General features: G+C 38.3%; 8 protein-coding genes across 17 annotated transcripts; 6 read left to right on the top strand and 2 right to left on the bottom strand.

Moving 5' to 3' along the window:
• Window positions 1-1842: 1842 nt before the first annotated feature.
• Window positions 1843-5311, bottom strand: agxta (alanine--glyoxylate and serine--pyruvate aminotransferase a). Its single transcript, XM_052557975.1, has 11 exons — window positions 5115-5311; window positions 4372-4564; window positions 4213-4277; window positions 4040-4140; window positions 3178-3248; window positions 3009-3093; window positions 2816-2914; window positions 2543-2612; window positions 2360-2455; window positions 2134-2262; window positions 1843-1992 (listed from the first exon to the last, which is right to left on the bottom strand). Exons 1-11 carry the CDS (start codon window positions 5271-5273, stop codon window positions 1885-1887), a joined length of 1176 nt encoding a protein of 391 aa, XP_052413935.1. The 5' UTR covers window positions 5274-5311; the 3' UTR covers window positions 1843-1884.
• Window positions 5312-5842: 531 nt separating this feature from the next.
• zgc:103559 (Allantoinase, mitochondrial) lies at window positions 5843-12809 on the bottom strand. Its single transcript, XM_052557974.1, has 11 exons — window positions 12582-12809; window positions 11295-11446; window positions 10983-11097; window positions 10015-10161; window positions 9756-9801; window positions 9556-9649; window positions 9273-9459; window positions 7788-7926; window positions 6709-6881; window positions 6524-6556; window positions 5843-6449 (listed from the first exon to the last, which is right to left on the bottom strand). Exons 1-11 carry the CDS (start codon window positions 12726-12728, stop codon window positions 6303-6305), a joined length of 1380 nt encoding a protein of 459 aa, XP_052413934.1. The 5' UTR covers window positions 12729-12809; the 3' UTR covers window positions 5843-6302.
• Window positions 12810-15730: 2921 nt separating this feature from the next.
• LOC127959931 (kinesin-like protein KIF1A) lies at window positions 15731-72517 on the top strand. Of its 9 annotated transcripts, none has more exons than XM_052559413.1 (50): window positions 15731-16040; window positions 18415-18586; window positions 29062-29135; window positions 29535-29714; window positions 30039-30107; window positions 30350-30528; window positions 32337-32448; window positions 32681-32758; window positions 33068-33133; window positions 33246-33263; window positions 33468-33546; window positions 33630-33708; window positions 34089-34231; window positions 35299-35337; window positions 39905-40107; window positions 41847-41926; window positions 42019-42094; window positions 43318-43397; window positions 43485-43591; window positions 43682-43762; window positions 44116-44296; window positions 44922-44994; window positions 45130-45220; window positions 45314-45462; window positions 45562-45740; window positions 46511-46648; window positions 49167-49469; window positions 52399-52517; window positions 52896-52981; window positions 53373-53508; window positions 53937-54099; window positions 54197-54287; window positions 54371-54489; window positions 54603-54658; window positions 57019-57127; window positions 57437-57503; window positions 57636-57720; window positions 57812-57917; window positions 60548-60574; window positions 65077-65191; window positions 65888-66021; window positions 66108-66169; window positions 66275-66420; window positions 66524-66721; window positions 67195-67266; window positions 67491-67615; window positions 68450-68578; window positions 68672-68864; window positions 69255-69373; window positions 69450-72517. In XM_052559413.1, the coding sequence occupies exons 2-50, from the start codon at window positions 18481-18483 to the stop codon at window positions 69490-69492; spliced, it is 5463 nt and encodes a 1820-aa protein (XP_052415373.1). In that variant the 5' UTR covers window positions 15731-16040; window positions 18415-18480; the 3' UTR covers window positions 69493-72517. The 9 variants fall into 9 exon arrangements, with proteins under 9 accessions (XP_052415373.1, XP_052415372.1, XP_052415375.1 ...); XM_052559412.1 differs by having other exon boundaries at window positions 52875-52981; XM_052559415.1 differs by lacking the exon at window positions 35299-35337 and having other exon boundaries at window positions 39974-40107.
• A 2176-nt stretch (window positions 72518-74693) lies between these two features.
• On the top strand, window positions 74694-80575 carry scly (selenocysteine lyase). Its single transcript, XM_052559650.1, has 13 exons — window positions 74694-74838; window positions 75474-75593; window positions 75698-75807; window positions 75887-75987; window positions 77222-77405; window positions 77573-77700; window positions 77964-78125; window positions 78206-78312; window positions 78434-78470; window positions 78697-78780; window positions 78909-79011; window positions 79292-79367; window positions 79657-80575. Exons 2-13 carry the CDS (start codon window positions 75487-75489, stop codon window positions 79808-79810), a joined length of 1353 nt encoding a protein of 450 aa, XP_052415610.1. The 5' UTR covers window positions 74694-74838; window positions 75474-75486; the 3' UTR covers window positions 79811-80575.
• Window positions 80576-80727: 152 nt separating this feature from the next.
• LOC127960100 (espin-like protein) lies at window positions 80728-108237 on the top strand. The gene is made up of 10 exons (XM_052559651.1): window positions 80728-81607; window positions 89667-89857; window positions 93955-94141; window positions 94227-94409; window positions 94513-94644; window positions 102849-102989; window positions 104751-104895; window positions 105136-105281; window positions 106094-106258; window positions 106384-108237. Exons 1-10 carry the CDS (start codon window positions 81314-81316, stop codon window positions 107866-107868), a joined length of 3069 nt encoding a protein of 1022 aa, XP_052415611.1. The 5' UTR covers window positions 80728-81313; the 3' UTR covers window positions 107869-108237.
• A 74-nt stretch (window positions 108238-108311) lies between these two features.
• On the top strand, window positions 108312-112697 carry LOC127960098 (kelch-like protein 30). Of its 2 annotated transcripts, none has more exons than XM_052559648.1 (8): window positions 108312-108456; window positions 108874-109712; window positions 109804-109984; window positions 110322-110408; window positions 110975-111130; window positions 111232-111420; window positions 111704-111849; window positions 111994-112697. In XM_052559648.1, exons 2-8 carry the CDS (start codon window positions 108939-108941, stop codon window positions 112237-112239), a joined length of 1779 nt encoding a protein of 592 aa, XP_052415608.1. In that variant the 5' UTR covers window positions 108312-108456; window positions 108874-108938; the 3' UTR covers window positions 112240-112697. The 2 variants fall into 2 exon arrangements, with proteins under 2 accessions (XP_052415608.1, XP_052415609.1); XM_052559649.1 differs by having other exon boundaries at window positions 108328-108456; window positions 108990-109712.
• A 303-nt stretch (window positions 112698-113000) lies between these two features.
• Window positions 113001-165026, top strand: crocc2 (ciliary rootlet coiled-coil, rootletin family member 2). The gene is made up of 37 exons (XM_052558137.1): window positions 113001-113099; window positions 113525-113672; window positions 113791-113897; window positions 132687-132854; window positions 133053-133136; window positions 133438-133544; window positions 135028-135172; window positions 136259-136365; window positions 136840-137046; window positions 139241-139337; window positions 139891-139980; window positions 140079-140219; window positions 140384-140583; window positions 140973-141155; window positions 141715-141859; window positions 142667-142813; window positions 143115-143345; window positions 144166-144359; window positions 144729-144856; window positions 145211-145380; window positions 146189-146368; window positions 146550-146684; window positions 147181-147324; window positions 148912-149150; window positions 151095-151254; window positions 152610-152777; window positions 152869-153253; window positions 153463-153614; window positions 154235-154355; window positions 154455-154618; window positions 156589-156840; window positions 156922-157110; window positions 161278-161427; window positions 162943-163143; window positions 163476-163607; window positions 163783-163962; window positions 164068-165026. The coding sequence occupies exons 1-37, from the start codon at window positions 113058-113060 to the stop codon at window positions 164149-164151; spliced, it is 5877 nt and encodes a 1958-aa protein (XP_052414097.1). The 5' UTR covers window positions 113001-113057; the 3' UTR covers window positions 164152-165026.
• Window positions 165027-165720: 694 nt separating this feature from the next.
• On the top strand, window positions 165721-196323 carry sned1 (sushi, nidogen and EGF-like domains 1). The gene is made up of 32 exons (XM_052558088.1): window positions 165721-166323; window positions 170855-171142; window positions 171378-171518; window positions 171638-171800; window positions 171921-172046; window positions 172373-172486; window positions 172945-173058; window positions 173648-173761; window positions 174407-174457; window positions 174537-174644; window positions 175914-176006; window positions 180039-180170; window positions 180503-180622; window positions 180799-180915; window positions 182904-183047; window positions 184008-184181; window positions 184810-184923; window positions 185008-185121; window positions 186928-187041; window positions 187242-187358; window positions 188738-189025; window positions 189175-189358; window positions 191841-191953; window positions 192036-192314; window positions 192406-192538; window positions 192622-192704; window positions 193341-193439; window positions 193851-193967; window positions 194211-194298; window positions 194411-194502; window positions 194632-194662; window positions 194742-196323. Exons 1-31 carry the CDS (start codon window positions 166114-166116, stop codon window positions 194658-194660), a joined length of 4173 nt encoding a protein of 1390 aa, XP_052414048.1. The 5' UTR covers window positions 165721-166113; the 3' UTR covers window positions 194661-194662; window positions 194742-196323.
• Window positions 196324-205016: the final 8693 nt, after the last annotated feature.

The raw sequence follows: 205016 nt of genomic DNA, 5'->3' as shown, positions 1-205016 counted from the left end.
AAAGTGCATCTGTAAAAGGCAAACTAAGGCTGTTCAGACCTTTCAGGAGAAATCACAAATTTCCACTGGCTCAAGATCAAGGGTTTAGAGCAAAATGGGGAAAGTAAATGAAAATGCTTTTGTTATGGCTGAATTATTCCTTTTATATTGCATATACAGGTGCTGGTCATATAATTAGAATATCATCAAAAAGTTGATTTATTTAGTTAATTCCATTCAAAAAGTGAAACTTTATATTCATTCATTCACACAGACTGATATATTTCAAATGTTTATTTATTTTAATATTGATGATTATAACTGACAACTAAGGAAAATCCCAAATTCAGTATCTCAGAAAATTTGAATATAAATTAAGAGGGATACAAAGAAAAGATTTTTTAGAAATCTTGGCCAATTAAAAAGTATAAAAATGAAAAGCATGAGCATGTACAGCACTCAATACTTAGTTGGGGCTCCTTTTGCCTGAATTACTGTAGCAATGCAGCGTGGCATGGAGTCGATCAGTCTCTGGCACTGCTGTGGTGTTATGAGAGCCCAGGTTGCTCTGATAGTGGCCTTCAGCTCTTCTGCATTGTTGGGTCTGGCATATTGCAACTTCCTCTTCCCAATAACCCATAGATATTCTGTGGGGTTAAGGTCAGGCAAGTTTGCTGGCCAATTAAGAACAGGGATACCATGGTCCTTAAACCAGGTGCTGAAAGCTTTGGCACTGTGTGCTGGGGCCAAGTCCTGTTGGAAAATGAAATCTAAAACTTCATGGTATATGGCTGTGTTGAACTTTGACCTCAGAAAACACAGTGGACCAACACCAGCAGATGACATGGCACCCCAAACCATCACTGACTGTGGATACTTTACACTGGACCTCAAGAAACGTGGATTGTGTGCCTCTCCTCTCTTCCTCCAGACTCTGGGACCCTGATTTCCAAAGGAAATTGCAAAATGCAATCCAGTCCTTTTTGAAGCGAGACGCTTCTGACGCTGTCTGTTGTTCAAGAATGTCTTGACACAAGGAATGTGACAACTGAAACCCATGTCTTGCATACGTCTGTGCATAGTGGTTCTTGAAGCACTGACTCCAGCTGTAGTCCACTCTTTGTGAATCTCCCCCACATTTTTGAATGGGTTTTGTTTCACAATGGGTGCGGTTATCCCTATTGCTTGTACACTTTATTCTATCACATCTTTTCCTTCCCTTCCCCTTTCTATTAATGTGTTTGGACACAGAGTGGACACATGACTGTGTAGCCTACAGAACTAGACTGAGATACCATTTAAAGACCTTTGCAGGGGTTTTGAGTTAATTAGCTGATTAGAGTGTGGCACTAGGTTTCTTCAATATCTAACCTTTTCACAATATTCTTATTTTCAGAGGATTTAAGTATTCTTTTTTACATTAAGGATTTTCCTTTGTTGTCAGTTGTAAACATCAAAATTGAAAGAAATAAACATTTGAAATATATCAGTCTGTGTGTAATGAATAAATATAATATACAAGTTTCACTTTTTGAAGGGAATTAGTGAAATAAATCAACTTTTTGATGATATTCTAATTATATGACCATCTATACTGTAGCACTTTTTGTTTGTTTGTTTGTAATGAAAACAGATAAAATAACAGTAGGAAAACGTATGGCTATTTCATAGCAGTTTGTCAGTAAATATGTAATTAACTACTAATACTATAAGCTTCTGGGTTTTGTACATCTTTATAAGTGTCAGCTAAATGAATAGCTACTGTGTGTAAGCCTATGTTTGGGGAGGAGCACAAAGGTTATGTTTTCTTTTTCTTCAAAGAGGGTTATCACAAAAAAAGAACTGAACACCACTGAAAAAGGGTTCAAATGCTGGACTTTTTTTTATTGACGGCGGGTCATGCTGTCAGACTCTGCTCTTGTGACAGTGTTTTAGAGCATCAGCCAAGGCCTTCAACACCTTATCCACATTGGCCTTGCTGCTGTTACATCCCATCAGTCCCACACGCAATACCTGTAAAATAAATAAATGAATAAATATGAGAAACAAAACAGTTACTGAGCATTGTGTCATTTTAACACACTGCAAATGCATGGGAACGTCTTGTTGTTCTGGTGTCTCAGTTAAAATGAATTGAAACTGATAGCTTCTCACCATGCCAGCAGATGGTCCAAGACCCCCAGAGATTTCAATGTTATAGGTCTTCATAATATACCTTGTGATTTCCCGCCAGTCATACCCTGGAGGAGCTACTATTGTGGTAACCGTTGGCAGTCTTGCTTTCTATAAGACATAAGTTGTTTTCAGAAAATGTGATGTGATTTATGATAATTCGGTATATGTGAGATCTGTTGTGATGTTTAAGGCTTCTTCTGCCAACCTTATCCTGCACAAACAGTTTCAGGCCCATTTCTTCTAAGCCTTCATGAAAGTACTCTGCAACCTCTTTGTGCCGCTTCCATGAGTTCTCAAGACCCTATAAAAATAAAATATATGGTAAACATATGTTCTTTTTACAAAATTAACTTTTCTCAGAGTATTCAGGGGCAGAATATGATCTCACAGTCTCTGCGAGGATGGCCAGACTCTCACGCAGACCATAGAAAAAAGACACAGGTCCAGTGTGGTGATAACTGCACAGTTAGAGAAACCTTAACATACAGTATATGCACAATATCCTATCATCGTTTAGTGATAAAGAATTACTTCAGAGGTCTGAGCATATTGATTTCTGTCTTCTTGGACTACTTTGTTTTCTAACTTCACATGAATGAGGGCTCCAGTGTTTAATGAGCTGTTATATCAGCGCTTGTTAAATGTGATGAATGGTTCTTACGCGCGCACAGGCTTGTCATCACAGCCCCAGTAATTTGCCAAGCAGCTCATATCCAAGAAGTAAGAGATTGGTTTTGTCCTCCTGTTAAATATTTTCTGGCTGTTTTGTCAAAAAAGAGAGAATTTGTCACATTCAATTTAAAATATTTCAAAAATAAATGAAATAAATCAGTCTTGAAGCTGTTTTGTCTCACCATGCTCTCTCGCTGAAGGAGATTGGAGCAGTTCCTGGAGGTGCGTTCAAAACCTTCTGAGAGCCAGTATACATTATGTCAATGCCTAGTGATACAAGAAGTACATTTGAAACCATGGACCCCATGCAGGCATTGCTTGTAGTGCCAGAGCATGTAATGTGGGTGATACCTTGCTCATCCATGCAGATAGGAGTACCTCCCAGTGCCGCTACTGAATCAACCAGAAATAAACAGTTGTACCTGAATGACAGAAGAAAAAAAATGGTTAACAATTAAGTATACGTTAGGTAAAAAATGTTAGCCTGAATAAAAGCATCTGCTAAATGCATACATTTAATTTAATTTTAATTTAGTATATGGACCTATTCACACTATTAACTAGTAGCTTATTAGCATGCTGTTTCTTAGTACTTATAAAGCACATATTCTGCTTGATCATATTCTGCATCTCTAATCCTACCCAAATTTAACAACTGTACCTTGCCAACTATTAACAAGCAGCAAATTAGATGATTATTGAGGCAAAAGTCATAGCTAAAAGTTTGTTAATTTCAAGAATTGGATCTTAAAATAAAATAAAAACTAAATAAATGATATTATGTAAAACATAAAATGTATAAAATAACACACACGTATTATAAAAAACTTAACTTAAATGTAAATTATTTACAGCTTGTTAGTTACAATGATATTTTAGTATCACATTTGTCAAACGATTAATAGCGATTAATCGCATCCAAAATAAAAGTTTTTGTTTGCATAATATATGTATGTGTACTGTTTATTTATTATGTATATTAAATACACATGCATTCAGTATATAAATAGAAAATATTAACTTGTGTGTGTGGGTATGTGTGTGTGTTTGTGTGTGTGTGTACATACATACACACACACACACACACACACACAGTACACAGTTAATCATGATTTATACTTTGACAGCACTATTAAAAATGGACTAAAATATGCAAAATGCTGATTTTAATAGAGGTTCTTAATCTGAAGCAACTCTGTTCAAGATGTCTCACTTGTGGCAAAGGTCACCTATGCCGTCTATGGGGTGAACAACTCCTGTGGAGGATTCTCCATGTGTGAGAAAGAACACCACTGGCCTGTATTTGTGTAATGCCTATAAAAAGAGATAAACATATATGATCATTTGAAGTATATGCATAAATGGTTAATGAAACATAATTTGTACCTGCTCAATTTCCTCATTTGTAAAGTACCCACCAGCAGAGGTTACAACTCGGTTCACCTTGGCACCTGGTGAAGAGTGTTTGATATCTGAATTAATGATGATCTGGATCACCTTTATAAATCTTAGTTTCAGGCTTTCTAGTAAAAGCACAATCTGTACCTATTCTCTCAGCTATCTCTGCAGCTCTCTCTCCCCATATGCCATTGACGGCTATGAGGACGCTCTCTCCAGGCTCCAGTGAGTTAAAGATGGCACACTCCATCGCTGCATGACCCGGGCCACTCACAGCCAGAGTCACTCGGTTTCGGGTCTGAAATGCATACTGAATGCCACTTTTGACCTGATTCATAATCTGAGAGCAAAACAGGCAGACAGTTATTTCATTTAATTCATAGATAAGGATAATGACACGATTATTTATGTAGCATGACAACAAATTATTTTAAATCTTTTATTAACAAGATACTACACTGTTTATTTTCTTCAACAGGTACAATGTTACTAGCCATATTCAAGTCGTTTTAGCTACTTATGTTGCAGTTGTTTAAAGTTCACTCAGACACAAAAAATCTTTCAAACCCATGACTTTCTTTCTTCTGTTGAACACAGAAGATTTTGACAATTTTGGTAACCTAACTGTTTTGCTGACACGTGAATCCCATAATACAGTTCCATATGAGAGAATGTCAGTTTACAGTACACATTTTGAACAATGTATGGGTAAATTCTAATAATGGAGTATTATATAATGGAGTATAATATTGGAGTAAATTATAATATTTGGGTGAATTATTCCTTTAAGCCAATATGATTCAACATGGCAAAGCGACATAAAAATGATGACCTAAAGTCAGTAGTCCTTAGTATGCACCTAATAAATGTAACACACTGTACTGTATTACCTCAATGGTTTCTGCATGTAGGTGGCCCAGCATGGGCTGTGCTCCAGCTGCTGTGATCCGTGCAGGCACATTGGATGGTCCAGGTCCAAGCATAAGTCGCTGGGGGACGGTAAAAGGCTGTAACAGACATTCCGGTGGAAGAACGGACAGAGAGGACATAATGCTGCTGCGACACTGACAGACTGAGGCAATGGTTAACTCATGTAAACAGTGGGAGAACCTTTCACCTGTTGGCCAATCATCTCACTTTGAGACCTGATAATACTGAACAGTGCAGCTGAGTAGTGACGGCAGCTGTTTCATTAACAAACATATCATTTTCCTATTTTTTTTTTTCAAACTTGTTCAACTAGTAAATACTATACACTTCCATCATATATACAATAAATGAACCAGTATATTTCAAATGTGTGAAATGTGAGACATTAGTGTGAATAACACTTTGACACCTCTACTCATAAAAACAAGTAAACCAAAAATATTCAAAGTTCTTTATTATTAATGTATTTTACATGTAAACCATTAAATTACTTCTAAAAATTGAAAGCAGCAAACTTTGAAACCCACAGTTTTGCTTTGAAGTTGGGTTAAACATTAATAACGTCTACTATTTCCTGAAGAAACCTACATTTAAAATAGAGCTTGGACATCAACAACATTATATGTCAACAGTATTCATTATTAATGAACAAATAATATGAAATGATTGAATGAAACAACTCATCACATTCATATTCACTGTGTAAACTCTTTATTTTGGGTTTTTTGCATGTTTAACAGTAATGTACACAAATTATATACCCATTTTAAACAGAATATTTTGCATACTTAAAGATGGTATTTTAAAGAATGTTTGGATTCATTTTATGGACAAAAAAATACAATGGGAATCGAAGTCAATTAGAACTCTTCTATTCTTCAAAATAACTTATCTTCCATAAGAAGAAAGAAAGTCATAAAGGTTTGGAATGATATCCAATTAAGATTAAGTGTTAGGTTAATTCTGTTTTAGTAGTAGTTATGGTTTGTTGTGTTACCCAATGCATTTTTTTTATATACCGGAATACTGCACAATCAATGAAATAAACTGTACTCTAAAATGACATGCCACACAGCACCATTTTACCCTACCTCATCCTAACAGTGATGGGTAATGTGAGATAATGTAATGTGCTTTATGTGCTTGGTTCACAAAGGGGATGGTGTTTTGTGCTGAATAAAGAGAGGCTTCCCAAGAGGCTGAGAACTGAAAGAGCCGTGACTGTAAACCACCTTCCCTCGGACAACAGTGGCCTTCACCTTCCCTCGCAGAGCAAGACCAACGTACGGTGTTAACTAAAAAGAAAGAAAAAGTGAAAAAGAAACAATTTCTTTTACATAACAGTTCTACTGAGTAAAATTTTACCTACCTTGTTTTTGTGATGTATGTTGTCTTTGTTCACCTAGAAAATGAAATGTGTTCACTTGCAGGCTCCAAAAAGCTATCAGTGTATTCATAGAGGAAGACATTTAGCAACAAGCATGCTCTATCTTTCTGTCAGTCGTTTAGAGCATCTCATCACAACACGCTTGAGTGAATCCCTGCCTTTCTCACCGTAAACTCTTTTTCTGGATCCCAAATGACTAAGTCTGCATCGTGACCTGGAATGAGACTCCCTTTTCGGTCATCAAGGCGACATAGTTGAGCAGGCTCTTTACACAAGAGTCTTACTGCGTCAGAAAATGAAAACCCTCTTTTAGAAGCTGAAGTCCAGAACAAAGATAAACCTGTTGGTAAACAGTGAGATGAATGACACTTTTAGTAACACCATCTGAAATGTCTCAGGTCTTTGCTTACTCAAAACACAAGAAGAACACTCTTGCATTTAGTCATTTAACTTGTGATACCATACATTTCTGCACAAATTCATTCAGCCATAAAATCTGAAAATTTGATAATGGCCATTAATTCACAGTTTAAAAATACTGTTCAAGGTGGAAAAAGTAAGTGAAATTTTTTTTTGGAAGCAATAACCTAATTATTGATGAAACCTGCACTATTCCTCACTATTCTTTAGCCTCAATCCAAAGGCCTATTTTCTTCTGCTAAACACATTTTGTTGTTGATTTACGTCTGATCTTTGGGTCATTGTCCTGTTGCATCACCCAACTTCTGTTGAGCTTCAGCTGGAAGACAAATGACCTTTCATTCCTATGCAAAATGTCTTGATAAACTTGAGCTTGAGTCCAGGTCCTGATTTAGCAAATTAGTTTCAAACCATGAGGTTTAGGTTAAGATGTTGATGTTTGTATAATGTTTCGCTCTCGTCAGCCTTGTAACTCTTTTGCAAACAGCTTTGGTTTAATTTGTTGAAACAATGTTGCTAGTAGTGCTATGGAACCTGGTTTTTTGTTTTCATCATACTGTGTTTGTCTTATGTTCAGGTAAAATTTGATGACCAGTTGAGGCAGAAATCCATGCTAAATGCAAGTTTATATACTTTATTCATACAAGTGTAGATATTTTTTTTTTAAGCTGGGTCCAATCTGGGACTCTGTCTTGATCCCTGAACGTCAGTTGTTGTAGTTAATCATTATTCTGATTGGTCAATTGTTGGTGGGCCACTGTTTGCCTCATTAAGGACTTTGGCCTTCATGTGAGTGCATGAGCATATTAGTAGATTGACAGCCTACCAAACTGCAGAGAAGAGATCCCTCCCCATGCCTGTGTGAAATCACCAGTGTCTAAACACTTTAGGTCAGGTGTGCATGGTGAATGATCTGACACAACCATATCAATATCACCAGCTTTGAGTGCAGACCATAGGAGCTCCTAAAAGGAAACAGATTATGGTTAGAATGCACTGTAATTAAGGTTTGTGGAAGTTCATAGGACAATCAAAAGAGACTTGTTCACACACACAAAAAAAGTTGTGCCATTTTTATGTTGCAAAGCTGTCTGACTGACTTTCTTCTGTGGAACACCACAAAAAGAGTTTTTTTTTTTTAAGTAATGGGGAGCCTTTAAGCTTCAAAATGGATCCAAAAGCACCATAATCAAAGTATTAAATTAAATAATTAAGTCCACATGTCTTGATCTATATTGCAATTATTCTACGGACGTATGATAACTTTGTGGGAATTTATTTAGAGAATAAGTGATATCTGATTTGTGAATTAATAATTCTTTTTGACTTTCTTTAGAGGAGTGTTAAAAAACACGCATAACTTTATCTGCTTGTTAAGCCGTGACGAAAGGAGTGCTCTTTCAGGGTTCAAGCCTCAACTAGTTTCACTTGAGAATACCACCCCAGCAGCCTGTATGAGCACTATTTGTACATATTACACATTTAAACTAAACCTTTAAAAACATACTTTTTTTCATCACTCTTAACATGACACATAGTGATAACATCAAAACCAGTGAAGGAAATGGCAAAAGTGTTCATACTGTATTCAAAAGGAAGCCTCCTCTGTCGCCTTTTTCTTGAGCGACAGAGAATTTCCACACTGTGACTTGACAGGCCGCTATTCGGAGATAAAGATGATGCACCTTAATTTTTTTTATCGTGCATCAGTTTTGAAAGCCTCATCAAAAATGTGAGTAAGCTTGAGTCATAACCAAAGCAACCTATTCAGACAAGTTGGTTATGTTTGAACACACAAATCACTTGCAATTAATAATGCAGACAGTCTGCATGAAAAGATCTGATTTGAGAAAAAAAAAAAAAAAAAAAAAAAAAAAAAAACTGATTTCCTTGCAGTCTGAACTGGTCAAAATTAATTCCCAATCAAGACTTATATGGTTCTAAGAAGTCAAATGAGACTAGAGGCAAAGAATTTCAGTGAATTTCAGTTTGTTCCTCTCACAAAGCTATATTGTATTGACTCCAGAAAACATGAAATCTAGTGCATGAGTCACTTTTATGGTGGTGGTTTAACATCCTTTTTGATGCTTGAAAGCTCCAGTCCTCATCAGTTGTAATTGGATGGGGAAAATATGTATTCTTTAAAATGTAGCGTTCCAGAGAAGAAAGTCATTAATTTTAATGTCAACAGTTACTTTAACAAGTTCCAGTGTAAATTTTACAGAAATATGATTAAGACTAACTTTTGTTGATCAGCTTTTTTTTATCAACCTGAATCGGTTTCATTGTCTGTAATGCATATTGCTGATACCCGGTTGGCTGTGTCTCGTATCGGGGGGCAGCATTTAAACTGAGTTGCACGTGCTGGAATGTTCTCTGCACACAGGTTGAGGTAGTGATGGGTGGTCTCTACAGTCATTGGAGCTCCGGCCTTTCTTGCTGCCCTGATGAGCTCCAGAGGCTGAGCTGATGACAGGTGCACAATGTGGCATCTTACTCTGATAACAAGAGCAGAAAATAAGACTAGTGCAGAAGCAACTATTAGAAAATCAAAAGTTGAGGACTTCACTCTAAATGGTCTCATCATAACATACTGATATTGTAAGCAGAGCTGAGTGACAGTACGGATGGCTTCAAGCTCCATAATGTCAGGCCTGGACCTCAGGAAGGTGGAATATTCATGTGGATCTGAGTAAGAGTAGTAAAGCGGGATTTTCCATTTTAAAAAATAATACAGGTTCATGATTTCAAGTAGAACTGAAATTAAATTTACATTAAATGAACAGTCTTATACCCCCTTTCTCAGCAGCTGCATGCTCGACTTCTTGCTCTGCATGAAACTAAACCAAATAGGTTTCATTAATTTAAGTTCCATAATTATATTTCCATAATTACATCTAATAATAAATTATGTCTGACCAGATGCATTTTTATCATTGACAGTTGTGCACAATTTTACCATGTGTACTGATTATATGGCATTTATTATGGCAGAAATGTTTCATGAAATCAAATTGAAATGATTGGGGCCATCAGAAAATGAGAAGGCTTACCAGCAGAACGCTTCCTGTGCCCTGGAGCTGTTTCATAGCTGCATGCAGATCTGTGTCACTCACATGAGGAAACTCATCCACTCCGCTATGAATCAGAAAGCACTTAAATCCAGCAACACCAGCCTGAACCATCGGCCTCAGCTCCAGCTGAGATGGACACACATGGGCAGGCAGTCATACAAAGAAAATATTGATATCTATTGTTATTTTGCCAACACATTTTTTACATCAGTATTTGGTGAAAAGTGACTTTAGGATCTTTAGGAGTAATTTTTAGGAGTGAAACTGTGAATCACTTACCGATTCTTCACAACTGATGCTGATTCATTCAAGCAGCAAACAAGTAAATAGCTGCTTCTACAGTAAATGAACTTGCTTCTTTTGAATAAGTATTTTGTAACTGTTAAAAAGTATGTTATACAGTAATGTGTATGTGTGCAGTGTGAATGAAGTATGGAGAATGGTTATTTGGAGACAGCTGATGTCTTTTGGAGTAAATCATTGAATCATTTACCCAACTGATTTATTCAAAAACTGATGATTTCTTTCGAAATCGCATACACTTTGAGTAGATACTTCTTTTGAATACGTACGTACTTTGCAACCTTTAAAAAAAGGTATTTTAGTATGAATGTGTGTAGTGTGACCTAGTTTCTATGAAATGTCATGTAATTCTCTTAATGCAAGTGATGTCTTTTGGAGTGAGTCATGGTATCATTTACTCAACAGATTTATTCCAATATGCGAAAAAGGTATAAAAGATTTACAAACAACTATTGTAATTCATACATTGATGCGAAAATACCTTTATTATGAAAGCCTGATTTAACCTTTTGGTTAATGTCTACCTTTAGATGTAGATGCACTCCCAATATTGAGTGACAATACTTGAATATTAGAAGGTTAAACAACAGGCTGTAACTGAAACGTGTTTTGTAGTTTGTGCAGTATGTACAGTATGTCAGTACCTTGTTTCCAGGGATGACTCCTCCCCAAAATGCTGTGTCTACAAAACACTGTCCTGTTGCAGCTCCCAGCTTCTCATGAAAGTTTCTAAGAGTTGTAGTTGGTGGGATGCTGTTTCTGTGTACCATGAGTTAATCATTGTGTTAGTTTTTATGTTATTTATCAATCATATTATTTCTTAACCACATCCAAGGGAGTGGGGGAGACTGGCAGAATTGTAACTTTTACTTTTTTTCATTAAGAACTCGTAGTCTTCTCCAGATCTGCCATCCGTTATAACTGAAAAGAATGTTAATTTGAAAGTCTATACTCACAGAGGCATGTCTACAATTGTGGTGACTCCTCCAGCAGCAGCTGCTTGTGTGGCAGTCCAATACCCTTCCCAGGAGGTACGGCCCGGTTCATTAACATGAACATGACAGTCCACTATACCTGGCATTATCAGACTGTTCCCTACATCCACTACCTGTTTAAAAAAATGCTGTCTAGTTAGTGAAGGAATGAAAAATGTTTGAGGTTAAATTAGATGAAGGATGCAAATTGGGAGATATGTTAGAAACAGATTTCAAACCTAATCTATTGACCAATAAATATTGTAATTAATGCATTTAAAACAGTGAAAATTTTCCAAAACCTTAAAACAGACTATGAAAAATACCTGTTTTGTTAGGGATGTAAATTTTTTTGAATAAAGCATCCAGGAGATTTTAATAATGCCAAGGGTAACACTTTAGTATATGGACCAATTTTTTATTAGCATGCCTATTAATAACCTATTGGCTGTTTATTAGTACTTATAAAGCACATATTCTGCATGACCATTTGCTACATCTCTAGTCTTACCCATTAACTAAACTTAACAACTACCTTACTTACTATTAATAAACAGCAAATTAGGAGTTTTAGGCTAACTTCATACCTAATGTTTTTTTAATAGTGAGAAATTGACCATAAAATAAAGTTTGACTGTGCTAGGCAACAATAACTGAACACACATTGATATTTATAGATATTTGTAAACTTTATACAGGCTGCTGTAATGGAAACTGCAAAAAAAAAATAATAATAAAAAAAAATTAAATAACATTTTAATTTTATTTAAGCTAAATTTAAATAATTATGAAACAAAAACCATTATACAGCAAAAAATAAAATAATTAATTATAAATTAATATCTACCTTTATAATTTACCCTTTCTTTAATGCCAGTATAATTTTATTGAATTCACTTTTTTTACACACTACTGTATTTATTAGATTAGCTAGTTTAATCAGTGTATTTTAGTTTGAAAAAAAGAAAAGAAAAAATAATTCCATACACTATTCTAAAGGTTTTGAAGAAGGTGTTTAAAATCAGCTTGCCAAACTACTGACACATCTATGTGTCCCTGTCAAATATACTGTATACATATTTTATAAATGTTCTATAAAAATGTGAAATTTTCCCAATATAAAATGTAAATATTTTGCTTATTGAAATTGACAACATTTTCTACAATCATTTCAGTCCATGCAGCATTGGTTATGGGTAAAACCAGAGGACTGCTGTGCTTGTGGTCTGCAGCAGATGGCGTGTGTCTCACTCTCACAGTCAAGCTCACCTTTCCAGCTGTGTGCGCTGAAGCTTCTGAATCAGGCAGAATGCTGTGAATCTTCCCTTCCTTTATTATGATAACTGCAGGTCGAATTTCCTCTCCATACCAAACCCTCTGGCTCCGCACAGCGCTGACAGTTGATCCTGGCTCCATGTCTGCAATCTATCTTATGTAGCCTATATGAGCTTCTGTCTTTCACTGTCCTGGCAGCAAAAGAGTTCACTTTTAAGGTCAATGTACCTCCCTCATCGATCTGTACGTGAGTGTCAACACTAGATAGATAAAAGGTCTTTGACCTGTAACATTTAGATTGTTAATAAAAAGTAAATTCTTTTTAGAGGAGTGTTAAATAACATGCATGACTTTATCTGCTTGTCAAGTCGTGATGAAAGGAGTACTGTTTCTGGGTCCAAGCTTCAAATAGTTTTTCTTGAGAATACCACCCCAGCAGCTTTCATATTACACATTTAAGCTAAACTTTTAAAAAGCCTCACACTAGCCTCACTGCCTCCTGGGCCCAAATATTTTAATGATTTCTATTACACCTATAGGTTGCATTATCTTGTATCATCATTTGTCTTAAAGCTTGGCTCTTTAAGATGGTTTCAATCACCAGGCCCACACCAGCACCCCTTTTAGCTGGATAAATAATTCAAAGCATTGCTCTACTGAGCTGAGACAGAGGAGCAGGAAGGGTTGGGAAGGAAAAAGAGACAGAAAGAGAGAAAAGCAGCCACAAGGGACTGCTCAGACTGGCATTGTGTCTAAATGAATGCTGTGGTTGCTCGGCGCTTGCTGTGCCTTCCTGCCTGGGACATGTCCTACAGCAAATAAAAAGAAATGTACCATTTCCATTCAAAACCAAAAGAAAAAAGAGAGAAATGGTTGTATAAAGAAATAAACGAATGGGGGAAAAACATTCAGTCTTAGCACTTAGCCTCAATGAGGAAAAACAAACTCCAAGTAAAAAAAATCATGTCAGATGTTTTTTCCACACTTAATGTTGAAACCAATAAAATTAATATAACAAACAAATGGAAACTGTATACATAAACATTTTATATATAATATATATTTTTTATGGATACTTTGTTATTGGGTCAAGAATTAGGATTGAGACAAGAATGGGCACAGTTTGATAGAGGCGCTGGTGTAAGTGGTCAAACATCTGAGGAAGGGGCATGTTGAAAAAAGAGGTGTTAGGAGGAGTGAGACAAGCAAAGGATGAAAGAATGAAGGAGGAGAGAAGAAGACAAAACAAAATGAAGTCCCAGATGAAGTCAGTGACCAGCTCATTAACTGGACATAAGAAACTGTATTGTTTCGTATCCGATTTGGATGAAACCCAAGTGAATACTGCCATGGTATGTTCTGGATGTGTCATGGATGGTCTGTCTCCCTTCCCTCTTTTGTATATAGACAGAACAAACAATTGCTTTGAACGGCTCACAAACACTGTATCATCATTACAGCATTCAGAGAGACTGATGTGCTGGTTGGTTTTCTTTCTGACGTATGCAGTGTCACATAGAATCCAGAGACACTAAATCAAAAGCTTTTGAATCGCATGCATAATAAGCTCTTTAAGACTTATTCCAAGCTATTCATGCATGCTTGGTTATCCTTTTTCAAAATCACTTTGTCTTTAATTCTCTAATATTTTGGTTATTATAACCTTAATTATTGATTTGTACTCTTAAAAAAACTGATCAGGTTATTAGAATTCCAACATAGACTCTTAATGCAAATTTTATGAAGATATGCTAATGGAATACTTAATCCTGATTCCAAAATGAGATCTATTTCTTTACTGTGTCATTTCCTTTTAGTCTAATTCATTTCCTGATTTTAGAATGCAAACAGGCTGAGTCAGAAGAATAGAGGTGGATTAATGTCAGTGGAAAAGCTTCCACTATGAATGTGTTACATGGGTTTACTGGATTTGTCAGGAGGGCACAGTCCAATTTGCTCTAATAGTTTGTGAATTGAGAGTAATCCCACTGGAAAGCTGATTATTCTTTACAGATAGCTCAAAGGAAAGGCCAAAATGAGGTCAGATACTATTTACAGTTCTCTGCAGTTCGATTCATTTTCAGAAGCATCATTTCTGACAATTATATTTACAGTAAAACAGTTTTTCCTTAAATATCATTCTTTCTGTCCCTCCCACCATTCATTCATTCATTCATTCATTGTTGCATAAGTACTGATGGAACATTTTATACTTAGAAGTAATAATAATAATAATAATAATAATAATAATAATAATAATAATAAATGGTCTTTCAATTGCCCCTAAACTTTAAGATTTTAACCTTTTTTTAACATGAAGGTTTTTTTTTTATTATCAAGAATTTAAGACAAAATTTTAACCACAACAAAAGGTATAAATAATGAGTATTAATAACCATAATCAAATTGTACATTATGAAAATGGATGGAATGCCAAGGCTTAGAAGTCGATGTAGTAATAATAAAATTGTCTTTCAATTACCCCCAAACTTGCATAAAAATTAAGATTTTGTTATCATCAAGAATTTAAGACAAAATTTTTACCTTAAGAAATTAACTTTAGCATAACCACTGATGGAATGTTAAAGCTTAGAAGTCGATGTAATCATCATCATCATCATCTGTTTTTTTAGCCCTTTTTTAATTTTTATTTGAACCTTCTAACCTTCTATCTTTATAGCTGTTACAAAACCCAGCATAGACTAATTTCATTCTGTAATGCGTATTTCATGAAGATACATTCATGTGATACATTATTTTCATAATTCTTTTTTAATCTGGTGTCATTTTCTTTTAGTTTCTTATTCTCTTCCTGACTTCAGAAAATGCATATACTAAAAAGGGTTTTCAGGTGAATTCTTCTAAATATTAAATATGATTTTGTCTCAAAAACCATACTACTGTACATTATACTTTGTTTCTTTTAACATACCACACACATGCAGTCCAGCATTAGCCGCTGAATCTCATGTCATGTAGAGCCATGTTTGTGCGTGAGTGTGTGTGTGTGTGTGTTGTACTCCGTGGAGAATCTAATCCCCTTCCCCCTCACCCCCCCCCCCCCACCCTTCTCTCCTCCCCCTCTCGCTCTCTTCCTCTCTACTGCATTGATGCTACTGCTGTCCTCAGTGATGATGTCACTGGCTCAGTCAGTCTCAGCACCACCGCTCGAGGCAGCTAGCAGAACCATTTTGGCTTCTACATTACAGGGCACTCAAAGATCTCTCCACTAAGAAGCCTTGATCCATACAAGCAGGCCTTACCGGGCATCCAGCTACGACCTCGCTGGATCAAATAAAGGATCCTCTGTTAAACAGAGAGAAAAGCAGACTGTGTTCAGCATATCAGAGGAAGAGCTGAAAAAAAAAGAGAATTAGAGAAGCCAGCACGAGAGGCAGTAGTGGGAGCTGATCTGTCAATAGCTGAGAGCATCAGAGGATCAGCATTGTAAAGGTAAGAGTTTTTCCATTGTTGGCATGTTCTAGAGGACAATGCAGTATTAATGAGGCTCTGTCTGTTTATTTGGTGTTGGGTCACCAGGGTGGGACTGCTGTGGGGTGCGGCCATTTAGAGCCTGTCAACAAATCCAGACATTATTATTATGACAGAGAAGTGTTTTATTTTATTTTATTGAGTATTGGAACAGATGTTGTTCATCATAGATGTCCTTGTGTACATATCTCTAAGTGCTGTGAGATAAATGCACTGTCATTCATTGTCTCAGGCTCGCAGCCACGTAGTAATGTCATCAGGAAAGCGCTTATGAATCACGATTCCAGAATTTACCAGAGAACAGATAAAGAATGGTCATTTCTATTTTTTTTTCTTCTTTTCATTAATATGGTAGCGAGTTGGGAAAATATAGTGAGTACTGGCAACACGCATATGAAATTGCGTATGATTCCCACTGTGCTTTAAAAGCACTATATCCTGCGTATGATGTCACACAAATGAACAATTTATATAGATTTGTTGACACTTAAAAGCACAGTGACTGGTGACAAAAAAAATACATTATGAATTTTATGATTTACACTGTAAAATATAACCTTAAAAGCATATTCACCCAAAGATTACAGTTCATCATTTACTCACCCAAATTTATTCAAACCTATTTAATGTGATAATGTATAAACTAACTGGTAATATTCAAGTCAAAACTGTTTTAACAAGTCTTAATTGTTACACCAGTGATGGTCATTTTCAAAGGTCAGATCAAGAAAAGCAGTGCATTAAAATTTTAATCATCATTTATACTCATGTACTTCCAAATCTGTACGAATCCTTTCTTGTGTGTGTGTGTAAGAAGATGTTTTGAAGAATGTTGGTACAGTTGCTGGTAGCCATTGGCTTCCATAGTAGGGAAAATGCAATGGAAATTAATGGCCACCAGCCACTGTTTGTTTCTTCAAAATATCTCTTTGTTTGTTTTACTACCCTTTTAAGGTAACTTGATCTCTTTTTTTTCTACTTGATCTGACTCTTAAAAAACTGTTATTGGTGTAACAATTAGGAAAGGCTTGTTACGTAATATTTTCAATCTTGAATCAAACCAGTTTAATTAATATATTACCACATGAAGTACCACATTTTTTGGTTACATAACAATATTTAATTAGGTTAATCAGAAATTGTTTAGAATGGGCATGAATAGGTTGATTAATCAACATGCTAGTCACAATACATGTATTATAAAACCAATTTTATAGTTTCTCTTCATCGACTCAACAGCACTAAACCTAAAGCTTTCTGACTTTCTTTGTAAACTGACATCCTGTCTTTGAGGTTCACGCAAACGAAGGACTGAACCCACTCCGTCACACCAGAACGTGACTCAGCGTGATGTTAGTCTAATTGAAACAACGCATAATGCAGCTCACATGAGATCACTATATGAGCTCTTTTACGTTTATTCAAATAAAGCTCTTAGTTAGTCAGTCTGTAGCAAACACTCTTATAAACAGAAGCAGAACTCGTTGAAAATGAGATTAAGGCTTAAAGGTCATGAATCTTCCCTGCATGACACATTAATTGGACCTTCATTTTGGTCCGACCAGCAGTCTGAGCTGGACTCAGAGTTTGTGGCAGCCAGCTCTGTTATCTGTTATTATAATAGGGAGCATACTGACATTTAGCCAGCCGTGCAGTTCTTTTGTTGCTGCCGGGCTGAGTATCACTCTAGATCTGCAGCTGACCGTGCATGATCCTTTTACGGTGAGGTCATATAAACACATTCTTCCTGTCTGATCTGAACATCGAAATATTGAACATTTTTAGATTTTATTATTTAACCTCATCGTAAGTCACCACTGAAATCATGTTTTTGCTTTTCAGCCTGTCATCCCATCATGTCATTTCTTTATAGATACAACATAAATCATACTCATAGTTGCTATGGTGATAGGCAGCTAAGATTTACAGCCTTCCCGAAAGTAGGTGTAATTTAATTTCCAATTGGGAAAGTCTAAATCAATATCTCTCTGCTGCTATATAGTAATGGAGCTACTAAACAAGTAATATCCTCTCTTTTTTCAGAAGTGCTGCACATAGATGAAGGAATATAGATTTTACTGTAAATTTATTGTACAATAATATTTTGTGCATTGATCAGTATGTCTCAATTAGTAAGCAGCTTTTCATATGTAGCTAATATAATGTATATATTTAATAACATAACTGTAATAACATAAACGGAAATACAATTACAATAGTAATAGTAATCCAATAATTTTTATGTTATATTATATTTAAATATGATGTAATAGATAAAGATTTAGATCTTCCAGTTTTATGTTTGATGAAATCGGTGTCATTTCTCTCTTTGCAGGTGTGAGCAGTGATCTGGACATTTAAAGCAGTGCTTTCAGCACACACACACACACGCAGAGGCACCATGGCAGGGGCCTCGGTGAAAGTGGCGGTGAGAGTCCGTCCCTTCAACTCTCGTGAGATGAGTAAAGATTCCAAGTGCATCATCCAGATGTCAGGAAACACAACCAGTAAGTACCCAACTGCACCTGAGCCCCGATGCTTCCATCCGGAACATCCAGCTGTTAAATCACTAAGAATAATCAAAACACTCCAGTTTACAGAGCATGACTTTTACTGTGTGTCTTCATGTTGTTTTTGCAGGCGTGTTTTGTGTTTTTATTGGCCCTGTTTGAGTTTTTGACCTCATCTGCACGGATTTCATAAGGGCAGTCTTTTTGAGACGATGTGGGATAATTGTTAACTGATCAGTGAACTGGGGAGAACAATCTCACCAGTAAATTAGATCCGACATTCATTTCATCGTCAGCCATTATTCTAATGTGGCTACAGAAACTGAGAGTTATTAAAGCAGAGAAAAAAATAGAGGGATGCTGCAATGAACTGACAAGCAGCAATGCCAACATGCACTGCAGCTGTATTTGTTAGTGATCGATGTTGGTTAGCTGTTTGTGACACTAAACAACCAGTTGATTAGCTGGTAGGGTGAGTGGTCAATTTCAAAGGAACTAATGAAGAGACATCATCTTCTCGGTCAAGGATGTTGTGTTGTAAAGGAACATAAAATCAGGGCATCTTAAATGGTTAGATGAGGTCGAAGATATGTTTGAGCATGTGTGTGCGTGTGCACTTGCATGGTCTTTTGTTGCATATTTTGTTGTTGGGTAAACCAATGAGAATAATAAAACCACACTGGCATGTATAGAGCCAGGGGTCAACTAGCCCATGAAGGTAGATATATAACTATATTATGGTTTAAGGTTGATAGGCTATAGCTTGAAAACATGTCCTACTGGATTTCACCAAAAGGTCAGTGAGTGTTTAATGAACCCTTTTCCTGGACAGAAATTGTTTTTGTAGTCAAAAAAGAAAGTGTAGAAAAAATTTTTAAGAAAAAAAGTTATTAAACTTGCCCTGGTCACTACTTTGTTATTATTTTTTCCTTTTTATCCTAAAGTGTGCTGTAAACATATGTTGAATATTTTTTTACATTGGAATAAGGATAGTGCAGTTTTATTTTTTTTATTTTTTTTAGACAGTGTCATCATGCAGCAGAAGATTTCTTGGTTCTAAACATGTGAATGTGCTCGAAGAATGGAGGGAACTGAAAGACTGGAGAGAGAGATTTGATTTCTAATCTGCCTGGCTGGGCGCAGCCATTGGTCAATAATGGATGAGAGCTTGTGAAATATTTAGAGTTTGGCCTAATTTAGCTTCCTCCCTTCCACCTTGTGTTGCTTGAGAAAAACATTGTGTCCACCGTCGTCTTTGTACCTGAGCTAGTTTTTGATAGCGTTGATATTTTCATCAAATATTGAGTCAAAAACTAGAACGGGTCAAAAGAAACTTTACTAAAAATCAGTGTGCCATTTGTTATACCTTTGTCTGTTTGTAAAACAAAGTGCACGTACAAAACTGTCCTGATGATGGCAGATGTAATATTACACCATGGTATTGTTGTGAAGGTTAGGCCAAGGGTTTTACGAAGGAGATGCATTGGGACTGGCAAATCTGTAAACCATGTTGCACAAGATACTTTTGTTGTAAGGGCACCGAACTAGTGGTGCTTAATGGAAATATGACATTGCTCTAGACTGATAACAGTGAGGATAAAAGCCTAACACACTCTGTTCTTTTGTTTTAATTGGTAACGAAGACTGAACCTTGAACAATAGAGAAATGAGCCATCAAAAGCAGTAGAAACACTTATTGTCATTGTTAATGGATTGTGCAAGTCAGCCTTCTGTCAGATCTTTAGATGAATGTCACAGCCCCAACAATATGTTTAACATCAAATCTGCATTTACTCAAACAGTAATGGAAAAATATCTGTATAATAGTATATTGTTACTAAAATTGTCACTGTATTTTTATAATGTAGGCACACACTGACATGCATATAGAAAGAGCAAGAATGTCCTTGATACGGTGTAATTATTTAATGAAATACGAGTAATATTAATTTACATGTGCTTAGGTTAGGGTTTGGTTTATGGTTAGTTTCTTGTAATTATACTACATTTATTGTTATTACTGTAGTAAGTAATAAATAATAAGTGTAACAAGGACACTGTAGAATTAAAATTGTCATTATGCAGTATGCATAATCATTTGTATGTTTCAGCACATATCCAAACATACAAATATGTGTGTAAACCTACGTCTGTGAATGCTAATAAGTCCCAGCTGGTCTATTTGACATTTTTTTTGCATATGAAATTGAAATTCCTTTTGTGCAAAAAATATTAAACATTACTCAAATCATTTACAGAATTATTCTGGCATACTTGCAGACATTAACACATTCCTGACGCACTGCAAAGTTTGAACATTTGAGGTACATTCAGATGCACAGCTGGCAGTGGCTGATTAAAACAACTCTGATTAGCATTGCTAAACATTTTAAATAATCTTGAAAATTGTATACATTTAATGAGTACATTCCAGTTTGCCAGATTATATTATCTCCATTAACTTTCTTATAAGTGAGGGTCATTCTTTAGTATCTGTTTCAAGTTTTTTTTTTTTTTTCATGGTGTGTGCTAGTTTTTTTTAATAATTACCTTTCAAATCCTTGTTTTTTAAATTGGATTCTTAATAATAACAGCTGTTTCATCTGTTCTCCATCATCTAAGCCTCTAACCTGGCATATTGCCTCAGCACAGCAATGATGTAAGCCATCCTAAAGCATAGCATTCATTTGAAATGCAAGATTACCTGCACAGACAGCCTGTGTGGCTTGCCTGTGTCTATTCAGAGTCCACTCAAAGACATCCTTTCAAAGCCCTCACCACAATCGCCAGGCTGCTTAAGCCAATCCGTATAAAGGCCCAGTGGAGTGGCGCAACACTAGAGATCTATTCAGAATCTAATGTGAGAAACATTCCATTACTTAACATGTTTGACCTTCTTTTGTTGTTTATGTGGAGGTATGTGTTTTTTGAATGCATTTTATATGGCACTTTACTAGTATTGCTGAAGCTAAAACTGTGCTAATATGCACAAACACACATGCAAACACATCTTTCTGAATTGTTTTCTAGATTACTGTCCTTTGAAAAGTAGACTTGGTGTAAGGCAAGAGGGTCGATGATGTCATGAAAGAGCCTTTCTAGTCAGCAGTAATTTGGAAAGAAGCCAGTCCCAGTCTCAATCTGAGGGTGTAAATAACTGGTTGTTAGTGGGAGTCTGAGCCCAGAGAGAGTCTTTTGTCCTCCACGCTGGCTGCTTTGTAACCGCTGCCAGCTTGAGATGGGTCAATAGCCGTGTTCCCACAAAGCCGTAGAATGGTGGAAAGCTGAGTGATTGACAGCTCTGACTGGTTTAAGCCACCCTGCTATCACCGAGGCACCACTGGGCTGCTCACACAGGCCTTTAAGTTCTTATAAAAGAGTTTCCTTTTCGCTGGAAATTGTCTCATTACCAAGCCACAAAAGATTTTAGCTCTGGTCCCTGCGAGAAAACTAATGTAAGATTCTGTCTAATGGTTTCTAACAGCAAAAAGGCTTTACTGACATGGGATTTCATTGGTTTCAGTGCTGCTGTAAATTCTGTGTGATCTTCTCAGTGATACTGTGGTAATTATGCATGTGGTATATGTCCATTTAGAAGAGATACCAAATTATCCATTTGATGAAACTGTGTGATTATGAAAAAGGAGAGACTTTCGCTAATAGTTTAAGAGAATCCGATTGCCATGTTGATCAAAGTGCTAAATGATGCTCCCCTGATCACATCACTCCCAGAATTCCATTCTCTTTATTGACTGAGACAGGTGTGTGTGGAAATGAAGTCTTCAGTTTTCAACAGAATCCAGAGCTTTGATTAAGCTAAAGCTGTGCCATTTTTATGGTCTTCTATGGATGTTACTTGTGATTTCTTCCCAGTGAGATCTTGGGTAAAAGGCATGGTACACTGTGTAACATCAATGATCTTTTATTTCAGAATGTACAGTATTTGAGGAAAGACATTGTTCCCAATCATCCTTTTGACAGCACTGAGGAGCAGCTGAACGGCATGACTGCTATTATTTCTTACAGCAAGAAAAATATTTCACAATCAACTAAACTAAACTAAACGAAACTCAAAGAAAAACAAAACAAAATGCAAAGAACAATAAAACCAAGTAAAACGCAAAGTAATACAAAAGGAAACAAAATGCAAAGAAAAATAAAAATGAAGCCAAACGTTAAGAAAAACTAAATGAAAAACAAAACACAAAGCAAAACAACCATGAGCATGTCACAATAATTAATCAAAAACTACAGTTTCCCCCCCCCAAAAAAAGCCTGAAATAATTTATAATCAACAAAATAAAAGCTATCAGTTGGCATGTCACACTAATTGATCAAGGACTACTGATTTTCTCTAGGAAAATATAAATATTTTATAATTTTGCCAGAAATTTGTCTCAGAAAACAAAACTATGAGTGTGAAGCCCAGGGGCCCTATGCATAGTCAGTCCTAATCCCCCCCCCCTGAAAATATATATTCCAGACTTTTCAAGGGCCCTCTCTTCCTTTGGGGCCCTGGTAATCAGTACTGGTTTTACCCCCAGTCCGGCGCCCCTGGTGAAGCCATTTTAAACTACAGTGTGGTAGATACCAGACCATACCTCTCTTGAAATTATTCTTAATGCATTTTGGTGAAGTAGTCTTAAACTCCTTTTGGCATTTTCATTAAGATTAGTCTGATCAGTTTAATCTGATGCATAATCATCAGGCTGTAATGGAAAAATTGAGAGTTTGGCTATAATGGGAAATTTCATCTATTCAACTCCCCATGAAAAAACTTCCACCAAAACTGTTTTTTTTTTTTTTCAAAAACGATTTTTTTTAATGTCATCTCGTACTTCATCTTCTCATCAAATCTTCTGACCAATCAAATGCTCTCGAGAATCCAAAGAGCCCGTCTCCTGCACTATAAATATAGATGCTGAAGCACATGAGATCAGTCACTTGTTCACAGTGTAGTATTTCCTGAATGGCTCTTAGTGCACACTGTAGGTGATAGGAAACGATTCAGACAGTGTAAATATGCTTTCCGTTGGTGCAAATGAGGTCTGGTTTCACGTTGTTTCATGTGAACCGCGGCAGCGCACATCCGGGCTTTGGCTCTGGTCCAGAGATGGGATTGCACAGAGCAGATCATATGCACGTGTGGGCATTTATTAAAGACTTTTACAACTACACAGTCTCAGCATGATTATGACCGCTATTTTGTTTTCATATTGAATCTAGGGGTAATCTATTAGACTGTTGCTGTCAAATGCGGCTTTACCAAGCTCAACGCCTCTGGCCCGAGCAGATATATCCAAAACGGTAATTGGCTATTTTTAAAAAGGGGCAGGGCTGCTCGATATGTCCCGCCCTATCTTCCTGTTTCAGTTGAAATTACATCACCACTTAGAATAATGCTGCTTGTTTCAAGGCACTTCAGGGGACCTTTAAAACCCGCCAGCCCAAAATCTCCATCTCACTGCACTCACACACACATCAGCAGTCGCCATGTCCTCCTCTGGGCATTAAAAGTGATTAAAAATCCTCCTCGTTATTAGGTTTGTGCATTTACCGCTACAGTCAGGATGCTGATGTAACCGTTGCTAAGAAGGCTGGATGTGAATCATAGTCATTATTGAGAGCAGAGGAAAGGAGAGAGGATGAGAGGAGAGGAAAGAGGTTTTTTGTATTCACAGTGTTAAGAACATTATTGACTGATAACTGACCTCTTAATATATTAAAAGTGTTTTAACAACCTACTTCATGCTGGAATATAACAGATCAGGAGCATGAAACCAGACACCCTGACTGCTATGAATAATTCAAGCAGTGGCATCTCAAGGTTAGCATCATTAGCACTGATTGGTTTGATGGGTTAGTGGACTCCAAAGCCATCACAGTTTCCAGAATGTGACCTGCTAGGCTCCTAGCAACAGAACACTTACAATCAAAGCTACCATAAAGTTACTGTCACATAACTGCCATTTGTTCAGCTTAATGTCGAATGTTGAACACTCTTGCATAAAAAAAAACAAAAAAACTGAAGTATTAAGAATATTTTTTTTGTGTATAACAGACATGTACAAACATGCAAACATATGATTACATTTTTATTTGTTTAAAACTGTGTGTAGGCCTACTCCTTCCAACCCAACCAACATACAAATAAATAAATAAATTGTGGTGCATTGTTCATTTCTACATATGGTATTGAAAAAAAAATTATAAATATATATGCGTGCTAAAGCTATTAAAGGGGTCATATGATGCGATTTTAAGTTTTCCTTTCTTTTTGGAGTGTTGCAAGCTGTTTGTGCATAGATAAGATCCCTAAAGTTGCAAAGAATAAAGCCTCAAACCCAAAGAGATATTCTTAATAAAAGTTAAGACTCTTTGCCACTTTTGTAAAGTGTGGCAGCTCCAACTTGCAAGGACAGTCTGGCGCTTCTGACTCACAGCCTGTAAGTACGTTTTCATTTAAAAGAATTTGCCACCGATGATTCAAACGTGAGTTTTGAGCAGTGTGGAGTAGTGCTTGTTGTTTGTTGTTTCTCCAATCACAACATGGTTTTATGTTTACACGGCACAATATGCAACGCATAAAAAGACAGTATAAGTCATTATAATCAGTAATTATATTCCCACTATATGAAACAAATGCCTTGTTCGCAATGGGTTTTATTGGTTTTGTCTCATTGGACCGCGAAACGACAACACAGGCTAGGGTAGATGCTTAACATTTCCATCACACGTTTGAGGTATTTGGCCAATCACAACGCACTGGATAGCTGTCCAATCGGAGCACACCTCACTTTTCAGAACAATGAGCTTTGTAAAAATCGACACATTTTTCAGAGAGGCGGGGCATAGAGGAGCAACTATAATGTGCAGCATTTGGAAAATAATGTTTTTTTTTTTTTTTTACCTTAAACTGCATAAACAGATTTCATTACACCAAATACACAAAATAATCTTATTTTTAGCAACATCATATGCCCCCTTTAAACCTTAAAAAATGTCTGTTTAATTTCTATAGTAAATATTAAAAAAGGTATTTCTGGCAGATTAACTTATTTAACTTATTTTATTTTGACATCTATTGATAATTAAAAACAGAAGTTCATTTTTAAATATAACAGCTGCTGAGAAACATTTTATTCTGTTAAAGCATTCCTTCTTCAGACGGCAGACTATTTAGCACACATGCACATACAAACACTATTTTACAACTTGCAACCAGAGTAGATGTAACATGGTAGTGCTTCTATACCGATGATGCATGATATCCCTTGGGCTATGCAGTGCTATTATTATAACTCATATACTCTGATGTACAGCCAGCACTGGACTGCCCTATAGGGACAGTTGAACACAGATGTATAGATGGGGTAAAAGTGTCTGTCCCTTTAATGGACACGAGTGAATGAATTATTTCACTCCAACTCTTTAAATGTAGCTAGCCATTTTAGAATTGAGCTTCCTGCGTTGTAAAACATGGCTGCAGGATGTTGCTTAATGTATGTGCCATTCAGATTCACATGCTCAAATGTGTTTAGATTGTTCAAACTGGAGCTAGATGAGAAATGAATGGGAAAACCAAATAATTAGGAGATTTTAGGCTGTTTTTAGAGGACATTTGGTTTATTAGATGAATGCATGTAATCATTTTTGGAGGTCAGTTGTACTATGTGTGCTTTAGTTAGCAGATAAATTCATTTTATTCAGGCTTTTTCAAGCTTTGCTTAAATGAAATAGATGAAAAGTAGAACAGGGATTTACAGGAGGGATTATGCAATGACATGTCCTTCTGTTCCTTGGCAGCTCTGTGTGTGTGAGTGAGAGTGTGAGAAAGAGAAAGAGAAAGACTCATAAATATGTTTAATGTTGTATCTGAACTCTGAAGCTGTGGTGCTGCATCTATGAAGTTCAGAAGCGATTTCCCGTGAGATTTCTGGGCTATTGAGAGAAGTGCTCAAATCTATTTTTTTTTTTATTTAATTTATTTGTGTACTGTGTAGATTTATTATGTAAATACACACACAAATATGTATATATTTTAAAAATATTTATATGTATTCAAATTTATATTATATGCTGTAAATTTTTTATATATATTTTTTTCATAGATATATGCATGTAATGTATACCTGTACATGCATGTGTGTATATTTATATATACATAATAAATATATACAGCACACACAGCACAAATATATTACTGTAAGCACAAACTTTTATTTTGGATGTGATTAATCGCAATAAATCATTAGACAGCACCTAGCATTCTGCAACCTTGGCTTTTTGAGACTATAAATCCATTTGTTTTAATGAAATTTGTTTCAAAATCAAGTCATTCACAGATGATCTTCCTCGTCATGTATCTGTTAATGGATCATTAAGTCAGTGAGTTGATGTGTTTTGCCTGAGTATGTGTTTCAATTTGTAACAGTGAGTAAAAAATTTCTTTGGGGTGTTCCAACCATTTAATAGCATAAGAGCTCTTTTATGGAATCATTAATTAGGCCAAATTAGCTGTTGATGCAATAATGTCACACACACAAAAATATGTTAATAAATATTTCACTATTTTTCACTAGTGTAGGATTTTGAGCTTATGATCACTTTAGGCAATGTCCCTATTTAGATCTTATAGCACCATGTATAAAATGAAACGCATAGATCATGAACTACAGTGTGGAATCAAATGCATTCTGTTCATTGACCAGCTGTCCCTGGAGAACCAAGATAAGTGTTTGCTTCACGCAGAAAATCTTTTTCAGCCTAGAGACTTTCTGAAGGTCATTCTTGAATCGCCCTTCTTTGAGGTCAGAACACATTGTGTTTGTTGAAGGAAACGTAATTCATCACATTTATCTTATTGCTTGTTTGTTGTCTGTTTGTGTTAGTTATGTGCATGTGAAAATACCACTGTGTGTGTGTGTGTGTTTCCTTATGACTGCTTGACTGAATTCAATTTCTCAGTCCACTAATGGTTGCTCAAGCATTTACTGAAAATATGTGTACTTCAGATGCCCTTTTCGTGGTTATTGTGGCTTTTTGCTTCATGGTTGGTTAAGAATATTTAAAAGAGTTTACTTTAAGGGCTATTTTTATGTGGTTTTGGCTTCTGGTCTTGCACATCCCACCATATGGCAGCTGAGATGTATTTCAGAGCAGAGACAGTATGTTCTGACAGACTCCTGACTGTAGCGTCTGTGGTGGCGTGTGGGCTGGCTGTGAGTAAGATTGACAGAATAATGATGTTCTGAGCTACTAATAAGCACCAGGAAGTGATTATAGACAGTTTAAATCCAGGTACATTTTGCTGTCTAAGTAGATGAAAATTGTGCAGTTATCCATCATGTTTTCACATGATCCAAGTCCAGTTAAATTGTCTCCTCTACAGTGTGTTTTTGGCAATGATTTTCATGCTGTGCATTCACTTCATCCAGATTTTTAGTGGGAAGGTTCTAGTTTTCTCAAGTGCAGAGTATTAGTTTGTGTTAATTACATACTGTGTGCTGCTTATATATATATATATATATATATATATATATATATATATATATATAATATTATTATTATTATTATTATTTATTATTATTTTATTTTTTTTTTTGGCGTGTGGTGCAAAGAAACTTCTTTGTTGGTAAAATGGGCATCTAAATGAAGTTCAGGCAGAGCGGGTCATTAAATCCTGTCAATCACAACACTGTATTTAAATATTTAAAGGGCCGCTCACCTCGCTCCTGTGACAGTACTTCTGGTATCTGTCCGTCTCCACCTTTATTTTATTCACTTCTACTTTATTATGAATTATTGATTAAATTGTCCAGAGAGATGTTTAGAGTCTGAGTCGAGTCTTCTGCTTGAGTCCTCCATGATGGACAGTAAACTAAACATGTTACTTGGATCTCACTCAAGGATTGTATGAAATATAAACTTGTGAACGATGTCTACTGCTGGGTAACACATAGGATCGGAACATTGACCTGTGTGTAATTATTTCTAGCTTTCTTTTCTTTTCCTCTTGATCTGTCACATTCTCTGGAGCAGAAAACTTTTCACAGGCAATCCATATCCAGGAAATTACTTAAAATTTAACCTTAAAATTTTTTCCTGATGTCATCAGCACTTGAGCAGCATACGTTTGTGAATAGCGTTTACTTTAACTATGTAAGTTCAGATGACTCAAATCTTCCTGACGATGTCTGCAAAAGGTCATTCTCATTTTAAAATGAACATAATTTCTGTCTGGTGTGATTCCTGCCTCTCTCTGTTGACTATCACTGAGCACTGCTGAGAGCAGCTGGGTTTTAGAGCACGTCCGCATGGACCCGCTTAGACAAACTACAGTGACTCAGCACTTATTGACTGTGTGGCGGCCATTTAGTGGCTGACAACAGAGTATTAGATGTCCACTCAGGATCTCCAACATGTTTTATTAACCTTATTCATTCTCTGCCATTCTTTTCCTTGTCTTTCAGCCATCATCAACCCCAAAGCACCCAAAGAAACCAAAAGCTTCAATTTTGATTACTCCTACTGGTCACATACAACAGTAAGTCAGTGGTTCAATGAAATGAAACCGAAATAAGCATTGCTTGCAGTGCAATGCACAAAACATGATAGAAGTAATTACCCTTCAATGGTCAAAGATCATGCAGTTTATATTTTTCTGGTCACACTTTATTTTAGGGTCCAATTCTCACTATTAACTAACCATTGACTATGACTTTTGCCTCAATTAACTCCTTATTTGCTGCTTATTAATAGTTTATAAGGTAGTTGTTAAGTTTAGCATATTGGGTAGGATTATGGATGTTATGCATTATATGTACTTTATAAGCACTAATAAACAGCCAATATGTCAATAATAGACATGCTAATAAGCAACTAGTTATTAGTATGAATTGGACACTAAACTAAAGTGTTAAAATTTTTCTTCATCTATCCACAGCCAGAAGATACCAACTATGCCTCCCAGCAGCAGGTGTTCAGAGACATCGGAGAGGAAATGTTACTTCATGCCTTTGAGGGCTATAACGTTTGTATTTTTGCATATGGCCAGACTGGGGCCGGTAAATCTTATACCATGATGGGCAAACAGGAAAAGGACCAGCAGGGGATCATTCCACTGGTAAACAGATGCCTAAATAAGCAAATATGAAAAATAAGCATTTCTAAATATCAATCGAAGTACTTATAAAGCAATGTTCAGCTGCTAAATTCCCCTTTTTGTACAGCTAATATTGTCTCTCCTGTCACATTGGCATTGCTGTATAAACAGGAAAATGATAATGTATTCAGGGGCAGTGTGAACAAGATCAGTTTAAACTAAATTAAATGACAAGTCAAACACCAAACTGACTAGTACACACAGTATGAACATGATTATTCACTTAATAATCTCTCTTTATTATGTCTCTCTCTTTCCTCTTCCCCCTTCAATCCTAAACATCAGCTGTGTGAAGACCTTTTTACCAAGATTAATGACAACAATACTGATAACAACATGTCCTATTCTGTGGAGGTAAGATTTTTTTGATTGTTTCAAATCTGAGTGTAGCTTAACTGCAAAGCAGCTGCTTTTATATGTAGGGTGTGTTTGAGTCTGTACCCTGTTATCACAGCTATTATGATAAATTACAATTTAGTAAAAATAAATCAATAATCATGTCATTTGTATATCATTTTTAGGTTTAATCCTCAAGTAGATTTTTTTTTTTTTTTTTTTTTGGGGGTTTTAACGGTCTATTATTTTCATCCTCTCAGGTTAGTTATATGGAGATTTACTGTGAAAGGGTACGAGATCTCCTGAACCCAAAAAACAAAGGAAATCTGCGTGTGCGAGAGCACCCATTACTGGGTCCGTATGTAGAGGATCTGTCCAAACTCGCCGTCACATCATATAATGACATTCAAGACCTGATGGACTCAGGGAATAAGGCTAGGTATTCTATTCTATTCTATTCTATTCTATTCTATTGTAATGAAGTGTTCATGCCATGTCTGTACTGCTGTATTTATGATTTTCCAACAAGTAAAAACTTTTCTTTTTTGCCATGCATTGTTCATAGAGCTCATTAATTGTAGCGGTGCCTCAGGTGTTTGCAGTGTGTATACAGTATGTGTATGCGGTCAGCAGTGAGAGCGCATAAATATAACCAGAAAGCACATTAAAATAATGCACGAGTGCGAATCTCTCTGTTCGCAGCAGATTTCCTTTGCTCTGTCACAAAACCGGTCGTGCTTGCTCAGATACACGCTGCTTTGCGAGGAGAGAGTGTGCACACTTAAAACGTGTCTCCTCTCACTTAAACTGCATCCTGTTCACTAACAAATTCACTCTATGCTCATGTGTTAGGCATGAATTATTTTCGCACGTTTTTATTTCTAGCCTTTTACCGCAGTGAGAACGCTCTGATCCGTCAACATTGGCTCAGAAAAAAGGCGCATCACAGACAGTCTGTGAACCTGGAGTTAGGCATATGCGCACGCTCAAATCGTGATTTTAGGACGTTTTCTATTAATGGCACAGCCCTAGAATGGACTGGAAATGAACAGAAAATAATTGGCGGCCCACCTGCAATACCACCACAGGTTGAAAACCACTGGTATAGACATTTAACAGTTTATGTATTTTTTTATTTTTTAAAGCACAGTTCTTTTGAACTTTCTATTCATCAAAGAATCCTGTAAAATTTGTCACAAAAAAATATGAATGCTTAAAAAAAAATCAGCCTTTAACATTTTTGAATGGTAGTGTATTTAATGGTATTTCAGATTAAACACATGATTATAAATGGGGGATTTTGGGGAGAATTTTATGAATATTCAAAATTTTCTGATTTGACTGTCATGATGCAAATAAACCAAAATGGACTCTGCCACAAAAACAACAGAACCTGAACTCATATTTGAGCTTATGGCCAAAGTGCATTATGTTTGTTTTTAAACATTTAAAAAAGGACATATAGAGGTGAATTAATGTAGTCATTAAATTATTGGCTGTCTTCTAAAACAATGCCATTCATGGAGTTTTGGGGGATTTTGAGCATTGTCATAGAAACAAATCATTTCTGAGTCTGAGGACATGATCAGCACAAACTAGAATTTGTAGCTGCTATTTTGTAATAACAGTAATTCTGGCACAATGTGAAAACTTTCTATTCGATTCTATTCTGGCTTCTAGAAATAAACAAAAATAGCCTTTTGTTGTGTAGACCAGTGGTCCTGGTCACATGTGTTTTTTCAAGGTCTTCATGGCCACATTGAGAGGAAAACAAATATTTACTTATTGTTCAGGCTTATCATCATGGAAACAAATGGACCATTTAATTCCAGGAGACAATATGTTAGTGCATTCCTATTTCCTCAGCTTAGCATCAGTCAACAGTTCTTTAATCTCAAGGTGTTGAGATGCACCACTGCCAATGCACTATATGCTATACATTTAGCCTGTTCTGTAGTTAATGTGTGGCAAAACAGACAGGAGCTCATTAATGGAATAAATAATTAGGATGTTTTTGTTTTGTTATTAAAGATTGGATTTAAATACATCAGGGAAACATTTTGTTGGTCATTCAATTTCAGTCCAAGATCAGATGAATCATAGAGGCAGAAGTCAGTGCAAATGCTATGATATTATGATTTAAAGAGACTTGAGAAAAATCTGAAAACACAGCACTTCCTCAAGTGGTATAGAGTCTGAGAAGTCAATATTAATGACGTTTCTGAATGGAGAAATTCTGTTATGCAGGACAGTAGCTGCCACTAACATGAATGAGACCAGCAGCCGTTCACACGCTGTCTTCAACATCATCTTCACCCAGAAGCGCCATGACTCCGAAACAGACAACACTTCAGAAAAGGTACGTGCTGCTGTTGCATATTACAGACCCTGTCAGTCGCAATAAACAGCTCCGTTTAGATCATAAGGTTAGGCCACTTGTCTCTCACACTTAACACAGGGCTATACTGGATGACTTTTGACATTGATAGTTTATTTTTTCTTCTATGTATGGGTAATGTGAAAGGTGACATTGGCCTGTCCATTATTTCTCAGCATGTTCATTATTGACCTATCCTGAACTTCTCTGGCAGGTCAGCAAAATCAGTCTGGTGGATTTAGCCGGCAGTGAGAGAGCAGATTCCACTGGAGCCAAAGGCACACGGCTCAAGGTGACTAATATATATATACTGTATTTATTCACTTCTTATCCCCAGTTGTCTGTTGTCCTTTCATGCCCTCTATTTAACTCCTTTAGTATCTCTGTGGTCTTCCACATCATTGTTTCTCTAACATCTACTAATGTCTCTTTCTCTTTCTTCCTTTGTACTCTAATTCTCTCTACATACTTCCTGTACTTCCTGCTATTAGTGCACAGAGCGTAGACTGGGATTTTGACAGTATCCCACTTCATTCTGTCATCAGTAATCTTTTGAGTTTGGAATTGTAATTAAATTTTCTATTTACTCTTTCAATCCCAGGAAGGGGCAAACATCAATAAATCACTTACTACCCTGGGAAAAGTCATTTCAGCTCTGGCTGAGGTGGTAAGTGTTTTGTTTTGCTCTGAGCCTTGAGGATGTTTGAAGATTTATTACTTTCTGCATAAAAAGTTGAATGTGTGTCAGTTTAATGATCTGCAATCACTTATTTTTGCAGGATTCTGGCTCAAACAAGGTATAAAAACATGAAACAACTTTTATATCTATCTGTCTGTCTGTCTATCTATCTCCTCTTTGTTTTTTTAAATTATAAAATTTTTAATTGAATAATTTTGATAATTAATTTTGATATATTAATCACAATTTATCAATGAATCATATCATATCATATCATATCTCATTAATATAATATAATATTTGTTTTATTTTCCCCACACAGAACAAAAAGAAGAAGAAAGTAGAGAGTTTTATTCCTTACAGGGATTCTGTACTGACCTGGCTACTGAGAGAGAACCTTGGTATGTATCAGGGTGTTCTGTCACCTCAAACAATATTTTAATGTATTCTCACTCTTGAAGCACTTGACCTTTGACCTCTTCAGGTGGCAACTCTCGCACCGCAATGGTGGCAGCTCTCAGTCCTGCTGACATCAACTATGATGAAACCCTCAGCACTCTCAGGTATTCTGCCTCAGTTCTATCATTTCTCTCTCTCTCTCTGTCTGAGGTTGGTAATGAGCTAGATAATGAGCTGACAAGTTCAGCAGTATGTTACATAATGAGAATGTTCCTGTTCCCTCTCCACACACCTCCCACTTGAAATGCCCTTCAAAGATGCTGGTGTGCAGTAATATTGCTGAGCAGAGTAACTGGGCACCTATCAGTTTGTGTGTGTGTGTGTGTGTGTGTCGGTCTAAAATCTTCTTTTTTCATTACACTATGTGTATATATCTACTGCAACAGCCATAGAAAGCAGCATTATTAAAGCATTTTTTTTTCTTCATATATAACCATTTGTTTTTCTTCTTTACCATCTCAAGTCCAATTTGTGTGTGATTCAGGTATGCAGACAGGGCTAAGCAGATCCGTTGTAATGCTGTGATCAATGAAGATCCTAATAACCGTCTGGTGCGGGAGCTGAAAGATGAGGTGTCCCGTCTGAAGGACCTCCTCTATGCCCAGGGCCTCGGTGACATCATCGAGAGTAAGAGTGTTTGCTTTTTATCTGCTCTGCCTTTATCTCATCATAAGTATTGCATCAGACAGTTTAAGACCACTTTTATTTTATGGTACTGAGACATGCATTAGTGCATATGTTTTATTTTTCTGTTCCAAATCCCAGTAAGCTGCCTAGAGATAACTAAGCAACTAAACTAGGCTGCCTTCTAAGCTCTTTTTGGCCATATTTTTAAGGAAGCATGTAGATATGCCTTTAGAGGTGAAACACTGTGGAAAAAATTAACCCAAAAGGGTAGACGAAAAATACAAATGTGATTAAATATATGTTAGTTATAGTTCATTCAGTATTAAAAGTATCAATGGAAGGAATTCAGTGTGACAATTGTTTATTTTACCTCATAACCAAAACCTTTAGCTTAGCAAAATGCTAATATCAAACTTTAACATCAGTTTCAGTCTAAGTGTTGAGCACTATTAGTGCACCACGCAAACTTGCTGTCAGCATAAAGTATTTAAAATTGGTCACTTTTGATATTCCATTACAGTCAGTGCTGCTTTATTAGGCAGCTGCCTACAGTATGTACTGTAGGTAGTAGGCAGCAAGCAGCTTGAAAGGTTTTGGAACAGAGCTCTTATGTCTCTCTTAGAGATGGAAGAGAGTTGCATATACAGTATAATCATGGATGGTTAAAATTAAGTATTAATTGTAAGTTACCACACACACGCACATTAAAATGAACACTCTTTAAACCACTCACATTGATTCACTGGGTCCTCAACTCCTCCCTGTGCACTCCTAACTCTATTTCTTCTAATCACTCGTTTCTTTTCTCATCCTATCGTCTCTCGATGGTGATCCCAGCGGGGAAATTCCTTAGAACAGACGATCTGGAGTCCAGCCCTCTGGGTTTGGTACAATTCAGTGTCAAGTGACTTTGAAAAGTCTAAATTAGACTCAGAATTTCCTCTAAGCTCTTAGTCTTTTTGTGTCAAACAGTTCGTCTCACTTTCCTTTCTCTCTTTCTCTTGTGTTAAATTTTATGGCTTTTTTATTTCTCTTACTCTTGTTCCTTCTTTGTCGTTCTCTCTCAGCGTTTCGGGGGACAGTTGAAGATTTTGCTGGTTTGAAATGTGTGTTTCTTGGGCTACATCTCACATTCTCTTCTATGCTTTTGCAGTTTTTATAGATAAAGCAGATTTCTGCATCCTCAGAGTCCATTCAAGGGTTTGAGAGAAAAATCATTTCAGAACCATTTCTAGTCCTATCACATGAAAGCCATTAATGTTTGTCTGTTAAAGGCTGTCAAACTATTTTGTGGTCATTTCTCTTTGTAGTTGTTAATATATTAACCAGCTTTTATAACTGCCAGTAACAATTATACCATTGTATATATTCACAGAATATAAATTAAACAACAACAATTCTGTATTTACTGTTTATTTAGTATCTAATATTTGGATTATTATAAATAATCCAAATATTATCCAAATACATTCGTAATGGACAAACATACAGTCTTACCAAAATGCCATTTTTGGACTTGGTATTACGGTGATATATTGTGATTATTTGGTTGTTGTTTTTTCTAACCCTGGTTGCTATAGTGTGATTTCTGAGCTGAAAGCTGCTTTATCTAGTCTGGCGCTGCAGGGCTGTTTGTTTCCTCTCTCTTTTCACCCTCTCTTTTTGTTATGTTTCTCTTTTGGCTTAATGCAGAGCAGGATCAATGTTATGTCACACTTACGAACTAATTGATCTCACTCATCCATCCACTTATCTGTCATATTACCTAATTAGTTAGATGACGATGTATCAAACGAAGTGGCATCTGCATGTGCAATGTGCTACTTTTCTTTACAATACATAGTGAATTTTTGTAATCTAACGCAAGAAAATGCATTCTTTTTTAAGTATGACTTGTGTCTGAATACTTCTGGGACACTATGTAAAAATCACACTTCAGTTTAATATGCACTACTACGGTTGTTAAAGACATGGGTGAAAGACTTGTCTGCTTGTATTTCACAGTGGGAGGGGCTTATAGATGTGGGTTTGAGTGACAGCTTGTGTGCTCTGAAGCTTGCTACTAGCTGCAGCTTTATTAACAGCCAAACATCAAAATTAATGCTTCTTAATATCCTATGTAACACAACTCGCATTCAAAGCTTCAATTCCACTAAACATGTCATTGAAAAACCTGCAATTGTTACATCAAGGAACCATTTTTGCCTTAAAAATTTGTTCTGTTGTCATATCATGATTTAGTCAGATTAATTCAATTACAGTTAATTTAGATGTTGCGAAATTAATTCTTTTTTTTCTGTTACTTGATAAAAGTAAAACTTGATATAGCATGTCTTTCTTCAGGGTTTTGCTAGTAGATGAAGATGGAATACAATCATGCCCAGTTTGTCCAAACCAAGATAATTATTTTCAGAATGGCAGCAACTATTTACATGTGTAAGAGATGGTAGATGCTATTTACAGCAGATCAAATTAAAATAAAGAAAAATATATATATCTTGTTTGCACCAATAGCATTTTAGTGTTATCTAAATACTATTATATTATTTATTGATATTTTGAATTAGTTGTTGTTATATTGTCAATTTAATTTTTAGGTGATATTTTTCAGGTTTCAGTGATTTTTGTTATGTGATTTTCAAAATTGTATTTTAGTTTTAGTTTTTTTTTAAACAGTTATTAGTAATTTGAGTACTTAGTACTGTAATATTTTTACTTAAAATTGCTAAATTTCAATTAAATTTAACTTCAGCTGTATTTAAGAGTAATGAACTTATATTTGTAATTAATTTTGTTAGTTATTTTAATATTTTTTTTATATTTTGTTATTTATTTTCACTCTTAGTTAACAATGACAACATTGAGTACAAAGAATGAACAGAAATTCTATTCTATTTGTATCATGGATGAATTGTCTGTGTAATATTGTGTGAAGCATTGTGTAAATAGCCTTTGCTAAAACAAGATTGGTTGTTTGCACTGTAAGATATGTCACTGGCCAGTGGTGAAAAACATTTAAGTTACTCTTTGATCCCATTTGCTGTGTGCGTGATGCAGTCATTATTCTAACACAGATTCATGATGTTGAGAGGCGAAAAAGCTTAGTTAATCTTAAGCCTTGCATGCTTTGGCACAGAGCACTGCCTTAAGCAGAAAATATAAGCAGAAGTGCCTTTCTTTAATGTGCATTATGTAATCCTTTCATATCAGCTGCTATATGCATAGAATCCTCAGTCTCCATCTTTTGTGTTTAGTCATCCGTCACCAGGAGCCACGTCTTCTCACGTTTTACCCAAGATACTTGCCTTGTAGCTCTCTTAGGAGTGTAGTAGCACAGCTTAAGCGCTCTGTTGCCATAGCAGCACTGTCAGAGCTAAGAGATGTTAGTGTGCGAAGGTTATAGAGAAATTACAAAGCCAAACTCCCTGTAGAATATACGTTTATTTAGCTATTATATCCCGTGTTACATTTCTTATGGTATTAGCATAACTGTGCAGCTAGGGATATGTGATATTTAGTGGTTGGATAGGTGGCTATTATATGAAATGCTGGCAGTGAGAATTGTGGGCAGATATTTCCTGTGTGAGAGTCGTGAATGTTGTTTTGTAACTCAGATGTAGGATGTAAGTTGTTTCATTGTAAATGGATTTCACGAGAGCATAATGGAGCTGTTAATGGAATTTTTTTCTCTCTGGTCAGTGATGACGATCGCTCTGGTTAGAGATGATGGGAATTAGAGTCACTGGCTTTAAGCAGAAATATGAGCTCATTGCTAATGTGCTACAGTTAACATTTGCTTATAAAAAATGTATGTTAATTAGTATGAGAGATGGGCCTAGATAGCGTTAAGGATTTTAAAAAAGGCCTATAGGCTAAAATAGCATGGCAATAGCACTCTCTTTAGACAGCATTTATTTAGACAAAGTCTGTGAAGTGCATAGTCCACTTTATTTTAAGGTGTCCTTGTTACAGTGTAATTATACATGTAAGTACTGCGTAACATATATTAACTTCATGTACTTACTAAATTGTTAGGATTAGGGTTTGGTTTAGGGTTACTTGTAAATATGCATAATTTGTTGTTATTATAATAGTACATGTAATGTGTAACACGGTCACCTTAAAATAAAGTGTTAACATCATTTTCTTAGGTATTGTATCAATGTTGTAGATGTAGTTTAGATATAATTTTAGTATAACCTCAAGCCCCAAAGCTCCATAGGTGATATCATGCATATTTAAAGGGATAGTTTAGCCTATCAATATTCACCATTTAGTCACCACTCACAGCCTTGTTTTCATTCCTGATGAAATGTAAAGAAAACGCTGACTACGGTCTATTGTCTTGCAGAGAAAAAAAGAAAATTGTAGTTTAAAGGGGTCATGACATGGATTTTATTTATTATTTGAATATGTTCCTTGAGGTTTACTTATAATGGTGATACTGTTTTTTGCCCCCCAAACATAGAAAATAAATATGTGGAAAAATACCCTTATACTGGCCCTCTGTCTAAAATGTTGTCTAAAACCTGTTTCAGGGGCCGGTCACATATCACATCTTTTGCAAGCTCAAATTCGTTATTTCAATTGTAGACACATAGCACGTGCGCACGGTGTGATGCGCTCATTTTTTCCAGGTGCGTCCACGCTGCATTGAGATAAAAACATTTAAACATTTCAGAATGCCGCAAGGGCACCGCGGATCATGTGCCAAGAACCAACCAATCAGCTTGATCTTTTCCCATATCAACATTGAAAGCTCAGCCAAGATGAAGGAACAGCTGATCATAGCTGTACAGGGATAACCATTTTTATATAAATTTTAGTAGCAGAGCTACTGCAAGCTGCGAATCCATTTATCCTTTGCTTAAGAGCACAGGTGATGCTTGCTTATCAACGACAGACGCCTCCGGAGAGCAAGCGCCCGAACGCTTTGGAAAAAAACAGAAAGCGGTGCGCCTAGTATTTTCCACGTGAGACGTGAATGGCCCCTTAAGGGGCGTGTCCTTTAAGGCTTTTCAGTAATTTTTTTATAATGAAGGAGAACATTTTAAGCTATGACACCTGCAGGATGTTTTAATGGTACAAAGACCTCATATGTTCCAAAAAATAAATGTCATGACCCTTTAATGAGTGAGAGCAATTTATGACAAAATTTTCAATTTTGGCTGAACTATTCCCTTAAGACCAAGAAAGGATTGGCATTTAGTTGCTTGAATGGACTAACATCATTTTGCTCAATGTACACTAACATAAGACACCGGTGTCAAATAACAGCCCAGATCAATGCATGCATGCCTGTTAAATTTTTCAGATGTGGCTCTCAGGTTGCAGTCATTGGATGGCCGGTGTGTAACGCTGTAAACTCGCTGATGGCTGGCGTGTCTCTGTGCTGCTGGGTTTCTGCGCTAGAGCTTTAATTTTATTTCTGCTTGTCCCCTTTACTGGGCTGGTCTGTTCTTTCTTTCTATCTTGGGCGTTTCTCCTCACATGTGAAATTTCTGGGTCTCTGAATTCAAATTAATTTCAAGCTACATCTCTTTCTCTGTCTTCTCTACCTTTTCTTCCTTCTGCTCATCCTTTTCTGTCTGCTTCTCTCTGTACTCTGTGTCTGTCACCCCCTGCCCCTCGCCCTCTCCCCACCCCTGCACCCCTCTCCCCCTTCCCCGACAGACGTATCCGATTACAAGAACAATAACAATAGTGGCCAAGCTGTCAATCAAAGAGGTGATCTCTCCACAGTGACCAATGCTATGACGGGGATGAGCCCCTCTCCATCTCTCTCCGCCCTGTCCAGCCGGGCTGGTTCCATCAGCAACCTCCATGATCGCATCATGTTCAGCCCAGGGAGCGAGGAAGCCATTGAGAGACTCAAGGTGACTGGCATGAAGCATGAAACCCTGATAACACTGGCTGAAATCCTTCAAATATAAATCTGACAAACATTTGCGTTACAACTTCAGATTAAAGGTCTTGTATCATATACACACACACATATATATATATATATATATATATATATATATATATATATATATATATATATATATATAAAATGTTAACAAATAATTTCCCCCCTTAGTGTTACTGTTTAATACGTGCAGTACTGTTGTCATTAACTTAATCTATAAAAAAAATCACTAATTGAAATAAAGCTTGAATAATATACAATAGAAATAGAAGTAAGAAATTTTATTTTAGCAATTAACTGAATAAAATACGTTTAATTTAATTACTAATGACTAATACTAAAACTGAAATAAATTAAATCTAAATTGAAATATAAAAAGCTGATAAAAATGACAAAATCACATAGCACCATTACAAAAACTACAATTAAAAATTAAAATATAAAAATAAAAGCTAATTTATTAAATATTAATAAATGCTACACTCGTATACATTGATGGCAAAAATTATTAGAACACTTGTCATGTATAAGAGGTTTCAGTTTTTTTTGTTGAATTGGCCATTACATAAAGCAAACTATTGCCGGAACTACCTGCGATGGAAGGAATCTGGTGGAACTTTGAAAATGATTGACCGGCCCCCTCAAATCTGGACATTGATCCCTTTGGGGTGAGTTAGAAAATAAACTGGATAGATCTTGTACATTCAATGGAAAGCCATTGGCTTGAGCTGCAGAAGGCGGGAAGATAACGTAAGTTTTGAAGTCCTCAGGAAATATATTGACACTATGCCAGAGAGGTGTGCTGCTGTAGTTGCTGCAAAAGGTGGATACACCACATATTAAAGTTAAAAGTGGATAAATACGATATTTGTTGTGCTCAGAGCAACCACCTGTATGTTTCATTAACATTATGAAATGAAATCATGTTTTGAAGGCAAAAATCTGTCAGGTTTTCCAATAATTTTGGCCACCTCTGTATACTGTACTGTAAATAATACTAAAATAGCATTGCCTACATAACTGGAACAATTTACCAGTGTGCACCAACAAATGCAGACCAACACCTAATAATACCACCAGAATACAGTCACATCCCAGACATTCCATGATCCAACATACCTGGAATGAACATGTTCAGTTGGCAAACACAAACACAGACCAACAGCAGCTGATACTGGTAATCCACAGCAACAGGGGATGCTACAAAATCCAACAAATATATCTGTTGCTGTTTGCCAGACTCCAACGGTCCAGTGAGAATCAGCCTTAAAACTTTTATGTAAATGGAATCTGCTGATCACATGCCAATCCTGGTGATTGGTTCAAAAGAGACTGGTTGAAGAAATGAGCATCTGTTAGTAAAGATGGCGGATTTTAACCATGAACCAACCAAACACCTACCATTGAAATGGATGAAAATGCTCTCATGTGTTCATGTTTTCATTATATTACAATGTTGATTCCAGAATGAGGCATTCATGAGGTTTTTGTTTCAATTAATTAAACTGAGAAATGTTTCTTTTTTTATGTCAGAGTTTCAAGGTCTGAAAGTTACAGTGTAACTCTTTTATTAAAATATTTTACCATATTACCATACCTCCAAAACTAAATTGACTTTTGCTGTCTAAGGATATAAGTCTAAAAAAAACTACCATAGATTTGGTGGCACACTTTAACTTGATATTGTTTGTAATGCCAATTTAGGAAACAGAGAAAATTATCGCCGAGCTCAATGAAACCTGGGAAGAGAAGCTTCGCCGTACAGAGGCCATCAGAATGGACAGGTGTGTTGAATGAATCTGTATGTGATTTTAAAGCAGTTTTATGTTCTTTATAAGTTAACGTATTAAAAGCATCTATAAATGGGTTTTCACAGAGAAGCACTGCTGGCCGAGATGGGTGTGGCCATGCGTGAGGATGGAGGAACTGTTGGAGTCTTTTCACCAAAGAAGGTAAAGATGTTATAAAGGCTGTAGGGAGAAACCGTGTGCAGGTGGACCACAAATTAAGCTTAATATGTTTGCTCAAATAACCAAATAAGCCTGTAAATGTCTTTACATTCTCTTCTGGAAGCCCTCGCAGAGAAAACCTCAGCCCATTTTTATAGACACTGTTGGGCTGTTCTCTCCCAATGAGGTTGGTTGCCATGGATACTGTGTGGTTTCATCCTGATCGCTCCTCTCAGACTCTTTTAACGTACCTCTGTGTTTTCCCCATCAGAGATCTTTTAAATGCATCTGTGATCTTTTTTTAAGGATCTGTTGCTTATTACTCTCTGATATGAATGCTGATGTGCTGCAGTTCCTTCTAGTCTTTATAGTAAACTTTAAAGCACTTTTCAGATCTCACGCACCATGACCACATGATGCTTTTTAAAGGCTTTCCTGTCTGGAATCTTATGCAATTTGGTGATATCTAAATCTAATCGCATGCATTTTCATGGATTTTGATACTGAGACATGATGTACAGACAGCTGTCTTACTATAATTATTTTACTTTTATCTTATTTTCCTCTTTTAAAAGGTTTTCTACATACATTTTGAAAGTGCTCACAAGGCAGCGCTACTCAGATATTTTCTTTCGAGTTTGTTTTAAACCATTGATTCCAAGTATTAAACATATGCAAATAATTGAGTGTGAACTATTTAATCATAGAAATAATTCAGACTTTTTTATTTTTAGACAGTTTCAGCCTTTTTTTTGCCACTTTCGTTCTTCTTTCTTACATCTGTTTGCATAAAGATTGTCTCAGCAATTAACATATAATCCAAAGATCCAATTAATTCCCAATGGACAAAAGCAACAATTCTTGCCATACATTAATTCTCGTTCAAGAAGCCATTTACACAGATATACATCACATTAGGAAGAAAAGACGATTTTATGTTGACTATATCCATTTATAGTCGGACTTATACAGATCTGTGCAATGAAGGTATTGATTCTAGTACAAAACTGACAGAAAACAAGATGCCTTCTCATTGTAATGATATCAGCAGTCCATCATTACTGTGGCATTTGGTATTAAACACAAAACAGAAAACCAAAGTCTTAAACCTAAACATACCTAAAACTTTAAGACTATTCAGTTGCTGCCTTGCAAGCATTTGTATTTCATTCAGTGAATACCAAACCTAAAATGCTGATTTTGAATTAATTGGGTCCTGATTATAGACACCTCACCTGGTGAATCTAAATGAAGATCCTTTGATGTCTGAATGTCTCCTGTATTACATCAAAGATGGAATTACCAGGTTAGTGCCAGTCCAAGCTTCTTATTTCACACATTCTTCTGTTCAATAGATTTAGTACTAAGGTGTCTGTTATGTTGCTGTGCTCAGGGTGGGGAGAGAAGATGCCAGCAGAAGGCAGGACATTGTTTTGAGTGGTCATTTCATCAAAGAGGAGCACTGCACTTTCACCAGAACCACTGGGCCTACAGGAGAAGGTTTTTTAATGATGCACTTTGCAATCCCACATACTCATACACATACAGTTTATCCCACAGTCCTTATGGCTGTTCTTCCTGTTTTTACAGCCGTCATTCTTGAGCCGTGCGAGGAAGCAGAAACTTATGTCAATGGAAAGAGAGTAACAGAACCCACTGTTCTCAGATCAGGTCTGCTTACACTTTTCCCTCACCTGCTACAATTCTTTTTTTAAGTATTATGGGTTGGTTCCAATAATGTAGCTATTTTTATTTATTTATTTATTAAATAATTGTTTTGATATTTTTTTTCATTTAATTGAATTTATGAAATTATTTATTTATGATTTTATTCATTAATATATTTATTATTGGATTTAATTATAAATTTGTCATGATAATAAACTAACATTTAAAAAATATTTTTGAAATTGGTATGCCATTTTGCCTAAAGCTTTTATGCATATCTGTGTAGAATGAAACTATCTATAAATTATTATTTTTTTTTTGTATTGACTAATTCATTTATTTTATTTTTTTCATAGGGAACCGAATCATTTTGGGTAAGAGCCATGTGTTCCGCTTCAACCATCCAGAGCAGGCTCGTCAGGAACGTGAACGAACCCCCTGCGCTGAGACGCCAATGGAGCCTGTAGACTGGGCCTTTGCTCAGAGAGAACTCCTGGAGAAACAGGGCATTGATATGAAACAGGAAATGGATCAGAGGTAAAGGAAACATGACGGAAATTCAAGAATAAGTTTAAAGGGGTCATATGACTTTGCTGGAAATAATATTGTTTGGTTTAATGTAGCATGCTTAAGCGGTTTAAGGTTCAAAGAACACATAATTTTCCACATGCCATAAATTATTGTTGCTCCACCTTACTGAAACATGTAGATTTTTTGCAAAGCTCATTGTTCTGAAAAGTGCGTTCTGACTGGCCGAATGCCTCAATCGTGTGATGGAAATGTTTTACCATATTTGGAAACCCACAGCGTCTACACGACATGACAGCAGCAACAATACTACAGAGAGAATAGCGAGAATAATAGTGATGACTTTGTGCATTGATTTGGGTGGTGTTATGCAAATATTCCCACATAGTGACATAGATTTGTGTGTGTGTGTGTGGGGGGGGGGGGGGGGGGGGGGTTAAATTAGGTATTTTTAGAAGATGTGGATGAGTCTTAACTTTTATAAAGAATATCTCTTTGTGTTTGCCACTTTACGGTTCATATAAATGCCAGGCAACTTGTAACACTCCAAAAACATCATATATGTCATGCGCGTCATATGAACACCTTAAGATATAACATTGTTGTCAGAGTCATCATCATTTTGTTTGTATAGACTGCAGGAACTTGAGGATCAGTATCGCAAAGAGAGAGAAGAGGCCAACAATCTACTGGAGCAACAAAGATTAGTAAGTGACGAAAACAACATCATGTCAAGAGCTTAAAATAAAACTTTTTCCCCTCTATACTCATAACTTTAAAATTAGGTATGATATGATACTTTTTTAGTGTTGAAATTCCACTTTACTGTATGTCTTTTACAGGACTATGAGAGCAGGTTAGAAGCCCTGCAGAAGCAGGTAGATCGTTATTACCCTGATGCAGCAGAAGAAGATGAAGAACCTGAGGAGGAAGGTGACTAGATTGTGAATGGCAAAACTGGAACTAATCACAATGACTCTGTTTAAATAACTGAGCCTCTTGTATTTCTATCTCTTATACCCATAGTGCAATGGACTGAGAGGGAGACAGAACTGGCACTGTGGGCTTTCCGTAAATGGAGATGTTATCAGTTCACATCTCTGAGAGATCTGCTTTGGGGCAATGCCATCTTCCTCAAGGAGGCCAATGCCATTAGCGTAGAGCTAAAGAAGAAGGTGAAAGCTTTAGAAAGATTATAAAGAACTACACCACTCTGCTAAACCTATAAAATATATGGCAGCATCTTTATTGATTTTGCTTAATGTCACTTACAGGTTCAGTTCCAGTTTGTGTTGTTGACGGACACGCTTTACTCTCCACTTCCACCTGACCTGTTACCACCCGAGACAGCTCAAGACCGTGAGAAAAGTCCATTCCCTCGCACCATTGTGGCTGTAGAAGTCCAAGATCAGAAAAATGGAGCCACACATTATTGGACCCTGGAGAAGCTCAGGTATTTTTTTTTTTTTTAGAGAATAAACTTCTGTAAAGCAGATTAGGCTATTTATAATTTCACTAAATTATTTAATTTGTGAACTGTCAGTATCCAACAGTGGGCAGGTTTTACAGGAGATTATTTTATGAACCAACCAATTATATTTCCACAACATATCAAAATTACTGGTTTATTTGATGTTTTAAACACTTTATTTTTTATTATTATTATTATTTTCATTTTTTTTATGAAATGGACACCTCTGTTTTGCTAAAGCTAATTTCATAGTTAGCATTTTAAGTATCCTAGCTTTTTCTTGCTTTTCTTCATATGTCATATATTTCATCTGAGTCTGCTCTTTACAGACACTTTTGACTCTTTGCTACCTACTACATTTATAATTTTATTCTGTGTTGTGGTGGAAATTGCACAAACACTGAGGGACAGTCATATTTTGTGTTGTTGTCGTGTTTATAAAGTATTTTCACACAGTAATTATTGAAGTTGTTTGGTATTTCATGTTTTGTTTTATTTTGATAGTTTTACTGATATACAGTAATAATCATTATTTGATATTTTAGGATTCAAAGTCTAAGATTTGGGTAAAACCATAAAAGGTATATAAAATATGTTTGAAAAGTAGCTACAAATAATGAAGCCACATTATTTCAGGACAACAACAATACAGTCTGTTACCTGCACTAAAAATCGAGCTACACTTTGAGTCACCTTGGGTTTCTTGGGCCAGCATTTCCATGACTAGTGATGTATAATGCTGCCCCCTGCAGGCAGAGGCTGGATCTGATGAGAGAGATGTATGATCGTGCTGCTGAGGTGCCTGGCAATGCTCTTGAAGACTGTGACAGTGTGCTGACTGGAGGCGATCCGTTCTACGACCGGTTTCCCTGGTTCCGTCTGGTTGGAAGGTAAGTTTTAAGGTTGCATCAGTGCATGGCTAGACAGACCCGCTGGTGTTTAGTTCGAAACGCCCCTGCACTCTCTGACTACTATCAGATAAATACCACATGATCAACAACATGCCTGTCCGATTTCTCTTCAAACTATGTTTCATTTGAAAGTGAATTAAATTATGTTATGCAGATCGAAATAAGCAATTCTCATTGTGTTTTTGTAATTGTAATAGCAGAGCATCTTGCAGGCCTGAAAAACTGCTTGAATGAGAAAGTCCAATATTATGTAATATAATACACATGTAATTAAAATATAATAAGCTATGGTTAAAGCTGATCTCTACAGGATATATGTAATTTTGCTAATTCCTCTGAGGAATAAGTCCAGAGTTATTGCACACAGGCTTTTTAATAAGAGTGCAAGATTTTTTTTTTATGCTGCTTTATTCAGAAAAAAATGTAATCGATTTTCCATGCACTTTCAAATTAGGTCACACTCTTCCCATTTCCCTTTCTACTTCAGAGCTGTATGACATGCTCTTAACCTCGCCTTTACTAGATCTTTAAAGAGTAGTTCATAAAAAAAATAAAATTCTGTCCTCATTTAATCACCCTTATGTTGTTCCAAAACCGTATGACTTCCTTTCTTCTGTGGAACTCGAAAAGAGAGATTTTTATTTTTATTTTTATTATGTACTTTGCTCTTTTCCATGCAATTACAATAAGTGCGAACTGGAACCATATCTCCAAGATGTATGAAAGCTTTGCGTGACAAACTGATTTTGAATGCTTATTCACTGATCATTTTTCTGTTCCATTAGCTTGATCTGTAGCTTAAGGGAGTAATTATTATTTAGACTGGTATTCTCTCGAATACACAAAGGAGCGCTAGGGTGTGTATGAACCTTTTCAATGAAAAACTTTTTTGGTCAAGATTTTGATCTGTTCCTCACACAAAGATATTTTCTGATGTCATAAGACAGTTTTGTGACCGAACTGCCTTTACGTTTATTTATTTTTTTATTTTTTTGGAGCTTGACATTCCCCATCCTTATTCACTTGCATTACTTTGAACATATTGGCAAAAATATTTTTAAAGTTTTCTAAGTATTATCCAAAAATGCAAAAATTATTTTGTGTTCCAAAAAGAGAACAGATTTGGAATGACATAATGATGATATTATTTGAGAAAGTTATGACAGCATTTAGATTTTGGTTGAACTATGCCTTTAAAATGTACACTACCATTTAAAGGGGCCATAGAATGTATTTACATACAGTAGAAACTGTATTTACCTTGGCATAGTTGAATAATAAGAGTTCTGTACATGGTAATGACATACTGTTAGACTCAAACACCATTGTTTCCTCCTCTTTATGTAAATCTTGTGTGCGCAAAATAAAAATAATCCAAAATTATTTAAAATCTTTCGCAATTAAGATAAAGATATTGCTGACCCTAAACTGCAAAATCTGACTTTATTAACTTTCTAAAGTGTAAAAAAGTGTAAAGTCAAAAAATGCTTATAACAGCTGTATCTGGCAACACAGAGGCTGTGACCGTGCCCTCACTCACAACTCAAGTCTCGTTCTCTCCGTCAGAGTCTTAAAGAGATCATTTTTATACCATGGACGTTAAACATTCTTGCAAAATCTCTCGAAATCTGTATCTCCGTCTGATACAGGCTCAAACACATAAGGTTGGATGCCTAATCTCTCCAACGTTCACTCCGGACAGTAGAGATCTGTTTGCTGTGAGAGCTACTGAAATGAACCGCGCTATGAAACAGCCAATCAGAGCAGAGCTCAACATTATTATTCATAACCCTTCCAAATAAGGTAATAACAGACCATTTAATTCTAGGGACAAATCCTAGGGTTGTAAATGGACATGTAAAACCATTTCTGGAGAATTTTTGCCTTTACCAAAGCCACATAGCTTCTGTGTAGATATCAGAGACGAGTTTAAAATATTATATCAATGCATTCTATGGCAACTTTAAAAGTTTGGGGTTGGTACGTTTGTTCCAACGTTTTTGAAAGGAGACTCACCAAGCCAGAATTTATTTGACCAAATAAAAACAGTAATATTGTAAAATAATAATTTAATTTAATTTTTACATGACTCCAGCGTTTGATGTCACAAAACAGTTGGGCCATATTTGTTAGGAATGTTTGATAAAAACAAAGTTCAAAAGAACAGAATTTATTTGAAAATAGTAATATTTTGTAATATTACAAATGTCTTTACTGTGTATTTTCATCAGTTTGTTGAATAAAATGTATTAATTTCTTTAAAAAAGCCAAACTTTTGAAAGGCAGTGTAATACTGGACAAACGTAATGGAATCCTTTTCCAGGCTGCTGTTCACATTACTGATGAGTGTTTTTTTTGGGCTGTGTTTGTGTTGTATGCCCATGACCCAGCTATTGGGCTATTGAAAAAGTTTAATTACCCACTTGCGAACAGAAACAACTAAAAAGACAGATTGCCCCTCATACTAACTGGGCTCCCATGTCTTTGGCTACACCAGAAACCTCCTTTTCTCCACATGCCTTAGTGAGCAAGCGAGCGACCCTAACTCCTCCCCCACCCCCTCTGAGACCACATCAACCTCTGAAATCACTGAGCTGGTCCAGTCGTGGCCTGGCAAGAGGGTGGGGACAGAGTTGGATGACTTGGATGATGATTTCTTATCGGATGATCCATGCTCGGATTTTGAGGAAGAGGAGGAGGGGGAGGATGATGATGATGATGAGGGAGAGCTCTGCAGAAGCTCCGTCGAAGCTGAGGACCCATTTTACGATCGCTCACCATTGTTCAGTGTAGTAGGAAGGTTGGTGAGGTTTCAGGAGCATGCTGGAAAAAGGAAACTAGCTCTTTCACACTGAGACTGGGTTTTTCCTTTAAAACTGGCTATTGCACTCACACAAACTGTAAGGTGTACACTGTAATGTATATAGAATATGTACACTTAAACTTGGAACATTTTGCTTGCATACTGATAACGCTTACATTTATACACAAACACATTACTGTCTGTACATCTCTTGAAGTATAAAAGTAAATACAAATGTTATTGGCCTACAGTAGAGCTATGAAATAAAAGGACTAGAGACAACGGTCAATTTGAGATTTTTATTTATTTCTTGGAAATTATATAGAGATCTCTGTTGATTTTGGTGTTTGGGTTTATAACGTGGAAAAAAAAGCCTACTTAGAAAAGAAAATCTAAAAATGTAATAATATTTAATTTAATATTCTAAATATACATTTTAAAATCATATAAAAAACATGGTGTCTTGGCATAATATTTATTATTTATTATTATATAACATTATATTATTATATTGTACAATGAATCTGTTTTGTTAAATATGAAAAACATTTTTCGTCAAATTAATGTTAATGTGGTGTGATCAAAGATGCAGAAATAAAACAGGAAATAAGATATAGAGGAGACCCCTGCAGACCCTCATGGCTTTGTGTCAAGGTGAAAAAAATCTATTAAAATGTTAAATGATTTGAAATATTTATGAAAAGGTAAAGTTATTTAAGGCTGTAATGGGTTGGTTCAGGTTATGTAATGAGACACACACACACACACACAAAGAAATGTATGAATTAATAATTAATGATGTTTGTCCTAAAATACTTTCCAATAATTATTAAGATATGCATACTTTTTATTTATTGGTTACACCATATGTCATCTTGTGGAAACAATATGAATACATTTCTAAGAATTGAGAGCACATGTGTTTTAAACAACATTTTTCAAATATTTTTCTTTTATTTGCCTTGGCACCTACTATTTGTCAATGGCCCTTGTGGTAAATCTGTTTGTGACGTTGCTGAGATCTCTTGAGAAGACAAAGACGGGGTCTTTGGTCTGACGAAAAATCTGTGTAGAAAGTCTCCACTTGATTTCCATCTCATTGCCGTAGGAGAAACCTCTACAATGTTAAAAAGATGTGATTTGTCTTCCCCATGGGAAGAATTCCTGGATTTCAGTCAGCATGTCTGGACTTTACCCCGTCTTCTCCCATTATCATACATTTGACTTTCATCTGATTGCTGCAGACACACACCTTGAGCTTCTGGGTTCCATTTCGGCCAAATGATTGTGATAATTGAAATCAGAATTGGCTGGATGTCAGCGGCACCACCCAGCGCAGCTATGGCTCTCGCATCACGCCAAGGTCTGTGTCCCAGCTTTACATGCACCGCATCACTTCTTCAAAGGGGGCCAGCTTTGAAGTGCTATCTCCAAACACTCATATTAGCTGTTTGTTTTGTGTACCGCAGAAACAAACAAGACCAGATTTCCGTTACATGGCATGAATGTCTGATGAATGAGAAAAGAGCTATTCATCTAATGACTTACTAATTGGTTCCCGTAAATCAGCCGCTTGGTTACTCCGAGAGTTCACATATCTCAAGATGAAAGAGCTGGTTTCTAGCACAGCTGTCTCTCTTCTGGGCATGTGAGATCATATGCCATATTTTTAACCTTTTCTGTGAGATTTTAAATGGAAACCTTTGATGAATTGGCTTACTCTTTTAAGTTGCGCTTGTGCGATGCACTGCACTTTTATTGCAGTATGGCCGCTTCTTTGCAGTACCTTATTTACTTTTATTTACAGTGTCCAGTACTGTTACATTTTATCACATCGTTCACCATTTTTGTCACAAGCATGCTTTTTTGTACCTCACCAAACCCTCTTTTTTGTTCAGCACTGCCGTATCATTTAGTGTCTACACGTGGAGGATGGGCAATGTAGTGCTTGATGGTAGAACCAAAGTTAGGGTCTTTGGATTTTAAATAAACAGTCCTATTTCTGGTTCTGATTGTGGATTATCCAAATCCAAATACCCTAATCATTCACTCAAAAACAGACTGAATCACAAACGCTGTTTTGACACATATAATGAAGTCCTAACCTTTGAGACCACTAGGAAAAATGTTGTACATTTTCAATTAGCAAATAATGTTAGCAGTACAATAATTTGAGCGAAAGGGTGAGTTGAGCAATTAACATGATTTTCAGAAAGTTTAGTTACAAAACATCTTGTGTGGAAGCAAGAAAACTAGTCCTTTTATACAAAATTTACTTTTATTCAGTGTTACCTGCAGTAGAAATAGTATTGAATCTTAAGTATTTATTTATTTTTATTTCTATATTTTATTTACACTACTGTTCAAAGGTTAGGGTCGGGAAGATATTTTATTGTTTTTGAAAGAACGTGTGCTCACCAGAGCTGCATTTATTTGATCTAAAATACAATAGTTTCAATTAAAATAACGGTTTTCTATTTGTATAATGTATTTAAAAATTTTATTTATTCTTGAGATTGCAAAACCGAATTTTCCACAGATGTTACTCCAGTCTGCAGTGTCACGTGATCCTTCAGAAATCATTCTACGACAACAACTTTAGAGCTGTAGTGTACATTATATTTCCAAGAATCCTTAACCTTTCTTCATTTTGTAGTTTTAAAAGAACAGTAATCCTCACTTTTCAACGTGGTCTCAGATTTCACTTCACTTCAATCCCATGCTCCTTAAACTAACCCAAAATCTTATAAAAATACTCACACCTTCCTGTTGTATATATCATGTACCCTGATCTGTGAGGAATAATCATGTCCAGGGCCACAGCAGTGCCTGCTTGTGTCTGTATGCCGCTGTATGTTATGTTTGTCCTGTTTGCTTTCCAGTCGATCCCTTGGAAACACATTTTCTTCTTCCCTCTCTCCTTTAGGGCATTTGTGTATTTGAGTAATCTGCTCTATCCTGTGCCCTTGGTCCATCGGGTTGCCATAGTTAATGAGAAGGGAGAGGTCAAAGGTTTCCTCAGAGTAGCTGTACAGGCAATATCAGGTAAGATTAGGACTGCAAGTGTCTTTCAGAACCTACCGGTGAGTAGAGGGACACGTATTTTCACGCAATCTTTTTATTGTCTAGTATCAAAATGATGAATCATTTTAAATGAATGGTGTTTTTAAAGATTAATTTCAAGTTTGATGATAGGAGTAATGCAAATTTAATATCAGGGGAAATAAACATGCACCATTAAATATTCAACAACAAAAAAAAATGTTTATATCTGTAGATGCATCTTTAGTTTAAAGGGAAATAATTGTATTTGGTGTTAGAGAATGTGTTTAGACCAGAGGGATATACGTGTACAGTATGAAGGGCAAGCTGTGTGTGACTTCTTGAGGAAGTGATGTGAAGGTGCTCTGGTTTTTCCTCCAGCCGATGAAGAGGCACCAGACTACGGCTCTGGTGTCCGACAGTCAGGCACCGCCAAGATTTCTTTTGAAGACCAGCAGTTTGAGAAGGTATTAACATTATAACACTTATAAAGAAGCAATTTCACAGAAAGGGTAGACCAAGCTGGCCAGCTTAAATTACAATGCTAGTCCAGGCTGCTTTTTACTGGCTTTAATGTTTTTTTCATGTTAAGCTGGTTGACCAGTATGATAATAGCATTTTAAAGATGCTGAGAACCAGTATTCAGAACACAACGCAGTTCCGTTTTTAGTGGATTTTTAATAAAAAAAAAATGTTTTCTCAAAATTCTATTCTTAAATTATAGTAAAGTCATGGAAAAAAAAATAAACATGTAAATTGATTGGCCAAAAGTGTGAGGACCATAACAGCGTACACTTGTGACCAGCTGAGCTGATCTTGTCTTACTTACGTCAAGTGTTTCTCTTTCCTGTTGAGCAGTTCCAGTCAGAGTCCTGTCCTTCTGGTCTTTCACATGCTGCTGTCTCTCAGGAAGAGCTGCGAATTGTGGAGGGTGAGGGCCAAAATGCAGAGATGGGACTGTCAGCAGATGAGGTCAACAATAATACCTGTGCAGGTAAGAAACATTAAACATTTTGAAACATATTAACTGAAAATTGTGTTTGGGATTGGTATTGTTTTTAAATGTCTTATGCTCACCAAGGCTACAATAATTTCACCAAAAACACAGTAAAAACTGTAATTTAACTTCTTATTAAAAATAATTTCTTATCACAGTTATATTTAATATTTTTACAGCTTAATATTTTTTTTAGAAACCATGATTTTTTTTAAGTAAAATTATTGTCTTTAATGATTCTTTCGATCAATTAATTTTTTTTTTTTGCTGAATAAAAGTATTCATGTTAGTCTGTGTAAGTAAAAACATAACCTTTGAGTTTGTGTTACTAAAGTCTGCATTTATATGCCAGCTCATATCAGCTATCCCATGGAGCTTTCATATTTCTTTGACTGGACATCTTTTCATTCGTGTGCTTTTCATAGCTAACCCAGAGGAGCTGGCCAGCCCTGTCAAAACTGGTCTTGACGGCATACTGGACGGAGCTCTGGATCACTTGAGGATTGGAGAAGTCTTTACTTTCAGAGTTACTGTGCTGCAGGCATCAAGCATATCCGCAGAATACGCAGATATATTCTGCCAGTTCAAGTACGTGCCTCTGTTCTTTTCTGAAGTCTGTTTTCACTAGCGGACATTTGTCATTGTACTGAATCTAATTTACTTATATTAAACTTCTCGTTTGTAGTTTTATTCACAGGCACGATGAAGCGTTTTCCACAGAGCCATTGAAGAACACTGGACGTGGTCCACCTCTTGGCTTCTATCACGTGCAAAATGTGAGCTTTACACTAAAACACAGTACCATGTCACACTGATTTTATTAGACTGAGGGTAAACACTTGTTTCTCTGACGTTTCAGATTGCTGTGGAAGTGACTAAGTCTTTTATAGAGTACATAAAGACTCAGCCAATCGTGTTTGAAGTGTTTGGACATTACCAAAAGCAGGCTTTCCCTCCGCTCTGCAAAGATCTCATTAGGTAGATCCCGGCTATATATTTATTATTTCCAACTCTGATTAATACCTGCTACAAATGTCAGGATTTATCTGTCAAATATACTGTAATGATAGCCAGATCTTTCTTTTTTTCAGCCCGCTGCGCCCATGCAGACGCCAGTTCCCAAGAGTCATGCCTCTTTCCAAACCAGGTGAGGGCTGTGAATATTTATGACCATATTTTATGACCATCAAAATGCTATTTGTTCTTTAAATGGGACATCAGATGCCTATTTTCCACAAGTTGGTTTGATTCTTTAGGGTCTTCATTGAAAAGCATACTTTTTTTTCTTTTTCTCAGTGGTAATGTTAAACAACACAATTTTTACCTACACCATTTTTTTTTTACAGCGAGTCGTTTTGGTGCATGTCCCTTTAAATGATAATGAGCTCTGCTCACCCCGCCCCTCTCTTCCGTGAGGTGATGAGCAGTTCGCATGATACTGTTAACTTTAGCTGCATTCATCACAGAACTTGCTAACTAGCACATAATTAGGAAAGGTGAATTGCAAAAATTCATGAAATAAAAAAATGTATACTTATTTCTCCTATAGGTGAAGCTGGATCACAAATTATTTGCTCGAACCACAGACACATTTAAGTAAATTGGGAGGCATTCTTATCACTATATGGTGGTTGTGTAAGCACACTGCCAAGCAAATACACATTTTTGTTTGAACACCATGTAAAAGTAAATTTTGCATCTGATGACCCCTTTAATGTCCCCTGCCAAATTACAGACTGAAGCTGTTTAGCACATATTCTTGGCTTCGTCTTTTGTGTTGCCTGTTTTATGTTGCTGTTTGGGGTCCATGTGCCCTTGTCACAGTTTTATGTTGTTGGTGGTGGGTGTAGCAGCAGATAATGACACCCCTCCTGATCGGGAGAAGAACCTGGAGCTGATTCGCTTCCTGCTGCCAGAGGTCTTCAATGGGACTCTGGTGGACTCGCTGTCAAGCCACGCCCTCAGTGCAGCAGGCGTGGCTGTTTCCTACCTCCTTGAGGGGGAGGAGCAAGCCAGACTGCCGGCCCCGCCCTTGTCTATCTGTTCAGTAATAAAAGCACAGAAGCCGGGTCTGTAATGGTTCTGAGTGCCTAAGGCCAAAGGATGTCCCTGAAACTGAACCTCTGGTCTGTCTTATGCATGTACAATATAATACAATATAATATATAATATAATATAATTTGGTGATTAAGAAACGTATTATCGTGTGGGAAACATTTGTGCTGCTGGTAAATTTTCATTATTTTTATTTTTTTTTGATGAATAGAAAGTTGAAAAGCAAAGCATTTATTTGAAATAGACATCTTTAGAAATATTTCTTGAACACCAAATCAGAATATTAGAATCATTTCTGAATGATCATGTTACACTGAAGACTGGAGTAATGGCTGCTGAAAATTCAGCTTTGTCGTCCCAAGAATAAATTACATTTTATAATATATTAAATAAAAAAAAAAACTGTATTAACAAATAAATACAGCATTGAGTAAGTATGAGAGACAATCTTGAAGAACTTTATTATTCCAAAGTTTTGACCTTAATTGTAAATTATTCCAAAATATACTTGGAATGTTTTAAATCGAAAAATAGGTGATGTTTAGATAAAGTGTCCACTCATTTTGCCCATTTGACTGGGAGTCACACAAACTCCCTGCATTGACAGACTGAAGGACTCTTTGTTCCAGGGACTGTGTTTGGGCCTGTTAATACTGTGTGTGGGTGTCTGTCTTTTTCTCTCCCTCAGCCTCTCCATACAAACCTCATCAAGCAGATGGACAATTCTAGCCTTTATCTCTGACATCAGTCACCAGAAATAAACTGATGAATACTACTGGAATAAGAATGAATCAGTGCATGAGTAAAACTGGTTGTTCTGTCACTTGAAACTGTGCTTGATGATGCAGTGGTCCCTAAAACTCTGTGTTATTCGTTTTGCGTCATTATAGGTTATTTTTTATTCGATTCTTTTGACGGATCATATTTACTGGTTTGTCTTACAGAAAGACAAAAATGAAATCAAACAAATGTGGTTTTCTAATTCATCTCACTTACTCAATAGCCATCATTTGAATTCAGAAGCCATAACTTGAATTCATGCCATAACTTTGTTTTTTTTTTGTTTTTTTCTTGATGTTTGACAGCCCTAGTCCTTGTTAATTTACATTTACATGGAGAAAAAAAGTGGCCAGAATATTCTTCACAAATGTCCTTTTTATGTTCCAACGAAGAAGCATTTTATTTGAGCAGACGTTTAGGGATCACTGTAATTCACATGACTTTATTCATCTTAACAGCAGTGTGCCTTTACATCGGACCCCTGATCTCCCACTCCTGCTCCTCTCTAACTGTGCTCTATTTCTCCTCTTATACTGTGATCCATATCTTTCTCTCTACCTGTGGAACTCTAGCATCCCTCTCATCTGCCACTGAATTATTATATCCTTTGGTCTAGGATTAACTCAATATTGACTCTCTTTCTCATTCTGTCTTTCTCTGTTTCCCGTATAGTTCCTGCCACTAAACTGACAGCTCTCACCCGACCCACGGCAGGACCCTGCCACTGTAAATACGACCTGATGGTCTTCTTTGAAATCTGTGAGCTAGAGGCCAATGGAGAGTAAGTGTCTTTTCACTTCAAATTGCCGTCTGAGTAGAATAGACTTTAAAATCGATTACTGGGGCTTGTGAAGGTGATTGAATAAATTTGTTATATTGTGCCTTATATGAAAAGAGTCTAACATGTCTAAGAAAGATCAGTTATTTTACAAACTATTTAATTAACAATAAATAACTATTGTATAGTGGTTAAAAAAAAATCTATTTGGTTTTGTAAATCCTTGTACATGCTGTGTACAGTTTCTATTTTAAGGAAACTGTGACAGTGCTGGTTATTGTACAGTATTTGACACATACCTCTTTCTTCCAGCTATATCCCAGCCGTAGTGGACCACCGGGTAGGCATGCCATGCCATGGCACATTCATGTTACATCAGGTACTCTTTTTTTCTTATTTTCTATCAATTTCCCTTCCCTTTTCTCATACAGTTTTTTTATTTTAACATTAAAGTATTAAAGTAAAAAATGATTATCTAATAACATAAAATAATTCAACATTTACATAACAGGGCATTCAAAGGAGAGTCACAGTCACCATAGTACACGAGTCAGGACGAGATATTGAGTGGAAGGAGGTGCGAGAGCTGGTTGTAGGTGAGTTTGGCCTCAAAATGAAAAGCTTATGTGTAAACTAGAGCAAAATTTGATCATATTTTACAAATGGGATGCATTTTTGTTTAAAAAGGGCGCATCCGGAACACGCCTGAAGCAGATGAGACAATCATCGACCCCAATATTCTCTCTCTCAACATCCTGTCTGCAGGATACATCCGACCCGCACAAGATGACAGGTACGTTCCTAACCCTAATGTGTATTTCAAGACACTAGAAGGCAGTTTGGCAGTTCACAAATTGTCATCTGACTTTAACACTAAACACAAGACATCTTGAAAAATATGCTTGTCATTTTATATTCAAGAACACTTCCATAAGGGAGTTTTATTCTTCTGTCACAAAGCCTTTTTTTTTCTTCACACTCAGTAGCAGATTTTCTTCACTTTGGCTGTTTCCCACTACACTCTTTTTAAAACCAGGCCCCATTTTAGTGATTGCTGTACTTAAAACGACTCTCTGCTCAGCCTTGGCTCATGATCTGAGAGCTGGAGCCAAGCCTGTGACAAACAGTTCTCTGCACAACTTTAAAGAGATGAGTTTTTGCCAAATAGCAATGAGTCAGTGAAGCAAACCTTCAAAACAGCTCTTAAAGGCCTGTCTCAAAGGAGTGATTCAGAATCAAACAGCACAGCCACGGTGCCAGCCTTCGATAAAGACAAGAAGTATATTCACACTTTTATGTTTCGTTGCACAAACATGCCATAACTTGCTGCATAGTTGTGTTGGCTGACAACTGGCACATCCTAGTATTGCCATATTGAGGCTTTTAAGATTCACGAGAGGGTGCACATTACATGGGGTTTGGGAGAGTCTGATTTTCCAGTTAAAAGGGAACCAAAAAGAAGTCGAAACAAGAAAACTACACTACCATTCAAAAGTGCCATTCAGAAGAGTCTAAATGATTTTAAAAAAAAAAGTTTTTTAAAGATAACAAGGCTGAATTATTTGATCAAAACAAACATTTTTAACTGTTTTCTATTTTAATATATGTCAAAGCTGAATTTTCATTGGCCATTACTTCAGTCTTTTGTCTTGGTGTTAGTTAAAAAAAAAAAAAAACTAATTCTAGGACAGTTTAAAACAACAGCATTTTATTGAAACAGATTTTTTTATGACTTTATAAATGTCTTTACTGTTAATACTGATACATCCTTGTTAAAATATACATATATGCATTTTTTAATTGTAGTGTAAATAAACTGGGGAAAAAAATATTTTTAAATGATAGCATAATTAAACTGTTTTAATTTGACATATTACATGTTTCTTTAGCTTTTAATTGAGCTCTTGTCGTTACAGTATAAAGACCTAACCTGAAAAGCTGCTTAATAGTTTTTTTTAGATGTTTTTTTTTTTTTACACAAAATTTTACACAATTAAAACCAATCTAAAAATGATAATGAGATTGTAGGTTACTGAAAACGAAATGGTTAGCATTTGGCTAGCTATGGTCTTAGCTACAAACAAAAATTTTTGTGCCAAAAAATAATAATAATAATAATAGATTTTCTCACTGATTTATGCACTCTCTGAGAAACAAAAAAGGTACAAAATCTTCCACTGGGGCAGTACACTTTTGTACCTTTTAGATAATATGCACAATTTAGGTAGGAATACAGTATACCAATATGGACCTTTTAGGTACAAAGGTGTGCCTTTTGAAAAGCATTGGTACCTTTATTTCTGAGAGTGATGGTACACAGATATAATAAGCCTTGATGCTTAAAATATTTTAATGCGACTTCTCAACACATATCTTTTGTAGGATTGTGTGTAATCATTGCAGCATTACATAACCACAGGGGGTCAGGATCTTAATTTTTAATGCATCGCTTGATTGACAAACCAATCCATGCAGCTGCTCTTTTTCTGTTTTATAAAACTTATAACAATCATTTCCTCTCCCACTGCACGTAAGACACAATGTGGTTTTATTATCCTTGATGAAGGAGGTCACACTTTATTGAACCAACAATCTGAACATATTAATGAACTTTTTTCAGAAAGACAGGGAAATTGTTCTCTAGTTCACCTCCTTGCTGGCTGTGCAAGTCTTCCCATCGGATGGATGCTGGTCTGCATTTGTGTCCATTCTCATTTGTTCATTCCATTCACTCTGTCCACACTCCACTGCTCAGACTCAACTACCCGCTCACTGAACCACACAGTGGATCGAGTTCTTGGCATCTCTGCTAGTCACCATCACGTAGTTCTGATCTGCATGTGAAGACTTATTTCAGAAGAATGTTTACCATTTAAAATCACGAGAAGCTAATTTATTAACACTTCACTAATCAGACCCATCATTAACATTCTCTCATCATGATAGTCACTGTAAACAAAAGGTCACGTTTCTCATGTCATGTTAGTAGCCAACCAAAGCATTTTGTCATCTGCAATGCATTACTTGGACTTTACCTTAGATGGGCATCAGATATCAGCATCCAGACTTTGCAAACATGAAATAAAGTCAGAATCTTTTAGATATATTATCAGATTTGTTCACCTGCACCCTACTGAAACAAAACCCAGTAAAAGAGTAATTCAAACCTTCCGTTGCAAGCAGCAGTGATCTCTTTCTCCTGCGATTCCTCACTAGATGTTCCACACTACCTATAAATCATCAGAGTTGGATTCATGCACCGATGCAAAGGAACAGGGACAAAAAATGTGACAGGAGAGTTGTGCAGAGGTCTTGACAGCCACATTATATTTAAATAACTGGAAACAAGCTGCTGGGCCTCCACACAAGATTTTCTGATATTTCTCTAGTCCACTAACAGAATGTTGTTTTGTGTTTTTCCAGACAGTTTCTTGATTCGGACATGCCTAGGTATATTACCTTCAAATCCCTTTCCTCTCACACATACAAACACACACACACACACACACATAATGTGTATTTTTTCATCCTTGTGTTTATATGGCCATCTGTCCAATCAACCTCCATCGTTCTTTGCATCATTTTTTTTTTTTTTTTTTTGGCTCTTAAATACTGCTTTTTCTGCATTCTTGTTAGTTTGCCTATTTATTTTCTCCTTCCCACCTACTGTTTCTGAAAATGTGAGAGAATTTCAATCTGGTTTCCATGGAAATGCTTTTGCGCGTGAAGCTTCTGTTTTGTATTGTATGTTTTTGACATTTTTGGCACCTCTAGGTAATTGCATGGCTTGGCTTTGTATGGGCTGCATTTTGGTTTAATCATTTGCAGGAGGTGTGGTAGAGATCATAGTCACCTTCCCAGCTAACGGGAATGTGTTAGAACTTTGGCTAAAGTTCTGGCAAGGTATTCTTAAAGTACTGTCCTTAATGAACACGTTCTTTTAGTGATGTTAATAGAATGTTTGTTTTAACGTTATCTGGTCTTTAATACTATTCTCAAAACGTTACAAAAAGGTTCATGGAGCTTTTCTCAAAAAATAAAGAAAAAAAAAATGTTTTACTGGTTTCAGAATGTTCAGAGAACATTTAAAGGTTCGCAAAATGATAGAATGTGAATAAATGTCTCCTCAACATTTGCCTAACCAAACTGGACATTTTGAAAACATGAAACAAATTTGAAACATGACAATTAATCATTTTTAACTTTATAAATAAATGTGTATTCTGTGTCAATCAGTCACACATTCTTCCAGTTTAAACTATAAGGATTAAAAAAACTATAAATCACTCTACCACACACAAAGTCCCACATACATTTATTGCCCTTGCTCAACAAATTAGGTGACATCTCTTAATTAAAAATTTATGGTTTCAGTTCAACTCTGCTGCAAACAGATCAAGTTCCATCACAAATGTCAAAGCAACACCGTAAAACACAACTTTGCCTGTGTGGGGCGATAACTGTGGGCCAGACCACACACTGTGAGCTCTGTATTGTTTATGGGCGGGAGGGCTTGCTCTGTTAACTATGGTATTAATCATGAATCTCTGAACAAAGTTAGTGTTACATTAGTCTACTGAGATTTTCAATCTCGTTCGAAAAAATGCGTTTAGTCATGGTTATTGACAGTTAGCCTCGACTGACATTCCCTGCTCATGATTAGCTGTTCTTTTTACCACTAGGGGGCAGTGTTTCTTAAGAGATTTTAAACGCTGTGTTGCCTGAATGACTTTGAGCAAACATTTCTAAAAGCTGCATGTTCTGCAGACTGTAATTATCAAATCAGGACAACTATAACTCCAGGAATTAGCTGCTTGTTAGTAAATATAAGGTTAGTGGATTGGCACAGAGGGGTATGAGAGCATTGTTATTATCCAGATCTGTTTTTCTTGTTGTGTTGCCCAGACTGCAATTATCACACTGAGAATTTTAACACTCTTTTCAAACTTTTATTGCACATATAGTACAGTTTTTCATATATGTTTGACCTATACACAAAAAAACTATTCTTGTTAAGTTTATTACTAAAACTGACAGCTGTGGTTGCTATAAATTTCCTGTAAAAACTGTGGCAGTGTTTCCAGAATTACAGGATGGCATATTGGTGCCTGTATATTTTACAACTTTTACAGCTGTATATTTTAATATACAGTGTATACAGCAGTGTATACAGCTGTAAGTGACTTAATGTTACTATACCAATCTATTTGAACTACCAAAATCTCCTTTGTAGCTACTTCAGAATGTACTTATAGCCACCATTATAATACAGATGATACAATAAAAAATACCACGTTGAATCAGTTCATCATAAATGGGTTGTTCATAAAACACAGCCAATACTCATATATTCAGTATATTCATATATTTAATACTCATTAACTGGGTCATACAAACAATGACAAAACAACATCAGGGTAACACACGGCACTAAAATAATACTATAAACGTTAACTAAATAACAAAACTTGTAACGTGAAATATTCACATTATATTATGTACAACAAAACTAAGAAGCAAAACTATTTAAATTAAATGTAACGAGGCATGACTTTTCACACAGACTTTTTAATGTTTACCATTTAAACTATGTGGTAATTCATCAACCGTGGCAGTGTTTTATAGTAAAATGACATGTAATTCAATATTAAACAATTTATTTATTTAACAAATTTGGTAAGGAAAGGTACAGGTAAACCAAGTTACAGTTAGCATTTTTACAACAGTATGAATTACTTTTCATAATTTGACATAAAGAACCTAATAAATTCAAAGCAATAAAAAATTGGCAAGGTAAAAAGACTCCTTAAAGCATTCAATATTATTCTCAGTAGACCCTTGTCTTCTTGGTAACTGGTATTAGCACCAAACATCCTCCAGTTTAGTTCCTCTGAGTTTGCAGTGTTTCTCCCATTCATGTTGTCACAGAAAACCTTTTAATTTCCAGCAGCCTGGGTGGCAGAGTTCAGCAGCTCCACAATCCATGCAAGCATTACCTCATTGGTAGCACGCTTGCTTTCTTACCCCTGTGCAATGAGCAGTTCTTCAATATTATTTAGGTCCTCGATGCAAGCAGAACCAATAAACTGAGAAAGAAATGTGTTGCTATCTATTTTGGCAAGAACATGAGTTATAGTTTGAATTGGCTGATATAAGTTATTTAAGGGAAAGAAATATTGAAAGGGAAGTTAAAATAACAGGAAATCTCTTTTATCATGTGTAAATGGGAGGTGGAAATGATCCTCACAATCCCTCATGTTGCTTGGTATGCTAAGTTTGATTTATATGGTTGTTTGGGAGTGAACAACAGCATCAGAAATAGTTTGGTTGAGTGTGTTTTAAATCTAATCTTTATGAGAAGGCCTGCGTTTTTTTCCTAACCTTTTAGAGATACACTTTGTACACACAGCAGTTGTGGGGCTGAAACTAACGTATGTACCATATGTAACATATTTGCATATATCAATTTCATAAACTCTGTTGCAGGACAGTTAATTTATATATATATATATATATATATATATATATATATATATATATATATATATATGTATATATATATATATATATATATATATATATATATATATATATATATATATATATATATATATATATATATATATATATATATACATACATATATATATATATATATATTATAATACATTATTATATATTATTAATATAAAAAGTAAAATGAATAAAATATTATACAAATTGACATTGAACTGTGTAAATGTATTTACCAAAAAAAAAAAAAAAAAAATATATATATATATATATATATATATATATATATATATATATATATATATATATATATATATATATATATATATATATATATATATATATATATATATATATTATTTTGGGAGAACAATCCCTTTTAAGACCTCAATAGAGTTAGAAGTGGGAAGGTCTTCTCTAGACCTTTTCCATGATCTCAAACCCACAGTGACCCTTGAAGTTCTCCCACATTGTTTCATAAATTTTTCATCACTTTTTTTCTCTCTCTCCAATTTTGAATGACAACCTTAAAGCTGCCTACTGGGTCATGCCGGTCCATTCATTTTAACACCTAACATCACAAGCTCAATCTATCGCATCCCTCAGAGAAGCTCGGCCCCTTCTAATACACTTCTGACTCAGGCATTTGGGAATTTAAGACTCTTCCCAGGCCGAGGGCCAGAAATATCTAATCTGTGATCATTTGAGCAGGTTATGACCTGTATTCATCAGAGCGAGGGTGGGTAGGCTGGAAGATCAGCAAGGCGAATATAATTTATGAGCAAGATGCAACCCATACTATTTTAATGTTGTACTTTCTCATGATATAGCATAACTTCAGGGCCAATATTAGTTCATTTGAGGTCTGTGAGACCATGACACTGTGGATGTGAGTTAAGAGAAGATACAATAACATCTCTTGAATTGTTATATGCTAAAAACCAGAGACTGTAGTTTAATTCTCTATACTGTCTTACCTCTATCATTGTTTCTTTCCTTTCCACCTAAAGCATTTCCTTGGGGATTTATCTAGGAATTCGTATCCCGTTGTACCTGGCTCCTTCCTCTAATGATCATTTCTTTCATCCATCATTATTTAAATTAGATTTTTGTATTTTTATTGATAACTGTCACTGATTTACACATCATTGGTGGTGGTATTCATATCTAGTGATGAAGCTAAAGTGTTTTTTGCATGGATTTATATTGTCTCCACTCCTGGTCACCATTTCTAAACAATTAGAATGTCACTTTAAACAATATGATCTGATTTATCAGATGTAAGTGCTTTGCCTGACAAGCGGCTGGCTGTATTTATTATGTATTTAAAATAGCATTTAACAATAACACATGAAATTATAATATTGGAGACTGTGTAAATTCTACTTGGTCTATGAATGAACTGATATCTTTAAGGGTATTTTCTACCGTTAATCTAGGATATTCTACCGTTTCGAGGCTGCTTGGGATTCATCCATGCACAACTCTTTGCTGCTTAACCGTGTCACTCCTAATGGAGAGAAAATCTACATGACTCTGTCTGCTTACCTGGAGGTAACCAAGGCCATTCACTTATTTATATGGGGGGTGAGAAGTTCATTTGGGAGAGTTACAGACCTACATGATTTAGTTCCAGCTAATTTAATGAACCAAACAGCCCACAGCGTTTGTAATGGTTGAATCAAGTACATATGTGGAAAAAGAGGCAAATAGCAGTAAACTTTGAGGATCTATAGAGTGCAACAGTGCTTGCCTACCTTTAGTAGTGGTCCTGATTCTGTGAAGTATTTTTCCTATTCACTTTCCACAGACATGACATAAAAAATACAAATAACTAAAAAACTTGAATAAAGAATTCTATGATGTTATGAACCAAAGCGGCTCCTAGGTTAGTCAAAACATTACTGATTATTGATTTAAAGCAAGTAAGTCTTTAAAAATCAGATAAAAGGACATTACTTAATAAAAGATTCAGTAAAACATTACAAATGATGCAATCAGCGGTGACTGATTTTGAGTATAGAAACTATCTACATGTATTTATTCAATTAACTTATTTTACAGATACATCATATACAGTGCCATCAATAAAAAGCATTGTAGGTCTATTATATATAAGTTCCCATTCAAAATCAATTCACTTTTTGGGACCTACCTGTTGCACTATAGATGTTGTTGTTCTCAATCAAGCTATGGTTATTTAAAGCACCATTTTAAATTGAAAGGCTTACAATGGTTCGCTCTTCCCAGATGGAGAACTGCACACAGCCCACAGTGATAACCAAAGACTTATGCATGGTGTTCTACTCGAGAGACGCCAAGGTCCCAGCATCTCGCTCCATCAGGAACCTCTTCAGCAGTGGCACCTTGAGGCCATCTGAAGGGTACAGCTGCTTCATATCACCACACAAGTCCTTTGCAATGTTGCTCTTGTAATTTAAGATACCATATTTGTTGTTTTTACGTTTAGAAACCGTGTAACTGGTGTGTATGAGCTCAGCCTGTGCCACCTGGCTGATGCAGGGAGCCCAGGTAAGACTGCAGTTACCTCGTGTGTGTTTCACTGAGGATTTATGGGATGCTGGGCAATTTCGATTTTAGGGGGTTCTGCTGTTGAAATGACACCTGAATGTGCAGGAATGCAAAGACGGCGTAGGAGGGTGCTGGATACGACGGTGGCATATGTGCGAGGGGAGGAGAACCTGGCTGGCTGGAGGCCCCGCAGTGACAGCCTCATCCTGGACCATCAGTGGGAGTTGGAGAAAATGAGCCTCCTGCAGGAGGTGAGAACATCTTGTTATTTGGGTTTTAATGTGATGCAGAATGACAAGAATGTGTCATAGCAGCTCAGCTGAGAGGATCTGAGAACTCATTTCCTTCTGTTAGGTGGAGAAAACCAGACACTACCTCCTCCTCAGGGAGAAGCTGGAGTCCACCCTGCTGCTGGGCCAGGAGTCGCTGCTGTCCTGCGGGAGTGAAGATCTAACCGAGTCCTCTTCCCCATCCACCCACCTGGGCCTGGGCCACAACCCTTGCCCCGGCCCTGACACCCCCAGTGAGAGGCAGAAGGAGCTGGCTGCAAAGGTCAATCAGTGACTAACATGAAATGATATCTAAAATTATAATAAGTATACACAATTATCTCTTATATTTTGTAAAATATGTTTTGCAATTCTTTCCTAAATTTTGGCCCGCCATATTTTTAAATATAATTTTTTATATATTTTACAGTATGTTTACTATTACAATATTTTTATTTAATAGTTTTTTTTTTAACTATTTTTTATAAAATAAAAAATAAATAAAAAATCGATGTATGTATCAAAAAAAAAGAATATGATATTGTTATAAATTCTGAAATTCACTTTTGCAATCTTGTTCTCATATCACCTTTGTCACCAAACCACTTTTAAAGTGGTAATTCTATTTTATACTTGATCTACTATACATTTCTGTAATGTTCAAAATAATTCATAAACAGTGATCAATTCAGGAAATCATGAAAAAAAAGTTCTTGTCAGTAGATTTAACATTCCCTTCTCTGTTTGTCCCAACAGTGTCTTCGTTTGCTCAACCACACCTTTAACAGGGACTACAGCCATGTGTGTGTTAGCGCCAGTGAGAGCAAGGTGAAGATGCTATTTAGAATAATTTACACTATTTACATTTTTTCCTTCTGTCAGCTATCATATGATACAGTAAGATGATTTTAAGAGCTCAGACCGCTGAGAATATACTGCCTTAAAAAACGTTCAGGTTTCTGAAAACATAAGATAAGCATTTTTACTATTGTTACAGAAATGTTTGTGTGAAGGTGTATAGTGACTGTTTTCTCGGTTGTGGTTTGTTGTAGTTGAGCCAGATGTCAGTAACTCTTTTGAAAGACTCTGCCTCGGTGTGTGCTGAAAACACCCTCACCCCGTCCTCCACATGCCCCTCATTGGTGGAGGGACGCTACGGCCACAACGCTGAACTCAGGTCAGTACTTACAGTACAGTACAAACCAATTGGAATTGAAAAAAACATTTCTAAGTCTGCCATTGATCAGAATGACAGATGGCCCCGTTCTAAATTCATGCTTTTGATAAAGCTAATGCATCAAGTTAGTTTGAGAATCAACCTGTAAATGGAAGGGTTAGTTCACCCAAAAATAATAATTCTGTCATTAAGTAATCACCCTCATGTTGTTCCAAACACATAAGAAAACACAAATTAAGATATTATTGATGAAATCCAAGAGCTTTCTGACCCTGCACAGACAGCAAAGCAACTGACAGGTTAAAGGCCCAGAAAGGTAGTAAGGACATCGTTAAAATAGTCCATGTGATACCGGTGGTTCAACTATAATGTTATGGAGTTGCAAAATGACTTTTTGTGTGCAAAGAAAACAAAAATGACAACTTTATTCAGCAAATTTCTTCATTAGCGAGACTAGCATGAAGCAGTAATACTCTCATGAACGAGCGGTGAAGACTGACACAGAAGAGAAGACATTTTTTAATAACTTCGTTATTATAGTTTTCTCCGCGCACTAAAAATATTCCCGTAGCTTCATAGGATTAAGGTTGAACCACACTGATCTCACATGGACTATTTTAACAATGTCCTTACGAACGAACGTCTTAAGAGCTTGGACATTCGTGTGAGTAAGAATTTTAATTTCTGGGTGAACTATCGCATTAAGATAGGAGAAATTATTTAACATTAAGAAAAACCATTACATGTTTTTAAATATGTCTGCCAAATATTGTTCCGAATGAAATGCTATCAAACTAATAGTTGCATCTATATTCGTATTGCTCAAATGCGCAGACCCCCAACACCTCGATCTCGTGCTGTCAGCCCCATCCCTGACTCTGAAACAGAGGGCAAAAAGTCTCCTCATGAATCCAAATCAAGAACCCACACTTTTGTGCCAGACATTCAGGAAATCCGTGTCAGGTAAAAACGAGGTTATGATACATTTGCCTGAATATGAAATTTAAGATTTAAGGAATTTGCATCTTAGGCAGTTACCCTATCTTATTGTTGCAGCCCAATTGTGTCAAAGAAAGGTTATTTGCACTTCCTGGAGCCCCACAGTAACGGCTGGGTTAAGAGATATGTGGTGGTGCGCCGGCCTTATGTCTACATCTACAACACAGAGAGAGACACAGTGGAAAGGGCCATTCTTAACCTGTCCTCGGCACAAGTGGAGTACAGCGAAGACCAGCAGGCCATGCTGAAGGTGAAACATCTACAATTATATATTCTTTTCTTTTTGAAACAGTCAGTCTCTTCCAAAGCAACACTTTGTGAGTAAACCGACTATTTATAAAGTGTATTTCGCCTTCTGAATACCAGGAGGCCATGCTGTAGGTGAAACATCTACAAATATACATATTTTCCTATTCTATTCAATTTTATTGTTTTTTTTAAGTCAATCACTGTTAAGGGATCTTATTGTGAGAAAATCTCCTGTTTATAGACTGAACTGTAAACCAGTGTCTGAATGCCAGGAGACCATGCTGAAAGTGGAACTTTTTAAATTTTTAGTTTATTTTATTCCAAGGCAACACATTTTCACTAAATCGACTGTTTATAGGCTGAACTAATTGAATGTCTGTCTAAACTGCAGACCCCCTTCACATTTGCGGTATGCACAGAGCATCGTGGGATACTCCTTCAAGCCAGTAATGACAAGGAGATGCATGACTGGCTGTATGCCTTTAACCCTCTGCTTGCTGGATCTATCAGGTACAGTAAAGCACATATCTAAGCCTTTTAAAGACCTGTCATACCAGTATTTATTCGACTTTCTCCTTCTTATCAGGTCTAAACTGTCTAGAAGAAGAGCCGGGCAGATGAGGTTTTGAGCCCACCAACTCTTCGAGGACAAAAAAAACACAAAGGACTAACCTTGTAAATAAGATCTACTGACAGATCCCCCAGTTTCTGTGCTTAATCAACCCCCTGACCCTCTGTTTCCTACATGTGTGTACCTGCACCTGCCCACAACTAGCACCAACTGTGCACCTGTATCTTAAAGGCCCCTTTGTTGTGCATCTACTGTGGCCTAAATATTCAACTTATAGCACCAAGAGAACAGGCTAACTACTTTATTGGGGTAGAGATAGTATGCTTATGTAGTCTTCAGCAACATTTTAGAAAGCTGGCGATGGGAATTTCTCATTCTGAAGCTGTCAACTCATGCAAACACATCTGAATTAGTTATGGTGAAGAGTGACGTCCACATCTTGGGTTTATGGGAAAGTGGATCACACGGCCTTGGGTTACTCCGTGGGTTTAAAGTGATAAAACTGCTCAGTATTTAAATCAGCAGACCATATGTTTATTCATCTCTTGGCTATGGAAGATAGAATTGATCAATGATATGCAGTTCTTAGCGAGGAGCAGATGAATCACATCATATTATGCACTTACTCTCTTTAAGTGCAGTTGTTGGACACGATACAACCCATCATAAATACTCATATACCTTAATGTTTCCCTCCTATGGCCTTGAAATGCATAAAGTTTTCAAAATAACCAGGATGCATTAGAGAAAATTTGGATAAGGAAAATGTTTGCATTCTCATGTCTCTGTATGAGAACAATTATAAAGATTGGCCTATTTTTGTTGGAGTACTGGTCAGTAGATTTATCTCAAATGTACCATAAGCCAGTCTAATATTTTATATATAAAGAATCAGTATCCCCAAATGATCTTATATCTGTCTAATTTATTTTTAAAATTTCTATTAAAGTTCTATCTTGTTAGGTATTTATTTAACATGTTTTTATTTATTTCAGCGTGTATTTATTGACAAAGACTGTAATGTTTTTGAAGAAGTACAGTGCAATTTCTGCATATGGCACTTTTCTATCACAAGATTACTGACCGCACTGCTCTCATTTCCCCCGACACAGCGAAATGCATTTTGGGAACAGGTTAGAAGTGAATAGCTGGGATAGCTGCTATTACATATAGATTACTTGAATTTTACTTTTTAGATATGTTAACCAGGTATGGTTAAGAAAACAAACATGCTTTTTGCTAAATTTATCAGGTTGAGTAAAATCATCATCCTTGCCCAGACTCCTAAATGAGTGTTTGTACAGTGGTCAGTTTTGGAAAATGAGAGGTTTAGAAGTATGTTAGAACAAATGAAATGTACAGTACTGATGAGTGATGAGATATGATTTGGTTCGGTTTTTGCTTTACAATTTCCATCGTCTTAATCCCTGTGCACTTCTTTAACAGGGTGAATGTCCACTCATTGCTACCACCCTTTCACTTTGTGTGTAATCATTCCCGTGCACAGGCAAAAACAGTTATAGTTTTAAATTTGCATATTTAGTTTGCATATTGCACTTGCCCTACATTTGACTAGGTTTTGAGATTTCTAAGCATATCTAAATGGTGTAAATCAATTTTCTTAACTGATTTCACTTAAAAATGAACAAAAGAGATATATTTCTTCTGCCAGAAAAAAATAAAAAAACATCATCATGGACTCTAGAAATAAGCCCTGCTGCTGTCATTGTTCCAAGCATTGTTCCGACAGGCTTTTACATGCAACACAATACAGTTTAAATTCCATTTTCTGGTTTTGAAGTCATCTCAGGTATGATTGTTCTGCTTAATGTCAAAAGGCTTAGGCTGTGCAAACCCCATCAAACAGGCAACCGTCTGTGTTGAGATTGCTGACAGCTTTTTAACTTCAGCCAAATTATTGTTTTTGGAATATGAAACCACATTTTTGAGTTGCATAAGTTATATAATAGCAACAGCTGTGATTTAAACACGGTTCTGTGGGTCAGACCTTTACTTAGGCAGTCACTGCAGCATTATCATTAGACCATAAGGCTTATAATGTGGTTTGGGGTGATCCTGTAGGTTACCTAAAACGAGCTTTTCCTCCATACCTGCATATTTAGAGTGCAGATTAAATTTGCAAACCTGAGGTTCCTCCAGGGCAGGATTCAGGCATATCCACATGACTGAGGCCAGCCAACCTTCAGCACATGCTGAGTATAGCAAGAATCTGACACTGAACTAACCTTTATTGAAAGCCTTGATCTGTATATGAATAAACGTCAAAGATCAACATTTCTATTTCCATAAAGTGGATTTCAGTTTTTATGAAAAAGTGAAGTTCTGCTTGTTTGTAAATGCAGAAAGCATATCCTAAAGGGATTCTCAATGCCTGAAGGTTCTCTGTTTATGAAAAATAGTTAATGCACTTTTTTTGCAATTTCCATGTGTATAACTCACTTCACTTTCATGAGCAGAGTAATATAAGCAATGCCACTACTTTTAGAAAAAAAGTGTGCATGTTAATAGTAATAGCAGGTGCATTTTTGAAAAAAGTGAATATAAATTTATTTAAAAATCTAGAGTTAAAAGAATCACTTTCAGTTTGAGTATGCAAGCAAATGTGTATTGTCTTGACTGTTTTTTGTCTGTGCACCTTGTAGAAAGTAATGCGGAGTGCTGAATGGTATTCTTAATGTAATAGCCTGCGCTGTACCATTTCTACAAGCAATTTGTTTGTTTCAAGGCTTAAAACATTGCATTCATTTGACCATCTCCCAAAATGAAAGAATTAATCAGTTCTCATAATCAACACCAAATATTTGTGTGCTTCCATTTTCCTCGTATGCACTCCATTCATAAACATTTTTTTTCTGTCGTTTTCTCTGTTTTACTTGCCTTGTATATAAACATGATTGCTGTGAATGGTGTAATATGCAGTTGTAACAGGTTTGTATCATCTTCAATGGGCAGTAGTTTAATGTCTCTTTCTGAGTGTTGGAATTATGAGTCAAATGTTTGTGTACACTTAACACATCGTCAGATATGAAATAAATGTGGAACTTATGCAACACTATGAATAACTTTTGTGTGTGATTCAAGTCATTATTTTATGCTTGAGAAAATAGAAAATCTCAAGTTGAACGTATCCCTAATTTTATACATAAAACGTATGGAAGCCTCTTTGCATCATGTAAAAAAAAATAAAAAAAATAAAACTGGTACATTTTGGCGACTCCTTATTTCACAATTCTGACTAAAATTGTATGTCACATTTACAAGATAACATCTCAAAATATTTTGTCTTCTCAAAATTTTCTAAATTTACATCTCATAATTCATATGTTTTCTGTTGGAATTCTGGGGGGGGGGGGGGGGGGGGGTATAACTGATTTTGTCAATGCAAACAAAAATTCAGAATTGTGAAATAAAGTGTCTTTTATTTTTGTATTCCTTGCAAGCTTTTATTGCGTTACAAGTTTCCATAAAAATATAGGCCTCAATGCAGAATGGTAGATTTAAAGGGAGAGTTCACCCAAAAATGAAAACAATATAATTTATTTCTCACCCTCATGTGATTCCAAACCTCTAAGACCTTTGTTCATCCTCTGGACAAAAATTAAGATATTTCTGATGAAACTGAAGAGCTCTTTGACCCTCCCATGACAGCAAGGACATCTTTAAAGGAATCCATGTGACATCAGTGGTTCAACTCAAATTTTATGAAGAGAATATTTTTTGTGCACAAAGAAAACAAAAGTAAGGACTTTAAACAACAATTAGTTTCCTCCTGGTCATCATGGTGCCGTTTTGGAGAGTATCACGTATTCTGTGTCAACTGCACCATGGGCATACATTGTTTATGTTCAGACCATAGCATACGTATGCATCGTGATAATCTCCAAAATGGCACTAGGGTGACAGGGAGGAGACGATTGTTGAATAAAGTTGTGTATTATCATAAAATTATGGTTGAACCACTGATGTCACATGGACTATTTTAACGATATCCTTACTATGTTTCTGTGCCTTGATCGTGGTAGTACCCTTGCTGTCTACGGGAGGGTCAGAGAGCTCTCCGATTTCATCAGAAATATCTTTATTTGTCTTCTGAAGATGAATGAAGAGGGTGAGTAATTAGCTATTATGAATAATATTATTTTCATTTTTGAGCGAACTATTCCTTTAACATTGTTCATTTCGATTTTAAAATAAGTATTCAAAGGTTCACTGAAGTGCTTTAAAACACGCAGCATTGTTCTGTGTGTTGACGTCATTTCAACTGAAATAGGAAGTCAGGGCGGGACATATCAAGCAGGTCCTCCACTTTTTAAAATATCCAATAGCGTTTAGTTAATATCACAGTAACAGTTTTACCAGAGTCATTGAGCTCAGTTTAGCTGCATTTGACAGGATATGACAGCCACAATCTCATACTGCTATAAAATATAGCATTCTGTGTAGAATTCAAATGGGTACGTTAAGTTTTATGATCTGCGGTTAGCGTGAACCAGCACACACCAGAGTTCATTCGACCCAACGGGAAGCATATTTACACTGTCTCATTCCCTATCCCCTGTAGTGTGCTACGTGACATTACCCGCACAGAAATTACTAATCAATGACCGATTTGAGCCACAGCTTCAGCGTCTTTTTATCTACTCAGTGCTTTGGGTTCAAGAGAGCATTTGATTGGACAGAAAATTTGATGTCAAAACAATTAAAATAAAAAATAATCTATGAGGCTATCTTCTAACTTCCATGCAATTAGTAGGCTACTTAATCTATTTAATATTTTCCACGGGGTGCTAGTACCAATTATTTAGATACTAATGCGTAAAAGATATCTAAAATGTTAAATCAGCTTGCCATACTATCTTGCCTAAAAGCTAACTAAAATGTAACAACCCTACTACGATGAAGGCGTAGCTCATGAATATTAATAACGTGACGCAGGGTTCAACCAGTGCGAGATAGCAAATCGCTCAAACCGATCGTTTGACTCCTTTTAGACGTTTACCAAGTCACTTCAGCACGATCTAAAAATAGTATTATATTTTGTTAACTTTTGTAATGCTCTTATATAGCCTAAGATTTTGTTATGTATGTATTTCCCCTTTTCCTTTTCTTTGTTTATGTCAATTGTTGTTATTTTATTTGCAATAATAAATAAATAAATAAATAAAAGTTCAGCATGATCTGATCCATAAAAGCCCTTGCTGTAGTAGAGACCATAGACAGTAAAAGAAAGAGACAAAGGGCGACCGTCCGAAAAGAGGAGGGGTTTAATCATGTACACTTCCGGTTCAAAGTAGTAGAGCTAGAGCGTGCGGTTCCTGCGCCTGCCGCATCATCAGTTTGAACTGTGAATCATTGACAGGACAAACGCTAAAGAGCAAGAGAGGTTAGTAAACTAATACTATAGGTTCATTTGGTTTATCAGTCTTTATCTCAGCGATGCTTCTTGTAAAGTGATTGTAAAGACCGTTTTAGTGTTTTAGTTGTTATGGGATGCTCGTAGACAACAGTAATCTGCCTCTACCAGCAGTCAATCACCTTTATGAATCAAAGAGCAGGAAATGGCTTTTATTGCCGCAATATTATACATTCAACTTAATATAGATCAAATAGCGATCTTGTATTAATAAGATTTGAGATATAACTATTTGAAAATCTGGAATGTGAGGGTGCAAAAAAGTCAAAATATTGAGAGTTGTCAGAATGAAGTTCATAATGCAATTTTTATATATTTATGCTTGGAAATGTACAAAATATCTTAATGGAACATGATCTTTACTTATTATCCTAATGATTTTTGGCATACAAGAAAAATCTATAATTTTGACCCATGTATTGTGTAGTGTTATGTATTGTTGGCTATTGCTACAAATGCTACTTCTGACTGGTTTTGTGCTCTAGGGTCACATATATGTTACCAAATAAGCCTCATGACTCATGTATTATAGTTATTGACATTAAGTGTCATACATTTAATGCATGTTTTATTACCGGTCGTGTTTTTGCCCTTTTATCTACCAGTGTAATCTAGATAATGGCTGAAAAGACTGATCCCCCTGTCATCCTGGGTCATAATTTATGGGGAACCTTAACACATCATTGTGGGTCTGACCTGCATCATGTGGCTGATGGGCCAGACAGGTAATGAATATATCATATCAGTCCTAGACTGAACATGAAGTCATTCGCATTTGATCTGCCACATGCTCCAGTTGTAGTTAGTAAAACCTCTTTGTCTGCTGCAGAATATATATGGATTACAATGCCACCACACCAGTGGATCCAGAGGTGGCCAGGGTTATTACTGATGCTTTAACTGATGCGTGGGGAAATCCCAGCAGTAATTACCTGCCAGGTATGAGGCTCTCAAGGATATATGATTGGCAGTAATCTCTTATCTTGAACACAATCTCATTATTTTCCACTGATCCTAGGTCTGAAAGCCAGAGACATCATTTACCATTCCAGAGACACTATTGCCAGGATGGTTGGTGGAAAAGCAACAGACATTATCTTTACTTCAGGAGGAACTGAGGTGAGCATTTCAGGTGTACTAGGTCAAATAGAAATTCATCAAATTATCTTCTTTTCCTCTTAGAATTTTTTTAATCATTTTTTTTTGTTTTCAGCCGTATAGTGAAGGCCCTATAGGCTGTTGCATAATTCACATTTCCACCATCCACGTCTAGTGTTGTAACATACTCAAAGTTCAAACAATTTTAACTTTGACACTCTTTACCACTGACTTCATGAAGCACAAACAAGCAGACATGTCGTTCCAAATCTGTAAGACCTTCGTTTATTATCAGACCATAAATTAAGATATTTTTGCTTAATTTTGAGAGCTCCCTCACCCTCCCATAGACCGCAAGGATTCTTACACGATCAAGGCTCAGAAACGTACAAAAAAAGACATTGTTAAAATAATCCATGTAACATCAATGGTTCAACCACAATTTTATGAAGCTACAAGAATACTTTTTGTACGCAAACAACAAAACAAAAATAACAACTTTAATTCAACAATTCGTCTCCACCCTGTAGCGCACTTTTGGAGATTATCACATATGTAAACAACGTTGTTTACGTTCAGATCAAAGTGTAAACAACATAAACAATGTATCCGCGTACCTACATTGCATTTATAGGGTGACACAGAGGAGATGAAATTGTTGAATAAAGTGTTCTCATAGCTTCGTAAAATCGCAGTTCAACCACTGATATCACATGGATTATTTTAACGATGTCGTTGCTACGTTTCTGAGTCTTGATTCATCAAAATTAATTGTTTTGAAGATGAACGAAGGTCATACAGGTTTGGATCGGGTGAGTAATTAGTGACAGAATTTTCATTTTTGGGTGAAATATTCCATTAAATATTGTTGTCTCCTTGTCATTGTACAGGTGTATTTTTTTTGTTGCCTGATAAATACCATAGCAAATGCAAAAATGTTTACATGAAAACAAGCAGGTGTCAGAAACGTAATGTTAGCACTTTGTGTCCTGGATTAACCTGAGGTAGTTCTGCTTTTTTTTTTTTTTTTTTTTTGCTGTTCGAGAGTGAATCTGCATTTTAATGCCAAACATTTGTGCTGGTGTGAACTGCTCTTAACTGTAACACTGTCTTTAATCTTTCATGTGTTGGTCCTAACGGTGCATGCCACTTGTGTTGAGAGGTGCACTGAATCCCTGGTGAAAGTCGTGTGTGAGTACTTTCACTTCCACTGTACTTTATTTAAGCTCTCTTTTTTTTTCCCCTGGACCTTCAGGCCAATAATCTGGTGTTTCACACGGCTCTGGAACACTTCAGAAAGAGCAAGACTTCTGCACAGGGAGACATGAACAGCAAACAGCTAAACGGAAGTGGCTCCCTGCCCCATATCATCATCTCTGATGTAGAGCACGACTCCATCAGTCTCACAGCTAAACACTTATTAAAAGAAGGCAAAGCAGGTCAGCAGGCATATGTTTTCCGTCTATAACTTTAAATGGAAACATTGTTCTCCAAAGATGTTGTTTTAGGAAGTGTACAATACTTTAGTTTACTACTGTATTGCGATCTGTATTAAAATAAGAATATTACCAAAAAACGTTATGCTCTGATTGGGTTCTCGTTGTAGATGTCACATCTGTGCCCGTTTCCAAGGTGACGGCACGGGTGGAGGTCGAGGATGTCATTGCAGCGATTCGTCCCACCACCTGCTTGGTGTCCATCATGCTGGCCAATAATGAGACTGGCATTATTATGGTGAGAATGTTGCCTGGACTACTTTCATATATTTCATAGATAATCACACAACTGTGTTTTGGCCATTGGTATGAGGCTCAACTGTGAGCATGATATTGCTTTTATAGAACATTTTATAAACATGATGTTAATAAAGATCAACTTATATTATAGACAGTATGACCAGTTAATTTTTGTTCTGCCAGTAAAAATACAATAGTTTTTGTTCAGCCGTGATTTGGCATAAACACTGAAAGTAACCACTGGGATTCTCCTTTCAACAGCCAATTAAGGATATTTGTCAGAGGGTGAGGGAAGTAAACAAACAGAGGGCAGCATCAGCTCCCAGAATCCTCCTGCACACCGATGCAGCACAGGCTATTGGAAAGATACGAGTGGATGCACATGAGCTGGGAGTAGACTATATTACCATTGTAGGACACAAGGTAAGAAACGATACACTTTTGGTGTCTCTCTCTAAGCGAAGAAAATTAGAGATGACAATCCTGTCGATGGTATGTTTCAGTTTTATGGCCCTCGAATTGGCGCTTTGTTTGTGAACGATCCTGGAACCAAAACTCCGGTTTACCCTCTGTTTTTTGGAGGAGGACAAGAGCGCAACTTCAGACCAGGGTATGACATGGTTTATTGTGTGGTGGGGTTTCATGTAAATGTAATCAATTATTGAACCGAATTAAATCAAGTGTGTTATGGACTCTGAAATCAACACTGTTGTTATCTTTTTATTTCTCAGAACTGAGAACACCGCAATGATAGCCGGTCTGGGAAAGGTAAAAGCCACTATGTATCGTGAGGGCCATTTATTTATTACTTAATTTATTAATTAATGGATTAAATAATTTTATGTTTGCACATTGAACATGGGTAACATTATTTGATTGTTTATTCTTTTAGCATAATGTAACTGTTTGCGCTTGTATAAGAGGAAAAAATGATTTATTATTTTCAGTGATAGATTTATTTTACAGAACTTTTATTTTTAATTTCTTCGAAAAGGCTGCACAATTGGTGAACCTAAATCTAGCTGCGTATGAAGCCCATTTCCTGGACATCCGATGCCATCTAGAGCAGAAGCTGCTTGTAAGCCCTGTTTCTGCCTTATTATAGCTGATATAAAAATATTTCAGTAGATATTAATGTAACCTGTATCTTTATATACATTTTGTTGTATTTGTTTCTTCTTATTATTTTTTTTTATTGTTTTTTAGGCTGTCTTTGGAAGAGATAAGGTTCACTTTAACAGCCATTTTCCTGGCTCAGACATTTTGCCCAACACATGCAATGTTTCCATTTTGGGAAGGGGACTTCAGGGTGAGTGGATGGCCATTTTTAACCTTGTCATTTGTCTTTCACAGGACATGAATGGAATATGTTTTTACATCCAGATATTTTTAGATGCACATTGTCATTTACATGTATTGGACATTAAAGATTCATTACAGTAATGCTCTATTTAAGCTTGCTTAGATGAAATTTAAGTTAGTTTTTTACACACATGTTGGTGAGAAGTGGGTCAGGTCTCGACCCTAAAGATTTGTAAAACACCAGAGCTTTTATGAATAATTGATGGGACTCTTCCCCCCTGCTGCAGGGCGTAGAGTGCTGTCCACCTGTAGGAGGTTGTTGGCTAGTGTGGGTGCTGCCTGCCACTCAGACAGAGGAGACCAGTAAGTCATCTGTGCTTACAATGAAAAAGTTTAAAGTCAGTATCATTTTTTTTTTTTTGTATGAGGGCAAGTGTGAATTTTCACCAGTGCAGTATCAAATCCTTAAAATTTTCAAGTGTATAAATTATTAGAGCTCCAAAAAAACCGAACTGATAAAATGTGGACGAACACCTGCACACTTACTGACTGTATTGGCTTGTGCACTCTTCTGTGCTCTAGATGGATCAGAATGTGGAAAATCCTTATTGTTTTTTTGCTGAAATTTGGTTATGTATTCTCATTTCCTTAGACCTTCCCATATTCTTCTAAGCTGTGGGATTCCATATCATGTGGCCACCAACGCTTTGAGGATCAGTGTGGGTAGATGTACCTCCCGTGAAGATGTGGACATTGTTGTGGAGGATCTGAGAGACACTGTAGAGCAACTGGAGCGGATGAACTAGCACCATGGGTTTTTTTTTTTACCTGTCTAATATATATTTGAATACATGTATGGTTATTTAACTCCAACCAAAAATGAGACGTTTTAATGAATGGTTTTAGTTATGAGCTATAGCTCATGAGGCTCTGCACATAAATTAGAGGTGTAGAGTTTAGGATTCAGGGTCATCGTCAGGTTACATTATAGTTATCTAGAAGCTCTTATTTAGCAAAATATAATATCTAATATAAATCTGATTTGCTTTGCAAATAGATTAGAGGGTGTGTCATGAGACGAGTTCAGGATTCAGGGACATTGTCAGGTTGCACTATATTGGAAATTCAGGGAACTGAAGCTGATAAATGGTAAAAAAAAATACTTTAAGCAGCTTGCAAATGGAGGTGTGCAATGTGTGAAGTCCATAAAAAATAATTGCAAACTGATTTCATAGAGCATGTCACATTGAAAAACATGTTTTGAGTGGTTTATTCATGTCACTGGGAAATTAACCAACCACAGCATAAAATATGAAAATCAGCTTTCCATAACAGGAAAAAAAAGGCACTGTTACCAGTAAAATTACATTCAATATCAATATGTCATTTTTTTTAAATGTATTACACACACCTACTTGCATATGACTGTTGACATCGGTCATTTGGGTCAGAGTTCTTTTTAACAGGTACTTTTAGATATTTGTTTTGATATTTATGCACTTGTCTCTCCTGCTTTAATATAAAATACACTGTGGTATGTTGTAATAAAAAAATGTTTCATAATTTAATAATGTGAATTGTTCTAATTATGTTGTAGATGTTCATACTCTATTTTCTGGGAAACAACAGAGACCTGTTCATTTTAACTCGCCGGCTGCACTAGTTACATTGGGATGTGATGGAGCGTGCACGTGGAGAATGAGACCGATATATGTTACCAGTACAACAAAGCTACACCAGCCTTACTAAATGAGCTAAATGGACTCTCTTTAATATCTCAGTGCTGATCTGATCTCTCTTGATGCTGAATCATTAAAGTTCATATGCTCTGAGCAAACTGCTCCATTCTAATCCCTTGTTCTCCTTCCAGACACACTCTTGGCCATTCAGACAGAAATTAATATTTAACATGTGAAAATGAGGCTCACTGTAATCTCTAATCACATGCCACATGCATGCACACCAGTTTTAGTAGGTCTTTAGAGGCCAGTTCTCTCATTACTCGCGTGTCTGCTGCCAAAGAGGAGGGCAACCATGTGCTGTTGGGTAAACGGGCACAAAGGCAACGGCTGGGCCACGATGAGCACTGGTGCATTGTGACGTCTTTCATTACCTTTACAGCTCACCGGGCCAGACCTGCTCCTCTCCTCTGCTCACCTAACCCCGCCAGCTGGCAGACAGTTAGGTGTCAGCTTCCCCTGTGTGTGTGTGCGTGCATGTGTGCCTTGGGGGGGTAGGATGAATTGCTAGAGACAGCGTCCGGATCCAGTCAAAGGCAGCTTGCGCAGGTGCAGAAAGGCAGGGTTGACATGGTGCTCCAAAAGGCCATTGCCGCAGCCCGCGAGGGAGACCTGCAGAGCCTAAGAGAGCTAGCTGAAACTGGATGTCTTACCGATACCATTGTGGATGCTCAGGGGGCGGGACTGGTGCATCATGCTGCACGCTGTGGTCAGCTGGACTGCCTTTGCTTTCTGGTGACAGAAGCAGGGTTCAATGCTAACACAAAGGCCCTCAATGGAGCCACACCTGTCCATGATGCTGCAGCTACAGGTCACACCCGGGAACTAAAGTGGCTCGTACAGGTTGCAAGATGTAATGTACAGGTGAGTGGAGAGGTTATGGAGCTATGGGTCTTAGCTCAGTGGTGTGGACAGAGTTTGGATTGATCAAATGGGTGATTTACTTTCTTTCAAAGACCATAAAAGATGATATTAGAAAAGATGTTCATGCTGTGCCATGCAATTAAAGCGGATGGTGTCCAAGCACTGTCAAGCTCCAAAACCACCATAAAATTAGTCCAAGTGTGACTTATGTTCAGTGTAAGACTTCTGAAGCCATTTGATCGCTCTGTGTTAAGAAGAGACGAATAAAATGACCAAAGCCCCTATTTTTACTTGTGCCAATCTCTCTGTCTGCTTGTCTTGTTGGCGAAGGCTGTTTGCGCTAACTTTGCTCACCGCTGTCTGGTTGAGCAAGAGAAAGTTACTAAATAATCCAAGCTACAAGATAAACCACAAAAGAGGAAACCAACCCAAGGTAGCTAAGACAACAGCGTGGAGAGTAGGCATTTTGGATTTAGCTTTTGCCGTAACTGGCCCATATTCAAATGTATCCGTATTTTTTCTTATTTATTATTTTTCCGATCCCACTCTTATTTTCCCTTTTATGTAAAAAATAAAATAAAATGATCTTAATATTGTAATAAAATAAAAGTGTAAAAAAAGTATTTTGATCATTAGTATTTTAAAGTATTTTAATAATATGCAATTAAGACTATAATAAGTCTATTATAAAACTACATGTCTGCAATAGACTGAGGTGCAACTATTAATAAAAATAATGAGGTCTGCCAATATCCCCATTATGTATACCGTGCTTTGCAAACGTATTAATACCCTCTGATTTTTTTTTACACATTTGGTTATGTCGCAGCTGTAAATTAGCTTTTTGCCACATCAGTTTACACTTAATACACCATAATGACAAAGCAAAAAACAGATCTGTGATTTCTTTGCAAATTTATTAGAAAGGAAAAACTGAAATATTTACATTGCATATGTATTCACAAAATACAAAAAATCTTGATTTAGTTGAAACACCATTGCAGAGGTTATAGCCTCAGGTCTTTTGGGTAAGATCAGATGCAACAAGCTTCTTCCACATGGATTTGGGGAATGTCTGCCATGGGGACCGTCAGTGAACATTTTTAGTTAGACATTATTAGACATTTTAAGCGTTATCCAGAGATGTTCTACTGGGTTCAAATCTGAGCTCTGGCTGGGCCTCTCAATGTCATTTACAGAAGTGTGTATAAGCCACACTTGCATTTTTTTAGCTTTGTACTTATGATCACTGTCCTGTTCGAAGGTAACCTTCTGTCCAGTCTGAGTGCTTCAAACCATTAAGAATATCACTGTATTTTGCTGCATTGAGCTTTCTTTCTACTCTGACAAGTCCGGTAGTTGCTGAAAAACACCCCTACAACATGAAAGCTGCTGCCACCACAATGCTTTACTATTGGGGTGGTGTTGTGCAGGTAATTAGCAGTGCCTGGTTTCCTGCAAACACTTTGAATTGAGGTTTACCAGACTGTTTCTCACAGTCTGGGAGTCCTTTAGGTGCTTTTTATGGCGTCACTAAGAAAAGGATTGAGTCTGGCAATACCACCACAATGCCCAGATCATTGGAGTGTTTCTCTCATCTCCATATATGATCATGGAGCTCAACCAGAGTGACCATCTGCTTCTTGGTCACCAGTAGTCTAACCAAGGCCCTTCTCCCCTGATGTCTCAGTTTAGCAGGAGGCCCGCTCTATTAAGAGTCCTTGTTGTTCCAGACTTCTTTCAGGTTCCAGGGGGAAGTCATGGCCTACTGGTTAGAGAGTTTGACTCCTAACCCTAAGGTTGTGGGTTCAAGTCTCGGGCCTTTTAGCAAGGCACTGAACCCCCAACTGCTCCTCGGGTGCTGCAGCATAAATGGCTGCCCACTGCTCTGGGTGTGTGTTCACGGTGTGTGTGTTTACTGCTGTGTTTGTGCACGAATTCTGAGTATGGGTCACCATACTTCGCTGTATGTCAAGTCACGTCACTTCACTTCTGTTAAGGATTATAGAGTCTATGCTCACTTGTACCTTCAGTGCAGCAAAAATTGTTTTGTAGTCTTCTCCAGATCTGTCTCAACACAGTTCTGTCTGCAGGTTCTTCAAACATATGGCTTGTTTTTTGCTCTGATATGGATTTGTTAGTTGTTATAACTTATATAGGCAGGTGTGTGATTTCTCAAATTATGTCAAATCAAAGGACTTTGCCAAGTCCATTGCTAAAATGTAATTGCAACACTATTTATAAAACTGTAGTAGTAATATTGATTTTATTTTTACTTTTTAAATAAATTAATACCTTTGCTCAACAATAAATGCATTAATTTTCTAGTTTCCACAAAATATTGAGTAGCACAACGGTTTTCAACATTGATGATAATAAGAAATGTTTCTTTGACACCAAAACAACATATCAGATTGATTTTTGAAGGATCATGTGATACTGAAGACTGTAATGCTGTTGAAATTACAGGAATAAATTACATTTTAAAACATTAAAATAGAAAGCAGTTATTTTAAAACTGAATGTTGTTTCGAAAGATTACTGTTTTACTGTATTTGACCCAAATAAATTCAGCTATGGTGAGACACCTCAGACTTGCATACTATATTGAAAAACTTTGTACATGATGTAAACTGCCTTCCATAATATAATTTTAAATATCATAGCTAAGCAAAACCTGCTTCAAATATAGCACCTTACATAAGAAGTTCACCCGGTACAGGAATGGTGTGAACGCAGAATGGTGTGAATGGTGTGATTACATCACTTTCCCTTGCTCTGTTTACTCTTTGCTCGGTAGTATTGCATGACTGCTGTAATCATGACCAGATGGGTTAGAGGGGGCTCAATCTAACCGTTAACACTGTTTGTTTACCAGGGAAGTACAGGCCATACTGCTCCTCCAAGACCCCCCTGCACAGCACCTTCTCACACTAATGCAAACCGGCTCTTTTAACATCGACAACCTCTTGATCTAATTTATGGCCAGCTGTGCTGTATTAAAGTAGATGTTTTAAGTCCCTTGTTATCATGGACTAAAGTGATAACAATATTCTTGGGTGGTGGTCTTACTGGGTGTTCATCTGTGTTTTTTATGCCTGTGCTTGCCAAAGTGAGGTCGGAGTTGTATGTGGTTCAATTATTAATGAACATTTCCTTGGTCTGATTAAATAAAGATGGCTACACTAATTTGATCACATTGGTGGAGTAGAGGAGTGATGGCCCGTCGAGGAATGGGGTCTGTGTCAGCAGCAATAGATTTATTGTAGGATGGACAATACACACTGTTGCTATGATGGTGTTATGATGACATCATGAAATGAACTATCAAACTGTATGTTCTTTCAGCTTATGACTCAATGACAGCTCTTTACCAAACTTTTGGCTTACGATTTTAAGTGGCTGTATTCTAATTTATCACATAAAAAAATAAATTATAATAAACAATTTATCAGAATCAAAAGAGCTTTATTATCAAGTATGTTTACACACACAAGGAATTTGATTTGACTATAGAAGCTTCCAGTGCCCTAGAAAGTACAAACATAGTGCAGTACAGTAGGGACTGAATATAACATTAATAAAAAAAAAAGAAATTAAATAATGTATACAGAAATAGAAGTATAGGGAATAAATATGTTATAAGTGTGCAGATATGTTATTTACAAAGTGTGCAGTTTACAAGTGTACACATTTTGGATCCGGTGTATAAATATGTCAGTTGTGATGGACGATGTATAATTCTGAAAGTTTAATTGTTCAGGCTGAATATAGCCTACGGGAAAAAACTGTTCTTGTACCTGGCTGTTCTGGCAGTCAGTGAACTTTAGCGCCAACCAGAAGGCAAAAGTTTGTAGAGAGAGTGGGCTGGGTGTGAGGGGTCCAAGTTGATTTTCTTAGCCCTTTTCCTCACTCTGGGGATGTAAAGATCTTGGAAACTGGGCAGAGGGGCACCGATAATCCTCTCAGTCCTGATTGTCCTTTGTAGTAGGTCTGTCTGATTTGGTAGCTGAACCAAACCAGACAGTTATGGATGAAAACAGGAAAGACTTAATTATAGCAGTGTAGAACTATTTCAGCAGCTCCTGTGGCAGGTGAAATTTCCTCAGCTGGCGAAGGAAGTACATCCTCAGCTGGGCCTTTTTAGCAAATTGTTTTTGTCTATATGAATGTTCCACTTCAGGTGGTGCCCAGGAATCTGAATGCCTCTTCTGCAGCCACAGTGCTGTCCATTATGGTGAGTGAGGGGAGAGCAGGGGGGTTCCTCCTGAAGTCCAAGATCATCTCCACAGTTTTGAGCATGTTAAGCTCCAGGTTGTTAAGATTGCGCCAGACTGCAATCTCTTTAACCTCCTATCTGTAAGCAGACTCATCTCCATCCTTGATGAGGGCGATGACTATAGTGTTGTCCGCAAACTTCAGATATTGCAGATATTTGTGTAGAGGGAGAAGAGCATTGGGGAGAGAACACAACCCTGAGGGACGCCAGTGCTGATCGTGAAAGTCTTGGATTTGCCCAGCCTCACTAGCTACTGCCTGTCTGTTAGGAAGCTGGTGATCGACTGACAGATGGAAGTGGGTACAGAGAGCTGTGTGAGTTTGTCTGAAAGAAGGTCAGGCATGATGGTACTGAAGGCCATACTGAAGTCCATAAATAGGATCCTTGCCTAATTCCCAGGTCTGTCGAGGTGTTGAAGAATGTAATACAGTCCCATGTTGACTGCATCATCCACAGATCTGTTTCCTCTGTAGGCAAAATGAAGAGGATTCAGCAAGGGTCCTGTGATGTCCTTCAGGTAGGCCAGGGCCAGTCGCTCAAATGACTTCATGACCACAGACATGAGAGCGACAGGTTTGTAATCATTAAGTCTAGCAAATTACAGCTTTTTTTGGGATCGGAATGAAGGTGTAGCATTTGAAGCATTACATTTACATTTAAAGGGGGGGTGAAATGCTATCTCATGCATACTGAGTTTTTTACACTGTTAAAGAGTTGGATTCCCATGCTAAACATGGACAAAGTTTCAAAAATTAAGTTGTACATTTGAAGGAGTATTTTTGTTCCCAAAATACTCCTTCCGGTTCGTCACAAGTTTCGGAAAGTTTTTTTCGAGTATGGCTCTGTGTGACGTTAGATGGAGCGGAATTTCCTTATATGGGTCCTGAGGGCACGTCTGCCGGAAGAGCGCGCACTCCCGTATAGCGAGGCTGAGCAGCAGCACAGACATTTCACTGATCAGAGCGATTCACTTATCAGAGCGAGAGCGTCGCGAAAAGTCACAAAAGAAGTGTGTTTTTGGTTGCCAGGGCAAGACAACCCTGCACAGATTACCAAAGAAACAGCATTAAGGGACCAGTGGATGGAGTTTATTTTTACAGAGCATCAACGGAGTTGTGCAAGTGTTTTTGTTGGTTCTCTGCATTTCGAAGATGCTTGTTCACAAGGCCCAGTTTGACGACGGATTTGCGTATCGTTTATTTCTTAAGGATGATGCAATCCCAAGGAAAAAGGGTCACGATCGTGTGTTGGAACCGCAGGCGGTGAGTAAAACTGCTTCAAATATCTCTGCCTCCTTGTTAGTGCGTCCCCTCCCATGCCGGAGACCCAGGTTCGAGTCCCGCTCAGAGCAAGTCGTTGCTGCTGCTGCTCTCGTTCAGTTTCAGCCTCTGGATCTGATTCTGGATCATAAATAAACGGCTGAATCTGACTGTAAGCCATGGTTTGTTTTGGATGATGGTTTTTCCCTCACGGTAATGTCACAGCTTCCACATGCTCTCAACGCAAAAGCCTATTCGCGCTCGTGATTCTTTAGCTCCGCCCACACGTCACGCCTCCAGTCGGTCGTGTTTTTCCGGCAAAAATCGGTACAGACTATCTTTCTCTTATGAATATAATAAAACTAAAGACTTTTTGGAGTTATGAAGGATGCAGTACTACTCTATAGGTACTCAAGATTAACAGGATATTGAGTGAAAACGAGCATTTCACCCCCCCTTTAATCATTTAGCAGACACTTTTATCCAAAGCGACTTACAAATGAGAACATTAGAAGCAATCAGACCAACGAGAGAACAACAACAGTATACAAGTGCCATGACAAGTCTCAGTTAGTCTAGCACAGAACACATACAACAGGGAGCAACAGGGAACTTCACAAAGTTCCAGTGATCTGTATGAAGATGGGGGGCCAGTTGGTCAGCACAGACTTTTAAACAGGCAGGTGAAACACTATCTGTGCCTGAAGCTTTTTAAAGCCTGTCTTATCTTTCCGCGAGTCCACTAGGGTCCACTATGATAGGTGTGACATAAAAATGTCACCGGAGAGTAGGCTATGCGTGGAGGCTCTGAACGGACAAGTACACGTGGTCAGTAGGCTTCAAAAGCACCATTGCACATGTGCAGACTGTGTAAAGAGCCCGTAGCTATTCGAACCTGTTCAATCCGTCGATAAAACAATATAAAGACGGCCAGATGTGCAGTAATTCTGGGCAACTGTTTGTTTGCATGTTTGTTGAGGAGCAGTCCATCAGCATATACTTTCGGAAGTATAAATACAAGTAGTCGGTGTCCTAGCTGTCCGTGTACGCGTGTTGATTGTTCATGCGGAAAGTATAACAAAGGCTTTAGATATCTGCTTCCTGGAGACCCTGTTCACGTCCTTTACACAGACCAGCACAGGTTGAATGGTGGAGGAGGGGAGTTGCAGGGGTGGTGGGTGAATGTGTGAAGTGCAAATCAGAGTGGATGGGGGGTGGTAGACTGGCCTTTTCAAATCAAGAGTAAAACACATTCCGATCACCAGCCAGTTGTTGATTCTCCACAGACTGCTGGGGTGGTGTCTTGTACAAGGTGATGTTATTGAGACCAGTTCATACTGATGCCGGATCGCTGTTTTTAACAGTTTTCTCAGCTTTTCGGAGTCGTTTTTTAGCCACTCTGATCTCATTTGTTAGTCTGTTCCTGGCCTGGTTATACAAGATTTTATCCACAGTTCTGTAAGCATCCTCTGTGGTGTGACGAAGCTGTTTGAGTTTCCCAGTAAACCACGGTTAATCATTATTAAATTATAAGAATGTACAGGTGGGGATGCACATATCCTCACAGAAAATGATATATGAAGCTACAGTCTCTGTGAGCACGTCCAGATCAGTGGCTGCAGATTCAAAAACACTCAATACCTCACTGATTATACTCTTTTCTTTAGTTTCCTCACTACTTAGTCAAACTCTATTTGATATGCTTGGGTCAATATTTAATGATATACAAATACAAATTAACTTGGGGGCTAAAAAAATCTAGTTTAAAACACTTTTTTCCCCTTTTTTTAATTCCATTTGTGAGAAAAAAAAAATGTATATTTAATTATGGTTAATGTAACCATCAAGTAAAAGTAATAATATATTCTACTTGCATTTTAAATCAGTTTAAAAAATTGTTAAAATATATTTGTCTAAGAAAAACATATTTTTAACAATACTATGAATTATATATACAGAAATATAATGTTAATGACCTTAGTGCAGGGGCCCATTCTGTAAGATTATTTACTGGTTGCCTTTTCATGAACTTAATTATTTTTTTCTTCATTATGCTATCAATTTGACATTTTTACATCATGTTGGCTAACTAAATAAATACATAAAAGTAATTCTAACTTTTTACCTCACAATCTGGACTTTTTTTTAATTGTCAGAATTGGGTAATAAAATTCACAATTACCTTTTAATTTATTTAGCCAACATAATGTAAAAAAAAAAAAAAAAAAATTATAGCATAATGAAAAAAAGCCTTATTTAAATTATTGAAAATAATGTATTTTTTTAAGTGGTAGGAACAAAAAAAAAAAAACAGTTACAAAATATGTAAACTCAGAATTCTGAGGGAAAAAAGTCTGAATTGTATATTATACATTATATAATTTATAATATAATTTGAAAGAAAAATGAGAATGAGTATTCATGTATATGGTAATATTAAGTTATTTGTGTACAAAGAAAAAAAATAATGAAATAAAGAATTGTTGTTTATGTCTGTACTTATTTGTTTTCATGTATTCAGGATCAGGATTCTGGGGGGGCCTCTCCGCTCCACCTCGCTGCACGGTTCGGCCGGGTGGAAGCTGTCCACTGGCTGCTGTCTCATGCGAATGGAGCAGAAGTGGAAACAAACTGCGGTGCTCTTCCTGCCCACTATGCTGCAGCAAAGGGTGACCTCACCTGTTTGAAGCTGCTGATTGGTCAAGCTCCAGGGTACAGCGTTATGAGCACAGACACGTAGTAATGACAGAGATGAATCTCATGTGGTAGAGGTGGATGAAAAGGAGCATGTGACAAACTGTTTTGGGTCACTAGTCTTGTAGGTCACACATCTCAAGTTTTTTATTTAAAAAAAAATGAGTGTGTTTTAAAAACAGATCCAATGACTTTGTGTAAGTCAAGGTTGTTATAGTTAAATCAAACTAAAAGCATACAATTTGAGTAAAATTTTTGTTACTTAAAATAAAATAAACATAATTTCAGTTAATGCAACTATTTACTTTAGCTTGATTTACTTCAGTAAATTAAAAAAAAAAAACTTTAATAAAAAAATAAAGACATTAATTAAAATAATAATATATTTTACACAACAAAACTGCTAAAACTTTAAAATTAAAATGTAAAATATAATTAAGACTAATTCAAATATTCATAAAAAGTATGTACAAACATCTCAATGGTACAAAAATAATACTGACTTTTTATCTAACATTTAACTAAAGTAAATTGACATTTTGGTACGTAATGATGATATGATGTCTATTCATTTATTGACATGATTGAGCAATCAAAGTTTCAGAGCTTAGCCCTTTGAACCGATTTCCTTCTGAAATTAATGCAGTTGGAATAGTATATAGCTCAATAATATTTCTTACAGCATCTGACTTCTTATATGTAATTATAATCATATTATTTATTATTGTATAAAATTAAAATTACAACCCCAATTCCAGAGAAGTTGGGACATTTTGTAAAATGCAATAAAATCAAGAATCTGTGATTTGTTATTCTCTTTTGACGTTTATTTAATTAAAGTAAAAAGAAATGATTATTTCCAAAGTTTTCACTGACCAACGTAAATGTATTTTGTAAATATGAACAAATTTTGATTTTGATGGCTGCAACACACTCCAAAAATCTGGGACAGAGGCACGTTTAACACTGTGTCACATCAACCTTCCTTTTAATTACAATGTAAAAAAAAATTAGGAATTGATGATACTAAATGTTAAAAGTAATGCAAGCAAAATGTTTGTCCAATCTCGCTTAATACTTGACTTCAGATGCTCAGCAGTCTGTGATCGTCATGTCTGATTTTACTTTTCATGATGATCCATACATTTTCATGGAGTCAGGAGTCAGATCAGATTCTTCTTCAATGCCATTTGAGGGCTCAAATGTCAAGCACATTCAAGTTTCCTGCCTTGCCCTACATGAACTGGGATTTTTCTGGTTTCCCTGAATCTTTTCACAATATTATGTGTGGTACTTGGTGAAAGAACTACATATTTTGCAATATTGCATTGCAAAATGTGATTTTTGATTTGTTTGACACTTTTCTCATGATCCAGCTGTGCTTGCAAAGACTGAGCTGCTCCTCATGTTTTATACCCAGACATGATACCTTGACCTATTATCAATTCACCTGCTTCCTAGGAACTGTTTCAAAACAGTTTTACATGGATATTCTATAACCTTTTCACTCTTATTTTGCCTCTGTCCCAACTTTTTTGGAATGTGTTAGTTAATATCTGTTAATATTTACAAAATACATTTAAGTTGGTCGGTGAAAACTTTGGAAATATTTTCTTTCTATTTTTGGCAATTAAATAAAAGTTCAAAAGAATTAACAAATTTTACAAAACATCCAAATTTCTCTGGAATTGGGGTTGTATATGTATCATAATTATTCCATATAATATAAAGTTTATTATTATTATTATTATTATTATTATTATTATTATTATTATTACATTTTTATTTATGTTATAATTAATTGGAGACTAAATTATCCTTTAAGATTTTTTTGTGAAGGTTATAATTTGTTATTTCCTCTTGTACTGACCACAAGACATTTAAAAGAGAAATGAAATGAAAAAACAAAAAACCCTGGCAAAGCAGCCTAATCATGTTATTTATCCATGACCTTAGAAATGTCAGTAACACATGCTCTGCTTTGGTGGTGTAACGGGAAGTGAACATGTGACATAAAAGTGTGGCACATACCAGAATCTACTCTCAGACCTACTCACCAGAAAGAGACCCCACATAATGCGCCCCTGACACCAAAGCAAATGTGTTTCCTCATTTTGCTAGATGCAGGTTTGAAGGCAATAGCTGCTCTAAGAACAGAAATGGGTATTCAGAATTTTTTATTAAAACGTACATTTCCTGAGTTTGCTCAGTTACTAGCACAGCTTTTTCATGTAACAAAAAGGGATGGTGGAAGAGGAATTGAACGGATCTAATGAATCCCATCATCCTCCTAATTCACTTCAGACCCCAAAGTTGATTACCAGTTTTGTAAGTCTTTGTGTAAATCTATGAATCTTGCATCCTGTTTCTCTCAAGCATGTACAGATTCATATTGCATCTGTAGCATGACTACATCTTGAAACTGATACACAGGGTCATGCTCTGGATGAAATAGAAGCGTGTTTGTGTATTGGATAAGTTAAACTTAACTTAGGGGAATGCATATATTAACTTCAGGGGTTAGAAAATCCCACGTGAGTGTCAGAGAGCTGGTGTATAATGGATGCACCCTGTCTGTCACATGTCTCAACATACTGGAAGTTGAACCATCAGAACTGCTTCTCACTGTTACTGAACCTAAAGTCCTGAACCATTAACACCTCAAGAGATCACCACTGGGTTCCACAACCACTGTGACTGAAAAAGGGCTTTTGGTATAACAGACTTACTGATTTAAGATTAAAATGAGGTTTGTAGTTGATAAGTTACCAAAAAAGTAATACAACTGCCAGGGTGTTAAAACAGTTAAACTGTTAAAATGATCAGTAGTTTTATGAAGACCTTAGGTTTTCTGCAGTTTTGGTGAAGTTTAAGAGATTGTTCCTCCACTAAAATCCAGGACTATCACGATCAGCACTGGCGTCCCTCAGGGTTGTGTTCTCTCCCCAATGCTCTTCTCCCTCTACACGAATATCTGCAATATCTGAAGTTTGCGGAAAACACTACAGTCATTGCCCTCGTCAAGGACGGAGATGAGTCTGCTTACAGAGAGAAGGTTAAAGAGATTGCAGTCTGGCTCCCCGCCTTTCAGCCTGCGCTAAGGTTGTAAAAGTGCATGCTTCGATGGTTCAACTAGGTGTTTGCTTTTTGAATCACTGCAGAGTCAGGAGGGAGCTTAAATGTTAAATTTTGTTTAAACAGCTGCTTTCAAAATCATTAATTAGCATAAATTTAGTAAACACCATATACGAGTTTTGCATTTAAAAATCTCTGATTCTTGATTTACTGAACACTGATTTATAATGTTACAAATAGGGCTGCAAACACTTTAGTATATGGACCAATTCTCACTACTAACTAGTTGCTTATTAGCATGCCTATTATTTACATATATTGGCTGTTTATTATTACTTATAAAGTATTTATTCTACATGACCATATTCTACATCCCTAATTCTACCCGATAACCTAACTTGACAACTACTTTTCATAAACTTAACTACCCTATTATCCTTAACTAACTATTAATAAGCAGCACATTAGGAGTTTATTGAGGCAATACTTCACAATATTGCTGCTTTTAATGTATTTTTAATCAAATACAAAAACGAAACTTTTGAATGGGAGTGAAAAATCTCAAACAAACTGCTATTCTTAAAAACCCAGTGAAACTAAAAACTATAGGGAGCCTATAACGAATTCCCCTTTCTGAGCTGGCAACAAATTGATATCATAACTGAACAGCTCCATACGATCCCATGTACTTTAAATTGGCCTCCAGTGATTAATATCCAGACAGTAATTAGTTTAACAGTGGTGGACGTTGACACAATCATTGGCTCTATTTATCCTTAGCTAAAATAGTTGATTTACCAGACCTTACATATTGTCATGCCTTTAGCACATGTTTGAATCCTTTAGTGCAAGTGAGTGATTCTCATGTTGTTGGCCACACAGGCCAAGATGACCAGTTCAGTGAAGGGGGAATGTGTGTCTTCCATAGAAAAGGACATGGAAACACCAATAGCGGAAGAGGGATTTTACTCAAAGATATACATTTTTCATAAGCCTTTAAAAACTCACTTGAATAAACATCCTAACTGATGTTTTCTCAGGTGTGTTAATCGACAGACAAATATGGGCGCCACGCCGCTGTATCTGGCCTGCCAGGAGGGACATCTACATGTTGTGGAGTATCTGGTCAAAGACTGTGGAGCTGACGTACATCTAAGAGCCCAAGATGGTATGACGCCACTGCATGCTGCGGCTCACATGGGCCACCAAGCATTGGTGGTATGGCTGGTGGGTTATACATTTACTTCTACAAATATATGCTTCAAAGTCATGAGCTCTACTACAGGTACAATACTTGTTTGGACTACTTCAGGTGTCCTACACAGACGTCAGCCTGTCTAGTCAAGATAATGAAGGGGCGACTGCTTTACACTTTGCAGCCAGTGGGGGGCATCATGGCATCCTGGAGAGGTTGTTACAGATGGGATCAAAGGTCAAAAAGGATTACTGGGGTGGCACTCCTCTACATGATGCAGCAGAGAATGGGGAGATAGAGGTGGGTTTAAATTAGGATGTGAGTCTATTGTGTGGCGCCTAAAATGATAAATGTTTTTAATTATGCTTTTAAGTCATAATAATCATCTAAAAAATATTCCCAGTGCTGTCGAATCCTCCTGGGTCACCAGATCAACCCAAAGGAAAGAGATGTAGATGGGTTCACGGCTGCTGATCTGGCTGAATACAACGGCCACTTCGAGTGTGCCAGATACCTTCGCTCTGTGGAGAGAAATGTAAGGTTCATTTCTTATGCTGGCAAAAAAGATATCACAACAGTGTGTTGATCAGTTAAGTTAGAGATCACCGTTTCAGTCAATCTTGATTGTGAAAATACTGAAAGTAGTGACATGACATAAATGAATTATGCTATATGTTTTGCCACAATTGACCCAAAAATGCTTTTTGAACTGAAGGTCAGAAATAATGTTTATTGAAACTATTCAGATCGACTTAAAAGATAATTCATGATCAAATGCAGGATGGTTAACCCTCTGATGTATTCATTATTAAATAACAAAAGAAGATATTTACTTTTATTTATCCTAATATTATTATTATTATTTTTTACATTAAAATAAGAATGTAGTCATTAAAAAATAGTTTGTTTATTTATTTATTTATATGAATTTTATTTATTCTGTTAATTAAATAAAATTTTGATGAAGTTATTTTGTTTAATGTTTTTTTTGTAATGTATTTTAGATGAGTTAGAGATCTGCCACCGTGTGAATTAAGTCAGTGAAAATTTTTTAAATAATCAAAAATAAATGTAAACCTTTTAACCCACAGCATTATCATTTTATTCTAAATGTAAATATAAAAAAATTATACAAATATAACACTGCAGATCAAAGTAGATTAATTTTCATTTAGTAAATTATATAAAAAAATACATTAATAATTGCATAATAAAATATATGTTGTTTTTGACCATTTCGTGATACATATTAAATTATACTGTTATGTTTTTATAAATAAAAACATGGACAGACATGCATAAAAATGAGAAAGGGTCAAAGGTTGTCAAACATGGTTTGGATGTAAAATCATACCATGAATGTTTAAAAATGGTCTGTTGTTGACATCATGCATCAGAGGGTTAAAGACCTTGCAGTGAAGTGTCACATAGATAAGCTCTCGTCCAAATACATTTCTTCCCTCAAAAAGTCAGTTCTGTTAGTTGTCCTGTATCCAGATCTTCCACGATTGATTTGTTTTGACTGACATGTCTGAGCGTCTATGAAAATCAGGCCAGTAACTTTCAAGGTGTCACATAGCGCCTACTTTCTAAGAAGCTTTTGTGTGCAGTAGACCTCAATGGCTTCTCAGCCTTCTTGTTTCACATGGTAAATAAGATGCTGCTCAATTTAAGTCATAAATCTTTCAAGGGTGAACATGGTAGTGCTGTCAGGGCGGGCACAACAACTGAACCACATTGGAAGAGGAATTAATTCCACATTTAGAGCACAATATTGATGGGTCGCCTACGGGGGATACTGCTGTTGTAGTGATTTACTGTATCTCACAACTGTGCATTCTTTCTTTTCTTTTTTGAAGATGTCCATCTGCATTAATAGGCGGTAGAGATAGCAGCTGTTTTTGCTGTTCCCATTCAATTTTTTGGTCTTGGATTTCTTCCAACATACCTTGCTTAGCTGATAAAACACGTTTAACAAGCTAATACTGACTGTGTGAGCTAAAATCCATATGAACAAATTGTAGAGGAGCTGAATATTAATTTCTGTTAAATAAACAAGTAAGGTACAGGCCATAAATTTATGTTATACAAACCTCAGTGGATTCTTTTGGTTACTCAGCTGTTGAATTGTAAGCACACTGACAAACTTATGACAATACAAGCTGATTTCCATGGTTGAACCTGCAAATACTTTTTCATTGTGTCAGATCATTTTAAAAGGTTTTTCCACTTTTCCAAGTTGGGCTGGAACCATAAAGCAAACTCTAGATTATGAAGCTGAAATGTTAAAACAAATAAAGCCAGATCTAGGGCTTAAAACCGCATTTTTGCTATGTCAACAGGTTAAAAACCAGTTGAAGCCAATTAAGAATTCATTAAAGTTTCATTAAATTTGAAGTACCATATCTGAGATTTCACAGAATTAATTACGTGGTCTCCAGTCACCCTGGTCACACTTTTCCATAGATCTAATGCAGTAATATAAGCTCCCTATCAACATAGGCATGAATAAATCAGCTATTCATTGCTCCTATATCAATGTGAGAGACTCAGGGTGCTGCTAGATGTCAAAAATTAAGCCGACCTGCCCCAACAATAGAGATCTAATTAGTGAAGGGAGGCTGTTGAAGCATCAGATGCAGCTGGCTCTCTACGTGCTGGGGGTGTATCAGTTACCTTCTCACCAGCAGCCTAGCTCAGGTAGAGGGCCGGGGGCTGAGCTGGTTATGGGATCCACAGGGTTTGGTTTCAGGGTTTTTACCATTCTAATGCTTGGAAACAGATACTTGATCTATCAAATTGGCTGGAGAACAGGATGTTTGTTGGCTTCAAACATGCATCTGATTGTTTATCTTTTTTTCCTTTAACCCTAATTCCATTGTAACGCATCTGATCAAGCAGTACTGCCTTGGATAAATACGTTATAAGACATTGTTTTTGCTGATTTCCCCAGTAAAATCTAGACTTATGTACAGTCTTACTTGATAAACACTGCCTCTGAAAAGCTTGGGGTCAGTAAGGTGCTAACATTCAAAGAATACAAGAAAAATATTTAGCAGTCTCAATAAAAATGTTAAGCAGCGACTGTTTTCAGCACTGATAATAAGCACCAAATCAGCATGTTAGAATGATTTCTGGAGAATTATGTGACTCTGGCTGCTGAAAATTCAGCTTTACCATCACAAGAACAGAAAACAGTTATTTTGTATTATAGTTTTTACTGTATTTTTTTATCAAATATATGCAGAAATGGTTTGTATAAGATACCTTCTTTAAAATCATACCAACCCCAAATTTTCAAATAATAGTGTATAGAACTTTAAAATAAAAAAATAAAAACTAGGCAAAGATAGAGTCAAAATGCCAGGAAGGTACAACTGATGTCATATTAAAATAAAATATATGTATATATAAAATCTCAAAAAAAAAAAAAAAAAAATCTTAAGAAAATCTTAGTATATCAAATAATTTGACCTTTTTTTTTTTTGACAAGGCAAGGTTGGTTCAGGTTGTAAAATGTCATATGATGTACCTCCTGAACAACACAAAATGATATTTATGAATGAATTTCTTGGCTTTTACAATGAAAAGTATATTTAATACAATTTTTTGTGTACATGTGCATCACAAAAGAACTTGTTACTACACTTTTCCTATTTTTTTTTTTTATCATGGACACTCTGCTATATTTCATTGACCCAAAATTGTTTCCCAGGCCTCCCACTGGAAAGACTCTGTATGGTCCATATCATCATTATTTCAGGAATAAAGCATTTTAGTTTTCCTCCTGGTCCGCTTATAATATTGCAAGTTGTAGTGTACTTCACAAGGTTTTATTCCACCTCAGAGTGCTCGGGACAGGCCATCTCATTTCCTAACGGTGCCTGTAATGGATTGTTTGGGCGTTTGGCCAGAGAGTTGCGTGCTAGGTATTTCCTCATGTTTTGGTTTCATCCCAAAGAGGTCACCCTCCCTGAGCACGGCCCTCTGCTCAAAGTGTGAGTGCCTTCTCCCTGAGACAGCTGCAATCAAATAAACAGATCAAGGGTTTATTTTACAACACGCATATATGCTTTCCTCCCATCATATTCAGGCAGGGAATTAAGAGGCCAGCTGTATTAAATGCGACTCTTTTGGCTTCCCAGAGAAGGTTTATTTCAGTACAGCAACAACAAAACCTGCACTCAGATTGGGAAATGTTCTTAGTGTGATGTACAGTGAAGCTCCGTGGTTTGTTTATTGCAGGTACTTTCAAGCATTAAAAAAATGCTTGGAGTGTTTGGTCCAGCATGGGGCCTTTGTAGAACTGCCAGTGCTAATCGGCCACTAGGGGGTGGTAAGGAAGCTTTTTTTACGAGTTTACCCCCTGAGAGGAATCTTTCAACATGTTTCTCATCAAATGTTCAGTCATATCTCAAGAATGCTCTGATTGCTTTGACCTTTAGTGGTCCGCTACACATGGAACAGTGTTTACCATGTAATCGAGAATGTACAATGGCACACCAAACAAATGTTTACTAAGTGCTTTTTGTGCACCTGCAGATGCAGGGTTTGCTGTAAGCAATCTTTGTTTCATGAGTTCCTTTTTTTTTCATTTTCTAAGGCAGTTGTCTTGAAGTCATTTTGCTTTTTGACTGTACACAGATCAATGAAGTGAAGCAAATGAAATGCATGCAAACATTGCTGTTTCTGAATTGTTGTGCTTTTATATGCTCTGAATTTGATTTAAACATACTTCTCAGCTATAATGAACGTGTACAGCATGAACACATTCTAAAAAAAAAAAAAATAGTATATCCTAAATTGTTTTTTTGTTTTGTTTTTTTGTAACTAGTGGTCCTTGACTTATGACCTAAAAACTTTATTTGGTAGCCTACCTGTTACAGTTAAACTGTTAAAACTGTTAAATGAGGAGTTTAGATTTAAATCTGATGCTTTCTCAGCTCATCTGGCCTTATGGGATAGACACATGTCAACTGGTTCCACACTTCAGAATCACAACAGATGCAGCGGGTTATCTGGGTGTTGTTCACCTACTCTATCATGAGTACACTTATTTGACTTGCCTCTAGAGAAGTATGCATATTCAGATGTATGGCATGTCCATGAATTTGACTAGCTTTTACCAACTGAAAAGTGATTTGGCACCACATTTGCACAGATTTCATTTTGAGTCAGAGCCTTTAATGTCAACAACAAAATCAGAACCCGACACATTATTTATTTCTACTGAAAACCATTGTTTTACTTTAAGCATTTATACATTGTATTTCACAAGAGTGTTTGTCTATTTTAATTTCATCATTAAGATTTACAGAAAGTACCTAGGCCAATGACAAATAACAGTGTCCATGTTAAATAAAATAAGAAATATATATACATTTTAAATCTAGTTTAAAACACGTGGCAGAAATCTTTGTAATGTGGTCTCATTTGGACAATTTTTAATGTATTATTAATTCATTTAGAAATTGTTAAATACCAATTACAACTTATACTAACCTTGCCTTAACCCTTTAACTGCCGCTCGACCAAATGGTTGAGCACATTTTGAGTCACTATATTTTATTGAGAGGAGTACCTAACTTAATTCAAGCTGATTGAGCCATCTCTACCATCTGGTAGAGGTATGTTAAGCCAAAAAAAATCAACAGCATTTGTCACAACACTTCTTCTTTGATGGATGTCAGAGAGAAAGAAATCACTCCTGCCATGTAAACTGTTTTTGGTGAAATTTTGCAAGGTAAGCATATTTTTTTGACATATTACACTGTAAGAGCCCTAACTTTACAAAATTATTTTACTTGGTGCCATGAAAAAACTTTAGTATGTTTTCAATAATTTTTCAAAAACGTGCTCAACCAAATGGTTGATTTGTCACTTTATGGTAAACGTAGAAAAGCTAAGCTAATGTTTTAAAAATTATGGGACGTGTTGGAAAAAAAATACATTGAGTGTGGTAACTAATGACATAAGGAGATAAGAAATGCAAACAAAAAATGTTTTTTTCTTGGTGGGGCAGTTAAAGGGTTAAATGCTCAGATTATCTGACTTATTGACCTTCACACTCGAGGGTCTGCAGGCGTCCTCTGTTTGATGCTGGAAAGAGATACAATTAACTGACCTAACTGAATTGTCATCTATTTTTCCAGGGCATACATTATTAAACTAATAATGGGAAGGTTCTATTCATGCAGTGCCACATCTTTCAGGCTAAGCCTTGAGAAAGTTTTTTCTTCTTCTATTGTTGATGTGCGTAATTTCACGTCCCCAGTCTAATGTGGTTTCAGAGATCGAAAAGCAACAACAACAACAAATGAATGAACGAGATACGGTGTCTCTGTCCGCTTCTTCTGATTTGACAGTGTCCTGCTCTCTATCACACTGCTCGCTTGTTCGCATGTGCTGATTGGTTTGTTCATTAGTGACATTGCCGGCTACCCAATCCACTGTGTAAATTATTAAGTGCATTCTCCCATCAGAGTTTATTGTTTATTGCCTGTTGGGCAATGGCCAATTGTTGGGATGGTGTGGATGGAGTCAACACATCTCTGGGTTTGGTGTTCACATCGTGTGTCACTATCTAGTGACACAGATTGATCAGGTGCTGCCTGTGTGGATATCAACTATAATTAAGAGGACAGTAGTTTGTAAGTACTTATAGTGCTTTTAATACATATTGTGTTTGTAGAACTAATGTATTGTTGGTATCTTTTTTTTTTTGTAGTGTGATTATTGAAGGTTAGTCTATCTGTAATATATAACAGTATCTATATTGTGCCTTTGAATGTTCACAGTTAAGGGCTTCTAAACTAACAAATTAAAAAGTATTATTTATTTTTTATATCCAATTGGTTTAATACATTAAAATTCTATTTCCTGTACGAAACTTTATGATACTTTGTCTAAATAGTTTAAAAAGAAAACAGTAAAAATGTACCTCAAACATTTAAATGCTACAACTGAATTGAAGTATCACAAACTATCACAGTATATGAAACATTTATATAAGTGGATGTTAAATGATGGCAAAGGGAAATGAGGATGCACAATCAAAATCCAGTATATACTAGTATTATGGTTACTTAAACAAGTATTTGGTATTGTAGCTTTTCTTCTTTTTCTGTTTAAGCTGCAAAACACAAGAGCTTAATATGGTAGAAGTTGACCTGAGCTTACTTGCATAATTCAGTTACTATTTATAATATATAATCTATCCATTTTTTAATGTAAAACAGCTAACATAGAAAGAAAGCCATCTTAAGCTCATTCATCATCCTTTCTTTATTTTAACATAAACTTTCCATCACAGATGATTTGCTGCTGTAGACACTTTGGACCATTTTCACTCAGTTCTCTACATGTGAAAACTGTCAAACATGTTCATCATGTGTTTAAACCGAAGGTGTAAAAGTGATTTAACATAGAACGCATTGCTTATGTGTCAACACAAGTGTGTGGTCTTGAATTCCTCCACAAAGCAGAGAGATGAGGAGGTTTTAACCTTAACCAAACCTTACACAAACAGTGCAAGACCTTCCTATTTCTACCATTCCTGGTTCTTTTTTTCTCCCCCAAATAATTTGATTGAATGTACACTACTAAAACAAAACATTGAGAAATATCCCACAGCCTCTGTCTGTTTCAGCTCTTCGGTGTTGTTCTGCTAACTTCATTATGATTCTGGATTTTAAGATGAAAGTCTGGTATATTTGAGTGATTTTATCTGTGAGTTTTTTTTCCCTCTAAGTAACTGGTGAAAAAGAAAGACTCTGAAATTGCTATGCACCAGGTTTCCACCAAATTACCATAAAGGACTTGTGGATTTGATGCTTCTGCTGTAGTCTCACTCTCTCCATCAGTGTTTGTGTGGCCCATGAGGTAGCGGAGAGGATGGGAAGACCATGTTAATCCAGCATCCACCGCCTAACCCACAGAAGAGGATAGCTGATGAAAACCAAATGTGCCATGGTGTTCACTGGCTTTGAATAAACCTTCACACAGAGACAGATGCATCCTGATCGTGAGTGAGGAGCTGAACTGCTGCTCAGAGGTCACGAAGGAAAGAGATTCCACTTCGCTAATGTAGTTTTGTCCCAGATTCCCACATATCCCTCCCAAATTGTATCTATTTATGAATTGCACAACTTCTGAGAAATGTATTCCTGCCTTCACCCAAGCCGTGTCACAGCGCATTTCGTGCTGTTTGGACATCAAAGTGCCGTGCAAGAGGAAATTGGGAGGACCACCTCACAGAGACAGAGCAAAATAGCATGCTGCGGCGTATCAGTGTTCCCTTTGATGCTCCGTGCGTGTGTGTATTTTACAGAGAGCCCTTTGAGAGCCACATTTGATATTCATTCTGCATGGAGTCCATTAGGATATTACAGTTTCATCAGCGGTGAACTAAATGTTTCCATATACTCTACATTTTCCCTCTGGTAAAGTGGGATCTAGATGTTGGGCTCAGGTACAACTATTTTGCCCCCCAGCTAGGGCCTCTCTTACTGTAATGCTCACATATCACTGTTCGGACCACAACACTGCACAAAAGAAAGACCACAAATAGCTGTGTTTCATGTATATGATTGTGATGTTCTGCTGTGTAGTGGATCAAATTGCAATAATTGGCCTGTTATTCCATTGCCTTACAGGTCTGTGTAAAATAATGTGCTTTGATGGCGCACTACCTGAATCAGTAAATATATTATATGATAATGAAAGCTCTTTGTATTGCAGCTCTGTCCAGCTGCCCAACCTCTGGAGGAAAACTGTCCTATAGAGGAAGAGCTCAGAGAGAAACCGGCTGTGTCTCGGCAACCCAGCTCCGATTATTACAGACAGATCACTAATACACACAAAGCCATGGACAGTCTTAAGGTGAGTTTTATACGTTTTTGAAAAATAATACTGTATGAATGACAAAGCATATACCATTACATCTGTTTCACAACTGACCATTTGCAAAGACCCGCCCCCCTTCATTACAGTCACTGTCTGACAAGCCATGCATCATGTGAAGCAAAGAGAAAAAACTGATAACATGCCGACAGAGAAAACAGAGCAGATCACTTTTGGTATGAAACAAATTCTCAGCTTAGAAATTTGCTCAATTTTAAAGAAATTAAACACCACATATACCATTTTGTGGCTCTCTAATTTGTTGTGATAGATGCCTGTAGTGCCTTAGTTCAAGTAGAACACGAAGCGATCATCTGCCTTTTTACTAGTTAATAGCTTGAAATAAACACGAATGAACATCAGAAGGTCTTGTTTCAACCGTGGAACCATTTTTCAAGTTCAAGTCCACCGACGTTAATCTACTCTCCTGTCTGGTTTGTTTGTCAGACAGAAATGGCAGATTCTGCATTATTATTGGTCAGATGGCCTTTCAATCAAACTCCCTGCAAATGGTCAATTTAGTGACCTGTTTCTCTGCTTAATTCCTACATAGGTAGCTGTCTTCTAAGGCAGCATCCTAACTGTTTAGCACTTCATAGAAATTATTTGGAACGTTATATGTGGAAACAGCTGCATGCACCACACCTCTACTAGTTTAAATAGTTTATTGTTAGCATGTTGCTAAGCTAACTATGCAGCACTCTAAAAGTAAAAACACATTATTGATACATTTTGGTATTGAATGTTTTTTTTTTTTAGCTTTATACTGTAATTATTACATTTATCTAATTTTGTCCACTGTTTTCTTCAACTGAGCATGCATGTAAATACTTACTAAAGCTTAAAGTATAATTTAACAGGTGTTTACACATATGCTAATGTATGTGTATAGGGTATGTAATAAATAAAATAAGAGACTTTTTGACAGACTTTTCTAACTGCTCACTGTATGCTTAGCTCGAACATGCATTTGAATTTGAATTTTTTTGCACCAATTAGTTTCTCCACTATAGGCAGCAACACTGTTCTGGCCTGTTGTTTCACAGTTTAAAAACAAACAAATGAAGCAAAACAACAACAAACTTCAGGAGACCGCAACAAGATGGCCACATTGACAAGCCCTTGCGTGAGGGGGTTATAGTTCACCTCAAATTTTAATTTTAAGAAGATAAGAAGATATTTTGAAGAATGCTGGTAATCAAACAGTTGCTGGTCCCCATTGACTTCCATAATTGGGAAAGGAATGCTATGGAAGTCATTGGAGAGCAACAGCTGTTTGAGTTTCAGGATTCATCAAAATATCTTCTTTTATATTCAATATAAGAAAGAAACTTTTTTTGAGTTGTTTAGAACGATATGAGGATGAGTAAATGATGAAATAATTTTTGAGGTGAACTATTCCTTTACGAGATACCTGTAGCTCTAGTTGATATGAGTAAAAAAAAAAAAAAAAAGGAGACGAAAAGGATGAAACTTTCTAGCTGAGTATGTGCCGAGTGCCTGTTTAAGTACACTCACATGAAGTATACTTTGAATGGCTACATGTCCAGATTTGCTTGCAATCACATCAACACTGAAGTATACTTTGGGATTTAGATTGTGGCTCAAATTATGCTTTAAAATGTTCCCTTCATGGAGACTTTGGAATAAAAGAAAAGTGTGCTTTAAGGGATTATAACTGGCTGTAGTAAGAGTCCATTGTGAAATGTCTGACTTTGCATTTAATTTCAATCCTACCAGCATCCTGAGACCGAAGATTCCCCTCAAGCCTGTTACCCCCCTTCAACACATTCACCTTCTCCTCCCACTTCCACCACTACCCCCTCGCCTCCATCTTCTACCTCACATGGGAACGTTTTCCAGAATGTCCACATGGCCACTTCGGGTGAGAAAGCCCTAAGGGGCTTTTTAATACCTCTATAGCTGTTGTAAGTGTATGTTCAGCAATCCTGACAGAATTTTGTGGGCACTGCTGTCACCATTGACTCATCCTTCCTTAATTTCACTTGATGACTTAATTCCAGTTCAGTGAGTAATGGTAATCAGCCTATGTGAATATGATCAGAACATAATTGGAAACAGATGAGAGTAACAAATGATGTTCTTGTTCTGATTGTCATTGCAGTGGTGAAGAACCTTAGTTCCAGTACGCCTCTGAGTAAGCCAGTACCAGAGAAAGGAAAACTGTTTATGGGAGAAATGAAACTGGGAGATGTAAAATCCATTGCCAGCCTTAAGAAATCTGGACTGACAGCAGATTTGACCATTTCAGTTAAGAAATTTAACATCCACATACTCTCATGATCATTGAATCTAAGATGGTCTTCATCACACTAGTAGAATACAGTTGTCATTCCTTTATTAGAATGTGATAAAGAGTTACATGACAACTACATTCCACAACCAAACTGATTCCCTTGAATCTTCAAGACTTGCCTTTGTGTGAGAACAGAAATGTACTGGATAACTAGTTGTTGTGTGACCACATCAAACTTAACCTCATTGCACTGGACACAATTATCTATTTATTGTTTTACATTTTTGAGATCCATTAACTCATGGAGATCCAGTTGTTGTTTTCAACCAGAGGAGTTCAGCTTAGTGATAAATCCACCATACACTTTACATTTCCAGTGTCATGGATTTCACCGTCTTAAATATTTACTACATTCACTGTCGTAATGGTTGCAGCCATTATTCACTATCACTAGCACAAAAATGTACAGCACACACATTTACAGTAAAATCCATGGTCCTTTTTATTAGATTAAAATTTTAGATAAAAAATGTTCTTTATTGATATGAAAACAAAAGTTGTTTTAGTAAATATGGTTGCCAGTCCATAAACACTAACCATGCGAATGGTTACTGACTTAAACTTTTAAGAAATGTACTTAAGCACTTTAGCATATATGCAGAAGAAAACTGCATCAAAAAAAAAGAAGAAAAAAACTTTTAGGAACTTAGAATGTTAATTAAGTACTTGATTTGATATTAGTCAAGCATGATAGTTTTGTTTTTGTTTTTCATGCACCATTTGAACTACAGGACTTGCCAATTCATGCTTGATTGTTCTCTTTTAGAATAAAATGGTGGTGTTACCGACAGAGGAGGCTAATTTGTCTGATATTGATTACCTGGTACCCATGCATGATGAGAAGGGCAGACCTATAGCAGAATGGAAGAGGCAAGTGATGGTACGACAGCTACAGGCCAGCTTATTTGATCAAGAAACCCAGAGGTTAAAGGTGGGCTGCAAATATTGCAATAAATGTCTTCAATTTAATACATAGATAACAAATCTAAGATGATGTTCTGACTTCATCTTTCTCCAAGTTTGGCTTTTAACTGTAGATTTTATATAATTTAACAGGAGTGTGGTACTAGATATACAAAGATGGACAGTTGGAGGTACTCCCAGGCTCACAATGCCATCCTGGGTCCATTTGGAGAGCTTCTAACAGAGGATGACCTCATTTATCTAGAGAAGCAAATTGAGAGTGTGTCGATGCAAAAGAACTGCGAGGGTTACGAAATGGAGCTTGCTCGTCTGGCTGAAGAACTTCGAAACATTCTTCCGGCACCCATCGTCAACATCACGGTCAACACACAGTACAAGAACTCTACACAGACTCCCTTACCCATTTGGTGCAACCGTATTTCAGGCATTGTGAAGAGTATGTCATTGCTTATGACCAACCTAACAGACCAGCCCTACTGCAAAATGCCAAACACAGAGCTTGTGAATGTCTTCTCCCAGCCATCAGAGAGGAAAGCTGTCAACAGAGGCAGGAGGGAGAAGATAGAGAATGAGATTCAACAGTTTGGTGTCTCTGTAAGGAACTTAAAGTCCAACTTTGAGAATCAGAACGATTCCTCACAAAATGATTCAGGGATGGCAGAATCATTGGGTGAACAAGAGCAAGAACCAGTAAGAAATGGTTCAGATGAGGTCTCTCAAATACAAGAACAAAGACGAGAGGTTGACCAGATTGGTGATTCACCTATTGACTGTGTCATCAGTGATGCCATGGAAAGTACAACCCTGCGCAAGGAACGTATCGTGGTCTTGTTCCTGGGTCACTGGAAGAAGTCGGCTTATACGGTGACTGTGAGAAATGCTCAGAGAAAGCAAAGCGTTGATTCTCTGGATATATCTAAGAAGCCGAAGTATGAACATAAAGCTAGTTTGGATATCTCTCCAAAGAACGCCATGGAAAATGGCAAATTGGGGCACTTCTTCAAGCAGAGAAGTGCCATCAATAAGATGATTGGGAACTGGAGAAGCATGATCTCATTTGTCCCGTCACGGCAAATCCGAAGACTCAACCGGCAGCAGGCAGTTTACTCACCTGAGCAGTTCCTGCCCCGTGTGGATGGATCGCCCGTTGACTACGACACACTGACACTCGACCTCTTCATGCTTGGCTACTTTCACATCCTTGAGCTAGATTTGCCAGCAGATGAGAGGAAAATAAGACACTTGCTGTGCTTTGAAGTGTTCGACCATGTGGGCCGTTTCACCTGGGAGACTGTGCGTGATTTTCACAAAGCTGTAATTCAGGACATTGAGGCGGGGAACCGGGAATGGAAGGATGGATTTGAGGACATTAAAGTGAGGTTCTTCGGAGATGGATCAGGCCAACCAGAGCTAGAACACGTAGAACAGACAACGACGGTAGAAACGAGGCCTGTGCCTAAAGTCATTATACAGACACCTACCCCAGATGAGAGCGATGTCCTGAAAAATAATGCTGATATTAGTAGTCTGACTAATGAGGAGATTTGCAAATATATTGACCGTAGTTTTGCTTTCTGGAAAGAAAAGGAGGCTGAGATATTTGATTTTGAGGAATGACAATAAGCCTTTGGGGGGTAGGGGGTGTACATAGAGATTCCTTATTATCTTTAAATATATGTATTTTTTGCATTTGTTGTAGAACATGTACCAATATTTATACAGTTGTGACATGTTTTTCTCCAATTTTCTAAGAGTGCAAGGTAGAAGACTGCCATAAACTGTAAAACGTGTTGGCCTTTTTGTCAGAATTATCAGTATGTGATGTAAAATGATTTAAATGCCCTTTTCTGTTAATTTTTTGTTACTTCTTGAGAATCAGATATTAAGAGACTTAATTTGCACCAATACTGGAGGCTGCTTACTCTAATGATTAAATAAATGATCATCTGACTGATTACTCCTATACAGAAAGTTTTGTGTGTCTCTTTAAGAGCAGGTGGGAGCTTAACAGTAGTATTTAGATTCTGAGTATAGCCCCCCCCAGAATGACTGGCCTAAAAATAGCAGTGTGAAAGACAAGCATGCTGTCCCAGTGACTCTGCGAAAGACAGCGTGTCCCCCATCTCAGACAGCAGCAACAGAAAAGTCTGCCTTCTAAACAAGAACCGTGAATAATGTATGATTTCTGCTTTCATTCACGAGCAGGTAAGTTCAGTTCATGTTTTCTTGTTTTGTTGTGTTATAAAGCATTGTTTAACATCTGCTGTTGTTTTACCATTGATATGTTTTTGTGTGCAAATGCTCTCTCAGGCAAAGAAATACATCTTGAATGGTAGTAAATTTCATTCTCAGAATTATACTCTCCCAGTGTGCCTATCAGATATATTGTCTTTGGCAAGAAGCTGTTTTTAACTCTGGCAATAATCGTCTGATAATTTGACTTATATTGATGTGCTAACATGACTTCATTCTCTTCCAATTTGTTCCTGAAATGTTCTGTTACCAAGCAGAAAGGCTGAAACTTTGTCCTTAGGTCATAGGAGGCTCCACATTGCTATGATCACGAATGTTGCAATCAGATTGCATGTGACTGATTATACCCATTTGTCTTGTCCTATGTAGGTAAACTCTAAAAACATCTGTTGGCTGGCCCTGAATGCATTAAGGCCATAGTTCAAAGTGTCGTCATGGTGCGTAATATAGACGATCTAGACTTCTGTCTCTCTTCCCATCCCCAGAGCATCTTAGAGGGCCTGCGCTCCCTCTGTTCTCAACCCAAACTTGTGGATGTCACCTTAAGTGCTGGTGGACAAGATTTCCCCTGTCACCGGGGAATCCTTGCACTCTGCAGCCACTACTTCCGTTCCATGTTCTCAGGAGATTTTGTGGAGAGCATTGCTGCTCGTGTCGAGCTTCATGATGTAGATCCCAATGTGTTGTCATCCTTGTTGGACTTTGCTTATACAGGGAAACTCACCATCAATAAAAACAATGTTGAGGGACTCATCTGCACATCCAGCCAGCTCCAGTTCCACGCCGTCCGTACTGTATGCAGTCGATATCTGCAGCACCAGATCGATGCCACAAACTGCTTGGGAATCCTTGAGTTTGGAGAGATCCACGGCTGCCCTGAAGTTGTCTCCAAAGCATGGAGCTTCCTCCTTGAAAACTTTGAGGCAGTGCAACAACATGAGGAGTTCTTGATGCTGGAGAAAGACAGGCTGGTGGCCTGCCTGAAGGATGAGGATCTGCATATAAGGGATGACCGGTCTTGTGTCAATTCTGTGTTGGCTTGGGTTGGGTATTGTAGTGACAATCGGATCTGCCATCTGCGAGAATTGTTGGGATTGGCTAAGCTTTCCCTCCTCACAGAATCCTACCTCACTGAGAACTTGCTTAAAGAGCCATTGGTGCAAGACTCACTAGAATCCAAAGAGTTCATAGAGGGAATATGTAGAGAGGTCAGACAAATATCTTTTATATAGAAATTTCTTAAACAGAATTCCCTGTACAACAAATTATTATTATTATTATTATTATTTTTCCCTTCAGAAACGAGAAATGAAAGCAGGTGAGTCAGGGCAGACAGTGACTCAGAATGCCCTCAGCCTGCAGGAGGTTTTATTTGTGATGGGTGGTCGCTCGCTGGATGACTCGGATGATGAAGATGAGGATGAAGACAGGGATAGAAGGTTGCACCCCAGAAACTGTGGTTTCTACAACCCAAAGCTTGGTAAGGAAAACTTCAGCTGACACATCTACTTTTTATTTTTTTTATTTATAAAAGGAGAATTATGTTAACATGGAACATTTAAGAAAAAAACACCTCCCTTCACTTCATGATTTTGGTTTAAGTACTTCTATTATTTAATATAATTAATCTTTCTAAAATATTGAACGGTGGTTATAAAGCATATATCTGAACTTTTGACTATCCATGTCAAAATCAATAGTCAATACCATGTACTAGCTGAATTGTCATCTGATAATGCTTCATTTACTCTTTTTCACTCTGCATACTGTGTACATTTGCATTTGTAAGATTGAAATTGTATTCTTTTTTCCGATAGGGCAGTGGTTTCAGCTACCTGATTTTCCCAACTACAATAAATGGGGTTATTCTGTCATCTCCTTAAATAACAATGTGTATGTCACAGGTGAGCCAAACTCTTTTCATAAGATATTAAGCTGTTTCTAAAGGCTGTAGCTAGCATATCATAAAATGTTTTTTTTTTCACAGTATTTATTGGAAAATGGATAATTTGCTGATTGGTTGGTCTGGACTATAAGCCTCCAAACATAATGACAGGGGAAAAAGATGGAAGCAGGAGAAACAACTTCTATTTTACCTAGAGAAAACAAGTCCACAGATTTTCCGGGTATTTATAGAGACTAGGCCCTTTGGGAAAGGATCAGTGAGATTTATAGTTTTATTGCACACATGAATGGAATGTCATCTGCATTTAGGATTTGGAGCTGCTAAGATAAAACAGTCCCCTGTCTTATAGACAATCCTGCTAAGACTCACATAAGACCTGAAACCACTTTAGAAATGTGCACAAAGAAGCAGAACATTATTATTGATGACCTGGGAAACTTGTGTTGCCTGGTCACAAACTGGGACATTTGAGCCTTCCTTTTGAGCTGAGAATGTATTCAAATAAATCAGCAAAGCCTTCATCTGAATGAGGAAAACAAGTTTGTTTTTTCTTCTGACTTTCAGGAGGATCAGGAGGGTCTCAGTCCAACACCTGGTCCACCACAGAGACCTGGAAGTACATCACGCGTGAGGGCATCTGGGTCACAGTCGCCCCTATGTTGCGTCCAAGGACTAACCACTCTTCTGCAGCTCTCAATGGAGAGATTTATGTAATTGGGGGTAAGAAAACAAACCAGTTTGCAACTGAAGGTTTCAGAAAAATGGTTTTGGGTCAATGTATATATGCAGAACTGGACACTGCATTGTCTTTTTACTGACAGGAACTACAATGGATTTTGTCGAAGTTGAACACTATGACCCATTCAGTAATTGCTGGACTCTTACGGGCCCGGCGCTGAAGTATGTGACTAACTTTACCACCACATCATGTGAAGGAAAGCTTTACCTCATTGGTTCTTGTGCTGTTAAATATAATGCCCTGACAATGCAGTGCTTTAATCCTGTCATAGGTAAGAGACAACACATTTCAACATGGTTAACTGTTAATAATAGACATTACGACTATCCGGTAAAAACAATCCAAGTTTTTCATAACAGAGCTTCTAATTTCATATTACAAAGCGTTTTATGTTGGAACTAGTTCAGAACAATTTTATGAGACACTTTACAAGACACAGTGTAAATTATAATGTTATTCCCTCGTGGAGCCTTGCCAACATGTAGTCGTGACTTCAGTTCAATATCATGTAGTTTGAGTTTACTTTTGTTAATAAGATTTCTCTTCTTCAACAGATAGCTGGTGTATCATCTGTTCTCCTTTCATTCCTAAATATCTCTCTTCTCCCTGCTCGGTTTCTATGGATGGGGTCATTTACCTCGTAGCAGATAACACCAAAAAGGTCTATCTGTATAACCCTGGGGGTAATATGTGGGAAAAAGTGAGTTTTAGGTTATATTCATTATTCTGTATACTCAGAAAATCTAGTAGTGTATACAAAGTTAGCTGAACCCCTATGTTCTGCTGAGACTGACAACTGTGTTTTTGTTTTTTATTTTTTTGTATGTTTGTCCTCTCATCCCAGATTCAGTTTCTACACACTCTTCATGAGAATGGGGATTTGGTGGCTCTAGGTGGTCAGCTGTATGTGACTGGGGGGCACTGGAAGGGCATGGAGGGGGATTACGGTGTGGAAGTGGAAGTATATAACCGAGCATCCAACACATGGAAGGTGGAGTGCTTCCTTCCCAGGCTCTGGACTTATAGTGGCTGCTGCTCCATCTTCCTGGACACTTCCCAGTGGACTGAGTTCTTCCCTGATGAGACTTAATATCTGTTCTGTCCCCTAAATCCTCACCTAGGTTTTGGGGCAAAGTTACAGTTTTGGCATTATTATAAATTTTTGATAATGGGATTTATTTTTAATTATATTTCTTTTTACATAATTTAGCTAGCTGTTGTATGTGTGTGTGTGTGTGTGTGTGTGTGACATGCTACTTATTTTTTCTTCTCTGAATCCATTGTAAAATTGTAATATTTTACATTTAAACATGTCTTATTCTAATTTTTTTTTTAATTTTTTTTATATATTTTTTTTTTGACTGAATTTGTTATTATTTCAAAATATATGCTGTTTTTATTCAGAAAAAAAAATGTTTTATGAAGTTACACAATTGTGCTGTTTAAAACCCGTGTTATTTTTCATTAATTGCAATGGATTTTTAACAAAGTGCCAACAAAGACTGGAATAAACAGTGTTGTATTTGTGCAGCGTCCGTAACCATGGAAGCCAGAAAGCTTGCGTTTTAATTCTCATGACAACACGCGAGAGCGTCCGGTTTCCCTGGCAACCAGAGGCACCCACCTCTAGCCTGTGCTGTGATTGCAACTTTTGCACTTGTGGCTTTATTGTAGCACGAAATATTTTGCTTTAATTTGCTTATGCGCGTTATTAAACGTTGCTATATAGTGTAGAGTGCACTTTGCAAACTTGGTCTATAGAGCAAAACTTTTAAATCCTTTATTATTATTTTTTTATTTTTTTTTTTGCGTGCATATCAACGTGCTAAACCCTGTTTAAGCGTTTAAAACACCATTGGAAAAACGTCGCTGTCCGCATAAGTGCGTTGGATCACTACCAGTTTCCAGATGAGTTGTGAAGGGGATCAAGGACTGGAAGCCGTGATTCAGGTGCGTGTTTTCCAGCAGGAAAACTGAGCTTCATCAGCTGTAACTTAAATAGGTTATTGCAGTGTTACCTATTCAAAACGGCATGTGTGAATGAAAGAGGAGAGAGCTTGAATTAATATTAACGAGCCTTGCGATGTTTCAACAAATTAAGGTCGATCAGTGGGTCAGTTTCAGGTTCTCCTGTGAAACTTGAAGACCGGTGACTCATTTCCTTGTGCTGTTGTGACATCCAACCAAATTGAAACAGAGACAGACATGAGACGAACTAGTTACGATAAATAATACATTCCAAATTAAATAATAGTCTACATAACGTTTTATTAACAAACATCAGAACATTTTGAGCTTTTAGATTGCCAGTGGACTATAGGCCACCTGATTATAGTGTGTGAGCCTCTCCTCTTACACTAATGCTGATAATGCAGAAGCTGGAGGAGACACTGCTTAACCCAGATAGCGGCGGAGAGGAGAAGACTTACACTCTTCGGGGAGATGAGGAGGAGTCCAACATCACACCAGTTCCTGCCCGCATCCGTGAGATCATCACCAGAAACCTGGCTGATACGCCCACAGGTACTCTACACTCTTGAATGAGCTCATGATGATGAGTCTTCTGGGGTATCAGGGTATAATTAGAACGCATGTATATTCTATCATTTCCTGCCATGCTGTTCCTCTGGTGACGTATCAGGCGAGAGCAGCGAGGTGGAGGAGAACCGGCTGTCGAAGGATCTGCCTTCTCAGATGTGCGCAGACAGAGACCAGCTGCTTAGCAGGCAGGCTGCTCTCACTAGCCGGGTAGGAGCACATGTACAAACCTCACACACATGCCCTTGGGTCTCTGGATTTCCAGTTCCTCTGGAAATCTGTTGGATAAGCCATTTATGCATAGATGAACACACTTGGCCACCTGATGGGTGAATCACTGTGATCATGAACACCATATAAAGCATGTAATGTAAGAGGGGCATTTATTAATTGAATGTTCAAGGCCAGCTGTTTCCAGTTACTTCAACAGTACAAAAATATTCTGTTGTGCCTGGTCACATTGCAAACTGGAATTCGTTCTCATATTATTTAAATTTATTGTAATAATCATAAACACACTGGTTTGTTCTGCAAATAGCTTTACTGCTTACTGCACTTTTTATTCTTCTAGTTATTTACCTTTTAATGGGCACTTATGGTTTGGAAAATGTCAACTCAAAATAACTGAAACGTCAAATAATGTTGTGCAACAAATAATCTTTATCTGTCAGGTTTGACTGAATGAGCTATTTCTGTCATGCTCCATTTTTATCTATCACTGTAATGACAAAAGCTCTTTTTTTTTTTAATCTGTCTGTTGATCCATCTTCTACCATTGTACACCTCTACTGTAAGCTCTGTCAGCAGTTCTAAAGCAGGGAAATGCATTCATCTCTCAAAATTAGTGAAAGCATTTGAAATATATATTTTTTTTAATGAATGTTACATAATATAGACTTACCCACTGTATACACTCACCTGCCAATTTATTAGCTTACCAGTATCTTCAGAACTGCCTTAATTCTTTGTGGCATTGATGGCAAGGTGACAGAGATTTCAGTCCATAATTACTTGATAGGCTAACACAAGTAGCTGCACATATGTTGTCTGCACATCTATGATGCGACACTCCTGTTCCTTCATGTCCTAAAGGTGCTCTTTTGGATAGAGATCTAGTCACTGTGGAGGCAATTTGAGTATAATAAACCCATCGTCATGTTCAAGAAACAGTTGATTTGAGCTTTGTGACATGGTGCATTATCCTGCTGAAAGTAACCATTACAAGATGGGTACACTGTGGCAAGACAAGATCCCACCAATAATTAGAAATTGCCAAGTTGGCCCCCAGCCCCAAATATTTGAAATTCTTGCGCTGATCTGCTGTTTGTTGTTAGGATGTTTCGATAAGTTTACAAGTTGCATTAGCTTGGGTTGCCTCAGTTGTCCAACAGCATTCATCAGTGTCAAAATGCCAAACTGCTGCTCACTGGATATTTTCTCTTTTTGGGACCATTCCCTGTAAACCCAATAGATGGTTGTGCATGCATATCAGCCCATCTGGCATCAACAACCTTGCCATGTTCATAGTCACTTAAATCACATTTCTTCTCCATTCTGATGCTCAGTTTGAACTTCAGCAGACCGTGTCTACATTCTTACATGCATTGAACTGATGTCATTTGACTGGGTGATTAGATATTTGCATTAAAAGCAGCTGAACATTGCTACCTAATAAAGTGCCAGTGAGTGTACTACTAACCAAATTTGACATTATTTATCTGAGCCTTTATTGTTATTCATTTTCTATTAATTTGTTAACACTGTTACACTTTTAAGTTTATTTTTGATGTTTAAGGGACAAGGAGAATAATGCAACCTCATTGTACCAGGTTTTTGCAAATTATTATTACTGCATTCATAGAGCCAAACTTGAAATTACTTTTCTTGGCAGTCACTGCTTGTTTACAATTTAATGGAAGCTACTCCCATAATTTGGGTAGGAAAAAGTTGGATAAAAGCTAATGATTCAGAAATCTTCTACAGTCAGAGGAAATAGCTTACTTCCGTGTTGAAAAATAAGGTGGTTCTGTGATCTCATAACCTACATTATCCATGGTTTTCCATCCTCTTATGTCTTGTTAACCCCACCCAAGCGCATTCCCAGAGGTGCATCAGAAATCAAATAAAAAACAACCTGATATCGATGGGAATGTGATCTTGTCCTTTGGCAATATGGTTAATATCTCTAACACACAGTGCCTAATAAAAAAAAAACATAAGCCTCCATCTGGTGTAAGCATGTGATTGATGCAAAGTTTCTGAAACCTGCACATTTGCCTCTCTGCTTGGAAGTCAAAAAACACCCGTATAATGTAGATTATTGCCTTGAAACTCTCTCTAGGCCTTCCGTAATGGACACTGAGGAATTGTCGATCAGTTACCTGGTGGCAGGGGTTTCATGCGCTCTGAACTCATACCGTCTAGGTCCAGGAAAATATTTTAAGTGAGTGTTTCTCTCCATCCAACAGTTTTTAAGGGATTGAAAACAGAGGAGGGACCATCACTAATAACGTGAGAGGTTGATGGAGCACCTTTGGCCCCTATTCCTATTTTCCTTCATTTCTTCTGCACATGTTGGTGGATAGACAGTTGTGTGTGTATAGGGAAGAGATCAAGAGAGGGAGTTACAGAGGCTCTTTGACAGAGAAAGAGGGAGCCACACGGCTTTGAAATGGAATATGTGCACAGCAAACATCAGAGCTGCAGTACTCTTTCCGAGAGGGAAAACCCGTTTGGAGTTTTCGATAAACAAACGGTGGTAAAGGGCCATGTGAAAATCAACTGTGTCACATGGAATGAAATATATTTATTTCTGCTTAAAACCGGACTTTGGCTCTGAAAAATGGAATGAACACCCTTGCGTTTATAAAGGATTGATGTAAACTGAGCCAGAGCCGTAGTTTATTCTGCATCTACATTTCATTACATGTGATCAAAGTGGCAGCTCGCTGATGTCAACATTTTTGAATCAGAAATGAACTTATAATTATATACATAAAGTTTGTTGGAAAGTTCTCTTTCACTTTCTGAAGTTTATAGCATCACCTTGGCCACTGTCTGTCTTCCCCCCACCTTGCTGTTTGGGGGAAAATAAAAATGTCATTGACCTTCTCTCATGGGGCTGTGAAAGAAAAAGCTCATTTTTCATAGAACACAAAGCTGCCATTTGTGATAACAGTGCCCTCTTTTTCCTCGCCAAGTTTAATGAATGCCAACTGTGCACATTGCTAGTGGAGCCTATTTTAAGATATGAGCTATACATAAAACTTAATTAGTCTGGATGGTATAAATGGTCTTTTTTAATCCACACATTTATATTTTTGGAGAATAAAGACCTATGTCACATGCCATCTGAGAGTGGAGACATGTCTGACTCTCTCCTCTCTCTGTCGCCAAATTAAAACTCTCCAGTGTGAAAGTGTGACATTGTGAAGTCAAAACTTAATGATGTTATTGTAACATACACATAACTAAACACTGGGTACCATTATATTGACATGAGATAATGAATCCTAGATGCTTGCGTATTCCCTGTTTATATTCACCCTCAATCTGTCTTGATGTGGGAATGACATATTCTGTTCGAGTGCGATCCATTTATTCTGTCATTGCCAACTAAAGCATCAGTCATTGTGTTATCTGTGTACATACCAAACATAGCTCTATTAGAACATAGAAAGTTTTTTTTTTTTACTTTATGCTTTGTGCTTGTATTTTTTTGTGTTCAAAAACACCTGGATGAGGCCCAATGGCTAATATTCACACTAATGTGGCTAAGTGACAATAAAGACATGTAACGTGTATTAGGGTTTGGCTTAGGGTTACTTGCCAGTAATTATGCATAATTAATTGTTACTATAATAGTAAGTAGATGTAATGTGCAACTAATACTAACCTTAACTATACAGTACATGTAGTCAGTTCATATAAGTCAGTACTTAAATGTATAATTACACTGTAACAAGGACACCTTATAATGAAGTGTAATCATAAAATGTTACATATTGTAAATAATAAATGCATTAAAATGGAAAACAATTTTGGTCCCACTTTAGATTCAGTGGCCTTAACTATTATGTACTTTTAAATTAATAATTTGATGCAATTCAATTATTTTGTAGATACGTGTTTTTAGATTGTACATACATTTTTTAAATACCAGCATGTAAATACATCTATAATTGATTCCTGTAATTACATTTATAGTTACACTGTTGACCCTTCCCTTACACCTTTACTTCTCCTTAATCCTACCCATACCACCTAACCTTACCCGTACCCAAACTCAATAGCAACCAGAATGTTTTGCAATACAACATAAACAGAATAAGTACATTGTGCTTATTTTCTTAAGGCCAACTAATATAAAGTGGGACCACAATTTGAAATTGTAATTATTTGTCACAATATCATACAATACTGAAGAGTAGTTTTTAGAAAGAAATTTAGAAACATTTATTTGTGGATCATATAATTAATTTGTTTAAAATTCTAAATTAATTCACAGCCCTAATTTATTCAAATTACAAATCTTTGCTTATCTTACAGAGGTCAGTCTGATGTACCTGCAAAACTGCTAAAAGAGTGCTACTTCCCTGAATTAGTTTTTATGCTGTAAAATCACAGACTTACATTTAAATAGATTCAGGTGGGCCAGTTTTTACTGTCAACCACTTGGTTTATCCAGTTTATTTGACTTAGCTAAAATAGGTGATGAAATGAGAATTTATCTCTTTTTATCTCTTCGGAGTGTGTGGGAGTGTTGGTCGATTAACTTTAGTAGTCCTTTGAGATGTTTCTTGTTCTTTAGTCTGGCAAATATCTTAAAGAAGTTGGCTTTAGGGGCTCTCTGTGAGTCTTCCCTCGCTCTCTCCTGGACAGGGCCCCAGTGACATTGTGGCAGGATAGACCCTCTGTGGCACATCTTACGACACTGGAATAATTGAAAAGGAGTAGCAAACCCAATAAAGTCTCATAGCTCTCGGGACAGTTTGAGCGTGGCCTCCTAAACAAGAGTGGGAATGGAAATATTTGGGCAGGGAGTGAGGTTTTGCTCTTGAAAGCACACCTCTGTCTCCTGGTGAAATCACAACAATCTCTTGTGACCCTTGAAAATTGCTCCTGAACCGGGATAAACCTTGACCCAGTTTGAAAAGCTGCATCGTCTCAGGAGGACGAAGAAAATGTTGATATGAACTTTGAACTTTCTGTATTGATATTGGGCTACTGCCAGTTTGCAGTTTCTCAGGCACTAGGGCTGTGAACATGCATGTGTATTTGTGTGGGAGTGTGTAAGTTTGTATGCGTGGGTGTGTGTCAGGGGATTGCGTGGGTATATATTTTACAGCTCCGAGGCAGTTTTTGGACCGGGATTGTGTGAGACAGTCTCCCTGTGTGTTTTTGTAGGAGTTATCCGAAAGTAGAGTTAGATGTATGATAAAGCAGAAATGTTAACCAAATGGAGCGCTGTAGAAAAACAACAATCACGGGGCCACAAGCTTTTAAGCTGAGAGATAAATCATTAAACAAATGAAAAAAGGGTTTTGTAGCTAAAATGTGATGCTATTTGTCAGAAAACCTTTTTTAATTGATCTGGACTCGCAGACTAGTTGGAGACTTTTTGACGAAGAGCATGGCAGCTTCCAGGCTCTGTGCTTTTGACCTAATCCCCATTCCTTTTTGCTTTAAAGGTCTTGTCAAACACGATTGCCACTGATATGCTTGTTTTGTTAGAGTAAAAATGGTGCACTTTCTTTAACTCAGTGTTTAGAGTTTGTTTTCTTGCCTACAAAAAGCTGCTAAGCCTAGCGGTGGTCACGAGTGGAACTGAGCCAGTGAGGTTGGATCTGTCAGCTGTCTGAGAGTCGTAAAAGTGATTGACGCTCCAGAGAATCATTCCTCAAAGTAGGGATCATCTCAGAGTCCTCACTACATTTAATTAAGTGTCCTTTATCTTTTTCCATATTTCTTTCTTTTCCCTGTTTGACTGTATGTTTTTTTTCCTTCTTTCTTTTCTAGACTGTGGGAACAGAAGAGAAAACTTCCTAGAAAGTATTTTACCATTTGCTTGTAATTTCATTTAGGCATGAAAACTAAGCAGCTTAGTTATTATACTTGTCTTAAATGGCCATTTTTCCAAAAAAGTGAAAATTCTTTAATTCTTCTGTGGGACACAGAAGGAGACATTTTGAACAATGTTCTGGTCTTTTTCATGGAATTAAAATGAATGAAGATTGGAACTTTCAAGCTTCACAAAAATGTTCAAAATGAACACTGTATTTCAGGTAGAAGTCTGAACAAGCCCCTACAAGATTCTGACCCACTTTCACTCAGTTGAAAAAATAATTATATTTCTTCCCACTCTCGCTTGTAACTTTTACTTTTTGTCTCACTCTGGCCTGCAAAATCCTGCAGGTGGAAAGTTTTTCAGCTCGGCTTCAGTATGACTTTGTCTCACTCCAACATCATTTGCTTTTTTTGTTCTAATTCCCATACACCTAAATGACGCATCAGACCTCACCTTTTATGGCCTCACACATGGCCTTACAAATTACACAGTAGTCACCTGTAATTGTAATTTTTTTTTTTTAAATCACTAATCACTTTTGCCTGTTCTTATTCTGTGCACACGTCAGCAATTCAAAACTTGTCCTTTGCCACACTCATCAGTTTCAGATCCTACAGGTTTTCAGCAGCCTATTGATTACTTTATCATGAAATGGATCAAAATTTGATTTGTTAAGTGGAAGTGTCACTTTTGAGTCACTGACTCGGTGATCCATTTGCAGCAGTTAACAGCCCAATTAAAGCTCATTGGAGGTGAAGATTATTAGAGAATAGTTAACTCCTTTTCAGTCTGTTGGTTACAGAAAGCTGTTGCATGTCACAAACCAGGGTGGAAACAGAGGGTTAATGGTAAATTGATGATTTATTAACAGGATGGATAATAACAATGAATGAAAAGTCACTGAGGGAGTAAGCACAGAGTCCAGGTACTTGAGACACAGGGGAGACAGCGAAGGAGAATCACAGGATAACACTCCTCTGGACCATACCCCTCCCAGTCGACCAGGTACTCGAGCTGGGCACCCTTTCGCCGCGAGTCCAGGATGTCCTTCAATTAGTACATTGATGGCTGATCAAGGATCTCCGGAGGAGGGGGTTCCTCTGTTTCTGGGGTATGTGGAGTGGTAGGAGAGAAGGGTTTCAGTAAGGACACATGGAAAGTGGGGTGAATGCGGTACCTTGGGGTAGGTGTAGCCTGTAGGTGACTTCGTTGATCTGCCTCTCAACAGTGAACGGACCAATGTATCAGGGACTAAGCTTCCTGCATTGCTTACTGAGATGCAGATACGAGGTCTAAAGCCATACCTTGTCCCCAGGATGGTAGACTGGAGTGGAGGCATGTTGAGCACCCGCGAATGCTTTGTGTCCCCGTATAGCGCACTGGAGATGGATATGAGCTGAGTCCCACACTCTCTCGCTTGCTAGGAACCAGTAGTCCACAGCTGGTCCATGGAAAAGTGGAGGTTGATAGCCAAGTATGCATTGGAAGGGGGTGATACTCTGCCGAAGGAAGTTTTGTGCATACTCCGCCCAGGGAAGGAAGCGGTTCCAGCTGTGCTGGTTTTCTTGGCAGTGTGTCCAGAGGTAGCGTCCGAGTTCTTGGATCTTCCACTCAGTTTGGCCGTTCGTCTGGAAATGGTATCCGGAAGAGAAGTTTACAGTGACCCCCAGCAGGTGAAAGAAGGCCTTCCATAGCCAGGAAATGAACTGGGGACCCCGGTCGGATACATTATACTCAGGTAGCCCAAAATTCCGGAAGACATAGGAGAACAAGTGCTCGGCCGTTTCCAGGGCAGTTGGTAATCCTGGCAGGGGAATTAATTTACAGGCTTTAGAAAAGTGATCCACAACCACCAAGACACATGTGTTACCTCAGAATTATGGCAGGTCAGTCACAAAGTTAATCTCCAGATGGGACCAGGGCCTCCGAGGAACAGGTAGGAGCATGAGTTTGTCTGCTGGAAGCTGACGAGGAGTAGAAGAAATAGCACAGACTGAGCAACTTGGGACATACCTGATGACATACTGGGCCACCAGAACCGAGTCTGGAGGAGTGAGATGGCTGCCTGGATGTCAAAAGCCTGGTACACTGTGAACTGAGCCCAGAAGGGATTCCCGTTGGGACCTGGGAATGTAAGTCCTCCCTTCTCGGCTTCCCAGTGGAGCAGGTTCGGTCCGTGTAGCAGTTCTGATGTCCTCGTCCGAACTCCAGATTATGGGGCTGATGATCATGGCTGAAGGGAATATTGGCTCAGGGTCCGATGGAGTGTCTGGGGGAGTGCAACCATGATAGTGCATCAGCCTTTCAGTTCCAGTTTCCAGGGCGGTAGGTGATTTGGAAGTTGAATCTGGTGAAGAATAGAGCCCAGTTGGCCTGCCGGGGATTCAGTTGTTTAGCATCATGGAGGTATTGGAGGTTCTTATGATCAGTGATGACTGTGAATGGGTGATTGGCTCCCTCCAGCCAATGCCTCCATTCTTCCAGAGCGAGCTTGATGGCCAAAAACTCCTGGTTCCCAATGTCATAGTTCTGCTCCACTGGGGTCAGTTTCTTGGAAAAGTAGGCGCAAAGCTGGAGCCATGGAGGCTCACTGAACTACTGTGACAGCACGGCCTCCGCACCGGTGGTGGAGGCATCCACTTCAATCATGAATGGAGACTCAGGATTCGGGTGACGAAGGATGGGAGCCATGCTGAAGGCCTTCTTGAGTGCCTGGAAGGCTTTGTGGGCATTGAAACTCCAGGATTGGGACTTGGGCAAAGTAGGGTGGTCAATGGAGCTGTCTGCCGACTGAAATCCTGAATGAAACATCGTTAGAAGTTAGCAAATCCTAAGAACTTCTGGAGTTCCTTTACTGAACTGAGGAACGGGCCACTCAGCTAATGTGGTTACTTTCCCCTGGTCCATCTGGATACTTTCTGTGCTGATGTTGTGGCTGAGGAACTGTACTGTGGAGCAGTGGAACATTTCTCCAGCTTAAGGAACCAATGATCTTGTCGAAGCTTTTGTAGGACCTGCTTTACATGGTAGCGATGTTTGTCCAGGTTCCGGGAATAGATGAGTATATCATCAATGTAAATGATGACTGACTTGTGGAGGAATTCCCAGAACACCTTGTTCATGAATCCTTGGAACACAGAGGTCGTGTTGGCAGGTCCATACGGCATAATGCAGTGCTTGTAGTGCCCAGAAGGGGAAATGAAGGCCATCTTCCATTCATCTACTTTTCAGATGCAGAAGGTCTGCAGGAGCAGGAGACTGGGGAGGTAAAACAGGTTAACAGGTTAGCAACTATGGTTTTGGGAAACGCACCCCAGGACGGAAACAACCCTGTACCAGTAGTGGTAAGATGATGATTTATTAACAGGATGGATGGTAACAACGAATGAAAAGTCACTGAGGGAGTAAGCACAGAGTTCAGGTACTTAAGACACAGGGGAGACAACGAAGGAGAATCACAGGAGGACGGTAATGGAGATCTGAGGGCAGAGAAACAGCAAGTTAGTGAAGATTAGTCTGGCAGCTGTTCATAGTAGTGAATGGTAGATCAGACACCGGAGTACTGGCGTGATGATGACTTTATACAGGTGAGTGATTGCTGGGTGCAGGTTTAGGTGATCAGTACACCAGCAATTGGGATCTGGAGTGATTGGGATCAGGTGCTGGTGATGATTGTGGTGGCTGTGATGGTGAATTCCTGACATTGCGTGGCTTCAGAAGACTTTTATAACACTTGGTGTGATGGTGCATTTGCATGCTTTTTGAAGCTTGAATGCTTCAGTCCCCAACAACCAAGATTCTTCAGAATCTTTCCATTTGTGTTTTACAGAAGAAAGAATGGTTCTGGAACGACATGAAGGTGAATAAATAAGAACAGATTTAAAAGGACTGGAACTCTGTTCCTTTAAAGATTTAATATCTTTCTGATAGCTGTGATTCTGTCACGTCACACAGCCGTTTTACTTTTTAGTGGAAACAGGCACGGTTCCTAAATAAGTCATTGTGTTAACCACAATTTTATTAGCATCCCATTCATGTGGCTTATTTCTTCTTGTAGTTTATAGTTTAATTTTAAAAGTGCATATGTTTTATACTTGTTCACTTGTTTGTTTACATCCATCGCTGTGGAAGGTGATTGTAAATTCCAAGCCCAATTGATGCAATATTGTGCATGTGAACATGTGTTTGTGTTTGTATTTTGCGTGTGGACACTGCCTGTGTCCTGTTTTTACCTCCCAGTAGGTCTTCTCCACAGCAGCTGTGACTGTGGTCAAACAGTGCTCCATGGTGATGGTTGTTGGTTTGTGCCTGGGGGCTGCAGTGGGGTCTCTGAGCTGGGGAGCTTCACAGCTCTCTGATTCTTGGCCAGAATTGTGTAATCACTCACAGTGGCGCTGCAAAAACAGCTTTCACAATCAGCTGGATGTCTCTCAGCGGGCCAGCACTCCAGCAGGGACAGGGAGAAGGGCATATTAGTAGAAAGAGGACAGCAAGGCACAAGGGACGGGCGTGTTGTGTTTATATGTTTGAGTTTGGATGAATGTTTGTGTAGGCATTAGTTAATTTGCACGTGTGTGAGATAGAACCGAAGTTAGCATGAGTAAGTATGGGGGAGTTTGTTTAGGTGTGTGCGTGTGAGCATGTATATATATGTAGAGGAACTGTACGTCCGCTCCAGCTGTGTTTGGGAATCTGACAGATTATTCACTACATTAATTCCCTTTATTAAGCCTCTGGGTCCAGGCCAGGCCAGTGAGAAGCGCTCACAGCTGTAACCCCCTCCATGCCACAGCATATGGCTGACTTAGTCTGTCCTCTGTTTATGGGTGATACTGGGAGCAAGAGATTTTCTTCCCCACTACTTTTGTGCTTGTGAATTTGTATACACATGCAAGTTTATGTGCTTGTGTGTGTGTATATAAATATATTTGTATTTCTCATGTATTTTTGTGCATACAGTACTGTATATGCTAGTGTGATTTACCCTGTGCCTGGTATATGTATATGGTTGTAAGTTTTGATTTCCTCATTAAAAAGTTTATCATGGCTAACTGCTATCAGATTATAAGAAGTAATACAAAATAAAACAATTGATAAGTAATTACATAATTATGTAAATAATGAAACAATGACATTAATAAAAAAAATATTTTATTTTATTTTATTTATTTATGATGTCAAGTCACCTTTATTTATATAGCGCTTTAAACAAAATACATTGCATCAAAACAACTGAACAACATTGATTAGCAAAACAGTGTCTCGATAATGCAAAATGACAGTTAAAGGCAGTTCATCATTGAATTCAGTGATGTCATCTCTGTTCAGTTTAAATAGTGTCTGTGCTTTTATTTGCAATTGAGTCAATGATATCGCTGTAGATGAAGTGACCCCAACTAAGCAAGCCAGAGGCGACAGCGGCAAGGAACCGAAACTCCATCGGTGACAGAATGGAGAAAAAAACCTTGGGAGAAACCAGGCTCAGTTGGGGGGCCAGTTCTCCTCTGACCAGACGAAACCAGTTGTTCAATTCCAGGCTGCAGCAAAGTCAGATTGTGCAGAAGAATCATCTATTTCCTGTGGTCTTGTCCTTATTGTCATCTGAGAGATGGTCTTTACAGGGGATTTGTATCTGGGGCTCTAGTTTTCCTAGATCCGGTTGACTGCAGTGACCCTCTGATCTGGATACAGACTGGATCTGGTGGCTACGGTGACCTTGGAATAAGAGAGAAACAGACTAATATTAGCGTAGATGCCATTCTTCTAATGATGTAGCAAGTACATCTGGTGGTATGGGAAGTGTTCCCGGTTCCGGTTTACATTATTAATGCATCCTAAAAATCCTTTTAACGGATTGGATATTAAAAGCATATTAGTATGTTATGTGTAAGCCAGGTTAAAGAGATGGGTCTTTAATCTAGATTTAAACTGCAAGAGTGTCAGTGTGAAGTCTAAGACTGCTGTCATGTCAGCCAGTGCAAAGGAAAAGCATATATGAATCTGGCAACTGCTGTTTAATTTGTTTGAGTGGTAGGAATGAGTTTCAGAGGTGAGTGTGGTCTTTCAGCCTGCAAGCATGAAAAATGGGTTGCTTATTTTGTTCTTTTGTCAGACCACTTATTTTGCAGAGTGCAGCTTTAAAAATGAAACATCTTTAATCATTTTACTCACCCTTACATCATTCCAAATCTCTGGACTTTCTTCTGTGGAAGTGTCCTCCACAGAAAATTGTCATACAGGTTTGGAACAACATAAGGGTGAGTAATTAGTGTTAGGGTTAGTGTTTTGTAAGAACTGAGTTTCAGAATTGCGAGCTTACATCTTTATAACTTGCAGTTGTGATTTCATATCTCACAATTCTGATTCTAAATTTGCAGTTGTGAGTAGTAGTCAAAATTGCAAGATATAAACTGCCAATACTTTTTTTCTCAGAATTGCGTGATATAAACCATCAGAACAGCGAGTTTGTACCATGCGATTCTGGAAAAAAAAAGTACGAATTACAAGATGTAAACTCACAATTGTGAGAGAAAAAATGTCAGAATTGTGAAATGTCAGATAAAATTATCTTTTTTTTTTTTTATTCAGTGATGGAAATGGGCTTCCATAGGTTTGGAATCACATGTTCACCCAAAAAAGAAAAATCTGTCATTATACTTAAAAGAATCACTAAAATGTGAGAGAACTTTGTTTCTTGTGAATGTTTTAACCTCTGATTAAAGTAAGCCAATCTCTGACAAACCAGCAATTTATAGAAATGTCAGTAATAATCCTCCTAATCGAAATTGAAAATGTTAATGTTTTGATATTAATTAAGCATAGCGGACAAGAATCCATTTCAGCGAATATTCTGTGCAAAGTTGGAACCCAAGGAAGCTTGACGGAAAATGAACATGATTCTAAATATGTTTTCTCTCATATTAGAGGATCAATCCACTCTTATGACCACATGGAGGGAGAAGCGGAATATTCTTGGCCCTTGTGCAAAGAGCTTTCAGTGGCCTTGAAAATGTTCTTTTGTTGGCAGATGAATCAAAGTGCTGCCGTTCCTTGATGTATTGTGAAATATTTATCAAACAAGACAATACAAGGAGTGGCACAAATCATAAATATTAAGTAATATAAAAAATGCTAACTCAAAACACATTTTAGAGAGAGGGCAACATGGGGCCTCTCTCTTTCCATAAAAAAGACACTGAATCTGGGGAATAGATGCATTAAAAAACAGTGAAAATATAAACCATGCATCCGGTCTTTTTGCAATAGGTTGCATGTTGATCGCTATTGTAAAATGTCAGTAGGTGACCTTAAATGAAAGGTGAGCATTTAGGATGGGGCCCCTCCTGCATTACTGACCCTCTGAGGCCATTCTGAATGCCTTTTCTACTGCGGACTGTAAGAACTACAGATACAATGTGTGGTCAGTGGATAGAGTAGGATGATGGTGTGTAAACCTGGGTCACACTTCTCTGAAACAGATGTCATCAAACAATGAGTGCAAATGCACGAGAAGAGTTTAAAACACCTTCTTTTGATTAAAAAAAGAAGTAAATGGAAAAAATATACAGTATATATTTCACTTTCTGTGGGGCACAAAAGAAGCTTGTGCAGCTTTCTATACATCTGTAATTCTTGATGGACTGTCAAGCTCAAAAAAGGACAAAAGCATTAAAGTGCAATCAGAGCAGTCCATAGACCACTTGTGTGATATATTTCAAGTCTTCTGTAGCCATATGACAGTTTTGTTTGAGGAAACCTAAACTCTACTAAACTCATAATCCATGACGCCTGTTAGAACTCTGTTACATCAAACATCATTGGTTCTCCCATGTTGTCACCAAACAAAAGACTTACGTGTAATGGTATTTTATTTGAGATTTACAGTAAACAGAATACATTACTGTACAGCTACAGGATGATTATTATTGGATAACAACATACATGTAAGTCTTGTTTAACCATATATTATGATGCAAATATAAAATACAAAAACTCATACAGGGGCATTGTTTGCTCTTATATCGAATTTTATGGGCATTATAACTGCGTTCTAAGGTCATGTACACACGTACATTGGTATTTTTCTAAACAGAGTTTTTCTGTCCATTTAAAAAAAATCTCCGTCCACATGAAAATGCAAAAGCATGCTATGTAGCACTGTAAAGAGCATGCCAAGCCAACAGTATAATCTCAACCTCAAAGCCATGTTGGCCAATCAGAAACCTGAAAAAGTTTTAAGCATGTGGAGATAACAGTGCATGCTCTGACATCACAAGCCCAAAACTCCGGTTTCACTGTCTACACAGTAACTTGGCTTGTGACTTGTTGTTACACTGCAACTGGAGTTTTTGAAAATCTTCACCCTTGCAGGAGATTTAAAAAAAAATTCATTTTTCAGTAACCTGGTGCTGCGTTTGCGTGTGGACGAACGACCAAACCAAACAGAAAAAGCTGTAGTTTTGAAAATACCCGCATTTGTGTGGACAGGGCCTAAGAGGCTACAATACACACTGAATTTGTGGGCTCTCAAAGTGTGTTTTTGTTAGTTTTTTTGTCAGCTTGCACATCTTTAAAACAACATGCACAATATTACTGTAAACAACATACATTGTAAAGTTTAAACAGTAAAATAAAGAATGGTTATCCTGTGCAAAGTTTAAACAGTAAAATAAAGAATGGTCATCCTGTGTTATAGTCGCCTGGAGTCATACACCCCCATGAATGCTTGCCCTTGTTTGGTGTAAAGGGAAGGTCTTAACCAGAATTTCGAAATGACTTTTACTGTAAGTACATTGTATAAAGCTTTAATCTGAACAAAAGCATGTGGCTAACACCCGTGTTTGAAAATTCATCACTTATACATACACCGCAAAGGCTGAGTGGCCTCTAGACACGTGTGACAGCATTCTCCCCATGGACCAGAGCCAAGCCTGTGGCGGCAGATTGGCTGCAACATGAGAGAGAGACCAGCTCTTGAATTTAATACCATCATAATGCTGGGTTTGTTTAGTGCCGCTAGAAGGATCCAATATCGACACATGTCATTGCATCATCCATCAGCCCAGCTTCAAAACCCTCCTGTCTTTTTGATGCTGCTGATAAAGTTTCCTTCAGTAGCAAATCCTGAGATCCTTTTTTAACATAGTTACTTTCAAGATTTGAATTGGAGAAGTTGGTTCTGGACAGCAATTAGAGGCAGGTTGATTCCATGTTGTTAAGGTTGAATAAAACCTTAATAAAAGGTCTGAATAAAAAGGTAATTGTGACTCTATATCTGAAAGTCACCTCTATATCTATATCAAAGTATTCTGGCTTTGTTTCTAATATTTGCGAGCTTGAGGCAGAATCTGACTTTTATATTTTATAATTTGACCACATCTCACAATTGCAGGTAGTTTATTTTATTTTATTTTAATTTTATTTTTATTAATTTTTTTGTAGAATTGGAAAATACACAGTGTGAATATATCTTGCAGGTGTGTACGGTAATTGTAACTGTCTCACACTCTTACAATATGAGAGTCACAATGAGACTTTAAATCTTGCAACTGTCTTCGTTTCGCATAATTATGACTTTGTAACTCAGATTGCAGCTTTATATCTTACATTGTGACAGTCGTGATTTTGTTTTGCAATTTTTTTCTTCAAATTTATGATAATTGGGATATTGTGTCACAGTGTGACATTGTGTTCCGATGAAAATATCTCACACTGTTGCTTTATGCCTCACAACTTACTTTAGTTTTAGTTTTGGAAGCAAATGTATTTTATGGATATACATACAGAGATACATACACCGTAGAGGTGTGCAGTGCTGCACCCCTGACCCCCATTAGCTTTTAAGACAGAACACTATGCTTGTTTGTTAAGTGCCATTTTTTTTCATGACTTTGCATCAAACGCTTTTTGTGTTGTAGCAACAAATTCTCTCTAATTGTGCCAAAATAGTTGAAAAGATACATAATCAATAGGGTAGTGCAGCTGTTTCCAAAGGAGCCTTTAAACACAGCTGCTGCTGCACCCAACATCCCCCCTCTCTCTTCTGACTCGTCCTCCACCCATGTTTTTCATTTTCTGTTCGCTTTCAAAAGCTGTCACCTTAACAACGGGCCATATAATAAGTCCCTGTTCCCTTATGAGCCCTGAACCCCAAAACCGCCCAGAGCCGGGTGCTGGTTTGCCCCCTTTTGTAGTATGTGGAATAAAAGCTCTCAGAAAGACTGTTTGAAAATGTTTTATTAAGTTTTGAGAAGCCCTTGGCTTCAGTTGGGAACAGGGGGACTATTGTGCCTTGCATCTTGTAGAAGCTGCTGTTCAGTTTAGCAGCAGATGAGTGTTAGCCTGTGATTTCAGTATGACCTGTAGTTGTGTGTATTATTTCTTTGCAAAAAGGATGAAGGTGACTCTACCTCCACCTTAACACTATCTACCCCTCACTCTCTCTTTTCTTGCTTTATTTGAATCAGCTGAGGCAGCATGTTATTGTGTTGAGAGGAAACATGTGGTTTCTGTTAGTAGGGACTGGGTGTCTGGCACCATGATATGCACTAGGGGTTAAAGGAAGATGGGAGGGGTTGGTGGGGTAATGGGACATTGAGATTGAAGACCCTGTAGGAGGATGGGAATCAAGAGAGAAGCACTCTGCCATTGTGACAGACAGCTTTCTCCTTTCTATACACACTACCTGTGTTGTTTAGTGAATTAATTTAGGAAAAATGCACTTGAGAAGCAAAAATGGGTGATATTTAGAGTTCAGAGAGATTGGGACAAGTTGTCACAATTTTTACTGCAGTGAATATTTCTCAAAATGGGTTTAAGTCATTTAGTTATTATTATTTTAGATTTTTGCAATTTCTACCTTTATTGGACAGTGTGGCGAGTGGGGCGGGGCCGAGAGGCGTGGGAACGAGGAGTGAGGCCAGGTGTAGTGATTGAAGATGAGCTACACCTGAGCCCCACCGCTAGTATCGAGTCCCACGTAGGAGATGGAAGGATATAAAACTGGAGTGACGACCGTGAAGGACGAGAGAGGACCAGGCCTGGGACATTAGTTTATGTGTTTGGCTTTTATTTATGCGCACCAGTCGTCCGTGAGGGGCTGGTGCGCCGTTTTGTATTTACTTTTGATTATTAAAATGAGTTTTTGATTGTGCGCCGGTTCCCGCCTCCTTCTTCCCGATGAATATGGAGATTTGTTTATTACAGTGGTGCCGAAGCCCGGGAGAAGGAGGGACGCGCTGCTGAAGATCCCTCGCCGCTGTGGTGAATCCGCGGTGCCCTCGAGCTGGCGAGGTATGTGCCGCCAGGGACGCTCGAGGCGGTGGGCTGGAGCGAGTTGCCGGGGACGGGCGAGCTCGCTGCCGACCGCCCACGACAAGGAGGGGCGGCTGCCGTCCGTGAGGGAGCGGAGGAGTCGGCGCCGTTCGCCAGGGGGCCGGAGCCTGCCGCCTCCGTGATGGAATCCGGAGGGGCAGGGAACGGGGGACTCCTGCCGCTGCCCAAAATCGGAGGAGCCGTCGCCGTCCACCGGGCGGCGGAGGAGTGTCGTGCCGTCCGCCGAGGGCCGTCCAGTGCCTCCGCCGGGCACCGCGGAGGAGATCACCCAGCCGGTGGAGGGCCGAGCAGCAGTGCGTCTGGGAACCGGATTTTTTTTTTTTTTTTTTTTCCTCTCTCCCCTCTCTCGTCCCTGTCGCTCCTCCTTCCATCTCCTTTTCTCTCGCCTCGTCTGTCCTACCCCCAGGTTCCCGCAGGTCCCCGTGAGCGGTCTCCCCCGGAGGGAAGGGGGGGGGGGGGGGGGGGAGTAGAGCGCAGTCTCGGGAGTACCCCCCGGCCTGCGAGGGGCGATGGGGGTATGTGGCGAGTGGGGCGGGGCCGAGAGGCGTGGGAACGAGGAGTGAGGCCAGGTGTAGTGATTGAAGATGAGCTACACCTGAGCCCCACCGCTAGTATCGAGTCCCACGTAGGAGATGGAAGGATATAAAACTGGAGTGACGACCGTGAAGGACGAGAGAGGACCAGGCCTGGGACATTAGTTTATGTGTTTGGCTTTTATTTATGCGCACCAGTCGTCCGTGAGGGGCTGGTGCGCCGTTTTGTATTTACTTTTGATTATTAAAATGAGTTTTTGATTGTGCGCCGGTTCCCGCCTCCTTCTTCCCGATGAATATGGAGATTTGTTTATTACAGACAGTAATTAAACAGGAAGCAAAGTAGTGGAGAGAGAAGTGGGGACAGGATCAAGAAAGGTCAGGTCATGTCAGGACTTGAACTCGGGACACCTGAGGTGCAACAACACTATTTGTTGGAGCATTGCCCACAATTTACCCAGAATTTTTATTTTAATTTACAGAAAAACATTTCTTGTTGCTTAAGATAAAAGATACAATTCACTGAACACACACTGACTTTAAGCGGGGCATGTTGTCCCAATGAAACCTACCGTTAAACAGCCTTTTATAGGCCTTTAATAAATAAAACAGAAATCATGAATCAGCAAAAATGTAAACCACATTTTTATATATTATAGTGTATAATAACATTTAAAAGCACAAGAAACCTTGCCTCAGTCTTATATTTATTTAAAATGTTTTCCTTAGAGTACAATTAAACCTTTTGTTTGAAACCTAACTTTTTGCCTGATTGGGAGCCAATGTGAATACACAGTATATGAAGCTTGTGATTTACCTCTGTGACAATGCAACCATTGTTTTTTCTTTGTTTCATACATAAATCTAGAGCTGCCTATGCTTAACGTGAGAGAAGGAAATATTTGAATGGTGTACACTAGCAATTCAAGGATACTTAGTCTTTTGATTTTTTTCAAGCCATTTTTCACTGTAAATGTCACTAAATCATACTAATACAAATTGTGAACAGGCATAATGGAACTAAAAGGTGATTAAGCAGTGTAATGTGTGCTTATGTCTTTGCAGCTGGAGCAGATGCTGTTGCAGCAGTCAGGGGATTCAGACCAGCAGAGTGTGTATGGCACAGAGCAGGGCTGGCTAAGAGAGGAAGGACGATCTTATAGGATGAAGCTCCAGGCCTTTCAGGAGAGCCAACACAGACAGGCTCAGCTGGTGCAGAAACTACAGGCAAAGGTCCACTGTTAGATGTGGTCTTATTCAACACATTTCATTTTGGTCAAAGATGGGAAAGATTTTTGAGGGGAAAAATTATTTTGTAATTGTATTTTCTTTTAGAATATACATATCAAAAAGAAACCATGACGCTTTGGTGTAGATGGGAATGTGCTCCATCTTAAGATGTGGAGTGAAAGTATTTGTCTGTGTCTGCAGTTGCTCCAGTATAAGAAGAGATGTGGAAATCTAGAGCAGCAGGTGTTGGAGAAAACCTCAGAGTCAGAGAAGCTGAGGCTCTCGGTAAGTCTTACTGTAGAACTTCACAGCCTTTAAGAATGTATAAATGAATGGAGCATTTATATAGCATTTTATTGTGTATTGCTGTACACTCAAAGTGCTTTACAATCATACTGGGCAGCATCCACTAGGATAATGCTACGGCAGCCACAGAGCATTGGCGCCAATGCGCTCACTAGTGCATTAGAGCTTTTGAATTTTAAGAAATCTATCGGCTCCTTTTACTTTTGTTGTCTAATTGTTGTCAGGAGTTGCACTGTATTTTGGTGTGTTATGTATAAACCTGCCTCTGTCCATATATTAGCTCCAGTCACACCTAGACTCTTCAGCACACCGTCTCCAGCGCTTTGAGCAGGAACACAGTATGGATGTCCAAAGTAAACTTGCACTGCTGGAGGATGAGCAGAAACGGTAAGAACAAGAGTGATATGCGCTTCTGACAGCGAGAGGTGCAGTGAAACATGCCAGGGGGCAATGACTACAATGAGGGAGAATGGGTATGAATCAGAATCAGCCAAAGAGTATGTCAAGACTTGCTGTTTGGAACAATAGGAGAATTTAACATTTTGGGAAATGAGAATGATAAATCTTGTGGAGAGTTTCTGTTTTCTTTTTGTTTTTTCCATTTTTGCTTTGTTAGAAAATCCAGCTTCAGATGGTAGTGTTTTGGAACTATTTAAAAACCATCATGACCACCATAAACTAGTAGCTGATCCAATCAACTAATGAAAATTGATCAGCCTGATCAGCCAAACAGGTAATGACCAACTAATGAGCAACAGTAACTTGCTGTAAACCAGACTGGAAAGCTAATGAACAGCATGAAGTACCACCAACTAAGCTGAATTTTATACCAGGTATTCACCGTTCTAATATTTAGAGAGGACACGTGAACAACATTTATTAAGCAGGCAAATAGAGCTGAACTGCTCTGAATTAAATCTCCTAGCTGCCTACTTCAATCCCCAAAAGCACATACTGGAAATTAATAGTTTTAGAAGGGGGTGTCAAAAACAAAAGGTATCCAGTTTGTCAGACTTAATTATCACAGCCTTGTTCAAAGTCTCAGCCAAATAGTTTTTACTGCACTTCATACAAAGAGCCGGCCAACCTACCAACCCAGACGCCAGCCTTTAAAAGATTGTGATTTACTGTGCCACTCGCCTGTAATTGAAATGGTTATGGCAAACTCTGGGCCGTCCAGCTGCCAAGCCCTCATTCATTATCACACCTTAGTGCCTCTGTCAGAGAGCGCACTGCACAGTGCAGTTCATCCGACCATCTGTGACTCTGCAGTCTTGTAATAGAATGTATTTAATTTTCTGTGTCAGAGAAGTCAACTGTGCCACGATTTTTATAGCATGCCACAATTAACTGAGATTCAGCAGGGCCGAAGTGTTATGCCTGTTACACTACTTATATAATGGCTTGGCATTTTCTTAGAGGGGCACAAGCTGGAAAAGCCAAAACACAGAATTATTGAGGGAAGATACTTATCAAAAATGATTGAACACATTCTCATAGCTTTGATCGTGTCTTTCTCTGTTGCTCACCCCTTTGATGATTGTTTTGTTCATCGCCCTTACTGCCTCACACCCTGGCGTCAATCTTTGTATGTAACTGGGTGGATTCTGCCACGGATGATGTAAATAACCCTGTAAACTATTTGACAAGCAAATCTGGGGGCAATTAGGCTGGAGCTGACATGGACTTTATAAAACTGTCACGCACATTCCCCTCTAAGCGTGGCTGGCAACGTAGAATGTGTGACGTGGGCCTTTATGAGTCTGTAAACACAGAAGCTGATAGAGGCAGCGCAATAGAGGGGGTTGAGATCATGTGCAAAATTTGGCTCAGGAAACAGTGCTCTGAAGCAGTTCCATATATTTCACAGGTGTTCTGGTTTGAGCCAGGTCAATGCACTGCTCCGGGAACAACTCGAACAAGCCAACGAAGCCAATCAGGCCCTGACGGAAAGCCTGCAGAAGGCACGAGAGGAGGCAGAGCAGAGGGACACGCGACTCAGGAGGGAACTTGAGGTGAGAGGGAGGAGGAAAAAGAGACAGAGGGAAGGAAGGAGAGATCTGTAGTGTGCGTTTTTTATCCAAATCCACAGTTTAAGGAAAATCTTTCTTTAATCCAATCCAATGAAACTCAACTCTGGAACTTGTGGAATTCCACCCTGGTGCCTGTTTTGTCAGTCTGGACACTGTCTTTGTTTTAAATCATTGTTGTGATTTTCTCAGCTGTTGTTTCCTGTAAAAACATTCCATTCTATTGGAAAAAGAGTGAGAATTCATTGCTTGATGCAAACATCTGGTGATATGAAGGAGCTCATCTAGTATTCACCCTCATACCGTCAAGGTTTAAAGGAACATTCCACTTTTTTTGAAAATAGGCTCATTTTCCAAGTTTTCCAGTTGAGTTTTACCATCTTTGAATCCATTCAGCTGATCTCCGGTCTGGCGGTAGCACTTTTAGCTTAGCTTAGCATAGATCATTTAATCTGATTAGACCGTTAGCATCTCACTCAAAAATAACCAATGAGATTCTTTGTTTTTCCTATCTAAAACTTGACTCTTCTGTAGTTACATAGTGTACCAATACAGACGGAAAATGAAAAGTTGTGATTTTCTAGGCCGATATGGATAGGAACTTTAATCTCATTCTGGCATAACAATCAAGGAACTTTGCTTCACGGCAGCAAACAATGGAACTACAGAAGAGTCAAGTTTTAAATATAATAAAAAATATACAAACTCTTTGGTCTTTTTTGAGCAAGATGCTAATGGTTTAATCAGATTCAATGGTCTATGCTAAGCTAAGCTAAAAGTGCTACGGCCGGACCCAGAGATGCTGATTGGATTCGAAATCGGTAAAACTAAACTGTTCAACTCTAGGGGAGTTGGAAAATGAAGCTATTTTCACAAAAGTAGAGTGTTCATTTAATGTATCATTTGTGTACGTGAGTCTCTGTTAGTGTGTGCGCCTAGCAGTTCAAGTATGTGTGTGTGCATTCATTATTTTTCGTATTTGTGCATCTATAATGGAGACATCTTTAACCTCTTTGTCACCCTCCTTATTACGAAACCTGCCGACCATATGGCCGTGTTGCTCTCCCGCAGATGAATACCTCCCGACATGGCCGCGAGAAAGCCCGTGTGCGAGCTCTGTGGCGCCAGGCTGCCTTCCTGCGAAGCTCTTTCACCCAGCTGCGGGCCTTCGCTGACAGGTGAGTGTAGCTTGCAGCCAGAACCCTCTTTCCAAACCCAACACCATTTATCCCCGCCTGGGATCAAAGCACAGCGGGTCACCTGGGTCACCCCTCACACATCCTGACCGCATCGTCCTGGGAAATGTGATGGTTAGATTGCCCTTCAGATTAGTCTTGAGCCATCCATCAGAGCCAGGCTTGATGAGGGCTCGGCCTGTGTAAACGCTGTGATCATTGTTGAGTAATTTGCTGTAATGTGGATTACTCAACACATGGACAGCGGAGAAAATGTTCACGACCCTTACTCAGACACGACACTGTTCAAAGAGTTTATTCCCAGATCACAATATAGTTTTGGCCATCTGGCTCTCGTCAGTTGTGAACAAAACACATTTCCTTGGGAACGTAAGGAAATTGTTGTGTAAGGGAATTTCATTGCTCCTGCTGGTTGTAATAGTTTTTTGTATGTGTGTGTGTGTGTGTGCTTTACAGGAGTCTATCGGACATGCGAGCCGAGTGTGTGGTGGCTGGCCGACGTCTTCATACGGCCTGTGTGAATTTGGAGGCTAGCATGAGCCAGCCTTGTACCCCTGCTAGCAGCGGAGTATCTGCACTGGAGAATCAACTAAGAGACAAGTTGAAAGAGGCTATGCAACTGCAGGCCCGCTTTGACGCAGAGAAAGTAGAGCTTAACTCTAGGTACAACATGTCTGTTTATGTACACGTCCCATTCATTTTTCAACAGTAATATACTGTACAAGTTTCATCATGCTTGAGCAGCATGCTGTAATAAATACATACAGTATTGGCAGCTGGGGTTAAATGATCATATTCTAAGGATTTCACAGTGTCATAAATTTCAGCACCTATTCCTAAGCTTTGAATTGAATTATTGATGTCCTGAACTCACATCTCCTAGATGACTCATTGTACATTGTCCTGAGTGCTGACATGCAGGGAAGGTCAGCACAGATTGCCTCATCCATCCAACTATGTGGCATGCCAAAACTAGAGAGAAAGAGTGCCTTTTTATTTGCTGTTCAGTATCCTCTACATCCTTCATTTACTTTTATAATGTGCAAGTGGTCTATGACACTTTCTTTTGAGTACGCATCCATGGATCTGACAGAGCAGGGTTGGGGTCTTCTGATGAATAGAGTCATTGCAGCTTCTTTCTTCAACATCTTTTCATCAGTGACAGTTAGAGAGCAGAGAACACTCTCCATTGAGATATATGAAATTTTAGCTGAGCTTTATTGCTGCGGGAAGAAAGGGCCATAGATAAATGGGTATCAAATAAGCACACCATAGAGTGTTTGATCATTTTGCCTGAGTTGTGTTAATGTTATGCATATGCACATTTTTTTCTTCACATTGTGATAGTATGTGTGCTCGTGCAGAACAATGAGTACTCAATGTCTTAGAATACTTCAGAACCTTATAAAATATGTGCCCATTTCAACTTGCAGATTACAACAATAGAAAATAGTGTGCTGTTTTTCTTAACGAAATAGTACACCCAAAAATGAAAATCCTTCCATCACTTTTATACCTTCGTGTCTGAAGCTTTGAACCTTCAAAAATTATGCAAAAGCTTCATAATATAACAAATGTGATTCATACAACTCCCAAGTCTTCTGAAGCTAAATGTCAGATAAAAAGAAAAAAAAAAAGATCAAAATGTAAGTTGTTATTCACTCATGATACTGTCTTACATTAAATTATTAACCATTGAAGTCAGGAAATCAGATGATTTGTGAACAAATGACTTGGGAAATTTCTGTGAACAAGTTCAACTGATGAATTGAAATCATTTTATATCAAATCGAACATTATTACTTTTCACATGAACATGCCAAAGAGAACTATTGTGGATGCCAAGATTTTAGTGAATGATAACATAATTTCAGTCTGTTCCTCACTCTGTTCCTCACAATCTATCATATGACTTAAGACAGAAAACGTGTCATAAGGACCACTTTTATGATACTTTTATATAATATTCAGGGCTCTCAAGTTATGGCAAAATTTTGGAGTGAGATTAGGGGAGGGGTCACTAAAAGAGGATAAGACAGGATATTGGCAGCACCCAGCACCCAAAAAAAGTTTTCACTAGCAGTTCAATTTCCCCTATTGTTCACAATTGGCCTAAACAATTGACCTAAACAAATATAAATGATAACAACTGGTAAATAAAAATAACAATAATAAGAAAAAAGGACAAATTCATCCAAATAAAATAAATAGGTTTATGTATTTCAAAAATAAAAATGTCTCAAAAACAAAAAGATATTTGGCCACAAATGAGCAAACTGAAGAGCAGTGCTCAGTGACCATAGAGAACATTGTCTCTTCATCTGTTATAACATCGCTAGTACTTTTCTTAGTTTCTGGGAGCCAAAGCTAAGTTAATGCTTCTGGTTGCAAAGCAGCTGGAGAGTTTTTGACTGCATCAGTAATAATTAAGCACAAATTTACCAGTATACCCCAACATCAGCTATTACTATCTTTGATCACAGGTAAGTGATTTCATCCAGGAATCATACAATCTAATTTCTAAAAGAAGGGGTTACCTACAGCATTCATCGGATCTTGCTCTTAACGATCTCGCTTGCAGCAAAATCACACGGAAACAACATTCTAATTTCTGATTGGCTTGTAGGTGTCATTTAACTCTGTATAACTCGAGACAGATGTGAACTCGGCAGAGAACTTCCCTCCATAGCCATCCATTAATTACAGCAGGACAGGTTAGCCCTTACTTCTCAGCATGAGAAATACAAGGTGTGGCGTGAGAGCGTGTGAACTGGTTGAAATGTGTGTGTCTCACGGTGAATGCATGAGACTTGAGAGTCCTGTACATTTAAAGTCTAACATGCATGTATCTGTACAGGATCCTGGAATTGGGTGAAATGGTGAAACAGCTCAGAGCACAGAACGTTGAGAAGGAAAGCAATCTGACAGCACTGCGAAGCAGCTTGGACAGGATGGTGAGCAGTGTTGCAGTAGAATCATTTACATTTAATCATTTAGCAGACACTTTTATCCAAAGGGATTTACAAATAGACAATAGAACCAACAAAAGAATAACAATATGTAAGTGCTGTGAAAAGTCCCTCATAATCTTATGCATTACACATAGCAAGTAAAAAATAAATAAAAAATAGAAAGAATAAATTATAGATAGAATAGAGGGAGTTAGTGTTAAGGTATGTTATTGTTATTAGTGTTAAGTCAATTAATATAACAAATAAAAAGAAAACATGTAGATAGAATAGAAATAGAATAGAGAGTTCCGGTGATATAAAGGGTCAAGTGTAGATGGAAGATGTATGTTTTAAGTCATTTCCTGAAGATGCCTAAATACTTGGATCGAGTTGGGCAGGTCATTCCAACAGCAGGGAAGAATTAAGATAAAAAATCATTAATTTGGAATACTAGTCTTGATAAACACTACCACTTTCTTTATGACTTATCTGGAGTCTGATGTGTGTCATGGCTGTTCAAGAAGCTGTACTTTGACTTGAATGCTTTCCTGTACAGGAAATAAATCGGTCTGAAGACCGAACCGAGAAGGATGCCTTATGCAGCGAGATCAGCAGTCTGCAACAGTTACTGCACAACATTAATAAGGTTTACTAAAGATGATTGCCATGATATTTTGGGCCAGATGTACTAAACATGAGAAGAGTAATTGTCAACTCATCTCTTTTTTTTCTCTTTTCTTTTAGGTGGTTAGTGGAGAGAGTTCCTCAGACTTATCAAAAGATGAGCACCCATCTGTTTCTGCAGGATCTATTTCCTCTTCTCAAAGAGACGGTATTCTGATAGCTGTGCAGAGAGCCCTCTTACAGCGACAGGCACAAATTCAGGTATGCAACATACCTCCTGTACACCATCCTTATAGGGCACAAGTGTCATCACTAGTGGTACAGAAATTACACACTTCACCACGTCTCCCAAGTTTACTCTGCTATCAAGAAGAGTATGTAATTTCAGCACATTTAACTAAATGAAAATATCTATCCACCCAAAGCAACTGCAGGCACATCTGGAAGCTTCCCAAGAGCAGGTTGCCACCTTGCAAGATCAGCTGCATGTGGGGGAAGATGAAACCAGAAGCCTGGAACAAAGAATCCGGGAACTGCAGCAAGAGAATCAACTTCTGGAGAGATCGGAGGAGGACAACACTAGAGATGCCCAAAGATACCGCACCTCACTGGGCATAGTAAATAGGTATCAGAGTTTGGGACCGAATTAACCTGGCACTTCATTAAAGGTTGCTATTGTTCACCTGGTGTTACCTGCACAAATCAGTTTCTACCTGAACATTTCTGTACCCTCTACATTTACATCAGTGTTTCCACTGCAACATGGCATTATTTTGCAGGCTAACCTAGGAGGCTAATTTATATGTCTTTGCTCATTTCTCTACAACATAAGTTGTTATGCTACAAAGGCTCACGATTCTGATTCAAGCACACAAACTCGCATCTTTGTGCTAATTATAGTTCTAATTTAGTAATAACTGTGGCTCAAGCATGCAGATCCTCTAGTTTTAGGACTATAACCTGAACAGCCACACACCACACCACAACTGTCGCTTTCCTTTTCTCCCTTCCAAGCAAAAAAGGAGAGCTTGAGAGGCAGCTCTCAGCCCTGCAGCAGCAGCTGGAATGCACACAAGCAGAGCAGGAAGCTTTGAGAAGCTCCTCTCTGGATGTTCAGAGGCAGAGAGACCTCCTCAGGCAGCAGAGGGAGGACCTGGAGAGGCAGCTGGCTCGAGAACGCTCTGAATCCGAGAGGGGGTACGGCATTGCGAAACCCCAAACCCCTTGACTTCTTTCTTGGCCCTTGTTTATTTCCCTGTCCTATTGTTTACAGTCAGTATCACTAGCACATGTTGTCCTTAAAGTAGCCTTGAATTAAACCAGAATAGTACTGTTTACAAAATGCATTAAACATGAAGATGCATAATGCATTAGTTTACCGGTTAGGTCAAAGGAAACCACACTGATCATGTGTTATTCTGTACTGGATATGGATAAGAATGGTTTTGGATGTGATCTTCAACCTCAAGTCTTTTTTGAGAAAATGTCTTTTAGGAGTATGTTTATAGAAATATCTCTGCTTGTATGTGTTTGTGTACATGAGTATGTGCCTATACCTTAACCTTAACATTGTTTACATTAAAATTCTGTTTTGTTTGTGTGTATACTTCCTATGAGCTGATTTGATTGCTCTATGCCATAGTGTGCCTGGGTTTTCATTATTTTATTTTTTTTTGTGCTCTTTTGTCCATATCTACAAATCAAAAAGTGTGTATTTATGTCCTGACAATTTTTTTGCATTTTTGTTTTTCTAAAGACGACACACTCTGGAGCAGCTGGAGATGAGACACTCGGATGTGCGTAAAGAGCTGGTCACACTGAAAGAAGCTCTGAGTCAGCTGACTTTACAGAAAGAGGTTTTGGAGGATGAAAAGAGAAGTCTTGCACAGGCTCTCTCTAGGGTACTGCTCTGCACATTCAAAATGCACACTAACCACCCACTTATTCACTCATCCATTTGGTCCATCACAATCACTCACCTGTTCACTTATTAATTCACTCACTACATCTTAGTCCACTTTTATACACTCACACATTCTTTCATTCTTCCAACATTGTCATTCACTAACATATTCTTTCAAAGCACCTCATAACTCACACTTTCTCTTAAAGCACTCAGTCATTAACTTCCTTCCTCATCCAGTCACACATTTATTCACATACTGTATTTACTCCCTTTAATTCATTCTTTCATTCACATATTCACTCATTCATTCATCTTAACAACACTTGACCTAAGTCTGTATAAAACTGTTCTCACCTGCATGTTGCTACAGTGAATTACATCCAGTCATAAGATTGTTTACCCAGTTTTGCATTATTTATCCATTAAGTAAATACAGAGTTTTCCCCTGTCAAATGTCCAACTCAGTTGTTGAATTACTGGAAACTCCGTTTACTTTGACCTTGGGTGAGTTATGTAGCTCTGCTTATTTGTAGTAATTGATATTTACCATGCAAAACTGCCTTTGTAAGATTTTTCATCACTTGCTCTGTCTAACTTGCAGTTTTTCCACACTTCCGCAGTTCTACCGCAGGTCATTCTGGGGACAAAATGTTACGGTTAAACTCCAGTGCTATTAAACAGCTCTGCAAACATATTTTATTCTAACCGCTGATTACAAAATAAATGCTGGTTACGTGAACTCGGTAGCTAATGATTGGATGTAGCCAAACTTCCCACTGATGTTTGTATTGCCTCCCTATAGGCGGAGGCCCAGAATGCTGAGCAGGAACTGGAGTTCACTAAACTACGAAGTGAAGATGCAGGGCTACAGGACTCCCTGGCCAAGATGGGAGCCCTGAGTGAAGGATTGGCTAAAGATAAGGTCGAATTGAACCGTCTTCTCTTACAGGTCAGGGTCATGGAACTGGACAGTGTGCATAGTGTTAAAAGTATTAAATTATGAATAATCTGTTTATATATATATATATATATATATATATATATATATATATATATATATATATAGTTATTCAGTTCAACAACTGATAATTTATTCAAGGAAATTGTTTAAAACTGGCTGACAGAGTTGGATACCAACACACCGACATCCACATCACAATATATGATTGCCACCAGCAAGAGTGGTCTTTCTCAGCATGGTAATCGTTATTTATTTTCAAAAATATTGTTTGTGACCTATCTTCTGCCAGGTCGAGGCCGAAAAGGCAGAGCTTGGCGAACGCAAACGGGACGCAGAGCTAGAGCGAGGGGCAGCCAGAGAAGAGCTAGCTCAACTTCAGCAGAACCTTTTAGACCTTATGGCAGAGAAGCGTGCTCTGGAGGCCTCACACATTCACCTTCAAGAGAGCCGAGTGACCCAGGATGCAGAATACAGCGTCCTACAGAGGGAGAAAAGTTCAGCCCTGGAGCAACACGCCCAGGTCAGTCACAAAATGAGATTCACAGCTCTCAGCTGTGCTCGGATGGGTCTTGTTGTCACATTAAAAAGCCAAGGGAAGATATTGGACCCATCTGCCGTGGTACTCAACACCTTCCTCCAAGAGTTCCATATATGAATCTTGGCCCAAGCGTGTGTTTTATGAGTGGCAAAGGAATTGAATGGGGGAGGCAAAGGGGATCTTGAGTACAAATGAAGGACAGGAAGACAGGAGAGATAGATGTTATAGACGGGTAGTGTCAGAGTGAGAGAGAATGAATGAAAAAAGCTGTAAATCACAAGCTTGATTTGTCTGCTCACAGCTTTGCAACAGACAGTGTGGAATTCGACTGCTCTTTTGTCTAAACCTACAGTCATGTTTTACTGAGGTGCCATTATTTTTAAACTGTAATGTTGTCATAAATCGCCGGATCTTAATGTAATCGCCATTTTTTTCACAGTCTTGAGGATATGTTGTAAATTATTAGTACAGTACATTATTTGCAACATTTCCTTGTCCATTTTACTTGCTGCTTTTTCAGTTGACCTGCTTGGCAGAAAAGGGAAATAAAATTTCCTTTGGTTCGCTTGCAAACGGTTTAGTGCAGGCTCAGTGGGGAAAGTTTTAACATATCAGGAAAATATTTGGACGGCCTGCTGCTCCTAAGTGGTCAGTTACTGGCATAATCAAGTATCTCACGTGTTTGGACGATTTACCAGTACTTGATTCATAATCCTGATGTTGATCTACTATCAGCAAATATTAGATATATGTGGACATTCAAATATATGCTTCCATGTGCATGTGTGTGTGATTTGTGTAGGTCAGTAAGCAGAAGCAAGCCCTCCAGGAACAGTTGAACACATGTCGTAGAGAATTGGAGCTGAGTGCTGCCTCGCTAAAGAAGACTTGCAAAGAGAGAGATGAACTGGCAAGAGACAAAGCCAATCTCACAGTGCAGCTCACCTCAGAGCAACGTAGATCCAAGGCCCTGGCCCAAGACCTGGCCGCTCTGCGGTGAGTCAATTTGTGTTAGTGTTTTAGTTCGAGTAGGATTTGGTGTATTAATGTGTTTATATGGGCTAAGTGTTTGTATTTATGTTGGAGTTTGAGGTTGGCAGGCAAAGTAAAACACCTGTGTTTTCAGTGAGTTTTTTTCAGTAATTATCAATGGGGCCTGTTCAATCATGTAACTCTTACTAGTCTTTTCTGTGAGAAGATCACCATGAGGTTAATCCTGTGTTTTGCTGTGTACATCATCTCTAGAAAATCTCATCTGTCTTGAATGATGTTAGCTAAAGAATCAACCATTTAAAGATGTTCATTAGCTTCACAAAACACAACCTGTTTTTCTTTATATTCTCTCTCCCTTTTTCTTTTGCTCAGGGCTGAGAGAGAGTCTCTAGAGTCAGGCCTGTTGGACAGGCAGGAACTGGCCTCGATGCTAGAGGCTGAACGGGGCAGGCTAGAGGGAGAGAATGCTAGTTTACAGCAGGCTAACGAGACTTTGACGCGTGAGTATCTCCTCGGGGAGCCTCTATTCTTCTCTCGTTGACTTGGCTGAACCCACTGGCCACTGGGCCCCAGCTATATTACACAAGTGGCCCATATTTTAGCCCCGGACTTGGGAACAGCTGAGGTGTCAGCCGAGGTTCTCTCTAGAGCTTAACAAAGTCCCCTCACAGATAGCATCCACACTGTACTATTTATGTGCTGGTTCTGTCACTGTATATTGTGTAATGATGATTCCAAAGAGCATTATAATTAAATTTTTCCTGCATGTAAGAGCTCAGTGTGTCTTCAGTGTATATTTTCATGACAAAGCATGTTTTTCCGTTGTGTATATACTTGCTGTTTCCTTCGCGCAGGTGAGCTGTCTAATGTTCACAGTGAACTAGAGCAGCAAATGTCCCGGGCTTCGCAGGAGAAACAGGCTTTAGAGTTGAAGCTTGCTCAGGTCGAGAGAAACGCACAACAAACCCTCATTACAACACAGCAAAGCCATCAGGAACAATTGCATACTGAGCGAACGCACAAGGTATCACTGAAATGTTGAGACACTGTCCCCAACACTTGATTTGCTAGTAGTATAAATCAAATCAATCAAATTTATAATTAATTTGATTTGGTTCAAAGGTTTTTTTTTTTTTTCATACAACTGAGTCATCCTTTAAGTCATATTTCTAGACTGATGCATATTAATCTAGAAGCTTTTGAGGCGTCAAGAAAATGAGTAAATTCAAACTTGCCTTTAGAGTTTCCCATTTGACATTGCAGATTTTAAAACCCTATGCAGGTGCTATGTGCCCTTTTTGCTGAGCCCACAAACCTGCACCGATGCAAGTTTCACAAAGGATTATTACAAGAACATGGCATTATCCACCTTATTTTTCAATGTGGAAGTGGCGATTTTCTTTGCAAGACTTCAGATTCATTAGCTGTTATACAGTTGGTTAATAACTGGAAGAGTAACAAAGTGCAGTAAATGGTAAAACATGAAACCATTTGCACCTCAAACCTTTTTTTTTTCAGTATGATAATTTAAATAACATAATGACAAATAAAAGGTTGCAACATCAAGCAGCATAACATTTATAATTTTGTATAGTTAAAATAACTGGAGTGGCTGACAACAAAGTGAATAATCGAGTGAATTGCCATACCTAGCATGCAACACAGCTCAGTGTTTATTATGTGTTAATTTTATACTGCCATAGATTTAGGACTATCAGAGAAATTCTGGCAGATGCAATTGAAATGCAATAACCCTAAACTGTAAAACTCTCCTGTGATTCAATAGAGTATTTGGATGCTTATAACACATGCACCTGTCTTGTGTGTCTCAGGAACGCATGCGTGCCGAGTTGCGTTCACAGAGGGAGCAGGCAGAGTCGCAGCTGCGGGCTGAGTGCGAAGAGATGCGCATGCAGAGTCGCAGAGTTCAGCAACAGCTGCAGGAAGAACTGGCCAAGCTGCAGCAGCACTTTACAGAATCCCTGCTGCAGGCCGAAAGCCATAAACAGCAGGTGTGTGTGTGTATTTGTGTCTCAGAGGAACACAGTCAAAACCTTTTGACAACTTCCTTTCAATCTGATTAAAAGGCATGTCTGTTGCCCTATATAGCCTTAAACCATCTGCAGTCAGAACATGGGGCAGATGGCATCACTGTAAGTTGGTTCAATCGCTTTGACTGTTCTTGATCGGCAGGTTCTATCTGAGAAGGAGGCAGAGAAGGCCACTCTTACAGAGCGCATAATTACCCTTGAACGTGACATAGAGACAGCTGCCCTTGAAAAGGATCGTATGCGTAGAGACTTCCTGAGCAAACAGGAGCAGGACAAGGTATGATAAATCCAAATATGTCTGTGGATCATGTTTTGTCTTTATTACAGTACACTAGGCCTGCACAGTTTAACACTTTGATGTATGAGATTAATTGTGCATTCATTTTTAAACACATTCATTAAATTTGATATTAAAGTCTACAATCTGTTTGGAGCTAATGAACAAATTCAAACACTGTTCCATATAGTGGAGCATGTGTTTCTTGGTAAATTATGAAAACAAAGATTTTATTGTTCATTTGCATTTGGTGAAGTTTAATCATTAAAGAGTGAATATGTACGTTCATAATGTGCATGGAATAATTATTTCATCATTGAATTATTTGAATTATTAATTATCTATATTGAATAAATACATTTAAAAAAGTCTTTGCTTTAAAAGGACATTGTTAACTACAGAAAAATGAGCCTGGGTAAATATATTAATCAAGTGACAACCTTAATTTCATGCACCACATTATTGTATTCGTTTTTGTCTCTCCCTCTCTCTGTAGGACGCAGTTTTAGGGTTGCAGGCAGAGCTTCAAGACCTACAGTCCCGTTTCGAGGAGTCTCTGAGTTCCCGTGAAGTTTCGGAGCGCAGCTTAAATGACCAGATCAGAGAACTTTCTCTGCAGAGTCGGGAGTTTCAGCAAGAGGTCACACAACCCGAGGCTTTACATTCCAGTAGTTCAGTCATAGAAACAAATTTATCATCCAGAACACAAAAAACCTATAGCCCAGGAGAGCAGTAAAAATGGTTTGTGCCAGTGCCAAATAACCAACGTCATATAAGTTAGGGGGTGAGTAAGTTTATGTTGGGCTGTAAGGCAACATAAGGCCTGTGGGAGTCCAACTTGTACCTACCAGGTGCAGTCTTGGGGAGCGCCATTTAGTACACACATTTGTTGAGCTTGGCACTGGTTAATGTGTATTGAGCATGCTCCAGGTGCCACTAGTTTGAGGTTTCTGCTTGTATCTGAGCATGTACACTTCTACCTTTCAGCCTCAAGGTCAACCTTTGGAATTGACCTCTGCACATACCTAAGGCCACAGATTTATTTGTTTGAACAATCTATCTCCAGGCTATGATGAGAACTTCATCTCTAGGTGAAGCTGTCTACTCACCAAGATGGATTCTCTCCTCCTGTTTGATTATTTTCACTAAACCTCCTCCAGCTTGCCCTGGTCAGACAATGACAAACTACCAGTGGCGAGAGGGAACGATAAAAGCCAGCAGGGGAGTGAAAAGTGAAGGCTCTCTATGATATGAAAAGGAAAAGTTCAGTCACAAATAAGCAGGTGCTCAGAAGTTTATTTCTTCCTGTTCTATAATAAAAAGTTGTCTCTATGGAAACATCGCCCCAACTCTAAAACAGAGGTCATCTATAACCTAACACTGTCCTACTAACCCAACCCCCCTATCAATGAATTAAACCAGTGTGGGCTTGGCATGGGCTTATTTCTATTACATTAAGATTTATGAGAAGAAAACATCTTGTGTGGCCACTGAACTTAAACACCCACACACACACACACACGCACATATTTCTCTTTAACACAGCAGCATTCTACACACGCTTGTACTCACTGCTGATGTTTTTCATCATCGCTGCTGTGTGTGGCAGTCTTTGGAGCCTGCCCTGTCTTTCTCTGTTTTTCTTCTCCCTCTTTCTCTCTGCATTCTGGCTGCATTTTGGGGAAAAAATGCACCGTAAAATGATTAGCTGTAGCCAAGCAATTACCAGAATGTGGGTCATTTTCCTGTGTGTTTACATGGGCGAGGAGTTTCACCCTGAGCATATATGATGAAAGCTTTTGAAAATTTGAACCATTTCACATGCACTTAAAACACATTTTTAAGTGCAAACAAGAATGTGCCCTGAAATCCGGCGTTGAAAGGAGGGCAGATCTCTTTGGATGAGTCTGATGCTCACATGCTTTGAGAAGCTGAATGGAACAAGACAGTGGAATTTTACTAATAGGCTGCGTTTCCATTTCATTCATCTCATGGAATATTAAGTTGAATTGTCCTCACCAAAACAGTGCCACGTAAGGAATATGACTGTTAGAAATCTTCACTCCCTCTGTGGTGTCACATCACCACACTTGAGTGATTAAATTGACATTATTTTAGACAGATAAAGTTACACCATTGCACTCAAACCATGACCCATCACTCCTCTTGTATTTACAGAATAATTTGGCTTCATTTGATCTTTCCCTCTCATCTCTGTCTCTTTCAGGTGGAGCGTTTGAGAAGGGAACTGAGTGAGGTGGAGGAGAGCAGGGACTCTGGCCGTAAGGAACTGATCGAGGCCCACCGAGAGCTGAGGGAGTGTTTGCAGGACAGGGATACCCAGCGGAGTGAGGGCAAGGACCTGAAGAGAGCTTTAGGAGATGTTGTGAGAGAGAAAGAGGCCATCCAGGCTTCCAATCATGATCTCCGAACAGCTGTGAAGAGAGCCGAGTTTGAAAACAACAGGTCTAGCATATTGGATTTGTTTGAAGTGATTGATATATTGATATATTTTGTATTACATACCTGTTCCCTGTTAGCTTGGCTATAACATCAGATCATCATTGAGATGTGATTTTAAGTGAGCATTAACAAAAACATAGGAATAACCTCTAAAACCTAGTCTAAAATAGTAGTTCAACTACAAACCCGATTCCAAAAAAGTTGGGACACTGTACAAATTGTGAGTAAAAAAGGAATGGCATAATTTACAAATCTCATAAACTTATATTTTATTCGCAATTGAATATAAATAACATATCAAATGTTGAAAGTGAGACATTTTCAAATGTAATGCCAAATATTGGCTCATTTTGGATTTCATGAGAGCTACACATTCCAAAAAAGTTTGGACAGGTAGCAATAAGAGGCCAGAAAAGTTAAATGTACATACAGTATAACGAACAGCTGGAGGACCAATTTGCAACTTATTATGTCAATTGGCAACATGATTGGGTATAAAAAGAGCCTCTCAGAGTGGCAGTGTTTCTCAGAAGTCAAGATGGGCAGAGGATCACCAATTCCCCCAAAGCTGCGGTGAACAATAGTGGATCAATATCAGAAAGGAGTTTCCCAGAGAAAATTTGCAAAAAGTTTGAAGTTATTATCATTTACAGTGCATAATATCATCCAAAGATTCAGAGAATCTGGAACAATCTCTGAAAACTATACTGGATGCCCGTGACCTTCGGGCCCTTAGACGGCACTGCATCACATACAGGAATGCTACTGTAATGGAAATCACAACATGGGCTCAGGAATACTTCCAGAAAACATTGTCAGTGAACACAATCCATCGTGCCATTCACGGTGCCGACTAAAATTCTATAGGTCAAAAAAGAAGCCATATCTAAACATGACCCAGAAGCGCAGGTGTTTTCTCTGGGCCAAGGCTTATTTAAAATGGACTGTGGCAAAGTGGAAAACTGTTCTGTGGTCAGACGAAATCAAAATCTGAAGTTCTTTTTGGAAAACTGGGGCGTAATGTCATCTGGACTAAAGAGGACAAGGACAACCCAAGTTGTTATCAGTGCTCAGTTCAGAAGCCTGCAACTCTGATGGTATTGGGTTGCATGAGTGCATGTGGCATGGGCAGCTTACACATCTGGAAAGGCACCATCAATGCTGAAATTTGTATCCAAGTTCTAGAACAACATATGCTCCCATCCAGATGTCGTCTCTTTCAGGGAAGACCTTGCATTTTCCAACATGATAATGCCAGACCACATACTGCATCAATTACAACATCATAGCTGCCTAGAAGGAGGATTCGGGTACTGAAATGGCCATCCTGCAGTCCAGATCTTTCACCCATAGAAAACATTTGGTGCATCATAAAGAGGAAGATGCTACAGAGAAGACCTAAGACAGTTGAGCAAATAGAAGCCTGTTTTAGACAAGAATGGGACAACATTTCAATTCCTTAACTTGAGCAACTTGTCTCCTCAGTCTCCAGACGTTTGCAGACTGTTATAAAAAGAAGAGGAGATGCCACACAGTGGTAAACATGGCCTTGTCCCAACTTTTTTGAGATGTGTTGATGCCATGAAATTTAAAATCAACTTATTCTTCCCGTAAAATTATAAATTTGCTCAGTTCAAACATTTGATATGTCAACTATGTTGTATTGTGAATAAAATATTGAAATTTGAAACTTCCACATCATTGCAATCTGTTTTTATTCACAACTTGTACAGTGTCCCAACTTTTTTGGAATCGGGTTTGTATAATATAGTATATTATTAACTATAATATATACTATATTTACTAAATAAATATCAGTAAAGGAGTAGAAATTTCTATTTGGGATGTTGAACATTCCCTGTAAGTCTCAGTTTCTTTATGAAACAAGGAATAGGCTTAATTAAAAACTAATTAATTATCCTTGTTTTTCTTTTTCTTTTTTATCAGTTTGAAGCGAGTCGGAGAAGAAAAGGATCAGAGGCTGGCAGTGTTAGAAGAATGTAAATCCTCCCTCCAGCAGGAGGTGCTGAAGCTGAGAACCAACATGCGTGAACTTGAGAAATCTCGCCTTCAGGCACGCAGGGAACTGCAGGAACTGCGCAGACAGGTCAGCGCCCAAAAAAATCTAACGCTTTTTGGTAACAAGTTAGTTTAGGGACCAATTCTGATTATTAACTTGTTGCTTATTAGCATGCCTATTGTTAAAATATCGACTCTTTATTAGTACTTACAAAACACATTCTACAAGACCATATTCTACATCCCTAATTCTACCCAATACCTTAACAACTTAACAACAAAAACTTAACTACCTTACTAATTATTAATAAGCAGCTAATTAGGAGTTCACTGTTAAGTTGTAGTTAATAGTTTGTTAATAGCAAGAATTGGACCTTAAAATAAAGTATGACCAGTTTATATATAGTCAATGCCTTAAAGGATTAGTTCACTTTCAAATTAAAATTATAATGATAGGTTTTTGGTAAAACATTCCAGGATTATTCTACATAAAGTGTAGTTCAGCGACTACCAAACGGTTGATGGTCAAAATTACAGTTTCATTGCAGCTTCAAAGTACTTACGATACCAGACAAGGAATAAGGGTCTTATCTAGCAAAACAATCTGTCATTTTCTAAATAAAAAAATATATAATTTATATGCTTTATGAACAGGAATGCTTGCCTTGCACTGTGGATCCATGACTTCATGTAATATGTAATAACGTTTGAAAAGGTCATGCTTGGTGGAAGTACCGACTCAGTCAGTGCTTACAAATGTGGAGAAAAAGGACCATTCAAAAGTTTTTGTATGCTCAATGATACATATTCACATTTTTTGTTTGACTTAGTCTTTGCCCGTTCAACTTGTAAACACTGAGTCAGTTCCACCTATGTCGTGTCCTTTTCAGCGTGATTACATATTACGTGAAGTTGAGGATGGGCATTGCAGAGCATTGCAAGGCAAGCATTTCTGTTTATAAAGCATATAAATTATATACATTTTTTTTTTTGAAAATGATCGATCATTTCACTAGATAAGACCCTTTTTCCTTGTCTGGTATCATGCACAGCCCTTAGAAGCTGCACTGAAACTGTAATTTTGATCTTCAACCATTTGGAAGCCATTGAAGTCCACTTTAAGGAGAATAAACCTGGAATGTTTTAATCAAAAACCTTAATTTATTTTCGACTAAAGAAAGAAAGATGTAAACATCTTGGATGATGTGGGGATGAGTACATTCTCAGGAAATCTTAATTTTAACTAATCCTTTAACATAATTCTAAATATTAGAATGTCAGCATTTTTCAGGTTAATTAGTTGTCAGTCCAGTTATACACACATATACATTGGAACAAAATGTTGTATTACTAGGTCTACTGTGCATCATCTTCCTCAGGAAATTCAACTGTCTAGACTCCTGTATACAATGCAACCATTTCAAAAAGCATGTGTCTGAGCAGGTGAAGACATTAGAGGGTCAGTGCACTCAACAAGGGCAAGAGTTGACTGACATGCAGGCCAGACTGACCCAGGAAGAGCATAGAGAAGAGGAAATGAGAAAGGAGACCTTTACTCTCAGACAAAGAGTACTGGAAAGTGATGCTGGCAGAGAGGCAGCTCTGAAGGAGGTACCACAAACAAACTGGCATAAATACAGAATCCACACACACACATGCAGTAACAAACTTAAGTTGTTGGAACTGGTCTGTGTTTGAAAAGGCTGCAGGCTTGCAGCGGCGTGTAGCAGAACTGGAAGAAGTACAGCGCCAGGAGAAAGAGTTGCAGCAACAACAGGATGCCAATCTTCAGGAGAACCAATTGAAGCAGCGTGAGGAGGTTGCTCGCTTGGAGGGGGCACTGCAAGAAGCCCAGGCCCAGCTCAGGGAGCTTGGGCTGAAGGTGAGTCTAGCAGAGGCCCGGGCCCAAGGGCTGGAAGAGCAACTGGGACAGAATGATGCCGTACGGAGAGATCTTGAGCAAAGGTTGAATGTTCTCAGTTCTACCCTGAGACGTACACTTGGAAGCGGACGTGGAAGACGTTCGCCCGCACCCGGGGGACACGGACGGAGTCCCTCACCATGGAGAACTCGATCACCTGTAAAAGGTAATGCATTCTCAGTCCAATAATGAATTGGGTCTCTGTAGCAAAGGTTGGTTAAAGGTCAAGAAGAAGATCAACACTCTTATATTACAAAGGATTATTTTCTTAAAATCTAAAGGTTATTAAACAATGTGCTGCTCTAATTTAAATGGTTTTCTAAGTTACTTCAAATTAAATAGGAATCAAGTAAAATCTTCTATTTAAACCCTCAGGTGAACCCATGTCAGATGAGCCTGGGGTAAGTGGATTGCTGGTGTGTTCTTTGTCCCCCTCCCACGGAGAAGATGGAGAATTGGATTTGGACTCTGTTCACATGTTGCTACGTAACTTCCAGCAAGAGCTCAGGGACACACAGAGAGAACGGGTACCGGACACCTCTACATTGCCACAAAGGCATCATAAAATTAGTCCACCCAGCAATACTAGTATAATTATGCTAGACTTCTCCTTCTGTGAATTGGTAACTGCTGCAACTGAATAACTGAATCAGAACTGAGTAGAACATAAATCAGTCAGATTTGCGAATGAATCATTCAGGCTGTTTTTTGTGAACTGGATCAACCAATTATTTGAAAAGATCCAACTTAAAAGATTGATTTTTCACTAATTCAGCAATGCTGTTATTTTATGAACATGCCAAAGAGAGCTAAGGTGGACGTCAAGATTTTCAGTGAAAAATGGCTTAAATTTTGGTCTGTTGTTCACAAAAAGCTCAAATAAAAATAGTTGGTTTGCATTATCCGGAACCTTGAAAGCTCCTGTATCCGTTCATTGTAACTAAATTGAAGAATAACTAGTACATTCTTCACAACGTCTCCTTTTTTGTTCCACAGAAGACTAAGTCTACAAGTTTTGAACAAAATTTTTGGATAAACTATTTAAAACATAAAAACAAACTGGACACAAAGTATCTGAAACAAAACAAAACAATAATATATAATACAATAAACATCTTTCTTTTTCTGTCTGAATGTGTGACTGTAGGATGAGGCCCAAGCACAGGTGCACAGTCTCAGTAAGCAGGTAGAAAGCCTGCAAGCCAGTCAGGAAAGAGGCAACACACGTATACAGATGTTGAAACAATCTATCAGAGAGCTGGAGGAGGGTAAGAGCGAATTCTAGCCTGATACTTGGGTACATGCTACTTAGTGATGACCAGTTTGTGGCTCTGTTTTTGATTATCATGTGTGTGTATGTTTGCCAGGAAAACGTGAGCTGGCCAAGCATTTAGAGGGGACACAAGCATCACTCGCCTTACGGGATGAGGTGGTTCAGCGTGGGGAATTACAGAATAGGATTATGAGTGAAGAGTTGGCCAAAATGAAGAACAGCCAACAGATAACTGAGGCAGATGTCAAAGCACTGAAGGTTAATACTCATACATTCTACACTAACACAAAGATGGTTTACATAGTTGAGTGCAACAGTGATCGGCCAAGACAGGAGATAGAGGATTAGTTCACTCAAAAACTAAATTCTGTAATTAATTACTCACCCTCGTGTCATTCAAAACTTGTTAGTACTTAATTTATCTTCGAACCACAAATTAAAAAGTCATTATTTTTGTTTTCTTTTCACACAAAAAATATTATTTTAGTTTCATTAAATTATGGTTGAACCATCGATGTCACATGGACTATTTTAATGATGTCCTTACTACCTTTCTGAGCCTTGAATGTGGTAGTTCTGTTGCGGTCTATTCAGGGTGAGAAAGCTCTCGGATTTCATGAAAAATATCTTAATTTGTGTTCCGAAGATGAGTGAAGGTCTTAGGTTTGGACCGACATATGGGTGAGAAATTATTGATGAAATAAAAATGTTTGGTTAAACTATCTCTTTAAACTAAAAAAATGTTTTACTAACAAGGTTCAGGAGGAGCGAGTCAGATACTTAGCCTAATTAACACAGGTGGAGCGAACTCAAGTTAATCAACACCATGGCATTAATACAGCTGACATACATCTATGCAATGACAGTTTATCAGCATTTTTAAAAGAAGAACACACTAAACTCATGGTGCTGTAGATCTTTCTTGAAAAATTTTAGTGGTGTCACTAAAAATCTATGGGAATTTTTTTTTTACTCCACTATCATGAGTGTTGGGGAAAATTACTTTAAAAAGTTATGCATTACAATATTGCGTTATTCCCTAAAAACATTACTAATTACATTTTATGGAAAGTAATGTACTGTTACTTTTGAGTTACTTTTTAAATCTAGGCAGGGCTTGCTTGTTTGTTTTTAATATAAATAGTCGCATAAAAGTTAAATGTAAATTCATGTCCATATAGTAGAGGGCACAGCTCAAACAAATTGAATTAAGAATGTAACGCAAGATGATATATTTTCTGATATATTATTGCTGCTGCCACACATTTCTAAAATATACATTACATTTATTTCCCAGCTGTTTACCTTCACAGAAATAACCGACTGTTTTGTAACTTGTGTTTTTTTTTCACATAAACTTGTGGGGGAATTAGAACTTAGTTTAGTACTCACATGCTGTAACAGCCACTTTCTGTCATGTGCTTCGGATGTGTGCACTCAGAAAACCATGTATCAGATGTTTAAATTAATATGGTTTAAAACGCATGATCCCAGCACGATAAAAATGATAATCAGAAACCAAAACAGATGTTTTTTTAGCAGGTATAAGCTGTAATGGCAGCTTTATTCTGGAAAAGGGGGCGAGGAGTAGCAGCTCATTTGCATTAAAAGAGACAGGCACAAAAAACAGCATGTTTCTGCTTCCACTCAAAATACGCATTTTCAAAATGATATACTGTAATACATTATCTGTTGGGTATTTTGAGCTGAAACTTTACAGATACATTCTGGGGACACCAGAGACTTTTACAATAATCTGAGTTTGGATTTGACTTTTTCTTCATTTTGAGGAATACTGAATCTGTGTTTGTGCAGGTAAAATAGAAAATACATGTTCTTATTTAGTCTAGACCTACAGTAAGCATCATGTTCACAGTCCGCATGATGCCTCTGCACTTACTTCCGATTTCTCTCAACATGGCAAAATGAGAACTGTCAGTCAAGACATGGGAAACAAAGTAACTGGTATTACTTATTTCAAAAAGTAACTTAGATACTTCCTTCTAAATTAAAAAAAGTAATGTTACTTTACTAGTTACTTAAAGTAATTTGATTGAGCAACTTGCATTACTTGTAAAACTATGACAATGGGATTTGTACCAACTTTCTCTCCCAGCACCATAGTCATATATAATAAACAGGAATAATCAAGTGTCCACAATAAAAAGCTTTGATGAATTGCACTTCCAGTAGTCAGATTACCAGTATAGATATACTGTTGTATTCAGGAGAAGCTGGAGCGCTCCCAGGCCTCTGAGGAAAATTTGGAGACTGAACGCCGCCGTATGAAGGAGACTTGTGAGGCAGCGGAAGCTAGAGCTGCCAGGCTGGAACTCACACGCCGGGGATTGGAGGGAGAGCTGCAACGTGCCCAGCTTCGAGCCACAGAGACTGAGTCTGAGGTCAGCTCACTACAGGGACGCCTCAACAACCTCCGCAGAGAACTGGGAGACAGTGAAGAGCGTGCTGCCCTCCTTAAGGTGTGTGTAGTTTTGTGCTGGATCTAAAAGGACACCGTTTATGTTTGAGTAATATAATGCAGCACTGTTGTTCCATTGTAGGTTGAGGGTGAGAGGTTGGCAACCACCTTGGCACACACAGAACTACAGGAGTGCAAGTTAAGGGAGCAACTGCAGTCTATGGCTGCATCCTTGACTGAGAGCAATGCTGCTTCAGGAGTAGCACAGGAACAGGCTGCGCAGCTGCAGCGAGCTCTCACAGCCAGTGAACATGACCGGAAGATGCTGCAGGTTAGCATGAGTTTTACCACATGCATAAGTTTGCAGTTTGCGTTACTAGCCGTTAACTAACCATATTACTTAAAGTACACAAGTCCTACAACAGTAATTTCAGGGAATAAATACTGAATCCAGTAGCAAATGCAACCAAACAGTTTCTTAGCAGAGAACAATAAGACAGGATGGTCAGAATCGTGGATCACTGATGGTAGAGCATGCCTTGGCAACGAGGAGACTGCTATGCCTAAATGTTGATTGTAATCATCGATAATGTAATGATCCAGTATGTCCCTCGTGGGAACCAAATTCCCCCGGACCATTACCTTCCCAGTCCACCAAGTACTGGAATCCGCGTCCCCTCCGACTCGAGTCCAGAATAGCTTTGACCGAATAAGCAGGTTCCACACCTATGAGACACGGCAGTGGGGGAACCAGAGCAGGGAGATTAAGAGGGGAATGAAAATCGGGTTTTAATTTGGAAACATGAAAAACGGAATGGATTCTCCTGTACGCAGGAGGAAGTTTGAGGTGAATTCGGATGTGGGTATTACACCTTGTAAGGCAGAGTGGACCTTTGACTTAATCTCCCAAGTTACCATAAAAACAACAAGTTTATCAGGTAAAATGGACTAGGGAGAAGACAGAAGGACAGAACAGAAGGAAGACAGAAGGAATGATCCAAAACACCAGACAAGGCATTGAGTTTGATGTTTTTTGGAACCTGTACAGTAAGAGATGCTAAAATCAAAATGGCAAAAAAAAAAAGAGCCCACGGAGCCTGTCTGGAGTTAAACATTTTGCGGACCTGATGTACTCAAGGTTCTTGTGATTGGTCCAGACGATGAAAGGCACCCCGGGCATTCCTACCAGTGGTGCCATTCCTCCAACGCAAGCTTGACAGACAAATCTATTACCTATTACCAATGTCATAATTTCACTCAGCTGGGGATAAACTATGAAAAAAAAAGAGCACGGATGATATTATCATCTGAAGTAGAAAGCCGGGAAAGAACCGCACACACACCCCCATCTCTGATGCATTGACCTCCACCACAAACTGACGGGAGGGATCGGGGCAACAAGTATGGGAGCTGAAACAAATCAGCTATTGAGGTTGGAAAAAGTAGTACTGGCTGCTTCAGACCACCTGAACGTGATCTTGGTGGAGGTCAAGGCAGTCAGAGGAGCAGATAGCTGGCTGTAATTGTGAATAAAATGGTGGTAAAATCTGGGGTAAGCCAATCTACCACAGCCTGAAACTTTTCGGGATCCATGCACACTCCATGAAATTACACCTTGACAAAAAGCCCATTCTCTAGCAGCCTCTGAAGTACTCATCTGATGTGCTGAACATGCTCCTTGAAGTAAGAAGAAAATATCAATATGTCTTCCAGGTAGACATAAATGAACTAATCAACCATATCTCTCAGCACATCATTGATGAGTGCCTGAAAGACTCCGGGGTGTTGGATAGCCCAAACAGCATAACCTGATATTTAAATTGCCCCCTGGGGTGTTAAAAGAAGTTTTCCACTCATCCCCCTCCCTGATGCAGTCCAAATTATAGGCGTTGCGATGGTCCAACTTTGTGAAAAGGTAGCCCCCTGCAACCGCGCGAAGGTCGAAGACATGAAGGTCAAAGTATAAGTATTAGTAACCGTGATGTTGTTCAGACCCCGATAGTCGATACTTTCTTTTCCATGAAGAACCCCGTACCTGCCTGAGAAAAGGAAGAGCGGATGAGTTTTACCACTATAGATTAATAAATATATTTCTCCATGGTCCTCCCTTTCTGGAGCAGAAAGTTAATTTGAATACTCCATTCAGGTCAAGGTACTCATTGGGCATGTAAGAGAGGTCCATGGGTTCATCCTGTAAGATAGAACAAGCAGAGACCAAACAAGTACCATGACTGTGTTCACTCCAAGACTGCTCTGTTGCCAGTTAATATTAGGGTTTTGAAGAATAAGCGAAGGATGTCCAAGAACTACTCGAGCAAGGGGAGAGTCAATTAGAATGAGTGACAGATGGTAGAGTTTGTCGCCGAGTGCATTGACAGAGAGGGGCAGAATGAGTGGAATAACAGGAACCTTGAGTTGGTGAGCAGAAGTAATGTCCAGAAAATTCTCTTCAGCTCCAGAGTCCAGCAGAGTAAGGCAGCTGTGATGGGGATTAGCCCACTGCAGTCTTACCGGGAGGAAAGTGGCGAATAAGGAGCATTTCTCAAAGGCAACACCACCCATCAGTAACCTCAAAACTACTGGTGGGCTCTGTCTTTTTACTCCACAGTTTAAACGCAATCCCAGTGCTTTGTCTTTATTTCTCCTCCCGGGAAAGCAGAGTTCTGCACACCTGCATGGGCTCTGGATCAAAAGCAGGGGCGACCGTATTATTGGAGGGTACTGAAAAAACAAGCACTGCTCTCAGGATCCTAACTCTGCTGAACACGTTGATTACGGCATTGCAAAGGAGCATCCATTCTTATAGCCAGTTCAATTAAGCCATCCAATTCAGTGGGTAAATCCAGTGCAAAATTTTCTTTTTGAATACGGTTGGCCAACCCATACAAACTACTGTGCCTCTTCGTTCTATTTGCATTCGGCAGCTCGCATGCAAAACTCTGTGGAATAATCCATGAGAGATCGGTTTCCTTCATTCAAATCAGCCAGCACAAAGGCACAGTCAAATACTTTCTTGAGTTTGTCAGAAAACGCTTGAAAAGATGAGCAACAGGGATGCTTATTTTCCCTCACCGCCATTCCCCAAAGTCCGGTTCGACCAGACATGATCATAATCACTTAGCCAAAAATGATGAACAAAAATGTGGCTGGTGGCGGTAGACATGGCTCTATTTGATTGGCATGTTCTCTAATGGATGGAACAGGTAGTGGGTCTGGCACAGTGGGAGATGCCGCATCCTGAGTCTTTATCTGCTGCAGGTGGGCATTTAACTCGGACATCTGTGCTACCAAGGTCTAGAATGCACGGCCGGTGGCAAAGATCTGCTCCTCTTGTCTTTCCATTCCAGACCTGTTGCTAGACAGAATGTCTCTCAAGTCTGAAATATTCAATGGATATATTGGGTCAGATAGTTATGTCAGGGAATAAATACTGAATTGCGTAACAAATGCAGTAAAATAGTTTGTTCCAAAATGCAGAGAACAATAAGAGAGGATAGTCAGAATCATGGTTCACTGATGGTAGAGCAGGCCTTGGCATCGAGGACTGCTGATAGAAACGTCCAGGAGAAACCAGAGAGAGGCAGAGATATGAATAGGAACAAAACAATGAAACAGGGAACCAGAGAGTAAACTGAACAGAACAGAACAACACGACAGCACATAAGCACACCAACGATCTGACAAAAGACGAGCAAACACTCCATATATATTGCAGTATATATTGATTAGCTCGTCAGCTGAGTGGAGTTGCCCCAGCAACGAGTGCCGCCAACACGTGACAAGGAGATAGACAAAACAAACAAGAATGAACACAAAGACCCGTGAACCGTGCCAGACAGAAAACAAGCTTAAACATCTCAACTAGATGGAACTTCGAACATGTTTAAGCAAATTCTCTATTAAGGCTTTATTAAAACACTGTCAATCATTTTTCTTCATCATTAACTCACAAACAACATCATTAAGTTCATTGTGGTTCAGCCACAATCTGTTTTGATCTCAGTTCACCTCAAGTTCATGTACAGATTTAATTGAAACCTAACAGATCATATTACTAGCATTGCCATAATGTGAAGTGATTTATTCTGTGATTCCATTAATGTTTCCAGGTTTGGATTTATTTATTTATTTTATTTACCTTTGCTGCCGCCTGTTCCCTGATGGTGCTATGACGGTGCATTAAAATGCTGGACTGAACTTTTCTCCAGCTCCTCTGGAGGGCTTTTAATGCTTAGTATAAGTCTGTTTTAAAGATGCTGTACAAACAAAAACACTGCGGCCTCAGTGTTAATCTTATTCAGTTTGCTTGAGACCTGCCAGCTCATGCCAATAAAAAGTGATCCGAGAGTTGGGAAAGAGTGGGGAAAAAAGGGTAAAAAAGACACTGGTAGTAGTGAGGAGAAGAACAGCCTCCTCATTAAAACTGGATGTGGGTGTGTGATTATGCATGTGTGGATTGATGCCTGTTCATACTTGTCTGTGTGTGTTATGTGCACAGGAAAGGTTGGATAAAACACGGGAGGCTCTGACAAACAGTAGGAAGCAAAATCATGGCCTGAGTGAGAGAGTACAGATCCTGCAGAGAAGCCAGGAAGAGTCTGAACTCAGGGTCTCTGAACTGGACAAACAGACACGAAGCCTGCAGGAGGTAATGCACACACACGTACTCTTACAGTTTACGCAGTGTTTTTTTAAAGGGTTAGTTCATCCCCCCCAAAAAAATTGGGGATAATTTACTCACCCTCACGTCATTCCAAATCCCTAAGACTTTTGTTCAACTTCGAAGAGATTTCTGTCCTTCCATCGAAAGTTCATTATGGTGATGATGGTCCATCACCACCTCCAGAAGCTTATGTTCTGCAAGTAAACGATGCCTTGTGGTGCCATCCCAAAGAGGAAATAAAATACTATAATGGACCTTTTCCTGGACTGTGCCCAGCTAGTGGAATAACCTCCTTATCTCAATTTGAACAGTTGAGTCTTTGGCTATTTTCAAAAAACATCTAAAGACACATCTTTTTTTCGCCAGCACCTGATGAGTTAATACTAGCACTTGCCTATTATACTCTATGCCAGGGGTCAGCAATCTATGGCTAGATGGATAATTGCTGGCACGTGAGCAATAGGGAAAACTGCATACTGACGTACATTTTGAGGTAATAACTTCTCATAGAGACACAGCCTGTTAGGAGCTATAAATACTATTAAAGTTTTAGAATTAACTGCTAGTCTACGGATGCACGCGCAAACGCTGCACATACTGGGTCGCTTCAGATCAAAGCCTCAGCGGTCTAACAGCGCTCGTCAATGTCAAAATGACTGATATGGCCAATCAAATCAAAGTAGGCGGGATTTACTGTTCACAGAAGCAGACCGCAAAGTGTCAGTTTAATGTTAAAGAGAGCGAGGTAAGATGAAGCTGCAAATCATCTAATAGTAGTCAATTAAAATTTAGTACCATTTAAAGACAGAATACATTACAGCGGTTAATCAGAAAAATTAAAAATGGCACATCATGCTGTAAAGGTTGTCGACCCCTGCTCTATGCTTTTCTATTCTATTCCATTCTAAAATTTGGTGCTTAGAAACGTTTAAAAAGAGATAAGAAATAAAATCCACATGAATCAAGTGGTTTAATGTGTGTATTCTGAAGAAACATAATTGCTTTATATGAATAGATTTTATTTATGCTTTTTTTTTTCAAATATACATACATACATCAAACAAATCCTGAAACATGTTTTGCATGTCAAGCGATGGTGGAAATGTTGGCAAGGGGTGCTGTCTCGCATATTGCTGTCAGTAATATGCACCCTTTTCCTGTCTCTCGGTGTCTGTAAAAATAAAAAATTAATAATAAAATGCAAACAAACTAAATTCTTATATAAATATAACCAACTACACCATCATCACCATGTTGAACTGACAAAGAGATTTTTGTGATTGACAGTTGAGCGAAATTCGAGGTTCTTGAACTCTTGCATATGACACCATATCTTAACCAGACACAAATACAGTCAAAGCTGTCTCTCTTTTCTGTTGATCCGAGTTTCTGCCCCAGACATGAAACATTCTAGTCCAGAAAACCATGTTTATTTACACCAGTCCTGGTCTGGACAGTCACATAGATGGTGTCTATTCTACATCTCTTCTAATTCACTAGGCTGTAAGACAGAGGCAACAGGCTAAGCAGGAGGTGCAAGAGAGCTGTGCACTCTTGCAGGGAGAAAAGGATCAGCTTCAGGAGCAGGTGGCTACCCTGCAGACCACTGCACATCGACTGCAGGGAGAGAAAGCTGAGCTGGAGAGGACACTGCTCCGTCTGGAAAAAGACAGGTCCTCTCTAAAGCGTACCCTGGAGAAGGTACATCATGCTGCTATAAATAGCATGCACAGCCAAACATAATGACTTATATATTTTATAATATTTTATTGTTTATTTCATTGACTGTGATGTTTAATTTGTGCAAACTAATCAGAGTGCCTTGTCTGTACCCTAAACTATTCTTAGTATTATTGGTTGCGGTAAGTTCGCATGAGGGTTTGTTTTGGAGTGTTTGTGTGTGTTTGCTAATAACTTGCCAATCCTGTAAAACTTTAAATGATCCTCCTAAATAAATATACAGCATGTGACAGTATCTCACCCCAGATTTCTATCCTTAAAATATTTTGTATGCATGCATGTGTTGTGTGCAGGTAGAAAAGAATCGCCAAAAGAAGGAGGCAGAGATACTGCATGCTGAGCGTGAGCGAGAACAGCAAGAACAAAAGCTCCAAAATCTAGAGCAAGATTTAAGTGAGACACAGGCAGAGATTCACACGCTACAGGTGATAGACAAACTTACGAATATTAAGAAGTTAATAAAACATGGATCAGCATCTAGTGCCTCTTACCTTTCTGATTATAATAAAGTGAATTGGTCACATCATGTTCGTTTTTCCAGCTCTTATTGTTTTTGTATTGGATTCGTGTGTGACCGGATGTTATGTGTTGTCTCTGCAGTCGCAGATCTCTATCTTGGAGCAGACTAACTCCCAGAGGCTCCTGGAAGTGACAGCTCGCCACAGGCAAGAGCTGGACCTGGAGACCGAGCGGATGAGGGACTCCCAGCAGCAGGCAGAGAGAGCACTGGAGGCTCGAGAGAAAGCTCATCGCCAGAGGGTCCACTGCTTGGAGGAACAGGTTTGAGCAAGCTATAAAAATTTGATGTATTGTAATAGTGACATTTATATCACTTTCAATAGTAAGGAGCGTTTAATGAAAACTTGACAGTTCTGTGTTTCTCAGGTTTGCACACTGAAAGAACAGTTGGAGCAGGAGATGAAGAGAAGGCAAGCGTATATGAAGCAGATGCTGAGATTGGGGCTCTAAAAACTGTAGTGGTTCGGGAATTCAGCCCTTGGTGACCAACTGACAGCTTTTTGTCACCAAACATATTTGTAGTCTCTCAAAGGCCTATAACCCATGAAACTGGGCCTGTGCTAACATGAATGGTCTTATGCATAATGAAATGTTACACACACACACACACACACACACGCACACACACACACACACACACACACACATACTTCAGATTTAAAAACACATAAAATCACTGGTCTCAGGGAGAATTGTTGGACTACATTTGAACAAATACTTTAAGTAATCCTGATCCACGCCATAAGAACCCAATAACAACACACAAAGAGATCACTGTTTCACCAAATGCTTCTCAATTGCCAAATTGTTTTAAGGATTTGTGCAGCAAACTGTTGAAACAGACCATAAATCTGCCTTAAATCTACCCCTGTTCATCTTAGAGCATTAAGCATAGTCTCAACTCTACACCACTACACACTTTTAAACGTACCTACCTTAAATATTACACCCTAGTTCCCCTAAACTGTTTTACAAACCACAAAATGATGCTCTTTTCAATTTACCTTGTAGCTTACATGATTGCTGTGATCATTATATAAACATACTACCATTTAGAGAAAAAGATCATCTTGTTTTATTTAGTACCAATCAGCTAAATTACAGTGAATTTAGTAAATCAGTGAATCAGGAAAGTGTGTCATATACCTTACCTACAAATGCTGTTTTCATATTATTGTTTCCATATGGTGTTTCTCTCATTATGGGTGTTAAAACAATTGCTATTTCATAATCACTACTGTGTTGTAACTAATAAAAAACTGATTTGTTTCATCACAAAGTAATTTTTCAAGTCAATAAAACCATACAAACAAGAAAAATAAAAATGAGATTGTTTTTTGTGGTCTAAAGAATGGCTGTCAGTTGGCTGTGGCGTATTTTGGAAAATTGCTATAGTTTATGATGTGTGCAAACAAGCTATAACTACCTATAAAAGAATCTTTGTGATGTTCTGCCTCCAAGATTTGATTCCCGCCACTAATGACCCCCTGGGTTAAAAGAATCTCATTTTATTTTGTTTCAGGCACATTTCAAAAAATATTTGAAATCTTGCCTTGTATGATTCATTTGGAGGAAAATTGATTTTCATGGAGTAAGAAATATTTCAGTGAATCTCTACTCTGAATGAAAGGGCTTTTGTATATTTCCTCCTTTTGAACAGACATCTTGTGTACAATATACAAGGAATGCACTATGACATCCCAACTTCTGGAGCTCTTACACTACCATGTGGTAGTGTGCACCACACTGAGACATGTTCTTTTAGGGAAGGGTATTTCTCAGCAAAAGTTAAGAGCAGAGGAGAGTGCCCTGTCAGAGTCTCTTTAAAGCAGCCCTTTGATTACCATAGCTCCACCCAGTGCTTATCCAGTTACCAGTCTCTCCTCAGCTATTGGATGAGTGTTCCTAATCATGCAAGGTAGTGAATCCCTGGGGGGGTGGGACTGGGTCTGAAAGAACTCCTTTGGCAGGCAGAATAGAGGTTTTATTGAGGATATTTCTAAACTAACCATCAGGGACTAAGTCACTGGATTGTAAAAAAAAAAAAAAAAAAAAAAAAAAATAGAGCCGAATCACTCTGCTCCCTCTCCTTTTTTCTCTCTCTCACTCTGTTCATTTCAGTGAGCGGCACGGAGCACAGCAGCTCTTGAGCACCCAGCAGCACACAGAATGCAAGGAATCTACCCCCTTGTTATAGACCAACAGCCCAAGTACCAGGGTTGAGAGAAGATTTGAGAGAAAACAAAGGGTGGAATTAGAACCCAAAAGAGGAAAATTACAGAAACAGGGAGAAGAAAGACGAGGAGGATCACTGGTTGAGCATTTGACACTGGGGTTTAGAGTTGTCTTGTTGCCCTCTCTGAGTGTCCTGGATCTTAGTCCTCTCCTCTCCATCCCTGTGCAGACAAGGTCATGCGGTGGCTGAGGAGACTGGTGCTCTCCATGTGCATGTTTCTCAATTTGCTTCATGGCGTGGAGCTGGCTGTACCCCTGGAGGAGTTCTACCCATTTGGCCTGGATGAGGGTGACTCCCAGACCATTGAGCAAGACGATGGAGGATCAGGACTGGTAGCAATCTCTGTGGCTTTCCCTTTCTTCGGAGAACAGCACAATGGACTCTATGTGAGTATAGATTGTATGTTTAAAAATGTGTGAGTCTTGTGCAGTGGAATCAGTTTTCTACAGAATTTCATTCAGTAGCTTTTAGGGAATCAGAGGCAGGTCTTACAGCTTGAGCTTGTAAGATTCTCTGCACCACAAAGTTTTAACATGTCACACATGGCTACACACAGTGACTAAACTACTGGATGTTTTTTAGTGAAGAGAGTATCTATTGCTGCTGAAACACATCTGCTTTAACTGTGGTTTGAGAGAGTGAGAAAAGAAACAAGAGGAATGACTGTCATGAGGAGAACCAGTGATAGAAAACAAGTGTGGCGAGTGTTCTGACAGGTCTCGGTTCTTTAAACATAGTTTTGTCCTGCTTTTGGTTGGGTGAGCATGGCTTTGATCTGTGTCATGTACACTTTTCAAACTCGGCGCAGAGGAAGCTCCATCCTTGTAAGTTGACACCATCTGTTTTGATGCAGCATCCCAGTCATACTGGGATGCAAAATATCCTGCTCCACCAAGGGCCCATATTTACTACAAACTTTCCATACCCAACACCCTGCCTAGCCTGGCCGAGGTACCATGGTGACAGAGGCTAGGTTTCCAGACTGGGCTACAAGCGAATGGATGAATGAGATCACAATCCCAATGCAGCGGACGACTGAAAGAGCAGACATGCCACACAACCAGTCTCTCTCCCAGCCACTACATGACATTCAAACAACTGTGTCCTCACAAATTTGAAGTGCATTATCGTGGTTCCTATTTTAAAGTCATGAAATCACTTAGATGTTCTGGTCAGTGCAGCTTGCTGAAATAGTACACGGTTGTCTACAGAACCTAGTTTAATTTGTGATGCATCTGCCCATCAACCTGAGTGGTATCTCATATTTTGCAAGAAACTGGTGCATTGAGTCATGCGACAGCATAAAAACTGTGGTCATAACTTTTGTATTGCACTCAAGCTACTTGAACCAAAATCAATTACATTTTATCTTTATTGCACACTTGTTGATCTCTTCTGCAAGGGAGCTGCTTTTGAACAGGTGAAATTTTGGAGAGTACACAAGGAGAGATCCTCAAGTATAATTTATTCCGGGAGGGCATCCCAAGCCTTCAGGCCTTGATGTTCTTTGCCATCCAGGACTTCCAGGGATATGCATAGTCCCACAGTGGTATGCCTTCTCTGCTTGACTTTTATTTCAGCCCAGAATAGTCAAAAATTTGCTTTTCTGTCCTTTTGTTTGGGTCTAAGAGATTTTACATGTAGCTGCGACCTTTCCTTGCTCCCCTCAGTTACCCTCACCATTCCCTCTTCCTCCTCTTCTTCAGCCTTAGATAACAAGTTCAAGGGTCTTCCCAATGGACCTATCCAGCTGCTCTATTGAAGAAAGGCAAGATCCCTTTAACAGAACCCAGATGCATCTGTAAAGTGTCTTAGGGATGCCAAACAACGCAGGCCTTCAATTAACTAACCTTATGAATGACTGGGATGAAGAGCGGGAAGGATGAGATCCAAGGCTAGCATGACATGGACTTCCAAAGCAAATAAAAAAAGAAAAAAAAGTTTGATATTATTTTGAATGAAACTTGTGTAAGTTTTGATGGGGAACAGAACACCATAACTAATTTTCTGGGACCTCAAGTTAAGAAACCACCCAACAAGTTGTTTGTATGGGAAGCTATAAAAATAATGTTTATAATTGTTTTAGGCATAGAATTGTTCATCCAATAGTTGAGTTAAAGCAGAAGAGGGAAAATGATGGGGACAGATAGATTTGAGGTTTCACGGCACACTGAGAGCACATCTGCTAAAGCTCATCCTCAGCACTTCAACACTTCACGTTTGCGCAACTATAGAAAGGGAATCTTCAACCTTGAGGGATTTTTCTCTTTATCTCTTTCTCTCTCTATCCTATTTGCACTTCTCTTCCTCCTCCTCTTCAGTTAAGTAGCCCAAATGTAGTGTGTGAGCACATGTGTGATTTTGTTAGGAGCTGGGTAGCTTATCGTGTAATGCTTTATGTCAAGATTAAGTTATATGTCATGCTAAGCTTTGAGCTAATATTTTGACTTAATTCAATAGGGGCAGCCACTGAAATAATTTTTTTCTGTACTGTGTTTAAGTAATTGTTCCAAGAATAGGGTAAAATATTTGTATATTATTATAAGATATGAGTGAGTGCAGTGCCATACAATAAAGAAACCCACCACCGCACAAGTGTGGAGCAAGAGGAGCCAAAGTCAAACATACAAACACATCCACGTCAGTGTTTTCCTCAAATTAATAGGAAGAGCAAGTAAAAGTTCCCGTGTCAAGATTCAATGTTTTGCCAAGCTGAACTTTGTGCACCTTTTTATGAAAGGATTTGTTTTGGCCTCCTTTTTCCGAAGTGAACATTTATTTTATTATTAAAAAGACTCCAAAGAAAACCAACCTATGAAAACTTATATATGATATATGATCTTGATCTATCCAGTGAAGAATAACCCCAAAAAAACTTAATCACTGAAGTGGCACCACATAGACCTAAAAATATAAGAATAGAACAAAAAGAAAACAAATAAAAACATAACTTATACTCATAAACTGTTTTGTAAATGATGACAGCATGTTTAACCAAATGTGATTATTATTTTATTTTTTATTTTTTTACACCTGACTGAATTTTACATTCAGCGTATCTGTTTAAACCATGTCATGATTGCTTTTATTCATTTTTAGCCTGTGGTTATAGATCCAATTCCTACATCCTACTTTTAATACGATATTAGGACATAAAAGAAAAGCAGCTAGTTTAACCTTTTCCAGATGCTACAAATAGATCAGAACAAACGCCAGGACATATTACAACACCAGAGAATAATCGTTAATGTAGTGCTTAGTGAGATTTCCTCTGCTAATTTAGCAGCAAGGTAAGCAATTTCCATTCATTACCTCCGCTCACTGTTGCTACTAGCTCTCCGATGCTTGTCCTGGTGAAAACCCTGCTGTCCCTATCGTACTGCTGTACAACTCTCGTTTCCCAGTTTGCTGCTTATATCATTAGCATGCAATGGTTTAGTACTGCAGCCCATTCTCAAGTGTTTTGGTCATCTGTGAAACATTTACTCTAAATCACACATTGGTTCCTGTCAAGGGTTTGTATCTGTCAGTGAACTGTGCCTGCACTTTCCATCCCTCCATTTTTTCCATGTCTCCCGCTTCTCTCTCTTTGTCTTTTCTTTCATTCTTCTGCTCTCACAGGGCTCCTTTCAGTGACCCCAGAGTTGTGGCCCTGCAGGCTTAACTCTGCTTCTCTATGTTAACCACACTCTTGCCACAGCACACTGATGCAGAGAGGGGAAGACTGCGGTCGGCCAATTAACCAAGCACCCGAGTCAGGCCAAACAAAACTTCCTCTACTGTTTTTACAGCAAAGGCCTCCGAATTATGGTTTCCATACGCATGGGGAGGGGAGAAGAAAGGCCATGTGTCTGACATTGCCTTTGTTGCTGTTGCTGCTGCCAGAACTGGGTACAGATGAGTGAAATGAAGGGACAGCGAAGTTGGCACTTGGTATTGAACACCTGGAGAGGGGTGCGACTGTGCAGGTGCAAACTGACTAAAGTTAGCATTATAAACACTGTCTCATTGTAACTCTGTTGCTCTCTGATGTGGCTGATATGGGGCAAAAAGGTAACTGATATTATTTATAAAATTACAGAACAGTTTAGAAAGGATTTTGAACTATTGAGGAAAGCTTGGTTGCAAAACCTTGGTCCGGCTGGACATTCATCACAGGAGTAGACTCAGTCTACAGAGCAAAGCCAGTGGTAAGCAAAGCAAGTGTTGGGCTCTGTGGTTACTTTAGAGGCATTTATAAAGGCCTCACCCTCCAAAAACCACTTCTAGTGGACAAGTGCCAGGGCAGGTGTGTCAGATTGTGTATGTGTGTCTGAAAAGTGCTCCGGTTTTCTCAGCTGCAAGACGTGGATGTCTGGCAGAACAAGGCAGCTGTCTGTTCCCTGATGGGAAATGGATACATCTGCCACAGGAGCCTGCCTCACTCTTTCATCCTGCAATGCTACTGCTCACACTCATGTGTCAACACACTGCTGGACACCTCAGCCTGTCTCCGCTTATTCCCAGTCAGCATGTTCCATACATCATAGACATCCGATTACTGCTCCAGGCCCTTTGCAATATTTACCCCAAGAGTTGCTACAAGAAACTGAATTGTCCTTTAAAAGTTCTGCCTGAAACGTCCTTGTAAAATCGTTGGCTTTTTGGTGGTCTACGACTTCTTGACTCTGTACTCCTGAGTGAACCAACCCAGTCTCTGTCGTCAGGTATACTTGAGTGTGGAAAGAATTCACAGAGATGAAATATGTTATTTGTGCAATTCAGAAAGTGAATGTCCAAACATGCAGCTCATGGTTTGGTAAAGCTTCAGCAGTGGAATCTGGGAATGAGTGCCAAGAAGGTGAACTGAAGGAAGCTTTGTGTGCTGACTCTGCTAACCCTGAGTATCTACTTTCTCTTCTTTTCTGTGTCTTCAAGGTCAACAACAATGGCCTGGTGTCTTTCCTGAGGGAGGTGTCCCAGTTCACCCCTGTGGCATTCCCCATTGCTGGAGACCGCAGGGTGGTGGCTCCGTTCTGGGCAGATGTAGACAACCGACGGGCAGGAAAAGTTTTTTATAGAGAGAGCAAAGATCCTGCCATCCTGAAAAGAGCCACTGCAGACATTAATCGTTACTTTCCTGAGTTCCCTGTGTTTGTCACTACATGGGTGCTGATTGCTACCTGGCATCAAGTCACATTTTTTGGTGGCAGCTCAATAACTCCGGTACCAAGTTCATGTCCTTTTTTATTATGTTTCTTATAGAAGACCATCTAACAAATTGTTTATCCGGTGTGGACCTCAAGGTCCACTATCTAGCAGAGTTGATCCTTGATCAATATTAAACTCTGTAGGATAGCGGACCTCAAGGGCCAGAGTTAAGAAAATCTGATCTAACAAGTAAATTAAAATTCTATATACTGGTTGTGGCAACTGACTTTCTCTCTGTTCTACTCTAAAGGTCAATACATTTCAGGTAGTTCTCATCACAGATGGTGAGCTCGCCTTCACCATCTTCCAGTACCAGAATATTTCTTGGACAACAGGGATGCATGCTACCAGCGGTGGTGACCTAGCAGGCTTGGGAGGAATAGCTGCACAGGTAAGGTCATTGCCTTTACTGATGTTGGTTTTAGTTTTTTCTGAAATTACTTAAGTGACATGAAAATGTGAAAGAATCCACTCTGAGAGAACGCTCCCCCACTTCTACTCTCTTCCTAGGCAGGCTTTAATGCTGGCGATGGAAGACGCTATTTCAATATCCCTGGCTCCCGGACAGATGATATTGTTGAAGTTGAAACCACCACAAATGTGGGCTATCCTGGTCGTTGGGTCTTTCGTATTGATGATTCTCAGGTACAAGTGGGCAGCTGCAATGACTCAGGTATGCCACCAAAGGAAATGAAAATAAGAATCAGGGTATCCAACATATTAGAAAACATCACAGACAGTACAAACAGGAAAATATCAGTCTGCTCAGACTCTTTTCCACTGTGCTCCTCAGCTTCGGTCTGTGCTAACTTAAGGCCTTGTCAAAATGGTGGCCGCTGCATTGACGACTGCATCACTGGAAATCCCTCTTTCACTTGCTCGTGTTTGGCTGGCTTCACTGGACGCAGGTGCCAGATAGGTAAACGAATGATGAAATCCTTCCATCCCTCACAACTCGTACTCATCCTTTTGCATGCTTCCTTGCCAGGAAAGAGAAAGTCAGCTTGTAAAAGTAGAATTCCACCCTGCAAGCCAGGGGGACAACCTAATGGAGAGAATTTCCCCAGGTCACATCTGTATGTAATACGCATACAGTGCATAGAGTCCATCCAAAATTTTGCTTTGGTCAAATCATTACCTTTTCATTCACCCCCTGCACTTTAGGATTCCCACATGTTTTCACTCCTGTGTGCACATCTAATAAAAGTCACGTCATATTTGTTGTTCTTTTGTGTGTTTTGAAAGAGGTTGATGAGTGCTCTGCATACCCCTGTCAGAATGGAGGCACATGTGTGGACAAGATTAACCACTTCATCTGCCTATGTCCAGTGGGATTCATAGGGACAACATGTGAGACAGGTGAATACACCAGTCTTCAATTATCTGACTCCAGTTTCAAATGTGCATTGCATGTAAGTTCAGGAAAAGAAAACGTATTGCTCCAAAATCAATAAGAAGCTTGTATTTCTACAGTGTCCAAAGTGTGGTTCTTCTCAAAAAGTTGTCTAATTGGGACTAAAATAGTGAGTGAAAATGTATGTGATTTTTGAACTCAGAAAGCTCTTCTTCTCATGCTGTGGCCTCTCTCCTCTCTGATTTTGCCATCCCCTCCTCCCTTAGCACTCTGCTGGCTTCAACCTCCTTCTCGTTCCCACAGTCCAGCCTGCAGAGATGTATCAAACCTCTAATACCTTTCACAGCCAGAAGTGCATAGTTTCAGAGTGAGGGGAACGGTGTGGAGGATATATTAATCAGCTGAATAAATATCCAATGTGTGTTTGTGTGTGTGTGTGTGTGTGTGTGCTTATTGCCTGCAGACATAGATGAGTGCCAAGAGACCCCATGCCTCAATGGAGCACAGTGCATACAGGGTGTCGGCAACTTCACCTGTGTATGCCAAGCAGGTTACACTGGGTTCCTATGTGAGTCAGGTGAGCATGAATATTGGGAGTGTCACTGAAAGGCTATGACTTTCCCCAGGGAACATTTCCTTTTTCCCGCATTAGGCCCGCACTTATTCATTTGACAGATGGTGTTATCTAGACTGACTTCATGAAGACTGCTATAGCACAGTACTTTTGAGGGCAGCTAGTAAATGGAAACATATTATCAGTTCCTTTGATTTCTTTCCCTGTGTTTTCATTTTGGGTCAGGTTTTCTGTTCCAAATATTCAGAGTTCTCAAAGTAGACCTTGATATGACTTTTTAGGAAAAAGCATTGACATGATTCCCCTGCTTAACAAATTGGGCTTCACACAGTGGAGGTTACTGATGAAATGCAAGCCCAGTTGGGAAGTACTCTGGAAACTAAACCATTGGCCTTTGTATATCTTGAACCCTTGTTTTTACATGAGACCAGATTACTGTTAATACTAGACACCTGGTCAACGAAACTATATATCTGCATGAACTTTCATATAATCTTAAAATATTGATACAATCAAATCAAGCTCAAAGGATTGCATTTCTCACGCTGACAAATTATCTACAATGACATGAATCTTGTGTTTTGGAATCCAGATATCAATGAATGTGCATCCATGCCATGTTTGAATGGAGGTGTGTGTGAAGACCTGGTGAATAACTACACCTGCACCTGTACAACAAACTTCACTGGAAGCCACTGTGAGACAGGTGTGCTTTTTCTGTTCAGCCCACCATATCACTTTATAAATGCCAGCCAACATATTATCCAGTCTTTGTTTTGTTTCCCGTTGCAACGGGACAAATGTTTAATGATAGAAGATGTTTACACAGCGAAGCCACCCACCTACTTTCCACTTTATATTTGGCTAGCTGTAACATTTTCCAACTGGGACTGACACAATGAAATTGAAAAGAGGGAACACTCTGGGATAACTATGGCTTCAGACAATGTCTGACTAATTGAACTGCAAATAATGTCAGCCTCATCTCATAGTTATCAGATGCTTGGTCAACACTTATCTGTTCATGAAAAGAAAACTACCCCAGTATCAAAAATAAGCTTGCACTTCTCCAATGTCCAATGGATAGCTCTTCTCAAAAAGTTTGTCCAACTATAATTTTAGATGATGTGTCTGACAAATTAAACTGATTTTTGGAAATAATGTCAGCATAGTTGTCAGATGATTGGTCAGCTCTTGTCTGAGGTTGAAGTGGCTTGACCAACCACCAGAGTGGTTTGGTTGGACTTTCATTTAAATATTTTACTTACTTAATTTTTGTTAATGTATTAGATCATGCTGCCCAAGTAATACCTCCATAATATACTATTTATATATATATTACCCTAAACAGAGTTAGTTGTCATGGGAAATTCCTCTACCACTGATGCTGCAAATCAGACAGGTAAGTCAAGGTTCTTCAAATTCCTGCCAAGGTTTATCTCCCTTTCAAAAGATCATCATGCATGTTATTTCACTTACAGTTTCCTGCGATGGGGAAGATTGTGAAAAGCGTCAAATCTGCGAGTATATTGGCTCTGAAAACTACAACTGCACCTGCACCCCAGGTTACTATGGTGACGACTGTGAAGGTACAGTACTCCCAGACTTTAATGCATAGTAGCTATTCTTCTTAAGTATCTGTACAGGAACATGGCACAGAGGAGAACAATGCAGACACCACTATCCCACAGGAATTTGAAGCACTGCCTGAGAAAGACTATGCAGCCGTGATAGATGAGCATAATTATCCAAACCAACACAACCTCGCCCAGTTTACTGCTCAGACCTTGCAGCAAGTCGCTTGATGTTGTAAATAACTGCTTTATGGCACTTTTTACTACTTTACCAACAAGAGGAAGGGCTCTTGTCTAGACTCTGTTTTATGAGACAGTCCTAATGTTTGGAATTCACTTCCCTGCACCAAAGCAGGTGAGATTTGTTTGGACGCTCTAACAATCAACCACAAATCTCCTAAGACTCAAGTTATGAAGATGACATGTGCTGCAACATCCTCATATTCTGTTTTATCTCATTTAGTCAATGTCAGTCAGCATGATATCCCTGCTCCCATTATCACTGTGTACACTGCACACTTTGTGTTACTATAGATTTAAAAGCACATTGTGAGCTCTAGCAAATTCATCCTACTCATCCACCTGGAGCTGAAATAACCCTTCGACTCTCATATAGAATCTCCTAAATCTTCAGAATACCTTCCTGCCCGGCTCACTTGGAATGTGTAGTGGAAAAAGTCATGCAGATCTCTCGAAAAGAGAAGGTATAAGCTCACAGACAGAACCTATGAGTGTCTAATGGAGCACTGAGATCAAAGAGACCGACTTTAGAGACAACAAATGAAAATGGCTCCAGCGAATTAACAACCTATTAATTGCCCCTAGGGTCACAAGATTTGATCAAAAACATGCTACATATTATAAAAAATAAAAAAACACCCTCATGCGAGCCCCCTGGACTTCAAAAGGAAGCAATTTAACAGTGATACAGCAAGTTACTTTGATCCACTGCTGCAATTACTGAGGAAAATAAAAAGTCTTAAGCTTTATAGAATACTGATTTACAGTCATCCAGCACTATGAACTGTGTGGGAAAACTTTGGGAAAGACTGACCCAAGGAACAAGTTTATAATGTAGTACAACAAATCCCACCACAGCACTACGCTAGACTACGCTCATGCATACACACACACTGTATATACACTTTGTTCAAATTTAACTGATGTGAAGAAAGAGTAACATTGTACAATAGTTCGAATGTTTGCTTATCCAGAAAAGCATGCTGACCTCCTTCCAGAAGTTTCTCTTTATCTGTCTCTTTCTGTTCTCTTAAATCCCTACAGAGGAGTGTCCCTGTCAGAACGGAGGGGTTTGTGTTGATGTGAATGGCACTTGTGAATGTCCAACAGGCTTCACTGGACTCTATTGTCAGTTTGGTATGTATTAACTGAAAACATACAGAATTAGTTTTTTTTCCAAAGAGTTCTAAATAGATTATCACATTATAGATATGAAATTACCATTTTTATATGCAGTGTATTTTTAGGACAATAATGTTAATTTCTGATTTTCTGATTTCTGAAAGAGGAAGTTTCTAAGGTCTTCGCTGTTAAAAAACTACTTGAAATGTTGGTTTAAATTTTTTTTCCAAAATTAAGGGCAGTCATAGCCTAATGGATAGAGAGTTGGACTTGCAACCTGAAGGTTGTGGGTTTGAGTCTCATGTCTGGGAGGGATTTTAGGTAGGGGGAGTGAATATTCAGTGCTCTCTCCACCCTCAATAACACAACTGAGATGAGACTCTAGACTAGAGCAAGGCACCAAAACCCTGACTGCCGTGTGTGTCTGTGTGCACTTGGATGGGTTAAATGCAGAGCACAAATTCCAAGTATGGGACACCATACTTGGCCACATGTCCTTTCCTTTCCTTCCTTAAAATTCAGTAAGATATTTTTTTTCATCATCAGGCTTAGCATTACGTGTTGTAACTGATGTGACAGTTCAAGAATCATTACATCCCTAAAGTTGTTTCACCACTAAAGCTGTCACGGAGTGGAAGGATGCGTAGGGGAAGAAACAGGGTCTGGGTCCAAATGCAGGGAAATATAACTTTTTAATAAAAGAGAAAAAAAAGGCCAACAAGGCAAAAACAAAACAGAAACGAATAACGGAACAAGCCGAAATGCAAGAACTAGAAACACGGTTTACACGAGCAAGATAATTTTAAACATTAGACATATAATACAGCCAGACAGAGTGGTGTGTGAGATGAGAATATATCGTCCATGACAATGTGTGTGTGATAGAGAGACAGGTGTGCAGAGTGAAGGTAAATGAGTCCAGGAGTAAGGGAGAAACACAGGTGTAGCAACTAAAACAATGATGAGGTAACAAGATAAGAAAAGAGACAGGACAAAAGCACATGGCACCAAACAAACACAACACGCACAGAAGACAGTGACAGAAAGACAGAAAACTGTGACAGAACCCCTCCCTTAAGGAGTGGATTCCAGACACCCCAAAGTAGAAATCACGGAGGGAGGCGGAACGGAGGTGGATCGGGGGGGAGGGATGGAGGGCCAGGCCCATGCAGTGGGAGAGGACCTGGAGAAAGTGGCAGAAAGGCTCGCCCTAAGGTAACCGAGAGCGAATGGCACCGCCTCGGGGGAACAGAGGGCAGAAGCCGCCGCCGCCTCGAGGAGACTGTGAGCGGATGCCGCCGCCGCCTCGGGAGGGTCGTGAGTGCCCGCTGCCGTCGCCTCGGGAGGGTGGTGAACGCACGCCGCCGCCGGCTCAGGGGAATCATGAGCGGACACCGCCACCTTGTGGGAAAAACATGAGCGGACACCGCCGCCTCATGGGAATCGTGAGCGGACACTGCCGCCTCGTGGGAATCATGAGCGGACACCGCCTCCTCGTGGGAATCTTGAGCGGACACCGCCGCCTCGTGGGAATCTTGAGCGGACACCGCCGCCTCTTGGGAATCCTTAGTTGGGACACCACTGCCTCTGGAGCTCTCTGAGCGGCCACTGCCACCTCGGGGGAATCGTGAGCGCCCACTGCTGCTGACTCGCAGGGAACATCCTGGGTAAGCTTCCCCACCCTGACAGCTGAGCCGCTCACCTGCAGAGCCAGGGTGATATAGTCCTCCAGAGTCTCCTCGGGGTGCCAGAATGGCATAAGGGACCTGAAGGGCTCGGCTAGGCCTCCCCAGAAGCACACCATAAGGCAGGTCCTCTCCGTAGCTGACAACTGAGCCGCCCCCATGAAGTCCCTGGCATAATCCTCAATAGACAGATCTCCCTGGTGGACATCGAGAAACCTCCCTGCTGGACCCATGTTTGCTGGCTGTATTCTCTCACGGCACATTAGGACATGCAGAAGAAGAAACAGGGTCTGGGTCCAAATGCAGGGAAATACAACTTTTTAATAAAAGAGAAAAAGGCCAACAAGGCAAAAACAAAACAGAAACGAATAACAGGGACAAAGCCGAAATGCAAGAACTAGAAACACGGTTTACACAAGGAACGATTAGCAGATAACATTAAACATTAGACATATAATACAGCCAGACAGAGTGGTGTGTGAGACGAGAATATATAGTTCATAACAAAGAGCAACAGCTGTGTGTGTGATTGAGAGACAGGTGTGAAGAGTGAAGGAAAATGAGTCTGGGAGCAAGGGAGAAACACAGGTGTAGCAACTAAAACAATGATGAGGTAACAAGATAGGCAGGGTAAGAAAAGAGACAGGACAAAAGCACATGGCACCAAACACCGACTCATCGAATTCCTGAGCAGACACTGCCGCCTCGGGGGCATCGTGAGCGGACACAACCGCTTCAGGGGAATCGTGAACGAACACCACCACCTCGGGGAAATTGTGAACGGACACCGCCGCCTCGTGGGAATCATGTGCGGACACCGCCACCTTGTGGGATTCGTGAGCGTACAACGCCGCCTTGTGGGAATCATGAGCGGACACTGCCGCCTCGTGGGAATCGTGAGCGGACACCGCCGCTTCATGGGAATCGTGACCGGACACCGCCGCCTCGTGGGAATCGTGAGCGGACACTGCCGCCTCGTGGGAATCCTGAGCGGACACCGCCGCCTCGGGGGAATCCTGAGTGGACACCGCTGCCTCGTGGGAGTCGTGAGTGGACACCGCCGCCTCGTGGGAATCGTGAGCGGACACCGCCGCCTCGTGGGAATCGTGAGTGGACACCGCCGCCTCGTGGGAATCCTGAGTGGACACTGCTGCCTCTGGAGCTCTCTGAGTGGCCACTGCCACATCGGGGGAATCGTGAGCGGCTACTGCTGCCACCTCGCAGGGAACATCCTGGGTAGGCTTCCCCACCCTGACAGGCAGGGTAAGAAGCACTGCCTCTGGAGCTCTCTGAGCGGCCACTGCCCCCTTCGGGGGAATCGTGAGCGCCCACTGCTGCTGCCTTGCAGGGAACATCCTGAGTAGGCTTCCCCACCCTGACAGCTGAGCCGCTCACCTGCAGAGCCAGGTTGATATAGTCCTCCAGAGTCTCCTCGGGGTGCCAGAATGGCATTAGTAACCTGAAGGGCTCGGCTAGGCCTCCCCAGAAGCACACCATAAGGCAGGTCCTCTCCGTAGCTGACAACTGAGCAGCCTCCATGAAGTCCCTGGCATAATCCTCAATAGGCCGATCTTCCTTGTGGGCATCGAGAAAACTTCCTGCTGGACCCATGTTTGCTGGCTGTATTCTGTCACGGTGCGGTAGGACGCGCAGAAGAAGAAACAGGGTCTGGCTCCAAATACAGGGAAATATAACTTTTTAATAAAAGAGAAAAAGGCCAACAAGGCAAAAACAAAACAGAAACGAATAACAGGTAACAAGCCGAAATGCAAGAAGTGGTGTGTGAGACGAGAATATATCGTCCATGACAATGAGCAACAGCTGTGTGTGTGATTGAAATACAGGTGTGCAGAGTGAGGAAAAATGAGTCCGGGAGCAAGGGAGAAACACAGGTGTAGCAACTAAAACAATGATGAGGTAACAAGATAGGCGGGGTAAGAAAAAAGACAGTACAAAAGCACATGGCACCAAACAAACACAACACTCACAGAAGACAGTGACAGAAAGACAGAAAACTGCGACAAAAGCATGGTTTCTCAGTCCTGTGTACATTTAAAAAAAAATAACTAAAACGAGAACCATTTGGCCTCATGATGGAAAAGCACTAAAAGGTCCTTTATTTATTGACCAACAGAGAAAACTGTATCCAGTTGAAGAGTGTGGGCAATCTTTTATTCTAACAAAAGCACTAAAAGTGTCTGAGAGTTACAAGATACATGTCGTATTGATCACCAGAGAGAACAGTACCATCTAAAAATGTGGACAACCATGTATTCAGCAAAGTATTCCAAAAGTAGTAGTATTGCACACATATTTGTGTAACAACTAATTTCTGCAATTGTTTTTTTTTTTTACTCCTTAGAGGTAACACAAACACCCTGTAGTAACAACCGACCGTGTCCAGATGGAGGTCCATGCTTAGAGTATGGTGGCACATACCTCTGCACCTGCCAGACTGGTATTGACTTTGATCACAAGGACTTCTACCCATATGGTAAGAGCCCTGGAGAAACTTAAAGCCATGTGCAAGCCATGGTCTCCATGACAAATGAACAACTACTGTGCCAGGTTTTCAGGGTGGCAAAGGTCCCCAAAGCAACTAAGGCATTATGTTGAGTAAATGAGAAAAGAAAGATTTACGTGCATGTTGACATAATGTGAAGGTAATGTTTCAACTTGGCTATTGAAATACACAGAGGATCTATGCTGTGGTGTGCATTTAAATGAAATCATTGCAATGCACTCAAATTAAAGTTAATAGTGAGCCTTAAAAAAAGATCACATGCTGTGAAGGAACGTGGTGAAGCTGGTGTGTGTGTTTTTCAGTACAGCCCCGATCAGCCTGTGATTCCTCACCGTGTCAGAATGGAGGCTATTGCTATGAGAGAGATGGAGACTATATCTGTGAGTGCAAGCATGGCTACAGAGGCAAGCATTGCGAAAGAGGTATGTTACATCTGCTCTACGTGTTAACATTTTGTCCTTGCAGACTTACATATTAAAAGGTAGACATCCAATTATTGTGCATCATATTGTTTAATGCACCACATATCCGTTTTGCAGAAGTCATTTAGCCTACTTGCCAGTACATACAGCATTTTTCCTATTTTTTTTTTCCTCAGTCAGATTAAGTATCTGTGCCTCTAGTCCCTGTCGTAATGGAGGCTCTTGTAAAGAAGAAGCTGACAGCTACCGATGTGTCTGTCCCTACCGTTTCACAGGGAAACACTGTGAAGTGGGTATGTATATAGTGTTTCCTGCAATTAATGGTTTTATGGTGTGCTTATAAATACATTAATGAAATTTTGGTCATGTTGTTTAAAAAGTCTTATTAGTTTGATAAGCATTAAGGCCCTTTTTAATAACCTATGAAACATTTGTCTGCCAACAAAGCAGGGTTTTTTGGGGGTTTTGATTAATTTTTCTTCCTCCAGCAATGAAACGTTCCAGATTTTTGGATCAAGTGTCATGTACCACTCCAGAAGCAATATCAGATCAATCAGTACTGCTAATCTGCTCAATTTTTTTTTTTTTTTTTTTTACTGCTGTTAAACAAAAGTTCTGCAATGTAGTACAGACATTTTATAAGAAAATGGCAGGTTTAAAAAAAATTATTGATTTAATGTATACTTTAGTAAAATGTAAGTTCATTTTGAACTTTATACTTTAGTGGCATGAATTTATGTTTTGAAAGGTCCATTCATCTGTGATTCGCTTATCTTTTACATTTACATTACATTCATTCATTTAGCAGACATTTTTATTCAAAGCGACTTAACAATTGGGGAATACATCAAGCGATTCATCTTAAAGAGGCAAATAAACACAGGAGGTGCTAGTAATACCAAGTTTAATGCATTGTTCGAATAAGTACATTGGTGATTCAGTGGCAGAATTGTCGCTTCCCACGCAGGAGACCCAGGTTCGAGGCAAATGTAAAGCAGTGTGTCTTGTTAGGGGTGTTGATGGCACAGTGGATAAGACACATGCCTTTGGTGTGAGAGACCTGGGTTTGAATCCACTGTGAGACACCAATGTGTTCCTGAGCAAGACACTTAACCCCTTGCTCCAGAAGACGTGTGACCTCTGACATACCTAGCAATTGTAGGTTGCTTTGGATAAAAGCGTCAGCTAAATGAATAAAGTAAAGTAGGGTATTGTCAGGGAATCAGCATTCCAGATAGGGGCGGGAAGATCATTCCCCCAGCCAGGAATGGTGAACAAGAATGTACTGGAAAGTGCTTTTGTGCCTCTCTGTGATGGTACCACGAGGCGTCGCTCACTAGTAGATCTCAGACTTCTGGAGGGAATGTAGATTGCTAATAGCGAGTGGAAGTATTTGGGTGCTGAGCCTGAGGCTGTTCTATATGCAAGAATCAATGTCTTGAACTTGATGCGAGCTGCAGCCGGAGCCAGTACAGGAAGATAAAGAGAGGTGTGACCTGATCCCTTTTGAGCTTATTGAAGACCAGCCGTGTTGTTGCATTCTGAATCATCTGTAGAGGTTTGATTGTGCACGACTGAAGTCCAGCCAGAAGAGCACTGCAGAAGTCCAGCCTAGAAATGACAAAGGCCTGGAAAAGAATTTGTGCAGCATGCTATGTTAGGAAGAGCCTGATCTTTCCGATGTTGTGCAATGCAAACCTACAAGATCGAGCAATCTTTTTCGTGTTGTGTTTGCCATGAAAGAGCCTTAAGTGTGCACTGTTAAGTTCCCAGCCAGCAGTGAGCACCCAAGGGATGCAGTTCTCAGTCACCCTTCCTCTTCTCTTTTCTGGTCAAATGGAAGAAGAGTATAATCTACTTTTGTTCATGTTTGGAAAATGGCATTTCTGCACACACAGAGTGTCATAAAACTGCACAAAAAAAAAAAAAAACAATCTTTTCAAAGCCAAGATGCTTTTCATCTCTGGGTTTTCATTATCCCAACTTTAGAGTTGTGCAACTGTTTGGCCTTGTGTAATGCTCCAATTTGCTGGAGTTTGTTCAACACTTGGATTCCTCACATGTAGGAAAAACAGCTTGCCCTGGCACATGCATGAAAAGCTGTTTCTCTTTCTCAGTGCTACTGTAATGATCAATGATTTCTCACACATGTTGACCTTGTTTTGACGCACACATGGCCATGCTTTCTTTCTCAAATAAATATGCATGCACACACTATATGCACATGTGCACACAGAACTGTACAACAACTGTTTTAAAATATCTTATGTTTTATGTTTAGGAAAGCCAGATCCTTGTGCTTCCAGTCCCTGCCTGAATGGCGGAACATGTTTCCACTACATTGGTAAATACAAATGTGAGTGCTCCGCATCCTTCGTAGGAAGACACTGCGAGATCAACAGAGGATCCAGTCCGACTTTGGAGGGTAATCAAGCTCTGTTTTACCTCCGAAGTACACTGAGATGTTTGCCAACATGTCAGGAATCAGGAGCTGTCACAGCTCTTTGCAGTAGTCACTATTCATTCATTGAGAGGTAACTGATATGCATGTTAGGCGGAGAACAGCAGTTGTCTATCTTCATTCAGATGATGCCAGGACGAAGCAGCAGGTGCCAGTTCCTGCAGTAAAGCTGGGTTGAGTGTCACCTCCCCAGAGATGAAGCTGGATAAAGTCCTCAGTGCATTTGATACTCTCTCCCTGTACAGGAGTTATAACTCTGCTGTTAAAAGCCTCTGTGTTACTGTTGATTCTACGAGGTTTTCCAGAAGGTGCGGTTAAATTTGTGTCCTGCTGTTCCATGACAGGATGAAACACCATCCCCTTGTCACCTAAAACATTTCACAAAAAGGATGTCTTTACCGCTTCTCTCTATTTATGAATCAGCTCGTAGTTGTAAATATGGCAATGTGTATTAGGTAAAGTGAAACCAGTTAGTTCTTTATGTTTTCGGGAAAAGCAATAATTAACTTTGTTGAAAGAAACAAATAACTGTTGCTGCCACTGCTCTCATTTTGTTTCGTAGGCCTTTTTTTTTTTTTTTTTTTTTGTGATGTAGGGCTTTGTCACTGTGTTTAATCAACTAAATAAATGTAATTCTTCAGCCTTAGTTAGATTATTTTTTTCTCAGTTAGAATTATGTTATGTTATTTCTTTGTATTTCATTTATTTTTTCAATAGCAAATAGCTTATACATTGTAATGTGAATTTATATTAGTATCTAATATCAATGTAACATCCATAAATATGATAGTGAATAATTATATTATTTGTCATAATTTTTCCGTGATATGATTATTGTAAATTGTATAATTGTTTAACAAACCTGACTCATTGCCAGCAGTCTGTTTGTTTATAATTCATAATTATACTCCGTGCACACTGCAGGTCTGGACTGTGGACCCCCTGTGAAAGTCAAGCACGCAGAGGTGCAGCATTCCTCCACTACCCCAGGCTCGACGGCTCTTTATTCATGCCACCCAGGCTACACTCCCCTTCCCCGGGCCACCCAGAGCATCTGCAGCAGCCAGGGGTCCTGGAGCCAGCCACCAGTCTGTGAAGGTTAGTGGAGATTCAAAACCCTTGTTGTTCAAAGTTTGCCCAAGACTGTCCCGCCCTGAAACCAACATTCCAAAATGGTTGGTTGGTTTGGAATGCCGGGAAGAAGAGCTGATGAGCCTACGAAATGTCAAACGAGTAGAAACACTCTAAAACAAATTGTAGTTAGAAACCAACATAAGGTTTGTATAGCGTGTCAGGGTGCAAACAGAACTTAGTCAGGCCTTGGTGTACAGTTCAGAGTTCTTAAACACAAAACAATGCTGCGGTCTCTCTGTTGGACATAAAGCATGATGCTACTCTGGCAACATGAGCTACTGCATCATTTGTATCAAATGAAATAAACAGTCCAAGTACACAGTGAGACGGGGAGAAATCCAAATACCTGGATTTCTGTTCGTCATGAGAACTGTTGTTAATGGACTTGCATGCAGATTTGGGTTTCTGTTTTTTTCTGATCAACGACATGCAGTATTATCCCTTGTACACAAAATTTGTGTCTGTTTATGCAAGTGTGTGTATTTCAGGTTTTCGTTTATATATGTTTATGTGTTTTCAGGATTTGTTAAATGCTTCCAGTGTGCTAGGATTTGTACATGAATGACTCTCATCATCCCCTTTATTTTTCCAGAGATAAACGAGTGTTTGTCTCAGCCGTGTATGAATGGGGGAACCTGTCGTGACAGGGTAGCCTCCTTCCTGTGTGAATGTGAAGATGGTTTTAGTGGCCAGCGCTGTCAAACAGGTAACACACTGCATATCTCTTGCGTATTCATGATTCTCGTTCTAATGTTATATTAGATTTAGATTTCTGTGAATGCTTTGACAGATATTGATGAATGCCTTTCCGAGCCATGTAAGCACGGAGGTACATGTGAGGATCAGCCTGGTTCTTACTTCTGTCACTGCCAGCAGGGCTATGCCGGGCAGGACTGTGAGATAGGTAACATCAATATGTTAACTACTATGGACTGTTTTGTGTTTTTACAGCCTTGAAAAAACTTTCTTTTTTTTTCTCACTGATCAACGGGTAAAAAAAAAAAAGACACTTTCAAAATGTGATCAATGTGATCTTAAATAAATAAAAAAAGCAAGAATTGTTCTCATAAGTTTCACAATCTTTTAATATGAACTAAATCGCTGAGGTAGCCAGTTGGTTTACAAGTGACATGAATGGCTAAATTAAGATTAATTGAGCGTAGCTAAGGATTGATTGTAATGTAAATACACTTCTATCTGAAATGTCCAATTTCTGGTGAGTCAGTGTTGTGGAAGAATTTTCTGGTGAAAAGAAACACTCCAAGCAGCTCCAAGTGACTTTGTCAAATGTAAAACAAACCCAGGCCATTGTGGCACAGATGATCTATGCCTTCAAAATTGAGTGGAAATGCAGAAGATTAAGAATCTAAAATGATCAAGGCTGTGCAGATAACTGTTGCCCGAATGCTTCGCAGTACCAGTCACAGCTTATGGGTGAATGGCATAGGACAGCTCTGCTACAGTCTTCTACAAGGCACGTGGGAGAGTCCCACCAGCAAGAGAATCAAGCATAGTGATAGTTCTGGCAGGTCACGTTAGTCAAGCTTGCATCATCTAACTCTCAGCTGATCCACATCTATCTATAGGGATATGACACATATCACAGCAGCCATACAGTATATAATGTCCTTCAGTATTATCTGCAGCTTCGTGTTGCTCAATAGCTAATTACCCTCCTCCATCCCAAACCCCTCCTCTAGACCAGTCAGGATTCCACAGGATAGGCTGCATGGATGTAGAGGGAGTTCTTGCCCAGAGCAGAACCATACTGCCAGTTCAAACTGTAGGCTAATTGTCAATTATCCTTGACGATAGTAGTCCTGACAGAACTGGGTTTTTGGCCAAGTTAACACAGTGTATAATCAGAAAAACACCTTCCCTAATTGGTGAAAAACATGGTGGAGATTCTTCCCTGCAGAATGGCTAAAAGACTGAATGAAGGTAAAAGATTAAAATGAATGCTGGAAAATACTCAGAAATCAAGAAGGAAAACCTGATGGAGTCTGCAAGACACCTACTGGGTTTTCTTGGGAAAAGGCCTTCGACTCAGTCTCCGTGTAACCTGAATGGGGAAAAACTGCAGTGGCCAGATGTGCAAATCTAATGCTATTCACACAGACTCAAGGCTGTAATTGCTGCCAAAGGTGCATCTGCTAAACGCCAACACTTGGGTACTTATGCAAAACATTTATTTGTGAGTAATAACTGTAATAACCAATCTGTAGAAAACTGTTTTCGCTTTGACATTAAAGAATATTTGTCTGTTGATCAGTGTAAAAAAAAAAAAAAAGTTTAACAGTTTAACCAGTTTAACTATCTGTGACAGTTTATAACATCAAAACTATACTTTTTATAGACAATTATTTTGCAGCCTTAAACCATATACCTGAAAACAGAGAGGGTCTTTGCAAACACCAAATAGTGCTTGTAGCTTAAATGGCAATAATATAAACTCAATAACTTACATAAAAATGCGCTACAATATGTTAACAATAAAAAAGAAAAACAACCCTGTTTTTGTTGAACCTCGATTCCCAACTCATTTTCCAGCTTGCATCTGCAACTGTTTTTGTCATTCTGCGTAATCTGCTTTCCCCTTGATTCTGATTTACACTAAATTTAATGTGATACACAAACACTTCACACCTACTTTATCACTTACACTGATACCATCTTGTGATACAGATGTGTGTGTTTTTTTCTTCTGCAGAACAGGATGGATGCGAGCCAAATCCTTGCTTGAATGGAGGTGTATGCCGAGGCTACAGGAGAAACCACCTGTGTGTGTGTAAAGAGGGTTATGTTGGAGACCGCTGCCAGACATGTAGGTTAACCATTAATAAATATTACTCCTGAAAAAGTGCATAAAACATATCAAGGATTGAGGGAACTACGAGAAAAACTTTAACTGCCTGTGTACCCTTCCACTTTCCGGAAGTCTGAGGTCGTTATATTGGTTTTGTAAATTTGTCAGATAGGGCGCTTTCAATGTAAGGTCTCAATTGGTCCTCTGTTGCCGTCTAGTGGAGAACCCGTGTGTTCTGCAGCCGTGCGGGAACCGAGGCGTCTGTTGGAGTGAAAGAAGGGGGAACTACAGCTGCGCCTGCAGGGTGGGCCACACAGGGAGAGATTGTGAGAGAGGTCAGCTCCTGATCTTCCATTATTCAAAATCAACCCATATCCATTCATTTTATTTAAGTGGAGGCTATCTAGAAAAGAAACTAGATATTAAGAAGAATGGAATGCAGAGTTTGTGTTTTTACTGGCAAAGTGATTTGTTAAATTGCTTCCAGACCAGGGAAGTTATTAATTATTTGAATATATGGAAAGTTTGTTACTTATTACAAACGTAAAATATGGGCATTCTTTGGAATGTATTTGGTATGCATTTACTGCATTCATAAATTAATTTTCCTAGTTTAGAAAAGTGGCTTCCACTTTTTAAAAACAATTTTAAAGTTTCCACAAAAATCTAATTAAGTAACTAAAATAATTTTACATCATTAATTAAAATGAATTTAATTTAATAATATAATTTAAAAACTGAAAGTTACAAGTTTTCTTAGCTGAATGTTCTTCAGGGATCCCATTTATTAAACCAGTGAATGTATATGATATTTGCAGTTGTTCTTGATATATTGTTCAAGCTATTTATTTAATTTTAAAATTTCTAGAGAAATGTAAATTATTTCATAAAATCTTAAAAAGCTAACCCTAACCCATCTTTAACATTTTGTGGAGTATATTTTGAGTACAGTGTGAAAATCAATGATTATCGGTATTTATGATAATGTACTTTTGATGATTTTAGTCATTATACTTTCCATTGTTACACCATTTCAATTTGAATTAGGGTAGTAGATGCTGGTGATTCTTTATTTATTAGACTTTTTGATTGTACAATAAGGATAAATATGGGATCCTATATAATTCATGTTCTGGTCATGGGTAGCTAAATATTATGTAGTAAATAGGTGGATGTGATGATTTGTATACAAATGGACATTTTCCAGAATTTAAATGGAACACTGTGTTTTTAGTGATTGAGCATTGGGTAATTAGTAATGATGTCAATAGAATTTATGATTTTAAAAACTGGGTGGAGGGATTGAACTGTTCAACCCAATGAAGAAGGCCTTGAGCTGAAACGTTTGTGTTTTGACATTGGTGATAAATGTAAGACCATCTAATTATGTAAAAGAATGTAAAAAGAAGATTATTTTTGTGAGTGCGGGGCATGGTCTCATGTGCTAAATATAAAATATTAAAACACCATGGACATTTGATCTAGAAATCACTTTTAAAATTAAGATTAAAAAAATTTAATTGGGTGAATTAAAATATTTTATTTGAGTTGTTTTGACTAAAATAAATGCTTGTTTTTATTTTAAATCATCTTAAGACATCTTGGGGCCCCATTTAAGGTTTGCTGATGTCCCCTGGTGGGCCACAGCCCACTAGCTAAGAATCATTGGTTTAGAAGGTATTTGATTTATTTATAATACTTTCACTGTTCCCAGACCTGTTGCCTCCATCTGGCCTGCATGTGTTGCGAGTAGAAGAAAATGAAGTCGAGTTACGCTGGGATCAGTCAGATGCCACTCAGAATTTAATCAGCGGATTTGCTGTTGCCTTTGCTCCTATTGGTCGTGGACCAAGGAAGACAGACTTCCTGGAGAAGCAGCATTCTACCTATGTACTACAGGGCCTGAAGCCCGGACAGCTTTACAACATCTCCACATTCTCCGTCAAACGCAACACCAACAGCAACGACATAAGTCAGCCAGCTTTCGCTCTCATCCGCACTAGTGAGAGCTCCCAATTTTTCTTCTGTACCTACATTGTGATTTTGTCACATCCTGTTTCCTTAGCACAATGTGACAGCAGGATTATGCTGAACTAACATGTACATGTAAAGTATTCACTCACATACTCTTCTTTTCCTGTCCGGTCGCAGGGCCACGTAAGGTGGAACAGCTGGAGGTAGTGGATGTGTCGTCCTCTCAGGTATGGCTGCGGTGGCTGGTTCATGTTGGCCGCCAGGCAGCGATCAGTCAGTTTCGGGTGTCTCTGGTGCCTGCAGATGGTAGCGGACCTCGCACAGCCGTGCTCAATAGCAGCGTCACAGAGTACTCCTTCAGGTCAGTCGTGATGACACAGAAAAAGAAACACACAGGTCTGCAAATAGTTTGCATAGTCTTAAGAGAATGATCTAATAATTGGCCCATCTAGTCTGTTACAGCCTTCAAGTGCAGTCTCGTGTTATGAGTATTGTGTTATGATGATATCATTTTTAGTTGAACTTAAGTAATTTTGAGTTTCTAATTACTTACCACATAGCTGAACAAAATTAGCCTAACATCGGTTCCACTAAGAGTACTGCTTTCTTTACATATACCATATTGACCCGAATATAAGACGACCCTGATTCTCTCTCTCTGTAAAACTTAAATTCCTTTCATATGGTATATTTTTCCTATTTTAATTTTTGTTTTGAAAGTATGGTAAATACTGGTAAAATGTCCCAAAAATAATCACATTTAAAAATATACACTTTTTGATATACCATAAAAATAACAGGTAGGCCATTTGAATTATAGAACATTTAGTCCATCCATCTCATAGTAGCCTACCAAAATGTTATTAACAGTAGAAGTAAAATCTTATTGTAGTCTTCAAATCTGGGTACTCTCTTATGTTTTAAAAATACTTACAGAGAAAGTTTGGTCCCATCAGGCTAATGACACTCATGAGTCATGCCGCTGTGAGCTTTTTCTTTTTCTTTTAGTGATCTTTACTACACACATTACATTACGTATTTCATGGCACACTCGTTTTGTGCGTTTTAGCACCACCTATTTTCGTGGGTGTATTATTGACATGTCAAAGTCTAGGCCCTGTTTTTTCAGATGTACAAGTGCATCTCAATAAATTAGAATGCAGTGGCAAAGTTAATTTATTTCAGTAATTCAACTCAAATTGTGAAACTGTGTATTAAATAAATTCAGTGCAAACAGACTGAAGCAGTTTAAGTCAGTGGTTCTTTTAATTGTGATGATTCTGGCTCACATTTAACAAAAACCCACCAATTCGCTATCTTAACAAATTAGAATATGGTGACATGCCAATCAGCTAATCAACTCAAAACACCTGCTTTTGGCCCGAGAGTGGAAACGCACTGCTATTTTGGCCTCTGTGCTACAGGTCCGAGGCTATTAGCCACGCCCAGCCAGTTTAAATACTTGCTCGCACTGACCCAACAGTGGCAAAGTAATGACACCTTTCACAAGGAGGGTAAGCCACAAACATTCATTGCCAAAGAAGCTGGCTGTTCTGAGTGCTGTATCCAAGCATATTAACAGAAAGTTGACTGGAAGGAAAAAGTGTGGAAGAAAAAGATGCACAACCAACCGAGAGAACCGCAGCCTTATGAGGATTGTCAAGCAAAATTGATTCAAGAATTTGAGTGAAATTCACAAGGAATGGAAAACTTCATAAGCCACTCCTGAACCACAGACAGAGTCAGAGTCGTCTTACCTGGGCTAAGGAGAAGAAGAACTGGACTGCTGCCCAGTGGTCCAAAGTCCTCTTTTCAGATGAGAGCAAGTTTTGTATTTCATTTGGAAACCAAGGTCCTAGAGTTTGGAGGAAGGGTGGAGAAGCTCATGAAGTCCAGTCTCAGTTGCTTGAAGTCCAGTGTTAAGTTTCCACAGCATGTGATTATTATATGTTACCTGCTGGTGTTGGTCCATTGTGTTTTTTGAAAACCAAAGTCACTGGACCCATTAACCAAAAATCTTTGGAGCACTTCATGTTTCCTTCTGCTGACCAGCTTTTTGAAGATGCTGATTTCATTTTCCAGCAGGATTTGGCACCTGCCCACACTGCCAAACGCACCAAAAGTTGCTTAAATGACCATGGTGTTGGTGTGCTTGACTGGCCAGCAAACTCAGCAGACCTGAACCCAATAGAGAATCTATGGGAAAATAATGTCAAGAGGAAAATGAGAAACAAGAGGCCAAAAAAATGCAGATGGCCACTTTCAAAGAAATCTTGGCTTCCAGACCACCTCGGCAGTGCCACAAACTGATCACCTCCATGCCACGTCGAATTGAGGAAGTAATTAAAGCAAAAGGGCCTCCTACCAAGTACTGAGTACATGTACAGTAAATGAACATACTTTCCAGAAGGCCAACTATTCACAAAAAAAATGTTTTTTAATTTTTTTTATTGGTCTTATGAAGTATTCTAATTTGTAGAGATAGTGAATTGGTTTTTGATAAATGTGAGCCAAAATCATCACAATTAAAAGAACCAAAGACTTAAACTATTTAATTCTGTGTGCATAAAATTTATTTAATACACAAGTTTCACAATTTGAGTTGAATTTCTGAAATGAATGAACTTTTCCATTTATATACTCGTATGTATGCACAAAATAACAGTTAAACAGTTAAAATGTGTCATGGGAGAAGTTTCAATTACACTTCATCACTGATTTCAGCCCTCCAAAAGACCAGTGTCTGAAGTTGTTGCATCACTATGTTTTTGAGATCATATAAAGGTTTCAATTATGAAAATGAAAGACACATATTTTACTGATTAGTTGTGTGTAACCCACAGCACATTGCTCCCAGGTCAGATGTACACAGTAGATGTAGTTACACAGAGTGGTCTGCACCCTGAAGACCTGCCATCAACTAGCAAATCTGCTGGGCCACTGCACTTCTGGACCAGTGAGTCTCTCTTCAGCTCTGTGTTACAAACAGATACACCTCTGTAGTAAGTAACATCACATTATACTGTTCTCTCCACCAGGACCGCTTCCACCTCAGAACCTTTCACTCTCCCATATCACCACCACATCTGCTCGAATCACATGGGACCATCATCCTCGGAATCTTCCAGATGGTTTTGTGGTCAATATTACTCACGGCCTGAGCACCCGTAGCCGCTACCTAACTGATGGACGTTTAGGGACTTATACACTACGAGACCTGACTCCAGGACAACATTACCGACTAGCCCTCACTGCTGTGCGCAAAACAGGCCAGGACAGCATTCAGAGCGTCCCTCAACATCTAGCCTTCACTACACGTGAGTCGCCGATATTTAAGATTGCTGCTTGTCTGCTGATTGTCCAGATGTCTTTGTCATGGGACCCATCTTTGTATCTTGTATTGCACAGTTCCAGTTCCAAAGGGCCAAAGCCGAGGTGACAGACCTAAGGGAGGACAGGACTCCCAGAGAGGACAGACCTTGACACAAGTTCAGGATGGAGGCACAGATGAACACACAGAACTCCTTGAAGAGCCACAAAGGTACAGATGCAGAAATGCAATTAGAAACGCAATGCTAGGAAGCCATAGAATAATGTGCTCTGTGTGTTTGTTTTCTCTTTCAGATATACAGAGCTAATTGATGGAAGAGGGAGAATTACAGCTAAATTTACCAACCTTCCTCAAAAAACCATCAGACACCGCACAAGTCAGTAATTATTATTTCATATATAATGGTAATGCATTCTAATTTTAAAACACTTGTTGTTGTTTTTTAAGATTTAAAAAATCTGCTAAATAAATAAATTTGTGTTTTATTCAAGTGGTTTCAAAGTAGGAAACTTTACAAATTTACAAAATATTTTAGGGTTGTCATAATTAACATTTCAACAGAGGATAATAAATACAATAATTTTTTCATCACATTTATCATATTTGATATTACTTCTACTATATATATATATATATATATATATATATATATATATATATATATATATATATATATATATATATATATATATATATATATATATATATATATATATATATATATATATACTGTATATAATTTGATGTGGTTTAAGTAGCCTACAATTTGCTTCAAAATTTTAAGTTATTTATTTTTTAAATGAATTAATTTTGAGGGAAAAAGGCAGCATAAAGCAACATAATATGGTATTTACACTTTTATTCTTAAATTTTTTTATAAATTATAAATGGATCACTATTAATGAAAAAAAGAAGAAAAACCTGCCTTGACATTTTAGGAAGGGGTCCCTTGCATAAATAATTTTTTATTTAACTTTCAACTTCAATTTCTTCCATTGTATCTTTTAAACAGGGCCTGAACCGCCAATCAAATTAGAAAAGATGGAAGAAACCACCAATAAGATAAGTCTAGCTCTGGAAATTCCTGAAGAAGGGACAAAGAGTAAATCTGGTAGGTAATCTTCCAATAAAACTCTAGAAAGGTTATTGTTAGACAAGTGAAAATCACTGATTAACTTTAGATAGGGAGTTTGTGGCTCTTAAAACAGGACAATGTTTTAACAGTTGGTGGTATTCAAACTCTCTAATTGGTCCAAGCTGAAAGAGAGACTGTGGCAGAATACCACTGCATGTATTCTGACAGTCACCATAAACAAACCGCATCTATCAGCAATCTGTTATGGTTTCAGCCCCACCAAAAGTGACTTATAGCTGTTTAAATACGCATATTTATGTGCATGTGATTGAGCAGCTAAATAAACCCAAACATGAAAAAGCAGAATGCTAGCCAATGTTTAAACTTTTCACGTAGCAAAGCATTGTGTTTATGTGTTTGCATCAAAAACATTTCATTAAATTTCAGAGTCATCCCAAGACTGCAGAACTCAGCCCTGCCAGAATGGTGGAGCATGTGCGCAGATCAACGAGTCGTTCAGCTGCAACTGTGCCGCTGGTTTCAAGGGCAGACGGTGTGAGCTATGTTAGTATAACCACGTCTGTTCCTTCACAAGCATACAAACACAAACCCATGAATACCTTATAAATTAGAACTAAACTCGAGTTGATTTATTATTGTTTTAGTTTATTATCGATTCATTATCCCACCACCTAGACACCAGGATTTTTAATTTTAAAAGCATCAGTCTGAAAAACCATAATCTTAAATTGCTTTGCCTGTAATAAGATCTATAGTCATCTCCATTTTTTGTATATTTTCATTCAGATTGTCAGCGAGTATCTCACCCATGTACTCGCCTTTACTCCGAAACAAAGAGTGTGCCTGTGTGGGAGGATGGTGTCTGCCATTATTTGTAAGTGTCTGCTCTCTGGATATGTCTATGGTCCTGTTTTGCTCCAGTCTGATCCAGTAGTTGTATCTATTTATTTATTTATTTTTTGCTGAGTACCTGTCTTCACCCCCAGGTACAAAAGGACATACAAAGTTCAGCAGGATGTCTGTTTTAGAGAGATCTGTGAGCCTTTGCTGCCTAAGAAAGGACAGCCTAAGACTCCAAGTACGTATCAAACGCAGTTCTTCCTGGTTCCACTGTACAGTGGATGTAAATGTGGTGGAAATGACTTCATGATTTAAATCATGGAATTATGACAACCTTTAAACAACCCTTTTTCCTCTCTCTCATCAGACAGAAGAACTCAAAAACAACAACAATAGCGGTGAGTATATTATATATCTCTGATAGAAATGGACACAACCATATTGTCACATACTGAATGTGTTTTTTTTCTGTTTTAGGAGGCTGAACCAATGACAACTTTGGGGAGTAGCTGCTTCTCTCAGTCTTAGTTTAAATCAGGATACATAACCGTCATTGTTCACCCTTTCTTCCATCACTGCTCACATTCATTGGCTGCGTTGTCCTATGGACGCATTTGTTCATTTACAGCTCCAGGGCCATATTCATGAAAATTCTTAGTGCAGAGAGTAGCTCTCAGTGAAAAGTGAGAAGTTTCCCCTTAATATTAAAGAGAAGATCCTAGTAAAGATAAAACTTATTCACAAAGCATTTTGAAAGTGTTAGGAGTAGTGAGGAGGACTCTTAAAAGTTTCTTTAGTGTTGGAGACAATGAATGACAGTGACTTAATATACTAAATTAGATCATGTTTGTGACCCATCTTATTTAGAGACATGACAACTATATATACATTGCTTAAGAAATTTATAAGACCACCACCCACTGTGTGGTTTGCACCACAGCTGCCCTAAACTAAAAGTATTGATGATTGCGGAAATGATTTTTTATGTTTCTGTAATGATTAATCTGCCAGTATGTGTAAGCGCTTTAGTCACAGTAGTATTTCTAATGCTAAAATAGAATTATTGTTGGGATTTAATGAATTCGAAGATAGATCACACAAAGGGTTCTTGAAAAGCAAGTCTTTGTGGAAAAACTAGAAACTATTTGGAAGTCAGTAACAACAGAGACCGTGGAAACATATGTAAAACCAATGGCAGCAAGAATGAAGGCTGTTTTCAAGGTGAAAGGAGGCCATATCAAATAAAAATAAAATATGTTTTTTTGTTATGTGTGAATACTAGAGTAATACAAGACTGTTTAGTTGTTTCAGTTTATTTGCCCAAGTTAGTTTTGAAAATGTTTTTGACAGATTCCAAAATTATATTTGTTTTCTCACTTTATTATAACAGGAGGTCTAATAAATTTTGTGTGCATGTATATTTATATAACTGTAATTTCAAAGTGAAGGCTTATAATAGACCCTATTAAAGTGTTCTTTTTTCTTCTTCTTGGACAGCCAATCACAGTCTTCAGAAGAATGTGTCATACCTAGCCATGGAGTCAGTCCCACCTCCTCACTAAGACGAAAGTCTTTGTCTATTTTTTCACTCAGAATTGCTCTCAGACTGGTCCTGAATTCCTCTTAAGCTACAATTCTTAGTTGGAAATTTTTCAAGATGAATTGGGAGCTTTCTGAGAGGATTCTTAGAAGAATGCGGGCTGAGATCTGTAGATGACCTTGACCATATGATTTTGGAATTATCTGCATCAAATAGCATACCTCAAATGTAAATATTACGTGATATTGACATGCAGTGGCCGTCAAGTCCCTCAGGGAATTTTTTTTTCTTCTCTGTTGCCTGTTCAGTCTCCAAAACCTACAAGTATTTTCATTCAACAATTCATTCAAGCCTGGTTCTCTCCTACAGCAAGTTCATACAATAATAATAATAAATGTCATACCATTGTTTCTGTTTGCATAAAGGAAAACTTTCTGCCAGCTACCATGTAAATAGTGTTTATAGTCGGTTTTGTTGTTGTTGTTGTTGAATATTTTAATAATAAAAATGTTAAAACTTCGTGGTCTCTTCACTTTTTGAGGAAAAAAAATAAAAACTTCATCCCAAATGACACACTGTACACTATGGACTCATACACTATGTACTTACGCACTATTTACTCAACTTTGTAGTGTATATGAATTATATAAGGTTATTTTGTAATTCATAATCATAGACTGTAAATAATCGGAGTCTGATAACCCCTCACACTTCTTTAGCGCATCATCCGGGTTTAAAGTGTACTTTTTCTTTTTGGAATTTTGGTGTTAACGCACTACCCACACTATACTATAAAACGTCATAAGTACGTGATTTGGGACGCACCTAAAGCCTGTAAAAAATAACAAAATGTTACCTCTTCCCAACAGGGAAAACCACCAACAATCAAGAATCTCTCACACACACACAAACACATAATTTGCTCTTATACTCCACATAACTCCATATACAATCCGATGCTAAGCCTTTTTTTGCACAGGCCTATCTAATGGTCCCCCCTAGTGATCAACTGTAAAAATAACAAATTTTACGTCTTCCCAAAAGGGAAAACCACAATCAAGAATGCATGATTATATGGTGTCATGGCTTTGCAATCAAAAAATGTTGTTATAATGGAAGTCAATGGGGCACAAACAGCCACCAACAGTAAATGAGGGAGAAAAACTTAAAATCTAATGCTGCACAAAAACTAACAATGCATCAAAGCCATTCTTGTTACTTATCTTTGACATGCCCAAGACTGTGATAAAAGGTAAAAAAAAAAAAAATATCCAGTCCACAATCACTTTTTAAATTGAAAATATGTAATTTTGTGTATTTTTTCCCCAAAATCAGTGACATCATTTATGAACTCGGTAATTAAAGAGTTAAAATCTTGGATTTTTTTTTTTTTACATTTGGTAGTTTTGATCAGGACTGAGGTTGATTAATAGATTTATGCAAAAGAAATTGAAAAGAAATATATTTATCTGATACATTTTTACAGCAGTTTAATTTAGTGGATGTTTTCATCCACGAACATAACGAAAGGGTAGTGAATTTGCCCAGAGTGTACCGTTGAATTTCTAAGCATTTTCCCAAAATATGGGTCAAAATAAGATTTCTCACCAAAAATCATTCCATTAGCTCAAACACAGAGAAAGTTGTGGCCAAAATGAGACTCAACTTTACCCCCTAGTGGACGAAAACGTCCCCAACAACGCATAAGGGTTAACGCACTACTCACACTATTTATACTACAAAATGTCATAAGTACGCGATTTGGGACGCACCTAAAGCCTCGGGTGTGAGGTGATTATATGTAAAAAAAAAATATTAAAGGATTTTTAACAGGTATACTTTAGTGGTGGGCATTCTTATCCAGAAAACAGTTTATAGTTTTAGGATAAATGACCAGTGAGGTTTTGCTAGTACCTTAACTGCCACAAGGTGTCGCTCCATTCATGAGGCAAAATTTCCTGAAACTGTTAGTCTGGCTTTGGAAATATCATGGATGTGGCTCACTGAACTTAAAGTCTACGGTCCCAGGTAAGCGGTGACACAGGAAGTAGATGGCTACGGATGTCAAATTCCTGATCTTATTGTGTCTTTGAAGAAAGCATTTACACAAAAGATTGGACTGAAGTTACTGCATTTATGTCATTAGATGAGATTAGATTGGATTCAGTTTTATTGTCCTTGTGCAAAGTACAACTACAAAGAAAGCCAATTAAATAGTTAGCTCTGACCACAATCTCAGAAAAAAAGGGACAAAAGCTGTCACTGGGGTGGTATCTTTTAAAAAAGGTACACTTTAGTACACTTTAGGTACTAATATGTGCAAATATACAAGAACCAATAGGGAACCCTTAGGTACACATGTAGATTTATTTATTTTATTTTTTTCACCCAACTGACAGCTTTTGTACCTTTTTTTCTGAGTGCAGAAATGCAAATAACAATATGTCTATAAATATGAACATACATTATACTTTCATGTTCTATAAAAAGTGCATAAGTATCAGGTTGCAAAAGCAGCGACCAGCTCAGTGCAAGAGACAATGGATACAAACGGAGAACAAAATCTTATAAATGGAATAAAGTCTATAATGAGCTTTATGATGGTTTCTTTGCATTTTACAAACAACTATTTGCAATTAAATGATACAAACTGATACAAAGGTTCTTGTACACCCATAAGAGATTTATCAAATTATTATTCTTAGTGTTATCATTGGAAAAATAGTAATAAAATTAAATCAGCCGTAATGATTTTTTTTTTTTTTTTTTAAGTGATATTAATATTAATTTCCGATATATTATGTTTGAGATAATATCTTCAATCCTTTTCAGGTCATAGATCCCACACTTTATATTCCATAAAACTATTGTTGCTTAAATAGCCTATATAACACTGCACTATTTTAATATAGCCTTATTACATACTTTGTTATGGCATTTTAAAAAGAAAAAAAAAAAACAATACTGATGTACAGAGCCACATTACATTTTAACTTTATACATTTTAATGTAGAGATACAATGAAACATTTAGATACTTTTGTTTCTTAACTTTTACTTTGGTTGAAAGCAGAAGTGGACAGTGAAGTATTTTAAAGTGAAAAGTGATGTGACATTCAGCCAAGTATGGTGACACATACTCAGAATTCGTGCTCTGCATTTAACCCATCGAAAGTGCACACACACAGCAGTGAACGCACACACACACACTGTGAACACACACCCAGAGCAGTGGGCAGCCATTTATGCTGAAGCCCCCAGGGAGCAGTTGGGGGTTCAGTGCCTTGCTCAAGGACACATAAGTCATGATATTTCCAGCCTGAGATTTGAACCCACAACCCTAGAGTTAGAAGTCAACTAGAACTCTCTAACCACTAGGCCACAACTTCCTAGCTGACTACATTATCAAAAAGTACTATACTTTATCAGAGTGTTTTTCTTTGGGAATATATATATATATATATATATATATATATATATATATATATATATATATATATATATATATATATATATATATATATATATATATATATAGTAATTTAAATAAAATAAATCATATTAATACATTTAATTTAATATATATTTAATATAATACAATTAAAATAGTACTTTCTTGTACTCAAGTAAAGCATTAGATTACTTTTACTTGAGTAAAATAACTAGATTTCTAAAATAAGTAGGCTATTAAATAATATTTAATATGAAACGTAGTGCAGTAAAACGTCGGCTACAATATTATATAAATATGCTTTGGAATGTTGTGACGTAAAAGTTTTCTTAAGAAAAACACTGATAAATTATAGACACTTGAAAAGTAAACACTTTCACAGCAGAGAAAAAATTATTCACTTCTGTCGGCCTCTGGAAAGTTGAAAACTTAATATAGGATTTATATTTAACGCATAGTTTAATATTCCACAAAACATAGTTTGAAATCAAACTTATTTAACAAGCAATAACAAGCGTCGGTCAAAGCGCACAGTTGTCACCTGTCTGTATTACTATCATTACATCAAACCCACACCACGCCAGGAGCGCGCCCGTAAACGTCGGTGCGTGCGCGCACTAGTTTTAAATGCCCCCCTCCCTCCCTCCCCTCTCCCCCCAACCGCCCCTTTCTTCAATGAAAACTGAGATTGCGGCCAATGCGGGGGGGTGGAAAAGACCATGAAAGGACAGAGCTGGAGGACACTTTTAAAGGCTGTTTGTTTGGGATAGTATTTGTGGCTTGTCCACCGAATTTTTATTTGAAGAAATAGAAGCTAAGGACTTTCTCCCTGGAGAAACACAGCGCTTTAACATCGTCCAACTGGTCCCTTCACAGAGATTGAGCGCGAGCTAACCGAAGTTAGCTGGACGGCTATCGGCGTCTGGTTTGAGGGGTCGACAGAGAGCGCCGTCGTCAAATCTAGTAGCATGTCGCCCTCGGGAAGAAGTAGCTCAAGCTTTGGATGAGGTTCCGTGGCGCAGTTCGATCGCAGAGACTTTTTAACGCGACGGTGGGTTGTGATGCTTCCGCCAGCGCGGGGCTCCAGTGGAGGCGCGGCGTCGGCGGTGTCCCGGGGCTGGACGCATACGGTACTGTGGAGACGAGGGGGTCTCTTTCTCCTCCTGCTTCTCGAAGGGGCCCAATGCCTCGCCAACCCGAGCAATGCACCAGGTATAAACAATAACAACAGGCCGAATGTGAACGTCTTCATGAGCGAGGAAGAGGTCAAGAAACTCCTGGGTGCGTATACTGTATTTCTCCGTCTGCTCAACTATTCCTGCTTTATCCAAAGTTTTGCTTGGAAGTTGGAACTAGAAGTTTTTGGCACTGTGTCAGACTTAATTGCGTCTAACTAACTACTAAAAGCTAACTCTTTTGTGTGTTTAGCATTCAGACGTACATAAGTAGTTTCAAACATGCTCACAAACTACTAAAAACTTTGTTGTACGTTAGTTATTAGTTACGTTAGCTCTCCATATGTTAGCGTTGATAGGCTAAAACAATCCTCAGCGTCCTTGTAACCTCAGTTTATTCTTAAGAAAAAAAATCGCTGACGTCAATATCCGTCCAGAAATGTTACAAAATGCGCATGTGAATAGTTTTTTGAGGTTATATTTCAGTATACCATTTAACAAGAATGAAAGACCATTGGGTTTGTCATTAAGTCGAAACTGGTTGCTTACAAGTTTTCCAAATGCTTTCCATGCTTGTTATATGGTGATTAGTAAAGTTCATATCACTCACGTGTACAAAATAGAGCAGACTTGTATGAGCAGATCTGAGTCATTCATTCTCATTTGTGTGTGTCAGAATTAGTTGACACAAAAGCCACACAATGGATTTTTCCTCAGAAGTTTCCCCTGCTTTATCTTAGACCAGTCAGTAAACACTGTAAATGCAAGGCACATTTAACCATGGAACGCATTTAGTTGCCACTGTTAGTATTTATATTGCCAACAAGTATTTAATCCAGTTCTTTAAGCTTGCAATGACAATCAGATATTTTTATAATCATATCACAGACTACTTGCATAAAATGCATTGTTTTTTGTTACTCTGTATCTCTCTTAGTATGGTGACATTTAAATGTCTAGTTTTATCATCACATTTCTGTATTCTGGTGAGTCAAATACAATGCACTACAATGCTGATTAAAAGATGTACAAATAAATTTAATCAAAAGCTTTTTGTATGTATTTGATACTCATAATGGAAGGTGTGTACCATAGGTTGTTTCAGAATTATATCTAAATGTGAGTAGAAGATTTTGTACAGCAGGTTTTTCAGCAAAGTTTGGATCATGTTGGGTTATTTAGAGATCTTAGAAATTCATGCATCAAAGTAGGCTTTATGGTGTTAAATAAATGTGCATTTTCATACATTTCTCAAACTCTTGTAATCCTAATGGAAAACTATATGTATAATTAGGCAGTTAGTTAACAACATGTTGTTTATGTGTTTGTTTATGTCTTAATGGTTCGGTTAAATATGTGCAGAATACAGTCCTCTTTCCAGACTAAAGGGCCAAACTAGATGTTTTGTACTCTGAATAATTTTATGCATTCATTGTTCTTGAAGATAAAAGGCTTTGGGATGCCCTTGATATGTTTGTATTCGGAGTAGATTTCTGATTCAGCACCACTGTGATTATTGCAGTGGGAATTGATTAGTGGTTGTTAATTGCTGGGTATTTGTGACTGGGCCTATAAGCAGTCATTATCATTGCTAATGTCACAGCGTAGTTAATGAAAGGGTTGGGGGCTGGAGCATCAATTTCCTCCTGGAAAGAGGAAGTGGAGACAAGGGTATTTTGAAGCAGCCTTGTTTGAATTTGTTTTGAGGGTTTACCCTTTCAGCTCAAATTGAGAGTAATTTCTATTAGACTGAAAATAAAACAGAAATTATATGTGGCATTTATGTGATGTGATGCAAATTCTGTAGCTTTTAGCTTGAATGCTCAAACTGTGAATATTGCCACATGGAGTCTAAGGTTTCAAATGTAAAAAACTTTTGCATTTGAATGCTTTGAATTTTGTAAATGATGTAAGCTAAGCAGATGTTCAGGACTTTTAGTTTTTGAACAATGTTGGTGAATTAATGGCTGATACCTAGAAAGAGCATGATGGCTGCTATAATGTTAATATATTTAAAGAATACAACTTAAACCTATTACATAATATTTTGTTTAAATTCACCAAAGGTAATTCAAATGGAAAGGGGTTTCTTTGAATGTTGTTAATAAGAATCCATATGTGACTGCACAATGTGGGATTATTTTAGCTTTTCTGAAATGCAAACAGATTTGAAAGATGGTTGTCCCCCTCTGGTCTCATACCTTTGTTATCCTCTGTAAAGCTGACCTGCATATTTTTCATCACGACTGGCTTTGGGAACAGAGCTTCTAGCTATGAGTGCCTCTTTCTGGGTTCTCTGCATTGATGTGTCTTTTCAGTGATGATTGATGAACTTTATGGTGGGCTTTTACACTCTTTGATGATCATATCAGGTTGTTATCATCAGCATGTTGCCTGTAGTTTTATGCGGGGTGCTCTGGCATTTGTCTTGTGATGGGCGCTGGAATGGAGCTCTTTAAAATCTATTTTAGGGGAAAATGGAATGGAGCTGTTCTTAAAAAAAAAAAAAAAACTCTCAATGTCATTTGCCCCTTCACTCTTCTGCTCCGGTGTCATTTTTGTTTTTGTGCGTTCTGGGATCCTTGAACCTACTCTGACTGCATTTTGATCCTGAAGGTTTTATGTCATGTAGCATAAACTTCCCATAATAATTGTCAACAATCACTGTGTCATTCTCTGTTAATATGATTTTCCTCTCCTCTGTCTGGTAACAATGGGTGCTGCCAATCTTGGAGTCAACCACCTTGTTAAGCTTCAGTAGACTGAGGGGCCAGTTACACAACAAAGTTTTCAGCCAAAAAGGGAAACTTTTTATGTGTTTTGCCTGTTCATTTACATGCCAACGGTGTTTTGGGGTTCTGAAAATGCATATTTTTGAAAACGTGTTTCAAAGTGCGAAATCCACCGTTATCGTTTCTGTGTAAAAACCCAAAAACAGGAATCTTTAAAAATAATGGTGACGTTATGCGTGTGTTGCAGTACGTGTCGATTTTAAAGGCAAGCACGAACAAACACAATAACGGAGTACTTGGTACTGTTGTTGCTGCTTAAGAGTTTGCTAACGCTTTTTCAGCAAAGTGTGGGTTTACTTAATCTATATTACAACCAATAGCTGAGATGCATCATATACAACATATAATCATAATTTCCCTACAAGTACTGTTTTCTAACAAGTTTACAGCACCAATTACTGGCCTGGTATTCTTAATGTAGTGTTTTTCTGGCAGTTTTAGCGGATGTGTGTAAACGCGAATAGTTTAGAAAATCTTGTTTATGTGAAACTTAAAAAAAAATGCAAAGATAAAGTAAATTAGTGAAAAATGTATGAACAATTAATAGTTCTTTTTGTGTGGCAGTGTAATGTTTTCATACTTTCTTTGCAATCTTGGAATAGAAACTAAATTTTTTAAAAACTTTACTATTTTCTATCTTTTTTTTTTTTTTTTTTTACAAAGTTGCAGATGGTTCACTTTCATTGAAAGTTATTGTCTCCACTTTCTATTTTACCTCTTATTTCTTTCCTCTTGTTTGTTTTTTCTGTCATTTCCTGTCTGAACTTTCAGGAGTTCTGTAATTCTCTTCACAGATCTTAATCTTGTCCCCCTCCCCTCTCTCTCTCTTTTTTTTCCTCTTAAGAACGGTCATAGCAAAAAAACTCATCCTATGCATGTTCTATATTGACTGATGTATGTGAAAAGAGATATCACTGCTGATTACAGCAAATGATGATATTTACATTCGTATCACAATCTGCCCTCTCAGATCCTGAGTTCACTCATTATATCATGAAGTTAAACGCACTGGTGTCTTATGGAGACTGCTGGTGAAAGCCGTTTTTTGGTTGTTGCTAAAACACTTGTTTTCTATTTCAGATCCAGTTTTTGAACAATTGCTTTTTTGTTTTTGGCAGTCATGTGCTGCCTTAGACAAATATAATTTAATTCATTTCATTGATCTCATGACTAATGACATTTTAGAAATAATTGGTTGTGGAGATCAGTATAACATGAATACTGATGAGTTGAGCTTATGTTAAGCACAGTCATCTCAGATTATCAGAGGAGCAAAGAAAGACGGTGAGAAGTAAAGATACTTTTCAATACATCTTTTGGTAAATCTTTTATTTTTCAATTTTTCTTTAAAGTTGAATTTTTTTTTTTAACGCTATGTTTACAACAGTTTTTTTTTTCTTTTTTTTTTCTCCCTTGTAAGGAATCTATGGCTTTCCCCAGTGACATCACTACCTCATCTAGCCTCATGCTGTTATAGTAAAGAGAGAAAGCTTTCACTCTCTCCTTCAGAGTCCCAAAAATCTCAACTATCCAGCTCTTCATTGCTAACAGACAGCGTCTGTGTCTGAGTTATTTTGGGGATTATTAGATGGCCTTGCACAGTATGGCAATACATGGAATGTTTAGGTCACAAAACACATCCACTCTGATTTACGATGTAAACTTGCTGCCTATGAAACATTTTTCTAGGGCTACAACACCTAATCGATAAAATGTATTATCAACAATGAAAATCATAGACAACGATTCTCATTATCAATTTAGTCTGGTCTGCCCACAGTGCACAACTGCAGCC

The sequence above is a fragment of the Carassius gibelio genome, chromosome B6 (assembly GCF_023724105.1).
Source record: "Carassius gibelio isolate Cgi1373 ecotype wild population from Czech Republic chromosome B6, carGib1.2-hapl.c, whole genome shotgun sequence".
Lineage (NCBI taxonomy): Eukaryota > Metazoa > Chordata > Actinopteri > Cypriniformes > Cyprinidae > Carassius > Carassius gibelio.
This window is presented reverse-complemented; position numbering and strand designations above follow the sequence as displayed.

What these genes read in the sequence shown, in the direction of transcription:
- agxta (XM_052557975.1), bottom strand. Translation starts at nt 5,273, where the DNA reads ATGTCCTCTCTGTCCGTTCTTCCACCGGAATGTCTGTTACAGCCTTTT. An exon ending in TCCTTCAGCGAGAGAGCATG is followed by an intron (nt 2,915 to 3,008) that starts GTGAGACAAAAC and finishes TTGACAAAACAG; the next exon opens with CCAGAAAATATTTAACAGGA. An exon ending in TTGGACCATCTGCTGGCATG is followed by an intron (nt 1,993 to 2,133) that starts GTGAGAAGCTAT and finishes TTTATTTTACAG; the next exon opens with GTATTGCGTGTGGGACTGAT.
- zgc:103559 (XM_052557974.1), bottom strand. Translation starts at nt 12,728, where the DNA reads ATGGAGCCAGGATCAACTGTCAGCGCTGTGCGGAGCCAGAGGGTTTGG. An exon ending in TGCAGCTGCTGAGAAAGGGG is followed by an intron (nt 9,650 to 9,755) that starts GTATAAGACTGT and finishes ACTCTTACTCAG; the next exon opens with ATCCACATGAATATTCCACC. An exon ending in ATCCAGAAAAAGAGTTTACG is followed by an intron (nt 6,557 to 6,708) that starts GTGAGAAAGGCA and finishes TTCATTTTCTAG; the next exon opens with GTGAACAAAGACAACATACA.
- LOC127959931 (XM_052559412.1), top strand. Translation starts at nt 18,481, where the DNA reads ATGGCAGGGGCCTCGGTGAAAGTGGCGGTGAGAGTCCGTCCCTTCAAC. An exon ending in GAAACCCTCAGCACTCTCAG is followed by an intron (nt 33,709 to 34,088) that starts GTATTCTGCCTC and finishes TGTGTGATTCAG; the next exon opens with GTATGCAGACAGGGCTAAGC. An exon ending in AAGCCATTGAGAGACTCAAG is followed by an intron (nt 40,108 to 41,846) that starts GTGACTGGCATG and finishes ATGCCAATTTAG; the next exon opens with GAAACAGAGAAAATTATCGC.
- scly (XM_052559650.1), top strand. Translation starts at nt 75,487, where the DNA reads ATGGCTGAAAAGACTGATCCCCCTGTCATCCTGGGTCATAATTTATGG. An exon ending in GTGGCTGATGGGCCAGACAG is followed by an intron (nt 75,594 to 75,697) that starts GTAATGAATATA and finishes TGTCTGCTGCAG; the next exon opens with AATATATATGGATTACAATG. An exon ending in GAGCGCAACTTCAGACCAGG is followed by an intron (nt 78,313 to 78,433) that starts GTATGACATGGT and finishes TTTATTTCTCAG; the next exon opens with AACTGAGAACACCGCAATGA.
- LOC127960100 (XM_052559651.1), top strand. Translation starts at nt 81,314, where the DNA reads ATGGTGCTCCAAAAGGCCATTGCCGCAGCCCGCGAGGGAGACCTGCAG. An exon ending in TTCGCTCTGTGGAGAGAAAT is followed by an intron (nt 94,645 to 102,848) that starts GTAAGGTTCATT and finishes TTTGTATTGCAG; the next exon opens with CTCTGTCCAGCTGCCCAACC. An exon ending in AAGCCATGGACAGTCTTAAG is followed by an intron (nt 102,990 to 104,750) that starts GTGAGTTTTATA and finishes CAATCCTACCAG; the next exon opens with CATCCTGAGACCGAAGATTC.
- LOC127960098 (XM_052559648.1), top strand. Translation starts at nt 108,939, where the DNA reads ATGGTGCGTAATATAGACGATCTAGACTTCTGTCTCTCTTCCCATCCC. An exon ending in AGAGATTTATGTAATTGGGG is followed by an intron (nt 111,131 to 111,231) that starts GTAAGAAAACAA and finishes TTTTACTGACAG; the next exon opens with GAACTACAATGGATTTTGTC. An exon ending in GGGGTAATATGTGGGAAAAA is followed by an intron (nt 111,850 to 111,993) that starts GTGAGTTTTAGG and finishes CTCTCATCCCAG; the next exon opens with ATTCAGTTTCTACACACTCT.
- crocc2 (XM_052558137.1), top strand. Translation starts at nt 113,058, where the DNA reads ATGAGTTGTGAAGGGGATCAAGGACTGGAAGCCGTGATTCAG. An exon ending in GAAGCAGCTTGGACAGGATG is followed by an intron (nt 139,338 to 139,890) that starts GTGAGCAGTGTT and finishes TTTCCTGTACAG; the next exon opens with GAAATAAATCGGTCTGAAGA. An exon ending in ATGACCGGAAGATGCTGCAG is followed by an intron (nt 157,111 to 161,277) that starts GTTAGCATGAGT and finishes TTATGTGCACAG; the next exon opens with GAAAGGTTGGATAAAACACG.
- sned1 (XM_052558088.1), top strand. Translation starts at nt 166,114, where the DNA reads ATGCGGTGGCTGAGGAGACTGGTGCTCTCCATGTGCATGTTTCTCAAT. An exon ending in ATCCAGTCCGACTTTGGAGG is followed by an intron (nt 183,048 to 184,007) that starts GTAATCAAGCTC and finishes TGCACACTGCAG; the next exon opens with GTCTGGACTGTGGACCCCCT. An exon ending in TGGAGACCGCTGCCAGACAT is followed by an intron (nt 187,042 to 187,241) that starts GTAGGTTAACCA and finishes GTTGCCGTCTAG; the next exon opens with TGGAGAACCCGTGTGTTCTG.